Genomic DNA, 288,358 nt, shown 5'->3' with positions numbered 1-288,358 from the left:
ATTGATCCTTATCGTGATATTGGCCACAGTGTACTGAAAATTCTGTCCTGGCTTTTTATTTCTTAAAAACCTGAGCAGGTGTTCATCCTTATTAAAAAAAAAAAAAAAAAGGGAAGAAGAGTACAAAGTACTTCAGATGTCAAACTCCAGAGTAACAGCTGAGCAGTCTCCATGATATTTTTGCCTCATAGTGATGACATCTCTTGCTTTCACTGTCCCTAGGAACCACAGGTAAGACGAGGTCACTGTCAGCTCATATAGGATGCCTAAATTGCTAGAGCAGAGGGGTTGGGAGTAGCGATGCTGGTGATTCATTGTGTGACACATTTCCTTTTGAGTCACTGTAGAATCAATGCCCTGTCAGGATGCTGAGAGGCATCAACAGGGGCTGTCTCTGTCTCCTGAAACCAACAAAAAGTAGCTTGTTGACAGTGAGGTTCTTCAGCACTCACTGGCTGGCCAGGAGAGAAAACAGAGGGGAATTGCAAAATTTCTCTCTAACAGGAGCACCCCTCTCAGAACAGACTGTCTTTATTCTCTGCACCATGCTTAGGTCCCTGTAGGTCCCTGGTGTTGGCAGTTCACAGCAGAGTCTTGTAGGCAACACCCATTGTGCAGTAACTTGGGGTTACGCAGTAGGCACCTTCCACCAGGATTAAATCCTGGCATCTGCTGAATTTTGCTCTGAGTTTTTTCAGTATTGAACCTCTGACATTTAGTTATATTATGTCGTAGATTTTTAGACAGAGCTACTTCAGTGAAATATTTAATAATGGGAAGGACAGTGTAATTCACTGGTACGAACAAAAAGGGGTTGTAACTCAGACCTCTATACACAAGAAGAATCTTCCCAGGTCTAAGAAAATAAAATTCCGCAGTACACTTCTTTGATGATATAAGCACTGAAATGGATATTTACTGGTAGTGAAGCAAAAATAATCAATGATGCACAAAAAAATGTATCTTAAACTAATATTAAAAGCAAATTTTGTCAGGTAACAAAGAATCAGTTTTTTAGTAAATACCTGTCATGGTAGTGTTTTAAGCATGATGTTCCAAAATCCAGTACAAGCAAGTGCTTGTAGAAAGAGGGGATATTTTTGTTAAGCCATCTGCAAAAACTAGAAGAAACTTTTGACCACACAGTATCTCCATCAGGCAAAAAAGGGTCAAAAGCCCAAGGCTAGAAATATGTTCTTCTGATGTAATGTTGTTAGACTGAGATAAGAAGTGTTTTTCTGACAGTATGTTCATTTAATTCAGCTGTGTCAGCTAATTTAATAAATGTGTTTGCCTACCTACACACTTCATAGTAAGAAGTGAAATGGAAGCCATCACACATCTCATTGTTTACTTTATTTTAAGGGCAATAAAATAAGATCACATTACTTACACTGGTAAACTTGGATTTCTTGGTATTCTTTAACTATGTCATGATGTCTTCATGATAAAATTCACTGTACTATATTTAAAATGAAAATAAACACAAGGACCCTGTCTGCAGAATCAAGCAGGAATTTGATGATGCTTAGACAATGCTTTGTTTTGTAGGTAGATAGGTGATAATGAGAACATGAACTGTGAGCTCTGTACTTTAAACTTACAACTTAAATAGTGAAAATAAATAGGAGTACTTCAGGTCGTGCAGTTTCCTTATGTGGAAGGTTTTTTTTGCTTTTTGCATTATTATGTATCTGGACTCAGAGGATTAGGGCCCAGGAAAAACTGCAGAAAAAAGCAGACAGTTTTAGCTATTCAGTGGAGATGTTCTGCTACAGTCACTGAGCTAGTAATCATCATTTAAAAAAAATTAAAATTTGACATGATGAAATCTTATGTCAGACTTTTATTTCATCTCTTATATGTTTTAATTGGAACACTCCTACAAAATATTTATATTTTAATGACAGAACACAGTTCAGCCAAAATGCTTTTGAACAGCTTTCACAGGCTATGTAAAAAAATATTGCAGAAGTCAGTTATTTCAACATGAGCAACAGCTTGCCTTTTTATTCAGTATTTGAGAAACACAGATAAGCTGCACACAATATAACCTGAAACTGTGACATGATTCCCTACTGTATTACCTTTGAAGTATTCAGTATATTATTACCTCTTTTTTTTTTCAGTAAGATGAAAGTAAAAAATTTTCCAAAATGGGAAATCCCCTGTAGGTGGCAATTTGGAATTCATTCACTCCTTAAGTAATTGCTTTCAACTTCTGGAGACTCAGTTTCAGTAACAATTAATGCCCTGCACTTGCAAATAGGACTCGATGATGCTGAGATGCATCACTGAGTAAATCGACTGATGTGCCAAACCCACAAGAAGATGTTTTGCAGATGCCGTTTATTCCTGGTAGCGGTCACTGAAGTAAACACCACAGTAAATCACACAGGTATGTCAGTGCATGGCAATTGTACTGATTTGAGTATCCCCGCAGTAGCAGTGTCTGAGCCCTCTAGTGGCCCTCTCGGTATTTCACTGGCCACCAGAGATGCCACCCCTGTGCTGAGATGGGCTTCTCGCAGTAAACTGGGCCAGGGAAACCAAATCTGCTTCCTTCTTGTTACATGGTACAAGTACAGGGAGCAAGGTGTTCCTCATGCTTCTCTTAACATCCCTCCTAACAGCCTGACAGTGCACAGAGAGCGATGCTGCTGTGTCCCATTGCAGCTGCCGCTGTCCTCTCTGGGTTTCCAGGCCTTTCAGTAGCTAAGGGCACGTTCTTCTTCAAATCATGGTGGACATCCATGCTGAGCAGGCATTCAGGGGGCCTCACTGTCTCCTTTCACACTGCTTTCCCTCCCAGGAGGAAGGTGGGAGGGACACACATTGGTGATAGCAGGAGATGAGGCTGGAAGTACAAGAGAAAACCAGGGGTGGCTTTTGGGCTTTCCAGCTCAGCTCTGAGATCACATGGCCACTGCCTCTAGCTGCTGAATCATGTCAACTGCCTCAAAACTACTCATTTGTCTGCCTTTAGTCATTTCTGGCCAAATGATTAGCTCTTTTTCATGTTCCTTGGCCATCTTGAAACCAGAAATAGCCTGAATACTTTTCCCCATGTGTGTAAAATAGTTTCTGAGACTCCCCACCCAGTCATCTATAAATAATCCTGGTCCTCTGTGATTACCACGTTATAGTGGGAAGTATTAATGAGATAATTTCAGGCATTCTGCCAGCTCTTAACAGCACTTTGCATCCCATCACATGGATCTCTTCTAGTACCTCCTCATGAAAGTTACCACTACAAAATAAATCCTCGTTCTGCTGATGCTATGACAGCACATGTTAAAGCACGGGAATGACAGATACACACACCTCATCATGCATCACTTGAAAAACATAGCTAAATTTGGCTGTCCCTGGCACAATAGATAGGCACCAGAACTTGGTGCCAACACCTTGGTGATATCACAGAAAAACTCTAATGAGCCCACGTTCAGGGCATCAGTGAAGGTTCGGCAAAGATGAAGCAGAGCTTAAAAGTATGAAAATGGAAAATGTCATCTGTCATGTCAGATTAAGAGTCTATTTGCCAAATGAGAACATGGAATATAGCTGACTGAGCAGCAGTGTGACATCCTGGGAGGACACCAGAGAGAATTCGTGGACCCTGCCTTCCCTGCTTGCTGCTGCCTGGTGCCACTAGATCCAGGGGCTTGTGCTGAGTGGAAGGCACCATACCATGCTTAGTCCTGGGACAAAATGTCTATCCTCATCTGGCCCAGGATATCCTCTCTGGTCCTCAAAGACAAAAAAACATCCACAGTTAGGCACTTGCATGGCACAGATGAAGTCAAACTCTACATTGCCTCTCTAGATTTGCACGCCAACCAGAGAAACTTTTTTCCCTGTTAAGGTTTGTAAAAGTGAACACTACAAGCACTTCATGGTAATACACACAGCATTTGCAGCAAATATATATATAGCTAAGCTATTTGCCTTCCCACTATTTTCACTTTATTCTTCTATCTTTTTAAAATGGAATTTGAAAGAAATAGAGGGGTATTTTTCCCCTCCTCTCCAATTTAAGTCCTATTTTTTTCTAGTAAAAATTTTTGCAAACAAAATTTAACCAACATCGTAATGTTTTGAAATTCTTCATGAGGAGAGTAGCAATTCTGCTGCTGTAATGTAGTTTAAAGTAGTTCATCCCACAAGCAAAACAAAATAGTCACCAATGTTAATGCATTGTAACAGATATGACATAGTGATACATTTTCCTGAAAATTTGAAAGACCTTTAAAATACCAGATCTCATTTTTCATCTGTGTTGTTGTTAGTATTTTGTAAACTGTAGGAAATTACTTGACTAAGGCACATAAAACTTAAGCAAGTTTAAAAATCTAGAGTATCAGTCAAGGGATTTTATTTGATCATGCCTTGCTTAGCCTCAAAATGATTTTCTCCTTCAGTGGACTTTATGGAAGCAAGAGCTTTATGGTGCGTACCTGTATCTGCATTTTGAATTTCACACTAAACACTGCAATTATATAACGTGATATTAATATTCATAATCTGCTCTCTCCATGGTGAACATGTTCATCTTAAAGTAAACTTTACTAATAAGTGGCCTGATAAAATTCATGTACTGGGGAATAGGCTTTTTAGAGTGTCTGGAGCAGTATGTGATTGAGTGCACCTGATGGGATCATATCAAAACCAATACCTAGGCCTAGGAGATTTTCTGCTGGATTTCACTGTAGAAGAAAGCAATGGAACTCTTATGAAGTTCAGATAAATGGGGAGACTAAAAGTGTGTGATCCAACCAAATAACCTTTGCAGTTGAAAAGATAGAAGTGACTCAGAGATTTCCTCTGCAGAAGTCTGGGCAGACAATCTGTATTTATATAATTACATTGACCCGATGAATGTATTATACAGGGAATTACTTGTCAACATTTCATGCTCCGTAGATTCTTTTTGTCAAAAAACATAGATTTCAGCTGGTTCATAAAGACTGACAGAAATATTTTTTAAAGTTTTGTAAGTAGATGGTTAGTATTGCTTTTGACAAAAGAATCTGTAAATGCAGTGCCACATCCTCCGTTACCTTATATTCTTTACAAAAAAAGAATCTGATTTAATAAAATCTAGGCAGAAATGGCAGCAAACAACCCTCATAAAATATGAAGAAATAATTTTCCCTCTAAATTATACATTCAAATCACACCACAGTACATAGTGTTCTTGCATGTTTAATGAAAATAAAAATTTCAGCAAGTTCCAGATACCACTGGTGAATAAAATACAAGTATTTTCACATATCCATCTAGTTGGATTCATGAAAGCTATAGGCTACATGTATAGAGCACTTGCAGCTATAGTATCATTGAATTGAAGGTGACAGCACAGACAGGTTTTCCAGCCCCTTACATACAATGCCCAGCATATTATGTTGGAGACATCCCTTTGAATAGGGATACATTAGCTTGAGTGGTCTGACAGAAGCACAACATTACCAAAATGGCTTTGAGGAATTTTTGGGGAATAATCCAAAGTGGCTTTTTGGGGAGTAAACCAGGCCAACCAGAGCAGCAATAAATATTCCTTAGCTACCTTCCTAGATGACAACCAGAAAGTAAACCACCTCAAGGGTGTATATAGCTCTGGTGGATCCTCTTGCATCCCTCCTGGGAAGTCTGGATGCTTGATTACCTCTCTGCAATGCCTGTACTCCAACACATGCAGCACAGGGAATAAACAGGAATAATTAGAGATCTGTGTGCGGTCACAGCGCGACGACCTCAGTGCAATTACAGGGATATGGTGGCATAGTTCATGGGATGGGAGTGCTGTCACGGATGTCTACGGACTTTTTAGGTAAGACAGGACATCAAGACAAAATAGTGGAGCTACTCCTTATGTGAGAGAGCAATTGGAATGTGTGGAATGGAGCACTGCCTAGGGGTGGATGAAGAATGAGTCAAGAGTTTATGGGTAAGAATTAAGGGGCAGGCTAACATGGGTGGCACTGTTGTGGGTGTTGGCTACAGGTCACCTGGTCATGAGAGGAAATTGATAAGACCTTGAGTTTGCCAAGAGAATCACAGTATTTGCCTGTCTGTGACAAAGACTGATCAGTGAGGCACCACAATCGTCATGGTTCATTTTGTCATGGAAGTGATATCACTAAACTCGAGAACGCCTTAGTGTTCTGTTAAGATCATTTTGTGCCCTGTGATCCTCCAGGCCTGATCCAAACTCCATGAAGTTAAAAAGCTTGACACCTCCAAATGCAAGCTTTGCCATCTTTATTGTTGAGGTTCACAGGTACGGCAGGGCAGAGAAGATGCTGTGGAGAGGCTAATCTGTGTGAGCAAGCCAGAGGGTGTTTAATCCCCATTGCTTTTTTTCTTCTACACTCATGTAAAATCTCATATTTTGCTCTCTTATTTGTCTAATCTTTCATGGCTACATTCTGAAATGGACTATAAGAAAGCATTGCCACAATGGTAACAAGATGCTTATTTTACAATGATGAAGTTATTTGTCATTCCATGGATGGAACTATATTGTTTTCTACTAATCCTTTTTAATTCCAATACCTTCTCAGTAGCTGGATGTTTCATATATTTAGCCTAGAACTCTCACAAAAATGGCAAAAAGAAAAACAAAAGTAACCCCCAGCTTTCTAGAGCTCTCCCACAAATTGTCTTTCCAAGATGATCTCATTAGCACAGCAGATTAGCTTGACAGATTGAATATAATGCACTCTCATTTTAGCTAATGCTGCTTTACTAAAGGGACTAACAAACTTAATTCTATCAGGCCAGGATTGCCTGACAGAGTAACTGAGTACTTTTGCGTGCTTACGGATAGGATGAAACAGATTGACTCTCTTCTTTGCTCTCTTTGCATTACTTTGTTGGAAATTACTTCTCCCTGGATTTACCCCTACAGTCCTCACTGTTGGCTTGAGGCTGCAGTGAGGTCTCACCACTTGGAGGGGTTTGTTGGTCGGGTCCAGTAGCTGAAGGCTCGTCAAAACAAACAAAATATGTTCTAACTACATCTCCAGCCACAGTCCCCAGCTGCCAGCACCTGCCTGCTCCTGCACAGAGTGGGGTGGCCACTGGCAGGACACCGGGCCAAGAAGTGAAGCACTTCTCCAGGACCTTGCCCAGACATTGGGGCCCTTCCCCTCCCCACTCTGGGCCCATCACATGGCTTCTGAGCACCCAGGGGGGTATTTTTAGCTTGTACCTGCTTTGCTGAATGATGGAAACCACCTTGGGGCAGGGCCAAAACACCTCTGGGTCTGTCCTGTCTCTGTTGGACCCGAAGGTCAGTGGGCAGCCTCCCAGCCCAGATGTCCTGTGGTTGTTCTGGGAGGTATTGCACTGCATGGGTAACCTCACATTTACTGTGCAGTAGATAGTCACAGGTTAGCAGGGAAACACTGAGGCTGTGACAAGATGCAAGAGCCAAATGCTTCTGGGAAACAGTAAATAACAAGGCAGTCACAGCATGAGTCGCAGGGCTATAGTTGACCCAACCTGTAGTAAAGCAGAAACCACTGCGTGAGTAACCTTCCTCTAAAAGACAAACAGACTCCAGACCTTCTCATCATTTTAATGATATGGTGGCTCCCAACAGTTTAAACAAACAACTCTTTCTCTGTGTGTGTGTTTTTGTTTGGCTTTGGGTTTTTTGGGGTTGTTTTTGTGTGTGTGTGTGTGTGTGTGTCTATGCTCATCATTACTACGACCATGCTGTGGAGCCTCGTGCATTTCAAAGGCCTTCTCTGCTAATAGAGGCTGGAGTGGCCATAGCAAGGCTTCTTTGAAAAAGAAATGCTAGCAGTGAAAAACTTCTATAGCTTGCTGCTGGCTTCAAACAATCTCCACAGTGTTAAAATGCAAGAGAGGACATAAAAGAGGAAATTCAGGCCACAAGAAGAGACTAATGGGAGATCAAATTGCATATCCTAAGAAAGTCCTCTATGTGAGGCTAAGTGACAAAAGGAGTTTCATTCGCAGGGAGTTTAAATTATTAATATCCTTATAAAGCGGACACTGTAAGGTCTTTTCTACTCTCAAAAATAGTAAAATCATGTCAAATGCAAGAAAGTACTGGAGAAAAAAATAATGATGGCAATCTAGGTGAGATGGCACAGCATCTCACCAGGAAGGAAGAAAATTCTTCATTGAGAGCTAAGTCTTACAACACCTAGACATTGTTCTCTGGTACATTTGTCCATGGACTTGAACTTGCCTTACCAAAAGTTTTCTCCTAGGTTCCCCTCTTTTACCAAAGAGGGATCTTAAATAAACTGAACAGCTGAAAAGTCTTTCAACAGGTGATCACAGTTTCCTTTACCCAGTTTCACATCTCTGCAGCATGGCTCTTAAAAATTGTGGAGGACCACAGACTCCATCTGATTAATTTGTTTTAGAAGAGCATGAGCAGTACTGGTTTAACCAAAATCACCCCAAATAACAGTGGAAAAGCCTCAAATAATATGTGTATGTCACAGTTCAGCCTGGCAGCCCTCCCCAGGGAATATGTGCTAGACATTAGGTCTAATTGAGCCATTTTGGCAAAAAAGAAAAAAAAAGGAAAAAAAAAAAAAAAAGAGAGAAGAAGAACTAACATATGCAATGGCAAAACTAAGAATCTAAATAAATGTTGAAATCTGACTCTCTTGGTCTGTCTTAAAATAGCCTGTCCTACAACACTAATTCTGCTACATTTGTATAACTGACAGCAGGAACACAAAGCAGATTTGAAGTGTGACCATTTCCGAGACTATTCAGTGTTCCTAAACTTTGGCTGCTCTCCCCTTCTGAGCTGCCTGACAGATCTTTGGGAAGTGGGATGTGCAACCTTTGCAAGCAAACCTCAGGCCCTGGCTGGACCATGCAGTAAGGGTACTGGTCAGGTTCCTGGAGCTGGATCAAAACCACACTGGGCAACAGTATGTATCCCGTGTTACACACTCATAATTCAACTTTGCTCCAAAAGTATTAATGATTAGACTTTGCATCAACAGTGCTTGTATCTGATCGTGTATTGTCTCTCTTTGCTACTTTTAGTTTCTATCAGATCAGGTAATGCTGCTGTTCCCACAGCCAGGCTGGAAACATGAACTTTCTGTCATGTGGATGGGTTAACTTACCTCCAGCCTGCAGACATGCCTGGGCAAGACTGAAGTTGTGCTTCTCCAGGCTTCAGCATTAATTTACTATTAATGAATAAAAGATGCCAGGATCACTTCTGCAGGCCAGTCTAAAGGACTAAGCACTAGTGAAAGAGTTGTCTTCAACTCTGAGAGGTTGTCTCTGTAAGCAATTGGTTAAACACACATACTTTTCCAAATGACATTTTGTTCTTGTGAACAGTTTGAGGTACTGACAACCAGCTTTGCCTATCAATAAACCCTGTGTGAGGAGGACAGAGCTGCTGCCCTGGCAGTCTGCCCAAAGCCCATTTATACTGCCATTTGCCTTAAGGAGGAGGTGTGGAAGTTTCCATGCGCTTCATGGTGAGCCTGCAATGGAGACATTGTGGAACAAGGATTGTGAGACCTGCCCAGAGCAGGGAGGATGCACTGGTAGGAAGCTGGATGCAGGGGGTGCAGGGGGAACATCAGGGAGCAGAGGTACAGGAACAGCTGGAGGTTAAAGAAAGTTATGGTTTCCAGCATCTTGTTGCAAACTTTAAAATGCATAAGGTAAAGCCTATCCTAGACCAGCCCAGGCAATGTACAGATCACATGTGTCCAACAGTTCTACTTCTTTGCATCAATATAGTCAATCAAAAACAAATATAAGCTTTGCATTTCAGAGTTTTAATCTCTGAGATACTCTATGTTGATTTTTCCTATTGGAAGAAACTACCTCATCTCCTGGGAATTTTTCCTCACAAGTCTCCCTTTGAAAAAGGAGAGGAAATTCCCATACAGAATTATTTTTCAAGTTTATGTATAGAGGTTTATTATTACAATTGAAAATTTCCTGGCACCATTAATAAATAGAATAGTTTCTATGTTCTGATTCATGTACACCAATTTATCTCCTTGGAATGCTATGTCGTTGCAGGGAGTTCCCAGGATCAAAGTCCAGCCTATATAAAGACACTGTCTGATTGCCTTCATGCTGCTGGCGACTGAAATAGAAATTTAATACAACAGGAAAAGAATGCAGTAGTTCCTGCTGTAAAACTTCTTTCATAACACTGGCCAACATATATGGCATTTTATGTGCTGGTTAACATGCCATCCTATACTAGTTGATTCCAGCTGCTGCAAGTAACCCGATACGTCATCGTGTGGAGCAGCTCCAAGAATAATGCAGATATTGCCAGATGCTGGAAATCCATATTAGGAGAAGTATTGCTCTGTCCTTTTGCATCAGCTGTGTTTATGTGTCTTCCTTCTAACACAAAATTTTTTGTTTTCTTATCCATTTATAAGTCAGTCCATTGTGGGTTTCTGATTCATTTGTCCAGGAGAATGCTCTGGTCTCTCAATTTTGGTAAAGGAAGTGAGCCTTACTTTCAGATATCTGAAGGTGAAGATGTTACATTATGTGGGATCTATAAATGTAGCTCATATTGACAGCAATCAATATATTTCCATATAGCAGACTGTTACATTAATAGTCATGAAAATGTGTATGCATCCAGGCAAAAATATAGATGGTTTTGGGTTTTTTTGTAAATGTAACAGATCCACATGTACCATTATTATGGTCAGAAGGAAAGAGAGTGCTTTTGGTTAAAGACAAAAACATGAGAATGGTCCAGGTCCAAATTGGTATTTTAACCAGGAAACTTCTATTTCCTTCTGCCATCTCCAGTTTAAATTTATGCATCTTAAATTTTTCATTCTCTTCATTCTCTAGTAAAAGTAGATACACATGACAGTATTTTCAATGTAGCTGGATAGCCAAAGACCATGGAAAGAAAAAATATTAGCTTTTGATCTGTACATATATATTTCCTCCAACTCTTTAAACATTTTCCCAACACTTTGTTTTTGTTATCAGTTTGTAAAACACCTTCGAAATTATTTGGGATGGGGATAAAAAAGTATATACCAACAACAATATGAAATTAAAAACAAAGATAAAGATTTTTCTCACATGTTACTCAATGCTGTTAGGAGATTTCTTGAAAATGAGAAATGTTTAGTGAATGCATTTTCTGTATACCCACAGAAATGCACTTCTTTCTTTAGTGTAACTTTGAAAATCAAATAGTGGCTTTTAAAATATAGCTTACAGTAAACTCTGCTTTTCTTCTTTGAATTTACCAAGAGGTTTTGGTATACAAGTTTTATTGGTGCTATTTTCACTGATTTTCATATTTGGAGATTTTCATGTATATGATATTTCTTTTGTGGGGAGGGGAAGAGGGAGGTGACCTCTGCAAATGACACTGTTACATTTTTTAAATTTCATGCTTTAAGGAGTAAGTGAAAGAAATATTGCACACAATACTCAGAAGCTTTTGAGGGCTTTGCAATGAAACACTGCAAGTTAGGAAATTCTTAACACGGGCTCAGCCATATGAATCAACTTCACTCAAAACCTGAGACTAGTTTATTTAGAGATTTTAGGCTAGTGTAATTCTGTTCACTCCTGGACTACCAAACATAGCATCCCCTCAGAGACAAAATGGAAGAAGACAGTTGAAAAATGGTGACTGGAAGTTTCTGCTGGCAACTTCAGTCTAGCTCTTTGCCAAGCCTCCACCACGGAACACACCAACCTCATGATATATTAATTGACATCCTGTCAATCACAAGAGAGGACAAGAAGCAGAGAGCAACAGAGTGCTACATCCATACAGTGTGTAAGTCCTGTTTGCCAATCAGTTAAAGATTAATTTTGTTTGCCTGCCATATCATCCTTTACATGGTGCTTGCTTTTGATGGAAGATTCCAACACAAGCTGAGTTTATTGAATTTCCTTTCCATCAGGCTTCTGTCTAAAATATTACTTTTAGATGCACTATTAAGTGACCTTTGATGTGGTGTGGCCTTGAAGGACCACACTCAAATTTTTTATATTAAGATCTAGCTCCTGACATTGCTTTCTGAGATAAAATAGTGTGCATTCTCCCCAAATGAGCTTAAAAACTCCACAAATTATTTTAACTTTTAATTTAAATTTATAAGAAGTAAGTAAAAAGAAGAAAGAAGTATCTGTATACCAAGCTATGATCAACACCACCAGTGTGGAGAGCAACATGAGAAAGAGTAAATCCTAACTTTGACTGATTGTTGTGGGCCTTTTTTCTCAAGAAAGATACTGGTTTTTTGACAATTCTGTGAACTAATTTGTTGAGTATATGCATATTCTGCAAGTGAACAGTTCAAAATATTAAGCATATCTTAGTTCAGTGGCTCAGATTCATCTCACCTGTTTCAGTGTCTGGACATGCTCAATCATCAATAAGGGACATAGGCATCTTCCTGTTGTCTTATTAGTCCACTGAAATTTCTCCATCAGCTGGGAAGGAAATCAAGGTGAATACATGCTTCACTTCATTAAATGTCTCATTTCAACAAGATGCAGTTTGCACCAGTGAGCTTGCAGTTATACACACGAGAGCAGAATTTGGCACTGCATGGGTATGGTATCAAACCATATGAAAAGCGCCCAAATTCATTCAGCAGGAAACCTCAGAGTACTTAAAATGCTAATTAAAATAATGTTGAAGTCACATATCTCTACAAGGGAAAGGTTTATAATGTTGTTGTATGAGGACTGCTAAGTATAGACAGCCTTACTAATATAGGATTCATTAATAATCACGAGTAACAAGTGAGACTAAAAAGCAGTGAATTTTTGTTGCAACATTAAACTTAGGGAAGCTATCAGACCACTCACTGCAGTGAAAGGCCATGTCTTGCTGCAGCAGCAGTACGTTTGGATACACATCAAACAGCTCTGCAAGTAGCACAGTTAGAAGCTCCAATTTAAAAGTCCTAATTTGCAGGAAGTCATAATTACAACCAGTCCTTATCCACAATCTCTCTAGTCCTTGCTTGAAATTAAAATATTTTATGTACCTGAATAAACTCTAAGAACTACAGATGACTTACCTCTGCACTGACACGTGCCTATTTTCTCATTCTAGTCTCCTTACCCTTATATTTTTCTCTCATAGCTCTTGTGAGGAGACCCATAATAATTTGGGCTAAGGGCTTTACATCAGTATCACATCCATGTGCTTTCACTCTCTTCCACCTTATCTAGGCAACTGAGAGCACTGCAGACTGCTTGGGGCCAGATGCTTATATAACCTTAACCAGGTTCTCTATGTCACCCTTAACTCTTGGAGCACATAAAGAAGTCAGTTGGATCACTCTACAGGAAGGCTGGATTTGTTGTTTGACAATATGCAAGAACTTGGCTTCTGTGATTACACAAGATGCGCACGTAAAGCCAGTTTTAATGTAATGGTAATTCAATAAATGTTGACTCCTGCTGATAGAGCTGCTAATTATATGCTGCAACAGTGCTACTAGATCAGAGGGATTAATACATGACATTCATAAAAATTCCTATTTCCATGGATGTTGTGCATAATTTAGTAATTCTTCATACATTTCTGTAGTCCAGTGAAACAAGCAACTGGCTTACCAAGGGCATATAAAGCAATACTAGTGTTTATGAAGATCCATCCTTTTAAGACCATCTCCACTGCTGCTTTTTATTTTTCTTTGGTATTTACATTTTCAGTGCAAGAGTAGGATTTCAACTCTTGTGCTGTGAAAAATAATGCAGTGCTTATTGCAAGCAAGTGGCAGGAACAAATGTAGATTCAACAGAGTTCAAGCCCTCTTCCTCCAAGCTGTTCCTTAACTCCAAGAACCACCTCCAAAAGGAAAGGGATAATCCAGGATACACAACCACTTATTACTTAGTCCTATAACTGGGATTACAGGCAAGGATGCAGTTCTTGGTAATTTCTGTGATGCATCCAAATGTTCCTGGGGAATTATGCTGCCAGGACAAGAGTCACTTGCAAGCATCAATTAATAAAGTCCTGGGTGAATTTCAGTCAATTGCTTGCAGAGAGATGAATGAGTCTGTAAATATCTGAGATCCCCAAGACATCCAGACTGTGAGGAACTCTGTTCATATAATAATGAATAGTATCCAAGTGCTTAAGCTTGTGGAACTTCAACTTCCTTTCTGCTGTACTTTTAGTACAAACTATCATCGGTGATGTGTCTCATCAATGCTCCAGGCTCTGATACATCTTTGAGAAGAATCTTCATTGTTTAAAAGTCAGCTTCTAGTACAGTAATGACAATTTCTGCCATAACAGGTGCCACTGGCTCCAGGATGACAATGTTTTTATAGGATAGACAGATGGCCTCATTCTCTTTTCCTCTAGGATCACCATATAGATGGTAAGTAGCTTCTCTGGAATTAGAAGAAAGCTGTGAGTGCAGAACTTATGCAAGTAAGCACAGAAACCAAAGCACTGCAGATGAGTAATTTTTAGTGTTAATTGTGACAAATGTGAGCCTGAAAGTTGCCTCCCTGATGCCACACATCATCCAGCAGGCTCAGGTCAGGACCCTGCTGAACTGAAGACAGGTGTTTCAGAATGGCAGCTTCACTAAATGCCAGTCTCCTTAAAGAAGATTGATCCTTACAGGATGAATACTGGTCTTCTCTAGACATTGTATTTCTTACTTCTTTGTCAGCTTTTCCATTTTCCCAGGCTACTCCAATCCAAAAGCTTTCTGCCTGGGGAAATGGAGAGCTTCATAGCATGAGTCAGCCTCAGGGGCAATCTTTGCTTGATGCAGTGACATGAGCACAGTCTAAACTGAAATATTTGGAAGTCACTATAAAGGGCACATGAAGGGATAATCCCTCATTTTTTTCACATGGTCTTAAGAGACTGTTTGGCAGGGCTCCCACAAGGTTGTGGCAGTGGGCAAGCAGAGTCTGGCCAGAAACATAACTTATTAGGGAAACAATTAATCTTCATTCCAAACTATCTGCCATTACTGACTGCATACATGTGCACAGTAATTAATCCCCTTTCTTGCTGAGGGACTGATTCACTGCAATTTAACTCAAGTTTCTCCAGCCACTTTTGCTGCCCTCAGCAGCTTTGCTGGGGCTTTCTCCTGATCACACTCTTCTTTCTCTCCTCCTGATGCAAGGTTCAAAAGTGGTAGTCGAGATTCAAATGCTATCCCAGAGGTAAATCTATTGAATAAGGTAAATCTATAATCATCCAGGTGAAAAAATCCATTAGAGATGATGTAATTTGTTTCTGTATCCCATGGTATGTTGATACATTAGACAAAAATATGAACAATGCAGACACATTACTAGAGAAGCCTTTAAAAAACCTATGGAGTGAGAGATCAAAGTATGTGACTTTCTCCCTGTTTTCATTCAGATGAGTAAATCTTTCTTACATTCGGTCACATGTAATGACAGAAGGTGGGTTTGGATCAAACTCTCCTTCTGAACACGTTAAAATAATTCAGACTTAAATTGATGTTGCTTATGTAGTGTTGTATTCCAGGTAAGCCATCTGCCCCACAGGTGAGATGCAAAGACAATTTTTACAATGTTTAGGGTTCTTTATACTTTTTTATTGCTATCCGAGCAATAATGTAGGATTAGGATTTTGTTACCTTGACGTTATTTATTTGGTTGCTTTTTTGTAAAGTCAGGTGAGAATCTATGAAAAAAATAATGTATTTGGTCCACATCTTTATTTAATTTCTACTATTTTTAAGTCAAAATTTGAAATCTTGTTTCTACACATTTTAGCAGAAATTGTTGCCTGATTAGAGTAAAACACATATCTATTGACTAATTATTTTATAGTTCAAACTGTGATTGCCAAAAATGGAGGAGCCTCTTCCAAAATAGAAAGACTCAATAACTCCTTTGTGCAGAATACAGTTAGCACAAAATAATTGCGACAAAAAATAGTCTTAAAAGCGTTACAGTTTAACAGTTGGATGTATCCAGGACAAGGATGTCTATGCACACAATTAGAGATTCCAGCTTTTTCCTTTAATACTCTCAGTAGCATTTGCATAATTAAGCAAAGTGGTTGCAATATCAAGGAATGCCACCTGGGGAGGGATTGCTCTGAAATTACACTTTCTCCTGTTTGTGCCACACAATACTGTTTACACACAACAGCTTACATGTAGTCAACCCAAAGAACAGCTTTATGCTCATATCTACCACTAACACCTGGTTAATTATGAAGCCAAATAGGGGTATGCAGGTGCTACCTTGGGGTCTGCAATGTCCTGAGATGTATTTTTGCTGTTCAACTGTTAAGGGAAGTGCACACTGAGGTTTTGCATTTCCCAGTCTTATTTTCCCAGAACATACCTTTTCTGAAAACTTCTATCTTCTTTTATCTCTAAACACTACCTTATATTTTGGCTAAATAATTATCATAAATAATTGTTGTTAAGCTTTTTAGCCTAACCATTCTTCTCTTATTACCACGCAAGCATAAAACTAAAACCCAATTTCATCTGTCCTCAAACTTTTTCCCCCAATGCTTTCAGCTTTGTAAGAAAGGAAAAACAGTTTGAAACATCTTTAAAATGAACTGGGGGCAGGGGGGGTTCCTGTACTCATTTGAACAGTTTTGTCAGTAAACTGAAAAACCTGTCATACCACAGCTGCCTTAAGACGTGAAAGAAGGAATAATTTTAGCATTTGTTAATGTAACTTGAAGGAGAGAAAGCAAAACATTTAAAACATTGAAAGATAACCAGTAATCTTGCCTAATCTTTCTTCTATTTATCTGTAGTTCAGTCAAGTGGATTATTTGGAATTATGCTGAAGATGTTCAGATAGCTGGGGTTTAGCTGGTATGAGATTTAGCAGGAACATCCCTCATGCTTCTTTTCCTGTCTGGGAGATGCTCATTGTAAACATTCACAGAGTATGGGTAAAATACAGCTTAGACAAGCTGCCTTTGTAGAGCAACACACAGTGACTGCACAAAGAAATGCATGGTGAGAACAGCCAAGAGTAAGTCAGCTTCTTGTTTGAAGCTTGCAGATCATATGGTGCATGACCCAACTAGCCACCCTTGATCTCACATTGGCTTCACTGCCACTCAGTCTTTGGCTAAGTTACTGTTGTTTGCTTCTGGCTGGAATGTGGGAGAAAAACACTTTAGTGCATGATTAAATTAGCTCCAGACAGCTAAGCTGGACTCTTAGATGAAAGTCCTGTTGGGGTTCTCATTATCTCAAAACTAAGGTTTCGTAGCATGCTTCTGTTTGGTCTTGGCAGAACAGGGCTGCAGGGTTTGCTCTCCTTGCTGGTCTCCTCAACAGCACCTCCCTTTCCTCCCTCTTCTGCAGCACAGGATGCTTGTCCTCACTGGTGCAGCTCCCCAGTGTTTATTCCACTTCCCTATCTCTACTGTTCCCCATCCCCTGACAAACTTTCTTTTCTCGTTATGTATCAGAAGGGGATTCTGTTTCATCTTAACCTTTGTCACTAATTTTCAAACCAGGTCCTTCATGTGCATTTTCCTGCTTGCAGGATGCTCCCTGTAACCACCTCCAGAGCTACCTTGTCATCCTTTTATGGTCCCTTCCTTCACCCTCTGCCTGGCTTTGATAGCAGTAGCAGACTTGATGGTAGCCATGTTGCAAAAGTTCTGTAGTTTGTTGCCTCTCTGTAAAAGAAAACCAGAACAAACCTGCTGCAAATGAAACCTTCCTCACAGAGGAGGGTTTCAGAGAACATGTATTTTTTACCTGGAGCTACATGAATATTTATAGTACATTCAGTAGTGACGGCTCCATTCAGAGTTAGGAATATCCTGCCTAAATATACCGGGGATCAGCTCATTCTCACTGCTTCCGGGGGATGGTCAGGGAACCTTTATCCATCTCCTGAGGTCAGTCAGACCTTCAGGAGGCTCCCAGTGCATGGGCAAGCTGCCTGGGCATCACATGATCTCCCTGAAGCAGTCACACAGCCCTCTTGGACAATAACTGCCTGTGAATAATGGATCGCTGCAGCCAGGCATGCTGGGGATGTATTAGTCAAATGGCAGCAGTACCCAAAAAAGAAAAAGCCACGCTTGGATTCTCTGTAATCACAGGATAGCAATCGACCTCTGAGCACACGGGTGGCTGCTTTCCTGGCACCACACGTCTGGTAAAAGAATGCCAGGCTTGCAACCCTTAATTAGTACTTAATAAACTGAAAAGGTGTAATTTACACTGCTCATTTACCTCTAGAGACTTATTCTTCTTGCTGCCTCTGTGCCTTTCCGGACTTCAGGCCTTCCTATTTTCCTTCTGTCCTCAACAGCAATGGAGAGAAAATACAATGGCATCTTTAAGCTGGGTGAGACTGTTCATTTGTTATGGTTGGTTGGTGACCACAGCTAGCAAGCTAAGGCAAAATCACGTCTTTTTATATACAACACTCACCTAAATCAACTCAGGAGCTGTATTTCAGCAAAATGTGCAATGCTGTGAGGGCAGGACCCTCCAATGGCACAGACGCAGAGTTCTCCCACCAAAGGGAGTCTCCAATTGTCTGTGCTTGAGGTGAACACGGTCTTTAGACACTTTATGTAATTATTTTAAATTGTTACATCTATCCAGAGAAATACAGTCCCATGGCAATGGGGCAGGTTATATTCTAGCTGTTACAAAAAGTCTGAGGACTCAGGACTTCCAGTCTGACTCTGGCTGTACGCTTTCCACAGCTTCACCAGATCTGGCAACTTGTATGCCTCCTCTCCTTAAATGTGGGTTGTACATACAGAAGTAGGTCATACATGCATACATATCTCTGCAGTCCCTCCTGAATGTCAGGAAACTCAGTAATTTCCATTTGCTCTGCAAAGACAATGCCTGGGATGATAAATCTTAGCTCACAATCCTTTTGTATAATAGGACAACAGTCACCAAAAAAGGGGCATTAAAAATATGATTTACTCAGCCACAGACAGCAAAAAGGCTTTAACTGTGTCCTTATGTTCAGTGAAAATATGAAGAATATTGACAGAGTTTATTGTGAATGATTCAAAAAAAAGAGGAGCTGCTAAATGTAATTGCAAGAAAATTAATATGGAGAGCAGTTTTATAATATAAAATATGTGAAAGCTTAAGAGCAAATAAATTTTCTTTCTGTCCCAGAACAGACATTTTCTGAAAAAACTATTACAAAATACACTTCTTCTGATACTACAGTAATGCTATCATTTTCAAGAAATTAATTCATCCTCTTATATCTCTAAATACTGACTTTTACTCAGCCTTAATAGTGCCCCTAAATAAACTATCATTAAGCTTTTCAGCCTTGGCATTCTTTTCCTGTTACCATGTAAGCATAAAACTACCGAGCCCTTTCAGATGACCTTCAAAAAATGAAGCAGTACTGTGGATAAAGACTTAGAAAATCACAGTTAAAGCTCTCGTTGACTTTAGCAGAGCCAAGGTTTCATCCAGATTTTCTCTAATACAATGCCTTTGTGAAGCTATGAAGGCACTTGATTATACGTAGCAAAGTACATGCTGATGACCTCCAGCTGAGATGCTAATCCTTGCACAGTGGATTTCAGCCTGTTGGCAGTAGATTTGCATTCCATGGTTGTCTTTCAACCCATATGTACCTGTGGACAGAAGACCAAAAACCTGATCCCCACTGGAACGACACAGACCCATATCTGAATGACAGGTTCAGCAAATGGCAAGAATTGGTGGTGTGCAGGTACAAGGTTCTGAGGGCAGTTTTTGTACACCACAGAAAGTGATGTGGAGCTATCTTTTTCCACTAATTTTGTATTGTTATTTCCCAGTATGACTGTGACACCTTCAGAAGTCACAATGGCATTTAAGACTCTAAGTCTCCTTCAGTTTCACTCCTGGAAGTCTTGAAACACCTCCAAGCATTGGACAGAGGTTTTTCCCAATTAGCTGCCAGAGTTTAGTGCATCAAGGGAATGTTGAAGTTGAGATTATTCATGTATTTAAAGGTGCCTGAGCTGATATCTGCCTCTCATAGGCTGATGCTGATCCTTTAGCAATGCTTCTGGGATCTGAGTGCTGGCTGGTGAGGACAGGCTTGCTTTTCTGACCTATATATATATAAAAACACAGACGGTTTTGTATAAAACCAAACCAAAACAAAAATTTGCAAGGTTGCCTTTCAAAGTGTTCTGCCATATCCAGATCCTGTATCTGCAGAATCCCATGTGCATCCCAGTGTGCCCACAGAAACAAGTCAACAGGGCTCCCAAGGCTCAATGCTGACTGAAGAAAGAAGTTTTATGCTGGATCAGGTGACGAGAAAGCTCCGCTGGTCTCCAGTGGTCATGGAAGTGTTCTGTCTAATGCAGCAGAGGAGATGAGTTTGCAAGACACAAAAGTGACCACAAAAGGAAATTTTTAATATGGACCTTTGATGGAAGAGAAAGAAAAATTGAGTCCTGAGCTTCCAAATACTGAACAGAGATAAAAGAAAGAGGGCTTCATAGAAGTGATCATTAATCAATTTGCAATACATTTCATTATTTAAAACATTAATTACCTTTCTGCTAAATTAAGCTGAATCAGTATCTCTGTTTAATTCTGCCTACTGTAGTGAAATCCATCCTCATTTTCTGATCACTCCCCTACCCTTAGCCACTCTGTGAGGCGAATCTTTGATCGAAAAAAAGTAAGTAAACATAAATACTTTGGTTATGACCATCTCATTTAGAAACCAAATGCCTTCAGAAAAATAACACTGAGTTTTGATCTGTGATACATTTGAGAAACAGGATGATATATTCATGCCAGTGGTTTGCACCTATAGAATGACTTAGTCATGTAGATTTTTAGGTGACTCTGGAGACAATTTCCTCTTTATTACAGCTCAATTTGTTCTTTTTTGTCTCTTCTTTTTCTTTATTTCTTTTTTCTTTTAGCAAAGACCTTGCAGGATTTTTTAACATGTCTTCCAGCTTTTTTTTTTGTTACAGAATTGCCTATTAGTTAATGGACAAAGTTTAGCAATACTTGTTAACCTCACTTCAGCCCATTAGGCTTTGAAAATAATAAAATGTAAGGTTGTGATATGAATTAAAAAAACCATCTGAGAGATTGTTTGCAGTCAATGCCAAGATATTTATTCTGAATAAATAATGAGCCAAATTGATTTGTATTTTTCATGCTTTCTTCTTAAAAAAACCAAACAAACAGACAAAGAACCACACCACCCTATTGCTCTAGTTCAGACAAGTAGTTTCTAGTTTAGAATGTAAAACTAATCAGTAAAAAGCTTAAAAAATAGCTTCATTAATGAAGAATAACAGAAGATGTTCATTCTCTCTGACTGTCTTTGGAAATTATATATAAAATTAAAAATTCCTAGTTCTGAACATTCAGCTGCTTGTGACTGGCAACATTGCTCAGTCCCACCTGGGATGTTTCACACAGTAGTCACTTTGGACTGTTGTGAGGAGCAGAACCGCCTTTATGGAAAACTTGATTTCAGCACAAATCAAAAAATAGTGATGAGGGGAGCTCAAGTAGGGAAGTGATGGCGGTGGTATCGCTATTCCTGGCAAATCAGCTGTGTTTGTGCAGATGATCCTCCTAACAACCAAGGAAAGTGGAGGTGCTGTTAGGAAGGGACCTGCCCTCCCCTTCCCTTGAATTTCAAGATTTAAAAAACAAAAGGAAGTATTTTCTGGTGGCTCTGTAAGCCACAGTTATGAGAAGGAATCCAAGCTGTTGCTTCTGTGGATGTTTTTCACTTCTTAAGTTAGGTCTGTTGTCTGTACTAGGACACTACCTGAGCATTTCGGCATCTTCAAGCCCAGAGGATCACAAGGGTACTCTAAGGGAGAAGATGCTAACAGGCAAGTGAAATTCATGTACCACAGTTTTATTCCCATGCTAATACTGGCTCAAACATTTCCATCAGACTTCAGCCTCCCACTCCTGCTCCCCATCACTTTCTCAGCTGTGCCTCCCCAGCTGTTTTTAGAGCCACATATAAAATGGTTTCACATAATTGATTCACAATAAAAGCAAGCCTGCATGAAAAGAGGGAAGGCTTTGTTTTCCACCTAGAGCAGTGCCCTGGTAGGACTCATTGCTCAGCCCCACAAGCAGCAGTGGCAGCTTGTCACCAGGATGTGTCGGGGAAGGAGAGCCTGAAGCTGACATTGTGACTGAGGAATGTGAAGGAAGAATCAAACACTGTGCTTGATATCCACATTTCTCAGACTGCACTGAGACTCTCCTGGCTGAAAGCAAGATAGCTTTACTTTGGTTCATTGGAAATCCAGTGAACATCTGTGTACTGCAGCCTGCTGTGGTTTAATGAGGTGTTTTACACACTTACCTCTAGTTAATGCAGATTAATTTCCTGAGGAGGTATCTATACCTGAAGTTACTCTGCAAAGGGAATCCCTGAGCACTCGTGTGTGCAGTACTGCTCCCAAAGATGTCCCAAAGCCCTGCTGCAGGGCAAAGGCTGCTCCCAGCCTCTCCCCCAACCCCAGGGTGTCCATTCTTCTCCTACGGTGGCCCCATGGGTGCAGGAGTTAGGAGGGCAATCCCAGAGGATTGCTGGGAACTGGGATTTGCACCCTCTCCACCCAGTTTGTTCTCCCTCTGGCACCCCATCAGTGGACAGACTGTTTGCAGAGACAAAAGAGAAGTTTCTGGCCCAGGGACAACTTGGGCCCCTGCAATATATCATGGAGGAAATTACTTTGTTGTAACTTTGTCTGTACCAAATGAATTCACCATAATTAGTGTATTCAGTGTGAATCCCAGTGGAAGCAATAATGATTTTCAGTTTATTCAAAAAGGTTGCTATTTTCCCTGACAAAAAAAATTATGACCTAAAAATATCTGATGTATTTCTCATTACTTTAGTGACTGTAATGATATGTTTGGAAGAAACACCAATTTTCCTGTCTACTGCTTTTGACACAACAACAATTAGTCATAAGCAATGAAGAAAAGACATTAGTTAAGAAATGGTAAGAAATACACAATGTTTCTGTATTCATAGCTATTGGATTATTATTTGGTTACATTAGTCTAACTCGATTTGTAGAATCAGAGATTTAGAAAACACACCTTGTAAAAATACAAATCTGTGGATTGTAAAAAGGCAAAAGAATTGTATCTCATCAGTATTGTCCTTCCAGAGGAAAAATACACTTTGGTAACAGCCAGGTATCACATCATGTAGTGAAAATAACAATGCAGTTGTCAGGAAACCAAGCTAGGCTTAGGATGGTAGTGTTTGTCTAATTGCAGAGAGAGAACATAATCACATCATGCAATCTCTGCCTTGTCACTAAGTTTGGCTGCTATATCTCTAGTTACTCAAGTAAGTATATGGAAAAATATATTTGTAAATGTTCTCCTTAACCATTTACTTTGTTGGCCTGCTTGTTGGTCACTCCTCTTATTCATCTATTTGATAAGCATAAAAAACTATTATGAAAATGGTCACTATTAATATTTCAGAAAACTAAAACCCCTTCACTATAACAACTTTACTGCATTGATTTTGGTCTTTATTTTCCCCTTCTTTACTCTTCCCAAGTCCTTTCCCCTCCAGACATTGCACTTTCAACCATTCTATTCTCATGTTATCTTACCCTTGCTTTCCAATGTTGTGGCATTTTCCGTATATCCATCTTCATAAATAATGTATGGTGGAAGAATCTACAACTTCTCTGTCAGTCCTTATCCAGAGGGCAGGTTCCAACAGCTGAGTCATTGACACACATCACCCTTGTCATACAGACCAGTCCTCTCAGACTGAGCTGCATCTTTCTCAGCTTTCCCTAGCACCATGTGCTCATGACATAATTATGGATTTACTGCCTGTGAAACATAAATCTAATGTGGTTTGGAAATCTAGATTGTCAAGGCTGCCATCTATACTTTTAACACAGGAGGGATGGTGGCTGAGGTCTGGGGCTTTGTGAAGGTCCAAGATGAAGTTTTACTGCTTCGTTGGAACTTCGAGCCTTCTCATGTAACGATGGGACATGGGTTAGGCTACGTATGCTGTCTCTCCCTCTCTCTCTCCCTCTGTTAAAAGAAATCCCAAATCTGGCTGCTCTCAAGCAGGATATTAATCCGAGCATGAGCTAAAGCTATGTGGTTAAGAAGATACATTGTCACGGGCTCAGCACAGGCAGCTCTGACAAGAACTGAGGTTTGGCTCCTGTAAAAGTCAAAAGGAAATTAGCCTCTTTCTCAGTGCAAAACCAGGTTCTACCACAGCATGAGGCTATTTCTCCATTTGTTTCCTTTCCTTTCAAAGTTAGATAATTTCCCTCCCCCACTTCTTCATTTCTTACTATTTCTGGTAGACTGGGAAATCTCATTTTGGTAATTTTTATATCGTGAACACAGAAGAAATTGGTTTTGTTTCATTACTGCTCACCCTGCAAAAATTGGGTTTCTGCTGTGCTCTTTGCCTTCCAGTTTCCAATTACACAAAAAGATGCACTATTAAAATGTGGAATAACTTGCACTACTTGCACTTTTCTAAACCTTACTGCTTATAGGAGTGATTTAAACAGCACCTACTGCATCAGCTAAACAACTTGGTCTTATTATTTTCTACAGATAACGGGGATCATCTGTTATTAATGAAGCTTAATTTATTCACCTCATTTTCCTTGTTGTGTTCCCTCAGCAACAGACCTCAAACAACAAGCAAATGAGCATGGAAAGGTTTTTTAAATGACGGCCCAAGCTCTCCAAGACAGAGGCTGTGCAAATGCTGCCATTGTAAGACAAGTCCTCTTTGAGGCTTCTTTTTTACAAAAGTCCCTCTGAAAGTGTCTTGCCTCTGATGCATGGGGTCCAATGAGTCCCACCAGAGCTTGTGTCCAGCAGTTCTGCAGCTTCACCTACTGACTCTCTTCCTCTGCCCTTTCTCAAATGGTCCCAGGGCAGAGAGTAGGTTTTATATAGCACCAAAATTAGGAAAACTCACTAAAATAGAGAACTGCCTGCACATCTGAGTTATGCTTTGAAATACTTTACAAAGTGTCACGCCCAGACACTGTTGAAGAGCTGAGTTGTTCAAAACTCAATTTGTTTTACTCATAGAATTGCTAGCTTCTCATATGGAGCAGATACATATGATCATATGTCATGAAATGAATGTACATGAAAGTTTCCAGGTCTCCTGAGCCCTTCCTTCAGCTTATAAAGTTCTTTGAAGTTAAAACAAAAACAAGCCTCTAATTATCTCAAGAAAACCCTGTGAACAAGGAGCCTTACCATCAGAAAGAAATTTTCACCCATCATCTGTTCTATGCTGGTATTCCCATGCAAAATCTTTACCTGCACACTTTCTAAGGCATCTTCCTTCTGCGTGACTTCTGAAAGTCTTCAAGTACAGGAGCACAGGACAATATGATTTCTCTCTTTGAGTTCCTTGTTTTTAATGTGATCCCGACTGAAAAGTGGAACTGTTGGAATATTCTGTAATGACAACACCAATCATTAAATATTTGCTTTAAGAAATGTAATAAGAAAATCTTACATTTATTAAGTTCATCAGCAGTTCAGACTATTTCACTCTATTAAGTGACACACATAGCCCCAAATCTGGATTGTACATCAAGAGAGCCAAAAAATGTGTTTGAGGGAGACTTCTCTGCTGGCGCTGACTGAATTTAACAAACAGTTTGCAAATCATTTATCAGGTAATAAATAAGTTCCAGGTGCTCAGAGAAACATCCAGAAACCAGAAGATGGTTTCTATATCTCTGTGCATAAACAAGTGATCTCACATCCTTAAGCTGCCACTGCTGCGGGTGCTAATTTTAACTTTCACTAATTTGGAAAATCAGGCCAGCTGTGTAAATCCTTCATGATCAGCCCATCCAGGGTCACCAGTCATGCTCAAGAAGCCCATCAGGCTTCAAAAGGCAGTAGCAAAATAAGCTGCATTTCTGAAGGATGGAGGTGGCTTGGTGGATGAGGTGAAGCTGTACTATTTTCTCATTTGTCAGAGCATACTAGGCTATTTCTGAAGTTTTACACTGGCTACACCCTCTCCTGATCCTGTGGGCACCACAACAGACCCCAGGGGCACAGATGGTGAGCGACAGGAGGTGAAGTGGTTCATGGCTGCCTGTGCCACTCCCTGCTGCTGCAGAGCAGTGCTGGCCATATCTTAGCTGCAAATGAGGAAACTTGATGGTTGCCATAAATTACGTTGCCAACCCTTGGGGCAGTTCCAGCAGTGCTGAGGGCTGCCACCTTGGAGTGATTGCCAAAATGCCAGTCCCCAGGCTGTGGGGGCAGATGCAGTAGCTGCATGTCCCCTGGGGGATTCCTGATGCTGGAGATATCTTCAGAGAGGCAGATGAACCATGTTAAGGGCTGATTTGCATGTCAGTCACTCATACCACTACTTCAGAACTAATGATCTCGTTCTTAGCATCTTTGAAAATATCAGTTGCTACTGAAAATAATAAACAGAAGTTTATGCATCCCAAGCAGCTAATGCCCATGAAGAGATCACGTAGCATGAAAGGGATTGCCAAGGAAGCATTTGAAGCTTTTGGCAACAACCAGACTCCAGACTGATTTGCTTAAAATTAGCCCCAAGGGCAGCTGAGAGTAGCTCCATACATCCCATGTCACATGTCAGAATTTCATTGCCTAAAATGCAAATGGTTCATAAATCACAAGACTGTGCAAGAGCATGCCAAGCAGAGGACCATTAACTGCATATTAGAAGAAATAACCTTCTTAACAAGCACGTTTACAGGGGCTACTGTAACCAGAAGGGTGGAAAAAAAGAAGTTCTTTGTACTATCCTTGGAACTATTTGCCTTCATATGTCCTGCCCTGAGAAGCCTCAGTTTCCTTCACAGTGTAATATTTCATTCTCCTTAGCAGCTGGAAGGTCGGTGTTCAGTTTGTTAATGCACAAGGTGCAGAATCGGTGACAGCTGTGTCTGTGCCTGACCAAGGGCCATGGCACAAGCTGGCATATGCTATATAGAGCATGTTTTACTTGCTAAGGCAATGGCATTTTTGTTGTATTTCAAGCCTTTCATCATTGAGCTTCAGGGTAACTATATCTGTTGGGCTTGCTGTACTAAGGACGCATTGATGGTTATGTCGTGTGCAGGTCAGATGTCTCTCTGGAAAAATATGAGTTAGTTAGGAATGATGAAAAGCAATAGATGGTCCACTTTGTGTGCACATGCTTACATGTGCCTGGATATCATGTGTAACATTATAAAACCTGGGTTTTGCAGATAGAGGTGTTGGCTCTGAGTACTTGTGCTTCTACATGGGAGGAGAACTGATATGAGTAACTTACGTGTCAAGAGAGAGGCATGTGCATGCTTGTAGACTTGAAATACAGAATAATCATCTACACACACACACACACACACACGTGCTCTCAGACAGGACTAAAAGCCTGCAGACATTTCAGGATTGACAGCATGCCAGACTCTCCAGAGAGCTGGTTTGGTGGAGGGTCTGGCCTTTTCTAAACTGGTGAAACAAGAATTCCCAGAAGGCAGCCAGTCTGCAGGCAATTAGGAGGAGCCTGCAGTACCTCTGCTGGGGTGCTTCATTTGTACTGCGGCCGTGCACAGCCAAGCGGGCGTGGGTGGTGTCACACGTGCTGCTGCACATGGGACAGTAGGAGCACACCAAACTGCTGCCTGAGCTTCATCTGCATGGCCCCACTGGAGGGTTTTCAGCATCATTTTTGCATGCAGACCAGCCAAGGGCTGCACACCTCCACGCTGTGCCTGGGAGGAGCATGTTGTTACATTTGGGGAAAAAGAAATCTCTGTCTTCCAGCAGCTTTAAAATTTTCCCCATGTCATTAAGACCCAATAAAACTGTTAGCACCTCCTCAGATAGCCTATTTTCTCATGCCATCTTTCAGGTGTGCTCTATGGGCTTCCCTGTTTAGTACTTGCAGGATACATTTTAAGACCCTCATGAATTATTTTGGGTAAAGCAAAAGGAAGTAAACTCCTGGCTTCAGAGAGAGGTTAATGTGGCAACAGCTCCACAAATGGGTATCCTGGACCTCAGCCCAATGCTCTGTCCTTTTCAGTCTCCTTTCCACTTAGGTATGATTTCCAGGCAGGCAGCTGGAGGCAAGGGACTCGCTGGAGCTGCTGTCCAGGGCCAGGGACATACCTGTGGTGCCTGAGCTGCATCCAGTGCTGAGTGCTTGCCTTGAGGCTGGAGGGCATCCCTGGGTCTCCTGCCCTGCTTGGCTCAGAGTTTGGATACAACTGGAGACGTAATGTGGAGAGAGCAGAGATAATTTAGAAATGTGAGCACATGATGCTAGAGAAAGTGCAGCATGCAGAGAGAGGACATCTCCACGAACAGCATTTGTAGGAGGCAAAGGAAGGTCCTGCAGAAGCAATCTCATTTGATTTCTCAGATTGACTGCTTGTGTCCTTGGGGGCTGGTTTCACTTTTTCAAATTCTGGACTTTCTTTTGAGTTTTATTGCTCCAAAGGGATAAAAACTAGAGAGCCAACATTTTACAAAACTCTTTCTAGCATTGTTCCAATACAAGAACTTTCTGATTTCTTTCCTTAGCACTGCAAAGACTTGCATAAATTTAACTACATCTATTTATTTTGCATTAGTATATCACTTTTCCCTTTGTCAAATCACCATGCATTGGATTCTCAATTTAGGATTTATTTTATTTCAGAAATTAGCACAGAAAGGATCATACTTTCAGGGGGAAAAGGGCATTAGAACTATCTTAGAAAAAAAGATTTTCTCACACAAACACATATTTGCAGATAATTTTCTCTTTTGGAATTTTTTCTGGTTTTTATCACTTGAAAATTAAATGCTTTCATTAACAAGTATGGATTTGGGTAGGTTTCAGAAAAGAAAAAGGTGGGGGGGGTGTTATATTTTTTTATTACTTTTCCCCAAACCTGTTGAAAACAATTGATATAATAAGCTACTTAAGCACTCAGTTTGCATCTGTCCCAATAGGAATAAGATATCTAAGAGCTAGACATCTAAATAGCTTAACTAATTGCCTCCTGACAGAGAAACTTTATGGAACATTCAGCCCACACAGTTGTCTTCCTTACCTTCAGAGAACACCATTACAGCTGTCAAAGGGCTCCTAGACCTGGTATAAGCTAAGGATTAGTTGAGGATAGAGGGATTGCTAAATATCTTGATTTTTGTGCAGAGATCTGATATGATTCTCTGCTTTCCACAAGCTTTTTTGTACAGAATTAATCAGCCTAAAGATGGAACTGCAGATGCAATATTGGTACCTTCCACAGGTGTAGCTGTAACGATGGGTACTTCTTCTCTTTCCTCACTGACAGAACAATACTGGCATGTTAAAACTGCTGCAAATGGCTGCACATCTGCTGCATGGGTATAAATGACCCCTCTTTAATGAGGCTGCCACTCCTCAGTAGCTAGCCCAAGATGCCGTCAGCTAATCCAGTGTTCATCTTTGGAGGACATTTGAGAGATGGAAGCAGGAGCAGGCACTGTCTCCCTGGAGAATGCAGAAGTCCTCATTGAAGACAGGTACCAGGGGATGGAGAGAGCAAGGTCCACTGCATAAAACCACTGCATCATCATCTCCAGGGGAGAGGGAGCTGAGAGCTGGGAGGGATCACAGTCTGGGGCTGGGAAAACACATACTAGGCTGAGATCCCCAGCCTGCTGTGGATGTTTAGTTTTCTGCCGTGTCTCAGTCCTTATAGCAAGGCTGGACTCATGCCTGAGATCTGGGACACTGTGCTCCAGTGGCACAACGAAAATCACTGCAAAAGCTGCAGTGAATCCAGGTATGGGCAGGAAGTCCAGGCTGGGCACTGGACAAGAGAAACAGCGAGCACACCAGACCAGAAGACAGGTCAAGAGTATGGTCAGGCATTGATACATGGTAGAGAAGACAAGATGCTCACGCTGGACCAGGTGCTGGAGCAAGTCAAGGGCAGAAGCAGGAACCAGGGTAAAATAGGAAGAAACAGCTTCAGGTTTTGCCAGAAAGAGCTGCAGCAATGGTATCTTCCAGCATCTGGGTGGGGACAAACCTAGGGCCACAGCTGGAAATTAGGTTTACTTGTGCCCTCAGATCAAGCAGTAAAAAAAGGGGCACTGGCAGCCACTGGAGACAGGGAATGAGTGGAGCTGACACTGCCAGGAAAAATGAAAAGATAATACCATCCTGCTGAGAGCATATTTAAAAGTACAATATGCGCCTGAAAACCACAGCTAAATAAAATGTTGTTTTAGTTAATTATATATTAAGAGCCTTATTCCCAGAGACAAGCAGAGCCTTGTTTAAATTAGCATGTTGCCTGATAATTAAGAAATTTGCTACAATAATAACAACAACACATCTACCCAAAACCAACATTCTAAAAATAACTGTGAAAGAGCTTTGACTGTTTATTAAGGTCATTAATTAGAGTAATTATGTCGCAAGTATTCTGTTAAGTTAGTGTCAGTGTAAACCAGCAACTGCATACAGACATAGCAACTTCAGGTGAGCAGAGAATTTAAGTGATATGAAAGGAGGGCATAATTACAAGCAGACTATGAATACACACTGACATAATAATCAGTGGGCACCTCATGTATTTTCAGTAATCTTAAACTGTTGTGTATATCATATAGCTAGAATTGCTATTGACTTCAATGGTTTCAAATGAAAGGCATCACACAGCTAAATCCTGTGTGGATGTAGAGTGGAGGAATTCACTTTCAGCAGATGTGGTTCTGTGACCACAGTGTTTCCTCTGGCCTCTCATTCTGGCATATATTTACACTTTTTTTCAATATATGATGCCATGGGCATGACAGCCCTCAAAGGCCATTCCAGGATTGGGTTTTGCTCCTCTTTGCTTATTTCTGCACCCATTTCTGGGAGAGTAAGTGTCCCCATAGTGCTGTCTGAGAAGATATCACCTGTTCCTTCTGTGTGTTGCACATTTGTTCAAATCCTGCCCTCATGCCTGCTCTGACGACCCCTTCCAGCACTGTCCACCACAAACTTCCTGTGGGAGTCTTTTTATTGCTTACAGTTTTACTGTCCTTTCATGTATGCATCATTCTATTCCATAATTAAAAAATACAATTAAGAGGACTGATTGATCTGTGCTATACCCATCATAATCAACCAAGTTCTCACTACATTGTCTTTCTCCTCAGGATAATCATTCCCTGGTTTTGTATCCTCTTTTTAAAATGTAAGTCTCACCAAATCTCTAATTTTGTTATTCTTTGTTGAATCTTTTCTAAGTTAGGTTTGTTCTTGATATCAGAAACAGTATTGAAGAAAGCATTCCAAAGACTTTATAAATATACACACGTATATTCTGTTTGTATACTCAGTGCAGTAGTTTCTATTGCTGTTTAATGAGCTTTTACAAGCATTTAATTAGCGTTAATGTAATTAATGATGTTCGCTGCTGCTGTACACTTCATTGATATCCAAAAATGCTTACAGTGTTTTCCAGAGACCCAGCCCAGAAACCAACATATGAATATATCACTTTTTTTCCTTATATTGCCACCTGCTATATTTAATCAGCTACAAACCTGACTTCAGTTACATATATATTACCTAATATAAAAATCTGTTTAAATTCTTTTAATGAGTTTCTTAAAATTTTCCCTGATTTTTACTAATCAAATTATTTAGAATCAAAGTTCCTCAGTTCATGTAACAAGCACAGCAGGAGGGTATGAATCTGAGGTCTGCTCAGCATGGGACCCTAAGTTATTATCTGCGTGGTCATGCAGGTCTACGTGCAACTGTATTTCTAATTCTCTAATGCTGATTTACATCAGTGCTTTAAATGGGAGGACATGTGTGAAAAGGAAAACGTTGCATTTTCAGGGAAAAGATGCTGTCCTCTCTTTCTGATGTTTAAGCTGTGTCCTCTTATTTCTTTTGTGCTTTCTGTGTGTGACATTTATGCCAAGTCTTTCAGATTTATCTTCTTTGAAGAACACGGTCTTGGTGGATTTTACTACACACTTGTGTCACAGGTTATAGGGTTTGAATATATGCGCCCAGGAAGTTAATATTAAAAAATTAATTACTTTGTACTGTAAGGAGTTCTGCACCTCAGGGTCGTTCAGCAGGATGGATGAAGCAGGGGATTCATTTCAGAAGACAGACGTAGCCCAGGTCTTTCAATACAATTCCTACAGACACATCTCTCAAACACACATTTGCCAAATGAACTTCCCTGTGTAAACACCAGCTTCATCATACTAATTACACTGCAAAATTCATATGCACTCACTCAATATTTGCAAACTATCTCCTTGCAGCAGAGTCCTTCTTATTTTTTCATTCTGATCTGCACACACACGCTCTGTGGCCCACAAGAAAGTGTACGCTAAGAAGAAATTTAAATACCAGCTGGCCCAAGCCTATATACATTTGAAGAGAGCTGCAGTTTACTCAGCTGAATTCATTTCCCAACAGTATATTTAAGGGTAGAATGCAATTTCAAGGTCTAACGGCTGATAAAGTTAATGTGCACATGGGAGAAACAAAAGGTGCTGTCGTTGCTGCGGATTCCTGTGCTGAAATGATTCTCCTCAAAACCATGACATACTCAGCTGCATTCTCCAGGGAGCACAGGGGCTGCAGGGGGAGCCAGGAGGGGCAGTGGGGTGTGGGAAGTACTGTGGGGAGGAAACAAGTGGGTGAAGGCACTGGCAGCCTGAAGGACAAGGGGGCAAATGGGAGAAAAGGGGTTTTGAACAGGGGGTCAGAGCACAGAAAACACCCTTTTGTACACACCTGCAAGGAGATGAGCAGGATGAGGGATGTGAAAAGACAGGGATTAACTGCTGTATATAGCCTGTGATCCTGTTCCTGTGGTGAAGACAATCCACAGATGACACACGGTTCACTCGACTCAGCCTGAAAAGCCACCATCACTTGATGGCCTCACTGCACTAAAACTGTCCTCCCTTCCAAGGGGACCAGCTGGCTGCAATGCCAAAACCTGTCTGAAGATCGGTTTAAAAATGAAGGTCTGCTTTTTCTTTGTACTTTTCTTTCATGAGGGCTCCTCACTTATGGTTAAGGCTGGGAGTTGAGCAGATGTCAAGACAAAAGAAAGGCTTTATTAAAAGCATTCTCTTCAATAGAGCTGGAAAAGCACATTTTGGGCAGTTCTAACCCAAACAATCCTCGTTTTGCTAAGCTGAACTGTGAGAGCTTTCAGACACAGTAGCCCAAAGCAAATATCTTATCTTTGTGTATTTATCAAGAATGGGAATTGAGTTTATAAAGAGTGGTTCAATTTGGCCTTAGTAAAGAAAATAAGACCAGCACTGAAACACCAGGGAAAGCTGCACTTCAGTTTCGAAGAAGTCACAAATGTGAAGGGCCAAACCCATTCCGGGATGTTGGGACAGATACTAAAGGAGATCCTGGTGCCTGAAGGGGAATGTGGCACCTTAACCCCAAACCCTGATCTTCTCAGCTGAAGTCCACAGCACCTTGTCTGCTACCAGAAAGCTCTCCTGCTCTCACCATTTACCCCACTGAAGCTTTTCCCCCCCCTATGAAAAAAAATTTGGGGTGCTTACGCCCAATGGCACAGCCCATGGACAAAAAAGGCACTGTCTGGAAAAAAAAGCCTTCCCAAGCTCAGCCTTCCAGTGTCCCCAGCAGACATCCCTGTCCCTCCCATAGCCTGGTGCACACAGTGCCTGGGGGAAATTGGTAGAGAGACACAGATTCAGTCCCTTTTGGGAGCATAACCAGAGCACTGTGGCATGAGAGAAAATAAATACCAGAAAGGAAGGGGCACAGGCATCCCTGTGTGTAAAGAGGAGCCATCCTGTTGGGAGGGAGCAGCCACTGCAAAGGCACCACCACAGAGCCACCCTTAGCTGCAAATACTCAGTGCTGAGCCTGCAACAGCCCCAGCCAGGGAGCAGGGATGTATGAGTATGTGCTGTGCTGCACATCCTCTGCATGGCTCTATGAGGGATAAAGTCTCTGAGACCTGTAAAGGTTGTGTCATACGTGCCCCAGGCCAGAGCGCTGTGGCTGTGCAAAGAGCCTGTCAGAGCTATGAACCATCACATCAAACAAATGAATGTTAATCTCTGCTCAGAGAGGGTTTCAAATGCTGTTGCACAGGGCTGGAGGTGGCAGAGCTCCTGTTTAACCTGGGCAGAGAGCAGCCAAGGGGTGGGCTACTGAGCAAAGGAAGCAGCAGATGGAGATCCAACAGCAGATAAAATAACTGGACCAGCAAATTCACAGCAAAACCCTGAATGTTTTCTGTGCTGAGCCAGCCACAAAGCCTTATGTTAAAGAAACAAATCAGACTTAGGAAAGAGGAAAATTAAACCGAGAAAGGCAATGCTAGTGATACATAAAGAAGAGCCAGGGGCTGGAACTGAAAGATTTGTTGCCCATTCACCTGAGCTCTTCTCAATGGGCATGAGAGGCAGAGGTGAACAGGAGTGATGTCAGCAGGTGCCCTGCACCCAGCAGCACAGACAGGGCTGCCCAGGGCCAGATTGCCAGCATAGGGCTGAGAGAGGGGGGCCCATGGGAAGATGTTGTTTCTAAGCATTTGTCTGTCCCACCAACATCCAGAGCATCAGTCTGGTGGCTCAGCCTCTCAAAGCATTCCCCTACAAATCTGGGCTACCACAGCAAGGCACCAGTAGCCTGCAATGTCTGAAAACAGTACCAAAAATGGGACCTGAGGTCTCCCTCTGAACAGAGGGATTTGGGTAGATGTGATGGGACAGATGAGTTGAAGAAAAATTGGCAAATATTCATTTTGCACAGAATGTTGTAAGAAACAAGGATTTAAAACCAGTTCTCCCTATCTGCAGAAGCATTTGTCATTCATATAAAAAGGGTTGTGATTAAAAACACATTCATAAATGGGAAAAGGGACAACTTGCTAATCCTCACTCCAAAAGGGAGGGAAAGCAATTTTGAGGGGGGAAAAAAGGGAAATTAAGTAAGTTATAAAACAAGATAGTGGCAGCTGGTGACAGCTTAGGACAGTCTGTCAGTTCATCCGCTCAAAATCCTCCTGTGTAATGGAGATGTCTGCCCGGGCACCCTGGCCTTGATGCTGCACTCAGAGCCACAGCCTAGATGACTGTGCAGAGATCTTTGTTCCCTGCCTGCCCTCATTTGCAGGGGCTCTGTCTGCTAGAGGTGAAGCCCTCTTCACTGGGCACGGTATTGCCTTATTTTTGAGCTCTCCCTTGCACACCCCTGCCTTTGCCTTTCATGGGGTTTCTAAGTGCTACAGCCAGGTACCTAAAGAGGTAAAGCACTTATTGTCTGCTACTGAGATTCACAATTAGGCACTGTAATACTACAAACAGTCGAACAGTCAGAGGAGACCCTTTGATTATGCCATAAAAAAAGGTCATTAAAAAGTTGGATTTAAAAGAAAAACCCTTAGCTCTGGAAGAACTCATTAAAAAGTCATTATTAGGTAGAACTGCCATAGCAGAAGGAGGTGGGTGTTTGGGTAATGGACCTTGCATATGCACAGAAGGACCTCCTGGTGATGCCATTATGATGCGAGATTACAGTGGCTAAACAATTTCCCTGCCAATCTATGGAGACCCCATTGAGTTACAGAAATAAAGCAAGGTTCTGCTGTGCAGACATCCCGCTACTTATTACAAAAGTAAGAAAAGAAATACATATACATTGCTATGGTTTTATTCTGCACCAGAGGCTGTCTCATAAAGTGAACCTCCCACCTTTTTCAGGGTTCCTGTGTGCCAGCTGTCAGAGGGTGCTGCAAAACAGCATGCACTATCAGTACAGAGCACAGACCAGCAGCACACGCTGGGCAGGAGGTCTCAGCAAGGGATAATACACCTAAATACACTGAGGCATTTTTAATCTGCCATCAGCAAATCGGTAGGTGCATAGAAAAGACACATATCATATTTTGCTAATAAAAACTGCTTGCTTTGAGTGTTAGGTGTAGCCTCTACCCTGTCCTCATGAGGAGACAGGGGCACCTGGTACATTGCAAGGAGCCTGACTGTAGTTTGCTAGAGAGAAAAAATCCCCACGTTTCCTTACACTGGTCACAGTAGTTTCCATCCATCAGGGACCTGTAGCCAAAGATTGTGCCAAAATCTGTTCATTTTTGTTTTTAAGAAAAATGTTTGTTGCACACAAAGTTGCAGATGTATTTAATGCAAGTAAAGCTGTTTAGTTTCCCAGCTGAACCCACTCAGCTGTGGAGGTTGATGAAGGGAATGGAGGGCCCTGGAGACCTGCAGTTCAAGGTCAGAATCTGAGCCAGTGTGTGATGTTTCTAGCTGTGACCCTGCTGTCTGCTCTGAAAATGCTCTCATGTACATGAAGTAAAACATCTTTGATCAAGGTGTGTAAGTGCCTGGTCTCAAAAATTCTCAGATCAGTAAAAGATAAGATAACATAGAACCCTTTCTTTCCTGCCCTGTGACTGAGGGTGCCCTGCTCCATGCAGATGTGGCAGTCCTGGCACAGAGGCAGGAAGCACAGTGTTGCACACTGGCAACCTGGAATTTTGGACAACATCTGCTTCCCATTAGCCTGTAACTGACAGTCTACATCTATTTTACAGAAAACCAGTAACCATATCATCATGGTAGCTGGAATAGACTCTTCTAAAAAAAAAAAATCCACTCTCAGGACAAAAAGACTGAAGCTTCTTTTGTTTTCTATTTCCATCCAGCTGCAGTCATCAGGAAAAAAACTGTGCAAAAGCTCAGGTAGGTTTACTGTTATACATAGAGAAACTCGTGAAGCCATCCTCCAGTTCACAGGGATATTTTTCTACCCATTTTCAAGCCTTCTGGCATATTCACGGGAAAGGTCACCATAAATGGGTTGCTCAGTCACCTGTGTTGCAGTGACCCAAATTCTTATGCCCACTGGCAGCCAAGTTGCTGCACTTCTTCAGCAGGAATTAGGGTAAAGGACCTCACCTCTTGCTGGGTTTGTCTGGGAGAATCTTCCTCTGGGCTTCAGAAGTATTTCATGTGCTCACAGAGATAAACATTGGCCAAGGGAGGAGCTACCAAACTGCACATAAAGTGCAGGCTGTTGTTCCACTTTTAAACATATTTCTAATATTCCAATAACAGTGTAACTAAATATGTAATTAGAGTGGAGCCAAGTTTCTCAGAGCATAACTTTCCAACTTAGCTTTGACCATACCCTGAAATAGCTACATGCAGGCAAAGCACCATTTGAGGAGAAAACCTTTGCTAAGAGCGCTTGCCGGAGAACAGCCCCAAACCAGGTGGCTCAAAGGGAGGGCTGGCCTTTTGCCAGGATTTGTCCTGTTCTTTGGATTAATTCCCAGAGTAACTTCAGGAAACTTCCTGGACCTTCTGCATTAAAAACCACCTTTCGCTATAAAAGGTTAAGCCTTAAAATACCCACTGGGGAACAGATCTTGGAAGCAATTGGCATTACAGGCCAGTAATTGTTGGCCCAAGGAGGAAGAAGACTGAATGGCTGTAAGACATAACACCTCTCCTTGCATTTCCTTGGGCCCCTTTCTCTTCACTTACAGTAAAGGAACTCATAGTGCTAAGTTAAGACAGGTTACTTGGGTTTTTCTGCAATATACAGGCTATTTAGTGAAGTGGTGAGCAAAGGTGTGAATTCAGCAGAGGTTACCAATGTGGACAAGCTGTGCTTGGATTTGCATGGAGTATACTCATCTACCACATCTGCAGTGTGAAGCTGGTTGTGTGGATCTGACTGCTGCATTCAGGCAAAAATACCACTGACTTAAGCTTTTCACCCTGATTTCTTCAGGGAGGAGAGCATCACTGCAGGAAGACTCTTGCTAGGTTTGTTGAGACCAATGACCATCTGCCAAAGGACTCCTCACAAAAGGGTCTGATACAAAACCTCAGTTATGGCTTCAGATCCCACTGTAATATTTAGGTGCATTAGCTTTGGTTGCTGTCAAATGTTAAGAAAAAAATGGAACAAATGGGAACCGCCTTCATGCCCTTAGGGGTGCAGATGTGGAATGAACATAAAGGGGATTCTAGATGCAAATGCCGGCCTGTATTTATTTGGTGTGGAACCCTATATATCATATCTATACTTAAAACTGCTAATTTTAAGAATTCAGAAAATCATGCTAGGCATAAAAATATCAGGACGCTCTGTTAGAATTGATTACATTATTGACAAAATTAATTGGTTACGTTCTACTTTGAAGGTTTTGGTTAATCTCAGCTCAGGTTTTTAGGGCTTTTTGTGCTATCAGGAAGAAACCTGGATGGAGTAATATAAATGTGGACCATAGAGCTAGGGCTGAAAGAGATATTGAGGATCATGTAGCTGACCCTTTGCTCTGATGTCTGGATTCCATGCTTCTTAAATCACTTCTGCCAGTTCTTAAATATCTCCAGACATCTTTGCAGAGATGCCGTAATTGCAATTTATTCATATTTGTGACAGAAATGGTAAGTCTGAATGGAGAATGGATGAGATAGTCCAGGAGAAATGGCAGAAGAATGGCAGGGGTTAATAGCACCTTTCTTAGCAGGTCATCAGAATCCCATCTGCAAGGAGTTTCTCCAGACAGCAAGACTAAAAACACAGGAAGATACCTAACACAGGGGACAACGTAGGAGCAGACTAAGAAAAGTCATCTAGAGGTGATCCTCTTAATGCAATCCAAGCTGGAGGTCAGGGTGGTGTCTGCAAAAGATGGCTCATGCAGAGATATCCCAGTAATCAGGGAAGACAAAAAAGCAGGTGAGGCAGTGGGCTAGGACTGTGTGCTGAGCACCTCCTAGCCAGCATCACTCACATGCCCAGGGCAAGATCTGGGGGGTTGTAGTTTTCATCGCGGCAGAAAAAAGAAAGCAAATTTACATGTTTGACAACTAATGACATCAAATGTATTGACAAAAAATTCAGCACTAGAAGCCACTCTCCTGTGTCCACATAATCAGGTCCCTGTGACATCAAGGTAGATAAACCTGCTGTGAAATGAAACTCCAGTGACACAAAACAATTATATTAGTGGCAACTGAATCTCTGGCATGTGAATATTCATCAGCAGCCACTACCCAGCAAATGGGCAGTTTTAGCAAGATTAATTTATCAAGAAAACCATAACCTGAGGGTTAATACTTTCTTTATTCTATTATTCACATATTAAGGTGACATATTATGGAATAGACATGATCTTCAGTTCACACACATTCTATGACTCTGCAAGCAGGAGCTCCTGCAGTGCTCTCAACCTCCTTCTCTCAACCTTCTGCTTTGCAAAGGCACCTTTTATAGCTTGGGGTAATTTCACTAACCTGTTGTAGAAGATGGAACTGTGGTGCTATAAAATATCTTTGCTCCTTAGCATCAGGCACTGATCCAGCGCTGAGTGCCAAAATCACAATGATGGGCACTTAATTTTCTACTGCTGTGAGTAAATCTAAATGTTCAGAAAAATGTTCCTAATTGCTGATTGGTTTTGCTGCATTTGTGGGCTTTGTACCTCTGCTGAAAATTAAAGCCCAGCCTCTCAAATATGGGCAACTCCATTTTCATCAGTATCAGGCTTGATGCCTGCAAGTTTACAAAATGGGATAACAATAGACTGGAGCATAATACCTTGGTACCTCATTTACCATCACTTGGTTCCTCTAGGCCACAAGTGTCTGCGTTATTAGACGAACAGTTTTTATGGGTTTACACAGTCCTTTATGAGCTGCTAATTACTTGATTGTGCTGAACTGTTGTAGGCTGTGATATTTTGTACAACACTGCCTGCCAGTGCACTGCTGTGAGCTTTGCAGCGCAGCCGGGAACACAGGCCCAGCTTAGCAAAGCTACTTGACCAGGTAGCTGCAGCACGAGGTCATCCCTGGATGCATTCTTTCCTGGATGCATTCTTTCCAGATGCATCTCTCATGCCCCAGCATCCATTCATCCTTCCTTGTAAGCCCAAAGCAGTCAGAGTAGAGACCTGGCAGCTTGCTCTGCCCAGTTCAGGGGATCAGCACAGAGGCTGTGGTGGTTCCAGGGTGCGTTGTGGCCCCAGCACACAGAGGCCATGCAGGCAGTGCATCTGGTTTGCTCAACAGCAGGAGGACACGCACACTGATGTGCAGCTGGGCCGGGGCAAGGAGATAGCCAGGGTGGGCAGGATGTGTCCTGGAGAAGAAGGGATCCCTGGGAAAGGTGGGTGGGATGCCACAGCCCTTGAGTGAGAGTGTCCAACCTGTCCCTGTCTGCTTGCCCAGCACTGCATTGCTTTGGGAGGTACTTCTTTTTGACAGGTTGCATCAATACTGGTGGCCCAAGGCTATTTCTTATGTATATAGTGCTGATCACTCCAGAACATGTTACACAGAATGCCCAACGTGCCAAACTCAGCACTGCTTCCATGACTGCCAATACCTTACCTTCACATGGAGAGGGCAGTGGAGAGCCCAGCCCCTGAAGTGGTATAAAAGGCTGCATGGAAAGTTACGATTTCTGAGGATTGTTTGCTTTAACCACAGAGACTACTAATAAATATTACTAGTAAGTGTTAATGTTACTACCACTGTCTGGGAAGTGGAAGGCACAGGTATGTCATACACACTAAACTCAGGATTGCTGCTGCAACCCAGAGGCAGAGAGAACACCAACAAGCTTTGTGCCACCAAGCAAAGCCAGGCAGGGAGACCATCCCATACGGCAGGTAGTGGAATAGATGGAGTGACAGACCTTTCACTTTTTGCAAGCTTGCACACAGGTGACATTTTTCAGCTCTTCAGGTGATATTTTTCTACTCTACCCTGCACCATCTTTCTGATAGTGCTCAGCATGGAGAAATAAGGCTTGGCACGGCTCTAGCATCAGCAGACACCTGGAAACTTTGTCTGGTATGACTTCTAGCAGGTGAGAAGCTCCAGCCTCAGAGAGAGTGGCGGGAAGTCACTCCTGCATCTCAGAGTTGGGACCTCACCGAGCACTGGAAAACTCCACAGAAAATCCTAACAAACAGCCCAATAAAATTGTTATGTTTGATGTTTCTCATCTCCAGCTTGGATACATCAGAGGTTGTATCAGACTGTACTGAAGCAGCATGGCGTTGCAAAAAACAGCATAAAACCAGCACCAAACATTTCACTCAAAGGGTGTGCCATGGTTTGTCAGCTGCCAACCAAGCATCACCCAGCCCTCACTCAATCCCCTCCAGTGGAATGGCAGAGCAAAGAGTAAAAGTAAGAAAACTCATTGGTTGAGATAAGAGAGTTTAACAGGACAGAAAAGGAAGAAAATAAATAATTGTAATAATAATAGAAATATTGTTAGGGTATATGAAACAATTGCTCATCCCCTGCCAACTGATGCCCAGCCAGTCCCCATGCAGTGGCCCCCAGCCCACTTTACCTGCAGTTTATATACTAAGCATGATGTCTCATGGTCTGGAATATCCCTTTGGCCAGTCTGGGTCAGCTGTCCTAGCTGTGTCTCCTCCCACTTTCTTTGTGCCTCTCCAGCCTTCTCACAGGCAGGGCATGAGAAGCTGAAAAGTCCTTGGTGTCATATAAGCACTGCTTGGCAACAACTAGAAATATCAGTGTGTTATCAACATTATTCTCATATCCTAAACACAGCACTCTACCAGTTACTAGAAGGAAAATTAAGTCTATCCCACCCAAAACCACACTAGGCAGCCATTCATGGTGTTCTCCTGGAGACAGACAGCTGTTTTCTCATTATTTAGATAGGACCCAAACCCTGTAAGAGAAGCTGCAAGTAACAGTCTCCTTATGTCTCTACACAGGAGGCTTCCCAGTTGCTGGCACTAAACCATCTCTTATTGGACAGCCAAGCTATAATTACATCTGGGTCAGAAGGCATGAACTGACAAGTTTTACTTGGAAACCATAATTGGGAAAAGAAGAAATAACTAAGCAGAGATAATAATTTCAGATCCAATTTGCCCTCCTGAAAAGACTTTTCACAGATTCTTGTTACCATAGGAATTAATATAAAATCCACATCCTGAAGGGTACACAAAAGAAATTGTTCTAAGAAAATAGGCGTAACCAGAAAAATATGTAATGAGTTCTGAATTCTCAGCTGAACACTATGGAATGGGAATGTGAAGCAGTAATCTGAGGGCTGCTGTGACATCTGGGGAATTTGGCTAGTCTGGTAGGAAAGAAAAAGTTCCCTTTTCCAGATCGTTGGGAGACAAGACACCAATTTGATCATTCATTTTTTTTGCATTCAATGCTATTTCTGAACTCCTGCTCATGACATTGGCTGTGTTATTATATCTTTAAAGAAGCCCATTGTGAAATGCAGCCAGGTGTTTAAGCACTGGCTATCATACACTAGACCACAAGATACTTGAGGAAGGCAGTTTTTCTTCCATACTTTTGGAACTACTGGTAGTTCAAGCAGATGCCTAACTGAATTAGATCATCAGTGACTGAGCTGCAGCCGTGACATATATTTATAAAAGCAGTGCCAAGAGGCCAGCAAGGATCAGGAAAGAGGGTCATAATGGGATTACCAACTGTTTGGCCTGACTTTCTGTGTGATGGATGCCAGTCAGTCATTTCACTGTACAGGCCAATTCTGGTATTTGTGCTACAAGACATAAATTTGGTCTAATGAGTAACAAACAGACATGGAAATGAGACCTTCCAGGGAAAAGCTTCAGACTGCCAAGCTTTTCACTCATGCCAGCTGCCTGAGCTCTGCAGCTCTGCAGCTGCAGCTCCTGTCCACATGTTCCTCTGGGGTTTCAGCACACCTACCTTGGCTTCAGAGACACAAAGAAGGGAGAGTGGGTGGTTGCACCAGGTATGTAAAGCTGAGCAGTGTGATACCTTTTGTGTGACCCTGTGGAAGGAAATGTGTCCTGAATAAGTGGTGCCATCCTGAATATGCCACAGAGACTGAGTGCTTCAGTAGACTGTATCAGGGAGAAGCCATTCAACATTTGATCCACTGCTAGAAGGTCATGGTAAGCACATCCCTGTCCCTGGCCTAGGAGCAAAGTGGAGAAGTCCTTCAAACTCCAGGCTAAGGAGAGAACACTTATGGAAAACTATGAGCTCTACCATTTCTGAGACAGGTTAGCTTCAGATGTTGTCTTGGGGTGACCTTATGATGTGTATCCCATATCACTGCCTATGCCCAGAAATTAATTTCTGTGTCTTTCTATGCCTCTAAACTGAGCCTGAGAGGGGGAAGGAAAAAACTGAGCAAAACTTTTTCAGGGCAGTTTGCAGCTTGTTCAAGGTCACACAGAGATAGCAGGTTGGTTTTTTTTTTCCCCAGCTGCGGCAGGGGAGCCAGGAAGCACCCGGCTTGGTGTGTTCCAGTCAGCTTTTGGCCAGTTGTTTCAGTTTCTTGTTCTCCGGAGAGAGAGACTGAGAGTTGGACTTTGTTTTTCCTTCTCTGGAATTCCGGATTTTCTCCCTTTGCTACTGGACTGCTTTTCAACCTCAGAGCAGATCAGGAGGACTTTCCACCGGGCACAGAGGGCCTGGCCCTGGGCCAAGTCCCAGCGCTGAGGAGACCAAAGGGAGGACTCTTAACACTTTCCCAGGTTTTTCCTCCACAGGGAAACATTTTATTATTTAGCCTTATTTTCCTTTTCCCGTGTGTTTGGTAAATAAATAGTTTTATCTCCTTCACTTTTCTTCGAGGAAAATTTATTTTTTCCCGAACCTGGGGGGGAAGGGGTGGTTGTGCCTTCTCTCAGAGGATATATTTCTAAATTTGGCCAAACTGGAACAGATGTGTTTTGAGAAAGTTCCCTTTCTAGAGAGGACTTGCAATGCCAGGCATAAGATCCTCTCCCCACTTTGTTAGGGAGGTAGACAAGACATCAGCAGATCCAGAGGCAAGTGGTTGGTCTGTCTCCTTTTGCTGTGGTTGTAAAGCAGTGCAGTACAGTTTATGTCTGTGAGCTGCAGACAGGGGTAGCAGCCGCTCAGCTGTGTGGCTCCTGGCCTGGAAATAGGTCAAGCACAACAGGGCATCAGACAGCAAAGAGCAGAGGAGACTCTCCTCCCTCATGCTTTCAAAAACCCAAGCATCAGGCGCAGCCTGGGGAGAGGCTGTCTGGGGAAAGAATAACAGGAGAAAGGGAATGGGGCTGAGAGGACCAGAGATGAACTTTTCTAGGAATGGGGGAAAAGCCATAGATGTATAAAATGTAGAAAGTCATGAAAAGGACAGGAGAAAGTAGGAAAAGTCTGGGCGTGGGTGGTCCTGGGGAAGTTCAGGGAGAAGGAGCATTTAAGTTTTATTCCTAGTACAGTCTATTACCAACAGGTACATTTTGTTTAAGGGATTTCAGGTTAAGCAAGGTATATCTAAAACATGTTGAGCACATTGCATGAGGTGAGCAAACTCCTCTGATACTCCACCAAGGATGTAATACCTTTCTAGCATCTGGTTTTGTGCCTACATCTCCTCATGAGCAGTTCCTTGGTCTGTTCATTTCTCTTCTGGGCAGGGCAGGCAAAGCTCACATGAGACTGTGACCACCTAGAGCCATTGGGGTCTTCCAGGTGGGCCATGCCTGGTGCAGAGATGTGCTGCATTAACAGCTGCTGATGCTATTTGGATGCAATTGCCTATGAAATGAGGTAAAGATATGTATAATCCATACCAAACAGCCCATGTCGAGGAGATGTGGTGTCCTACAAAACCCTTCCCAGGGTAAGAGGACAGCACTTCAAACCATTTATGCTCATATTAAAAAGAAGGTTAACTAATCACCCATATAGTTAGGATTATGAAGCAATTAAGAGATAACATTAGTTAAGACCAGTAAGCTAGGCTTGGCATCCTTCTCCCATTTTCAATAGAGGTTCACAGAGCTCTGTGTTTCTAGCAAAGCTCTGACACAGGGAAAACACCCAAATGTTCCTGAGATGAGAAGGAAACTTCTTGTGGTCACCAGTGTGAGGTCAGATCCTGGTACACTGCAGCCTCTTTCTCTCTTCCCAGTGTTCTTTTCAAAATACTGATACCACTGTGTTCCTAGAAAATATCAAAAGATCAACACATAAATGCTGCAACAAACAATATTTCTTGTCCTCACGCAGTTCTTTTCCCTCCAGGGCTATAGATAATTTAATGGGAGAATTGGTTATTTTAAAATGAACTGTTCATTATGGTATTTTCATTGACAGTTCAGTGAAACTGTCAGCTCTTCTCATTCTAATTGCTTTTGATCAACAAAAGAAAAACATGCACCCTTAAAAGAAAATTATTTTGATGTAGCTGGGACAGCTCCCTCTTTAAAGAGACTGATGGGGAAAAGAGCAAGCAACAGAAAACGATGAGAAAAGAAAAATAGAAGGAAAAGAATTGACACATTTTCCCAAACAATCACTTGTTACTTCAGTATTTCTGCAGTCAAATGCAGTTACTCCAGAGGAAAATTTTCCATGTCCTTCAGCAACCTCTGCCAGAAGAATTTATTTGGATTGGCTCCTGCAAGCACTCACGAAAAAGCCAGTTCTCGAGTATTTATAGGGGAGCAAGTGGTTAGCTTGTGTTGCATCAGTCAGGTTTCTCACTGGTGCCATTCAATCAAGCTACAGAGATTAACTTGAATATACAGTCTAGTAAAACCTGCCACAGAATACCCATAATTGAATATAGGCTACAACATTAGTCCTAACATAAGTAGCAGCAATGTAATCTTAAACTGTAGTGGAAAGTATGATCTGCCAACACTTAGGTTTTAACAGATTTCTGTAAAACACCTTGCATAAAAAAAACTTGGTTGCTCATTGCTTGCCCTTGGTAACTCATTAAACATTACTATGTCACACAGAAAGCTGACTAATGCCACGAGCCTTTAAAAATTAAACAGAAGTTTCTGTTTCTTTTTAGTTCACTTCTCTTTCCCAAATCCTGAAGTATGGAAGAGAGAAAATAAAACTTTGAATCCCAGTTAGGTTTAGGATCAGATTACAAGGAAGGCCTTGCACACTCAGAAAAAGCACAGGAAAGCCCCCAAACACTGGACAACCATCAGCTTGCACCTTCATGGGGCTCTGGTGTGGTCAGGGTACTGTTGCCCCACAGAGTGCTCTTCTGCATGAGGCAGGATGGGGATTCAAGGCCAGGTCTCACCTCTCCTGCTCATCTGAACCATTCACTGCCCAAATATTGTCAGCCCTTCCTGATTCCCCTGCTGGTGCTCCACCCCCCACTCATAGCAGTGCTCTGCAGGACCCCACCTCAGCCCTGTCCTCCCTCCTGTCTCTAGGCACCAGTTCCCTTTCTACGGCCAGGAGCACCAGGCTTTGTCTCCAGGAAAAGCCCCTGCCAGAGACCTGGAGGGAGATGTCCAAGAGGGTGATGTAGATGAGAGTCCCTGTTTGGTTCCTAGCCAGAAAAGTTAGATTTGGTGTATCAGGTCAAGAAAAATAAAGCAGCAAGACCAACTGCTGACCACCTCTGGGACAGGTGTCAGCATGCTCTCTGAGAAGGACATGGCTGCACACCAGGCAGGTAACTCATCCTGATGCTCCTTTCTTCTAACAAGGGCCTTGATTTCTAAACATGTAAGATTAGAATTGATTTGGTTTGTTTCAAAAACCTCTGTACATAGCATACATTCTCTGCGAGCCAAAATGGTCACCCTTGGGATTTCAGCAGTTTATGCGAATACTCAGCTCTTCCAGGAACTGAATCACTCTTATTTATATACCTAATCACGGATTTAAAAGCTTAACTTGTAACATGCTGGTTTGAAAAATACAGCCACCTCTTTTCTGGTTATATGCAGCAGACATGGAAAAATAAAAATGGCTAAAGAATGTCTCTTAACCTGAAAGAGCTTGTTTTAAAAGCCAGATCTCCTGGGAGCACATGGAGGATATCTGTGTTTAGATGCAAGAGATAAACTCACCAGCTGTGAGATGGGGAGGATGGGAAGAGACCGCCATTTATCATGTCAAATCCAAGCTTCATGTGATATTTCAGTCCCAATATAATCTGCTATTTTGAATAGCTGGTACTCAGGCACACAATAGCTTTTGAACTGCAGACTCCAGAATAGCAGAGGGAAAACAAGAGTATCCATCACCTCCCTGATAGCCTCTGCCAGCTCCATCTACCCATTTTCATAAAACATCTTCACCTTGCAGATACAGTGCAATTGAGAAAATCACACTGGGCTTCATGTGACCACATTTTCCTCATGACCTTAAAGAAGGCAAGATGAAAAACCAGGGGTTTCACTGTGCCTTTGCAGCCCTGCCTTTGCCCAGCCTGCAATGATCAAACCAGGGAAGGTTTAGATTGGATATAAGCAAAAATCTACTGAAAGGGTTGTCAAGCAGTGGAACAGGCTGCCAGGGAAGTGGTTGACTCACCATCCCCGGAGGTATTTAAAGATGTGTGGATGTGGCACTTGGTGACATGGTTTAGTGGTGAACTTGGCAGTGCTGGTTTATTGTTGGACGCTACAATCTTAAAGGTCTTTTGCAGCCTAAATGATTCTATGATTCTGCAAGAGTAACACCTGCAGGAGGCCACAGAGCCCACATGCTGTGTGTAATCCTGCAACAGTATCAAACTTTTTTTGCTTTCTGACATTATTTTTTCCTCCTTCCTCTATATTTCCCTAGAAACCTCACAGTCAAGTTTATTCTAATTTTGCCCTTTCTTCTATCAGGTTATTTTTACTCCTGCATTCCTAATGTAGCTTGAAATTAGTGCAGCCTTTTTATTTATATATCAGCCTCCTCAATGATGTATACACAGTTTGAGGAGAGATATAAATACAGGCTGTTGCAGAAGAGCACAACAGGTCATTACATCCCAGGCAAACTTCAGCTTTGTTTGGAATTCATGGCATATGGGATTTTTTTTTTAAGATGTTTGATCTGAATGTCATTCTCCCAGACCCCGTAATAATCTAAATCAGATCAGGACACAGCCAGTTTCCCTGTGCAGCATCAGAAATCACAGAAGAAGGGGCTGAGAGAACATGTCCCTGCTGCCTGCTGGACAGGGCAGTCCTTCATCCAGGGATTTTTGAGCCCAAATTAGGAATAGAAAAGTTTTGACTAACACTTTAATTAAAAGCACTCCAGAGAAACACATCTACAACTAAGCAGTGGAGGGACAAAATTAATAAGAAAAACCTAAGTCCCCTTTGCAATGACACCATTCTTGGATCAGTGATGTGTTCTCGAACTGTGGATAAATCACTTATTGCCAGAAAAAAAATGGCAAACCTTTGAGAGAAGAGGTTTAGCTGTCACCCACTGGGGCCAGCCATAGCTGTGTATTTCATATGGTGAGGATTGCAAATAAGGAGAAAACCAAGGGACATTCTACCTGGAGACTCTGACCTGAAGCAGCTGCTAAACAACAATAAAAAGAGGGAAAAAAAGAGAAGAAGGATTAAAACTTTCTAGTGTCTTTCTAATGGCTTTTGCTGGGGTATCTTGGTGTGGCCTATGAATATTTAGACAGAAAAAGTAGTTTTAATAAAATTAATATGATTTTATTTTTTTAAATAAAGCTCACCTCACCTTATCAATTCCCCCAAGGGTATTGTGGTTGAGATTAACTCTGGCTGGAAAATGGCTCTCTCATGCTATGAAACCCCAGAGTTTCCTAATCTCAGGGTCTTTCTACCAAAAAGGAGAAGGTGGATGGGAGCCTACAGAAGGTACCAGAGGACAAGGCAGAAGAGCAAAAAAAAACCCATCAAACTTCCAAGACCTTCTTTTTGTACTAAATAGAGCCTCATCCAGGGATTATGTATATCTTTGCTTTATAGGAGGGACTGAGGTTTAAACAACTGAGGTTTAGCCTTTGGATCTGTCATTTCTGTTCTTGGCTAAATTTGATTTCCATTGAAGAATATTTGTTGAACCTCCTTCATTTGCTCATTGTACAAATGACATATATAATAGTGATGAAGGCAGGAAAAAAATGAAACAATTGCTTATGAAAATGAGACATTTTAATTAAATTTACACATCATGGTATTTAAACAAGGCAGCACTTTTTGTTTAACATTGTTATGAGATGGTTTTTCCCTTAAATAAATTTTGCGTTCCAATCCAGGTACCAAACCAGGACTATTCTGAGCATTCTCAATGAACACTCTGGCCAGTGGGATATTGCTCAACCTTGTGGTCTAAAGACCTTTGCAAGTATGTAAGTGAGGTGGTAAATTGGGATGGCACTTGTTTTACCTAGGTGTAGGCTAGATTAATCTTATCTAATCATGCAGGCTTCCTCCTCTGGCAAAAGGGAAAGAGAGCATCTCCAAATGGCAGATCATCTCCTTAAGGGTTTCAGATTTGTAGGTTAAACAGCCATCTGTGGGTGCCTCTCTGCCTGCTCTGAGCATGGAGCAGGAACTAGAAGAGTACTTTTGACATCTGTACTCACTACTAGATGAATAAAAATAGAGGGACAAATAAAAATAGAGAGATGACCTCATGCTTTAGCTCAAGCCTTTAATTTACTAGCTTTGGCATGAACTGTTGCACTAATTACTAGGAATTACTCCCATATTTCAGGGCAAAAAACCCAATGAAACAAACATGGAAATAGTAGAATATGAGGCACTTCAAAAATTACTGTCGCAAGTAAGCAGTTTTATATAAAATGGTAGATCAGAAACCAATTTAAAATGGAAGGGGGGGAAAATAATCTCTGCAGTCTGTATAATTTCAATCTTATAAGAAGCCAGCTATAGTTGGTTTGGTTCTACTTTGAAAGGTACATTAAAACATCTCAAAAGGAAATTTCATTACACTATGACAACAACAAATAACTTTTTAGTTAACCAGCAGAGCACTTCTAGAGAAATACCTATGAAAGTACTGAGCAGGAAAAAAAAGTGGATAGATTTTCTTACTTTTATGCAAAAGCCTCGCTGGACAAGTCTGGTTGGAAACAGAGGGAGGCTCAGCTCTGCAGACCTCTCCATTTAGCAGGAGGTAGGACCTATGTCACACTGTGTGCACTCCCACATATTCATCAGTCATCTAGAAAAAACCAAAAAAGGGTGGAGATGGACTTTGCTGGATGGCACTGAAAGGCACTGGAAACCCCCCAGCAACCAAGGTGGGTAAGTAAAATGCTTGAGACTAAAACCAAGGAGTGAGGGGCCTCTGCTTTGACCCATTCTTCTGATGATGCCAAAGTAAGTGCTCCTCAGGTCTGAAACAAGATTTAGCCTTTCCACATCACTGCAAAGATCCAAACTATTTCTCCAGTGAATATCAAGAAGAAAGAGTCACTTATTGGCCAGAGACACATGAGGGCTATATCCCTGCCTTGGCAGATCAGTGGTGTGCCCCACTGCCCCCTGCAAAAAGCCCCTTTGTTTCTTGAGAGCTGAGTGTTGGATTTTACCAGCATCTCAACCCCAAACCTCCTTGACATATTTTATTTCTTCTAAGGATGGACAAAAAAATCTGCAGTGTTTGCCCCTAGCTAGCTATCAAACAAATGCACAATTACATATCTGAAGAGGAGATGGTGAACATTAGGGCTATTCCAATTATAAAACCATCCTACTCTTTACTGAAACCTGTCATCACAAAAAAAGCACCATATTTCAATGTGATATTTTGTGAAATGGTAATACTGTGATAGCAATACAATTACTGCAAAGGCTGTATAATTGGATAATTTAGGATATGCAGGGCTTTTGAAATACATTGGGCTTGTTCCTTTCTGTAAGATTGCTAACACTTTAAGTCTTTCATTTTACATTAATGCATTCATTTTACAAAATCCCCTCTTAAGCTAGTACTAGAAGGAAAGTCAGTTGGGCCAATTTGCTTTCTCTGTACTGTTTGCTAATGCACATCCTTCCACATGTCTCTGCACTCATCTCTGCTCTAGCTGAAAATATCTGGTTTTTTCTGTTGTATTTCCCAGAGATCTTTTCCTGCTCTCATTAATTTTTATTGTGTGGTCCAGAGCACTCTCTGCTCTGCTAAACAACAGGAAAACAGAAGAGAAGTAATGTTCCTAGTAAAGTGGACAGCAAATTCCTCAAAAGGAAAAATAATAACCCCATGTAATTTTTTTTTCCACTCTGACCCTTACACAATCTGGCATTTGAGTTGTTGTTTTTAAATTACTGACTACATCAGCTGGAGGTTTTCTGTGTTCTGTCGTCAGTCACATCTAGCTTTTTCTCTCCATCCTGTCTGCAAATTAATCCAGCATCCCCTGGGGTAAATTCATTGTTCAAATCATTCCTGTCAGCAGCTTGTGAAGGTCTTGGCTGGCTCACCAGCTCAAACACTGATCCCAGACCTCGGCACCTCAGCCAGGACACAGCTGCTCAGTGCCACGCCAGGCTGAGTCCTGTCCCATGGCAAGGGCCAGACCACCCCATGGCAAACTCACACAGTGAATTTTGTCTCTCAGCAAGAGTTAGGATTAGTGCTTGCTCTCATTCATCATCCAAGAGGGACAGAATTTTGACTCCACTGCATGCTGTAACCTGAAAGGGTTGTGCTCCCCCCTTGCACACACCAGAATGAAAGACCTTAGTTAATTGTTCTTCCCAATCTACCTGCTCTAAGGGGAAATAGCTACTGCCAATGAATAATAAATTGAGTATTTGCATGTTTTCTTTTTTTTTTTCTAACTGAAATATTTGATGTAATTTGCCAGCTATGGGCCTATTGTCTTATTGCCCCTTTTTGAGATGATTTATACACTGAGCGAACAACTCCATGGCTCACCTACAGAAGGTGGAAGTGCTGGCCTGCTGAACACTGCCAATTTCAAAACCAATTATTTCCTTTCTCTTTTGATTAGGAGGAAAAGGTGGCTAAAGTCTGTTTGCTTTGCCTATTGCCTACCTGTTTTATTTGAGCCAAGTTATTTCCACAATCCATTCAATGCACCAGAGCTACTCAGTTTAATGGAAATCCTTCCCTCTGAGCTCACAAAAAGAACACAGTCACAGCTCCTGAGGAGCTCTTCCCCTTGGAAGTGTTGAGACATGGTGTCCACTGAGACATTGGACTCACTTCAAGCCTCAAAGCATTGACTCTGTGTGACAAAGCCTCAGCATCCTCAATGAAAAAGTAATCCTGCCGGGCTGGCTGAGTGCAAAACTGACAGAAAAAAGTGCTCAAATGATCAATTTTTTTTGTTTTTAACCTGCATACCACTGAGGTGAAGCTCAACTAAACAACATATAGGCTTAGCCTCAAGTAACTATGTAGAATAAGAAAAATTGTTCTCACTGGGATTTTTAGGTTACAGGAGCTATTTCAGTGCTTTCACAAGATTGTAAGGATAATATTTAAGAGTAATTAATTTCCTAGTTTATCTGCAGAGTGCTTAAGTAAAGATAATTGTGTTTTATGGTGCTTGAGAGAATCCAGAAAGCAGTTCAATGTCAACTTTTCTGCTGAGGCAGTCCAATCTTGCATTTTAAATACTGATAAACATACTGAAGATGCATAGTTCTTTTAAATGCTAAAGCTCATCATACTGTAAGTGTAATTTTGATGATGACTACTTTGCCACTAATTCAAAACAGCACCTGTCATTGTGTTTGAAGCAGGCAAAGCGCTGAAATGACAGTGCTGGAAGCTGTGCTCCTTTATTGAGAGACGTCTTACGGAGACACAAGTGCAGCATCAGCTCCTGCAAACCAACACATCTCCATGTTTCCACGTCTTATGGGAAAGGCTGTGGCTTTCAGAGAATGAAAAAATCTCTCCTTGCTCACCCCTGATCTCTCTGCCAAAACAGGGAGCAGCAGAGTGCTTCTACAATACCAGCTTTTGCAAGAGGCTTCCTTGACTGTGGTTGAATAAATAACATAACACAAATAACACCCATGATACCACACCCCATTGTGACAGGTGTGGGCGAAAACTTACCAGGGACAGCAACCTTTGCTCCTAATCTATGCTCAGGAAGGTTCATTCACTGCCCTCTCATGCTCTGCCTCTCCCAAATCCTGCTTGCTGAATATCCCTGTATCACCTGGCACCTTCCTTAATGATACAACTGATTTCTCTGCTCATGTTCATAATGTATCAGCTACTATATGCATTTGATAGTCTTCTTGACAAGTGAAAAGAAAACCTAAAAGTTAACTCGCCTAAGAAGACATCAAAAGACACATACCGAGAACCAGTGGGCTACAGCACTCAATTCCACTGCTTTTCCATCCACATCAGATCAGCCATGGGTTTGCCATGCTCCTCAGTGCCGAAGCACATACTTGTCACAGCCCTGGAAGGAGAACAGGGTGCACTGGCAGGGTGGGCACAGGAGGGGTCCCCATCTCACACTCATACCCCAAGGACCTGCCCCAGGCAGGGCTGGTGGAGCTCTGCACAACCTTGGCCCTCAGCTTGGAGCAGTGTCACTGCACACACCATCAAAGAGCTCCAGAGTTTTCATCTTTTGTGTGACCAATGCTAATTTACTGCTTAATTACATCTCAGTGAGAAGCAGTCTTTCTCCCAACAGAAAATATTACTGATGTCAGATGGGGCCAGCACTGGCAGGGCAGCAGCAATCTATGCTTGAAGTAAGACATTATCAGAGCAGATCATTTTCCCTTCTTCTATTTTAAATAACATATTGCTCTTTAACTACAATTTAGCAATCACAATACAAGTTTAAATACAAATCAACAATTGCAGATTAATTAAAAGGCACATGATTAAAAACAATCATATTGAAGATTGATAACTTTGCAACTAATTTTATGTTTCATAATTCCTGTTCTCCAATATTGTTTGCAAAAATCAGCTGGCAATTAATTAACCTTATATCATTCAATCTAAACTAAAAGAATGTTGGACATTTTATTCCATCTGTTAACAACTCTATTAAACAAAATAGCCAAAGACCCAACTACATTTTCATAACAAAATTTCTTGAGGACAGTTTCTGTCCCCAGCTTCTTGCAAAATGAAAATGAGTTGGAAGAAGTCAGATTTATCCTGAGGGACAAAGGAGGGCACCTCTGCTCCAGGATACTGTGAAAATATGCTGGTCATGCCTACTGACCTTCACCCAGCCACGACCTCTCCAGAGGTGAGCAATGATCCCCCAGCCTCTGCCACAGAAAAATAATTCCCAATGGGTCATTATACTCTGTGCACTGAGGTGCAAAGCCAAAAAGCTTCATTAAAAAAAAATCTGATGTCAAACAGAAGAGAAGAAATAAGAAGTCACAACTGTGAAAAGGATGTGGCAACTAAGACTGTCTCAATTATGGGACTTTGAAATAGCAAATTAAAATATCTCTGCAACACAAGCAGGCAAATGTAATACCAGCTAACGATAAAAAGTGCAACACCTGAGCCATAATTCTGACAGACAAGATCTGGAAACCATCTGACCTCATACTTACCTCAGGGCCTGCTAAAGCCCCTGATGGACAGTTAGAGGTGTTTGGGGTGGGGGTCATGACTGAGCTGCTGAGCTGGAGACATCCCGCATGGCTCACCTCACACCCCTTCCATTCACAGGGCTGGAGCTGCAGTATCACCAAGAGCACCTGAAGATGAAGATGCAGAGACCCCCTGCCCACCCAGTCAGAAATTGCCCCTCACCCACACATAAAAGACACTGGGAGTACTGGGGACTATGTAGCAGGCAATAAGCCTAGTAATAGATGTATGCAGGAAAACAACTTTAAAAAGCACTGTAGTATTGAAAGTCTTCCCCAACAAAATGCTGGATGTCAGCCTCAGTTGATTAGCATTACAATTGAAATGTCCTTATAAATATGTCATATTTTTGTAGCTCTCAGAAACCTCAAGAGCTTTAGACAGTCCTCAGGACACTTTCCCTAAAACGCAGCCTACAGAAATGTTCTCATTTTCCTCAACACACTGGAGAAAAAGATAAAAGTTTTATTGGTACTCAGGCATCACACATAGGTCAAGGGGAACACATGGGCAACATGTTATTGCAGCATTTATGGGCATTTTTCCCAGCAGCATGGACCAGTTTGGAACATAGGACACTGACCTAGGTGTAGACTTGGGATTATCCTGGAAGGCAGTTCCTACATCCACAAAAGAGTGACAACAACCCATTACTGAGAATCTCTCATGGACATCTATTAATTATTTTATGACACACGAAGCTGAGAGAGAACAAATACCAGGGAAAGTGCTTCCCCAGTGGTGATTTATGGCCCTGTACTACCCCAGCTTGGTACCCGCAGGCAGAGACAACCACTTTGCACTGATAACCAGAACCTCCAGGTAACTAAAATGTAGTACAACCTCCCCAGTTTTCAAAGGTGATGGAATTTGGGGTGTCCTTTCTTGGTCCTCCTTTCTGCCTAAGAGAAAAACACCACCTCCTTTCAGGGCAGACTTGGCACCTCAGTCATGCCCATGTCACGTTCCCATAGTCACTCTCAGGCAGGGCTGGGGATGCTGCTGCCACACAGGGTGTCAGATCAGCTTATGGGTCTGACCAGGCATTAATCTCAGCTCCTTAATGTGATGTACTAGTTCTCAGTGTGTTCTCAGCCTGCATCCAATGTACCACTCAGCGGCCCCATAGTGTAGCTACTGACACCCACACGGAAGGGAGTGAAACATCGAAAGGGCCAACCCAGCTGTCCCCCTGCACTCTTAACTCAGCTTAAGCACATCAAGGTAGACTTGGTGAAGATGGTTATTGGAGAAGATGGTTATACTGAGTCTGGGGATGTAAAGGAAAACCTGTAGCATTCTCTACATTGATCTGAGCAACCAGCTGAATGTGACCCCATCGTTTCTGTGATGAAAACTCAACATTATATGAACTTGAAACAAAACAAATACCATTAAATCACTAAGAACAAACACCCTACAAGTGCAGTTGGCTGAAAGTTAAATGCATTGAGTGCCAGTGAATTTTAGTGTGTGTCTGCATATACATATTTTTGTGCTTTTGCATATAAAGTATGCAAGGATATCTGGAGGCAATACTTTAAGCAGGGGGAATAAGGCATACTCAAAAGTCAGACTTGAAAATAGGATTTAATTGTATTTTTCAACTTATTTGATTGTGTCATCATCAAAAGTCAAGGTTGGGATTGTTTCAATTAACAGACTAAACCTTTTCTTCAGTGTGATTCTGTATTTTAAGGGCATATTAAGGAAGAAGCATCATTAGCCAAAGTTTAGGCAGTACATATGATCTAATTATTTACTGAGTTAAAGTATAGATTAAATAACATGGATTAAGACATCTTTTCCAAGCCTTGTTTTCTCTCACCCACAAAATTAGTATAAACACACATCTGTCTGTCTCATCTCTTGGGGGAGATATACTTAATATTTCTCATGTGATTTTACCTTTTGGACAATGTTTATGTCACTATTTATATTATGATTTCTCACCTGATTATTCCTTATTATTTCAGTGTTATCATACTCTGCCTGGATACATGTTTAGTAGTCTCCCTTTTCAAGGGTATAGGGATGATTAAAAGTTTATTTTCACAAAGTACGTGGAGTGGTTCTCTCTGCTAAATACCAAAACAGTATTCAATTGGGAGAATTAAGCTTATGAAAGAGATGTTAAAGGCAATGTCAAAGATCTTTTAGGAAGATGGAACTTCTATGCAATAACAACATGGTTGGATTAACTTTACAACAAAAGGAAATTAGACTGGATTTCGACGGAGTCAGTTTTGTTATTCTAGCTAACAATATGATTAACATTGAATGAATAGTAAAGGCCTCATTCATGCTTCGCTTAGCCCAAATTAATGTGACTGATTACCCAGCCTCTCTGTAGTGGCAAAATTCCCGTGTCTCCTAGGCTCGTTTATCCAGAAGGTCTGTCTCACTTCTAAAGGAGTTGACCCCAGGTAAAAAAAACAATAGCTGAAGCCTTTAAAGCTTTTGCACTTTTGCTTTTTGCTCCGGACAACCAGCTCAACCTTCATGTTTAAGGTGCTAAAAGTCTACAGCCCCAAAGATCCAGCTGGGCTCCCTTGCAGACACACAGTTTGACAGTAATTTCAGAAACTGATCCTTTCTAGGGAGGTTAATTTTTTCTTAAATTATTCCCATGCTCCATACTGCCAGTGACCAGACCATCCTAGACAGAGCTTTGTACTAGGCTTGGGATTAGCTGCTTACCCTCCTTGAGGAGCACCCCTGACTCCCCAAGGTGCCATGAATTAAAGCTTCTGCCAAGCACCTGAGGAACCTGAGAAGACCATATGGGCTGTGAAAACAACAATATCCACATCAAGAGCTGTTTGTGTTTGCGGTGAAAAACCAAGTCAGCACAGACTGACATCAATGTCAGCATGATGAAGGCTGCAGAAAAAAGTATAAGCTGTAGATTTATCCTAAGAGGCAGGAAACCAGGCAGGAGTAGATAACTCCCATCCCTCCTGCTGCCACTGCCCCATTGCATCAGTAATACTGGAGCAATCCACTGCCAAAATGTAATCAACACGAAGAGTCTTGAGTTTGCCTTCTCCTCATCCTTACCCAAGTACAACACAGATGAAAACTGGAGGCAGTGAAAACAGTCCACATGCATACTCACATGCTCCTTACGTTATCCCTCGAAATATCTTCTACGTTCCACCAGAGGAGCCTGACTTTCACAAATGCACAGAAGGCACCTGCAAGACTGAGTGCCTTTTGTGGTTTCGAGACCTGCTGATGCTTGAATCAAAAAAGTCTTCAGCTGGATTTCCAGAACTGGACTGAATGGGGAACCGAATCCTGGTTTTATCCTTATGTATTCATGGCTGACTAAAAGGGAAGCCACTAAGGATGTAATGGCATTGCCAGGGTGCTCACTGGGATATTGGCACTGATGAGTGGGGATCTTATTGGCCACCCTTCAACTTCTGTCTCTTGAATCACCAGAAAAATGACTGTACTCTCTTAAATGGCACTCATTCTCCTGCTGGACCCAGTGCAAGTCAGTGCAGTGCTGCATTAGGGGCAAAGCAGAAGGGGCTGACATGAGCGCAACCTGGAGGGTGCAAAATGGGAGAAAATGCATTGAGTCAAATTAGCTGCAGCTTACTTGGCTTCTGCTACTGGCAAGGTACTGAGATGACAGCACTGGAGGAAGACAGGGAAATGTGGGAAGAGGAGGACTGAAGAAGGCTCTGATGGTCTGTGAGTGGGAGAGGAGGAAAGCTGGTTGCTCAGAATGAACATCCAGAGGAAACTCTGACACACCTAGGGATATCACGTAATATTGTCACATTACTTCCATTTTTAAAGGCACTCACAGAAATTGAATGCCCCACATAGTATAAGGAAGCTTATCCAAGCTAGAGAATAGGGTATGGATCCTACCACTGGGGAAGTGAAGACAGCATCTCCTTTTTTGATGGATTTGCTCAACAAGAGCGCCTGAAGGAAACTAGTTCAAGTACTAGTTATTAGGTAAATTACTTTGAATGCAATTCTTAACGCCATAAGCTAGGTAAATCTTAACTGCTATGTTACTTCAGATAGAAAAAATCCAAACCCAATCTCATACCAAAGCTCAATATTAAACCAGTTACTGCTGACTGTGAAACATATGCACATCTTGAAGGCTTTTGATCTTTCAGAAGCTTCTCCTTGCAACACGCTCCATACTGAAATGATCTGGCTGTGGTGCCATGACTCTGAACATTGGCATGTGCTGCAGACAATCTGACTCAAAAAAAAAGCTTTACTCCTTCACACTGGTCACTGATTTGAGCAGTGGAAACCACTTTTTTGGTCCGTTTTCACAAACCCATGTGAGAAGAACAGAAGGAATTACTGAATGCCTTCTCTAAATCACATGCACTTGTCACTACTGGTAGCTCCTGCATGACAGGGTCTGAGTATCATGAAGTTCTTTCTGGCATCTGCAATGCACATGTCACTGGCAACCAGAACCAAACCAAATCCCCCTCGAGCCCTCTAAGACAAGCAAGAGAAGAATGGGAAAGTATCTTAATATTCTTCCTGACGAAATTCTACAGTGGCTTATTTTTTTATAACCATCGTGTAGACTATGTTTGCAAAAGTAAACAAAAAACAGAAAGGAAAAGAAAAGGTTTCTCCAAGAATATGCATGTAATTTTCATAGCAGAGTAAGTCCTTGAGTCATGCAAAGGACAAAGCTGTGATAAAGTTAACCTTAACTTCAAGCTACACACACTAAACATTTCACATCTAGCAACATTTATTGTGTACTCCCAAAAGTAAAAATAAAGAAATTGTTACAGAAATGAGCATTCATACATATATATGTCTGTTTGACTCTTGACTGGAAAAAGAAAGAGGGTTGTACATTAGATTGGAAAGCCCTATACTCCAGAATATGGTTCCAGAATGAAAACAATCAAAAGAAAACTCCATTCCAATAGATTGTATTGTCATAGTTTGTCCTTAGATAAAAGCAAATACATGTCTAATTTTAAAGATTTGTCATTAGGACATATATATATGTAGTAGTCTGAGCAAGAGACAGGTAAGGTGATCGGATTTTGTTACTTCTTCTGGTGTTGCTTTTTCATGGTAGTTAATTCATCTACAAACTTAATTCTTTGTACAAAAGGTTTTGTAGAACTTACTGACTTCATGCTTTTGAAAACTATCCTGACACGTAACACAGATCATTGTTTTGATGATGGCAATGGTGTTGAAAATCAGTAAGATAATCATTCCCCTTCCTGAAACAATACACAACTTTTGTGAGCATTTCTAGAAACAAAATAACAATAGTAATATGGCATTCCAGCACCAAAAAGGTGTGTATACGAGAAGAACTTTCAGAATAACACTAAAAGGATATTTAAAGTGTGTTGAGATGCTGGAGTATGTCCAGAGGACAACAAGGCTGGTGAAAGATCTGGAGCACATGTCCTATGAGGAGTCTCAGAGGAAGCTGGGGTTGTTTAGCCTGGGGAAGAAGAGGTTCAGGGGAGACCTTATCACTCTCTACGACCACCTGACAGGAGGCTGTAGCCAGGTGGGGGTCAGTCTCTTCTCCAAGGCAACCAGCAACAGGACAAGAGGACACAGTCTTAAGCTGCACCAGGGAGGTTTAGATTGGACATTAGGAAGAAATTCTTCATGGAGGGGGTGACTGGGCATGGGAATGTGCTGTCCAGGGAGGTGATGGAGTCTGGAGAAAAGACTGGATGTGGCACTCAGTGCCATGGTCTAGTTGACAAGGCAGTGTTCAGTCATAGGCTGGACTCGATGATCTCAGAGGTCTTTTCTTACCTCGCTGATTCTGTGATTCTGTTCTCCTTGGGCAGAACAAAGAAAGGACTCAAGTCCTGGCAAGACAGATATGATACCAGAATCCAGGGTAGGGTACAAATGGGATTAATTAGACAACAGGACAAACATCTACAATCATTGATGATGATAAAACACTATACACACAAATACATCTGCACACTGCATTACATACTATCTTTTTCTAAATCTAGCAAGTTTCCCTGCTCTGCCATGCACGTACAGTTTTCCAGGCTGGCTTTTACAAGGACAGAAGTCATTTACCCAAGGTAACTCTGCCAGGAAATCCCTCGGGAGGGATGAGAAGCAAGAGTTCTCCAGGGCCTCCTGCTTGGAGCCCTTTGATCTCAGCCGCATGTCCCCGCTTGGCAGCAGGCAGGTACTGCACATGATGGCCCCGTGCCAGCCGCACTGTGCGTCCGTGACTCCTGGCAGAGAAAGCGTGTAATTCCCGGGAAGGAAAACCTCCTCTGGATGCCAGGGGAACAAAATAAAATGACACCTGGCAGGATTCAGAACAGGGATTGTTCAAGCACAGCAGATCCAGGTATCAGTTTGCAGAGTCAGAGATTGAAAAACTGACAAGGCAAACACGACAGGGAAGAGGAGGAGGGACAGACAGATACAGAGATATCTCCCCACTTGCAAGCCAAATATACTGCTTTTGGCAAAAACATGATTAAGCTTTAATTACTAGGTAAGAACAATCTTAGAATCCCCAAAGGAAAATCCTGAGTTGTTCACAGCAGGAATAAACCACCAAATTCATTTTTGTCTGCACTTGCATAATCCGGGATAAGGCAGAACTAACATTTGACTTAAAATTCCTTGTAGAGCAAATCTTTGCCTTATCCTGGAAGAGATTAAATATCCATGAACATGCTCAGTTGTGGTATCACAAACAAATAGGTTTTCCGGTAAAATAAACATATGGAATAGGTTTTATTGTGCTTATTTCATAAACCAGACCAGGCAACAAACTCAGAAGGGCTGCCACTGAACCCAACCTTGCAGCTTCACTCTAAGATGGACAGGGAGACACACTGAATGGCAAGTGGGAACATCTGGCTGCCATGATCAGCAAACTCTTTTCCCCACATCCTCAATTTCTTCTCCAGAAAGACACAAGGTACTGTGTTTTCCATGTTTTTGTAGAGGACAGAACAGCAGAGTAAGGCAAGTTTGTCTGCTTGGCTAGCATCATATAACATTCAAACCAAAACTTTCAACACTCTTAAGAGACAGAGACACTCCCTGTTGAGCTGCATGTGCATTCCAAACTCGGGCAACAGGGACACTGTTCTAGTGTTTCACCACCCTCATCAAAAAGACCCTCTTCCTTAAATCTAATCTGAAGCTCCCCTCTTTAGTTTAAAACCATTACACCTTGTCCTATCACTACAGGTCCTATCAAACAGTTTGTCCCCATCTTCCTTATAAGCCGTCTATACGTTTTGCAGAGCTGCAGGAAGGTCTCCCCAGAGTTTGGAGCCTTTTTTGTCCCAGCTGAACAACCCCAACTCTCTCAGTTTTTCTTCATAATAGAGGTGCTCCAGCACTCCAACCATTTTCATGGCTGTCCTCTGGACCTCCTCTAACAGGTCCATATCTTTTCTGTGCTGGGCACCTCAGAGCTGGATGCAGCTCCCCAGGTGGGGTCTCACCAGAGCAGAGCAGAGGGGCAGAATCCCCTCCCTGCTGGCCATGCTGCTTTGGATGCAGCCCAGGATATGTTTGGCTTTTGGGCCTTCAAGCACACATTGTTGGCACATATCCAGCCCCCCAAGTCCTTCTCCACAGGGCTGCTCTCAATCCCTTCATCCATCAGCTTGTGTTGGTACCAGGGTAATCATGGCAGTCAAATAAATACAAGCAGCAAAGAATAGAGAAATTTTACAAGAAGCTGCACACAGATGTAAGCAGGAAAGGACCATGAAACTTGGGACACCTCATACTACAAACTTATAAATATTTCACCAGCTGTTGCAAGTGAAGCTGCACAGTTTTGGCTTGCATAAGAGCAAAACTGGCTGCCACTGCTTCAGGCATGAAAAAAGGCTTGTGGATCCAAGCCCACGTCTGTTAGATCAGTTGATACAGCTGGAAAACACAGACAATACCTGCTCTAACCCCCAAGCCTCACCTTGCGCACATTCACTGTGACCAAGCCCAGTGCAGCTCCAAGAACCAGGCACACAGCCCTGCCAGGACTTACAGGGGAGCCATGGGACCTGGGACCTAAGGGCCCTCAGTCCTGTGTCACAGACACCCCACTCCGGAGACCAAATAGCCCTGCCAGCCTGAGGGCTGCTCTGGACCAAAGCACCATGGCTATTTCTGACGAGCAGGCTCGGATGGCGCGTGTTGGCACCCCCCTCCCCAGGCACACACCAGGCTGCTCAGCAGCAGCTTGTCTAGCTCAAGCCTGCCATTTGTACCCTGCGTGTGTAAATATGCCCTTTGCAGCTGTACAACCCCTTTGGATGTTTCACTGACCTATATTCCCACGTCTACCCCTCACAGAGCCACACCAGTGCTCTGCAAGCGCTATGTCTTCCACACATCGCAACCATTTCCCACCATGCCCACCCATCACCTCACAAACTGCAAAAAGGACCACTTCCAGCATGTCCTCAAGTCTCAGACAAAAACACAGCTCTTTGGCTGAGAATTTAGGCATCACCTCAGCTCTGACACACTCACTGAAGGGGTTCGAGAGATGGAGCAGCACAGCTCACATCACCAGATGCACAACTGTGTCTGAACAGCAGCGGGCCAGTATGTCAGGCACTGCAGGAGCTCACTAAACAGGCCCATTAGCCAGAAAAATAGGGCACTCTGCCAATTAAATTATTAACCTCCAGGCATATTTGCATGCATTGAACATACTCAGCTTCTCCAGTTTTACTCCTTTTGCTACACTCAGTGACCCATACATGTCACAGCACTCCATGTGGCTAGGAAAACATTTTTATAACATTTTGTAAGTGAAGAGTAGCAGAGACTCAGTCCTGCAGAATATCATATGGTGCATCAAGGGAAGAGCCTGGAAAAATGCCTCCTGACTCACCATGCAGTGCTCCATCCATCACATCACATTTCAGTGTAGGGACATTGCTGTGTCTGCCACACGCTGATAAAGCCATACAAGTGCAAACAAAGATACTAAGTATGAAAGCTTAAAGCACGTGGGATTTTTACCCAAGTGAACAGCCTCTTTGTTTTCCATTCAACTTCTTACATGGATGAAGTTAAATGCACCTGAAAGTCTTTGTAGGCCATGCTTTAAAAAGTGCAAAGACCTTGCATTTCAAAATCTGTAAAAATAAAAAAAATTACAAATAATAATAATAAAAATTTTTCAACTTGCATGGTACTATTTCCCTCTCCTTTCTGCTCTGAAGAAAATGCATGCTTCCAATCAATGGCACTCTGGGCTCTGTTGCATGGGGTAAATTGTCCTGAAGTCCTATCAAAATGCACAGCAGCCGCACAGGCCTCAGAGGCATTATTAGATCCTCTGACTACATTTACGGTCACAGATTTTTGACTGTAGTTACAGCTGAAAGAGTGACATTCTTTCATTCCTCAGATCAAACTAATTAATATTTTAAGCATGACAAAACTTCTAAAAATCACACGTAAATCACAGCCATGGGCGGTTTTTTTCCTCAGTTTGAACAGGGGAAGTACAGACATAAGCATGCTGGGGAAGCTCTGCAGCATAGGAAACTCCTAAGTACAGCTCTCACTGGTTTTCAATGGGAATTATGCCCTTCAGCCCCACGAATGCTTTTGAACACTTACTCCACAATGCACATCTCTCTTTGCAAGCTCCATGCCAAGCAGCACTGCCCTTTGGCAATGGGGAATGTCTGACTGCTCTCCTGATGTAATGCAAACAGAGGAGTGAAAGAGAGAGACAAAACTGACCTTACTTCAAATCACAGAGCGGGGTTGTCTGTATTAATCAGTTCAAAACAAGAATATCAAAGAGAGGTTCCCATAAGTTGATATATCTGACAGGGCATTTTGAGAGGCTCAGGGAAGCAGAAACTACTTTTATATAGTCAGAACAAAAGCAGCAGACAAAACCAGGTGCTAAAAAGCCTCTAACACTGCAGAGTTTCCCTTAGTATAGTCTGTTTTGATCATCATATTTTAATGTCACACAGCTGCTAGGTGAACATCATCTTAGCTGTATGCTCTAGCACCATCTAGCTTGTGCCTAAGGTATTTTCTCCTCAAGTGGGGAAATGGTTAATTGCATCGGTTCCTTCAAATATGACTGACTGTGCTTCGGTTTTTTCAGTTATTTTGACATTATAATCCAAATGAAAGCAAAGGTAGTGAGTACAAATCAGCCTCACACGTTAAAGAGGCCCCTTCATGGAGCAACTCCTTCAGCTGTATCCTTTTCCATCTGTCAGTTTCTCTGTTGCCCTCTTTTCTGTGCTTGAATCCTACCAAAGATACATATGTGTGTTAAATATTTCTAAAGTTGGAACTTCAAATTTTGTTTGCTTGAACGAGGTTCCTTAGAGGAACTAATTAAGAAAAACAACAAAGAAAGGGTCAAAATAACACACCACCAATTCTTATTAAAAAGGAAAAAGCACCAACCAAAAAACAGGGAAGAGTTGCTATTCATCACAGGCATGGCTAATGGTCAGTATTGGGAATGGCTTTGCTCATGGAGGATTGAGGTGGCTCCCAGTGGCCCTTGTACCCCACAGAAGCCACCTTGATGCATTCTCTGGCTCAGAGCTCAAATGCAGGCAATGCAAGTGAGAAGAAAACCTCCAATGGACAACTTAGTGGTGTGGGAACTGATGTTTAACTTGGATCACCCAGAAAATTACACATGATTCCATTCAATGCTTGAGCTGACATTAACTCTCCTGCCCAGATTCCCTAAAGTGAAAATCATACTTACAGGAACTGTGATAAGGACCACCATTACCCTGCAGCAGGTGTCAGAAGACTTCTCCTGAGGAGACAAGAGGGCTGTTCTTCTTTCCCTAGTCCTTGATGGAACTGTCAGGACAGTTTTTACAAGTTGTGAAGGCTCTCTAGTTACACTGCTGCAGGGCTCATCCGCAATATTTGTACAGACCTCACTAATATTTTTGGGGTGGGTTTCTAGCTGGCTTGCCCACTTCTCTTTGGAAAGACCACGTAGCTGAACACTCACTCTTATGGCACAGGTTTACACTGCAGCAGTGTAACAGAGGATGAGGCTTGCAGACAACTTTTGTGCACAACAAATTGTGTGCAATGCCACTGAGGGAGGTCACATTGAACTAGTGCTCATGTTATCTCCCTCCTGAATGAGAGCAGACAGGTCCTAATGCACAGTGTCTGCTCTGGCAGCCCCAGGGAGCAGCCTCAGCTCCTCCACTGCAAAGAACTTTGGCAAAAAGCAGCTGGGGCAGGCACTGATTTGGGTATCGTTCCCATTTTTGCTGAGCCAAAGCTTTAGGGAGGAACTCAGCTGGTTTGTTTTCCCGTCAGCAGCTTCATGACTAAATTAGCTAGTGAGTTACAAAGTGGTGATGCCAGAAGTGCAGCAATGCAGGAAGCCTGGTCACAAGCAGGTGTATCTAGAGACCAGGCAAACCCTATCCTTCAGCCAAAGCTGCAGTATAGCCTTATGTGTTTATGTGAAAAGCCCTTAAGGCTGTCAGTCAGGAGCTTTCAACTTAATTTTGCAAACATGGTAAGTCTCCAAGACTTGAGCCTTTCTAATACAAGGCGATGAAAAACACAGGAACCGGGCTCAGCAGGGACATTGCCCTTCAGAGGGATTTAGAGATCTCCAGCTCAGCACTACACCAGGGCAAACCATTTTCAAAAACCGCATTTTCCTGCCTGCAGGTTACAATATGCTCACAGAGGCAGAAAGCTCATTACCAGCCCTAATCTAAAGGCCATCCTCCCTGACTCGGTGTCCGCACGACATGCCCGTGCCACCGTTTTCCTGCACGGAGGGCGGGTCCCTGGGAGCACTCCCACCCCTGGGAGCTCCCGGGGTGGGCAGGCAGAGCACGGGCACGCTGACAGACGGCGCGTCTCTCTGCGGCGTTTGGCAGCACGGAGTGATTTCACAGAGGATGCTCCATCTGTCACCGCGTTCTGCAGCAGAGCTTGACCTCGCTAGCACTAAGGAAGCCCCAGCAGATTAACATTTAATGATGCTTTCAGTTTCAGCCCTTGTAGTATTTCATCTCTCAGAGGGCAGACACGGAAGAGAAAGAAAATGGTATACTATGTACAGCATATGGGTCTTCTTTCGGCCATCTGCTTTAATATGCTTGACTTTGACAGAGTCAGATTTTTTTAATTCTTTCTACATTGAAAAAAAAAAAAATCTACATATATCTTATTCCAGAAACAGATCATTGTTGCTTCTTGTATACACTGACCATTTTTGTTTTGATTTGTGTAACCACCATACCTAATTCAGTTTAAATAAGTAAACATAGGGGATATGGTTCTTGGTAGCTGAACAGAAGCAAGGAAACTCAGCCTTGCCAAGACAGATGGATTAACTGAGATCCTTCATGTCACTCTTTGTTGTCTTGAAAAACACATACAACCACACAACGTAATGCAAAAATAAATCCTTAAGGGACAGTAAAGTGAACCAGAAACACAGAGTTTCCATTCTTTTTGTTAAGCACTTCTATTAATTTTTTGTATTTTCTGCTAGTGAAGCATCCAGCTTGCACTCTCTGTCTAGGAGCAGCTAAAGCACCTGGAGGTCTGCTATATGTTCCATCACTGCTATCTGGAGCACCAGCTGAAGTCAGTAACATCACAAACACAGAAGACGCTGAAGAAACAAAACCATGGTATGAAAGTTCACAAAATATATATTTGGTGGCATGGCTAAGCATTTGATGACTTAGGTAAGTATTTGTAGGAAATAGTGACCTGAAAGAGGGATTTACATGAGAAAGTATAGGGACAAAAGTGGTGGCCCAGAAGGAAGGAGAAACACAAAAGCCAACAGAGAGATCCCAAGCCCATTGAATATTTTTGAAGGATAAGAGTAAGAATTTTAATTTTGGGATGATATTTACCAAAAGACAAGGCAGTAGTCAGATCCTTAAAGCAAGTAGATCACCAAGGAAAGTGATAAAACAACTGACAAGAGGACAATTTGTGCTACTTCAGCCATGATGCTGTAGGGGGAAGCTAGATGGGAACACAGGAGGCTACAGGGGGAGAGCAGGAACTGAATACCACTACCAGTCACTTCAGCAGCCAGAGCCCAGCTATTATGTGCACTTTAGTAAAGAGAATACCTGAGATGGCAAAAGTCCAATGAAGGTAAGAGCTGTGCAGGGAGGGAAAAAACAAGGCAATTAACCTGTTCTACCCAGTAGCCTTTCTAGTTTGTTTTTTTAAGTAGTGCCCATGAGCCTTCAGCAGCCAGCCAAGCAATGCTCACCAGCACCCTACCAGCAATGAGGTTACCTCAGCAAGTTGCTAGCACAAGTTTCTTTGCCTGAAGAAATCAGAGCTTCAAAAACTATTATCAATGCCTAAAAACCTGACAAAAGTAAATTGGGAAGACAGGAAGTCACTTTTTTTTGCAGCCAAGACCCTCCAAAGGAAGAAAAAGAAATTGCTTTTTAAAGTTTAAAATTACAAAATCATAAAGTTGCAGCAGACTCCAAAGCAGCCTAGAAACTGAGAATCACAAGTTTGTGGAAAGGGCACCAAATAAAGGCTTACAAGTCTCACAATAAGATAGAGAACAGCTCCATTCACAGATAGAGCTCATGCTCAACTGCTCAAGACACAGCAGATCTGGCTCAGAGGAAACTTCATTCTTCTTGGTATGGTGGAAGGCCATGGGTTTAATGCTGCAGGTATTTCATGTCTTCATGGCCCATCTCTGCCCTGATCTGCTTTAGGATAGATACCCCTGCACTGGTGAGAGACATACTGACCTGAGGCATATCATTTCTCAGAGTGAAAGAAAACCTAGTAAAATTTGGGGCCTTGACTCTTCAACCTGCACATCTCACATCCCCTTGCTAAAGCTCAAAGGAGATAGTAATGGTATGAAATTCAAAAGGCAATTTACTTTGAATAGTAAAAATGGGTATTTGCAGTTAAATGCAACTATGGAAACAAAAGAGTAAAGCCTAACACCAAATGGAACTCCCTGCAGCAAAACTCTGAGGTATTAGCAGGCATTATTTATAAGAATCATCATACTGTATTCTCTCTGCCCCAAATGTATGCACTGACACAGTCCCCAACAGCAACACAGAGCAGGGAAGGGAAGAGTGCAGCAAAGACCTGTAGGCAGATCTGTCTCCCTATGTAATATTTTCAGTGAGTACCATCCTTAAGTGTAGGATCTCGGCCCACATATAGGTGGCATAACTACAGGATATAACCACTAAAACCACCACTAGATGCAAAGATATCCAAACACATCAGCAAGAATATTCACAGTCTTTAATTAACACTGTGAGAAGTCAGAAAATATAGATCATGCTTAGTTACTGCCTCATGTTGTTAACAAGAAATAATTGAAAAAATACATGCTAAAGTGATTGCCTAATCATCACATCAAATTTGTTAAAAAATCAATTCACCGTGATCAAATAGTTATTTACGAAAAAAGCAACAACACACAGAGTACATTACTTGTTTGGGGTCTATCTCACCCAGTCTGAACAAACAGCCTTTGTGCAAAGAATTTTACAGAGGAAGGAAGATCAAGACTGTGTCCCAGCAGCCTTTGGGCTGATTTTGGGAATCAGAGCATCCTTCCTGCAGCTTCACCACCTTCAGTTTGAGAATTATTCTTGTCCCTTTGCTGTGCATCCTGAGGAACCCCTGATGTTGCCCCTAGCAGCAATACCCTGATCCCAGCCATTCTCCCTCTACCATCAAGGTAAAGAGTCCACAGGAAGAGTTTATATGACTGTGCCTCCAAAATGCAGGATTAGGCCTATTGACAACAAAAGTCCACTGTCACCTTCACCCCCTAATGATATTCTCTTAATCTAGGTTTTCAGTGAGGAAATGTGTCAGCCAAATGCATAATGAATTATTTGTAAGTAATTTAACCGGAAGAGCTTCGTTCCAAACTCATGTCAAGCTCTGCAGATATAACAAAGCATTCAGGACAACTTATTTTAGGAATCAGCAATATGCTTTAGGCAGAAATCTCAACTTGTAAAGACTGCATTCTGGCCCTGCAGACTTCTTTCCTGATAGACCATGACCACTTCATAATTCTAGGGCAAAACCATGAAGATTAATAAAAAGCAGAAAAAGGATTTTAATCAACACAGCCAGCTGGTCTGTGGCTTGGATTATGTTGTGGAAGGCAAAGTGTAACATTAAGATTGAATGAAAAATGCAAAGCACTGATTACCCTGCAGACTATCTACCAGCTAAATTAACATTAAACTCAAATTTGCAAATCCTGTGCTTATATTACTGCATGCAGGCAATTGTGATATATTTAACATCAACTAGAAATTTTAAAATCTGCCTTTAAAGTAATGAGTGTTGTTTCAAATCCTGTTCATAAAAGTCACTTTCCCCCCATTACTAAGATGATGACCTAGTTTAGATCTCATCCTTTAAAAGTATTGTGATGAGTTCCTTTTCTGGAGGGAGTAAAGCAGGACACAGGATGTTTGGAAAAGCAACTAGTGAGGGATGGAGGAGAGGGAGACTGCTTAAAGCCCAGGAGCAGGAAGATGAAGGCTTACCCCATACAGGGGCATGCAGCCAAAGGATAGAACTGTGGTCTGCAGAGGGACAGCTTTGGGTGCCTGGGAGAAGGTGTCTCCTCCAGGACACAGGCCCAGAGAGGCTTCAGAGGCTGCAGCCTGACCACTGCTCTTGATCAGCGGATGTAGGCTGCTGCCAGCTGCTGTGGGGTGAAGGGAGAAGGGGGAAACAAGCTGGCTGGACCCTGGCCAAGGAGCAACAAAAGGCTTGTGTGCCATCACCTCATCGTCCTGCCCCACCGGCCACCCAGCCCACAGAGCACCATAGCAACCAGAGTTAAAATTGGGTCAGGATTGCCAGTGCAAAACCTGTTATTTTGAATATAGGGTTTGCACTGAAAATGTTCATTCATGCACTGTTTTGACAGAAAACATGCTATTTGGTGAAGCTGAAGAAGGGAGAGAAAACTATGCTTTTGAGGAAATCAATGCCCAAAGTTCTGTGAGTGCATGAATTTGTCTTTTTTCACTTACACCATACCTGGACAAGACACACGAGGACTAACTAAAGTTCCATTACATGTCTTGAACCTTGAGGTTCACCACCTGCCAGCATGGCCCAAAGATAAGCAGGAGGAAAAGCAAGTCCTGGACAAATATATGTAGTCTAGAACTGGGACATACTTGTGCCTTGGCCTTTCCTTAGAAAGCACAGTTCTTTCCGTTAAATGCGTGATTCATAGCCAGCAACAGCCACTCCAGGTATTATGTGATGGTTTGCAGATGTTAATTAAAATTACTCTGTCCATATTAGAAGAATTTAACAAATACTTTGCATGCATAAGAACAGGGCAGGGGGTGTGGAAATGTAACAATAAAAACACTTTCTTTCAATTACTTGATCCCCACTGTACAGAAAAAAATCATTCCTACTTTTCCTGGAGAAATATTTACTTGTAGCTTAACAAGGATTTTGAGTTAACTTGCCAGGATCAAAGCATTCAAGCTGAAAAGCTAAATCTAGACCCAGTATACTCCTCACTGGGCCTGATTTTTCAAAAGTGCTGAGCACATTGTTTTACTAAAACAGGACCTGTTTGATTAGTCCCAGTTTGATATATAATCCTGACACATCTGAGCATCTCAGTGTGCCTAATTCATTTACCCTTACAACACCGACCCACTTCCAAATCCTCTTCCCCTTCAGGAAGAAAAAAACACAATTAGCAAAGTTTTATTAGTGAGCAATGGAGGCATGAAGGCTTCATCAGTGGTCCCAGGGCTACAGAGGAGCAAGACTGCATCCCAGCCTCCTTGTGTCACAGATGTCATCCAAAGCTCTGGAGCTACAAACTAAAACTTCCCAAATATCCTGTTTCAAAAAGAACCATCTCCCTTAAGAAACCTGAGAGACATCACTCAAGATTCTTTTGTCTGGAATGAACTAAACCCTGGCTTTTAACCGAACATAAAATTCACAAGCTGATGTAGTCAGCCTCACTGTTCTGCTTACTAATAATTTTAATGTGTTGACCAATTATGTTTCTTCAAGATTCAATAAAATCAGAAGTCAAGAAGTTAAAAAATACAAAACTTGTGCCCACAGAAAGAAACAGACAGGAACAATTTAATATTTCCAAAGGCAAGTAGGAAATCCCTGTGTGACGGAGCAGCCAGTTATGCCCCATCAGTATGAGAAAAGCTCAAATCAAAGCCAGTCCTGCCTTTTGCCTTGTCCAACATGCAGGGAACATGGGAGGAAGCAAGCATCTTGTGGAGGAGCAATCCACAAAAGCCAGCAGAGCAGCTGGGATTTTTGCAGTGGCAGACTGTCAGCGATACCGGACACAAATCTGAAGGAAGTTGTTTCTCTGTAGCACAATTTATCTGGGACATTAATAGAATTATTCCAAGATGAAGGTAAGATCAGTAAATGATTCCTTATTGTGAGTGTCCATCAGCTGTGTTCAGTGCTTCCAAGTGTACTGTAATGTCACATACAAAGGCCATGTCTTCATATAGAGCAACACATCATATAAAAGTCTTACAGCACTGCAATTGAAAAATTAGGATAAGTTTTCTGTGTATTTTGAAAGTAGTTTCTATACCTAAAATGAACTGGCTTATTTTAAACACACTGTCGCACTCTTATCAACAGAAAGAGTAAATCTGATATAAACCAGGTTTGCATTTTGCAGATGGATTGGCTCAGGTTCTATGCAACAGATCTGTCATTTAAGAAGTCAGTGACTCCTGAGTGAGGAACTTCTTGTACTGTGAGCAGAATTTAACCAATAACAAATATCAATAAAATTACTTTTCTGATTTCATAAAGCAAGCTAAAATCCTAGAAAAATGTAGATAATCAGGACTTAATCAGAAGCTCACCTCCAGGTCTCCCTTCAGACCTGTGCTGTGCAGGACTCCAAGCTCAGTTTTGGGATTGCTAACTTCTCAGGGTGGGCTCACATCATGTTACCAGACAGCCTCCTCACTACTCACCAGGCACCTCCTTAACTGAAGAGTCACTTGAACTGAGCTCTAGTAAGAGACCAAAATGCCTCTTTGCTCACAGCTGTCTACAGCTGTGCCAAAGGCTATCAGCAATTCCAGCTGCAAACTCACACCTCAGAACCACTCATTCTGCTCTTTTGCCTCATCCTTGGCATCCGTGAAGTGGTCATGCAGCATTTTCAGCATTCACAGCTTCTTGGCTTAGTGCACTGGGCTTTGAGGTGATCTCAGGTTCTTACTTCAAATGCCTCTGCTACTGCTAGATCAAACTCAGTAAAAGCACAGTGAAGTAATTTGTGTTACAGTCAAGTGAAAACGTGAATTGCCACATCATGCTCTCGGTCTGCACAGCACAGTTTGAAACCCAGATCAAATGGTACAAGATCACCCCATTCCAGCCCTGCATTTCCTCCTGCAACTTACAGCTGTGACTTTCACACAGACTGGCAGTGTACTTTGCCTCAGCTCCCTCTTAAGTTAGTCAGAAATATTCCAGTGATGGATGTCTGAAGGTCTCTTGCAACCACATCGTGGTAAAAACAGATAAGGGAAAGAGAATTTCCTGTTCCAAGTAGAATGTACATAAACCATTAATAATTCATTATTCAGTATTCACAAGAATTGTTTCAACTTAGAATGACCACTATTAAAAACTGTTGTAATTTTGTTACTGAGAATGGTTACAGAAATGGCAAAAAAAAAAAAAAAACAAAAACCTAACAAAGGATATGCTTAAAATTTTTCGAACCTTTTCATTTGGAAAGGTCAATCCATACTTCCTTTGGCTGTACAGGACGGAAAACGCTGCTGGCCATGTTTTCCCTGTGGTATTCTTCTGTGGTAGTTCTAGTTCAATGCCATACAAGGGAGAAGGACAGCAGGAGACCAAGAATATCACCTGTCCAGTGCTGTCAAGATGAGTTCCACTTCCTGAAACATAGTAAAGTGAAAGCTCCGCAGTTATGGGAGTGAGAAGCATTCCTAGAGCTTCTATATTTCCAGTCCAAAATGGATCAAATTCTGGTCATGTAGGTCAGTCACTCACTGGGTATCTGGTGGGGGTGTGTCACAGTTTAACCCCAGTAAGCAGCTAAAGAGCACCCAGCCACAGTTCTTTTAAGTCCAAGTACATAATTTGTGCTAGGTCTTCCCTAGCTTTTGCCAAGATTGGTATTTGTTATCTCAGACATGTTAGAACACAGCCTTCATACAAGCCACATGTCACCTTAAATCCGAATGAAATCTTCAACAGTATCTTTATACGAACATAGGACAGGAGAAAAGAACTAGTCGAAAATTCTTAAATGGGCAAACTGATGTGTAATTAAATCACCATAAGCTTTTTAAGAAAGAAAATAGTTGCTATCCCACACACACCTCACCTTAGACTAATTACAGAAAGCTTTTTGATGACAGGAAACACTTAAGAGTTTATATTCTCCTGCTGCAGTGCTCTGTGCCACTGGGAAGACTACTAGAATCCAGAACAGTGTGATGAAAACCAGGTGGGCCTAAAAAGGTAGAATTTTTGTTCAAAATGCACATGCTTTATCATCTGTGACCGGTTGACTCTTCTCACAAGTATGGACTACAAAAAACTAAAGGCACAAACTTCTGATTATTTTGTATCCAGAGTTCCAAGACCAGTCTCTGGAATATTACAGAACAGTGGTTCACACCACAAATAATTCCCAGCGAAAAAAAACCCACACCACAAAAAACCCCTTAAACACATAAGGTCAAACTAGTGAGTCATTTAAGGAAAAAAAAGCCTGACATTGCAATTGACCCCAACTAAGCACATACATCTAAAAAAAAAAAAAAACAGTGAGAAGGACATCCTTAAAGGAAATCCCAAAATAGTGACAAAAGAAATGCCAAATCAAGGCACAGAAACAAACTCTCCCATCACATTGTCAGGCCATAAATATACAATTAAGGCACACTGGTGTTTACAAGACTGTGGCAAGGTCTTTTTTAGACATTCATTTTTCTTCCTAATGTTTCCCTTTCACCGCTAAATAATTTCATTCAGAGAACAGTTGCTCAAATGTAACTTTCACATCATAAATCTTTAAAAACCTGAAATCTCTGTGTTATATTTACTTTCTTTTCTCTACACAAAAAGAAGGATTGATCTAAACATACCCTATAAAACTATTTATACTTTACTTGATTATTATATCTGATTTCCTTCTGAGCAACTAATGTAAAATTTCATTCAAATAGCTTTTCCTAAAAAATGTATTTCCTAAATATAAACAGAAAGAGTTTTCCCATGCACGTGTGTATCCATATGCAACTTAGAAAGCCACACAGGCAAGATAATCTTCTTCTCAATATTTCTATTCTTTCATCACACTATCACAAATCACAAACACCAAAAAAAAATATAACCTGAGTTTAGGAGTAAATAGTTCATTCCTGCTGTACAGTTTCAGGGGGGAAAAAAAAAGGTAGCTAAAACATAACTCATTGAAACAGCAGTAGCATTGTTAAATCACACAACTGTGGTGGTAATGATGGGACTGCTTTCTGAAATGGAAACACACAGGCAACTGAATTGACCCGTTGTTCCCTAACTTACACTTATTTTAGAGGGCATTTTCACAGTGCTACATTTCTCTTTTAGAGTTTTGGTTGAGTTTTGTTCTGTTAGCAAAAAAATAAATAGATTTATATCCAAAAATGGGCAGCAGATACTAAAAGAAGGTGTATGCCTGTAGGACAGAAGCAGGTCTCCTTATTGCAAATAATATTTAATCATCTTCCCATTTTCTGAAAACTGAAGTGTATCCCCACTCAGCAGTGCTCCTACCCACTTGCTCTTGTCTGTTTAATGTACAAGATCATATAACTTCACTATGATCCATATGATCATTTTATTTACACATCTGTAGCAGGATGCTCTGTCTGGGATGCAGTAAAAACTTGAGCAATGCAAGTTTTGCAAAACTATCAGTGGTGAACTGAGAAGAGGTGTCATGCCACTTTTGATGTTGAATTATGCAAAATGAAATCTGACTCATCAACCCCAAAGTTAAACATCCTGATACTGAGGTGAAGGTGTGGCAGATATAGTAAAGTATCCTTATCTAAAGATGCTGAGCTGACACAGCTGACCTGGAGACATGAGTAACAGTGAATCACTTTATACTATAAAAGTACCACTTACATGTATGCATTATATAAGTGCCACTTTCAAATGAGAGGGATTTCTAGCATACCCCTTCTTGGAGCATGCGTGGAGATTCCTCCCTTGGGTGGGCATGCCTCTTAAGGTGAGCTAAAGATGTTTGCCCACAGTCATCTGTATGGGTGAGTAACATTGATCTCTACTCAATAATTGGGGGTTTTTTTGGTAGCTTTAATATCATTGCTTTGATACAGTATACTGTCCTGTACTATACTAGTAGCATTAGCTTCTATACCATGTAGTAAGTAATTCTGATTAAGATCTTTTTGCCCAAACATTTATCATAATAAATCATTCGTTTTTATACATCTGGCTTGCCATCCTTAATCCTGCATTACAAAGTTGTACAAAGGTTCAATCACATGTGTACAGTTCCTTTGACTTAAACCGTTGACCAAGTCTGGGGCTAAGATTGGATTGAACTGCACCTACACTCCTCTCTGAGGCGTTGAGAAAGTCAGAGGTCATTCTGCACCTTGTGACTCAATGGGAGGGCTTCTCTAATAAACTTTGAAGCTCCCACTCCACCCACAATATCATCATATACTCCATTACCTCTTGTCTCTTTAGAAACCATTTCTGGAAATGCAGAGCTATGGTTGTTGACAAACACTTTATTTTTCTACTATTTTTTTTAATCTAAAATTGAAAAAAACCAAGAAAGTCCCACACAACTCAGTAAGAGGCTTAAAAAATATCCAGGGTCATTTGCAAGTCTCTTTTTCATATCACGTGTTTCTTCATCTTTTCCCCAAAGAACAGAATGTTTGGCAACATTTTAGTTACACTGCCGATAAAAGTAGAAGTAGTAATCAGTAAAAAACATTCCAGCAAAATAAGGGTCTGTCAAGCAGCTAGCAAAACCCTGCAAAAGAAAAACAAAGAGAGTCATATAGGAACTTCTGTCATTTCAGATGCTATTTGTCTTTTGCTATGTTGTTGTTTGAAAAGGCTTACCGGCACAGCTACACGGAAAGAGTATACACTGTCATACAGCTTAGCTACAGGGAGAGCCCAAACATGCTGGCGTCCCTAGGTGATAAATGGGAGACATTAGATAACCCTATTTCATGGGAAATTGGAGAGAAGGATAAGCTCTGGAAATATTTAATTGACAAATGCAGTGCAAAGTAATTACGATACCAAGCCTTGATAGCTGTAGTCAAAGTATTTAAAGACCAAGTGCTGACTAAACCCTGTGAATGTTGCTTTACTCTGATCAGCTCCACATGGGAACTGCAGGCATCTGGCTCCCAGTGACACTCAGCTGGCTCTGAATAACTGGATTCCCTCACTTGTTTTCTAAGCAAATCTCACAATAAATAGGGATTGTTCCTGATGTGCCAGGTGGCCTGAGAGCTTTAAGTTGTAATAGTAGCAAATGGCAGCTCTGCTGATTTTGGGCCAGCAACTTTAGCAGCGCTCAGAAGAGAGAAAAGTTCCTCTATACATTCTAAAGATGCAGGTAGTGTCTTCACTCAGTGTTTCAAAAACAGATACCTGCAAGGTTTCATGCTAATTTTTATTACAGTGTACTGCCATGTACAAGTGAAACAATATACTTTGTACCTGAAATGTTTATGCTACAATGAATAAAACAAAATTCAATCCTCACCTCTCTTTTACCCAATGATCCATGGCAACTTTTATTTCTAGTGTCTCAACTTCTTCATCTTTTTCTCCTCACTTCACTTTCTGACACATCCTCTCTGCTGGAGATGATATGTTCACACGACAAAACTTATGTGGGACTGCTGAGTCCAAATGATTGCTGCTCTGCCTTTTGGTAGGGAATAAGCCTTCCAATCCCTAGAAAAATCCTCTTGAAAGAAACCTCTTCAACTAGGCAGCATTTCTATTCTGAGTCACATCAAATCTGAATGCTCACTGCTGCTGGAGGCTAGTTAGCTTTAGTCTTTTGATGTGGATTTCAGGTTGACACATGAAATCTCTTTGACCAGTTTTGTCAGTAAGCTTCAAGGACATTTCTGCATTGCGAAACTTTCTATGTCTGACTTAATTCCAATTCTGTTGAAATTACAGCAGACAGGTCAAAACTCAGAAAATCTGGGCTTTCAGATGACTTTGCCACAGTTAGAGAGAAGCCTGCAACTTTTTGCAAAGACATTCGAAAAGTTGAGCAAAAAGGCAGCTTAAGGCTGGAGGTGTCTCAAGTGCTCTAATTTGACTAAGCACAAAAAAAAATTAAAATCAATTAAAAACATGTTATGTATGGGAGCATAGATCAGAATCCTAAAGAAGACTCTGAAATTACTTCCAAATTCAGGGATGTTTCTCCTACAAGGTGTTCAGAAATGCTATTATCATTGCTTCTGCCTTTCCTACCATTTTAGCCAGAATAAGCATTTCCAAACAAACATTGACAAATGGGGGCCTTTAAGGAGTCTTGTATGTCCAGGGAACTTGATGAGAGTTTAAAGCCTTCATCAATTTACTGGAGATGCTTAAAGATTTGCAAGACCTGGTCACTAAATATTTTTTTATTGGGAAAAGCTAACATGCTTTAACAGTTTTATCCCCATTGAGGCAATCCAGAGAATGGTAAGTAAACAACTTTTGTTTTTAAAGTGAAGAATTTTCCCTAGAGGGATTTATTGGTAAACTCCTCTTCACACAGAAATAAAGGGGAATACTACCATTGTTATCAGCAAATTCAAGACTTTAAAACTGGAATTCATTACCCATAAGATAATAATGGAAACTGTAAAGTAGATGAGAGTTTCAAGGACTCTGTCTCCTAAGGCTCTGAGTGATAAGTTATTCCCATTTTTAAAGAATCTCTGGAGTTATAATGAGTTAGAGTGGTGACTTAGGCTGAAGCAGAATTAAAACTGTCCTTGCAGAGAATCACTGGATAGATTTTTGTAAAAGTCAGCAGAAAACTGACTCCAAAAAAGTTATTGCATCTCATTATGGTCATGCCAAAGTCAGCCATGACTGACAGACTCAAAGTACCACTGGATTTTTAGTACTTTAACAAAAGTCACAATTTTGCAGCCATTAGTTTTATAAAAATGATCCCCATAAGCCAGAGTATTGCTGCAAAAATCTTACCTGTGTGGTTTCTTGGAAATCCTTCCTACTGTTTTGGCTTGAAGAATAATGGGAGCAATAATTTCCAAATGTGACTTTGCAGAGAAATATAATTAATGGTTCTGTGGTGCTTCAAGAAACAGAGAAAAATAAGGATAAATTACTTTATTAAAAATAAAATCAGTTACCCCCAAACCACAAACCAATATTCAAAATAAATTCATACTCAGTGAAACTCTGAGTGTGATGTATTAATCCCTACATGGGAGGGCTGTACTATTAGATTATAATGGCATACATTTAAAAGATAAATTTTCAGTGGCTGTCAAAAACAAGCAGACACTTCAGGAGTGTTCAGTGAAGTACAAACAGTACTTCAGGAGTACTGTTACATGTCATCTTATCTGAAAAAGGCAGATGTTTACAGGGATAACATTGAAGATCAAAAGACTGGACAAGTCCCTTCTTGCAGAGACAGGAGCCATAAAGTGTCATCAAGCAGATAGTTTGGCAGCTGTTCTGGCTATCACTGGCCTTTCTCAGAATAAAAGTCCAAAAGAAAGGACTTGTTCCCTCTGGGAGAACATGGAGGTAGGCTTTTGAGGAGAAAATACCTGCTGAGAGGAATAAGTCTGCTGCTTTTCCCTGCCCAAAGTCACAATTTTATGTGATACCAGAAGCTCCTTCACAAGAATCCCCCTTTTACAGGGCTTGGCACAACAGGCTCAAAGAAGGTACTCTCTGGAGTTACTCGTGTTATGTTCCTAATAATGTTTCTCTACAACAACAACAACAAAAAGCTGATCCCCAGGCCAGAGGCCACAATCCTGCCAATATACACATACATGTCTGCTCAAATGATTCCTAGGATAGAAACTTCTGGACTTCAATATCTGCAACATTGGGTGAAATTTTCCTTGAGTTGAGAATGGTATTGGGGCTATGCTAGAGCAAGGAATCTACCCAAAGGTCTGCATTACAAATTCAATTGTGCATAGATCTTTCCCACTCCTCTGAACAGGACAAATTCGTTTAACAGTAGACATCAGGCAAGAATTTCTATCAAATAATGAACCACTGCAGTCTTTTGCATGTATTCCTTTTAATTGTACTTACTTTATTTCCAGTGAGATTTCTACATCCATGGGTGTGTATTTGTTAATAGGAATAACATAGCTGTAATTTCCAGAGCTGAAAAAGGTTGCATTAATACACATAGGATTTGAGATAGACAGTATCTTTGCCAAAACATGAAAACTGCATTTAAATTTAAACAGAAAGAAACATAAAAAGGTATCAAAGGCTCCTGCATGCTAGAGGAAACAACTGTGAGCAGGAGCCAGCCAGGCAGCCAGGCCACATTAATGGTGTTTTATTCCACCACAGCATAATAAAAAAATTCACCTACCTGCAGTGCAGATTTTTTCTACAATAGCGATTGTCAATGCTTTGCTGAGTTTCCAAAATCTGTATGGAACTGACTGTTGTATCAATCCCTAGAAGTATTAAGAACAATGGTTTATTCCTGATTATTTCAGAAACCTTAGGTAAGAGCATAATAAAACTGCAGTTAGTCTACTCTCTTGATTGACACTACAAGACTTGCTGCAGGTCTAAATTAGCACTCAGTTAAAAGTCTCTTGTTGATTACCTTCATTCTGCCATTGGAGATAAGATCCTTGTTTAGTTTGCAAGGACAAATATCCTGGGAACCTAACACTGTACCATTTTCTTTAGGGCAGACATTGAAGGCTGCTTTGATGGCAGCCCAAGTAGAACACAAATGTGTCAATATTCATTTTAATGTACTAGAAGCCATACTCATTCAAGTAACCATTAATTTGAAAAAACTTATCTTTGTTGAGACAAATAATATGGAATGCAACAAAACTTGTTTCTAATTCTCTGCGCAAGAAAACATAATTCCTTCATAAAGTGTTGCCTTGAACTTGCAAGAACTTTTGGTTTTGCAATAGTTTTTTAATATTCTACATATAGATGATGAGCATAGCCCTGATAACGCTGTTTTTCTCTTGGGCAGATTAGCCTTGTTAGAGTTAGGCAGCAAGAACTAGGGTGCTAACACGGAAGCACAGGTTCTGCTTTCACAGCTGGCCTGGGAATAGCTTCACTGAGCTGCATCCTGAAAGCCTTTTTTCTTCTGGATACATCTACATCATCCAATCCACAGTTAGAACCTGCAGCATCTCAGACTCTGAAACCAGACCATTTCCATGTGCACTGTGGCAGCCCCTTAAACACGAGGGGCTGAACAGGTTTAATCCCTTTGAGTGGAACTAAGCTGATGCTGACAATGGTTTGGGAAAGGGCTGGGTGATTTAAAATCATAGCATTACAGAAAATCCTGAGCTGGAAGGGACTGACAAGATCATGGTGTCCAACTCTTAGCCCTGCACAGGACACCATGTGTCCAAATCCTTCCTGAATTCTGGCAGCCTTGGTGTCATGACCACTTATCTGGGGAGCCTGTTCCAGTGCCTGACCAACCTTGAGGTGAAGAACCTTTTCCTAATATCTAGCCTAAACCTCCCCTGACACAACATCATACTCTTCCCTCGGGTCCTGTCACTGATCACCAGAGCAAAGAGATCAGTGCCTGCCCCTGCGCTTCCCCCCAGGAAGAAGCTGTGTGTCACCAGGAGGTCTCCCCTCAGTCTCCTCTTCTCTAGGCTGAACAAACTAAGTCATGTCAGCTGGTCCTCATATGGCTTCCCCTGCAGACCCTTCACCAAGTCTGTGGTGCAGAAAGCACAAGGAGGACTTGGTTCGGCAGGCCCAAGCCCTTCACATCACGCTGTGCATGCTGGTTTTGTGTTTCTGTTCCTCAGGTCTACAGCAACCATTCCCTGCTTTGCAAAGAAACTTGATGAGTATAGGCTGACCTGTTCTCTGATTATAAAATCTCTTGTGTGGAAGTATATACTTAAATTTCAGCCTGCAAATATCTACAAGTGACAGAGGGAAATTGAGTATGTTCATCTCAGAGAACTAGCACAGGAGAACATTTTCCTGTGACAGAGCATCTCATTACAACATGTAACATAGTGATGCCTCAGAGGATTTTGTCTGGGGTGTGTGTACCCATGAAAAAAAAAATCAGAAGGGGAATGATTTTTCCCAGATTATCCCACTGGGGCACATCTAGGCAACAAGCAAAACCTATTTCTCACCCGCTTTAAGTGCATTGTCTAGATGTCTAAGTCTAGGTGTTTTATCATCCAAATACTGCCTACTCTTTAATCAAATATTTATTTTAAAAAACAAGCCTTAAAACAGAGGATGCACATAAACCAAAAAGACACAAGGCATAATCCTGCTCATACTGAATGAATGCCAGAGCATGCTGTTATAACATATGTAGTCAGCAGATATTCTCTTTACATAAAAGAATCAATATTTTCAGCCCAGACTGGCTCTGACAGCAGTGCACAGTCACTAAAAGGGGAACCTGAAATCAAGCCAAATGTCCTGTGTCAAGGAACTTCATTTCATCTCCTCTGAAGCAGGCAGTGTCAAGATCTGAAGGCAGAGATGTCCCCTTTCAGCAGCTGACATTTTAATCCCTTAGGTGAGATGAGGCAAACCCCAAAACACTGCCTTCACACTGCATCATGAGTTTCCTGCACACAAATATCACACTCACATACTTAAGCACTAGATTTTAGCCCCTGTCAAGGAAAATGCCACTTGTCATTTTATTGTATCTGAAGCCAAGCCTAAGAACTCTGTAGAGAGGGCAGTCAGAATCTATAAAAATTTAATGACGATGTAAGAATAAACTGAAAATTACAGTGAATCACAGGTTTCCTGTGGTTCACAGGAACTAGACTCACAAGTGCTAATTCTCTATAATGATGAGTTATAGCTGAAACTTCTCTAAATTCCAGAAGCAGAATTCCAAGCCTAAAAGTAGATCTTGAAAGTTATACAAGTAAACATTTTAACTTTTTTTTTTTTTTTTTTTTCATTTAAATATAGGACTTACAGTCATTTCCAGGATCAGGTCTTCCACTAGGTTTTTTGACCAGATGTCTTTTGGGTAACGTGTCGCTTTTTTTTCCTGTGAAAGGATGAATGCACAAACATCCCCCAGATTAGTCTTGCTCAGCTATAACAGCAAAGTATGAATACAAACCCAGGAGATATTTTTTTTAATTATCTCTTGAGTAAAGTCAGGCATAATCACAAGAGAAGTCTTTAAAATATAAACCACCTCTATTCAGAAGAAGATATACGCAGTAAAAGTAAGTTTGCAGATAACAAGAAACAAGCTTTTGACATCTACAGGATATTGAAAATATTTCCAAAAACTAGCCTAATAAAAAAGGCTTCACCACACACAGAGAACATCACCAATTTCTATAACGGAGAGCCAAAGCAAAAATCAATAAGCAGACAGGCACTTCAGCACAAATCTGATCATAAAGCCACATCTTTCTTATTAGTGAGAAAATGGCATTAGGAATTATAGGCATCTGGCGTGCAAATGTAGGCTGGGAGAACAACTTGGATTTTTGAATGTGAGATGTTAAGATACTGAGGACTGAGCCATTACTTCAGAGAGAGGATGCATAATCAAATTTAAAAGCTAATACACAGCTCTAACAGCACAATCACCATGTTCACTGACGTCACCTCTGTAACTTCAAACAATGAACCAGGCTGGATAATATAAGCCGATGACTTCTTCTTCTTCTAATTGTTATTCTATTAATTTTCTCAGCACTTCTCTAGAAAAGTGAACTTTAAAGGTCTTTTGAATAATCATCATATAGTACAACTTGGGGAAGGCAAAAGGCCCTTTGACCCCATGGGAAATGGTTTAATGCTATTTAATGCTATTAATTTGTGCTTCTACAAAAATTGCCAGCTAAGAATCTGTTCAGAGACGTGTTACCAGGAAACTGGCACTGGGAAATGCCAATCTTGCCTAAACTAATGTGCTTCATCAAATACCATTTCTAGAATACCAAAATACTCCATTCCCATGTTTCCCAAAGGACCCTTTCTGATTTCAGAATGGCTGCTTAGAATAGAATGGAAATGACAGTTCCATGACAGGAAGGAAGGATGAATATGCGTTATTACTGATACTGAAAGAAGACAGGTGGATTGACCTGACTGTTCTCTTATTCATTCCAGATTTGGATTTCATTTCAGTACTGGGAAATAAGAAAATCCAGTTTTTTCTCATGCTAGTAAGTGACCAAGAGCATGGAGCAACATTAACAACTGGAATCCAAGGGCCCAGAAGCAATGTAATACAAAATCCTCTTTGGGATTTTAATCTGTTTTGTGATTTTTTATGAACCTGTCATACTGCTGCCAGCTATTCCTTGAATCCATTTTCTATTTACTAGCTCATCATAAAGATCTGCAGGTTCTGCCAGCTTTGGTGGTAATTGCAGCATTTAGTAGTCATCTGCTGTTCCATTTCGTTATACGGTTCCACACATCTAGAAAAATGGCTACTGAACACATGCAATCACTTGTACACGTACAGTCATCTTGGGGCAGATCTAACAAAAGCCTGTTCATTCTCTCATTCCTCCCTTTAATTCACAAACTAATTGTCACACCTTCATTTTCTCCTGATTTCTCTTAATAATCCAGATATGCTAGCAATGCGTTAAACACTGTAATTTTGTATTTTCATTAACAGAGAACTATTCTGTAGAAAACCTAAATCCCCTAGTAGAGGTAAAAGTTTGCTCTATGTAGACAAAATAGTTCAGCCCATGCAAGCATTGGCAGGAATATATATTAAAAACTTGGAATTACCGAACACTTAAAACTGATTCTTTTGCAGACGACGGAAGAAAGCATTAAGCACTATCAGAATTTTGTACAAAAATCAAGATAAAGACAGATTTACTTCACTAAGATTTCAACTAGTCAAACTGAGTCAGTAACCAGTGTAGAAATTTATTTTCACTTGGGCTTTTACTCATCATAAAATTACCATTTCATTGTCCTTTAAGCTGCTGCATTCTAAATTTGGAATACAAGGTGCCAATTGAGAACACCAAGAATTACCATTAAGCACCACAGCAACCTTCAATAAATTGTAAATAAAATTCCACTTTTTCACATATAGTAACACTGAGGGTTTTCCTAAAGGCCCATGTGGGGTGTGACAATCCAATTCAATAACATACAGAACTACAAGCATGATAAGAACATAATGAGGAAAACAATCATCTTCAGATAAGATTAAGAAAAACTCATCCAATAAATGTGGTATCCTTCCCCCTCCCCCCCAAACACTCTATGGTTCTAATTCAAGTGAATTGTAATATTCTGTAAGCAGCGTGGGAAAAATCTGCTCATGATTTGTGATGGTGGTGGTACTTTACCATGAATCTGTTAACTATCCTCTGAAGGCAATAAATGTAAATGCATGAGGCTGACCAAAATCCAGCAGGAGCCCTCACCAAACTATTATTGTGAAAGGAGAGACACTGGGGAGAAACAACACTGTAGGAGGAAGCAAGTACAGCTCCTGGTTATTGGTAACGCTTAACATTAAGGGGAGAGCAATGAGCATTAATGGCATGGAAGCAGAGAGCAGAAAAAGCCCAAATGCTGAAGGGTATTCACATTCCTCAGTTCCACTGAAATCAGTGGAAGTTCAAAAGCCTAAATCCTCCAGAGAAATCAATTAAAAGAAAGTATGAGGGGAAAAGGCCACATTAAGCTAGATGACATAAAGATGCGCTGAGTTGTTGTTTAATAAATTTTCTCTTGCTTATGAATGCTTTTGCTTCTGCTTGAACTTTCCTAACAGGCTTTTCATCAACAAATCTGGGATGCAAAGGATTAGGAGCTCCAATGGATGCACTCCATAGTAGTCTGCTCCCACTGAATTCAGGTACTGCATTGTGGAACAGCAAAAGGTCTGTACTAACTCCTAAATTAGTATTTAATTCAATTGCAATTTCAAACAGTTCTACCTTTCCATGAATCAGATTAATCAGCTGATTCTAAAGTATCCACTTTTTATCTTGATTATCCGCCATATTTAACTCTTAGCTTTTTGTTCTGAAAACGTTTTCCTCTTCATCTATCTTGGTTACAGCTACATTGAACAGCTTGTTGGTTTTCCTTCTGTTTGGATTTCATATTGACATTGTTACCTTCCATCTGGGGATATATTCAGGTTCATTAAACTTGTGCAGAACTGAAATCTTTCAGTAGCTTGTGTACTGTGCTGATTTTTCACTCTTGAATCCACAGTTAATGCTATTTGGAGCATAAGACCTTGAGAAGGTAATGTTTTGTGTTTATTCTTATCTTCTCTTTCCACCTAATATCAGAAGCAGCCAGCTGGGGACAGAAGGTTTTCATATTTCATTTTCACCCATCTACAGTTCCCTCACTTATAAATGAGATTAATGTCTTTTTAATTAATCAACATTCTTTCAGGCTTCAGAGCAATACAAATTACTCAGGTATGACCTCTTGAAAGCAGTGTAGTGAGCTATATCTGCCACAGGGCTTACTGCAGCATTATTCACAAGAATCAAAAGGACCACTTGCATACAGCTTGTCTGCAGAGTAAGGAATGACCAGTGGATGAGTCCCACTGAAACAGGTCATGCTGAGAGTGCCACAGCAATTGGTAATGCCTGCCTGGGCAGATCTTTGTACTTCAGAGGCTGAACTGCATCCATCCCCAGTTTCACCCCACTCTGTCAACTGTGGTGCAAGAATTGTTCCAAGGCCAAGACAGGAAGAGTATGAATGCTGGTTCAGTAATATTAACACTTGCTTCCAGACACTGGCAATGTTAAGGACTGGGAAACAGGAATACAGATTTCCATCGTTTATGCATACCTTTATGCATTAACCCTTTCTTATAAATATTATAAAAGTTGTAAACAACACACCTTCTCATACACTACACATATAACATCTGGCAGACAATATCAGTAAAGAATTCATTCTAGTTAAAGTATTTTATTTTATAGAGCTCTGCCTACAAATAATACTACCCAAAACCCCTGCCTGAACAATCAGAGTTTGAACTGTAAGTTTTATGTTTTCAGGCAGTTGGAATTCTATCTCTGCCCATAGAAAAGATGTAGTATCATTACATTGTGACACAATTCCGTTTTTGGGGAGTTTTTTACATCTGTTAATTCATTCTCTACTACCCCAAATCAACTCCCATCCAACTGTAGCCAAAGGTTAATTAAAGGGATTGGTGACTTTCCAGTTCACATCAAATAATTTACCAAGAATGGCCAGGAAGAACAGTGACACCTGAAAAATATCTTAGGGCCCCAAATTCTTAAGGGTAACCAGGCCATATTTTTCAAAAACATATTGACTGTAGTGATGATTAGTTATATCAAGATTTTTTAAATCCTCTGGACTAAGCTCTTTTGTAGAAAGCTAACTACCTTTAAATATTCTTGCCCCTTCCCCCACATTTTCCATACATACAGTCTCTGCTCAAATAATAAATAACTAATTTTTCAACTTACCTTTTTCCTTTGCATTGTTTTTTTCATAACTTAGAGATTTGACTTTTGGTTGATGAATTGGACAACAATAGACCTTGTCACAAGGCAAAATCTCACAGAAATTCACTTCAGGGATCCTGCTAATGGGCTGTGTACTCTGAGAAATTGTGCTTTCCCTTTGAAATGCTAAAGCAAACAACAACAACAACAACAAAACAAAAACAAACAAAACAAACAAACAAACACAAAACCTTAATTCTCACAAATGCTGTGTACAGGATTTTATAATAGCCCATTATGTATATGCAGACCAGCAGAGACACAGTACCTGCTGTGGTGGTAGAGGGAGAGACTGGAACAGAACTTGAGGTGCCGCTGATGAAGAAAAACAATTCATTAAGAAATGAACATTAGAGCTGAGTACCATAACAAATTGATCCACAATCTATTACTAATTCTACTCATTTGAATTCTCTAATGGTAATTTACTTGCCTGTACACTGGATGTTTTTCAAAACGTCTGTCATGAATGCTAAGTAAATACAGGCTCCAGATTGTGAAAGCACTGTAGAAAGAGAATTATTCCGTAGATTTACATCCATCTTTTATACAACACAATATGAATAATACCTTGACAGCACCATGTCCAAATGTAGTCATGCAAGTGTTAACTATCTCATCACTTTCCCTTTAGTGGGAAAAATTTCAGCAGAATACAATGGGGTCTAGATGAGATACCCATATACAGTATTGTGTTCATATACTTGTATTCAACACAAAATATGGCCAGTTTCCAACCTAAATAGTATCACAACACCACTTCAAAGTACTCAGTTCACAAAGAGATTGTAAGCCACAGGTTTTTGGCCTGGAAACAGAAAATGGTAGTCTCAGAAGTCCAGAGCATACTGTCCTTTCCACAAGTCCAATGTCACAAGCTAAACTTTCAGTCACATACTTGCCCACCACAATGGGAACGAGTTCAGCTTCATTTCACACAACAGAATCACTCTGTACATCAGAAATTGTTCTTAGGCACAGAATGATTGGATAAAACACGCAGAGTCCAGTTTTGCACCTGTAGTACAAGCCACTGAGGTACAGTCAAGTTGCACCATATATTGTGACATGGAGAGAGATCAGCTGTGTGTCCATCACCTGAGTACCTCACTTTTATACAATGGTTTCAACTTTACAATATTACCAGGATATTCACTGTTAATTTTAACACATTGTGTTCTTCAAGTAGGAAAGGAAAAGAAGGAAAAGAAGTGCTATATTCTTTCAGATAAGTAGAAAAGAGAAGCAAGAAACAAGTCAAATTGTTGTTAATTAATTGTTACCATAGTGCCATAATAGCAAGCAAAGCTATTACAGTCACTCGGAAAATCTTCATGGAGCAAGATTCTTTGGTCTTTGACAAACAAACCTGGGGAGGAAAAAAAAGTTTGGTTAATTCAAGTGGCACATATCTAAGCTACTACTAGTAGATTAAGAAATACTACACCAGGCTGACTTTACATCACCCTTGTTTCTTTCATGGTCACCCTTATATAGGCGTCAGCATCTACAGAGGAAAAATTCAATTATTAAAGTGTCCCTAAAATTGTGAGTGCACTGTGCACTGTTGATAGTGTGGGGACAAAAACATTACAGAGGACGAAAGGATAGCTAAAAGTAACAGCTCCTTGTCCTTTCTTCCTGACATTTTTCATACTTTTGAAGTATTTCAAAATCAAATTCAGAACCCAATTAAGTGGCCAGAACTAAAAGTTCAGCAGCTTTCAGTATGTGCTCAGACCATGTTAAAGCAAGACTGGTATAAATACAGAAGAAAGGCATTTTCCAAACAAGTAGGGTGACCTTAAATGATGGAGCATTTGACTGTCATTATGGTACAAAGAATATTTGACCTATTATATTCTCTTGCTCTTTGTCACTGGCAGAAGCAAGGTAGGCAAATGAGCATTGGTTCATCTTAAAGAATGGGACTTGGCAGCCTAGGAAGACTGTCTTGAAAAAGGTCAATGTATGTATTTCTTCCCTCATACAATCCCTGTGAAAAGGTATCGGCTTTCTATACCATGATACAAGCAAGAGAAAGTGAAAGCAAATCACAGTGAATGACTCAGACAAGGATTTAATTTCACTCACCTTCCTGGATTTTAGCGGGACTGGTTTCATTGATGGCAAAAGACTATTAGCTCGACTATACCTGCTGTAAGAGACAAGATCTCTTTAACATTCAAATGCTTCAGCAACTAATTAATGATGAAAAGATATTTTTTAATGTGTTAATGTCATCTTGCTTTTCAATTCTAACATTTACAAAGGGAAAGGCAGAAGTGTCAGCAGATTCACTTTCAAGGACAAAGGTCTGCAGTTAACTCATTCAGGTGAATGCTCTTTAATGTTACATTTGATTTCAAAGCAAACTTGGGGAAATGGCTTAGAAACAGGAAATGCTCATCACTTCTGCTGAAGCACCAATTTCTTTAAAGATTCCTTCTTGCAGAAGAAGCTCTGCAGATGTGCCTTAGAAGCACTTTCCAAGTTCCAGAGCTGTAACTGGACATAACCTACCCTTGCTTTATGCAACAGAAGCAATTACAAAGATTTAACAGCCATTTCAAATATCAATTTTGTCAGTGAGTAAAAAAAAATATGAGAAATTTGGGGTGTTTTGCACAACTTAAATGCTGGAAATTAGCTGAACTCTACTGTCAAGCAAAATCAGTTTTCACTTCTATCACAGAGATCACTTTAACAATTTGTGTGACAACTATTAGAAAAAAAAACAGCCAAAGGTACCTGACTTTGCTCTCTTCACTGACTGTTGACTTTAAACTGTTCAGCCGTTTCAGCCTGGCCAGTTTCCTATTCCATTGTTCCAGTTCCTCTATTCTGACTTCAAGATTGTTTGTTAGTTTACAAAGCTGCTTTACAGCACCAACATTCTCCATAAAGATCTGATCCTGAGAAGCAAACAGTAACAAAAGTAGATCCATAGTATATTCATCAATCAGATGTAACAAGAAGAAATGAGTGCAGGATTCACCTATAAAAACACAAGTTATCTCATTGTAAATGGGATGCACGTATGACTATAAAAGCCTTTTGCTAGACATTTAAATGGCAGTAAATTGAAAATGAGGACTTGCAGAAAAATTTGAAGAAGCTAAAGAGATTTTTACACCAAGAATTTAAACTGTATTTTACCTTCATACTGTATTGAAACCTTAACACTGTTCCAACAGGCATCTACTACTTGATTTTCAGTGCTGCAGCTGAACACAGATTTCAGAATTGCTTAGCAAAATGTCCATCCAACCATTTTTCTACAGGCATTAGGTAGGCTCAGACGAGCCAGAGTTTCTATCCATGTTGTACACATAATGTTAATCACACAGAGGTGAGACAGGTTAAAAACCAAAGGAGGAGTCAAGCTGTGATTGCATAATATTTTGCTTTCCCCTTCAGCCTCTCCAGTCTCTTACAGGAGTCTTGTAGTTTCTAATAACATGATCATCTCTGCAACTAAAACAGTTCAGACACCCTCCATTTACTCCTTCTGGATATTTTACCAGGGAAAAGCCTCCTATTCTCCTACCCCTGTTTATCATCTAGGTATCAATCTGATGCTGGAGAAGCCCTCAGTATAACCATACAGGTAGTAAGTATTTTATCCACTTCTGAGACAAAAATGGTTACTGATCCACTGCAGGAACATAGTAGCAGAGTACTTTGTTTGCTGCGTTTGAAAGAATGGCTTTCTCATACTAATGTACAACCAGACTGGTGCCATTGGATGAAGTTATTACTGCTAAGTGTTCCAGTCTAGTAAAAGCAGTTTTTCCTTTCACATTGTAAAAGCCATGCATACCTTTTTTTAAAAGGTGACTGCATTCCACAAAACCAGACAGCATTTTGTGTAATCAGAATCAGAGCACATTATCAGTGGTAAGTCACAAGCTTCCCTACTGCCAGAATACCAACAGCCCATTTAAATAAAAAGTGACTTCAAAATCATCTCTTTGTGCCTAGAACTGTGAAATCACTTATATGGTCACTTGCCCTCATATCAATGACATGTGAGCAGCTGCCCTTTCCTTTGTCTTCAAATCAAGCATGAATCACTTCTAGGTGGCTTCAACTAGCTGAGAAAATGGCTCTTCTGGCAAAATGAAGAAATACTCTATTTGGGGAAAAAAAACTGATCAGAGTGTTACTGCCTCTCTCGTGACAAAGTACTGAGCACAGTGCAACTGAGAAGAAAATAAAGATTCTGTCTCAAAAAAACAAATTTCACATAGTTGAGATGTTTCTCTAGAAAGTAGCAGAGCCTGGTTCAAATGTGTAATACAATCAATTAATTTTACCAAGTTCAACAGCTCCAAACAGCTAACTGAAAAAGAGACACAACACCCACCAGCACTCTACTTATCTGGAAATAAACTTGGAATATGAGATAAGAAATATCAAAGTGTCATCACCTGCTAAACTGAAAGAAAAGTTATGAAGCACTGTCCATTTACTATCCAAGGTGCTGAGCTATTTCAGAGCTGGGAGCTCAGGAATTTAAATCAGATGTTCCACCTGGACAGAAGATGTTCCAAATCTCTGAATTCAGTATACATCTTATATTATTAGATGCATCTCTCCAGCTCCTGTCACCCCAAAGCTCATGGAATTGACATTCATATGCTCTGCCACAGGTGTTAGGAAAAAGAGGAGAAAGCAAAGATTTACCTGACCATATTAAAACACCAAAGTGTCTGTGAAGTAATCCCAGGTCCAGATCTAGACAAGCAGTCAAGAAAATGCTAAGCAGCAACTAAGCCATTGCTGTAACAAACCATTCCTGCATGGGCCACATACACCACAGAATCACACCCTGCAGGCATGAAGTAGAAAGCAGGCATTCTCCATTTGTAGGTCACATCCCTGGAAGACACCCTGGCAAGCACTCTCCACAGACCCAAGGTACAGAGAAGAAAGGGAACATGATGGGCCCAAAAGACAGTGGTGTGAGGCACTGTTAGAGATGGTATTTTTTGTGATATTTCAGCAAGGAAGAGATATGAACCAAAAGCTCAACTCTCCAACCTAATCTTCTGTCAGACAAAAAAACTGACTACCCCAAATCAATTTTGGGGGAGTTCAAAAATGCAAATGATGCTACAGCTATCATACAATATAATAGGAAGGCCTAAAGGGAAAAACTAACCTGGAGCCACCACCTACCACCACTGCTCCTCTACTAGCATCTAGAAATCAGCTACAGGCTGGAACCCTGACCAAATACAGCAAATTTTCTAAACATCTCCTTTACAACACTATCTCCAGAAGTGCTCTTTCCACAGCTTTATTAAAGGTATCTAATTCATACTTCTTTTATACGGAATACAACCTAGAAGATTTAACCTATGAATTTAAACTACTTATAGACTAGCAAGAGATGACAAGTGAAATACAGTATTTTTATAGGTATTTTCCCCAAATTTGGTGGTGTAAACTTGTGATTTCTATAGAATAATGAAAGAATGCATTATGATAATGAATGCCAGATTGTGTTCATAATAACATCCAGAAAATATAAGGTCACCTATCTCTAAAACCTCCCTCTTCTCATTATCAGCTGAAAGTGGGAAAAAGCTGAGAAGTCGTCTTTGGCATGCAGTGAAACAGCGCTCAGCAGAGGGGCTGCTCTGAGACAAGTGCTGTCTGCAGTCTTGTGTGACTGGACGCTGTGACTGACAGTTCCTTGCAGTCCTATTTCTACAGGAAAAGGAGGGGAAGAGAGCACAGGACAACACCCAGGAAGTGTTTTCAACCTTTGAGCACGGTAACTACTTTGTGTGCCATTTCACAGCATATGACTTTGAACCTATAAAAAGCATTTCAGATTGCCAGAAAAACCCCCTTCACACAGAGCTAGCACTTGGATTTGGTATGTAGAGGTTATACCAGGATTAGAGTAACGAAGTTTTTATTTAACAAGATGAATGTCATCATTGCTTAATTCACTTCTGGAACACCTAATTAACTGAACACTTCAACACAAAAGAATGTTTTGGAGTCCCGCTTGTTGAAGCAATGCTATGAAATCACTATCCACTTTTATTCAGAAAAGTTAGGCCTTTTTCTCTTTAACTGTATTATAGTTTATATAGTATTGTAATCAGTTTTTAGTATAGATTCTTCTTGTCATTAGAAGATTCAGTCCTTTACAAACAGCTGCTGTTTCAGTTTTTTTCAGTAATCCGCCAAAGGCCGTTTCTGTAACGCATGTGGAGAGCTACAGCTTTGTATGGGGCACAGCGCGCGTTCATAGCTCTCCACATGAAAGAACAGCCTAAATACACACTCCCACTTTCTCCCTCAAGACCATACCTTATCAACCATGAGGAAGTTTTCTATTTTTTCTCCATCATTACAAGCAACATCTCCAACTTCTCTAACAGCTTCAGGTAAAAGCCCCTTCACTTCCTGGGCTATTATTCCTGTTCGCAAGGTAACAAAAAATAATGTCAGGAAACACATTGGCATACCCACTGACTATTCTAAAAACTACAGGCAGAGCAAAAAAAGATCTAGAATTTCTCTGTGGTACAAAAATCCAGTATTTCAGGGTTTTTTCTCCGTTCCACAGAGAAAAACTAGAAACCTTTGGAATTCTCACTTCTCTGCAGTAAGAACAAAATTGTTTGTAAACACATACTTCATTCTCATTTCTTCTGGAAAATAAACTCCCCATCTTTAAAAATTGAAACAGAAGTTGTAAAATTACAGACAATACCTAATTTTGGCATTTTTATACCACAAGAGATAGACGGCAAAGTGTGCAATTGCAGTAACCTAAAAAATGAGGATTAAATAGCAGGATGTTAAAAGGCCCTATGGCACAATAAATATCAGTAGATGTTAATGAAAAATGGGAACAGAGCTGACTTAATACCTGTTTCATGGGTATCTTTTATTCCCATAACAGATGCAAATTCAGGCTTGTAGTCATATTCCACCAGCCTCATTTGTGTTATTCTTCTCAACTGTTCATTTGTATCGACCTAGTTGGAAAAATACCAAGATTTACATGTTGAAACACTAAGCATGGCATCTAGGACACCACTGAGAGAGCAACTAGCCTGACACAGTCATTTGGCCAATCATCACACTGAAAAACATAGACAATCTTACCATTCCCCCACTATCAGAGTACTGTTTGTATTTGTATTGCCAGTTACCCTTCAGTTTGACAGCTCCCAGTTTCTACAGAGAGCCCTCTCCAAAGTCTATAGGTTCTACAGAGCACAGTGGTACATCTGGTTTCTTCAGGCCAGCATTTCAGCAGAGCCAGGATATAGGAGCTGCTTCATGTGTCAGAACAATGATCCACACATGTGCTGTGGTGCAAACATGAATGCCCGAAATACTGCATGGCCCTCACCTCCCGGATATTCTGTTTTGCTCGGCTGTCAGATGGGTGCATGACTCTGCCCATAACTTTGGCGTTTCCGCAGACAACCAGCGCTTCATCTGGTGCATCTGTGTTAATTCCTACTCGACCATGACACACTATAGTCTCTGGAACATGTCCTCGCTGCCACAGTACATCACTGTCATTCTCAAACTGCCCTGGGTTAGATGCCTGGAAGGAAATTTTTTGTTTAAAGATACAGTATAGCATAAATGCACTATTGTTTATTCTATTAGAAATTCTGGGAAAATGAAAAGCCAAATCTTAAATATTGAAATTGTATTCAAGAGCTTTTTAACACACTAACAGAAAAAACGAGAGTGGAGTCACTTCCGAGTGTTTGTGCTCACACAGGACTGGCCTCTTCCCTTTTTTCCCTTGAATTCTACTGTATTAGCATCTTAAACTAAATTGACAATGTCCAAAGCTTTCCAAATTTTAACTTTGACATTATAACCATTCTTCATCTACCACTAAATTTTAGCTGAGACTGAAAATCAGAAAAGAGAAAACAAGGCAGAGATTAAACACATGTGATTCATAAAATCCTTTGTAATTTTTCAAATTAATTCGTATTAGGAATTTCATATCAAGGAAACAGGGTCTTTTAAAGAACACCAATAAAATGTGTATAATGAGAAAAGGCATTTGATTTCCATAGCTCATTTTGGGGTGGTTTGTTGTTTTGGGGTTTTTTTTAAATTTGAGTTCAGGCCAAAGTACAATCATGATAAAAAGAAGCCAGGCTTTCACAAGGCTTTGCCAGCTACAAGGCCTGGCACTGTGTACTCACCACTGTTTGTCACAATTAGAGCATGATCTGATATGCCTGACAACCACCACTCAGCTGGTAGCTTTGTTGTGTTTGAGTGTATGAAAGGCCAGAAGATGAGCTGCTTTTTCTCACAGTGTACTTGCACAGCTTTGCCACTTTATGGTAGCCAGTGGCTGCCTCACTTTACCCTGCCATTGAAACCCTGATAGACATCTAAAAAATGGCCTTTTCTTTCTTTCTATCTTTCCTGTTGATATTTTCACTACTTCAGACCAGAGCCTCTTGATCTTTCTGCCTTACTGCCTTCTTTTTCCTTTGTCTGAAAGAGTGATCAGGTTTGCAAAATCTCATTCCATTAATTCCTGTTCAAGAACTGTCTCACATACATTGAAGGAGCCCTCTTCATTGAAATTTCAAAATAATCTAATATTAAAAATAGTAGGAAAATGTAAATTTCTAAATCTTACATAAAAATATATATCTTGTAACAAGTATGAGACAAATGTGAACATTCAACAGCTTCCCCAAATTATTAATGATGTGATATCTATAACACTGTTAGATGCAGAAAGAGAAATTCAGATGAAAACAGAATTGTGGAAATTAATGGACAAATAAAGGACAGTAACTATAATATATGTAGGAATTATGCAAACAAGTGCTTCAGCATCCTGAAGTGAAAAAGCCCACAGCAGCAGCCAGGATGATAAAACTTCTCAGCAGGGCAGAAAAGTGCTGAACTCCACACGTTGCTTTCAAAGCCTTTCCACAGCTCCACCCAGAAAGAAGCTCTGGGCCATAATGCCCTCCAAGGACCTAACTGTAACTGCAGGAAGAGGGTTTATGGCACAAGAGGACACCCAGATGAAAAAGGAGCCAGGACTGAAACCATCTGAAAGCCCTCATCTTCCTTTGGAAACCCCCAAGCAATACCCAATGCGCTGGAGATTTGCCCTTTTGCCCTGTCCAAACCCAAATGCTAAACCAAACCATAGTCATAAGCCTAGGCAGATGTTGGGCTGCCAAATGGGCCCAAGCAATGGTCTGCAAAAAATGGTGCCAGGACTGAAAGCTTTTGACAGCCCTCAACTTATTTTAGAAGCCTCTTCCCAGCTCCACTTAATACACCAGAGGTCTTGGTCTTACTTGACTCCAAACCAAAATGCTAAGCCTATTCCCCTCCATAAGCCAAGGGCTAGAAAGAGTCCATGCAAACAAGAAGCAGCTCCTCAGCTGACCCACACTAAAAAGTTCAGTGGACTGCAATCTTCCAGAGGTCCTCTCCATCTTTTGCAGCCCCACCACATGGCAGCTATGTATTTCCCATCTTTCTAAGCCCTAAACGTGATATGCTTCTAGAAATAACTATAACTCCAGACTACGCCCAGTTCAAACATTAGCCACCACCTACAGATCACATGGAAAAGGAGCCAGGACTGAAAGCTTTCAGCAGCCCTCACCTTTCTTTGGCAGTCCCCTTGCAATTCCACTCACGCTGGGGCTCTGTGTATTCTCTCTCCCCTAACCCTAATTCTCCAGAGCTCTTGTTACATTATAGATTAAGGATTTTTCTCTTTTCCGAGTCTAACTGTAGACTAAAGCTGAGTACTAAAAGAAAAATGTTCTGTGAATCAGGGAACTGAAAAGTAACAGTTAAGAGGAAAAGAGATTATTCTTCCTTTTTCTAATTTGAAACCTATATTACTACCATCAAATTGAGAGGTGGGACACTCTGAAAACACACTGGAAAGGTGAAGCTATGGGTCTTAATCTTCCTAGAGCTGCTTGACCTTCTTCCCTTACTTTTTTTCCCTTCTCATCCTCCTTGGAAAATGAAGACTCTAGCTAGAGAAAGCATTTACAAAATTCCGGGCAAGAGAAGTAAATTGTTTCACCTCAAATAAAAAAAGAATCTGGAAAAATCAATATATTTAGTATTGGAACTCATAACAAGCTTTCTTTTTAAATCTTTTTATAACTCTACTTTTAATATTTTTAATTTCTGATAATTAAAAGATAACATACTCATACAACATGCAATTCTAGTTTTTTTCCTCAATCTTTTTGACTCAGTGGTAATTTTATGCCCAAGAATCATGACCCCTCAATCTCCTGCGAATATCAAAACAGTAAATATTTTTACATGAAAGTAATCCAAATTTATACCTACCCTCACAATGATCTTCTCAGAGACATTTGCACATAGTAAGTAGAACTGGTCCTGAGAAACAGCATACAGTCCAACTACCAGCATGAAGTATCTAATTTGAAATTGATTTAATCAAGACAATAATTGAAGTAATTCCTTCTCACAGAAAAAAATGCTTGAAATACAGCTGTTATTATTGATACATAAAAATACAATGTTTTTAAAATGTATTTCTTACAATATAAAAGAAAAAGTATTTCCTTCACTCTTAAGAAATATGCTCTTACAAACCCCACAATCACTGCAAATTAACAAAGAATACAATAATTTTGACAAATTCAAGTAATGAAGCCTCAAAGATGAAAACCTTTCCTGCCTCAGAAGAAAATTACCATTATTTTGCTTTTTTTGGCTCCTTGATTTTGTCAGCCAGTATTCTGGCTATGATTTCCTGAAACTATTTCTAACCATGAGGATGAAGTTTGGGGTGTTTTATTCTCATATCATTCTGTGACTGTAGAGGAAGAGGCTTGTAAGCACATACCAAATATTAGAGAATTTGAAAAATAACACAGATTTGATAGCAGAGATTTCCATAAACATTAATTCCATTCTAAAGTAGACCTTCTCTTTTCTACTTTTAACACACAGGCCAACTAGCTACAGAAATACCTCTGATCAGGATTAGGTTTCCCCTTTTTTCTCATATTATTTGCTGTTGTTTCACTGAAATGCAGCCTTCCCAGTGTCACTTTAGTTATCTGGTCCCCTGGCAGATCAACTCTAAAATAGAAAATGAAACGAGATCAGGGAAGTGTTTGGAGATCTATCTGCTCAAACCAGATTTACTCAAACTCATTAAAACAGTTCTGAGAAAAACTGACAATTAATAAAACAGAGGAACCCCAGTAAAAATGCAGTAATCCTGGTTTTAAAAATGTACTAAAAACAGTGACGACATCAAGGAGATAAACAGGATAAAGCACCAGAAGTAGGGAACTGTTCTTACTAATAAGAGTCTTATGTTTCTTGGTCTGTTTGTACATAGTTTTGAATATAATAAAACTGCATATGTTCTATATGATGGCTATTTCCTGCTCGACAGGATTAATAACTGCTTGCTTATTATTGGGCCTGAATTTCTACATTAAAATTAATAGATCTTACTGTTTGTCCTTCTTTCCATCTGCACCTAATTTGCATGTCTGGAAGTACACAACAGACACCTATGTCTCAAATCCATAGTGGTAGTCCTCCAGCAAGCGATAAATAATACAGATAAAGAGTCTGTATAGATAAAATTACAGTGCACCAAACAGTCACGCATAAAATAATTTACATACACACAGAATCTATTTGTCAGTACACAAAAGGAAGAAAAATGTCATGAGAGAGGCAATGTAGTGAAAGTCGAGCTCTTCTTCCAAGCTCAAAGTTCAGTTTAGGTGATAATATAGTGCAGCCTTTATCCCAGCACTGCCCTGTCTAACTTGACACTGTCTTACCTCTTTGTGTTATAAGGCCTATTTAATTATTTAAAGAGAACAGAGCTGCTCCAACAGAAGAAACTTATGCCAGAAGAATAAACATTGATTCTGCCAGTGAGTTAAATGCTCAAGAATGGCAGAGCTCCAGAAAGATGCTGCACGTATGTTTCTAGCAGAGGCACTCCTCCTTAAAAAGTACTGCAAATGTATCTCATGCTCATCTAGGACAGGAATCTGACATTTTTTAAGCTTGGAAATGCATCTGCCATACAGCTCTAAGCAGCACAGAAGAGTGTTTCTAGCTGAATATAAATATTTTGGATAGACATACTTAACACATCCTTAAAACTGCTGAAAATTTTCCTTAATAAAGTGTGCCCAGGTATATATTACTACTGTGATTCTATGTGTGCATTCACAATGAAATCTGGACAAAAATCAGAAAACTGGCTTAGAGCTACTGTAAGTTTTCAAGAAACAACTACTTCATATTTCAAACCAATCACACATATTGAAATAAAATGGAATCATTTTCTCAAAATACTTACTTCATGGGATGAAAAGTTTTTTTGCTTCGATCTGACTGGGACTGTTCAATAGCAATTGTTTGATCTGGAGTTTCCATCTATAAGACAAAAATCATTTTCAAAAATTGCATGAATATTAGATTTTCCAACACATAAAAATTTAAATAGAAATTAATAGGCAAATTGTGCCTAAAACAGTGAAATTGCACTCATTTCTAATGGTATGACATACAAATTAATAGAGATCAATTGATAATTGACATCTTCTCTGAAGACCCAAGTCTTTCTGCAGAAGTAAGTTGAAAGGGAGAAAAACAAAGGAAAGTAAGTGCATTAATTTACAAAAGAAAAAATGTTTTCTGAATCCAGACCGTTATTGGCTCATTCCATTCCACAGATATTCAACATGAGAACTGAACCTACATAAGGCAGTTACACGTTCTTGGTCAAAAAATTCCTAATAAAACAGTTCACTTCAATTATTCACCTCATTATATGGATAATTAAAAGTAATAATCTCAAAGAGGAGACACACTTGCCTTAATTCCATAAGCTTTCAAGTAAAACTTTTCTATTGGTTTCCTCCCCTGCTGAGTTTTGACATATTTCGGTTGTCCAGTGATTCTAATATGAACTGTGATTTGGAAATGATTCTTCTTTTGGCACACAAAGGCATCATCTGCTGTTGAAAAATTAAATCCTTTATCTGTGACAATGTGATATCCTACCGCAGGTCTACAAAAACAAGGAGAAGGAATAGCAACTTTAGGTACTGACATACTTGAGTGACATCTTGAGTTCCTATTTTTTTAATGTGGTCCAAAAAGCCACCTGATTTTTAGTGACAAAACTGGACCAAAAACACATCCTTACAATCACCAGTTCTACCACTATTTTCTTCTTAACCTGTCAAAGGTGTAAAAATGAAAATGCATATAAAATGTCCTCCAATTCTAGTCTGAAAATGAAAGGTTCAGAAACCAGAGGTTGAGAGGCTTACATAATCCTCACTTACAAATCTGACATAAAGGAACTCTGTGCACCTAAGAGCACAAACGAACCTTTTAGTGTATTCAGTCATTCATTACAACACTGCTATAAACAGCAGGCTGCAGCTAGTGCTGCAGACAACAATAAGCTAATGAGCCAGCAAGACTCCCCACTTTGTTCACAAATTCCCACACCAAGTGCTTCTGCAGAAGCTACTGGATTCAAATAAGGCTTTACTTAAGCTAAAAGAAAAGCTATCAGCAGCAACGCTCTGGCCTGACTATAAAACTCTCCTTTATATATTGTACTTCCTACTCCAGCTAAAGCAACTCTATTTTATTTCTTCAAAGGGCAATTGTCACCTAAAGAGCAAGAGTATTCTGTCTCTATGACTCACAGTAAACAAGTAAAGGTATCAAAAGATCTTTCTATTAGAGAAGGTGAACTCACCATCCCAACAATGTTTCCAGTCCTCTGATTTAAGGGATGGATAATTCTGAAATAACAGAATTATGTGGCAAGGTTCCCTTATATAGACACTTGCTTTTCTTGTTAATGAAAGTTTGATAACAATGATCTTGTAGGATGCTACTGAGGACCTCTCATTAATACAACTACTGAAGATGGCTTTTCATAACTCTTCCATTACTAGTTGGAAAAGTTAAAATGTACAGACTTCATAGAACATAAGTAGACTTCATTATCTTTTTATAAATTATGAACAGAAGTCTCCTTTCAACTAACTATTGATTATCTGGGACAGGGAATAAAGAGAAAACTACTTTTTAACTCTTTGAAACAACTAAGTCATGTGTTACTTCATATTTAAAATTATAATGAAGGTTCTACCATCTCCTCAAACCATCATTATTAAAGAAGTAAAACTTCTTCAGTTTCTTCCTACAGTGGGCAATTTTTTTTATTTTTTGTATGAAATGACTATATTTCATAGTACGGAAAGGAGTAATTTTTCATATTTAGGTGTGCAGCAAGTTCATTAGCCAATATTCTTAATGCAATCTCAGACTATTTGCCTACACACAGGCAAGCAGCTTGACAAGCAAAATTACAAATTTCCATGTCTCCGAGTTGCAGTGTTTGGAACAATGACTCTCAAAGAGCAATTTCATATTATAATTTTGAGTATGTAGTTTAATTAAGAGCAAACACGTATTTTGTCCTTAGTGCACAAAAAATGATGAGTCTTACCAAGCAGTACAGTAAAATTTGGAATAACTTCTATGTAGCAAGAGATATCCTTGTCACACAAGTGTCCCTACCAGAAATATGCTTCAAATTCCTCTTTCTATTCAGAATTTAAGTGTTCAGGGACTTTAAAATCATTAGGACAGAGCACCACCAGTATGAGACAAGGGCCAAGAATGTGCCAAGCAGATACAATGAAGGGCCAAATTAATGGTAACCTTTTCTAATGAATCTACCTCAGCTAACAACATTTTTGTTGTGAAAATGAAATAGCTAAGAGGTTAAAGTACTGTATGAATAAAATGGAAAATAATAATTAACCTGAGAAATACCCCTCAAGTGGGTGCAGCAATTTGAAGGTGTGGGATCAATCCATCTACACTAAGCAATGAGAAGCGTGCGAGTCTTTTGAGGCCAACAGAACACAGGATCACTACTCAGAAAATCTGTGCAATGTGCTGTAATTACAGTGCATCTTGGAACAACAGCACTGCCATTGGCCCCACTTAAAAGTAATACTGACTTCCTCTGCTGATAACATCTCAATCCCCTCGCACAGTAATGGCAGCAGAGCATGTATTGGGATACTTTATTGCTCAGCAACACATTGTCTTTGTTAACCCAAGTCACAAAGAAATGTGAGTCTGGAACCTCAGTTTTAGGTGTATGGGAAGCAACAAGTAACTGGGCAGTGGCAGGAGAGCAATCTCCCACCATGAGCACACTGCCCTCATGTAGTCATTGGCTCAAAGTGTAACAGGAGTCAGAAGCCACCTCAATTTAGAGTGAATAGACGTATCACAAACACAGCTGGAGGTTTCTGGACCCATCCAGCTCCCAAGGAGTGTAAAGGTCTGCTCTCTTGTCATGTCAGTACTTGAGAAAAAGGGTTGTGTGGGACATAGTAAGATGCATAATGCCCCTATCCCCTGTGTGCAAAAAGGTAACATCAGTGTCCAGCGATGGCACTGATATGCACCCAATTCCCATGAGATGTTTTGGCAGGTTGGGCTAGAGGAACATTACAATTTACTGTGCTGTATAAGTCCTGTGGAGACAGTGACAAATTTTTTGCACCAATCCTGAAGAACTAACCAGATGCTGTAGAAAAGGGTTAATTCGCTTAAAGGGTTCATACACTAGGTATTAGAATGGAGAAAATCAGGGATGTAAAGTGAACTTGGAATGACCTTTTCCAGATCATGTGACCAAAAAAAATATTATTTATAGTTTGATTAACACAGGAAAACTCTAAATCTTTGACTGAACAGTTGCATGTCACACATACTTGTCTATAATGATTAAGATTTAAGTTGTATGAGCACAGAAGTAACACCGGTAATTTCTAATGTTTTCCTTTAATGTTTTAGGCCACTAGAGGGAAAGGTGCCATATGCTTAGCAATTATTTGCCCCAATGCACTTGATAAAATAAACAAAAGTTACCAGGTATCTTAACTTTCCTTTTGCCCCTAAATCCTTGAAGGGAAATCAGAAAACTTGGCATTAATTTCAACCAGTGTTTCAAGTTCAGCTTATCTGAAAAACCTGCATGTTCATATTTCATCATACCTGTTATATTTCCTTCTCTGTTCTTATTTCCCATAAGAACAAGGGATGCCAAATGTATCATTTATTCCTACAAAACTACAATAACAGATAAAAAAAGGAAAAAAAGAAAACAGAGGAAACCATTTTTGTTCTAGTGCAAACATTAGTGCTTACAGTTTTTCATAATTAGAGTTAAATAAGCTGTTCCACTGAGAAGTTTGATATGGTTGCCATGTAAGTGCTTGACAGCATTTTTCCAAAGCAGCATTCTGTCCATCACTGTCATATTCTTGCACTTCAGCAGCACAGTCCCTTACAGTTGCTGTAGAGAGATAGTGAAAATTCAGTTATTTCTTTTGGGACTAGCCAAAAACCCTGCATAGACATTTTTATAAATATATTTACATAAATGCACATAAATATAAATCACAAATGCATTGCATATATATTTAAATGTGATCATCCTTTGCAGTTATTCCACAAGATTGTGTTATATTCTCTTGCTCTAGAAAATAAATTTTTCAGCTTTCCTGATTTGCAAAATAATACACAAGTAGCACTTCCTATTTTTTATTCTCTCCAAAAGGATGGATAGTTTCCCTTGGTGGGGGGAAGAAGGAAAGCTAAGAATTCTATTGTACATCTGCAACACTGCAAGAAGCAATTAAGCAAAATAATTACATTTGTTTCCCATTCCCTCTAGTATGGGTTTGAATTTAAGAATATACTACAGGAGGCACAGTTTTCCAATAACAAGCACATTCACCACTACATCTGGTCAATGAATCTGGTTACTGCTTTCTGCCTATATGATAGAGAATTCTTTGACAGACAAGGTCAACCACAATTCTCTGACATATTATACATTTTATGAAGACAGAGGAGAATGTGATAAGAAAAACAGATAAATAGAGTGCAGTAAAGATAGGAGAAAATATGTCATTGAACATATAACTAAGATACATCCACAGCCAGTGGCAGCACAGTAAGACAGGGCCTTCAGAATCACTTCAGGCCCAAGCTTCATTTGCAAGTCCCCACTTCTGACATACAGCAGTGTAAAAATAGATAGATAGATAGATAGATAGATAGACAGATAGATAGATAGAACAACACCACAGTAAAGAAATTCACACCTCACTTCTAAATGATCCCCATGCCATTTTCACTCATACCTCTGTTCTTTCTCTGATGCACGTCAGTGAGATTTTATTAGGAATGGCACCCAGAGAAAGCCTATTTCAAAGTTATATCTTTCCATATTAAAAACAGCAATAGCAATTTCAGATACAGAAGTGTCTGCTTGTCTTCTCTTTTCAGCAGCGGTTTACTTAGAGACTAGTCACAATCAAGAAACACTGATTAAATCAAAGATATCAAAGGAAAAGCAACCTACTAAATCCAGTTTCTACTCATTAAAAGTGTTCTAAAAGATTGATTTAATGCTGAAAATAACTTACTCTGAGGAAATAACAAGCAACTCCTAGATTTTTCCCTAACAGACATAGGTGAAATTCCTCAGATAAACTGGTCATTACAAACTGCTCATTCAGAGAGAGCCTCACAGAAGCTGATTCATTTCTGTACATGCCTGATAAAGTTTTTTTGTATCAATTGGTATAAACTTAGCATTTTTATTCTTGATAAAACAATGAACCAAATCAATATGGGGAATAGGTGGGAAAGAACATACAGCTTTTACCAAGTTTGCTCATGCATACACTTAGCAGAAAAAAAACAAGGAGTGGAGGAGATAATGGGAAAATGCAATCTCTTTGCTCATCCACTCCATTAATTCCCTGTTAATCTGACCCAAAATGCTTTCTTTGCCCCGTCAAGTTAGTGCCAAGCAAAGTTAGCAAAATATGCTGTCATCTCCATACTGGAGATTCACATATGGAAAAGGGCAGAATATTCTATACAGAAAATCCTCAGGAAACATGGACCTCTAATGCTCTTCTCTCTTTGCCAAATCTAAGTAGCTCCTAGTTTTCCAAAAAAGTACATTCCTCCAAACCTGGTAGTGGAGTACAATCCATTAATACCATTACCTTTTCTGGTAAGGCACAGAGCTGTGCTCCTCAAGTATTCACTTGTCTATGGCATAAAACATTTCATCTTCACACACTTGCTTACCTTGTCTGGAATCCTGAGACTGCACTGGAGAATCAATGACATCTCCTAGTAATTGGGACAGCTTCCTTTTTTTGCTTGACACTGCAGAAATACTTTTGTAAAAACGTAAGTTGCATTACTCATTTATAAGTTTAAATATAGATATTACAAAATCATAACAAAAGAACACTCAGGATTCTATTATCTCATTTTAACTGCACTGTCACCCAAATTCTGATTTGCTGGGGGAGGAGATTGTTGGTGGGTTTTTAAAACTGAATTATCCAAATTTTTCCTTCCAAAACATTTTTTTTATTTCATATGAATAAAGAAGTTGATCCCATTTAAAAATTTACACAGTCCATAAGTGTCAGGAGTTTGATTTCCTGACACTTGCATTAAAATCATAGCTTTTATCTTGAATAATTTTACTTTTTACCAGTTAATGTCAAAATAGCAGAGCCATTTTAAATAATTGAGCACCCACAACACACTGGTGGGTTAATATGGCAGATAGTATATGATTACTTCTTCACTTGCTTACATAGACATGAGAATATTTTTCTCTTATGTCATTTGCTAGAACACTTACAAGATCCTCATGCACAAATCTCTACAACAGGTATTGCAAAACACCTGAATATTTTTATAATCCAGTTATGAAAAACCTGTTGTTTTATCATTAGCCTTCTACAGTTTTAAAAATTGAAATCCATTCCTACTTTCAATCTAAACTTCAATCAAGACGGTTTAAAGAACCCTTAACTGCAAGGGTCTCAAAAACGTTTAAACACTGCCATCCTGTGGAAAACCCTACACCCACAGGGTTTTATAACCAGTCTTAAACCAGCTCTACTGTTTTTTGCATGTCTCATCCTTTGCATAAAAGCTTTATCATTTACCTAGAAATCTGAGCTGCGTTAGGCTGGAAGTATGAATAATTAAAACCCAAACAGCTGGAGGATGTAGAATGATTCCATGGAGTCACAGCATTTTCTGTCTTCAGGCAGCAGTCTTGGGAGATGGTGGAAGGATGCCTCATGGCATTGGGGTCAGAGTAAGTCTCCATGAACCCACAGGGAAGCTTGCTGGGTGCCATGGCAGATGGGCATGGCAGTGGAGGCTGCAGCCCACTGGGCCACAGAGTATTGTACCATGGGGCTGAGCAAAATAAACAGATAAGAGAATAAGAACAAGGAAGAGGAGCTGGAGATCTTCCTACAAGCTTGGGAAAGGCCAAAGTTATGTCACCTACTTTGTAGCTGTGGTGGGGAATATGGTTCTGATCCGGAGTCCGGTGGGGAGTCTGGCAACTGGCTTTGCCTAAACATGAAAAAGAGATTTTAATTTCTGCTGGAACAAGACATGGAGGACAACAGCCAATGCTGAAAGCAAGTGGAGAGGGACCACCAGGCTACTGACAAGGGTCTTCAGGAAGCATTGTTCACCATATTTGCTGCCCCTTCTCACATGACAATGTCACTTACACTTCATCAGACCATCTCCTGTGGCCCCCCGCCTCTCTGCCATGCAGGAAGGCCCCAACTCATCCCTTCTCACCCAAATCTACCCTTCACAACCCACTGACTTCAATCCCCCTTCCTTCCCATGAGTGGTTCTTCAGTTACCTCCAGGCACACCAGTGACTCTGAACATATGGCACTCACAAGGGATTTAAGCCCCATTCTCTCTAGACTAAAGGTTAAAGACCTATAGCATCTTCATCTCTCTTAAGGAAGAGAAAATCCTATGCCATCTTGCTGCCATTCAAAGGAACTACAGACGGTTCTTCTGTTACATTAGGAATAAATGGAGGTTCAAGAAATGGATTCTCAATCCTTTCAGGTATTCCTATGAATTGTCAGCTGAAACACTGCTCTGAAGCCTGACCTGAAAGGCAAGTCTTAAGATGCATGTTAGGCTAAAAATGCTACAGCAGAGGAAGGATGAAAAATCTAATGAGACACACTTCCTTTACCAAAGCCTAGTGTTCTCACAGAAGCAAAATAAAATAAAATAAAATAAAATAAAATAAAATAAAATAAAATAAAATAAAATAAAATAAAATAAAATAAAATAAAATAAAATAAAATAAAATAAAATAAAATAAAATAAAATAAAATAAAATAAAATAAAATAAAATAAAATAAAATAAAATAAAATAAAATAAAATAAAATAAAATAAAATAAAATTCCTTAAAGGAGACCCTCATATGCATAAAAGACGTGTTTACACACACACACACAGAGCAAATATTTTCAAGCATCAATGGGCAATTTTCATTCTATTGTTTTCACTTCAGGTTTTGTATTTCTGAGCATGGATAGCATTAAAGAGAGCAGTTTCATTTTTGGTTACAGCCTATTACTTTTGACATGTGCTCATGCATTTCATAATGGTATTGCTACTGGTCTTCTAACATGTCACATCCACAACCTTGCATTTAGGGTTAGCTTCAACCACATGGCTCCTCTTGAAAAATAAATTTTAAAATTCCACATTAGAATTTTCTTTAATTTCCTTCCAAATAGATTCTCTGATGCTTTTGACTACACTCTAAACCTTGTTTTCAACTTTGAATAGTTAGTAAATATTTCATTTTAATTTTTTTTTCCTGTGGGATGCTTGATCCATATATATTGAATTCCAATTGTGCCTTGTAAAATTTAAAAAGATACATATGTAAAAGTCTAAAACTTCCCTTCTACACATTCAGCTCATATTCTGGCTTCAAATGTTGCCTTGGGATCTTGAATTCTGCTTTTACTTAGATTATTTCAGTAAAATACAGAGACAGACACTTTCTAGGAGAAAGTATTTATGGAATACAGAGGTAGTAGGAATATATATCCAAGTTAAAACTTTACTGAAATTGATACTGTGCTTTTTGAAGGAAAAGAAAATAATCTGTATTTCAAATGAGCCTATATTACAAACAGTATATCAATGAAATGCCTACTTAGAAAAAGGCATGGCAACCCTTTTTCTCCTTTCACTGATAATGTGGAAGGTATTACGGTAGAAAAAGATGAGGAAATCACATGGTGCTGCACATGTGACGTAAGAGAAGAATAAATTTAAGGCTGATGGTCTTTCTGATGCAAGATGATCTTTAATGGAAATTTCAAGGTACACCCAAGACCTTGGTGGTAACAGCACCCTTTTCATTGCACGTGACATTATGGAGTTCTGCATTTTATATGTGCATATGGAGGCTTTTAATATTTTTCTCCTTTGATGTGTTTTGACAAGTTCCTTTATGAGATTCTATTCTGTTTATGCACAAATTGTCTGCACTACACACAAATACTTAATAATTTGACCTGTACAGATCTAATGATTCAGTAAATATTCTTAATCCCATAAATAATGAAGTAGGACTGTAGTATTAGTGTAAAACCCTGTTCAGTCTCCAAACCCATAATAGTTTTACAGATGGTTTTCTTGCATGCAAATACTTTGTAGCACTGTAACTATAATATCTAACTTCCTTAAACTACATAATAGCATATTTATATTTCTGTTTTATTTTGTGTACAAAAGCAAAACAATATTTTTGTCATACAGGAGTTCAATAATCTTGTTAACCTAAAACACATTTAGTCGCTCGAAAAATAAAGGCTATGGATATTTATATATAACCTCCTAATCGTTTTTTCTTTACTTTTATAGTGTGGGCAAAGAGAATTAACTCATTATTCATGATTTAGAGCAGGTAGGAGCCTATTTAGCCCACTTTAAGTAAACATCTGCTGCTGAATCTGTCTAGAATGAAAAATTCCATGTTTAATTATTTTTAAAACATCCCTTCTTGCTCTGCTTCTTGGCAAGTGCAAGTGTAATAATACTATTAATAGTATTTTGCCTTGAACTACAATCATCTGACAGTTGTCTAGATGAAAGATTTGGGGTTTAAGTCTTTGATACATAATTTTCCACCCTTGACCATAAGCCTTTGCACTATGCATCCTTTGATAGTTTTAAAGTTAGTCTCAAAAGAGACTGACAGTTTCTGTTCTGAACTAAGTAGGGTGAAAACTGTAACTCTGCTTCCTTCAAACTGGGAGACTTCCATTTTCTCTCAATTTATTATACAGTAGTCTTACTTTTATCACTTATTCTGTACATAAACAGTAAATTAGCACTTACAGGAATTTTAAAGTACCAGTTCTGCATTTAATGTCACAATTAGCTCAATAGTTGTGAACCAACTCAGACTTCATTATCATTCATTCTGTTGAAAAAGAGGACAACCATATTTCCATTACTGGCTGTAGTTAATTTTTTCTAAGTCTTCCTATGCAGCTTCAAGAAACAATGCCAACAGAGCCACAATCCTCTTGAAACTCAGATTTTATCATGGCACTAATGAAAACAATTCAAAAGCTGTGGCTAAGGAGAGGAAGTACATGTTGCTATAATACTTACAAAGTTCCAAACTCTACATTGCTACTAATGAATTCTTCCAACAGGCTTGTATCCACCATGGGATTTTCCAAGGCTCCATGGACATCTTGCCCTGAAGTTAAAAGTAAAAAAGACAGAAATTCAGAGGGAATTGTCAGTGTTTCAGAATAAGTAATGCTGCCCATGTTCCTACACAAAGGAAAACCAAATCTCGCCTGTCTCATGTGTAATGAAAGGGTTTTGCTTCTGGTTTAGTCACTCTGGGGGAAAGGATGATGAGAAATGCAGAGTAATTAATGATGTGCAGGGCACTGCAGATGACAGAGCAGCACTGGGCAAACACCACTGAATGCATGGCATTAAGGTTTCAGTGAATTACTACAGCAGGAAGATGAACGACTCCAGTCTGCAACTGAGAAAAGGGCTTTTGAAGACCATTTCCAACTCTTTCACATTGAGGTCTAAACAGTCTGTTGGGTTGAAGCTCAGACATAGTCGTATACAGATCCACTTTGTGCATTAGTACTCACAAGTACTGCAAGTGAGTTTCTGAAACACTCAATCTAAAAATCCACCATCTGAGTTTAAATAAAGCCAAAATAAAGCTTTAAAAATGTTTGATTGGTGGCTTCCTTTTATTCTGCCTAAAAAAGCCAGCCCACTAACATGTTAAATGTATTAGCAAAGAGAAAGGTTCAGTACTTTGTCCTTTGTTGCTTAGTAACTGGAGGCTATAAACAGATTTTATGATTATAAAGTTTCCAGAATTCATGTCAACTTTCGTAGAAAGTCATCAGGCACTCATTAAAAAACCCAGACAAGCAGCCCTACTCTGCAGGCTCCCCACCTCTGCAGCAAGTCTTCCACAAATACAGGTGTGGCCAGTCAGAGTGCAAACAAGATAAGGACCTTGACATTCCTGCTTGAGCTGCAAGTGCGTCTGTACCACTTCATACATGATAAAATGGACCAGCCCACACATTCAGAGCTTCGAGGCTCAACCCTGGAATCTGACACCAACCACGACCCTTCAGCTCAGCTGCGCTCGTGAGAACACAAAAGGTTAAAATCACTGCCACTGGCTGAGGAGTAGTCACTGCCTTTAGTGCGTTTGCTGTCTTCTCACTGTACTGCCCTGCATAGTACACTTACCCTAATATATCTTCAGTTCCTTTTCTGATGTCTTTCTCTGATAGTGTTCCTTCTTGATCTAGTGCTTAGAAAGGACATTCATGCAAGCAGAATCTAAAAATCCACGACCTTGCACAGGAATTCCCTCTTGTATCTGTCTTAATACATAAATTCACATTGCTAATAAACATTTCCCAAATTGCTTTGGAATAGTAGATTAATCTAGGTTTTGTTTACTTGTTGGTGCTGCAGGCTTAATTTTGACTGCCTTTCACTGGGGAATAGCAACTTGCAGGTGTGCTACTGATAGATCCTTGCATCTCACTTTATTGATGTTGTATACAAAGCTGTCCCACACACACCAGAGAAGAACAGATTCAATAGGTGCAGCCCACTGACAGCAAAATTGGAACACACAAAGTCTGGAAGCAGCAGCAAGTCAGTTTGCAAAACCAGCTTAATGAGTACAAAAGAGCTTAACTTTCCTTAGCAGCCTTCCGCAAACCTGTTGGGTTCTCATCTTTTCATTCTTCTTGTCTGAATATAGTGTAACCCCACCTTGAACTACAAACCCTTCTCCTTTTACTAATGTAGTGCACAGGAAAAGGATTCAATCACCTTCTCCTTCTTTTACCCCACCTCTTCTTCCTGTTCAAACTACCAAACCCTCATGCAGAATGATAAAATTTCATTGCTAACTTGAGGCCAGAGGTCAAATACAAAGTGTTTTTCCTGTATAACACAACCAAGAATGCTTAGTTTTGACCAAGATCAGAGACAGGCTCTTTTGAATCAAAGAATACAGCTCTAAACAAGGCCTTTCAAATGGACATCCCACAGTCCAGAGATCAGCTCTGTTGCTAAGTGATGACAACAGAAGTATCTATCATTTCTTCTTAATCTCTCCACTTTGCATGAACAGCTAAATGGGGAGGAGGAGAATGAAAGGATAAGCAGCACTGGGAAAGGAAAGAAGCACACCAGGAGAACAGCCCACCACTAATGAATGTTTGTGAAGCAGGTGAAAGGAAGAGCGGGTACATTTTGCTACCCTGTGGAACTTTGTTAATGTACTTTCCAGGTCAGTGGCATCACATGCTTGCACTGTTTCAGCAGAGGAGGACTTATTGGATCATATGCAAATTTATTTTAAATGGTGGCATCCACCTCACAGGCATTTGATCACAGTACATACTTAACAGATGTGGGCGGTATGCAAGCCAGTCACTCACCTGGATGTTGCACGCTTGTAAGAGCAGAGAACTGCGTGTATGCGGCAGGACAAGCCCTGCTGTGAGGCTTCTGTGAACACAGCTTCCTGCACAAAACCATAAGCATGGCTAAGAGCTGCTGGAGGGTATGTGGAGTCAGCAGCCTCAATCATCAGCTTGTGCTTGGGGATCTCTGCTTGCAGTTCATGCTGCAATGTGCCCAGACATCTCTGGAAGAGTCTGCACTGAGTGACACATTCAACTTCAGTCTCACTGTGCAGAGAACTCCCAGCTACCCAATAAACAGATGAAGGTGAAAGGTCAAGGCAGGGCCATGGCAGGGAGTTCACACAGAGATGTTTGCAGAACACACACTGCAGTCACAGGCTGAATATAACTATATAATTTTTCTCATTTCTTCATAAGCTTGATACTTCTGTTGTTTGGTCCCCACATCTAAAATCTGTCAGTACTACCACTGTCTTCTCTTTCCCTGTTCTTTCTTGCCTGTCCCAAATACTCAGCCACAGGCCCGCAAGGAGAAGTATGAATTCCAGCCTCTTCATTTGGCAGTTACTCTTTGGCAGACATCCCCTTCTTTCCTCCAGACATGAGGTTCTCATCACCTGGCTCCTCAGCTTCATTCTACAGTCCTGTAACCAAGTCTCAATCCCTGAAAAACCTACCTTGATCAATTCTCCCAACACTTTCATGTAGCCTTATATATATATCTGCATTTAAATTGGCTGCCTCCTTTTCAGTGGTATCTAAATGGAAAGTGAAGGATGGGGGACAGAGAAATAGTATGGACTAAAGATCTGTACTAATTTCCTGACATTAGAAGAGGACACCAGGAAGCTTCCAGCCAAGTCCAGCAATGTGTAGTAAGATTAGTGTTAAAATATCAGCTACTTTACACAGGAAACAATCCTTATATACAGCTCAAGGTGTAAAAACAGCACAGAGAACATAATCAGTGTTCAGTAACACCTGCTTACTGAACAGACAAATTCACACTGTTTGCTACAAAGCCTTGCACCTTGAGGGATATATTTCTGCTTGAGAATTAATAACTGATTTCCATCTAAAGACACTTTACCATGAAAGTAGGTCTTTTTTTACCAAAAGAGGCTTCAGCACTTTATGAGCTCCACTATACAGGCTCAGTGGAAAGTCCAGCTGAACCTCATTGACTTATTAAGGTAAATATTACTTATGGGGCTTATAGCCCCTTTTTTCATGCTAAAGGACTCCAAGGACTGGTTGCCATTTAAATTGTTCACAAAGTCCAGCTCATTTTGACTGGAACAGACCTGGTGTCATTGACACAAGCTGCAGAGCTACAGGGTTGTAAATATAAACCAGCTGTAGCTGGCAGTGCTGCAGCAAACCAGGAGGTAGCCCAGCCTAGGCTATTCAACTTCAGGAAGACCTGTAAATCCAAAGTGTAAGGAGCAACTTTGTGTTAAGATAGATTTTTTTTTCCCCCCAAAGTAACATTTTCTGTAGAGACAAATCTTACCATTAATATTTTATATTTTTCATTTAATCTTTTATTCCTTTTCAATCTCTCATCCTTAAAATGGTATGTGGCATCTCTGGGGTTTAAGTGTTTTGTATTTTAAGGGCATGTTTCTTCAGTGGCTTGGTTTATTTACCACAAATTCTAATCTATATTCCATGTTACCCATGCAGGAGCATGAGTGTACTCATGGAGAGGTGGTGGTTCCACTAAGGAAGAGATTTCTTTAGATCACAGACAGCACAAACAAAACACATGCATTTCAGACACCTCAAAGTAACTTACAATAAAAAAGAAGACTAAGTTCAATAGTGTAACTAGGATGACCTTCCATCAGGTCTCTCAACCCATTGATAACATCAGCCAGAACAGATTGTTCTGCCACACACAGGCAGAAGAGCTAATCAGGAACCCTGACCTTCCCTTGACAAATAGGAACTTTGTGACTGTAAAATGCAAAATGTTTTAATTATAAATATTCATTTCAACAGGAATAATAGGAAAAAAGCCTGCATCAAAGATGAATTCTCCAATATGCAACTGAAATGAAACAGAAAAAAAAGAGAACTTCCCAGCCACACAACACAAAAGTCATTTACTTGAATGAGAAAAAGCAAAGGTCAAATCCCAGACTCATATCTAACGTAAAAGGTCTATCAATCATTCAAAGAAGTGATTGTCAGGAAAACAAACATTATCTCACTTTCCTTGAAAAAAAAAATCCTGTTTCAGACTGCCCCCTCTCAATATTGCAGATACAACTTTATCTTACTAGTGAATGCCAAAACAAATATGCACTGTAAGGAACTAAAGCACAGGGGAGAGGGGATCTTTTTTGTTCATGAATTTCAAATCATCTTACAAAGCAGACCTATAGATTCACTAACTGCCAGCTGATGCATTTGTAAGCCAAAAGTGAACCACTGAGGAACCACTCAGTAGCATCATTCTCCACTTGATATTGCAAGATTCAGTTTTTTCATAGCCTTGAAAAACAATGTTCTAACTGCTATGACTAATCACAGAGACCACCAAATCAACACTAGCAGTTTATTACTCTTGCCTCATGAGATTTTGCCTCATTGAGGTGTTACAAAGCCAGCCCACAAGCTGTAGTGCTAAGCTGCAGAGACGCCATCGCTTTAAGCTGGCTTTGCATTCAGTAAACGTAACCCCTGCTTGAAAAGAGGGCTAACCACCTCTTCAATTCAGCTTGCTCCCTTTTCAGACTTACCTATGGTTTATAACAGCAAGAGAGCCTACTCCATGCTGAATGAATGATTAGCTCCTGCAGCCTTGACACATACCTGTGTCCAGATAATGAAATTCAGCCATCTAACAGCATTACTGTATGCTGTATGGCCTTAGCAGACCTTTGTCACATCCTAATGGAACACTGCAGAACCACACATTATGGAAGGGATATGACATCCCAAGAGGTTCGTTTTTCCTATAACTAAAAGGAATCAACAGAGCTTCTCCCCCTCACACTAGCACAGACTACCAAAAATCCTTCTAAAAAGAATTAAAGTAATAATTATATAATTAAAAATATTCATTCTCATTAAAGAGTTCAAACAGCTAAAATCTCTGCCATACCTTCTACCATCAAAATATCATCATCACAAAAGCTAACAGAACCTAACCCATTCTCCCTAGAAAGTTGTGTTTTCCAAGACGGTTCCTAAAAAAATTTGCTTTTTTAAAAAATATAATTCATGTTAAGCACGATTTTGAGTATTTAACAGCTATGCAATGCAGCAGCTGGGAAAAAAAAAAAGCCCAATAAAAACAAATATTATGCTGCTGAAAGCAAAGCCAAAAAAGTTTGTTAGCTTTTCAATTCCATGATGTAAACTGAACTTAAGGAACGTGGTATCAATTTCCTACAATCTATACACAACACATTTGCTGGCTAGCAGCCCTAGATTGTAGCTCACCAATGTAAATTTCTTGGCTTAAGTGTATTTCCTTGATCAATTTTTTAATTTCCTAGTTTGAAATCAAAACTTAAAAGTTACAGTTGCCACCTCTCACCCAGGCCAACAAAGGGGCAGGGGAAACAAAAGACAGAAAGAAAATCACGACAGAAAAGGTAATTTCCCAAGTTACTTTGAGATCAGTGAATACCTGCATAGATAATAGACGGAAAACAAATACAACAAAAACAGCTTAGAATAGAATGGTTAATGTATTAAAAACAAAAAAACCACAAAGTGCAAACTGGAAGAAGGGAACGAAAATACTTAGTAAAAAAATTTAAAAGTAAAAAGCCTTTGAACACATTATCAGAGTCTAAAAAATGCAGTTTTATTATGGAATCTATTAGAAAGTGAATTGTGCAGTAAGAGAAAGTTATGAAACTAATTGGACCAGCTTGAATAGAAAATGTCTTGGAGAAAAAGGCAGAAAGACAGATGATTCCAGGCAAAAGGCAAAAATACCCAAGTTTAACACCTCAGAAGGGTCCTGAGGATACCAGCACAATTACCATTTTACTGATTACAATCAGGCCATTTCAGAAGAATGTTAGTGGAAAGAAAACCCGCTTTATCTCACATGCTAAAACTGAGAAGGAAGTGAGATCTCTAACCACATGAAAAGCACTACAATTTCAGGAGTGTTACACTGCAATGAGTCCTCAGTCACTTCCCAGTTTTTCCTCAGGGCAATTACCTCACCAGTACCACAGGGTTTGTTGGTTCCCTTTGGTATTCTGGCCAGAGCACAAAGAAAAAGGCACTGCAGCACATCTGTACTATTTGTAATACTTCATTCTGGTATTGTCTTCTACAATAACTTAGTGTAAATACAGCTTTGGGTTTCAGGGCACTTTTTCTTCCTCCTTTCTCCCTCAGTGACCCCCCAAACAATTACCGGTTTTGCTACCACCAAAAATTGTTAAGGCTTCTCTTGAAACTATTCTTACCTTCAAAGAACTGCTGCAAGGCCTCATTTTCTCCCACCACATCCATGAAAAGCCAGCAGAACTGTTTTGCTTTCCTGCTACTTGAAGAGCTCACGTTGGGACAAATGCACTCTCTTCCAGATGATTATGAACATGCCAAGGAACACATCATACTTTTATCAGAGGTTTCAATGACTTTGTCCCAGCTGATTTCATTCCTCCATAACTAGAGCCAGGGTTATACTTAGGCTTTATGTAAAGGACTTAAACTACACATAAAGGAGATTCTAACAAGGCTTTTGAGGCAAGATGATGTGTGTTCTATCTGGTAAGTCTAATGTTCTCATTTTAAGGACCTTTGGTCCCAGTACTAATCACACATGCGCAAAAAATGCAGCAATAAAAACTACTTATCTTGTCTTTGTACTTTCACACAGGCCATGTAATTAGTAATACTGATGAAAGCAACAGTAATCAAAAACGCAAGAGCAAAGCCATCACTGGTAGGAAAGTAGAACTTCTATGCTGTTACTATTATTAACAAAACTAAATGACATTAACTTGTTTGTCTAATGTAACATTGGAAAACATATGGGAAAGCAGAACACAGAACAAAGCTCTTTTAAGGCTAGCAGCAAACTCTACTTAACCTTCTCGTAGTTCATCTTTAAACACTGAAAACTGCTCATTCTGTCACCCCAAAGCAAACAGGAGAAAAATATTCAAATGTTTTGAGTAGACATCTAAAAATGGCCTTTTGTTATGAACAAAAGTTCCAGTGAAATCTGGAATCAGGACAGTTTTGGAAGTAATTATATCTACCAGCCAAGTAACTGTTGTCCAATTTTTACAAGCCCCAGGCACTCACAGTGACACAGGTTTCTCATGATGAACAGCTCATATGAAAAACATGAGTATGGGTATGAAGACAGAAGCCAGTCAGCATTTACAAGATGTTATGTAATTGAGCCAAACAGTCATTACTATTGAGATGTACTACATGGGGTCCATCTTTGTCATCCCTAATACAAGAAAATACAGCGTAATACATTTTAGATACTACCATGTACAGAAAGGACCCTTCTCTCTGCTTAAATGAGCAACAGGATTTTGTTCTTGTAAAGGATATTAAGTCAGAATAGCACCAGCTACTGGCTACCATTTGCCTACTGCTAGCTAATCATGGAAACAGCTCTATCTCATTGTCTAAACTAAGGATTAACAAGCATTTAGGAAGCATTTATGAGCCTAACATAAAACATTAATACCAATAAACACAGCTTGTTTTCTAAGAGTGACTAAAGCCAGACTTCCTTAGCATTATTGAATGAACAAACAATCCTTTAACAGTTGCTGGTAGAATTATTCCAGGTTTCTACAACAGATTGATAAAAGTATTCCCTCATTACGAAAATAGCCCAGCTTGGCCATACATACTCCATTACTAGTAATATTTAGGTTCAGTTGTTTGCTTTACCTTAACATTGAAATGCCCAGTCAAAGCCAACACTTGCAAAGCGTTTTCAGGCACATACAAGCAACGCAAGTATGGTATTAAATTTCACTGCTCATTCTATGGACTTTTATGAAAACAGAGAACATTGCAGTAAGATAATGATGAATGCTGTTGGTTTTGTTCAGCATCAAAGACATCTGTATCCGCTGAGATGCCTCTTGTTAAAAAAACAGCTGAATAAGCTCACCTTCTAATGTTTCTCAGTTCACCTGCCTAAGTTTAAATCTTATGTGCAACTGACAAATGCCTGTCAGGACTTCAATCTAATGTTTTTCCAAAAAGGCAAGTCTAGTACATACCCACAGCTATGTTCCTCGTAACATCATCAACTGCCTGCTTTCAGCTGAGACAATGCCCAGGAAAAAAATGATCACTTGAACTTCAAGTGCCAAAGTAACGCTTCCAACAGAAAAGGCATCTTTCTTAAGAGGCCAGGATCCTTTTTTTGGTTCTCTGACAAGTTTTTTCACACACACAAATTGTATCATCATATGGAAATTATCATCAGCATGTTGAAGAAATCACATAATGGAAATTTCCGAGTTTCAAAAACAACTGCTGGGAAAATTATGTATAAAACTTTGAAAACTGGAAATCCCAGAAGAATGGGAGAAAAAACCAAATAATTTAAAGGAATGAAAAAATCTAGTGAAAGAAAACTAGGGGGAAAAAGAAAGTTTTTAGCAGTCAGATAGGGATCAGAACAGATTTCAACCCAAAGAACAAACAAGATAATTTTATTGTTCCTTCATATTTGAGAAGCACCCTTCATTAAAGAGAAGATACTCAGGTTTACTGTGCTGTGACTCTTCAATGTATGTATTTCTCTTCTTATATACATATTTTTAAAAATTGTAAGAAAGCAGGCCTTCAAACAATTCCAAGTTCTCATAGCTGTCTGTTAAGTATATTGGCATACGTGCGTAGAGAGCTACGTAGGGATACATGAACACTACAATGAAGAAAATACCAGGCATTTATTCAGTCTTCATAAAACATTTTAGAGTGTGTTATTGAGGAGATTCACATCATTTTGCATCACAAAGGACAGAAGACAGAGACTGTTTCAGATTAACACTTTAATCAGAAGTTTTGTTTTTAAATGTAAATTACAATCACTGATACACCTGCAAGTGCTTACCACATTTGTTCAACTAAGTATTATATGTACGCATATACAGCATAGGTCAGTTTAAAACAATCACAGTACTTCTTAGTGCCATCTGCAAAAGGAGAAAGATCTTGGACCCACTTTGTGGAAATAAATATCAAGTGACAAAAAAAGGTTCAGCAATTTTAGTTATGTATATTCGATGAAGGTCATGCACGCGCAAGAGTAAAAAGATTTAGAGCTCTTCCTTGTAATACCCAAGTTTTGCTAGTGACATCTCTCGTCTCAGCTGCATAACTTCCCAGAACATCTGATCCACTAAAAAAGACAGAAATATCATTAAATATACCAAATTCACATTTTATTTCAACTGATGTATTCAGGCTGCCTTACTCTACATGAGTTTAGGGGAACTTCCTAACAAACATCTGGTAAAACCAGCATAAATATGTGTAAGGGCTAATTGTGCTTGGTTTTGATAAAGTTTGTTCAAGTACATAGTCTAAACATTCTAAATGAGATTTCTATAAAAAACTCCTCAGATTTTAGATTTCTTTAAAATGGAGAACAGAACTATATCAGTACTTCTTATCAGCTTCAATTAATTGCAATTTCTTATTTAAGCTTCCCTGCCCCTTGACTCATTTTCTGTGGAACTAAATGACTACAAAAAGAAAAAAGGAGAGCTTGTTAAGAATTGTTTCACCAAAGAATCTGTAATTTAGTTATAATTTTGCCATTTATAGCCTTTCTTGCTCTTTTTTTTTCTACAGTAATCTGCCAGCAACAATAAACTGGGTAGGAAAAAAAAGCGTAGAAAACCCTTTTTTCTTACTTATCTATATCTTCCTAAACACGATAAGCCTAGTGCATAGCTTAAGCTTCTAGACATCCCAGCAACACAAATCAAAATCATGGAGTATGTAATTATTCAAGACTAAATTTCCATGCAGTCAAGATCCTGATGTAGATTGTCTACAAATCTCATTAACCTGAAAAACAGTGCAAGGTCTTCCCTACCATATTTCAAAAAACACTTTCGTAAAAGTGACCTCTGTCTTAAAAATTATATGGTGCGTTAGTGCAAATGCATGCAGCGGTACTACACAGACAATTATGATGAGTGCCTACATTCTTGTGAATGTATTGTTGAAATCCTTACATAAAGCTACAAATGCAAATTCTATGTTTTAGTGGTAAAGATGACAACTGAGCTGAAACACCAAACTCAATTTTTTTTACAAATTTCTTGTGAAGAATAAATAAATCTGATAATGCTGAAAATATTTCATTATATGATGTAAAAAACCCATTAATTTTTTTCATCTCAATAGCAAAATAAACAATTTTTAGTTGAAACTTCACAGGTCCTTTTAGTCAAAGTAAAAGTCTTTTAACTACAAACCATATTAAAACTTAAATAACACATTTTCAAGGTCTTCAGTGATGCTAGTAAATCAGTAAAAATTACCACCATCTGAAGATTTTATTAAACATAATTAAATATATGAAATAGCTGCATTTCTGGTGAAGTCCATGACCCTTTGACAATGAAAATTAACAGCATTATTTTTTGTAAGGAAAAGTCTATCTATCACCTCAGGAGTACTTCAGGTTAGAAATATTTGGGTGTAGCTAAAATCCTGAGCTCTTGAAATTTGGAAACATCAGGAAGAGATGACTATAGGTGAGGTAGCAAAGCGGGGCTAACTCTAGCCAAATTACTGATGAAGAAAATCCACAGAGACTCGAAAACTGGAATAATGAAATGCACAGACATCCATAAACATTACAATGTTTAACTGTTTTACTTTACTTTCAAAAATGCAACTGAACTAAAAAAAAATTTATATTTTCACAGTGAAAGCAAATATTTTAATTTCCTATTGACACAGGGCTAATGACACTTTTTCCACTATCTGTGCTCAGTATTTCTGGGAGCCTAAGTGATATGACCTGCTTCAAAAAAAATTTGGACTGAAAGCTGTTTGGCAATATCCTTTGACCTGGACAGGAAATACAATTAAATCAACTGTGTGCAGTTTAAACAAAGCCAAATCATCTTCCTTTTCTTTTATAGTGATAAACACTTAAAATGCGCTTGAAAATTAAGACAAAACGATGACTCCAACACCCAATATATTTTTAAATTCCAGAATTAAGTAACTAGGTTTACACTGAATATGTCTTCATGAACATATTCACAAAAATAATGTTTTCTTCTTTTATATGGACATATTGAAACCACCTAGAACAGTTAAGCAAATTTCTGAATTACTGTGCAGACACAGTTTAAATAGGCAGTTGTTGGATATGATATTCTAACATGACCAAAGCAACTGGGTAACAAAGGTAGGGACCCCCCCCACAAGCTACAGCCTGAAGCAATGTCAGTAAAAAATGCATTTCTCTTTTTGGGTGGAGGGTGATCAAGCCTTACATTTATAACCAAAGCCCTAATCGAGATTTGGCCATGCTACTGCAATGCTCTGATTTCTCAGCTGAAGTCAGATGAATGCTTACAGATTTTCTGTATCTATAAAAGGTTACCTGTTAACTTTCCACAATTTAACCCAAAATATTCTCTTTTCTTGCCAGTTTCCCCTGAAAAAATAATCTGACAAGAACAGCTGTCTCAATTGTCACTGCACAAAACGAGAAGACATGCCAAAACACCAAGCTAAAGAAAAAATGGCCCAGATCAAACCAAATGCAAGTTTTTTGCATCCAAAATCCCTCCATATTCTGTAAAAGAGATTTGATTTTTGACTACTGTGTGGAAAAACTCTGGCTAACTCCTCTAGTTAGATTTTTTTTTAACATTTCTTACTGTATAGGGGGGTTTTAAATGGACTGAAAATCAATACACTGGTTTGTTGTTTTAAAATGCAACTTCATTGGAGACAAATTCTTGAAATTACAACACTGACTATGAACTGATGGCTTTCCTGTAATGTCAGGTCACAGCTATTGCGCACAGATAGCAACTTTTAGGCACAGGCACTATGTAAACATCTCTTTATGTACATCCAACACAATTTTTTTACTCACCATCTTGCTGCTTCAACAGCCCTTGCTGGATGTATCGAATATATGTAAAGAAGTTACACACAGAAGTGATCTAAACTCATATAAAAATAATGGTGGTTAATATAATTTTGTATAAAGGTAAGGGAAAACCAGTAAATAACTGCTAGACAAAATTAAATCACAGTAAATCTACTTACCCTGTAACGACAGAAAGGAGAAATGTAGTAATAACTGCTTGAATCTCCTAATTTGATTCTATGCTTGCATGACTTACTTTGTCCACTGAGAGCACATTTCCTACAAATATAAAGGTCACATGATTCAATAAACAAATCTGACATTAATGTTTAAACACCTGCATGTGTTTATGGTGTTAATGTAACTGCTTCATATTGGCACAGATAGATGAGTATCTACATTCATTTTAAAAGCTGCAATTATTACATTATGTTGTCAATTATTTTAGTTCCACAAGGCCTAATTTAATTTCAGTACTGGTGTGTTATAATGCTTGTTTTGAATTCTAAAACTTTCTTCAGGTCTGGGAATGCACTTTCATATTCACTAATTTAAGTCGGCTTGACAACTCTGGCACAGTGGGACTTCTTTAATTAACTCTTGATATGTCAAATAAACATTTTTTTAATTATTAGTTGATGCCAACATTTAAACAGATTTTTTTAAAGTTCCGCTTGATATTGTATTTCATTATAAAAAAAATATCAGCCCCACAGAAGAGCAGTCAATTCTTCGAAGCTTCTCTTAGATGCATTTTAAATCCAGCTTTGCATTTATGCCCAAATTGAAATCGTATTTTACATTCAGAGTATAAAATCTTTTGGGACAAAGGAAAATAGGCTGTCTGGCAATAATTCTTTTCGTTACCATTACAAAAAGTGAGAGTAAAATAATCAAATTTACTTCTGGTGTATTGCAACTATGCAGTATTCAGGAAAAGTCATTAGTCACCGCAAATTGTTCCCAAAAAAAATAAAAAACAATTTAGGAAAACAATGAATTTTTAAAGATGAGAAGAATTTGATTTATTCAGAATGTCTGTATTACAGCATCTCAGATGAATTGGGTTGTCATGGCAACCACTGTTTCATTAATTTTAAAAGCTGCTGGTTCTTTCTCCCATTTCTACCTCATGAAATTAGGGAGTCTAAGAACAATTTGCCTTTCAAAAGTGAAACAAAAATTACTAAGCTTCTGTGTTCTGAACAGTGGCTCATGGGCCCTTTTAAATTGACTGCAGCTGGTCCACAGAACCGTGTAAAACAGGAGAAATTTGAACTCTGTATATGATTTTCCATGGCAATTTATGATGACTGACAGCAGTTCATTGATACAAGAAATCCTATACTAGCTGAAGCAAGCTGGATCACAGTTTCAGTCTAGCTTTTGTCAGAAGACAAACCTTCAATGCTAGGAAAATAAAACCCCTTTTTCCTTCTGGTTACATAATTGCCTTCTCTATGTTGTCTTCCATCACACCAGTTAAATGCTGAGGGTTTCTGCCAGCGACTCAGTTTCATGCTGTACGGCACATGCAGCTCAGCGCTTTGTTCCCCATAGGGACAATTATTTGAATCTTCTGGGGAAACCCAGCTGTCTTTTGTTAAGGCAGCACTTACTGCACACCATCACAGGCACCATTCAGGAAATTCTGAATATTAAGAACCCTTCTGCACTACTACCACAGCTCTCTGTCCTCCGCTCCTTACTGTGCTATTCGGGCAGTTACCCACTATTTTATGCATCTGTTCCCCCACACAAATGCACAACAAAATGACTTCTTTAAAAACATTACTCTAGCTTTCGTTATAATTTATTTTCAGTTTATCTGTATTATGTTACCCATTTAAGAAGACAGTTTCAATTAAAAAAGTGTTTTGCACCGTATGAAAATAAAAACCTGCAACCGCTATGCCAATTCAGGGAAAACTGGAACACCTGTTTCCCATTCAGTGCCATGATATATAACAATAATATGTAAGGCAAAGCACAACTGCTGTTAAATTACACTTAAATACTGCATATTTCTTACCTATTACTTATCTACAAGTTTTTGTCGGTACAGAAGAGTTGGAAAAGGGAGAAAAGAATTTGCCTAACCTTTTGATATACCTAAAATAACTAAATTACAAATTGTGCATTGTCATCTCAAAACACTAATCTCTATCTTGCAAATATTTAAGGATTTTCTAAGCTCTGATTTGAAAGTTATCCTACGCTAGAGAATACAGGTTAAAAATCTCCAGAAATTTCTGAATAATGAAATTGAATCTCGTGTCTGGTTAAGTGTTTCATCACATCAAAATGCAGTGAAGTTGCTTGAACCACAATGACTATAAATCCATTTGCCAATTGTTCTTTAATGACACATTACTTGTTTCAGTAGTTTCTTACTGTCCAGATTCTCTACTGCTTTCATGGAACATAGCTTCCAGTGGAAAATCTTGGATAGGAATTCACTACCACTTGAGTAGCTCCATTACTGGTGTGGGCCCTTCTGATGACAGGCTGCTACAGCTCTAAAAGTGTGTGTTCTAGTGACAGGAGAAGTTGAAGAATATTTGAATGCTTGAACTTTGTAGGCTAGAAAGGATCAAAGACTAAGTCATAAAACACAATTTTCATTTTACACAGCTTCTTTAAAGAGAAAGAATTTTGAGATGTGTTAATTGTAGATTCTCTTCCACTCAACAGAGGAAAAAAAAGGATTAAAAAGCAATGGCAATGAGAAAGAAAAAAATCTTAAGAGTCAGATGAAAACATTTCAATGGAAGTTTTCTATTGTAAAACTGAGCTCTCTCGAATCAAATATTATAGAGTAAATTGTCAATTTGTCTAAAATACCTCCAACAGAAAAGACAAGTCTTTCTCAAGATTTGGAAGGCTCCAGATTAATCTCCAGACTGACCTTCCTTCCTTACTCTGACATACACTAAGGCATCCTACAACCCCTTTCCTTCTCCACATCATCAAAGCTCTAGTGCCTCAGGCAAGTCCCTCCCACCTCACTTCAGTGTTTGTATCAGTACCTGACAAGTCTTGTTTCGCATTCCTCTAGGACCATTCCAGAATCTCTAAATAAATTTCCTGTCATTCAAGCATACTTCCTACTTTACGTTCAAACTCTTATTCATCTTCATTCCCACTTACATTCCTCCTGCTCAAATTCAGAGGATTAACACTCTCTGTATTTCTCCAATACCTCAGCTACCTTTGCCAGCATCTTACGTACGTCCTAAATTTTTTATGCCACAAGTACTCCAGATTTCAGAAACCCAGCCTGTACTATTTCAATACCTATTGTTTTCATGATGCTTTCCAGCTGAGAGGTCCTAGTTCAAAAGCATCTGTTTTAAATATCAGAATGGTCTTCTCCAAAGAGGTGAAGGTTACTTTCGGGGTCAGTGCATCAAAAGTCAAGCAAACAGCTCTCCCCAAAAGGCAAGGTTTGTTCTTAGGGTTTTTTTGAAGTTTCATTTATTAGTTGCTTACTTTCCCATCAAATTTGTAATAACAATCTTGAAGTCTTAGATTTTAGGAAATTAAGACAGACAAATTTGACTGAGGTAAACAGTTGATAGCAATTTTCTCAAGCCAAGAGATCTCAAATCAATCAAGATTATCCCCTTGTGTTAGCTCAACATACTTTGGTCCCCCACATTCAACTGCAGAAGCTTTCACAAATCGAACAGGTTGCAAGCCAACAGGTTCAATGCTCAGAGTGTTGTTTTCAACAGCTTCCAGAACAGCTGAGGCCAACTGCAAGAGAAATTTAGAAAGCAGTTAAAAACAGCTCTGCTTCATCCATTGCCTCAAAGCAGGGACATATTTCTTCTTCTAAGAAGCTAAGAACATGGGGGGGGGGATCAATCCACCAAACAAAAATTCTATTACAAATAGGTTTTCACTTTCATCATGAGCAAGAGGTCCCATTTCCAAGCTCCTGTTTAAATTCTGCCCTCCAAATAACCCTGCCTTCCCTGAGGCAAGCTAACTTCCTTTACAGCCAGGAATGTAGTCAAGCATGTTTAAAATACTAACTGTATTTTCAGCCTTTCCTCATACACCCAAATAGCACATGTATTTGTACAGGCTGTGTTCTTGCCAGAGACTGAATATGGCACAAACTTTATTTTAAAAAATTGGTCTAATTTTATTGTGTTCTATGAAAAACACAAAATTATGCTGCATCCATCTTCATCTTGAATAAAACAAGTAAACGTTATGTCACTGTTTTTCAGCTAAGGATAGCTCTAGCAAGGCGTTCAAACAAGTTAAGATTGAACAATATATAGAAAAGCCAGTTGCAACTTCCAAACACTAGTCACTTAAAGTGCAGCTTTGCTCAGGATTTTTACATTCACTCTTTATAAAAACAATCATAAGACACTGGAAAGTTGACCTTTTTGCTTGATTGGACTGAACACTTGCCCAAGACCACTGTTTCAAGTAACAGCCATTACTTGGTTTAAAAAAAGGTGCAACCTATGTTACTATTGAAATAATTTTGTGCCAAGGTTCCTTCCTACTAAGTAATAAAGATATTTTTTCTATTGTAATTTAATTAAGACCAGAATGTTACTATTGAAGTAATTAATATGAAATACTCTCTGACATCTCCCAAAAGCAAAACACTACACATACACACAAGGGGCTACTGAGAGTTAATGTAATACTTCAATCATTCACATAACTGCATTTTCAATTATTCAAAAACACAAGACGTGTGTAAATTATTGTTTGGCTTAACTGCACGCTAGCCTATCAACAGCCAAGTGAGAAGAGAAGTTGGTCACTACACACAGCATCTGGAAACAATAAATCGTGTAACTGACAAGTGCTAGAAGCCTCACTCTTCCCTTAAGAGGCAATACACATCTACAGTAATTATATTACCAGTGAAGATCAAAATCCAAATTAAGTTGCTGCAAAAGACAAGAGGATGGCCTACTTACATATACTGCAGAAGCAATTTAATTCCCATAGTAACCAAGCAAACTTTTCAGTGGGAGAGATTCATATGATGCTGTACACCAACCATAACAAACTGGTGTACAATTAACTAGAAGATTGCATGTGCTTATGGCCAGAAAGTAACAGTAGATAAAAAGCATGGGTAAAGAACATAACACCTCCTGAAAACGACAGATAAACATTACGAAGAAAATGTAGGATTTTCTATGTGAGGTGTTTAACTTTATTGGGAAAGAGTATTAATTCTTAAGACTTTAAAATTTCTTATCCTTTTTTAATAAAAATCTAAGAATAGGATCCCTTTCCCCTACTGACTGATACTACAACTACAGCCTGTAAATGCTGCTTAAGAACAAAAACTAAGTAAAGCAGTTGGATCTGTAATCAGTTCCATGTTATTCCCAGGATAGGTAAAACTCCAGTCTTTCTTCTGTATGGGAGAATGTGTAGGAATAACACAAGGAAAAAAGTCTCAGTTTGATTCCTCTAAAACCGTATTTACAAACTGCCCCTGTTGAATCTTAAATCCCAAAGTCTAATTCTTGTAACTCAAACCTCTCTTCAAGAAAAGGCCCAGACTGTGCTTGCAGTCTGCTTTGACTGATACGAGAGAAAATCAGTCCATAAAATTAAATATATTGGTCTCTACTGCCCCCTATATAAACAAGAGACAGAACATGACTTTTACACTGTATTTGAAGTATCAGGAAGAAAACTTCCATCCCTCCCTACAAACATCAGACAGACAGGAGTAACATTTGAAGAAGTAGATCTAAAAAGGCCATATCTGGAAGAGCATTAATGGAATAGAATAGTGAAGAAAAAAAGTGGTCATTTCAATACTCCAGGCCAAACTTTAGGACTTCACTGTAAATTGTCACACACCAATGAAACAAAAATGGTTAAACTTCATATTGAAAACAATATAGTAGTCTTTTGGCTCCATGTAACATATTCAAGGGGAAGACGTCAGTGACCACATTAAGACCATTTCCATTACCTCACTTTTGGAGAAGGTTAAACATGGAAAAATATCTTCCCGATAAATTTTGTCCAAGAAAGGACATGTTCTGTCCATAGTAGGCTCATCCTTCCAAGACCTGAAGTCATTGTACAGAGACAGGTCAGCCTAGAACACACAAAGATTCACATATTTTAGTAATGTAATTATCACACTAGTGTCTACCATTTGCAAATATCCACAGGTAAATAATAAGCATTAAAATGCTTCCTATTGTAATGTGAAAGAATGTTATTATGGTTCAGCTATGAATACTTTCTTAAATCCACTTTCCTAAGCCTGTAAATTCAAGCAAATCAAAACATACAATTTTCAGTACACAGAGATAATGCATCTACCCGTTACCACTACACCAGGGACAAGTTAATTACTTTTCCCCCATTTCCTAAGCTTACAGATAGCTTTGAAAAACTTATGAAGAGCCAGAAAAGTTTCCATCTTCATGGATCTTCATTACAGTATTTTAGTCCGCCTCTATTTATATGAGTCAAGAAAAGCAGAGAAATTCAAAGAAAACAACTGCAGTCCTAGATATTTTACACGTTCATGCTGCATCTGACCCAAACATGCTGCTATCCAAACACAAAAAGAAAATAGACTAACACACTGAATACACTAAGGAAACAGGAAGTCAATGTACAATTCAACTAAAAGTACACTGTTACTCTTCATTTTTCACCTTTATGCCAAAACCCTCTCCTATACCTCCCTACAAACAGAAAGGCAAGGATGCTCACTAGGAATGATTTATAAGCCCCACAGCTCCTCCAGTCAAAGAGGAAATACTAAAATTACCTATTAAATCATGCTAGGATAAACTCTGTTCTGTGTTAGGAAAAGGTAATTGTACGTGCTTTGGAAACAACTTGTTTTGTCATCTCCATGCTGAGATCAGTTAGCAGCAGAATGGCACCTACCCAGAGTGGTGGTCCAGAGATGGATACTAGGTTGCTATTAAAAATCCATTTCCATTATGGGGCAGCCTGTCCCATGGGCTTGCTACCCACTAACAGCCAGAGCACACAGAGGTGCTCCCAGAGCACATTGTCTGCTTTAGGGTTACTTGAGAAAGATCTCATTCATGGGCTCCAACACTGCTGCAGGACATAAACCAGAGTGGGGGTGAGTGTTTCTGACATATACTCCTAATCCAACATATAAACCTAACTCCAATCCCAAAGGGATATGCAACACCATCCTGGCTCCCCACAACACGATCCTCAGACTGGTTTTGACAGTCTGCTTCAGCACCTTTTCCCCTGTTAAATCCCCTTCTTGAACTACAGCAGACCTATACGCACAAAACTCCAGAAAGGATGGACACTGCAGTAGAAACATAAGCCAGGATGTGAATTTAAAATTTTGTACAATTAAAAACAAATAATACAGATAAGATCATGAAATGGGGAAATAGCATATACTAAAAATTGATTTTTAATCCTATTTAAAAGATCAGTATGCTGCTTTGAACCAACTTCAGTCTCTTTTTCATTCCCCATGCATTACGCCTTCTCTGAATTCTCAGCACTTTGCCATTCTTTTACATATATGCTTTGGGGGGTTCTTTCATCACTTTCAGGGGTTTTTGGTTAAACTTCATTATTTTTCTTTTTTTCCTTGAAAAGTAACCTACAAAAATTAGACTGGAAAATTTGTTTTTCATTAGAGCCACTTGCACTATGCTCAGGTACAATCAGGAACAACTACCTTAATTAAGCTAATCTGTAAGTGTTCTGGTTGCTAAGCCACCAACTTCATTGTGCAAATGGAATTCAATAGGTGTAACTTACTTCCTAAGGGAACATTTCCCATAACTTAAAACCCACCTCAGGCCTGGCTTTAAAATTAATACAATCAAGAGATACCAGCTGAAAAACATCAATTTTTGATTTGTAGTCTAGAATTCTAAAAATTAAGATGCATTTCTTATTAACTTTGTTATTTTCTAGATTTACTCAATTTTACCCAAACCTACAGTTTATAAAGAAGCTGCCTTGAAAAAAACTGTTCAGTGACCATAGCTTGATGTTCTTCCTTTTCAATCTACAATGCATGATACACGTGTATCTCCTCCCTGCCTTAACTTAGGCTTTCACTAGATACCAGTTTCAATTACCTGAAATTAAATATACAATCAAATGTAATAATAATTCCAGTTAATTTTTTTTTATGCTTTCATTACAGTAAATATTACATCAGCAAAATAGCTCTTTGAACAACACTGATGCATTTATCAACACTTCTGGTGAGATCCCCTTCTTGAGGGGATGCTACCTGTCTGCTTAAGATCTGGCTTATCTCAATCTTCTTAATGTCCAAATTCATTAGACATGTCTATTTATCATAAAGGTTATTACCACATGCTAGGAAATATTTCTCTGGGATGTTGGCACCTTTTTAGCTCCACTGCAATTTAGGGTGGACAGACAGCCACTCTTGACTCTGTCTACATTCCACAAAGAAATCTGAGAGCTGACCTATTTACACCCAGCTCCATCCCAAAACACAAAGCTCTAGACTCTGCAAAAGGGTTCAAAGCTATTGGCTCAGGGCCAACACACAGCCCTGAGCAAAGGTACTCTTGATCCCCTTTTGAAGTCAAGTCACTCAGAATCAAAAGAATGAGATTCAAAGAGTAACAACGCAGTGGCAAGAACAACTAGCAAGAAGGCGACAGAGCTAGGGTTTCAGACCCAAGCTCCCAGAAATGCAAAAAAAATTTACCTTAGAGCAATTATAAATAAAACCAGTAAATAAAGCACTGGATAACAGGAGCAGGTGGGAAGGTATGCCTCCCCTGCTTAAAACAATGTCCTGCCTACCATGCCAAAGGCAACTCTTGCTTTTTTCACCCCATTCTACATTCCATTAATACCCCTACTCAGAAGAGAAATAAGAATACTCAAGTCCCAGTGGGTGGGAAACCCATGTGCTTCTTAGTAATTCCCTAGGCTGTCACTGGAAGAAAAAGTCACCAGTTTGAGCAGTCCTGAGCAGCCTCAAAGTGTCTGCTTATGCAGCCAACAAGAAGGAGAATGAACTAAAGAAAGTGTCAGGCAGACTGGCTCTTCTGCAGCATGTCCTTCATAATCACCATGTTCTCTCCATGAGAAACTGAGGTAAAACGTGTTTCTCCCATCTCTCACTCTTGCACAACACTTAAAGAATTCATTGAGTCATGACCTCGGTCAGACGCTTACAAAGTAACCAGATTCCATCCCAGTTCTCCTGTTTGCTGAGGGGCAACAAGGATTCAGTTTTCGTAAGGAAAATATCCTGGATACCACTGAAAGTGGGCAAGCAGGTCGTAAATCATCTGATTTTTTTTTTAAGTTTGAGTATGAAACACAAACTGGAAGATGCCTTAATTTTCTAAGTTTATAGTAAAATGGTGTCTAGTACAAATGCAGTTAATGATGACTGGAAAAATAAAGTATAAAGATCCAGTCAGCATATTACCCCTCTGACAATAGTCAGTAGCCACAGAGCTGGCTGAAGAGAGAAAAGACAGTGATGTGTATTCTTTTACAGCCTCAAAACTCCTAGCTAAAAAAGCTCTCTAAGCCAAATGTCCTATCTTCTATATACCTTGACAAGCTTTTCTTTTGTCACTTTGCATGACTTTATTTCGAACATATTTTTAATCTTACTTCCTCATGACAATGTTTCATTATGTACTAAAAACTATTTTCCTTTTAACTTTCAGAGCTTTCATTAATTCATTAATAATTGTTCATCACTCATCTTCCCCATGTCACCTGAGATTGCAGAGATTTTTCTTCTACCTCAAATTATCTCTCTACACAGAAATCTTTCCAGTAAGTTTGACCGTATATGTCACACTTCCTTGTATTTTCACAATTTCCTTTCTGAGAGGAATATATCATAGCTGCGTGTACAGAAACAAACTTTTACTACGTGTTCCTACAATATAATACTTTTTATTTAGTATTTATTCCTTTCCTAAGGACTTCTAAGTCTCTGTAGGTCTTTGACCATCACTGAACACTGAGATGGGGTTTCAGACAGTGATCAACAAGGACGCTATCTTTTTTTTCCCAGTACAATGTAGCTCTTTCCAAATTCACAACTGCAAGCTTGCTAGTTGCATTTTTTTCCTAGATGCCTCATTTCTCATTTATTGATTTTTGGATTTCATCTGCTGTTCTACTAACCACCCAGTAAAATAAGCTCCTTCTCAACTCTAGTCAATTTTTACTACTACCATTCCAAGGACTCAAGTACCAAGCTCTCACCTCATTATTTCCCCATTTTCAGTTACACGAGTAGACTTAAAAAACAAGCAAACAAACCAACCAAAACAAACAAACAAACAAACCCCAAACCATACCAAAAAAACACCCACACAGGCCCCAGGATTCCAGTGACTCTTCACCTGTTCTTTAATAAATTACTGATTTCATCTTTTCCCTGGCCTCTTTCACCTGTTACCAATCTATAACATTACTCTTCCTCTTTTCTATGACAGTTCATACAATGCTTATGAAAGCCTATGAACTTTTAGTGATGGACTTCATAAAAAAGCCACCAGGACATATCATCCAGTTATATTGTTTGGGGTTTTTTAATTACCATGTGCAATTCCAATATATGAAAACTTATCTTCCCTTAATGACTTAAAGGTAAACAAGACTTGGAAAAAACACCTCCTATTGGTATGTAAAGGAAGCTCTTTCATTAATGAAAAACGTGTCTAAGATTGTAAACATTAAATGAAGATTAATATATACCATATTTCTTGTAAAACAAAACAATAAAGCCAGTTTATCAGCAAAAAGAGAACAATCCTTGAACGTTACCTCTTTACAGTCTTTTACAATTGGCTGCACCATGGTAAGGTCCTGATGACTGCCACCCATAGCACTGCTTGTACTCTTGTTTCTTGCATGGCCCTTCTTAAAAGGAGTTTTTCCACCAGACTGGAATTCCTTAGTTGGAGATGTTGGTGAAGTAGACAGTACTAGTGTTTTCAATGCTGCTACTTCAGCCTGGAGGACATCAATCTTCATGGGGCAGGGGGAATAAAGTCATTAACAAACAAAAATGTATTAGTTTATAAATATGTTAAATCAATTAACATCATCTCTGGCTATCTTGGTGCAAATCAAAACTTCATCTTCCAACAGTACTAACACACAGATGTCTGTGCAACTGCATATTGTAGTAACATTGGCTGCCTATGCACCTTGCTGGCTGACATGACAGAAACACCGCATCCATGGGTGTTTGCTAAGCATATGTCAAGCAACACAAAACAACTGAGGTATATATTCTAAAAATGTATACAGGTAATGCTCTATCTTTATGATTCACATTTCAGATTTAAAACCATGTGAAAAGACAAAACAAGCTGGGAAAAACTCACCTTTCCTTGTGCTTCTTTTAACTGTTTTTCTGCTGCAGCTTGTTTGACATTTGCTTCTTTAACCATTTTGTGTGCTTCCTATAAAAGATGTTTAGCTAGTGTAAATGCTTCACACAAATTTACAAAAAACCCAACAACTAATGACATACTTTTGCTTCATGAAGACTACTTGTGAATATTAAGTTGTGCAATAGTCTGAAATGAAATAGCTACATTAAAAAAAAATCCCTACAAATCTATCATTTTGATTCATCACTGGCACCTACGGTTCTCCTTGGTTCTGAGCCCAGATTCAGCAACTCCACCCACCCCCCTCCAGCAGGAACAATACCTGTCAGGAACACCAGGCTCCAGTCACGCTTTGGTGGCTGACAAGTTCCTTGACCCCCAAGAGAAAGACTCAGCCAGTAGCAACAAAAGCAACATAGGCACAGTAGCACATTCAAAAGAACTTCTCCCTTCTTGTAGCCAGAACAACCAGTTTTAGACAACTGTAAATTTCTGCACAAAGGAAACCAGTCAAACAACTACGAAGCCTAAATTCTCGTCGTCAATAAGAGACAAAACAACAGCATAAAAACAGTTCATCATTTAATAAACATTTCTTAAGTAGAATGGAAAAAGCACTAATAAAACAATCCAAGTAAAGAAACAAGGCTAAGCCAATAAAGAAGGAAGCATAAAAGGACTGAGGGTTTTTCAAACATCCTTTTACCTCATACCTCTAAGCCTTTTGTCTGTAAAATGTATTTGTTTAGGCTCTGATCCAGCAATTTGCACCTACGATCAAATTCCTGTTCTCACATGGTACTTACTGAAGGCAACAAAAATTGAAATATCAGAGCCATCAACCAAATTACTTGGGATAGGATCCTTTTCATATCTGTAAAGCGCCTAGCACATCTGGACACTATATAAATAAAACAAAAAAGTTCATACATCTTCATACCAAAAGATCTGGCTCCCACTGGCATACAAACACAGCTGTATAATATGGGGCTGTAAAATTCTAGTAAGTAACAAGACACATGCAGGAATGGGAACATACACATTTATACAATGTGTACAAATACATTTAACATTGACCATGCAGTTTCCTCTTAGTGATGCACCTTTGAAAGCAAAGCATGTTACTGTGCTATTACAGTGTAATAATGTAATATATGCACCCAGCTGTGCAAAACAAGTCTCAATCCTCCACTGGGATGCAACAACCTAGCAAGACCTAGCATATCCATTTATATGGCTGATGAAATTAGTGGGAGTCAAAATTAAACATGAATTCAAGGGCTGCAGACCCCAGTGCAAAAAATCAGTAAACCTCACCACTATGTCTTGTTAGAGTCTCTCAGTGAAATCAAATCACAAAAGAAAACTTGGGTAACATGCCTATAACAGTCTGGAGAATTCAAACTCAAACTGTTATTACTAATAAACTGTATTTCAAACATATTTTTAACAAATTGATACACTGTTCTAAGCAATGCAATGTCATAAATATAAAATTTCACTGATAATTTTCTTTTTATTCTTCCACAGTTAAAATACCTACCCGACATTTTCCTCCCCCCAGCATACACAAGTATTTATGCTAAAAAATACCCTTCCACTCTTCTGTTTTATTTTTTTTTACACAATACCCTTCCACTCTTCTGTTTTATTTTTTTTTACACAAAGGAACTGCTCAATATTTTAAGTAACCTTGCCCTACCAGGATGTAGTTTGTAATTTGATTTTGAATGTCAGTATTTTCAAATGTTTAACAGCACTTTTATACAACTTCACAGGTTTAAACACTGCTTCTAAAACATACCTAATGTTGTATCCTTAAGCATATGCTGAAAGCCTATACTTATGATTTAGTAAATGTATAAATCACCCATGGATTATGAAATTTATTCTGACAGTTAAAGACACCACAATTTAGGCCCAAAGGATTCCTCTATCTAATCCTAAGATAAAATGAGAACTGATCCTACGTCAAGTTACAGATTTAGCATTTTTTTTTCCGTGTAATACAATCTCACAATCTTTGCTGGTACTACTGCCTTTTCCTCAAATGCAATGGTCCCACTTAAAGTTCAGGCCTCTCACTTGGTAACCAGGTTTCACCCCGGTGCATCACTCAGCACTAATATTTCTTTTGAAGTCCGTGGGTGAAGCATGCTGCCAGACCCAAAATTCAGAAGCTGAAAGCATGGTTAAGTTATGTACTTGCTACCTCCATTCATCTGGAACTACGTTATTTTTTTATTTAGTCACCATGGCAACCCCAAATTTAGCTCTTATCTAGATAGCCTTGTTGTCAGACAGAGAAGCTGTCTCAAAATAGTTACGCCAAAAAATAAGCTGATATATTTTCCTTATTTTCTTCATTTTGTGTCTAGGCAGATTGACAAGCTCAATAAGTATCTCGCATCTAAGTGAAAAGTCTGCTACTTTCTGTTAAGCCTCTACTTCAACACACCCAAGTCTTCAGGACACAAATCCCTTTATATGCCTATTGCAGAAAAGTTCAGCATACAATATACTGGTTCTACATAAAACATCTGGCTCAGCTTCCCTTAAGTATATCACATCGAAGACTCCAACAAACCTCAAACAGACTAGCTGTAAGTTCTTCCAATTCCTGTCCAAGTTGATCTCGCACTTTAGAAAGCCTTTCACATTCTTCATCTTTTAACTTCAGCTCCTATGGAAAATTGAAAGTTATTTATTCTGACTTAGAGTAGTAACTTGGCCTTTTAAAGCTAATACCACAAGAGAGGGGGGACAAAAAATAAAAGCAAATAATCAGAGGAGCATAAAACCTTTGCTAAACAAAGCCTTTCAAAATAGTCATCTTAACACTAAAAACAATTAAATTAATGCTATGCATATATAGCTGTTTCTTCCTGCTGTACAGAATAATACCAGCCCAATCTAATGTATACCTAAGCTAAACACGAACATTTCCAAAATACCCAGAAGTAAAAAAACCTTTTTTTTCCTGGAAGTATAAAAGGCTGTATTCAGATAAAATATAGATCAAATTAATTACTGGGGCAGACAGAACACCAGTTCATCTACCCATTCCTTAAAATATACTTAAAGTAATCCTTTTTAAAAAATAAAAAAATTAATTAAGAAAAATCAGAAAGCACTGTCTCAGGACAATCTGCAATTCTAAAATCTTAAAACATTATTTTACTGCAAATACTGTCTTCCAAATATCTCCTTACAATGTTTCCAAAATCATACTTTAATTATATCCTTGCCCTGTTTATGCAGATATATAAATAAAATTAAAGCAACTTAATGAAATTCCGAATGTTAGTGACTACACCACTAAAATTTGAGTGGAGGTCTGACCATAACCATTTTTACAGTAAGATTTTAACACAGATTTGGCAGTAGAAGGGTTACATATGCCCAATCTCATCCATACTGAGGATAAACTGGGGTACTTTGCAGAGAAGTTGAAAAAAGCTGATAAGAAATTTGAAAGAAAGTTCTTCTCCCCTTCTGCATCCATTAAACCCTGGAATCTCTTGCAGAAAGAGAACAATGTAGACATAAAGCAAAAGAAAGAGAAGTAGCCAATTCTGACCTTCCAAACTTTTTTTGGCCCTAACTCCGTTCTCATCCCCATCCGTCTCTTTTTCCTCTTCCCCCCACCAAGAAAGGCATTTCATTCCTGAAATGCAAGAGCCAAGACTATCACTAGTAAGACTTCAAATACAACCTAACAATGATTTGCTCTGAAAACCTCCACAAGCCAGTAAAAAATAGCTGCCTTCAGAAAACTGTGGGAGGCCAGTCACAAGAGAGTCACAAAAAAAGGCCCGAATGGAAGCTTCCCTTGTGTTTTTGGAAGGTGGTTAGTATTCTTCCAAAGTCTTCATGATTCAAGTAATGTTGCATACAACAATGTGGGAAGCTGCATCTTGCCTTGTAGCATGCTGGGATTAGGTCTTGCTCTCAATTTCTGCAGTGAAATTGGCAATAGATTTTTCTATAAGGTAAAGAGTCCTGTTTGACTTCAGCTCCTAGACTAGATGAGAATTTAGGGACTCTTCTAGAATCATTTAGTATCAAAGGCATTATCCTACCCTTCTTTTATCTGGCTTTAACTTTGAATATATTCATTAATTTTTAGCCTAGCTTGTCATTTGGATTTTTTTGCTTTCCATACACAACTACTTTGAAAGGTACCACTTAAATGATGGGAACTTTTCCAAACACGGTATTTCTCAAATTCTATTCAAATCTTACTTGCTAGTTACTATTCTGCACACAGTGACCTATCTCTTTCTCAAAAAAAAAAAAAAAAAAAAAAAACCAAACCAAACACCAAAAAGGCAGCAGGAAAATAGCTACAGATGGAGGCATGAGAAGAAGAAAGGAATACAAAAAAACTGAACACAAAAAATAAAAGGAAAAAATAAGAGGTTAAAAAAAGAAAGGGGGAAACAAAATTTAATTATTTTGTGTTGGTTTAAAGTATTTCCCATATAAAGTATGGTTCTTATCAGGAAATGGAAGATTCTGATGCAAAATGCTTAAAAACTCAAAAAAAAGTTGCAACTTTTCCTATAAATGCAGAGGAAATGTCAACATTTCCTTTGGCTTACTTCCCTGATTTGTAAGGGATGCTACATACGCATCAATACATCTTAAGAGGAGGTTACCTTAATATTCAGGTCAAGAGTTGTCCAACTAACCATGCAAGTAAAACTACCCCAGGTTCACCTACCACTACTTACATAAAACATTTTGCCTGCAACTGGAAAGATTAGGAGAGATTAAATTAAAATTCAGGCAAATGAGTGAAGTTTCTTAACAAAAACAAAAAGACAACACCAGGCAGTCTACTACGCATGGCTGCTTAGCTGGATTTGTCAAACACTGGGCAAGTTTCCATGACATGATTCAGGAGAAGCATAATCTAAGACATTATTTTTGTAAAGCAAATTTAAGCTCAGGTTTTTTAGGCAAGGCAGAAATAAAGAATGCCCAAAGCAAAAAGCTTGGCAGTTATTAGAAACATTACTACTGCGTGTGTCTTAAAGGCATTACTGGAGACTTCCCAGCCATAGCCAATAAGGAAGCAGAAAAGACAACTGTGTGTGCTAGACTAACCATTAATGCTGCAGTCCTTCAGTTCTGCAAAAATAACTACATGAAGATGAGGAACTATTAAAAAGCACACTTCAAACAAACTTACAGAAGGCAAGAAAAAAAATTAACTTGCATGGGGAAAAAAAACCCAGCTTACAGTTAAAAAGAAATCTGTATCAAAGACTCATATTGTTGTTTATTTCTCTTTGATCTTCCCAGACTACAGGGTGAGTCTTTAAAAAGAACCAGTGAGATAAGAAATGCAAATTACTGCTTCAAAACCATTCACACTTTACATTCTAGAAAGAAAATCATCCTACATCTAGCTCAGCAATTTAACCAAGTCAGAACTAGATGCATAATACTGAGGAAAGAACATTTTCTACAGATATCACCTAAATTCTCAACTGTGGGATACTGCTGAATCTGAAGTTGTCAAAAAAGGATTTATATTAAATGCACTCCTATTTGACTGGTCTTCACTCAGCACACAAGTTAAACAAGCTACATAAAAATCAGTCCTTTGTAACCAGATTCACAAGGCTGTTTAATGTGACAGAAGATCCAGAATATCTTTTCAAAGTTAGCAGTGTTTCACAAACTACTGAATTATCTTATGGTGTGGGTGAAGATGCTGCTATTTTGCTTTCATACAGTCTTCTTTCTACTCGCCTGAGAAAACTTCTCTGCCTACAATACACTGCGACAGCGTAAGAGGGGTGGAAACTTTCATCAAAGACAGCCCAGAATTGCTAAAACACCTTCAGAGAACCAATATGCATCCTCAACAATCACAAGCCTGTGGCCTTACAATTGAACTACAATTTGATTTTAGAAAAGACTGAGAGCATACTCTTCAGTACAGCTCTAACACACCCTCATTTTTATTGTTAACTTTAAAGAAAATAACGCAAATTTTAAAATGCTGAATAGTACTGTATAGCACTACTGGAATTCCTGGGTAGTTATTGTGAACCTGTTTATTGATTAATCCATGCAGAGTTTTAAAATATCACATTTTATTGCTGATCTGAAGACACGCGATCAAATTGTAACACTTGGTTTGTTTCCGAGATTAAAAATGTATACAGAAATAGAAGCCTTTGAAAGAAAATTCTAAATCTGAGAATCAGGCTTTCAAACTGTGTTGAAATTGACCATACCACATTCTATACTATCACCTCTTTCACCAGCATTACTGTATTGGGGGGGAAAAAATCATTTTACTCTACTAGGGAAATATAATTAATTCACATTTTACTACAAAAAGTCAAACATGGTTTTACTTGTTACTAACAAGTATACAGATCTTACTCTAAAGACCATGGGGAACATGGAAACCAAGTATGTTGGAACCATCATCTCTGGCAGACTGCTCTTTCCTCATCAAAGAGGGCTAAAACATCAATTTGTTTGACAAGGAAATAACTTTGGGCCAAATCACACAAAAATTCAAGGAAAGAATTCAAGTTCGTGACTATGAACTGCTAAAGCTCAGAAACTACAGGTAAGCTATCCAAAATACATGCAGCATGCTGGTTAACTAAGATGAAAAGCAAAAGGTATACGGTATATATAGGTATATATGAAAGGTATATATTTGCAAGGACTCCACTAAATTTGTACATCAAGAAATACCCTGTATCAAAATACCATCACTATTCTCTGGGAGGCTATCTACATGTGGCTGAGCTATCTTCAATAACCACAGTGACAGAGCTCAATCCAAACACTGCAGAGAAAATATAAATGCATAGAGACGGGAGGACATAAGGTCCCAGGCATTACAATCACTAAGTCTCTTAACACCTTCTCAGTTTCCCTGATGCTGCTTTAGAAGATTAGCGAAACAAGAAGGGTTCAGATGATGTAAAGCAAACACTACCCATCTCCACCTTTAGAATATAGCCAGAAATCAAGACTTCAGTGAAAAAAATAAGCAAAAAATAATCTGAAGGGTCTCAAAATCTGAAAAAAAAAATCTATCATTTTAATTCAGGGAGCATTTTAAGGCTAAAGTATGTAAACTCTTATATGCCCTATTAGTACAGAGTTACTGTACTGCTGTTAACCTCTGACCCAACCTTTCTCCCAATTTTATTACATGATTTGATGCTGCAACTGATCTAGATTGAAGTAGAAAGTATATTTTTCTCTCATCAAGAAACAAAGTTTTGAAAGACTTTTTTAACGATTTTGCCAGCAATGCCATTCATCTTAAGAAGTCTATAGGCTTAAGAAATCCAAGGCATACAAAAGCAGGAAAATAAGAAAATAATACTTATTCTATTACTGAATAATTTATTCAGGAACCATATTGAAATGTCTAACAATTACATGGCATACATACATTATCTAATATAAAAAACCTGGCAGCACATTAAGAAAAAAGTTTAACTCCAAGCAGAGACATGAAAAAAAAATTAGTGGATCCCAAGGTTTAAAATTTCCATTTCCTTTCTATTTCCCTTTCTGATCACAACTGCAACAAATTCAAATCAATCTTTAACATATAGTACAATAGCACACAGTTTGGGTGGGAAATTTGGAACCAATGAAAAATGCAAAATAGCAAATTTGCATTTACTTTGTTACTCTCTGCAGCCTGTAAAATTTCCAGGTTCAATGAGCTCACAAAATTCAAGTGCAAACTGTAATTCTCATTTTTCTCACTAGTAAACAGCACAGAGAATTACAGAGAATTTAAAGCCATTACACAAAAGACAACCAGTTACACAAAGACACTACCTATTCATTACATCCCTACAGGTTTTGAACTGAGTACTCATCAACAAAAGTGAATATGCTTGGAAACAAAAGTTTAAAGATTGCATGATATATGAGTATCACAGAGAGGATACAGCACTATGTGAACAGCCATGAGTTTTGGAAGAAAGATACCAGAGATGGATTAGGGATAGGAAAAAATAGTCCTCATGCAGGAAGAGGAAGAAAGTGAGTATAATGGAAGGAATAGGGTTTATTGTTGTACAGTCTGTACAGACTCCTGCAGTGACTAAGCAATTCTGAAACAGCGCAAGTTTAGAAAGACAAGCAAAGTAAGCTACCCCTCCAGTATAACACTGGTAAGAATCACATGAAGACTTGAGAATTAGCAAGAACTTTGACATCAACAGTCTCAAGTTAGGGCTGAATTGCTTTTGTTAAGACCACACAAAAGGTTTGAAAGCACATAACATGCAGTTTAGTATGTCCTAGCAGCCTTCATGCCATTTCCTTAACAGCCTTACCAAATTTCAGAGTGAAGTAGGAAACACTTCAATATTTAAGAGACAAAGTGCTATACACTGCAATAAGATTTTTAGATCATTCCAAGCTACCAGTAGCAGATCTGAGTTGCGGTTTTCAAGTACATGAGCTGTAATGTGGTATACTGTAAAGAAGAGCTTTTCTAAAGTTTAAACGTTAATTTGTTCTGATTTTCTAGGGTTCCAAGTTTAACTGCTAGGATTATATATTCACATGCAAGGTCCTCAAATGTAGCTCAGGTTAATGTTTTCTTTCAGTGGTAAAAAGCTAAGTAAACACACACCTTAGCAAAGGAAGCCACTGCTCAGCAATAAAACAATCAACAGAAAAAGCAACGTCCAAATCCATAGTTAAGATTCACTATGACAGCAATGATGACTGCATTCAACAAGATGAGGTAGCAAACAGAGGGCAGCAAGTTCAAACACAAGATGAGCTTAACCCTAAACAAGAATGGAATCACCTAGAAGAGAAGAAAGGGCACATATACAAATAGCACAAAACCTATTCAAAACTTAAGCACAGAGAAATGTTAAAATGATAAATAATGGCTTTGCATTTATATAGCACCATCCATCCAAACAAGACAAAGCGCTTTACAAATATTAATGAATTGAGACACAGTGTCTTCAAAGGTATCCATATTCAATTTGAAGTGTGGTGTAACAGTACTCTAAAGAACACCAGAGACATTTTTACTGCTTCTTTCCTATGCAGTCATTCCCCTGTGAAACACCCCTGTTTCTAAAGCATTTATAAATTCCATGACACATGCTACACTTTTAAACTCTAGAGGAAAGAAGACTCAAAAGGTATATAATCAGTGTCTATAAATACTTATTCAGTAACAACAGAATGACAGAAAATTACTCCTATTCTCAAATGTCAGAATGAAGGAAAGCCTGCATTTCAAAAAGAGAGAGTGTTTAACCACATACTGCAGCAAAAGTTTCCATGGTTAAGTAGCATCAGCAGCACTAGGAAAAAAAACATTATCAAAGAAAAATTCTAAGACATCAGCACAGCACTTAGAAAATTTTACATTAAATAATTACATCATAATAAAGCTATAAGAAATGAGTAGACTTCAAGTGCACCTTCTGGCCCATCTATCATTCTGCAATACTAGAAACTCTTTGAAGAGAGAAAAAGCGGGAGGAAAGAAGACAACGAACCTTACCCTCTGAGCTTTTGCAAGTTCTTCTTTCAATCGTTCATAGCCCTTTTCTCTTACTTCCAGTACAGATGGGCTCCGTAAGTGAGATAAACTGTCTGTACTCAACCCAAAAATATCTTCATTTCCTTCAGCAACATCTGCTACCGTAGTGCCCTGCAAAAACTCTCTCTCTACGTTATTGCTCTCCTTCCTGGCATTACTGTGATTGAATGACCCACTCTGGGGTCCAGAGGTAGAACCAAGTACTGCGTCGGAAACATTGATGCTGTAAAGAAAGCAATATATTTTTTATTTATATAATACAGTAAGAGTAAGTATTTTAGAAATGGCAGTAATGATGGTGAATACATAATTATGGACACAATTTAATATTACAACATTGTAAATATTAAAACTGTATCTGTAATGAAGCAAACAGTTTATATGCAACAAACATCAACAATTTAAATAAAAAGACACATGGCATTTACCTTACACCTGATACTTCTCCACAATTCAGTTGTCTGGGAGATGAATAAACAGGTTGTGTAGGAAGGTCAGAAACATTTAATGCATTGGGTTGGATTGGTGTGGAGGACACAACAGAAGGATGTGGTCGGTAGATTACACTGGGTGAGGTAGTTTGTTCCTGAGTCCCTGACTCATTTACTCCAAGAAGATCTGGTGTAGTAGGCGAAGCAAGGTTCACTTCATGAAAGCCTTCCAAGGGGTCACTGGCCATAATAAAAGCCTCATTATATGAATCCCTAAATGAAATAATCACATTATCAGAAAGTAAACAGGAAATAGCTGTCAGATATATCTAAATATTTGAATGAAACACACTCAAATATGTTCAGAATACTTCATGAAAGAATGAAAACTCTGGACTGTTCTTGCAAAAGTCCAAACTTCAACCACCAAAAATGTTTCTTCCCACCCATTGCACTGCTGAGTCCAGAAGATCTAACAGCAGACTCTGCATCTAAATGGGATGATGAAATCAAGAACATACTCTACATCATAAAACAATGTAATTTTTAATATAATCTAGAGCTGTTTCATATCAAAACATAAATTTCATTCATGAAAGGGGGAGACCTGGGAATCAGTGAAGAAAAAAAAATTTCTAAATGTAAAACTTCCACTTTTCATCTCAATGAAGCAAATAATCTAGAACAGAAATCAGTGAACCTTTAAATAAATTACAGTCCATAGTGGTTTTGGTTAAATTACTCATCTGATCTTTTAACAGTTCACTGAAATGACAGACTTAGCCAGTAAGAATTCTCATTAAGTATGATGATGTATATTTAACACATCACATGATTAAGTGAACATGACAATTGTGAACAAGTACACAAAAAATATATTACAAGTAAAAAGTACTACGAATTCGCAATTTAACTGACAATCTTTCAATTTATTTTTAATTACATATGCTTTTCATCAGATCAACAGAAAACAAGTACAACATATGATTTTTACAAGTCCTATTTTTCAGCAGTTTATCAGAGATGACCAAAATCTTTGCATAATTCAAAACTGGAAGCTGGAAGTAGTATGGAGAAATCTGTGAAGGAATTACTTAGCACTGGTTATTCACTGCAAAAAAAACCAACAAACCTTTTCCATGTTATATAAATACAGAAGAGAGAAAAGGCTCAAAAAAGATACTTAACGTGGAAAAAAAAAATTGTGCATCTAAACAAAATAATGTATTGTATTTTACAGAGAAACTTGCCTGGATCTTACACTTGAAAAGACAAGGCAGGGAGAAGATCTAGAAAGATGATGATCATAACCATGAAGAAAGGATGCCATCAACTTACATGTACCTCCAGTTCATTAGCCACTTCACAAAACACACGGGAAGACACCAAGAATGGAATCCCAAAATTACATATGAAGCAATGTTTTAGTTAAATTAAGACTTTCTGGTCACCTTAAACTCAAAGAACACTAATCAAAACTGTTCTGCATCTCAAGGATTGCGGTGTGTATACACCAGTGTGAAATAAGTAGCTTTACCACATCAGCAGGTACATGTGGGAGAAATTCAACTGTTCAGACAGCAAGAGTATGTTAATTTTTCTCTGCCTCTGCTAATTGCTCCCACCAAAAAAAAAAAAAAAAAAAAAATCACTCCCCTCTAAGAAATGGCCCAGACTCAAAGGACAAAAAGGACCTTACATGAATGAAAAGGAATATTTTTGTTTCAGATTTCTTTTATGCAGAAAATTTTATGCAGAAATATGTTTTATTTTAAACTATAAAAACAGTTGATATTGTTTCATTTGCACAAATATGATTTACACAGAAAAACACTGTCACAGTTTTGTGCTTTGAAGCTTTCCTATTATAACAGAGATGAAAAGCTTATTTTTGAGTTTAAGTAACTTTGGCAAATATTGCTGTTTGTTTTCCCTATAATTCTTCTTAACTATTGGAAGCATTATAATTACATGCTCTACATGATGATAAAGCCTGTTGAGTAGACAAATTAAAATGAAGGAACTGACACAGCTAGAGGACATTTCTTCAAAGTTAAATTTCAAGAATGTTTTCAGCTCTACAATGCAATTATTACATCATTGTTTTACATTTAGTAAGCTAAAATACTGCTGTCTTTATAATTCATCACCCCAATTGAAAAACATCTATGTCACAGATCTCAAAGTCAGGGTCACATCTACACAAATGCTTTCCCTTTCTTTGTTCCCACTGCTCTCCTCTTCTTTGAACACCAAGCCAGCCATACCCAACACCACTATACTGGCAACAACACCAGCTGTCACTTCCAATTTCTGATTCATTGGATCCCAGTCTTCACAACTAACAAAAGACACAGGCCCTGAACAAGGATGTAAAAGGGCTGCCTGGATGCCTTGCCTTTTCTACAGCGTGTAGGAAAGTGCACCCAAATCCACACAACCAAAGCAGAAACTGAGACCCACCTGAGAAGAAAACAGGAACACGCTTCTGTCCCATACTCCCGGCTATTGACTAGTTTCTATATCAAGTTTGAAAGACACATTGCTAGTCCCTCTTAAAACTCAAGGTCTGCCTTGATACTCAGTAGAGATATCATGGAACTTCAGACCACCAGTACCACTGTCTGTCTATAGTACATGCTCCATTGGGCTAAACTGTGCTACGCAAAGTTTTTTTTCTCAAAAAACTGATTTTTAAAAAAATACTACTTAACCTTCTCCAAGAATAAAAAAAGGCTCCATAAAAGCTTATTTGTTGTTTTTAAATTTATTTTACTTTTTCTATATAAATCTTAGGGATATCTGTTTGGACCAAATACTTTTAAGTACATAGAGTAAGCAACAGGTAAAAAGATGCACCATTCCATATATTTGTGATAACAGACACAAATTCATCTACAATCTGAAGTGCAGAAGGCCATGCTGGCACACACACACAAAAAAAAAACAATTGAAAGCCTACTAATTATCTTTCAAATGTTCAAATGCATTTCTAGCTGTCCCTCTGGACCACCATATCAATTTCCGATACCAAAATAGTATGTTTTGGGGGAAGGACAGGAGGACTCTATCCCACCTACATGGTCCCACTCCTTTGAGAAATGTTCCACCTAAGTCTTTTCTACAGCTTTTCCACCTGCCTATATCCTAACCTGTCTATATCCTCCACTATTTTTAACAGTAAGAAAAAGAAAGAGCCCAAAAGATTATGGAATTTTATTTACAAGACTATCACTCTGCTTATCCATTAACTATTGACCTCAGCCTAAACAGTAAACAAACCCATGAGTAACCTCTCAACTATCAAAGAACAAGCTCTTTCTGAAACAGTAAGTAAAAAAGTTTAAGAAATTATACAAGTTATTCCTGGAAGAGCTGAAAATAAAGCCCCTCAGATATATTTTTCCCATAGCCTGTCAAATGGGCACTCATAACCAAACCATCTGTGTAAAACACTTTCCATTCACTTTTTTCTTTCCTAAGATTACTTCTCACTAGGCAGGGAGCAGGCAGAAGCTGGGTACACCACCCAGACAAGACAAAGAAGCCCATATTAAGTATCTCAGTTTCAAGACTCACCAACACCATTATGAAGACACATCACACATTAATGAAACCAAATAAGCAAAAAGGCAGGTGGTAGTAAAATTAAAAGCTCTCTTTTGGGAAAGAACTCTTCAAAGTAATGGTAACCAATAGGAGAAGGATTAAAAACACACATTAAATGTCAGTGTCATTAAAGATTAGAGGCTTCCTTAAGGCTTGCAGGAAGGATTCATATTATTGGCTAAGGCAGGGATGAAGAGCCTTGCTGTGAAGGAACATGAAGCGAATGGTAAGCGGAGGAGAGCTTTACTAGGAGCCAAGCTGACTGTGTGCAAAAAGCACACACTGTTGACACAGCACTCCCGAGTAGTAGTTCTGCTACTGTGAACAAAAGCTGATATTCTGGCATTTCAGGCCAGCACACAAATAAAATAATTTTCTAAATACCTTTTCTCCTACATTAATGTAAGGTGAAAGCGCGGAATCACATTAGTGCCTCCCAAATATGTGATTATTTTTGTCTTAGTTGATAGTATGCAATTAGGATCACATAAAAAATGTTAAGTACTGTAATAAATCAGAATGAAACAACAAAATAAATTCATTTCCTTATGCTTTCATCTGGAAAAAATGCAAATTTGGTGGGAGCTGACAAAATGTCACTTTTTATTACCTCTTCGCTGCCATACTTGCACTGCTGACTAACCACAACTTCATGAGGAAACTATGTTCAAATCTGTTATTTTCTCTAATAGTTAAACTGATTTCTTTGTAGTACATTTTAGTTTACAACAGGCAGTTAAACACTTCCTATAGCTTCTAACAAATCGAGAACTACAAACATTTTTAACAGCAGTCAAATCAAAATGCTTAACCTAATTTTTCTGTTATAACTCTAAGAGGGGTTTAGCTACTTGTCTGATTCAAAGCACTCAATACTAAAAAGCTTCCTGAAAGGCAGTAATTTATTGTGGTTTGTTTCCTTTTGGAAAAAAAAAACCCATCACATTGTTGAAAACCCCCTACTATGAACTCTGGAGTTTGTCTTTCACGGATTGCTTTTGAATTCCAGACACTTTGAAGATAACAACTCTGAACAATCTCCTAACTGCTATAGTCCATTTAAAAGCAAAGCCAACACCAAACATTTCACACATCAGTAATCTCATTTTTAGTTTTAATAGTAAAGAGTACCATCACTACAGAATGGCTACCTGTTCAAGTAAGAAGGAAAGAAAAAAATCCCCTAAGGAAGAAAGTTAACACCTCTAAATATTTTCATCAAGAGCAAATTCTAGTTAGCATTTCTCAGAACTGCCTATTAGCCACTGTGGTTTAACCTCCATGCAGCAAGTCTTTTAATATGTAACTGAGTCTCAAAGACTTCATTTATTCGACTCCATCTGGCTCAGTTGATTTGGGAGGGCTCCAGAAAGTGGAATTTTTTGTAGCAGTTCCTCAAAAGGACTGGCACTAGCCCACCACTGGGCCTGCATTCTTCTCAGTCAGTTTAGGAAAAAAAAAAATTAAATATGTATCATTATAGAGCCTGGAATGTAATATGTTTTTAACTCTAAAGAACTTAGTAGGAAATTAAGAAAAATGGACTAATGAATACTTTTTAAAGAAGCAGTTCAATTAAGTAGATCTACTTCAAACCTATCAGATGCAAATAAGCAGTTTAAAATTTAAATTGTTGTAAGGCATATACGGGCATTAATTTCAAGTTAAAAACTAATTCAATTACATCTATCCAGTATCAGATATTCATGAGATGCAGGCACAGGACAAAGTTTGGTAGATTCTCTTCCTAAACTGTTTTACATTTAAGCTTAGCCAGAGATTTCAAGCAAGTTTGAACACCAATATCAATGCCAGTTGATTGCAAGAACACAATTCAAGATTTGGCATAGGAATTCCTTTAAGGTTTGCAAAAAATAATTCCCACTCCTAAAATTTTGCAATTGTGATAGAAGTTTCTGCTTCAGGAACCCAAAACAAAACTTTTGTTGTTTTTTTTCTGAGCCAGCAAGATATGAGAGAAAAGAAAGCACTGGACTACTCCAGTCTTAACATATTCTACTTTTATTTACAAGTGACCTCACACCATGTATTTACCAACAGGTGATAAATTAGGCAAGATGGTAAATGGAAGGTAAACTGTAAGCTCGGCAAGTCTACAGAATTTAACAGCTAGCAGAAACACACTTGGCTTAATGTGAGAATATTTTTCTACTGCATTCCCTCTAGTGTTGTCATATAATACTACGATGTGGGTTTTCTGTTTTTATTCTCACTTTATGTATTGAAAACACTATTTGCACTGTTTTAAAAGAAACACAGTTTACTTGATAGCAAGATTTTGTGAAGTTAAAAGGATTTTTGTTTTGATGAACTGATGATTAAAAAAATCTCTTTTAAAAACTTAATTATAGGTGTATCTTCAATTAGAAAAACATAGGTACAGACAGTAAGTATCTCTCTTACAGAAACAAGCAGCACAGGAGATTCCGTGACCTATATTTATGAAGTGCTTGTGAAACTTATAAATAAACATGGTTTAGACTCTGGTAGATAGTACACCTCTTACTAGAGAGAAAAGTCAGTGCTTTGCAAATGCAAAGAATACTGTGAACTTTCACTGTAAACAAACATTCAAAGAATGCTGTTCCTTTCACAAAGACTCTCAAACCAAGTTAATAAAACTGAAAATATGATTCTCTTTGCAGATGCTGTTCTTTTTAAAGCAGAGCATTGTTCTGCCTTATCTAGGAAACAACTTCACAAGCCCATCTCAGGTTTAAACCTGATCACAATGACTGTTAGTGTTATTCTTGCCAAGACTTGGACCTAAAGACCCTCTTGTTTTCAGTTACCATTGAAAATATTCAGTAAGTAAATTTAAAATTCAGTAAAATTACAATGAATTTCCTGACATTGTATTTGCAAATGCATTTAAAGAAATATTTTCTTAATTTATTAAAAAATGGTTAGCACATTAGTAAGTGTTAATAAAGTCTCTAATACAAGTCTTGACAGTCAGGTTACAGTAAGACAATATTTTACATGTCATATTAAAAAGGGTCTTAAAAATCCAAAGTACACATCTCTTTTCTGAGAAAATCCATAAACCTAAGTGGAACAGTGAGTGACCAGCTCATTTGGTATTTCACATGAATTTTTAAATCAAGTCAATAAAACCTATGAAGACAGCTGCAGTCTATAACCAAAATGCTTCTTGTGACTGTTCTGTTCTCCTACAGAAAAAAATTCCCCTTTTAAATATAGCATAACAAGACGGATATTCCAGCTGCAGCTGTGAGGTGCACTCCCATTTGTTATTTATTAAAAGCATAATGAGAGAGGTAAATTATTCATCCTTCTTTGCTCACTAGGTAACATTAACCAAGCACAACAGATGAATGACTGCCAAGACACAAATACAGAACGCCAAACTTTAACCCTTCCAAAAACTCATTAAACAGATCTATAATAGAAACAACAATAAAAATACTAAAGCAACAAGATTTCAGGTTTTGCCCTATAGCGAGGAATACAAATATTCGAACAGATGGTAGCTGCCAATACATACTTCTAGTCTGAATAACCTTACATCTGCTTCAAAAGAGAAGCTGATAATTTCACAGTTACAGCAAGCCTGTAGAAGATTAATTATTTTATCTATCTAGATAACTGTTTTTGAGACTTCCTAAGAACATGCTTTAAAATGAACACAGCAAACAAACCAAGCAACACAAAACTTAGTACAGTATCTGCAAACAAAACAGACAATACTTCCAAACTCATAAAAGCACTGTAGCTTTTTGGCACCAAGACAAACTCTGGGGGTATCATTAAGGCTTTGGTCACCCTGTGTTCTCTTACTTCCAGATCCCTGAGACTCTCGGGGAATTAGTGGAGCATCAGCACTCTAGCAGCACAAATTTCTGCATAGCTCATCGCTTGAAATCAACTTGTAACCAGAATTTACTTTCTGAGCCTTACTCTCCAACATAACTACATCAGAAATTAAAGCTAACTCATATCTGCTACGCAACTAGTACAGCTTACACCACCAGTTACCGGCGACTAGGTATGACCCTCAATACTGCTCGACAGACCAAAAGGCAACCAGAAACGCTACAGGCGAGCGCAGCCCCACAGTCCCACAGCGCAGAACGCCCCTCCGGTCCCTGCTCACGCTGCTCTGGCACCCCTCGACGGGGGGTGAAATCTGCGAACCCCACGAGGGGCCCTGCCCGGCCCTCTCCCCCTTCTTTCTCTGCCCCTTTCGGCGCTCTCCCCCGATCCGCACCTGCCGCCCCGCCGGCCGAAAGCTCTGTGAGCGGAGGCGAAGCGTTCAGCACTAGCTCAGTTTCTTCTCGCATCCCTCCTCTCCTCGTCTCGGTCACTGCTGCCCGGCCGCCCTTCCCCTCGGGCCCCGCACAAGCACTACGTGGGGAGCACGGCAGCTGCTCCGACCCGCCGGCGCCCGGGGTGCGATGGCTCTTTGTCCGCCGCCGCTGCCTCCCTCGGGCAGGTGCTCGCGGCACTTCCCGGCGTGATCCCTGAGAACTACTTTTGCCCAGTTTTGCCTTCGACTGCGGCTGGACTCGGGGACAGGCGCACCCCTGCCGCCGACTGCCCCTTCCGTGCCCACGCAAGCCCCGACGGATCCGGGGACGCCCTCCCGCCGCAGACGGGGACAGCAGCACGGCCCGGACCGTCGCCTGTCCCCGCGGTCTTCCAGGCAGGGACCCACAGCCGCCACAGCCAGCCCGCGCCCGGTCACGGCGCCCCGGCTAGGGGCAGCGCTCCTCGGTGGCGCCGGCTCCGCCCGCCTGGGCACAGGCTCCCGGAGACGCGTCGGCGGGCAGGTGCAGCAGCACTGGAGGGGAGCCACGGCCCAGGCAGCCACCCCACGTTCCCGCCGGCGGAGCCGGAGCTGGAGCCGGGGCCAGGGCCGCGCAGCCCCCGCCTCACGTACCTGCCGAGCCTCGAGAGAGGAGCGGCCGCCGCCGACGCCGCGTCCCCTCAGCCGACCTGCGGGGCCGGGCCGGGCCGCGCATGCGCGGCGCAGCGCAGCGCCCGCAGCGGGGCGGGGGGGGGGGCAGGTGTGCACGGCCCCGCTGCCGCCCCCTAGGGGCCGGGGGTGACCTCCGTGAGGGGAGCGGGCGGGAAGGAGGGAACGGTCCGGGCCCGCGGGGGCCTCCGCTCGTCAGAGGGTTAAAACAGTGAAACATTGCTTCTGGTCAAGGGCAGGCGAGGACAGGGCTGTTAAACTCTGAGTGTTTTGTTGCCGTGAAAAACACAAGGAAGTTAATAATTCTGTGTTTAACGGTATGCAGTAACAAAGGCACCGGATTGCACAATTAAAAATGAGAAAATGAAAGATATGCCAGATGATTATCCAGCAATTTTCATTCATGGGGCACGTACTGCTCCAAATCAGGTTGTGAACCTCCCTAATGTATGTCATAATCAAAGACTGAACTCTACACACTTGCTAAGAAGAGGTGTTTTTCCAGCTCCAGTAGTTTGATAAAGAGTGATTACTACTATGTCTTATCTGGGCTTGCCCTAAGGCATCCCCACTGCCACCCTGACACAAGCATGGGTCCTTAATGCACTTGAAGTCCTGGTCTGTACTGTTCTGTGAGTCCTATGTCTTTAAAGGCGATAGGCAAAGTGTTACAAAGCTGCTATAAATAAGACTCCATTTCACCGCTGGTCTGATTACAGTGCCAAAAAATATGCTTCAAATGACAGCAGTATTGGCTGGACCATGTACTTTCCTTGCTGTTAGTGCAGCTGAACTGAGCCGTGTGCTGCATGGTGAGGAACATGAGCAAAAAACTAAGGTAAACAAGACCTTGTCCCATTCATCAGTTAAGGAATCTAGGCCGCATTCCAGTCAATAATTGAAACTTTAATTATCCTGACAGCTTTCCACTGAATGTGAAAGAATCCTGTTTGGCCAGTCCTGCAGGACGTAGCCACAGACAAATAATGTTCTTTGTGGCACATTCCCCATGGCATCCACCAAGCGAGAAGTTAATTGAGAGCAAAATAATATGACAAAGACGATGTCAAAAGGCAAACGTATCAATGCCGTTCCTCATAAAGTAAATACAGTACCTATAAATGCTAATATCTTCTAAATTTCTTTCCAGTATGTAAATCTTCGCTGAGTACAATGGGGTTTAGGCAGAAAAAATGGCTACAGAACATCATCATCTATAGCTTTTCTGGAAGCAATCTGAAAACCAAGAAACCAAAGTGCAAAAAATGGAACATTCAAACAGCAGTATAACTTGAAATTGATTGTAAAAAACCCAAAAGAGCAGAGATGTTCAGTTCAAGGAGCTCAAACTTTAAATTATTTAATTTGCTAATATTGACATGAGATAGAATCCAGGTGGTGCTATCAGAATACAGGTTTGAAAAAATAGAAGATGCATCAGAAAGTTTATTAAAAACACGGTTGCAAAAGAGACATGACAAGTGGAATCAGAAGTTGAAAACAACCTATTAAGACATAGTAAACCAACAAGAGTCTATAATTAGGATCTGTAATCCTATAGTTCTTAATCCTGTACAATGACTGTGCTTGACATGACAATCTGCTGTCTTAACCAGATTAGACATCTTGCATTTCAAGAAATACAAGCAATACAGTTCCGAAGACATTTGACTGTGCTAAAATTAATCACCAACAGATTTATTTTGTCAAAGTACTCCTGTATTTTGCTGTGTGTAATACTTTAAAGAGTCAGGCAGCAACAAACCACAGAAAGCATCATTTACATGGTTAAAATTTAAAGCTAAAATAAATTGAATCAATAAATTGAATTAAATCCGGAGTAATAAATAAGAGAAAGGAGCATTTTGCGAGGTGCAGGGGGAGAAGAAAAATACATTTGCTCCTTTAAAAGCCCTTTGCTCCTTCCTGAGCTGCACATCAGTGTAAGGGCAGAGCTACTCCTCCAGGCGTCATGAACTGAGAGCCAAGGTCACCAGTAAGGGCGCAGTCAAGAGCAGGGCCTGGTGGCAATAGCAACCAGCTTTGTCATATACCAGTGACCATCACTTAAGGTGAGATGTCAAATCAAGTCCAGGATCCATTCAGGAAGTCTTGTCAGGAAGAGCAAGAGGCAGTACTGGAGACATGCATGTATGACCTATGGGCAGACCTACACCTGTAGTGTAGGTCTGAGGCTCATGCAAGGAAGGATCGTCCAAGACAGACTCACACAAGACAAAGTACAGTTTGTCTGTTTGCTTTGAGCTCCCTAGTGTGGTTAAATGGCCCAGATCAGAAATTCCTGTTCTCCAGCTGGATAGAACACTGAATAGTACCTTGGCACAGGCTTGGCTGGAGCAATCTGTACACTAAAAACTGAGTCTCACTTGCATAGCTTCCCTCCAGTCATACTGATGCAAGGTGTGATAAAAATCATTGCAAGCAGTACCTGCACTGCACAGAGCCCCCCTGAACTGCAGCTCTGTCTGTCAATGTCTTCTGTCACATTTGAACCATCTGTCTGAGAGATTGTATCTTCAAATGTGGTTGGTTGCTTTCCTAATAGTTCCAGTCCACTCAACCTAAGAAACCTGTTTGAGGGAGGAGAAAACAGAAGAGACAAGGCTGTTTCACAGAAGGTAGTACCAGGCCATGGCAGGCCTCTTTGTTGAAGGCAAGAATGGCTGCTGGACTTTAAAAAAATCAAGTGCATAATTTTTCTTTGATCTGAATTTAGTTAAAGTTTCTCATTTCTACACAGAAGCATGAATGCCAGCTAATGTAATTTTCCCCCCTACAGGTTGGGAGGAATAAAAGAATGAGGTGGTTGTTTTCTTTGAAGAAAATGTTCAAGTGTTTGGTAGGGGAGGATGTCCCAGCAATTTCATGGATAAATAAAGCAAATAAATTTTGAAATCTCATTTTCTACTTGCCTGTGGTACTTCTTACTTGTTTATTTTAATAATTTTTTTAATATTGAATAAACTGTAATTATTACCTGCCTTTTTGTGAAGATGTTATAAAACAATAAACTCAAGAAAACCAAAGGATGAATCTATTAATAGTAGTCACACATGCGTTGAAACCCCAGAGTACAGTGAAAAAAACCCTAATAAAGATCCACTAGATACAAAAAAAGTTACAGAGACTATAAGTTTTATCTATTTTAGAAGTTCCCCCCACCCCCCCCCCCCCCCCTTCTACTAGCTCAGTTGAACCAGTGCTAGCAGTATTGGGAACTGTATTTCCCCACTCAGGCATATTTCTTCAATGTTCAGCTAAGCAAATGTTCAGGAAAGCAAATCCAATCAGTATATTGGCATAAATAAGCTTCCAGCTTATTGGAGCCCTAAAACTTATCTCTATGCTGCCCTCCTTGTTCAACTAATAGAATGTTAAAACTGGTGAGGTCTGTGTTATTTTTCAAATCTACACACTAAAAAAAGGCCCAGAATAACAGAAGATAAGCAGGATTGATATTAACTGCTCCTGAAGCTCTTTCTCAAATCCTCCAATGGTGAAAGACAGAACAGCCGCCCTAAACAGTGCATTCCAGTGCTGAACTAACCTTGGCGTTACAAATGTCTTCCAAAGTCTAACCTCATCTCCCTTGCTGCAGTGTAGAAGAGGTAATGAGCTTATCTCAGTGGTTACAGGAAGCAGCAATCTTCAGGGCATTTGATAGCATTATCTATACACTCAATTTTGTCAAAGAATAAACAATTATTTTAACCTTTCCTCATAGGTGATGTTTTTTAGATCTCCAATTGTTTTTATTGTTCTCTCTGGGTTTCTTCCTGTGAGTCTTTATCAGAACAGTGCTCAGTTCCAGGCACATCACTCCAGATGAGGTCTGACCAGCACTGGCTTTAAAATATCACACATCTGCTTATACATCCCACCAAAGATCCTTTCCTTTTTCTCTTATGGGAGCAGAATGCTGCTTCATCAGTCCTTCTTCAGCTTGTGTATGACCTCACTTGTGAATTTTCTTCTATGTCCATTTATTCTTACTGAATTCTAATCTTGTTCTGAAAAAAAAATGTTTAAGACCCTTGATATCTTGCAGATTTGGTAAGAGCATTGTCTATTCCATCAGCCAAGTCATTAATTAAAGTACTGCATGTCATCAGATCCAGAATGATCCTCTGAGCTGAGATGCTCTTGTTGAAAAATTTACCCTCTAAAACCATGGTTTGAGTGGGGTTTTCATACCCATCTTGTATTGTTTTTACAATAGCTTATGCTGGACAGCATGCCCCTCCCTTTCTTATGAGATCTCACAGGAGGGAATTTCAAAAGCCTTACCAAACTCTGTCTTATTGATTCTTTCCTATTTGTCTTCAAAAGATGTGCTCAAATCATGAAACAAATATGTTGCAGCATCAAAACTTCAAACTGTTTCATAGTCTTCACCTCTGTTATCAATGTTACTACCTCTGTTGTCCATGCACTAAATCAATGTCAGAAATGAGCTTAAAATTATGTGCAAAAAGCAAATGCTCATTAAAGTCCTGTATTCATCAATTGAAAGTCAAGGCTTGAATACTAAAAAATATAAACTTGGCAAATAAATTCCTTTTATGCACAGCATATATCTATACACAGCCTGCAGAACTTACTGGCACAATATTAAAAAAATGGTACACTCTTTACTGATTTAAAAAAACTGAAAACAACACTCTTTCATGAATACACAGAACCCAGCCTAACCAGGGAAGATACAAATTAATAAAGAATATAGATTCTTTGTTAACTATTAAAATGACAAGGATTAAAAAGAAATTTCCCCTTCAAGCACGATAGATTACAATTGTTTGCTTTGACCGTAAGATTGATTCTGCAAACAAGCTGCCCAATTAGACCGATTCTGCCGTTGAATATGAAATAAATAATGCCTCTAGATTGTTTTGGAGGTGCTTATAAATGTAACAATACTAAGTAGAAGAAACATAAAAACTGAAATGGCCTTACCAACTTATGTAAGGACTGACATGTGGCTTCGTTTATCTTTAGAAGCAAGCCAGGAATGGATCCAGAGTGCAATTAAAAATAGTGCAACATGTTCATCCCTAGCTGGAAAACAGCAGAGATACCAAACCTGAGCTCAGAAAACAGAAAAAAAAAATACAAAATACATTTTCACATGAAAGTTAACTCTCCAAAAATCCAAACAAACTTTGTAGCCCTTACAAATCTGTTGTTAAAACTCAAGAATTCTTTTACTTGATGAGACTCCAAAACCAGCTCCACCAAATTCCAAAAATAAAACCAGTGAAAAGCATCAGGTGAGAATTCAGGAATCTTGGATTTTATTCACAGGCCTGCTTTGGACCTGGGTACCTTCCCTGTGCCCTAATTTTTCCATCTCTAAATGAAATTCATGAAACTTCTTCATCCTTCCCCATAACATGTACTCACATGATAAAGTTTAAATAAATAATTTTTCAAAGGTCTTCATTCTTTCAGACTGAAGTTGCTATGAAAATGGAATGTGTGGCTTTAATGGGCTATTTTTTCTTTATTTTTGCTCAGTGATGCAGAGATTCAAAATCAGACTTCAGTAGAGCCTGCCAATTATTGCTGAGTTCTGCCCTATGAGGTTAAGCTGATCTTACGGAGAAGTTTTTACAGGTACCAGGCATTTCCCTGTGTGATAGAAATACCATTTCGTTCACCTTCTGTTTAGCGTTACCTAGTTGGTACAGGCATCACTCCACTGGGCATAGCAATGCCTCCCAGTTTAGAGTGGCCTTTTCTTCTCCTTGTCTTCTGTCTTCAGCTCAGCACACTCACGATGGCAAGTTCAGCGCAGCAGAGAGGCATTTCTGAAAAGTAATCTGAATTCTTTACTCAGTTGCATAGATGGTAAAAAATGCTTAAGTAGTATTGAAACCAGAGCAGTTTCAGTTGCACAAAAGAGAGGGATTACTGTTACACTTCCCAAAGTGACCTTAAAAGTGCTAGGCCTCCCAGGAGTCTAGTCTCCAGTATCATCTACATCCCTGTTACCTTGATTGGAAATGTTCTCTCACACTCACCGTGGTAGGAAACATTTTCTGTCACCTCATTAAAATAGTCAAAGCATGGATTTACCCAGAGGAGAGTGAAGGATAAATTCCCCAGCTAGCACCATTCAATGCCTGTGCATGTTCTGGGCCACGCACTGGCTCAGCAGCAGCACAGCAAGCAGAAGGTTTGTTTCATCTGCTCTTGGCTAACAGATTGAACCTCATGTCTGGGAGAACAATGAGACTTTGCATACTGTTCAGGCATTTTTTTCGAAGTGAAAAGTTGCAGAGAGCAGAGAATGAGAGGGTTTGTTGAAATTCAGGTGGAAATGATCAGGCTTGTTATTCATAGAAAAAGGTTTGTTGTTTATCTCTGTCGGTTCACTAAACTCAGTGTTCTTTTTCCTGCATGCTACTTGCTCTTTCTACACTCTTTTTGTTTTTTCTCTTCTTAAGCAATATCTGAAAAGTGGACAAGTGAAGTTCTAAGGGAAATGTGTAGCATTGAAGTATGCAAGAGAGTAAAGCCAGAGTTAGCTTTAATACAGGACTGGTAGGACCACCTGGCTGATGGAGTAAAGTCCTCAGTTTTATCCTTTTCACATGTGTATTACTGCTACTTTGAATACCAGAATGTATTATTAGGGTTCTTTGAATTAAAACTAGTTAAATAAGAAAAAACTCATGTGAGTTGTTCCCTTTAAAAAAAGGAAATTAATGGTGGTTAGCCATCTCAATGTATTCCTTTTTTAGCACAAATACCAATAATCCTATTCTCACAAATACAGCAACAACTATTCCAAATTCTTTCCAGACAATAACTAACTCAAAAGAACTCACCTTTTCTAGACATATTTCCCTGGAAATGCTCTTCTGTTCTTAGTTGCTATCTTGTTCTTGGAATCTCTTCTGTCTTATCTTTCCCTTTGTCTCTCATACAAGTAGCGACTCCAACAAACCTCTCTGCCCAAGAGACAACTCAAGAAAATCCTCCATCCTTACAGTCCTGTTTGCATTTGCTGGTACCATGAGTCTAAATTTTGGGTTGAGGTCCCCCTTAATTTGAATAGAGATAACGAAGGGTGTACTTTCTCCCACCACTTGCAGCATGGTTTAATCATGCCTCTAGCAGTGTTATAGATGGTGAATTGCTCCACAGTTTCGTATCACTCATCACTGCATGGTGTTATTATCTTAAGTAGTGCACTAATCTGGATCATCATTCTTGTAGGTGGGTTTTCATAGACACAAACCAAAATATAATCATATGAAGAATTTCTCCAAATAAGCAAAGCTGTCCTTATAAATTGTAAAGTGGGAGAAGCAGAATGGCTCAGTTGTAGTGTTATGTGTATTGTCCATTTTTACACACTATTTTTATTATTGTTGTTGTTGTTATTGTTGTTATTATATTTCCATACAGGGCACAGGGGTCATCATTTGCTATTCTGAGATGTAACATCCCTCACTAAAAACCTAGGACATTAAGCTATAAAGAGCATGAATTTATGAGGCTTCCAGTGATACCTCAAAAATCTTGACTGAGAGCACAAACTTGCCTGTTGTGCAAACAAAGATGCATTATTAACTCTAATACAGATGAATATTTTTTGGTGTAAAATAAACATTTCAATGGGAGAAAATATTTGTCTTTCTCTAATTTAACTCCCTAAGAAGTGCAGGAGACATTAGTATATATTATGAAGCACACACTATCAATATTCTGCAATGTCAAGAACAATACAAAATTTTGTTAGTATGACTTATTCTTTAAAAAGGAAAGAAATTACAGTTTTGCAGCATCTGCATGTAAAAAAAGAGAATTATTATGCAAATGGTTGTGCAATCAGCTGCATTTTTAGGTAAGTAGGAAATTATCTAATATCTAACATTTGATAATGTGCAAGAAGTTTTGAAACTCTGGTCATATTGCAAAGCAGAATGATACTGACTTCAGAAAAGCCAGTCCATAGAGCAAAATCAAGCACCACTCTTGTGATTGCCTTTTAACTATTTAGCTTTCCCTTAAGCTAGATAGCATATATTGAATAACCTACCCAGACTGCTTCAGATGAGCATGATAAGGAGCACTTTGGAGACATAAATCGTAAGTCCTGAGAAAGCTCTCCCAGTCAATCTAGGCACTGGCTTTTGAATCTAGTTCCTGGACACCTTATTCCTGGATGCACTGTTGATCTGATCTTCTGTCTGATAAGCCCCATGGTGACATTGTGTGTCTGTGCCTTTTGCCAATAAAAAGGATTGTTGAGACTGATAAGAGTTACAGTAATAATAGTTCTAATAGCAAACTCAGCACTACTGCATAACAAATGATGTTTATTTCATTACAAGGAAGTTGCAAAGCACAGTGTTTCTGATTGCAGTTTTACAGTACTCAGAGAATTAATCTGTCAGGACAGCAGGCTTTATCCTGCAGACAAATTCATTTGTAATCCTCTAAAGTATTCTACCATGTGACTTCAGGAGATAAAAGAGCCTCCTTTAAAGTATATTTCCATAACCCACATTGAGTGATGCTAAGTACAGTGGTATCTCTCCCACTAGATTAACTTTTAATTATTGCAATTTCTCTCATGAAAGAGACTGTTAGATAGCACAGCAAGTCTCTACACGTTCATTCTATGGGCAGAGGACATTTTATGTTAATTTACTGATTTATTTGAGACAGGAATTCCAGCAGCAAGTGACAGTAAGTAGGAAAGTATAACAAAACTCAATTTATTCTCATCTGAAAAAATCTGACAGCAGGTTCTTTAATACTGCTCTCTTCCCAACACTTAAATTACTCACTTCCTTCCAATAAGAAAGTTCTTTCATGTTGTTCAGACCACATTTTAAAGTATTTTTATGGCATTTCTTTGGATGTTGGCATTATGTGTTGTTGTTACAGATACTGAAGTACTTGTTTGAAGCTTCACTAGTACACGATATGTATTAATGTCTCTTCCAGAAATCTCCCAGTATAAATGGGCTCAAAAATCCAGAGGAAAGAGAAGCTGGAAGCATAAATATATTAAATAACTTTTATTTGATGGATTTCTTCCATCTGTTGCACTGAGCTGTCTTGTTAAACACCCATGGATGATACTAGCAGAAACCTGTCTTGTTACATGATGCTCTTTTGTCTCTCATGTGTGTTCAAAGTACATCAAGAGAAAATGAATGCAAAATACACCATTGTTGGTGATCAGTAGTAGAACTGCATATAGAAAGGAACTTCTGAAAACTGTTTTTGTAGATGAAACCACATTTCCCTAGAAGGAAACAGAGGAAGAGAGGTAAAAACATTGCCTATCTTTGGAAATATCTGACAAGGAATTAGGGACACCTTAGTGATAGAAAAAGGAGTACTTCCTACAGAACCAGTCACAATGGAGCTACACAGCTGGAAACCTGTATTTATTTCTGCTTCTGAAAACATAGGAGCTCTAAATCTCATGTGTTCTGCAAAACAGCTCAGAGCCAGTAGAGCAATCTCAGCCACTCAAATCTGCAGGAAAACTGAAGAGCCACCAGGAAAACCACCTGATACCCACTGACACACAGAGGTGCTATTATTTACTGCTCAGTGAGACCAGTAAATGATTATGCTCAGCAAAGAAAAGTGTTTTAGCTCTAAGTAATTATTTTACCAATGACCTTAAAATATCCCTGTTGTTAAGAATTTTCCCTTCACAGGGCAGTCTCTGTAATAGGATCAGGCAGTATGTTTCTTCATGCCAAGTCACTGAATGCTAAAATGATTTGTCATCTTCCGCCACAGGCCACTGCCTGACACACACATGCCACAGTCTAATATCTCGCCTGCTTTGACATCAAAGTGTCTTCCTTCGGCCATTAACAACAAGAAGAAAGGCAGACAATGGCAGAAACTTCCATTCTTTCTGAGAGAGTTTTAATTAAATAAGTGGCCTCAAATAGTTTAATGGGACTAAGGCAGGGGGGAAAACCTTTCATCATAAAATGAATTAAATCTATAAATCTCGCTTATTCTCTCATCCTGCATTTTTTAAATTTATTTCACAGTCACATTATTTCATTCTGTGTTGAAGTTTATGACAACATTATGTGATATCTCCTGGGCTTTCACAGTCTATCACCTTTTACAGCTCACTCTTAATGCTATGTGTCATAAACGACAGAGTGCATCTCATTTTACAAAGGGGAAGAGGGAAAGAAGTCCTATGTAAAAACTCCAGTTGCAAAGGGTTTTCACATGCTGAAATATACAATTGTGAATAGGTCCACTGAGACTTTTGGTAGCAGCAGCTCTGCCTGTTTTGAGGCATGAGTGATTTCTACAGCATACCCCAGAGACCTGATTTCCCAAATCAAATCAGCAAAGCAGAAATGCAGCAACATCTGTGCTCCAGGGTGGGATCAAGGTGCAGATGGAGCACATATTCAGGTTTGGTGGGGTTGTCTCTGGTCTTCCTATTTAGATGTATTTATTCAGTGCTATTCACTGATGTGTCTTCACAGGACCGTGCTAGAGACATAACACTTTTCAAGAGAAGTCGCAGAACAAAATGCTCTCTTCTTGTCCATCCTATTTTGGAGGAAATAAAATGCAAAAAAACTGTATGTGCCAGCCAAAACCATTGCAAGATTCTTCATTCAAATGAAAGAGGTCCTTCCGAAGGCAAGTGGCGTTATAATTATAGACTAGAAAAGAGCAAGATCAGCAGCTGCTGCTGCTGCTGCTGCTTGCGTTTGTTCCCTGTGTAACTGACAGGACAGAGTACTTGGCAAAAACAGACTTCCAGAAGTGGAAAGACATTTTAACCCCTGTTCTTGTCAGTCCACTCCTCTTAGAGCTCAGCAGCAGCAACCCCTTGCTTCAGGTTAAGGGAAGAGCAAGGTAATTATTGCGGATCTGAAGGGAACTTGGTTTAGGACGTCTGAGAAAGAGGAAGGGTCCAGGATTTGCCTTCAGGCTTGGATTGCTGAATCAAAATAGCAGGTCAGTGAATACAACATAAGCTTAATATATTTTTATAGCTGGCTTAACTCAAATCTCTCTCACTCACTTTCTCTTCTATGCCATAAACTAAAAAATAAAGTAAACAACGATAAGGGGTAGGTCTGCCTTGAGGTACTATTTATTTATACATTCTGTAATGTGCCTTTCATGGTCAGTTAGGAAACACTGATAGCTGTTATTTTTTACTGTGGTTTCTCTCTGAATCCTAATGCATCCTGAAATTCTCAGCCAGGCAAAAATCCCATTTACAGTTGGGTTTGATATTAATGGAGAGGACACACTTATATTTTAGCTGTTTATGCCTTAAGTCTTCTGATGATCTTAGCAAAAGTGGAGTAATATATAACTCAGATTTCAGTCTGTGCTTGAGAAAGTTTCAGAAAGGAAATAAACACTGAGTAAAAAAAAAGCAGCATCGTAGATATGAGTCAAGGTCTCTACAGGCATCAAATGGGCATAACTTATGTCCTCAAAACTCACAAATCCATACCAGCAAAAAGCCTAGTCCTATGTCTGCTGATGAATTTAAGGACAACGTGATTAATAGGAACGTTTTTCATGACACCGGTGCCTGTGGTATCTGATCTAATGTACTCTGCCTTCTTCTGCCCTGGCCAAAAGAGTGCTCAGGAAGGAATGTGCTGGGGGGCATCATTATGCTTTGCTCTTCCTGTCTGTCTCAATTCTAGCTTTTTAATTTCCTGTAGCCATAAGTAATGTAGGAAGGACTCTCTGCCAACATGCTCCCCGTGAACCAAGGGCTTGGGACCCACCATGCAAGAGCCAGAGTCAGTGCAAGGCTTTACGCCAAAACTTCTTGTTGCAAAGGGAGGCCGTACCTAAATGGTTATAGTTGTTCTCAGAGAAAAAAACCATGAATGCAGATCTAAATTTGTGTTTGTTGTCTTGAAAAATCTAACCAGAGAAACGCATAGCTGTCTTTCATAGCTTTGTATAGGCTAAATTGTTCTGTAATCACCTAATATGACCTAATGTATATTTTAAGACATTGAATTATATTATCCTGAAGTCCCTATATGAGCCCAATGGTAAATGTTAGGGAAAGCATTTGCTTAGCAGGAAGATAAAACAGAGTGTACCACAGGCAAGGCAAGGCAAAGAAACCAAGGCACCAAAACCTAAAATTGCTGTAACAGTCCCACTTTTCTTTGCCCCGTTTCAGAGGCAGAAAGAAAAAACAGGGGCAGCCAGTATCTTCCAAGAGTTTCTGTTCAGAGTCAAGGGCATTGAGTAAAGTCCTAAGGGATGGCTGGAGTGTGATTAAGTGAAATATAGTTGCTAGAAGCAAGCAGACAAATTGCATTTCATGGATAAAACTCTCTTCTCCCAGTCTAATGTATGGGGAAATATTCTTAATCCTGATTCCTGTTATCACCACAGCTCTCCATTTGTGGCCAAAGCCCATCCACTAGGCCTTGCAAGACAGGATTTGCTTCAGGTCTGTAGAGAAGGTAGACCCATTTTGTCCAGCTTAGCTACTGGCTACTTAGTTTCTGGCTCTTTGCAGTCTCAGATACCTGGGAGGAATGAATCCTTCCTGAACCTCCTATGCAGAAACCAAGGGTCATGGTTTTGACACTAATCACTGCCTTCCTGCAGAGCTGCAGATTCTGCGAAGGTGCTGCTAGCAATCTTTTTTCATCTATGGCCCACAACACAAGAGACCTCATAGAAAGTTTAACAGATGCCCAGATACCAGGGAAGACCAGCAGAACCCCTCAGCCCCTGTATGTCTCAGTTATGTGAATTTTTCCTGAAGGTCATCTTCTGTCCTACGATTTGCCCTCAGCTTAAAGATCCTAAACAAGAGGGTGACTATCCAGTCCCCTGTTCTGATATTTGGCTGCCCCCACAGTTAGCAATCTATATTTTGTTTCATCCTGCATTTGTCTAACTTCACCCTCTCATTGTGGCACTGTGTTGTGCTGAGGGTCTGGGTTCTTGTCAGGCTATAAACCCTCCCATTATCAGACATCTTTTCTAGATCTAAGTCCCTACATTCAGTCATTCCCACTGGAGATTTCCATTACAAAGTGCATATTAATTGGGAGATAGAGACACACTTGTTGGTGATATGGCTTAAACACATACTCCACAGCATCAATGGGCAAAGTTTAAAGGCTCCTACAGCAATTCCAGGAAACACAGTGTATTTTTAAGAATATTTTTTACCCCATTCCTCCCCTATAGCCTACCCACAGATTTCTTTCATTGTTTATAAAGCCCCAGTCTGCTGGAGAATGGAAATCTTTGCCTCCATTTTCTTAAGCACTGCGTCCTGACCACAAGCTCTTTAGCAGACAGGACTGCATTTCCATGCCAGTCTGACAGGTTGGCTCTTGCACTGAACTTCTTGGAGTACAACAATGACAACAAAAAATTTAAAGGTCTGTGCCAAGGCTCAGGAAAAGAAAAACTATCATTTGGATTCTAAACACCAAAACCCGTACTTCTTTGAAAAAAACAAACCCAAAATAATCTTCAGGCCCATGCTGGCAAATATCGAGTAGTCATTCTGCAGAGGAAAAGAGACAGTATGTCAGCAGTACAAGGCTTATGGTGTCTTTTCCCTGCTGATTTCCTTGGTGACTACAATAAAAAGTGGGTCTTTTACAGCTGAATTTTAATGGCTTACTTTATGCTCTGCATCAGAGACACAGGCAAGATGCACAAAATACTACCAAGTCATCTATTAACTAGGAGTTCAGATTTTTCTCCTCCCTCCCTCCAATAAATTTGCTACAGTGGCATCACAAAAATATAGACAAGAATCATATTTGTAATACACAGTAACTTTCTTGAGATTTTGAGCTTGTCTTAATTACTCTCTTTCTTGCATGCTGTATAAAACTTCTTCCATCCACATTTGGAGTTTGGATTTGTTTTGTAAGCACACAGAATTTCCTGTAGCATCTCCCTACGCTGGGTAAGCAAGTACCAAACTCAGCCCAATTTAGCTGTGTATTTTCAGTAGTACTTTAATTACACTGTGTCTTACCCTACCTACCCAAGAAGCCCCATGGCTTGTTTTGCATGGCCATGCAATGCTGAAGTCTTGACAAATAAGTCTAGCTGCCAAGGAGAGAAATAACAGCATTCCTTGGCTGATTTCAGCTGCTGTCGTAACTGTTAATGAAAGAGGCAGTCTCCAAATCTCATTTGGTTTTGAAATGATTATAATTACTATAGCCAGCTAAAAATACTGGCTGGGGATGTACGTGCATTTGTGGAATTTAACTTTACTCCTCTTACCAAGAAGCTGAAAAGTTTTGAAAAATAATTTTAAGCAAATTTGCTTCCCGTTCTTCATTCACGCTAGAGTGGAGCAAACTGAGAGTAAGCAGAGATTTCAGAGGTGTAACATGTCCCTGCCACTGCCACACAGGAAGGTGGCCACATTCAGTGCTAACTGCTGGGTTTGGTTGGTCATTGACTTAAAGCCCAAATACAGCCTTGCATCAGTCAATCTGCAGGTCTCAACAGGGCTTGCAAGATTTTTATTTTTTCTCTCCCTTTCTATATATATATGAATACAAACACCATGTATTTGTGTACACATTCAATTATATATTTCAATTTACATGTATATCCCTGTATCTATCTATACAAGGGTACATTCAGGTTAGGATATGCTGTCTAAAATGTTGTTGGTGTCCTGCTTCTCTTCTACTGTTTCTAGGCCCAGCCTACCAAGACGATGACAGTCACTTATTCCAGCAAAGTAGCAAATGCCACTTTCTTTGGATTTCACAGATTACTCCTAAGGTGGAAAGGCAGCATCTACAAATTGCTGTACAGAGAATTTATTGTTTTTGCTACTCTTTACACAGCGATAAGTGTATTATACAGGTACACTCTTTCCAATTCACATCTCATTAAATGTTATACTGAAGTTTCAGATCTCCTTGTGTTAGGCTGATGAATGATGGGGGGAGGTTACTATTATTGTCTTTTCCTTGAACATTTTCTAATGTGCTTACCTTTCCATGTTTACTTTAAGGTTCCAGAGGAAGTATGTAGGGTGTCAATACTGTTTATCATATTCAGCTGATTGTACTTTTAGCCTAGCATTGAGCAACCAGCCTACTGAAGTTAGACTAAATAAAAACTCAAAGCTAGCCTAGCTTATACAGCTTTTGTCATTCTGACATTGTGACATGAGCATGCCTCCCTGCTTTAGGTCATAGGTATAGACCTTTTGTTCTCCCTGCAGAACTCTGTTTTGGTTGCTTGGTGGGAATATAACAACCTTGAGAGGTAATAATTTTAGAGTAAAGTTATATAGCCAGAAAAAGCAAAGTTTTGCTTAAAGCTAGGAAGGCGTGCAAACTTGATTTTTAAGCTTGCAGAGAACCAAGGAAAACTGCCTGGAAGCCGGACATGGTTATTATCTGTGTGTCATCCAGCACCCAGGAGGAACACAACAGAAGAAGAATTGCTTTTTCCACCAAGGTGTGAATTAAACACCTGTATGACAGATGCAATGTATCAATTAGTACAGTGAAACTTTTAATTGATGAAGTACATTACATAGAAGTATCAAAATTATGGTTCCATTCTTACCATGATCTCTAATTAGATCTCTGCTTTTTATTGGAAGCAACGAGAAAATGAGCTTCAGTTTGTCTCTGATTAATCACTATTTTTTGTTCAGTAATCTATACCTGTAAACAAAGAAAGAAAATTATGGCATTAATATATAAAGAAATACCAGAATCTCACGGTTATTTAAATTAATCTAGTTTTACTGAAATGTCAGGCAGTAGAAGACCATGGTAAATACACCACAGAAAGCTTTCTATATGTGCTCCAGTTTTTATTGCACAATTGTAAGCAAAACCCACCAAGTACTTGTTATATGTTCCTTTTCTAAGAAATGGAAGAATAACTGTAATACCTACACAAATGAAAAAAAAAATTATATTGAAGCTTGTTGTATTTCACTAGATATCTTTTCCCACAGGCAGAAGCTGCCATGGTCCATTTGCTATCATTTGGTGAATATTTTCCTCATTGCAAAATAAATACAGTTGTATTTTAATCTTGTGGAAAAGAAAAATTTCAGAGTAAGAATAAAATACCTGTTGCAGCAACGTAGCATTTTCAAATCGGAGGAATTATATTGGTAACTTTTTGCAATTTAAGCAGACCTGAACATTTCCATTAAGTACCACTCTGAAAAAGGAGAGTAAGCTCTACTTGAAGACTTAGACCTCTTTGGTCTGTATGGGACAACAAACTGATTCTCCAGGCATATTGATCCAATTAGTAGTGCCAGTCAAATTAGTCCTGAGAGAACTAAAAAGACTAGGGAAAAATACTGTTGTCTCCTCCAGGCTCCTTAATACATGCTAAAGTGTTCAGCCTTTACCTTTAAGAATTTGCTTGAAGACATTAGCCAAGGTTGTTCCCCAGTGCACATATCTGATTATTTATACATGTTTGCACTTAGTAGCTAGTGCCAGAATATTATGCAAGGACAGATACATTTTATTTTTGCTGCAGATTTTTTCTTACAGGTAGCCAAAAACGGTTCTTTGAAAAATTATCAATTTACTGTGACAAATATGCTGAACAAATCCCAGTAACTTTCGTGCTTGGTAAGTACCAGTTAAATGTGAAATTATTCTCCAACTCTGTCTCTGTTCAGGCATTTTGTGAATGTTGGTGCATGGAAGTGTTTCAGAGCTGAGGGGCATGTGGGAGGTTAGAGGTTCACAATAAATCATCCGCTTCCAACAGGTCTCCTCAAGTTCAAGTTGCTTTTGTCACATCAACATTTATGCTCATGTTCTTAATACACTAGCGAAATAGATTTCCCTATATCTAGATCTAGACACATATATCCAGATCTAGATTGTGCCCACTAAAACCGATACCTTGTACCTGATCTTTTGATGAACTAAATCCACCCTAAGTTTTACTACAGAAGAGGAAATTTGGAAGTTCATGGGTATGAGATACTCAGCAGGAATATACTGTTACACTGCAATGTCTATTAAATAATTAGTATTTATTGTATCCTGGGTTTTGGCATTGCTTATTGCATTTATTCTGGGAAATGTAGCAGCTTAGCTGTGTGAACGATAGTCTGCAAACTAAAATTAAAGTAACTGAAATCCTGATAGGCACTGGACGTTTTTTCCTTCTAACTCTCAGGTTTCTACGTTACTTTGGTGGTGAATCGCTGGTGGAACCAGTTTGTGAACTTGCCATGGCCGGATCGTCTGATGTTCCTCATCTCCAGCTGTGTCCAGGGCAGAGATGAGTATGGGCGCTTGCTAAGGAGGACTCTCATGCGTTATGTGAATTTAACATCTCTGCTGATCTTTCGCTCTGTGAGCACAGCTGTGTACAAAAGGTTCCCCACCATGGACCATGTGGTAGGAGCAGGTACTGGAGTTTGCCTTCCCACAATTGCTTTCCTTTCCCTCACAGGTAGGGGCTCAGGGAGGGAATAAGCCAGCCTCTTTTTTTTTTTCCCGTGGCCCCATGTGTGCCTCATACTAACCCACGTCAAAGCAATCACCTTTTAGTTAGTGACTTAAATGATGTAACCTTAAGAGTGCATCTTTAATGTTCTTAAAGCCTTCGTCTAGCAACACCATAGAAATCAAGCAAGTTTGGCACTCTTACATGAATCTGCATTCAAACATCATGGAGGCAATAGGCCTGCCCCAAACACTCAGGTGTATGGAGCAGGTACAACATTCTCTAAAGCACAAAAAATAACAAAGTTGTGATATAGCATGATGCAGTAGGAATGGTGACTTGTTATATGGCTTTGCCTCAATGTCTGGGCTATAACCTGGTCTGGTGTATCAGAGACTGATCTCTGAAGGCACTTCACAAGTACAGCTTTATCTCAATTTTTTTAAGTAGACTATTTTAAATAGATTGCACATTTTAAGTGTTGTGATTTACTCAAAAAAACCCTCAGCCCCAAGGGTTTTTTCTTTAAATTGAACACCTTACCTTAAACTTAGTTTTTCAAGGATAAATACACTAAGTATTAAGTATGTCTTTGTTTTCTGTTTCTTTCAATAACACAGTGAGTGTGATGATGGTGAAGAGAGTTCAGTCATGTAGCACTTTGATTGTCTATCAAAGACTGGCTGCTCAGTATTTAAAGGCAAGGTGTGACACTGTACCTTCTGACTGGCATGGTCAGTGTCAGAAGTAGAATACCAATGCAAAGATAATGGGGATCTGTTCCAAATAGAAGTCAGGTTTTTACCAAATGTCTTGAATTTCTTACAATTATTCCTTTGGCAGAAATTAGTAAGCAAAGTTGTAGCAAGTTAAAATATGCAGTGTGTATATACATATACACATTTCAAATATGTGTGAGAAGCTTTGGATATTAAAAAAAAAATTCCAGGCAGAATGCACCGATCTTACTGAAAAAAGAAAAAAACAAACCATTTTTGTTGGATTCATTGAATTTTAAAGCTCTCTTCCTTGTGCTGTTCAACAAAACTGTTTACCTGAGCCTGTGAGAGGTCAAGAAAGCTTCTGTCACTCTCCCCAGAAATCTGCTTCTTCTGCGCACTGGAAAATTACAACATTTCCAGGCAGCTAATCCAGCTCTGCCTCCCCATTGCTAAAGACAATCTGTTCCAAAGATACAGAATGTCACAGTGTTGTACCAAAATTGTAGACTGGAAAGCAAGTTTTGATTGTTGGTTTTTTTAACAGTGAAAAATCTTTTACTATAAACTGTGTATATAAGTATTGATAGTGTAGTCAGCTCTGTATTTCAGTACATAATTTGTAACTTTTAATGCATATTGTGCTGCAGAATTTTTATTGATGCAGTACTGAGCATTTGAGGGTATATTTTGCTCCTATTAACATCCAGTGACTTAGACAATACTCTGCTATCATTCCCTCCCTAACTCCCTGTGGCATTGCATATCAGACTGTATGGGAGGGAGGCATTTAATATGAACATGAACAGCACAAACCTGATGCAGGACAGTCACCATTGAAACAACTTGTGACAATTTTGCATTTTTCTGTCAAACTGAGAACTGCCACAACATAACTATTGCTACATACTTCTTTTTTCAGCAAACGAACTGCTTAAATTCAAAGATCTTAAATTTAAGAACAGTGCCATGATAATCTAGTCTGACTCATCTGTAACACAAGGCACAAAAGCTTGCTAGCAGCATCCTCTATCACGCTGCAATTTCTGACTGAGCTATAATACCTTCTAGGAATATAATCAGCCCAGATTTAAAATTCAGATGGATATACTGGAGGCTACACTACATCCTAGGTGAACAGACATTCACAACAGTGAACTTGCTGTTGAAGAGTGACATTTTATTCTCAGTCTGAACTTGCACAGTGTTATTTTGTATTCACTTGATTTTGTAATAGGTTTGGGTTCTTCTTTTTTTAATTAGAAGAAAACATAACTTTTCTCTCGGTAGTTACCTGTTAGCAGACTGCATAAAGGCTTGAATGAAACTCAGGAGCTTCACCAACTGTAGTCAAGACTGTAGTCTTGAGTGCAGGACCTTCCGTCTGACTCTTTTTCATGTTTTAACACTTTTTATGGAACTGTAGACAGTAGATGCATGTAGATTCACTCCTTTATGATGCTGAGTGCTGGGGCACACATGCCATGAGTGTCAAATGTCCAGCAGCCATCCTGAGCCTAGCAATCCTGTTGGCTGCAATGTGCAAGAGGGAAGTTGGATGCTGAAGAACACAACTCTTAAAAAACAGAGTAAAGAGTGAGCAGCTGAGCAGAGAGCAGCCCAAAAGAGCTGATGGGAAATGCTGGAGAGAAACATGAGGTGTGAGCTCAGCAACATCAATACCTACGGATGGCTGAAGTCTGCAGTCCCAAATCCTCTACTGGAAGGAGGCACCTAAATTAACCCTTTCCCACATAACGCAGAAACAGAAAATGAAACGTCTATCTACTTGATCATTTTCCTTCTTCTCTTACCACTATACCAAAATATTTAGTGTGAATAACCTGAACCAGTCTTGTCTCAAACCATTGAGTTTCAACAGGAGAACTGAATACTCTTTGAATCACTTAAGGGAGAGCATGAGTGATTTTTTTCCAGCCAGGCTTGTGTTCTCATCAATAATTTTTCTGTAAGGTCTCTTTGGCTGACACTGTTCACATTAGTGTCCTTTGATTATTTATTGATTGAACTCCATGTCACTCTTCTCATCCTTTCATAAGGATTCAGTGTCCTGTCATTCCTTAGATCATCCTTTTCAAGATCTTGGCACAATATTTGACAAATATTTCCTGTTTTCTGGAGCTGCTCCAGTCTTCCAGTGCTTGTCAAAACCAGTGTTCTTGTTTATAGAGTTTCTTGATTAATTCTTTGAATACTACTAAATAAAAATAGCATGACCATATTAAGAAACCATGTAATTTTAATAGCTGAGGTTTGATATCCTCCCCTGTATTTGATGGAATATAAGGCATTGCTTTACCAGTGCAATAACAGCAAGATATTCTCAACTGTATGTTGTCTGTATTGCCAGCAGTAAGAGCAATCCAGAATTAGTATTTTCTGCAATAAGAATACTAGGCATTATTAATATTCATCAAAGAGAATATTTAATCAATATTAACACAAAGACTTTAATGTCAATTTGAACTTTATAATTAAAAGCACCATTCTTTGTTGGGCTTTCCTGAGCAAAAAGTTCTCAGTTTCAGTGGAAAGTTGAACTGATCCTTGCTGTTCTTTGTCACCCCCCCAGGCTCTGTCTTTCCAGAGCCTCCAAGTGGCTTGCATCCAGTGTTTACTCCAGATTCAATTTTTTGTTTTTCTATCTGTTGTTTCAGCCTGACAGAAACGTCTTTTCCTGTCCTGTAATGAGCAGGCTGGCCAGACAAAAACTAAAGGCAGCCTGAAAGACTAACTTTCAGGAGTCAGGAGTCATGACTAGCAGGTTAATTTGTCTGGTTGCCTGATTATTTCTGTGAAGTTGATTATGAGAGATGGCTGTAAAATGCCCAGAAAACTTTTAAAAGCTTTATGTTATTCTGTTCTCAAATTCTATGATGCTGCATGAGTACTGTGTCTTGCTGCTGAATATTTCCTCTTCCACAGTATTTTCTGTCCAGTCCTTGCCCTCCTTCTCAGTAGTTACAGTATTTCATACCTCCTGTGTAGTGTTGTTCCAACTGTACAATAGTGACATTTCCCTCAACAACAAAATATTTAAGATCACTGTGTTTAGTAAATCTCCTTTAACTTTATTCACATTTCTATGCAACACAACTGAGTTTCTATATATTTATTTGTCTGCTGCCTCATGTATCTTTAGCAATGTTAGCAATAATGGACATATCCTTAGTTACTAGTTGGAGTCTACTGTCAATTCCCTTACTGGATTTTCAGCATTCAAACTTGTAATTGATTGGCTGAGCTCTCTATTTTGGGGCTGTCATGTTACTAACTTTGTCCTGTTTCAGAGCTATGTCAACACAACAAAAGAAGCTTTATACCCACTCTGATAGATGTCACACACGTGAGCAAAAACTAAGATCCTCCAAACATGACGATTGCTCCAATATCAGAAAATCCAGGACTTGGAAAAAAGGAAAATGTGAATTTTCTGAGGTTGTTTTTGTCAAAGCCTGGGTGGAAGGAGGACAGCAGAGCAGAATTTTTTTCCCCAAGGGGGTGGAGGTGTTGCTTCAAAAGCCAGCTGCTCCCATGCCAGTCCCAGGCAGTGATTGGCTCTGGTGCAGGATTTGTCACACGCAGCCCTGGCTCCCGTGTTATGTGACCTTGGACTTGCTTGCAGCAGGGGGAAGCAGGGCTTCATGAGGCAGGGGAACTCTTCAGGAAACCTAATACCTTCCCAGCACCCCAGCAAGGCAAGTTGCCAGGTGGAGAGCAGCTTCAGCCTGCAGCCCCACAGCATGTCACCTGGCCCAGTGTGCACTTAGCAGCGGGATTTCTGTGCATGATTCCCTCTTCATCTCTTTGCACGCCTTCATAACCCCAACGAAAACATGAAACAATCTGTCAGGAAAGTATTTCACTGGCAGAAGGCACACTCTCTGTTGGGCTCTGTTTCATGCATGCACTTGTATCCTCTGTTGCTTGTTCACTGCTTTGCAGATTTAACAAAAAATTATCAGATTCAGGTCATGTAATTGCCCTTACAATGTATGTCGAAATGCTTCTGAAAGCCATCATTGCTGAAAAGTGGTTGTATCTTGACTGATATATCCAGTTCCTTATTTTTCTGAAAGTAGAATATGAAACTAGAGAGTAATTTGCACAATTCTCAGTATTCTATGTATTTACCATATGTCAGCAGTTACATATGAGAATACAGTGATAGCAGATTATTGCCTGTATTGGTAAAGAGGAATTTAACGTAGGTAATTAATGCAGAAAGAAGTTGTTTCAAGTGAGACCTGTCCTGGAAAAAAAAAAAAAACTTAACAAAAAGAGGAGGTTACTAGTTAGAATTATAAGTTGTGTTTAGCAGGATTCTATTCAAACATTACATCAACAGATAGAAACATATTCCAAATTTATAGTATCAATAGCACTGAAGGCACAGAATAAATGAAGGTTGTTTTGATTTTTTGGTAAACAGGTTTTATGACAAGATATGAAAGAAAACTTTTTGATGACCTTAAGTCTCCACACCTGAAATACTGGGTCCCATTTGTCTGGTTTGGAAATTTGGCATCAAAGGCACGAAAAGAGGGAAGAATTCGAGACAGTGTGGATCTGCAGACACTGATGAACGTAGGTAGCAAAAGTAAATCTACAAAAAATTAATCCAAAATTGCTGTGGTAGCTTTTCACTTACATAATTGATTTTATTTAGTGTGCACGTCTCCTGTGCCATCTAAATGACCTTACTCAGGATTTATCCCACTTTTCTTTGTGTACCAATGTACACAGCAGCATTCCCTGGGATTTTTTTTTAATATGACTAAGAAGGCATTGAAAGAAGCAAACAATTGATGGGTAAAAAATTGTTGTAACATCACTATAGATTCATACTTGTTTCATTGCTGAGAATATGAGAAATGAGAATAATGTGGCATTTTGAAGATTTTATTATCAGTTTCAGAGATGATAATCTCCCTGAATATTTTATTAAGTGGTAAAACATCCTTTTTATGATATAATATATTCTCTTTCATGTATCACTAGACTACGGATAAGATAGAAACAGAAGATGAATTGTGAAGAAATACAAAGTATACTAAGCACTCCAACTCCATAAACCAAGTCAATATTCAAATGGAGTGCTGGGTACAGTTATAGTATCAATTTATAAAAACTATACTTTCTTTTCTCCCTGTCTTTTTATATGTGCAAAAATGAACTGTAACAAAATATTTATAATTCAGAATTGTATCCCACACAATTTTATTTTGTTGTGGTTTCTTGCTGGTTGTGGTTTTTTTCCCCCTTTTAGGAGATGAATAAGTACCGGTCTTGGTGTAGTCTTTTGTTTGGTTATGACTGGGTTGGAATTCCACTGGTCTATACCCAGGTACTGAGCTATTATTCTGTAAAAAATTCAAAACACAATTTCCGTAAAAGGGGGGGTTGGTACAAAACATTCATGGTATAAAACATTCATAGTCTTAACCAGAATCTCTGAGATATTGAGCATGGGTTCACTCATGCAGGATCGTGGAGACCTGGCTAACTATTTAAGGCATATTTAATGCAGAGATGTTTTGAAGATCTTGCATAATTTGGAAGAGGGAAGGGAAGCACTGAAATGTTTTTATGTTTGCTGAGTGTTCTTCCTGGTCATAATTATTCCTGTGGCCTCTGTATGTGCAATACCTCCTACAGATTTATAAATTATATGGCAAAGGGCAGTCAAAGGCCTTCGGGTATGTGTTGCCTTATGCATAAGACTGTATTATTCCATTGTTTCAATGAAGTTCTGTTCTTTGCAGGTTGTTACTCTCGCAGTCTATACTTTTTTCTTTGCCTGCCTGATAGGGCGCCAATTTTTGGATACTGACCAAGGGTATCAGGGACATGACTTAGATATTTACATTCCAATCTTCACACTGTTGCAGTTCTTCTTCTACGCAGGATGGCTCAAGGTAAATTAGCTTTCTGGATAGGTGATGGGGGAACCCTCCCTGGGGGTCTGGTCAAGGTGTCAGATATGTGACACACATGGAAAATCACCAGTGAATACTGAAGTTACACCAGAGGTGAATTCAGCCTGAAGTATTCTGTGGTCATGTAGAAATATCATGCAATGCATTTTTAATTCCACCTGAGAGACCGTATGGTAAGAAATGGCTGTGAATCTGAAAGAACCCATTTTAGTAGCACCAATGCAGCCACAACTCCCCAGGGGAGTATTACTCCCACAAAAATCGGGTCTCTGGACTTGAACTATAAAGTGACAGAAAAGAGATTAAAAAAAACCTTTCTCCCACTCCATCCTGCAGTGGGAAAATATGGCTGCAGACCTGGCATCAGCTGAAAGGGACTGAATGATACTTTCCTCTTATGATCAAAGCCAGTAGTATCTGCTGTTAGCCTCATCAGATGCAGGTAATTAATGGTCCTCAGTTCCAGAGGGCTATGAAAGAGTGACAGACAATATTGGCTAGAACTCCACTGCATAAAAATGTTCATTAAAAAGAAGAGTTATAGAGGAATTGGATGCTGTCCATCAGCATTGATGACTGCTAGGCTAACATGTCACAATCAATCTGATAGTGGAGTAATTAAGACACATACCTCAAGGTGGTTCTCTCCTCTGCAATAAACTAACTGGAAAACAGTTTCAAATAAAAAGCAAATTGTTACACTGGGGTCTATGCACATTAAGATTTCCTTTTGTGTTTATTAATCATGGCTGGAAACATACAGCTAACTTGTCTGCTAGAATATAAATTGAACAAAGTTGGCCAGTTTTAGAGACACCTTCCTGCAGCCAGCTCCAAAGGGCAGAGTAGAGAAGGCAGCACACCGAGCTGGCAGATTGTGAGGAAAAGTAAAGCACCTGCAGGGCAAGCCCCTCTAGTCCTGTGTCCTAGGAAATCAGGGGAAAGGGATTTTGCTGCATAGGGACCAGCCTGGATGGGAGCAGAAGAGAGAGGAAGGGAGGCTGGTACAGTGAAGGTGGCAACTTCTCCTGGAGAAAAGTGAGGCTTTATCTCCAGGCAGTGTCTTCCACGGTTATACTAGATGGTTAAAAACTGTAAGCTGTTCCTCTTGACTGCCCTGCTGGTGCTCCTGAGGGAAAATGGGTTTTCCTTCTTCAGCACCCAAGGATGTTAATAGCATCTCTTCCAGTTAGGCTCAGAGCTTCCAGCCAACTCCTGGCTGTGGCAGGTATGAGATGCCATTGTAACTGAAAAATCTTCTGCATAAGGAAATGAAAGGGAGGAGAAGAAGTTTTAAAAAGCTAATTTAACATCAGCAGTGTTTCCTCAGACTGAAGGTTTGTCCAAACCTTCAGTGCCCCAAGTCAGGAAATTTTTGTCTTGAAGGTTACAGCCAGTTTCCTGCTGAGTGTGTTGGACTTTGGCTGCCAGGCAGCAAAAAGGGCCCTGAGATATTGACTTCCAGTAATTTGGCAATTCCTCAGAAATAATGGGTAAACTGAGCTCATTCCTTGGCCTCAAGCCTGGTCTGTTAGTTATACCTATAATACAAGGCCACAGTTTCCCATTACACGAGACATTTCTAAATCCCCATTTTCATTACAGGGGCAGATGGACTCTCCAAATACAGAGTTTAGTTGTCCAGCACTATATTCCTTTCTGGAGAATAAAGTCATGTCTCACATGCCAGGACCAGGTCAGCCAAAAAAAAGCCACCATTGCTGTTTACTCCGTCCCAGTCCTGTTCACATTTTTAAGCTGATGTGATAGGTTTTATGGTGGATTTTTGGATGGTGATCTGCTGGTTTACATGAAACTAATTCATGTCTTCCCTGGAAAGCCACAACACAGACTGTGTTCTGGTTCCTTCCTATTGCAGCTGTACCCAACATTTAATACCATGTCAATGAATGTGAGCAGAGGTGACCCCTGTCTCCTTTCATTCCTCCCACCTTACAGGTGTTTTTGTAGTGTTAATCTACTCAACCGTTCTTTTGTTGTGTGTCAGTGCTGGCCTGGGAAGTGGTGGCCTCGGAGAGTCAGCAAGTGCTTATCCACAGATACAACCTAGAGGCATGTAGGAAAAATATCCAGGGAGCAACCACCTTACAGCTGTAAGTTATTTAGATCATAGCTGTCCATAGTGAGGTTAATGAACAGGACTGTTTAATCATACAGTTGCTTTACCCATATGCACATTAAACCAAGGACCTGACTCCTGCTCCTGTGCATGGCCCTGGTGACAACTAGGAAGGTTTGGAAGGGTTATCAAGAATGTGATCAGCTTCAAAACCAGGGATTAAAAATATAAACAGAAGGAGAAAAGCATGGAGGAGAAAGGAAATAGAGAAGCAGTCTGAATTTCCTAAAACTTTTTTTTCTATTTAATCTTATTTCCCTCCCACAGCAGCTATATGCGTACTCCCTGCAATGTACTTTAGTGTTTGTGGGATGGGGGGCAGTCTTTGGGTTTTTTTCCACTGGATGTGGGCAGCCAGAGAGGGTTCCCTTTACAGACTAGTTCCCAGACAAAGGTGCCTCACCATGAAGGTGTCTGAGCTCACTGTTTGATTGTGTCCTCCACAGGATGAACTTCTGCCCTGCAGTTTCAACCACTTCAGGTACAGAAACCCAAACCAGCAGGCTGAATTAAAGAACAGACTCGGATTCTGTCTCTTGGATTTGGCTAGCATGATGCACAGAGTTGACTTGAGTAAAGTTCTTTTGTAGGCTGCTTTTCCTCAAAAACCTTGGAAGGTTGCCATCAGGGTTAACCCCGATAAAGAAGCAGGGGCTGAGGGCTGAGGTGGAGAGATGAGCTGTACTCCCTCCAGCAGAGTCCAACTGCAAGGCTTGGGAATACTGACCCCACGGGCTGGTGGACTATTGCAGACAATAGTGCAGTAACAGCCTCTAGCTGCTAAACCATTCATTTTAATGAGCCAAAGACAACATCAGGAAAGGTAATGACTGTTGTATGTGACAATTACCTTGGTCCAGACATATCTCAGTTCCCAGTAGGCCAGTGCTGACGACTATGATTGACAGCACCAGTGAGGCACAGAGATATGAATCTATAGTGAAAGCAAGCTGTTCCTTTGCTAGGCTGGCAGAACCATCACACAGAGCTCAAGCTATGATTGCAAGTGACAGGCAGGGAGAGAGGGAAAAATCCAATCCTACTTTCTCTGCAGCAGTAGTTCTGACATGGCATGCCAACCTCTCTTCACTGTCTCATTTTCTTTCCAGGTCGCTGAACAACTCATTAATCCGTTTGGAGAAGATGATGATGATTTTGAAACTAACTGGTGCATCGATAGAAATTTACAGGTTGCTGTTGTTATTTCTACTTCCAGTTCTACTCTACCATATGTTATCATTACATCTAATACAATGTCATATATAGAGGAACAAATTAGGACAACAAGTGTCAGCAAAACATACTCTTTCCCTGAAGGTTTACCTTTGGCTGTGATCCACAGAGTTTGTTTTTACAAGCTAATTCGTCTTGATTTTGGTATTTGGCATTTAAAATGCCTGAATAAGCATGAAAACAGCTGACCTTAAATTATAAGATCACTCTATGCCTGGAAAAACTTGTAATGTAGGTCAATCCTGCAAAATCCAGAAGCCATTCCCACATAGATAAGAACATGTTTTGCTAATCTGAATGTCTTGAGATTAAAATATTGCACATGAACCTTCCTTTAAAAAGAAAGGCAGCAAAAATACTAAAAAGACCAAGCAGGGCCCTGAACTAATAAGCAGGGCCATTACCATGATTCATGTTCTGATGCTGCCACCCACAGCAGTATCCATGGTCAGCACAGGAGCCAGTGTCCCCAGTGGCAGGAGCTTTGAGATTACAAGGGCACATGTTTATTGCAGGTACCCCTGATTCCCAAAGAGCCCTGTCTGTTGTGCTGTGAAGGAGCTCAGAGACATGAGGAGATCACACAGCACCTGCTGTTCCCCTTGCATAGAGCCAAGCATAGGGCTGGCTGAGCTGCTGTCGGACTCCACTTCAGCAAAGCAGAGCCCAGGAGTTAGGGGGAGCAAGGGCCAAACAAACCACCAAATTAAGCAAAATAACCAAAGTAATCAGTGCAGGTACGTGCAAGAGTGGAAAGGACTTCACACTGACAAAGATGCTGTCTGGCTTAGCACCACTTCAGGGTACTCATGCTACTGTGTCTTAGAGCCTGTTGTGTAAAACTTATTAGAAGAATATTCACATACTTGATTCAGAATGTCTTAAAATGGCAATGAAACCTATCAGAAAGATTCTTGACCTCTGGACATTTAAGGAACACGTGTAATACTTTACACAGACTTTCCATAGCATATGGAGGATCACATTTAACTCATTATATATGTGGGAAGGACTTCAACCTGGCATAAATATCTTTGCAGTACAGAAGACTCAAGTTATGATAAAATTTATGCTTTCATGAGTATAGGCAGATATAGGGGGATTATTTTATCATACTGAGTCTCTTCCTAATGCCCAGGCCATCATACACAGCTTATGTTAAAGGGTTTCTGAAAGAAATGTTGACCCAGGGAGTATAAAGCAGACTATTTCTTATACTGCACTATGTTGAAAGTGACATGATTTATACAAAAAAAATCTAAGGTTTCGCTTCTGGCGGTGGATGAGATGCACATGAACTTGCCAAGGATGGAGAAAGATATTTACTGGAATGATACCTCTGCCCGGCCACCCTACACAAAAGCAGCTGCTGATTACTGTATTCCTTCATTTCTTGGATCAACTATTGAAATGGGGTGAGTGGCACTAAGGGTCCTTAATGCCATCAGAAAGATCACCACCCCGACAGCCCACGCTGATTGGCAGACAGTCAGTGCAGGGATGCGGGCTCTGACAGTACTGCAAGAGGGCAAGATGGAAATGGAAAAAGAAATTAGGAGGGAGTGGACAGGCTGGTATTGGTGGGATGATGTCTCCAGCGGTCCATGTGTTCATCCAAATTGTGCATGCATATCTTAAATTGTATAATCAATAAATAGAGCGTGTTTGCAGGGAGGGTTTGTTGATAGCCTCTGAGCACAGGATGATACCTGAAGACAGTGACTGACTTCTCTTAATAGTGCTTTCTTTACTACAGCTTCTTCATGCATCCCCAGTTAGTAAAATAGCTATTTCTTTGACAGTTAAAATCAGTTCAGATTTTTGTGAAGATCAACAAGAAGTCATCTTAAATGTTGTATGACTTTTCATCTACTAATAATCTAAGCATGGAAGTTGAAATGGTCAGATTTTGTGAGGGTATGAAGAGGATTTATTTGCAGAGATCAGCAAAGAACAATGGTTAGAAAGAAACATAGAGGGTATAGGATTGCCCCCTGTTGTCAGGATCTATATGAGAAATCAGTGATAGGCAAGTTAGCTTAAAAGCTGTTAGTTTAAATACTTGTGACATGCTGTAATATAGGCGGGTCAATAAGTATAAATATATCATGCCTGAAAAAATACCAGGCAAGTAGATGTTCTCATCTGAAAATCTTTTTAAAACTTTACAGAAGCCACTTATTTAACTTTAAAAATTATCTCAAGATATTTACAATTTTCCCATCATTTCCCACCATTATCAAAATAAAATGTCTTTAATTTTTTGTTTCATTTGGCCTCAAAATTGTGGTTTTCTCACTTTTGTTCCTCTTATTTTTTCATTTTTGCATGCATTCTACTACAAAGGACAATGGTTTATGGGAGTTCCTTTTATCACACACCGCCTTTTCAGAAGTTATTTCCTTGTGGAAAAACCATAAAATGGCAAAAAGAGAAGTAAAGAAGAAAATTAGAAAGTAAAGAAGAAAAATTCATAGAATGTAATTCATTTTAAGGCAATTTCTAGGGGGAAAAAGTGGCAAAGAAGAAACATCATTAAGTCAGCAAACAATTTTTTAATAAGAAGTACTTCACACAAAAAAATTAAGGAAGGAGTGAATGAAAAGTAGCTCCCTGATAGCCTCTGTGGAATGCAAACAGCTCTGATGTGTTGATTTTTTTATTAATTATCTTCTCATCTGAACCACTTCTCTGTTTGTATCTCTAAAAATAATGGGTAGATCTTATCAAACGTCACAAAAAGCTCTAAAAATTCTTCCAAGTCCAAAGCAAATATATAAAGCTTGAGCCCAAAACCAAAGTCTTCTTCAGTCACCTCAAGCTAACATCTGGAACAGGTTGCCCAAAGAAGTGGTAGATGTCCCATTCCTGGGAACATTCAAGGCCAGGTTGGATGGGGCAATGAGCAACCTGATCTAGTTGAAGATGTCCCCCACTCATTGCAGGGGGTTGGATTAGATGCCTCTAAAGGTCCCTTCCAACACAAACTATTCCATGATCTTCACAAATGCTGGATGAAGATCCTCTGTCCCTCCAGGTTAGTGTTGCCTGTGCTCCTTGCCTCAGATTTGGCCCAAGCCCCTTTGCTGTTCTTGTCCTTAGGACAGGTAACTGGGCCAGTTTGGCTTGTCTGGCCTGCACTGAGTCAGTGACATGTACTGAATTGACTGGCATGTGCAGCAGTAGTTGTTCTCATGAAGCACCAAGGCTGTGCAGGAGAAGAGTACCGAGTACAGGTGAGACCTCCAGACACACTGTCATGCCCCAGAAGTAAGTGAGATTTGGCCATCTGAGTAATTTCAACATTTTTTGAAACTGTTGTCCTCTGTTTCCAGCAGTTGCTTTTTTTCACTGTTGTTATTTTGCCTGTAGGATTCTCCTGAAAAAGTAACTACAGCACCGAATAGGACTCATTTCTCCCCTTTCCCTCACCCTTAGCACAAGCTTAATGATGTGGAGCTGCCTCAGAAGGCTGCAGCTCAAATATGAAATGGTGCTAGATGCCTGGCTGGACGCCCTCCCGGCCTGCTCCTTAGGAGAAGAGACACCTGGATGTAGAGAGTTCTCTGTGTGATCTGGCTGTATCAAAGGCACTGACACTCTTTCCTGGCACCCTCATCCTTTTCCTGCTTTTCTTTAGGTACACACTAGGGCCTTGGTTCCTGTGTCTTGGTTCCTATCTCTGAAACAGAGGGATATATATGTGCACAGAAACCCAGTGGTTCCTATACTTAAGTGACATCTACTACCTGGCTTTATTTGGCAGGCTGGCTGATACAGAATTCCTCTATGGGGAGGAGTGGCCTTGGGAAGAGGAGAAGCATCAGAGACAATATTCTGTTTTGAGAAGAGTCAAGAGGTTTCTCAGCGTCCATGAGGGTCCTTCGTACCCGACTCACCACCGCTACAGTCGGCAGACAAGTGAGAATTCGGTGTTTTTCCCAGCAGATGAAAAGGGGCACATCAGACGGCTGCAGGAAATGCACACAAGAGGGAGGCGCTCTACCTCAAGCTTTAAGAAGAAACATGAAGGAGTTAACAGAAGTAACAGACTTCATGGTAGCCGAGAGCTTGGACCCATAACAGAAACCTCAAGGAACGAGGCACAGTTTGGTGACAGTGACACCTCATCCGAGACAAACAGGCCAGTTCCTGAGGTTATCATCTCTGAAGCCAAGGAGATTGCACCTGATATGCTGGACAAACCAGACCTGCCCACAGAGCGCTCCACAAGCATGCCAGAAGAGAAGCTCCAAAGGATCCTATCTGAGGCAAATGTGGCTCTTCTGAACCAACACTTTTTCCCGCCAGAAATGACTCCATACGTCTCAAGTTCAGACGTGCATCAGTCACTTCCTAGTGTGATAGGAGAGCCCAAACATGAGCCCCAGGTTAGTAACATAGCTGGCCTCATAACAGATCATGAGAGAAACCTTCAGAGATGGAGTTTACCAAGCTTCCATAGTCCTAGTACAGCATCAAATGCTGATGCTGCACCGCCTTCAACAGATTCTGGGACAACCTCGCAACAAAGGACATTCAGTGATGAAAAAAATGTTACTTCTGCTTCTGCTGTGCAAACATTTGAGATGCAGGACTTATGGGAAAACCTGGACAGTAAAGAAACAGCCATAGTAGAATTTTCTCATGAGGAAAGTGAAAGAAAACTTTGACCATTCTTCCTCTGGGTTTGACTGAACTTGTCTTCTCTTGTACATGGTTTTCACACTAATTTGTTGGAAGTGCAGAAGGGCAGACTCAATACTCAGACAAGTCATGAACAAGATCCAACAGAGGATTTGGGCACCTAAATAGGAGGTGACATACTTTAAGCCACTTGGTCACTGGCTTGAAATCTGTGACCCTGTGGGAAATACATTTACACGGAGAACTGGGAGCCTCAGGAGTGGGTGCAAATCCACTCAGCTGGTGTATATGGCAGCAAGCTGTGTAGGCTCAGCTAGAGGAAACACTAAGGTTATCAGAAGAGTGGGGGTGGTTCTGTCCACTTTGGATACACACTGAACTCTGCTGCCTTTGTCTGCTCCAGCTTGAAGTCCATGACATCCCTGTAAGATCCCCCAACAGTTTTGGTTTCTGCTTATGTGGCTCAAAGGCAAGATGGTGGGCTCAATTCCCTTCTCAGCCTGAAGAGATTCAGCCCACCATCTCTCACTGTCTGAAGGGACACTTGAAAAATCAGGCCACTCATTTGTGTAGGACAGTATCCTGCCCTGCTCCTGATGAGGCTATGCCACTAAAGAGAAGGAAAAATTAAATTATTAAATATTTAATTTCATTTTAAAAAATGGAAAGTGCAAAACAGCTGATGAGCTGGGCATGGGATGTCCGAGCCTTGGAGCACATATGTGGCATACCTAGTGACAGTTTATTGTAAAATGAGGCTCTCAGACAGCCTCCCTAGTGATGACAGAGCTTCAGCACTCTATCAAGAGCTGATAGAGCTGCAGGTGCTACTAAGCTTAGGGCTCCGCTCTTGTGGAGATCTCCAGCTGGAAGCGCACGGGCTGTGGTCATCCCAGGCAGAAAACGAAGTGGTCCATGACTGCTAGCAAAATTGTTCTCCACTTCCTAAACCTCTCCCCCATTCCCATGCTTCCCAGATGTACCACACACATACAAACCTGAGTCAGCATTAGGTGGCTCCTGCTACTCCAGGGGTGACCAAGCCACCTCCCTAAACCTCCTGGGAGTGACCTGGCCTTTCAGCTATGACTCCTGCAAGATGTCTCAAAGCAAGCCAGCAAAGCTGCCACAGCTCCTTGATTTTGCTCTCACCCACGTTTACCAAAATGCAGTCTGGAGCATGTTGCCAGCATTCTCCCATGAGTGAGTATCCAAGTAGAGGGTCTCCCCAGACAAGGGAGAGACAAGGAAGCTCAGGGACTGGAACAAACAGAGAGAGGGGGAGACCAAAATTATGAGTCTGCATGGCCAGCAAAGGCAGTATGGCTGCATGGACAGCAAGTCCACCCAGCTCTCTTGCTCAGAAGGTTGCACTTCAGAAAACAAACCGGCCTCTCTGCACCAGTGGTTCCTGGGAGACTTTAGGACTCCCTGAAACTGGGAAGGGGATGAACAGACCTGCCTGCTCCTATGGCCAACAACTTAGGTGAGAAGCCCTTCTAGCAGGCTATCACATACAGCAGGACTCTATGTCATCTGGGTAGGCTTTGAATAAAATCCACCACTCTCCCCACTTCTACTTCTTCCAGCTTTATTTCAGTCTGGGAATTGGCTCCTGCTGCTGTATATTAGGCAAGGTCTGAGCAGAGCCACACTCTCAAATCCTCCAAAGACACTAGACAAAAGCACATGTATCTCATTGGTTTAGGAAGCACAGGACACTTAGCCCAAGGAAGCACCATTTAAACCCACATTATGGGAATTCCAGATATGCAGAAAAGCCAAGCACAGATTTGTCAGGCACCAATGGACAGACTTCTTCACACCATGAGATGAGCTGACACTGGTGTCTGACAGCAGCTCATTGAAATTTGATCACAGCTTGGAGTCCAGTGTTCTGGTGCAACCTCACCCTTGCCACTCCACAAGTCTTCAGGTTGCTATGTTCAGGTTTGACCAACAAAATGAGAAACTCTGTGGAGTGAAATTATACTGAAATAAATAGCACCTCAGCCTAGGAGTCCAATTTTCTGAATGCCCCTTACCCAACTTCAGGAAGCATTCCCTTTTTTCTCCCAATTCCTTCTTTCTTCTTGTAGCTGAAGCCACAGTTTCCAATTCAATGTTTTCTCAATCTAATTGTATCTGCAGTTGTCAAGGAACTTAATTTACCAATGAGCTTAAACTTAAATAAATGGCAAATTTTAAGTATCAACAATACATTTTTAAGGATAGCCAGACAGCTCCAGTCACACAGCTAGAAACAAAGTAAAAGTAACTGCTGCTCCCCTCTATAGCACTTTTTTAAAGTCAGGAGAGCAATACAAATTCCTGAGGAGTTTGGCCGTACTCCTTCCAGCCATGCATGTATAGGAAGAGCTTTCAGAAGCTGTGAAGGAAGCCTGGCCCATTATCTAGCTCTCTTCTCACAGTACATAAACTTGAGGAGCTGTGCTTCGCACTGTAAGGGAATTTAAGCCAGAAATTAGAGATGACTCTCAAGTGTCCACCACAAATCTGCACTGAGAGTCCAGTCCCACCATACCTCCTTATTCTACTCCTTCACACAGCTTCCACCAGGGCTTAAGGTATTGGACCAAAGTGGTCTGTGTCCACAATCCAGACACCAGTTTGTTTCATTCCAGCACTGCTAAGCATCCCAGCTTCTCATCATCCAGCTCTGCTCATCTTCTCAGCCTGGCTGCTGCCTAGGAAGCACACTGCTGCTTTCCACCAGGACATTAGACATCTGATCAGCAATGACTTTGCTACCTCTCCCACTCATTCTGCCAGCACTCCCTGGGCCTGAAACTGTTCATTATTTGATGGAGGCGAAGGTGGCCACACAGCAGCCCTTAGGCTGGTAAGATCTTCAGTTAAGCCCCACAGAGGTGTCTATTAGACATGTAGATGCATGCTAAATTAGGAGTTACAGCTCTGAAGCCACACAATGCAATCTGTAATACACAACCAACATTTCACACAGTGGGCCAGCTCCACATTAGCTACAGTAATCTGTTAATTGCTTGTGAAGAAGCTAGTGCTGGGATGAGTTACCAGAAAAATTTCCTCTCCTTATTTACTCTGTTATCTCACTTTTTGAAAACATCTGTGAACTCTGATTTGTATTAAATTATCTTTTGGGATTATGGGCTCTCTTGGGCACTTCTCTCAGTAAACTATTTGCCATAGCATGGTAAATGGATTATTTTAGCAAACCCAATGATCTACAATTCATGTTCACGGGTATAAGCAATGTTCAATAAAGGCACGTTGAGAAACGCCATCATCCTGGTTGTACTGAACTCTCAAGAAACACTTCTGGCAAAGGTCTGACCTATCGTGCAAATCAACTTGATGTCTACCAGGAATAGCAAGGCAGACTTATGGAAACTGGCAAAGCTGGAAAAGGATAGAACAGGGCCAGGATAGACAAGTAGGTCAGAGCAGCAATTTGCTCCCATCAGATGGTGTTAATCTTGAGCAGGATCAGATATATCAGAACAAAGAGAGGGCTAGTTCTTCTGCATGCTGCCTGATTTTCCACCTGTTTCTAGGATGTGTTCATACTCTGTGCTGGAATTCATAGAGCCAAGATGTTGGTGCTGGGACCAACTGGCTGTGGGGACATGTCCCAACACCCTTAAAATCTTCTGTCGTAAATAACAGATCTCTACCTCTGACTGCAAACTCATATTTGAGGAATATATGCATATTTTATACATAATGAAAATGTACCAGAGTGTTAAGTCTGCTGCATAGTAGAGAAAACAAAAATACCCTGCAGCTGTTAAATGAGGGATGGGGCTTTATAGATGTTTGCTTGTCTTGGTTCCTAACCAAACAAATGGCATTTTCTAGACAAATAAGTTAGCTCATGGTCAATCCATTCTTTAGGAGTGGCATGGACAAAGGGCGATCAAGGCAAGATTGGCCTGAAATACACAGTAACTTCACACAGCTCAGTCTTGTCTGCAGAAAGAGACAGCTGGCAGCAAAGTCTCCTTTGCTAGAGGTCGATAGCCTGGATGCCAAATGTGTAACACAATGTGGCTGCAAATAGAGTCATGAGAACAGGCACCAGAGAGAAGGAGTATTTCATACTGGAAGGCAAGAGCAGTATTTCAGAGATACCTACGGGAAAACCATCCTGCTTTTGTAATACTTACTGAGTCTTAAAACTGACAACTTAAAATCTAAGGGGCTGTGACTGTGATACCGCCAAGGCCAGCAATGAATGTTGCCTTTGGTCTGTGCCAGGTGCATCCAGACAGACGGCAGCATCAAGTCCCTGGGGGCCACCAACCCCTGTCCCAGCGATGCCACCATGGGGCCAGTCTCTGTCTCCCCATAGCTCTGCCGTGCTGGGAAGGTGCCCAGTGCACAGGGCTGGGACTGCAGACTTTTTTGGCTTTAGGAAGATACAAGCAGCCCAAACACACCAACACATCACATTTTCTTCCCTCCAGGACACAGAGCAATCTGAATTTCCACTTGGTTTTCCACCCTCAACTCCCCTTCCTCTCCAGCACTGGAACCACTGTAAAAAACATAAAATGTAACTGAAACAGTGCTAAGATCAAAGCAGATTTTGTTTGGTTAATTTTTATTTGTGTGTATGGGGGCAGTATGTTTAGCAATCCAAACAAATACTCCAATGGGCATAATTTCAGTGAAACTTTTGCCGAATCACCACAGCTACTACCTGTGGCTGTTTTGTTTGAAACTGCTGCCACTGCTGACAAGAACTGGCTGAGCAAGAGGCAGTAGATGTGTAGTGCTGGTGCATGGGTCCCACAACTCCTCCTCTGAGGAGAAACACTGTGGTATCTCTTTGCACGGGCTGCAGTCTGGGTTTTCTTATGTGAATAGATGCTGTTCCAGCTGCTCACAGTGCCGAGGGGCAGAGGAGTCAGGCGCTAATAGCAGCATGTGACCTAAGGCACGGATGTCAAATGCTGAGACCCAAAAGAAGAGAATTATCAAGGGATAATGAGCCCAAGGGAAAAAGCAGGTTTGAGAGACTGCTGAGACCCAAAAGAGGAGAATTATCAAGGGATAATGAGCCCAAGGGAAAAAGCAGATTTGAGAGACGGTGTAAGGAGCAGGAAATTGTGCAAGGAACAGTAGTCGAAATTAGTCACCCCACAGGCATCAGTCAAATTCCCTTTTATATAAGCTGGTTGGAGCAAGCTAATTTAAAGAGAATTTCCATGGCACTCAGGAAACAAAGTTGAACAAGACCCAAACCATGGAAAATAGTGACGAAAAGGAAATCTGTAGGAAATGAGGTGGAAACTAGCACGCAAGAAGAAAAAAAAAGGATAGCCAGACCAGACAGGACTAGGATTAGTTTTGCCCAGTAATAGCTGCTATCTTGTTAGCCTGGCACAGTGCAGCATTTTTATTCTTCCTGATCTTTTGCAAATCTGAGTGCTGAGCTGTTCTGCTGCTTTATCCTGGGAGCTGTAGTGTCCGTGAGTTACTCAGGAAAAATTGTTTCTCCGTTGTAAACATATAGATATTTAACCAAACTATATAATCTGGGACAAGGATCACTGCAAAGTCCTTAAAACCTGGACGGAGACAACACAATGTGCATTTGGGTCCAGAGTTTCAGTAAAAGCTCTTCTTCACACATGTGTTGAAGATCATTACATTAACATTTGAGTAAAGACAGAATAAATGCTATTCTGTCTTTATGCTCAGTGGTAATCCTTCCTGTGAACAGCTTTTGCAAATCCCACTCTGTCATTCCCACGGTCAAAAATGCAGTAAAATGCAGACATGAAGACATCTCCTAAAATCCAGAGCGAGCCAGTGCGAGTGGGGATGTCGAGAGACTGAAAGCCGCTCATGCAGAAGGTTTGGTCATCAATAGACTCCTGGAAGAGAAAGCACGTGTCCCTGCAGCAGCCTGCTCCCTCCCCAGCTCAGGGAGTAGGGAACAGGGAGCGGGGAAGCTGCGGATATGCACCTTTATGATGTACTGCTCCGCTGTCAGCTTGTACTCGCGGTGTCCGATCGCGAAGCTTATGTGAGGCAAGCTCGACAATCTTCTGCAGTCTACGAGAAACTGGACACGATGCACTGACTGAGACAGGATCGCTTTGTCTTTCTTTAAGTATTGCCCTTTGAGTTCAAGGCTTTTGGAGTAGGTAATAGTGAATTTACTACAGAGAAACAGCATCGGGCTGACTAACAGCCTAACACTGCCCCCCAGCTTTCCAGCTCCTGTACTCGGTCAAACCAGCCCAGCAGCCCAGACCACTGTACCCTAGGGACCCAGGGCTGATGAAAATCCTTGCAAGTCCCAAAAGGAAGGAGGCGAAGGGGGCTCTGATATCCTCCCTGTGCAACTCAAAGGCAAAACTAAGTGTGAGAGCCCCAGCGAGCCTACATCAGCAAGGTCTGCGGAGCAAAAGTCCTCCAGTGCTCCGACCTTGACAGGGTCTTAGAGGGAGCTGCTCCAGCCACAGAGGGAGCACCCTATGGCAGTTCACCCCAGGTCCTCCCATAATACCATCACTTTAGGGGAAAAACAGCTAGTGAGGAATACAGCACTTTATGCTTATACTTTGCCCTGGAGTGGGATTTAAAGAGTAGAAGGACTAAACTCTGGCATGGTCATTAATTTCCATAAATAATACATTCAGTTACAGTAACAGAGAAGATAATTTCCTGTCCTTTCTAGTTATTTCATGGAACAACTGGTGTGTGAAATGGCATTGCAGAATGCTCAAAGTCCCAGAAGAATCTCTGCTGTAAACTGTATAGTGTTTAAAGCCATTGTTTTAGAGGCTTCCCAGAAGGAAGAATCTGCTTTTTGCTGTTTTTCAATCTGTTTTATGAAAACATAACCCTACATCTTGTGTACGCTTACCAGCTGTCATACCATTAGAACAAAACAAACCAGGGGATACAGAGGACAAGGGTAAAAAAAGCCAGTAAAATGATTTGTAGGATACCAGAAGCGAGATATAATTCTTTTACATAGCTATTACAGAATAGTACATCCAGAACAAATCAATCCTTGCTGAAAAGAGATGAAAATTCTGGTAAAATCCTGGATGGATACAGTCACTTTTACTGGGATAAATTTGAGCTGATATGTGCAGTCTGTCTTTGATTGCTAAAAATCAATCATAGAAAGTCTTATTTTCAGGCTGCTTTCTTGCAGAATCTGAGATGCCAGCTGAGTGTTCTTACATCAGCACTAGCATATATGAACTTACACAGCAATGACCCATTCCTTGTTTGTATTGGGCTAGTATAAACACATTGGAAATATGTCTTTTATCTATATTCATTAGCATGAACCGTTATAAAATCAACTTGTTATCAAAGCAGACTCTGTGGCTTGTATCTAAAAATTTGAACAAAATCAAGATTAAAGGTTTAATTGAGAAAGAATCAGGAGCCTAAGGAGTTACAGATGTCACTCCAAGCCCTCCTCTTACAAATGAAAGTGGATCAAGAGTCCACATTTGTCTTTGCTCCTTGTCCAGTGCACTGGGCACTTGTAATACTCTTAATTTTCTTCCAAGAGTGGTTTTGGGTCAGGATAAAGACAAATTAGTTAGAACATGGTGCTAATAACACCAAGGTCGTGGTTTTGATCCCTGTAGGAGCCATTCACCTGAGAGCTGGACTTGATGATCCTTGTTGGTCCCTTCCAATTCAGAATATTCTGTGAAATGCAAAGTTAACAAAAGCCATACACAGCAGCTTTCCTTGGGCACCAGAGCTGTGTAACGTGCTAGTGACCTGTGGGAGTCACCCAAGGACCAGCAATAAGGCACGCTAGAAATAAGCTGATCTTTCCCTGGAGGCAGGGACAGGAAAGAGTGGTGAGGTGTGTCTGCAAGGGAGACGAAGGAGACAGCAGCAGGGAGGAAAGGAAAACGAGCAAGGGATCAGAGGAATAAGGTTCAGGAGGAAGAGTAAGAGACAGCAAGCTTTGTCCTGTACCCTCTGACTCATCTGCAAGGAGACAGAATTGTGAGTGACACTCATGTGCCTCCTTCCCAGGAGCTCTGGCACAACACCAACTGCTCCACTGCAAGCTGACAGTGAGAGGTCCTGTCAGTGAAGCCACTGTGGGGTGGTCAAAAAAATACCATTCCCTTTCCATTTGATGCTGACATAGCTGGCCATCAGCACCAAATCCCTCCTGGCCTGGGAGAGCAACAGCTAGAGCTGGGGACCTTGAAAATCCTCTGAGCTTCCAAAAGAAAATTCTCTCTCATGCAGAGTACAGATCGATTCCTCAAACAGATGTGCCCATTATTTCCTTACACACCAGTATAGAAGAGGAGGTGAACATTTGGGAGGACAGCTGGGGTGAGGCATATAGGTCAAAAGCAGCTTGGCTCAGAGTTCAGTGCTGTCCTGGAAACAAGGCTTTCACTGGCACCTGTCTAAGCAATCATTTCAGTTATTTTCCAGCTCTTTGCATCAAATACCAGTTTCTCTTCCTCTCTAGCTGTTTTCTGGCTGCACAGTTTTTACCTCTCCAGTATTTGATGGACTTGCCCCAATATATTCCTGCAATCGCCTGATTTGTGAAGAGGGGCCGGTGATAAGAGAAGTGCCCGAGTCTACGATGGCTTCGCAGCCATGGGAGCAAAACACCACCCGGCCCTGGATCTTTATACTGCAAGTAAACAAAACAGCAGCTTTAAGCAAACAGCATATACACTGTGACTGAAACACCATATTATTGTTAGCTAAAGTACCAGAGTACTGACCAAAGTTAATCCCAGACAACAAGTGACAGGACAAGAGGAAATGGCCTCAAGTTGCACCAGGGTAGATTAAGATTGGATATTAGGAAAAATTTCTTCACAGAAAGGGTTGTAAAGCATTGGAACAGGCTGCCCAGGAAAGTGGTAGGGTCACCATCCTTGGAAGTGTCCAAAAGATGTGTGAATGTGGCACTTGAGGACATGGTTTAGTGGTATACTTGGTGGTGGTGCTGGGTTTACAGTTGTACTCAGTGATCATAAAGATCTTTTCCAACCCTAATGATTCTGTAATTCTATGATTAAAACTAGATGCCAAGCTTTGCTAAAGACAAGAATGTCTGTGGACCCACTTTTCTCTCTCAGGTCTCCTACAGCTCTAATCATGTGCTTCCTGCTTATGAATTTGTCCTCATCCCCAGGTATGTGTTCTCACGAATTTAGGCAGAGTGCTAGAGGTGGGACAAAGGAACACTGGCTACTTTGACCAAAGTTAGCAGGACCAATGAGAACAGGACCCAGAGCTGGATTCCATTCCTGGGTGCCTTAACCTCTTAAATGAACAGTCCACCAAGACTCAACTTGACCACTGGTGCTTCATATTAAAACACACTAATGTGCTCTCCCAGAAATGAGCTACCCACATCACAGCAGATTTAGAGAACTAACAAACCCCAGTCTCATCCTGGAGAACCCCTCTTTGAGAGGCACGGAGGTACAACACTGCAGCTGAGTCCTCCTGCACCCGTGTCACCAGATGTTTCTTTCTCTGGGAGTTTACCTAAGGAGGTGAATTCCACCAGGTTTTTTATATATGCATACATACTTGTTCATGTGTATTTGCCAGTAGCTTTTCTCAGTGACTGGGACCCAGTGGATTGAACCTTTGTAGAGAGAATGGTCTATTCCCCCCAGAATCAACTCACCACCATTCTCGGTGTCATCTCCTCTGAAAGAAGAAAACAGTTTAACACAGACATGGGAGTGTGCCAGCAGGCACCAGTGAGATTACACTTAAAAAGCACAAGACAAATCACAGCCCTTTCTAGATTCAGATATGGGTGGCTGAAAGGGATTGTTCCTAAATTATAACTGTATATGCCCCAACTCAGACCCTCCAAAAAACCTCTGAGAAGACTTACTGTAGACACCAAGGTGGGCATCAGGAGCAGGCTGAGACAGTTGCTACTCTCAGCTAAGAATAAACACAAGTGAAATAGGTGGAGTTGCAGCTAGGTCCAGATTAGAGAACAGTATTTTTCTGAATTGTGGTTATTTGGGTGTAGCACAGCATTTCTGTTCATCTCCATGGGCCAGAGGGAAACCTCTGGCAATAGACATGGCAAGTCTGAGCTGGGAACTTTTCTTTTCTTTATGACCAGCTCCAACAAGAATAAATCTCTGTCCAAAAAGTCATGGTCCTCCCCATAACATTTTTTCTTTTCATGCCATACTCTTCAATGTCAAATTGAAAACAAAAAAAATAACAAAAAGAATCAAAAAAAGGGGGACATTTTCTAGGGTTGAAGCTTTATACAGATGCACAGTTGTTTCTATCAACTGTTGAAAGAGATTTACTTCTTTTTTGGCAGTGTCATTTTAAAGACAGACCTTTTCAGATAGAAAGAGAAGACCGGCTCCTCTACCAGGTTCTGGTTCATGATGCTGTCAAACACGGGCAGAGCATTGCCCACTGCTAAGGAGGGGTAGCCTAAGCCCAGTACACCATCAAAGTGGGCAAGGATAAAAGTTGTTCCTGGCTCAAACACCGACTCGCCGAAGTCCTGTCCCTTGATGGAGATGTTACTTATCTGTTTGGTAAACAAACAAAGCAAATAACAATCAAGCAAAGAACAACCACAACTGAAAGTAATGACACCGTCAATATCAAGAAATTAGCCATATTTCTGATCCATATCAATGGATTCATTCAGTTTAAAAAGCCTCAGTATCTTTGTGTGACTTGCATCAATATAGCACATGCCCATTTGGCAGGTAGGCTCCACTGATTCCTTAAAATTATTTATTACAGAATTATATTTAGTAGCCATAATTACATGGCTGCTTGTTCATAAGCCCAGGATAGGATCCAAGAAGACAAGCAGAAATGAAAAATAAAATCTGAGGCATTTGCGTTGGTAGCCCAAAGAGGTGTGGGTGTTGGAGCAGCACCCACACCTCTCAGAACCTGGCTTGGTGGGACCTCACCCTGCCCTTGCCTAAATGAGGCAAGGTTTTCCAGGACAAGGACAGTATCTGAACTGCCCTGAAAACAGCTGATGTGGAGGCTGACAACCATTTTAGGTGGGCACTCACCTGCAGTGTGTCTTTGCCAGCAATGCCCAGAAGCTGTCCTGAGCCGTACTGCAGGGAGAAGGCTTCCCCTCCGTGCTCATATGAATCTGACTTGAAGGACTTAAATTTCTGGTGCACCCCTACACAAAAAAAATGACATCTCTACACTGAGGGGAGGTCCTGGCATTGCACCCACTCCTCAATGTGGAACCAGATGAGATGTAGGAGAGCCAGATTTTTGCTTCTCTCATGAGAAAAGTGTTGAAGAAGATCTGCAGGTGCCTCAGTTCCCCTTCAGGCATGCCAGTTTTTCTGTACCTGAGAGGTAATTTTGCCTTTTAAAGAAAAATTAGAACAAAAATGGAAATTTCCACCTCTGTTGGTAGGTCTCACAGGTCTGTTGTCATGCCTTTTACCTCATGGTGCAGAGGGACTCTGGGCAGCTGCAGCCGGCGCCTGCCCTGGCTGCAGCGTGACATGAGGGACAGAGACAGAGGAGCAAACTGGGGAGAGGAGAGCGGCCCTAAGGGATGCTCCAAATCCTCGCCTTGCAGATCCCTGCTGCAGACAAGCCTCTTGGGAAAGGAGAAGTGGGCAAGGTCTCTGGACCCAAGACACGAGAGGCATCAGGGAGAATAACATTTCTTACTGCAGGCCTCGCTGATGCAATAAGCGGAAGGGACCCAGAAGTTGGAGGAGCCAGTGTCGAACACGACGGTGAACCTCTGGGGCGGTGTCCCGACGCTCACAACCCCGTAGTACTGCGCCTGCGGGAGGAACAACCCGCTCAGCCCCGGGGCAGCCTCCAGCCAGCTATTCCTGAGGAAGAGGCCTGCTGGGGAGCACCACACAGCACTTCCTCAGGGGGTTCTGTGCAATTCCATTTAAAAGTAAACGCACACCACACAAAGTGTGTCTGGTTCCAGTGGCTCCAGGCAGCAGGTTTCACTTCAGCTGAATGCACAACGGTGTGGCATTTTGAAAGCGTTTTAAGCAAACGTTCCGTTGGGTTCCCTATGGAGTCAACAAACCCACTTTCACTGGCTTCAGAGGTGGCAAGGCCATCTCCAAGATGAAACTCTCACATGACCACACAGTCTTTCAGGCTGTTCCTTACTGATGTCAATAAAAAATCAGCGTTACAAAGTCAGCATGACCTGCCTCTGCCAGCTTCAGAGGGTTCCAACTGGTGGCACAAACACTGTCACATGTGGCTGCCCTTTTTCCTTTGTAATTATCAGGTATTATAGCAAGTCAAAAAGTATTGTGTTGCACAAACTGTTCCTGATGTACTGGACAAAGTTCATCCAGCAGATGAAGAAACTACTGACCATCCCTGGATACTGAGATAATCTGTGAACACGTGAATGCTGGAGTGAAGTGCTTATCCACATCCCATATACAAGTGTCTAAGTGCTCCTATCTGGCCCTGGAAGAGCACTTCAGCATTAAGAGGCCTATTTTTAGGAAGAGGCATTTCTGGAATTCAACCACAGATAAAGAAGCAATAGCTAGTGCCAAACTTTGTTCAGCACTACAAGTATTTGAATATGTACCTTCAAGTGCATACTTGTTAATTAATACACTGACATTTCTGACCCCAGAATTTACTGTCTGAGATACTCTTGAGAATGCAAGCAAGCATGCCATTTAAGAAAATATCCAGTTGTACAGTAGGATTCTATTTCTTCCTGCATTAAACAAACCTAAGAGAGGTTCGTTTAAAAAAAAAAAAATCCAAAAAACATACAACCAGAAAACCCACATACACACTGCAATAAAACCTCCAGACACACTGCAATGAAACCATTCCTGGTGCTACCTGAATATGATGGGGAAGTGTGTTTTGCTTTGTTGTTTTGAGATTTATACCTCTTTGAAATAAGCTTTAAAGCAGGTTGAAATGCTTCAGTATCCTTTGTTTTTCTTCACATACTTATTTCTTCATGGCCCTCAAGTATCAGTAAGCGCTTGTTGAATGAATTTGGCCTTCCCTTCAATTCTGTTCCCTGTTCAGATGAAGACTTCACAACATTTCTGCAGCTTAGTTTTCTTTGAGATAAGCATAGCAGAAGAACCAAATAAAACAAAAATCAGAGACCATCCAAATGGACAAAATTCTAAACCCAGGAAAGACACCTTACAAAATGTTAGACCTGCTGACTTGCCTGTCTGAGATCCAGTGAAATTAATATTTTTCCTTTTTCAGTTTAGATGGTAAATCCGCCCAGGTCAGTCTCCAATATTTAATACACAAAAGACTCCAGAGATAAAAGCAGAAAAAAAACCCCTCTACTTAGGTCTTTGTTATCACTGATTTGTGGCTCCACCTGATCAAATAAATGAGATTTGGAGGATTTTTTTATAACACAGAAGCATCCATGTGTCTGGTAAATAGAATATGACTAAATGAAGTAATCAGATTCTGCTATGAAAAACTCTATGCTTCCCCAAGACTGATACAGGCAAAACTCCCATATTTCCTTGGGGACTCAATGGAATCCAACACAGACCTATATAAAAATAAAACTTGTCACAGGACTACCACTGCTACTCTACATCAGCTTTCTACCCAGGTCCCATGCTATCCTAGATCAAGACATGCTCTATTTGCAGATTTCAACCTGGTTTTTTATGATCTAATATTTGTAGCATAAAGCAACAAGATACCTCAAGCCCTATAATTTCATTGACAGAATAGATTTGAAATGTGCTGGGAAAAAAAAACCTGCCTTCAATAGAACGATGAGTCCTAATGATTGCATTACCAAAACTGTACTTACATTCATGTAATCATACAGCCTTTCTGAAGCAGCTCCTACTGATAAAGCAATATCTGCAGGGAAACAATGCAGATACCTCCGGGCAAAAACATCAGGGTGGTGATTCCTCCAAAATTCCTCTAATTCTCCCTTTTCCTTCAGCTGTTTCTTGATAGATTTGAATCGAATCAAGGGGATTCTATGCAGATAAAATAAACACACAAAAAAATAACAGACTCTCCTTTCTAGAACTGTCATATACTCTTTTTTTTTTTTTAAAAAAAGGTTTCTTTTTTGAGACCTCGAGTAGCAACAAGCACAGGTCACCCCATGAAGCCAGCTGAGATGTGTGCCAGCCAAGCCAGACATGTTTTCTTACCGTTCCACAGCCACGATGAATGGGATGTAAACCACAGCCAACAGTATTGCCCTCATGGCTCCAAGCGGTTCAGAGTCTAATGACACTCCTTTGCTCAGAAGTCCCTTTTTTATGGCCCGTTGTCAGCTGAGGGTCGTTTGCCAGGTCAATCAATCGCAGGAGGTCAGTGCTTTGGCAGAAAAGGGATTAATTTACTCTCAGACTAACCGCTGGTTTGTGCAAATAGTGGTGTCCAGAGGAGCTACTCAGGCACAGATAACCAGGGCACAGTCTAGACCAAATAGACATTTCACTAACAATCCTAAATGTCTTTTACATAAATACAATATATGGGGTGAGCTTGGCTCCTGTTAGCATGAGAAAGAGGAAGCAGTCCAAGGACTTGCTGCTTTTCAAGTTGCTTTGGTGAGATGTTGCTCAGAAGTGTTCAATACAGAGAAAGAGGACATTATAACCATTTCCCTTTTGCATGGAGACATTTCAGCAGGGCTGAGCAGACAGACATTTGATGGGCTTGTGACAAGTCACCCCCTGACAGCTGAAGTTTAATTCCCTATTTATGGGAGAGCTCCAGTCTGAACATAAATGTGACTGCCACCCCATAAAATGGATCTTTAAAGTAAAAAACACAACAGTACAATACTGCAACACACAGTAAAAAACAGCAATAATTTTGCACACATTTCAGCAAGACATTTGGAAGAGCTCTTTTGGATTTATTTTCCTGCAAGTTTCCTGAGGTTAGTGGCTCCCACCACTGCCTGACACTTGGGTTCAAGTCAAGTCTGCAGAGAAATAATGGTGTCAAAAAGAGGCTGATTTGGCAGAGCACAACCCCAAAACCATCAGCTGCCCAGGAGGAAGCTGAGCACTGAGTCTGCAATTTACTTACAAGACTTTTTGAATCTTTCCTCTGCGCAAGGAAGCGCACGAAGCAACCACATACTGCAGCCTAGCATATATTAAAGCTAACTTTGAATAATCAGCCATTTTTGTTCAAAAGGCTATGGTAGGATTTTGGGAAAAGAGCAACCACGTTTTTTCCTTGCAACACACCACTTGTTTAAAATAAACTGCTCACTATGCAAAAGTGAACTGGAACTAAGTAATCCTCTCAAAAGAGAGCAGATGTGCAACAGCACAGCAAGGAAAGAATGTCAAAGGACATGGAGGTGGCAGGAGTCATCATCATCTGCCCTAGTAGCAATGTCAAGAAAAAACAGCTGAAAAACCCAAACACACAGCATTTGTGAGCCAAGAAGGGGTCTAAATGCCTGTCACAGACTTTAAATAAATGCAAAGCAAACGAAAATTGTTCCTTTAAGTCACTTCCCTTGCTATGTCAAAGTGATTGAGGAGGGGCATGAGAGCCTTAAAATCAGTAAGTTTAGAGCTCTATTTATTAGTTTCTAGGGATTTTGAAGTACATCGTTTGCTTTTGCCAGCGTACCTCCAAAATTGTAAGGGCTAAAAAAACTCAGCAAAGACTGAGTCTGGTGCCATCACACAGCTGCAGGCAGAGTTTTGGATCTGAAAAAGCACCAGCATCTCTATTATAATATGTTGTTTCAAAAAATAATAGAATCTCAAAAATGTATCTTCTATATTGATTTTTATTTTATTATTATTTTTTTCAATTATCTAGCTCTGAGTAATATTCCACATTTCTCCTGGACTCAGGTATTTTACACAAGTTATCAGTGAATGATCACATTTTCTGTCCCAGAGTCATCCCAGCCACGGAGCTGCAGTAGCTGGGTGCTGGAAATGAGAATGGTGAGCAAAATGTGGTCATATGCGAACTTCTAGAAAGCAAAGGCATTTCTCAAGGAGCCTCCACCTGTCATCTGATGCACAGCAGAGCAGATGTCATGTCCTTGGGTAGGGCAGTGTCACTTTGACAAGAGCAAGACAATGTCTGTGCTGAGTGCCTTTATCACTTGAACTTTTCCTCAAATGCTACAAATGTTTCTGGGAAGTCGCTAATGTTCGTGTTGGAGGGCACCACGATAACTTTGAAGACATAGTGGCTTTCAAAACACTGCCTGGGTCTACTGTGGGGACTGCCTTTGCCTTGGTGACTCCACTGAGTGGCTGATTCTCAGAAAGAACATGATTGTTAATTTTATTGCAAGTGTAGTCCTTTATTAATCCACACACAAAGATTATTCTTTCCCAAGTTCTCTGATTTCACACTATGTTCCAAGCAGACATTAATTTAGCTAACAGAGGTACAAAATGCGGCAACAAAAGGTCATCGTGACTTTTTTTGATAAGCTGGAATAATGATTAAACTACAATGCAGAGCATACCTAAGAAATAGTTATCTGCAGCTTAAAAGTTCCATTAAGTAGAAATAATTCAAGTAGAAAAAAAATACATCCGTATCTGTATCCACAGATGCAAAGTACTTCGCAAAGTTATTTGTCTACATATGGATTATTGAGGAAAAATATGCCTAAACTAAATCATTAATATATTCTTACCTATGCTCTTATGTTGTTATGATTAGTAGGTTATCTGAAAAGATTTGTCTAAAAGACAAGGCTTTGCTGTGGATGCACATTCATTATTGATTATGTCAAATGTATTTGGTTTTCCACACCTGTAGCCTACAGTGCGTTAAGGGGAGGGACCCTTGCCTTCAGAAGGTGCCACGGTTGTTTAGAAATGAAAAACAAATACAACAACCTGCTGACACATTCCCCACAGTGGTCCTCTGACAGGACACAGAGTGTCAAAGCAGAAAGAAGTGTCTAGAGGGAGATGCTCATGCAGTGCAAACCGGCCTCTTGCTGCTGGGGTGCCATGCACAGCACGTCCTGCCATCAGAGAGGGAACTTTCAGGCCTTCTATTCCACAGCACCACCACAGATGACTGTGACATTATCTTTGTTCTCCAGGCTTGATACTCTGCCCAGCTTCTCCATCCAAACCCTATTTTATGGCACTCAGGTCTCAGCACTCACTGTTCTCCGTCCTGTTGGAACACTGGTTCCCAGGTGTGCCCTGTTGTTCTCCTCCCAGAGGAAAGCCCTCCATACATTTCATAGCATCACTGCTGCATGGCACAGCCACTCATCTTGTGGGGAAAAGGCTCATAAACATCCTATAGCCTATACCAAACTGATAGCTAGTGATAGTAGAGAGCTCTGTATTACCAGATTTGTCCAGAAATCTATAGGCCCCTTTAAGTGGTGCCTTTTCCTCAATCTTCTGTTTGCTCAGCCTGTTGTTTTTCAAGAGCATATGCCTCTCAGCAGTCATGGATTTTGGTAGTATATCACCTAATACCCCGAAGCCAATTGCTGATTGTTCAAAGAAAGTATTCTCCCTAAATTATGGTAGAGTGTGGAAAATGACAGCAATGAGCTGTAGCTATCAAAGCAAAGAGCCAGGTGATGAAAAGGTTCTTTTACCTTAAAACACTCTGCCAGCTTTAACATCCAAAGTTCATGGTAGAGCCGTGGCCAACACACAGGCAGGACAATCAGAGAATGGGTTGGGTTAGAAGGAATCCTAAAGATCATGTAGTTCCAACCCCCCTGCCATGGGCAGGGATACATATGAGTCCCCAGGAAAGCTTGAAATAGCAGCAGCTCAACAAGTCAAACTATGCAGAGGTTCCCTATACATGGGAATGCTCCTGGAAATTAGAACTGAATAGCAAAATGGGTCTTGATGAGAGGAGAACAGTTTATACTGTCACATCTAAATAGCCGTAACTTTGCAACACTGGATTTCTGTCACTCATAACAAGTGAGAATCTTGATGGAATTAAATCCATGGGAGTTTCTTAAGAGGTTTTGGTACAGATACGGGAACTGCAGTAGCACAGTTGGAAGGTGAATGGAGAACAGCCTTGGCAGTTTGTGATAGCACATTACATTGGGATTCAGACAAGGAGTAAAACATAATGTAATGAAAAAGGCCCTATGGACAAGAAGTAAAACATATTGTAATGAAAAAGGCCCTACACAGTCAAGAGTGCCAGAGGCTATAATAAATACCATTAAACTAGGAATATAAATAGTAGAATGGCTCAAGATAGCAATTTGCCAAGTATTTGTGTTAAAGCTTTATAATAGGTATTGGGTGGCAAGTTACACTCTGAAGTCCAAGTATTTGGCACCTTTCAAAATACATCCTGAAAGTGCCACTCGTCTTGAAAGTCAAGTCTTGACAGTTATTTTAAATCACTATTTGATTATATCTGACATTTCTGCTGAAAGTTTCATGAAAGTTAAACATCTGAGCTTAAAAATTTGGTCTGCTGTGGTGTTTAGTTTCCCAAGCCCATCCCTGCTGCCTGCATTGGCTACACAGACAGCGCGGCTGCAAGCAAGAGGTGAGGGGCTGGGGCACTGGCGTGACCCTGATTTTGTTTGGGGCAAAATCAGAGAACATTTACAGTGTGCAAGAAGAGGCAAGAAGGAATGTTTTTGGGAGGGGTGAGCGAGTGGGAGTGTGAGTGAGAGAGGGAGACCTGGGCCCTGAATCGCCCTGTCTATAATCCCCATCACCAAACACTCATTCAGTTATCAGAAACATTTCAGAGCCCTTGAGATTAAAGGCTGGTGCCATGTAAACAGAGCCTTATATTGGGAAGAACGAGTTACCAACAGGCCAGTGCGCAGCAGGAGAAGAACAAGGCAGGCCTCTCCGTCCCTCGCAGTGCCGGCCATCCCAAAACAAAATCCCGAGATGGGCAACAGTCTGAAAGCCATTGTTGCTTTTGTGCCCTCTAACAAGTGCCAGAAGTACCTCCTAGAAGACCTAGAAGAGATGCCAGTGGATAAAATGGTGGATCTGAGTGGCAGGCAGATGAGGCAGCTGCCTGTGCATATTTGCTCTTTTAGGGAACTGGTTAAGCTGTACCTGAGTGACAACAACCTTAACCATCTGCCCCCTGAGCTGGAGCAGCTGCAAAACCTGCAGATCTTGGCACTGGACTTCAACAACTTCAAAGTACTGCCCCTAGTTGTGTGCACGCTGAAGCAGCTGTGCATCCTCTACCTGGGCAACAACAAGCTCTGCAGCCTGCCCCTCGAGCTCCGACTCCTGCAGAACCTCAAGACCCTCTGGATCGAGTCCAACTGCCTGCAGTACCTGCCCGAAGTGGTGTGTGAGCTCAGCCTGCTCAAGACCCTGCATGCCGGCTCCAACGCCCTGCGCACGCTCCCTCCCCAGCTGCAGTGCCTGCAGGAGCTGCGCACCATCTGGCTGTCAGGAAACCTGCTGTCCGAGTTCCCTCCCGTGCTCCTGGACATGCCCTTCCTGGAGGTGATCGACGTGGATCGCAATTCCATCCGGTTCTTCCCCAGCCTAGCTCACCTCCCTGGCCTGAAGCTGGTGATCTACGACCACAACCCCTGCAGGAACGCACCCAAAGTGGCCAAAGGGGTGCGCAGGGTGGGGAGATGGTCAGAGGAGACCCCTGAGCCCCGCAAGCGATCCGGGGCGGTGATAGAAATCACGCTTGATGAGAAACCATTGCTACCTCCTGCCGCCAAGACCGAGCCAGAAGCTGAGCCCTGCTGATGCTTAACTGCCCCTTTTGCCAAGGTGGTAGTGCACTCACGCCACTGCCCAACCTCTACCTCTCCCTTGCTTGCTGGTGTCCAGGGATCACACCACCTGGCAGTCATCAGGAGTATGTGCACCAGCTTGGAGATAATGTGACAGCAAAACTCTTGTACAGACCCATCTTGTACCTGTCTTTGTGCAGCACCCAGCACTCTTCCTAGAACAGACTTCTTCCCTTTCCCCCTCCCCCCATGCTGGGACCACTCAGAGTTCACAGCAGAGATGAAGACTCAGTCTAGATGTTTTCTGTGGGTAGATTGCATGGAGCACATACGGAGTTGCTGCTCTTCACCTGTGGGCTCACTCTTCTCCCTTCCACCTTGCTGAGGTGTCCCAGCTCAGCTGGAAGCTACTGTTCAAGATGGTCACTGCTGAGACCCACAGCTCTAAAGCAACCCACAGCATTTGTCTCAAATTACTCATCTGAAATGCAGCAATACTTTGAAGGTTTCCCTGTCTGACGCATGGGAAGTGGTAGCAGAGTCCTGGCTGCACTTCCAAGGAAACAGCATGTATGTACAGGGGGCTCTCCTCCTTTGCTGCTGCCTTCTTCCTGAAAAATTTGTTGGTACTGTTTCAGTACTGCCAAAAAGCATTTCAAATGATGGTGAGGAAAGCTGTAGGCTTTACTGCTGTGTTTTGTTACTGACAACACTGCCTCTAAGGGCAGCTGTACGGGACAAGTTTTCATGCAGGAGCAAAGAAAATAAAAAGCCTAACTAAAAAGGAAAAGCTACAAGAATTGCAAAGGTAAACTTGCATGAATAAAATCCAGGGCTGTGAGCCTGTCACTACAGGCTTGCACATAATCTGAAGGTGAGGCAAACTTTACTCAACTGATTTCAGCTGCGTATTTCTCAAAGCTTACAGCTTGGACCAGCACAGATCTCCCTAAAAATGCCTTTTTTTAAGCTTTGCTTTAATTGAGTAACAGAAATCTGCCTCAAAGTGACATTTTAAACTTTAGACTCCATAGCATGGTTGAATTAGGTGAAAGACAGCTGTTTTAAAAGGGTGGAGAGCCGTGGTGGCACACTCTCCTAGTAGAACTGTCTCAGCAGTGCAGCCTGCAGAAGCAGCAGTTGACTTCCCAGAAAAGGTTTGATTCCATGCCAGTTCATGACTGCTTAATGTCATCTACATGCTTGAAAAATTATCTGGGAATATATAGACTCTGCTAGCACGTGTTGTCTTGTTAAATGAAGTCCAAATTTGAATCTGGCTGGCACCCATGTAGTGTGCTACTAGTCAAATTAAAGTATACTAGCATCTTGCCAAGTTAAACCATCCGTCTTTGGAACTAACAGCAAATTCTTTATCTAGTCTTGTTCAAACAATTTCTTCCTACAAAAAGGAAAGTAGGACAAAGCTTTTTTAATATCCAAGGTCAACGTTTTATATCCCATAAAACTGAGCTGGTACTGTCTTTAGCTGAGGGGATGGGGAAGAGTGTACTTTCACTTGCTCAGCAGTGGTTTGTGTTTCACTCAGCTCTCTCCAGTCCCGTCACTTCTGGAGAGCTGAAGAGTCTCTGTCAAGAGTTAAGGGGAGGATTCTCTAAGCAGATTCCCTTCATTTTATGAAATCTAAGGGAGAAAAATGTTTGCACATATACTTGCTTACTTCAATTTAATCTTTCTGCTTTGGCAGACTTGCCCTGGTGTTTGCCAGGTGCTTTACTATACTTGCAAGGGCCAGAAAGGTCACAAGGCCTTGCAGGCATCATTCTGGGCCCCCACACAGACAGGGCCCCTGCTTGTCTGTGCTTATAGTCATCATAAATCTGCATGCAGACTTCTGCAGGCATCAGAGGCTTCCTTACAACCTACACACAAAGAAAGCAGTCCAGTTAAGAAACATGTTGCCTTTGCAGTAACTACTAGAATGGGAAAGTGAATAAAGACAGGCTACAACCGACATGAAAAGGGCAGGGCAGAAAGGGCAGGAAGTGAATGTCATGGAGCCTGGCTCGTTTTCTGCTAAGTGCCCTCTACTGCTAAGTGCCCTCTATTGTAAGTGTTCCTAAAGTCAGCGCAGTACTTTAGAGATCAACACTCAGACTGTTTGGTCCACAATGTTATCTCTCCCAAACTCCATGTTCCTCTCAACTCCCCTCAGCAGAATGTAAAATCTGTGGTGTAAAAAGCTGTAAAATCACTTAGTTGTAGTTCTGGGAATTGACTGAGGTTCCTCTTCCGCTCTCTCTCTTCCATCATTAAAAAAAAAAAAAAAAAAAAGAGTAATACTCCAGTAATCCCTAGAAAAAGATATCATCTAACTTCAGAGCCTATTTCTAAAACCCCAACTCAAAACCTATGCAGCCAGGACCGGAATACACCACTTACACTAACACAGCAGGCCAACACGAACCAGTGAGCCATGAGGGCTTAGTCACTCCCTGAAGCATCTGAGGCCTGAGGATGTGCACCGCAGCAGTCCTAATGGATCTGCCCTTCCTGGTTGTACAGAAAGAAATACAACTTGGGGGAATCTGAATTATTTATTTTTAGCTTTTTATTTCTGTGTATTTTAAGTGGAACCTGGAAGGAACAGAATGAATAGGGTTGTATAAAACCCTTGGTTTATACACCCCTGAAAGTGAATTCTTCCCCACAACACATAAAAGCTCCAGTAAGTAAAAACCAACTGAAGACAGTGCCATTGATGGAGACATTTGTCTCAAGCTTCTGTTCCATAACCTCACAAAAACTAGACCATTAAAAAAATTTACTAGGTGAGATCTGGTCCACACATCCTCAGGAACTGAAGAAAATTTAACAGGGGCGATGGTCTGGTACACGTTTTCTGGGGAGAAAAAGAAAAATCAGAAAATTCCCACCATGCTGATGTCCACCAGCCCCTTCCCATCCACCCTTATTTTTAATCTTTAGTTGGTATTTTGCATTCAGTGACATCTTTATCTCACAGCACAAAAAGCAGTATCACCTCAAAGCTAACACACCACCTATGACCATGGCAAAAAAAATCCTGTGATTCAAAAAGCACTGAAAACTACCTGGTAGCAGGCACCCATGGGATAACCTGCCTAACAGCAGCAATTCTTCTCAAACCTTTTAACAAACATGTTTCTGTTTCAGCTGCAGACTCTATCTCAGAAGCAGCTGGACATTTCACTACAACTCTTGCCAAAAGAAAAAAAGAAAGCATGATCCCTTACATTTTGGTCAGCTACTTGTGCAGATGTTTGAGTGCTATACACAAGTAGCTGGTGACCTAAGATTAACTAGGCATTACTCAGGCACAGCAATTTAAGTTTGCTCATGGCTCTAAAGGCCTGACAATACTGCTAGCTAATGCAGTAAAATTATCTAATATGAATATCAGCATGTGAGATGTCAGGCTCCATTTCAAATGAAGTATTTTTAGAACAAGACTTTTCTGCACCACTACTCTTCCACAGAAGGAGGTTTACTCTACACCACTGTGAGTGACCATGCAGATACTCTGGTCATACCTTGGTGCTGCTTTAATGATGTCATCTACACGAAGAATCATTTCTGCTGCTTCAGCTGCACTCAGCAAAACTTGTCTCTTGACCTGGAAACTTTCTGTTACTCCCAAAACTGACATGTCTCCAATGACACCCTCTTTCATATCTGGAAGAAGAAATACATTAAGAGGTGTTTTTTTGGTTTTGTTTTTTTAACTTGGCTTTTTTTTAAGGCAATTACAAGAAGCTGAGAGCATAGTAACTTACATGCTCAGATGAACTACACTGATAGTAAGGGAAGTATTAAATAAAGTCTTTTACCTCAGGACTCCTGATTTAAGCCTAATGTTACAATTACATACAGACAATTAATGATAAAAATTTTATACATTGTGATAAGGAGACAAGATCCCAACAGGACTCTCCACACTATTCCCTTAGATATATTAACTTCAAGATTCTTCTCCACAACTCTGGTTGTCGTTTGGTTGTTTTTTGCGGGGGGGGGGGAGATAGGGGAAAGATGTGCTTGGTTCTGCTGGGTTTTTAGCAGGTTGCTGGTTTTAAAACAATGTTTTTCTTTTTAAGCTTCTTATAACTAGATTCAGTGTAAGGAAAGTGGTTTTTAGAGGTGTAAACCATCCACTTCAAAAACAAAGGTTTTCACTCCAATGTCAAAAGCCTGGTCGAACAGAAAAGGAACATAGTGCTGTACACCCAAGTTCTATGCAAAGCAAACAAATCAACATACTCAGTTCTCCCAGCTGATTATATGTGACAGACATATGTGAACAACTTTAATGAGCCTAATGGACCTGCCAAACAGTAATTCAAACACAGAAGCAAAACTGAGCCCCTTACCCAGTCCATAAGTAGTCTTCCCTTCACTATGAGCAGCTCTCAGCTGAGCAACCAAATCAGCGCTGTCATAGCCAGCATTATCAGCTATTATTGTTGGGATCTAAGGGGATAAACACAGGTTGTTTTTACTTAACACAGGGACTGATCCCTAGTAAACATGAAACATACTTCAATGTTTTAAGTTTACAACTGAATTTCAAAAAGATGCTTCAGAAACATGGCAGATGATCTGTTACTGTGTTCAGAAGATATAAAAAAGTAAAAAATCCAAACTACTTTTCCAAGAATTTCAAGATCCTGGTGTAAGAAAGTATCTAAGAGGACAGAAGTATGTTAGCAGATTTATCAGTTCATTTTACATGGACAGAAGAAAAAAAAGAATCTTGTAGTTTATCATTTCAGACTACAACTAAAGAAATGTTTCCATTTAAACAGCACAAGCCTGCTGGTAAGCACATTAACCACCTGATCATTCTGTTCACTGTTTCTGTGACAGCAGTGCAAACTTGCACGTGCTGACTGAAGAGGTCACGTGTTACTATGCTCTTGAAATTAATTTTCTTAGAGAAAGGTTTTGCCTAATTTAAATTGCAGAAAGTAAATTTCTTCTCAAACTGACAGCCTGTTAGCACAATTCTATTAATGTTTCTTGTGACACTCTTATTTCCCACTAAGATGCAATCTACAACCCAAGACTAGAAACTTGTAGATATTACTGGAGTATGAATACACCCAAAAAGCACTAGAGCATCAATGGAACAGAAGGGTCGCTCTTTTCTAAATCAGTCATCAACTACATAAGATGAGATTTTAATGTACTATTTCTGCACCACTTTAAACTAGCAGGTAAGGTGAACAAGAACCAATTAGAGGAGGGCTAGCATATAAACCTCCACAATTCTGTAACATGCAGAATTATTAAAACACCAGTACTTTTTCCTAAGACAAAAAACAAAATTCCCCCTTTGTTTATCCAAGATGTGCTGCTAAACTTCACTTTTTTATTTCAGAAAACCAAAACTTTTAAAGTGAAGCAATTATCTGATGTCACAAGTTAGTAAACTTCATGAAGCTTTGTCTCTTAATCCAGCAAACTGATTAAATAAACCTACCATTCGTAAAGCCTTAGCAAAGGACTCCATTGCAACAGACTCTTTGCCAGGTGTTCTGACAGCAAGTTCTGCAACAGCATTAGCCATCAGCATCTCTGAACAACCTATTCATTGAAGACATACAGATGTTATAGATCTGATGTACAGTAATACAAAATGTGTGTCATATACAAAGAATCTGACATTCACCTCCACCATACACAGTTCTTGTGTCCTTCACAGTCTGGGCCAGGACACAGAGAGCATCATGCAAAGACCTCTCTGCTTCATCTAGAATCTGCTGTGTGGCTCCACGCAAAACTATGGTGCAAGCTTCACCTGGAAAGCACAAATGCAAAAGGATTAAAAAGAGAATCCAGGACACAAAAATGGGCTATCACAAAGCATTTTAAATGGTTTTGCTATCACTGCAGACAAGTTTTGTATTACTTAATTTTGGGAGCAAAAGCAAGCATGATGACATTTCAAAGATAGGATGAAATAATGTACACAGTGCTATTGCTTTGGTTCCACAACACCTTATTTAATTTAACAGAAAATTAATATCACCTCAAAACTCCTTGGAAACTTAAGAGAGTATTGGTATTTACTAGAACAAGCTCTCAAAGCTCTTTATGTATGATATATTGCTACTTTTCTTGTCAATTTAATCTCCCAAAGCAGAAGTCTTGGTTCCCATCTTTAAAAATGATTGTATGTTCATTTGTGTAACATGAAACATACACAGTTTCAACCATGAAACTGTGTAGGATTTTTACTGAAAAGCAAGACTTTAATAAAAACAGTGACATGAATCATTACAAAATTCCTATGCCTCGCTGGAAACTGAACAGCATTAGCAGAGGGTTACAGTAACGAACGTTACCATACACCATTAGTGACAAAACACTTACCCATTGCTACTCCAGAGAAATGAATGAGTTTATCTTCTCCAATCATGACTTCTTCAATAAGCTTGCAGCTTCCTAGTTTTACTAGCTCAGGGTGATCAAAGGTTGATGCAATTTCACCACCTACAAGTGTAAGATCATAAAGCAATCAGAGCTCACAACGAAAGCATCCTTTCAGGGAATGTCTAACCAAGAGGGGACGGGGAGGGGATGTGAAAAAAATCATCTTTGTAATTGCCCCAAAATAAATTTAAATTAACAATACTGATAAGCCAAGATTTTCTCATGTCAGCATATGGCACCAGAAACCTTTAACCAATGCTGATAAATCCCTAAAACACCTATGTTTTGTTTCACATCACAAGGACTACAATGCTTTCGAGTTGTGTCTAATAGCAGAATAAACATTCATCTTTGCTAGCATTAAATTGTCAGTATGTTTAAAGTTTTCACAGTATTTACTAATTAAATACTTAGAGAATACTAAATGAAGTCTCTTCTGCTTTAAAACTTGAGCTTGTGACAGTATTCACTTTGCCTGCCTGATGATGGCTGAGAACCAGTGGCCACCATTCTCCTGCATCACAAGTCTCATTCCATGCTGTAGCAGCAATACTGTGCACAATTTGTAAACTGCCATATTGTCAACAAAATAGGTACTACAAAGACTAAAATGTCTTTGAACAGAACTTTGTTCTAGTTCTTTCCTATTCCTGTTAGAAAACTCTTTGCATTACCAATGCATGCTCAGTTATTCCACAGTAGCTTGCAGCACTGTGTAGTTGCAGCACTACAAGGAAAACCAAGATATGTAGCAGAGAGTTTGTGCATATTAAAAACTTGTCCTTTTTTCAGCTATACTATTCAAGCCAGTGTGGTCCGGTAAGGCCCATTTGCTCTGCTTAGAAAGCTTGCTTTGAATTCAGAATAAAAGCAATGCTCCTCTCAATCACACATTTGCCTTTGTCAATGTGCCTACTGACAGTTATATACAATTGCTACTTCAGTTTTGCTAAGATAAGTAAGTCAGTGTCTTTTCCTTTCTCCTGCAAAACTACTTCATCCTCCTGATCACTTTCAGAATCAACTATGATGTTCCAGTTAACTATCTCTAACTTCAGCAACGAGAATTATCTGTAGCATTCCAGAGATTTCATTTTCATTAGTTACTAGAATCACATTTATGCTGACCACTACTCAGAATATCCAGGTTGTTCATGTCATTTGAGGTCCACCTCAAGTCGACAACTCAATCCCACATTTTTAACAAAGGATGGCTCTTGAGTCTTTTCTACCACTACAACTGAACAACAGCCATGTAGAACAAAGTGTAATTATCACAGAATCAAGAACTATTAGTATTAATTTGTTGAGTTCTTCTTTTATTGCTAAGTTTCACCTTTTCCTTAGAAAACAAACATTTCAAAATCTTATCAAGCAGGAACTTAACTAAAAATGTTTTTAAAATACGAAAGAAAATTACTAACTGGCACTAACTTGCTAAATTATATCCCATGTTTTCCATTATGATCCTTTATTCAAAGACGCTGGAGAAAAAGAAGCAATGTTCAAGTAAGTTTAATGTTTACTAACAATCAAACAAATAATGTGCCCCTCCAAGTTCCATACAAGATGATACTCTACACACCTGTGACAAGAGCCAGACGTTCTACACCAGCAAAGTCTGCATGTTCAATAGCCATGACACCAGCAGCTCCAAAGAGCTGTTCAGGGTAGTTGTAGATCAGCTGCCTAAAATTAAAACACATCTCCCCATCACACACAGAACAAACCTTTGAAAATAACAGAGTAACAAAAGACACCAGATTCTCAGTAGCATGGACACAGGATAGATTTCTGAAAGCTACTAAAGCAGTCAATGCATGAGGCACCTGCCACACATGGAATGTTACACAACACAGAAGCAAACCTTCCTCTGAAGAAACACTATCACACTAAGCACAGGCAGCCATATGTCTTAAGTCCTGTGATCCTAAGTGCCTGCTGGGCACTTAACTGCCTATTCCAGCAGAGTGAACTAGAACAACATGGGAAGCAACGTAACTCTCCCCTTTTCTCAAGAAAATACATACCTGTTAATAAAGCAATTAATTCCGTGTTTAAGAATACGATCCACTTTCTCCTTCATTTTTTCTTTTTCTGCCTGCTCTATTTCTGCCACTTTTGCTGTGGAGTCCACTCTAACACGAGAGCCAAAAATCTAAATGAAAGAAAAGAGAGATCATTCTCAAAACTCCATTAACAGAAACACTGTATCTCAACAGTAGTTCTGTCACATACCTTAATCTTGTCTGTATCCATACCAGTATTTGCAATAAGAATCTTTGCATTTTCAATTCTTTTTGGTTGATTTACACCAATCTTCTTGTCAAGTAAAAAGCCTATAGTAACAGAAAGGTTGTGTAAAACTTCCAATTAAAAAAGGAGTACAATTCATAACTATAACAAAATCCCCTCATCTTTAGTATTCAATTTAATGATAACACAGTACTGTTTCCTATAACAAATTTACATAGATGTGTAACTTTCAGCAGCTTTATTTCTTAAGTGCATACACAGTCAACACTCAAAGACTTACCTTCATCTAAGTAGGAATCAGCCAAACTCCCACCAAGTTTCTTAATGACATGGATAGCTTCCAAGTTACCAGAACCTTTCAACCTAAGAACAGCTTCTACAGCTAGCTTGACAAAGTGATCCTTATGGTGAGTAAGTAATTTTGATGAAAGAGTTGTTCCCGCAATGTTCATCAAGTCTTCACGGAACTTCACTTCATCATTACTACAATAAAGACAGTTCAGTTAAAGTGGAAAGTCTGAAAGCCCTACCACTAGCTACCACCATGAGTCTTTGTTCACTTCCTCTAGCCTGTGCCTATATGTACCGTATTCTGTTTTGAGGAATGCTGCACAAAATCCCTCCACTGTCCCAGAACACAACCTTCTCTTTGAAATACAGGTTTTGGTAGAATTTTCGCATTCAGCTTTAGAAAGTTTGTGCTCTCAAAGTGCCAGGCAAGGGAAATTGTTACATTTTAAACGGGAGTGTGAAATCTGAAGTAACACTTCAGATTTTTGTTCCAGGGAGCAAATTACTGCTTGTATTTCATTTCTGCACATTGTAAGTAATGTTGAGTATCAAAAAGCTTCTGTAATTCACTTGAAATAAACCCCAGTATTTTTTTCTCAACTGTTAAAAATCATTAGCTCAGCCTTCGCTATACTTTAATAAGAGTGAAGAATTTACCACTGGACTGTAATTCGCACTGATGTTTTGATCTTGAGTAGTTTTTCGTGAAGAGCAAATGGACATTACTAACCCATGATCCACAGCTGCTTTCAAAAGCGCCTCTCTTGAAGCCTTTGTGGCTGCTCTCCAGCCTGCAATGATGGTCTGAGGATGAATCTTCCTCGCAATCAGTAATTCTGCCTCCTATTTAAATGAAATCAATATTATTTCCCCCCCAAATGTACGGTTACACTTACTAGAAAAGACACGTTCATTTATGAATGCAACTTAAAGTGTAGTTGAAAAATAACTATCTTCATTTTTCTGAGGGAACTTGGTAAGCTGATGGATCATTCCTGAAGATGCTCTTGATCCCAGTTCCCGGACTTGAGATGATCAGACTTTCTGACACCACTCTGCTAGCAAGAATTACTCACTTCTCATGTCCCTTTCACAGTAATTTCAAGTTTAGAGTTTGGCAATGTAGAATTTTACATAAACAAAAACCCCATACACAGTTTAAAGGAACACCATGAATTCAGGTCTTGAGCAAAGAACAGAATTTAGCAATAATTTCCTCTTTAATGTTATGGAAAGGGATTTCAGAGGACTGAGCCTCACAACTAAGCAGAGCTGCACACTGCACAGTGCAATAGCCAGGAAGTGACCTGTAAGAGTCAACTTAAAATACTTGAGAGTTTATAAAAAATAATATAAGGAATAATAGTCTAAAATAATACCCAAAAAATGATGATGCAATACCTAAGGGTTGTTTTTTCCCCCCCCCTACCAATTTCAACAGTAAAAGAGCAAGCTATTCCTTCCTATGCTTTGGGAGCCCTTTTCAAAAGCGTAGGGTAACACACCTCCTACTGGTGGTATCAGACAGACAACCACACTGGCAAACAAACACCTGAAAAAATGTAATACATCACCCTCAGTAATTCAGCTGCCAACACTGTGACAGATGTAGTTCCATCACCAACTTCATCATCTTGAACCTTTGACATATCTGAAGAAGGAAAACATAGTATTAATGCTATTTTTCTCATGCATTAGGAGGAGAGAAACAGATCTTACTCTTTGCATAAAGAGGGAACTCCAAAAAACAACCGCAGAAAAACACGAGATGCAAATGAAATTCAGCATCCTTCAAATTCTTGCTCTTTATTTGCAACCTAGACACCAGTTTCAGCCTGGTGATGGTCAAGATGCTCCCCTCTTTTCCCAGTCCTAAAGATGGTTATCAGAAGGAAGTACAGCTGGACAGAAGCTCTAAGGTACAGATACAGGATCAGAGACTACAATAACCAGGTCTGCTGCATGAACTGCTGGTAAACTGGGACCCAGCAAACATAATATCATTAGGAAATCTGACACCCAATTGTTCAGGCTCCTGCTTGTCACCAGAACTGGACCACTGACACAGTATGACAGTTGATCACAGAGGTAAACTCTGTCCAGAAGTACAGTGCTCACTGAGTGACAGAGATTTAAATCTGGGAGAACCAGAGAACCTCTGTTGCCTCGTATTTTCCCACTGAAAAAAGAGGGGCACACAGCTGTCTTTTGTCCCTTCTGACTCCTGGGACAAACCATGGTTGCAGGAAAAGAAGACATCAGAACAGTTTTGAAGAGCAGCATACACCTCAATTTTACTTTTGCAAAACTCCACAACTCTTGCAGTACCCTGCCCTCCTTATTTCAGGATTTCTACTCCCCCCCTTCAATTTTTCACAGTATTTCACAAACAGTTTTCTAAGAACAAATAAAAACTCTGTAACAGAGTTACAAACTAAGAAATATCAAGCCTGTAAGAACTCACCAACCAAGACCTTGGCAGCTGGATTGTCAACTCCAATAGCTTTCAGGATGGTTGCACCATCGTTGGTAACTGTCACAGAGCTGTCTCTTCCGGTACTTAAAAGAATCTTGTCCTACAAGACGTGAGATTTCAAACACTGCTTGAAAACGCACTGTAACTATTAAAGCTAAATTAACAGGTATGACTACTGAGAGCCTGCAGCTGTCTTACCATGCCTTTAGGGCCCAGCGTGCTCTTGACTAGGTCACCAATGGCAATGGCACCAACAAAGGACGACTGAAATGAAAATAAACATACCTCAGGGAACAATTTATTTCTACTGTAATACACAAATTATACACTATCACGTAGCTTTCAAGAGGACATTTTAACCAACCCTTCCACCTCTTTCAGTGGAGGCTGTGTCCAAATTTCTTAACTGCTATATTTTGATAACCAGAACAAATATACTTAATTCTCACAGAAACCATAAGTCTGTCTCAAAGACAGAAAAAATGCCTCCCAATAAAACACCAATCTTCTGAGCGCCAGTAGAGTTACTTTGATTTTGACAATGAAGAGTTTCTCTAATTTTCAGTATAACCAACACTCCTCCTCTCTTCTGTTCACAGACGTGCAACAAGGAAAGCCAGTTAGAGACAAAAGTTCCATATCATGATATGGTGAAAGTATTTTTAGTAGTAGAAAAGACAAAAGTTTAATTACCTCAGATACTACCAGTTTCTTAGAGAATTAAACTTACCAACCGAGCTGTTTCTGCCTTCTCTTCATCTGCACCTGCCTTGAAAATGTTGACAGGAGCAAGGGAAATGGATGCCTGAAACACAGATAACATAAGGATATTATTCTAGCTTCAATAAAACTATGAGTTTTAAAAATCCCTCACACTAACAACCTAAACAACGTTTTTATTAATAAAATTACTCCCATACCCCATTTTGTTGTGATAAAAGATATATTTAAGAAATAGTCACAGTTCTTAAAAATCTGCCTTGCAGTCCCATAGTCCTGAGAAGGGATTACAAGAGCGAGGGCAGCTGCGCGCAGAGCTGGCGGTGCACACGCCCCCAGCCCCTACCAGCACACCACTCATGGCTGCGCCTGCACTGCTGCTCGGCCCGACGAACCGGCCTTCCATGCGACCCGAGGGCAGGCACAACCAGCAGGAACTAAAAAAACCTCTATTTATTGACCACGCTGAAGCGTTAGCATTTTAATACCTATGCTGATTTTTTGGTGGTTTTTTTTTGCACATCAATGCAAATTAATTACACCAGTTACCAATATACGCCTTTAAGGACCAACATTGCAAAGCACCCAAGGCCTTAAAGAACAAGGATCAAATAGCCAAACATCCGTATCGCGGCCCCCGGCACTCAAGGCGGGGGCGGGAGGGGTCGCCCCGCGCGCGCCCGGCCCCGCCCCGGCTCCAGAACCTTCGGGGCCCCCCGCCACCCCCCACCCCCGGCACAGCGCGGGGAAAGGGAAGGGCGCGGCCTCCAGGCCTCGCACGCGCGCCCGCGCGGAGCGCGGCTCCACCCGGCCTCGCCGCACCCCCGGCCCCAGCCACCGCCGCCCCGCCGCTCACCATGGTGCCGGTACCGCCGGGACCCGCCGTCCGCCGCCTCCTTCAGCAGAGAAACAGCGCCGCGCCGCAGCCCCCCACGAGCTCCACCGGAACGGGCGTCAGAGCGGCCGCCCCTTCCGGCGGCGCCCGGCGTTCTGGGAGCCGCGGTCCGGCCCCCGCGCCCGGCGCCCTCAGCGGCTGCGCGGCCCCGGCCTGGGTTCTGTGAATCGGAGACCTGCTGGGAAGAAATTCCTTACCGGGGGTGCAGAGGCACTGGAACAGGTTGCCCCAAGGAAGCGTGGGTGTCCCATTCCTGGCAGTGTCCAAGACGAGCATGGATGGGGCTCTGAGCAACCCGGTCTAGTGGAAGGTGTCCCTGCCCATGGCAGGGGGTTTGAAGCTAGATGGTTTTTTAGGCCCCTTCCAACTCAAACTATTTTATGATTCTGCCGTTCTGTGATATTCCTGGAGGTCAATTCTCAGACAGATCAAAAGCATTTTTAGCTACTGCTTCGGGCTTCCAGTGCGCTTGACAGACCATCCCAGATGGCTGCTCATAGACCACGTCTGCAGTTAAAAGCAGTGAACAGGAGATCTGCAGCACGAACTACTCAGTACCATTTTGCATTTCAATACAGAAAAATTAGTAACTATGCCCCTGGTAGCTTTGCCAGTGTGAGACAACACCCAAACCCTGCTTTGTCACAGCTTTTCCTCTACACACAAAGCCCGTTTACCTGATCATATAAAGAAAAGAAAACCAAAACATGTATTATTTTGTATGACTCATCCTCAAGAATTAATTCCAGCTGGTATCTCTCTTCTTGCTGCCAGATATTAAATTCTTGGCATATATGCAAAGTTGTTTGTTCTAGATTTAAATTGGCCAAAGACAGAAATCCATTCCAATGGAGACAGCAAAAAAGAACATCACTAAAACTCTGCCAACTACCTGTCTTGCTAATTTTAAGTATGTCAATACTTAAAATTATGTGTTAGTATTATTTCTTGCGTACATTAGGCTTTTTGTTCTATTTTCTTCACAGAGTTAGATACACTTCCTTCCACAACTCTGTTCCAAAAACTAGACTACTAATTTAATTTAAATATCTTTAGTTTTCCTCATAGTTACGCAGAAAACTATGTAAGTTTTGTCTAGGGCAAATAATCCAACTAAAACAATGTAAACAGCTTCTTTTTCAGAATCACAGCATTCATAAAGATTTGCACTGAGGTAATAATTCATTTTAATTCACATTTGTTGCTACTGTGGTGAGCTGGGAGAAAAAGGATTGTAAAGTGCCTCAGATTTATCCAAGTTAATGGCCTTTGAAAGAGCCAATGCTCACAGAAAAACTACAGCAAATCAGTCGATGTGGTTTAAGGGGCTTTTGGCCACTGCTAGGCTATGATTTATAATGTGTAAAAAGTAGTGACACCAGAGCAGGAAGAACGCAGCAGCAGGGCTGGTTCTGGGCTCCTTCCTCTCTCAGCTGTGCAGTACCCTCACCTCTGTTGTGCCAAGGGCAATTTCTCAAGTTGCACTGTATGTGAAGGGAAAAAGTGCCTTATTTAAAAAATTTCATTTAAAAAAAATCTCAATCTACATGCATGACAAAGATGGGACAGAAAACCAGCAGAAATGAAACACAATCTTGGAGATGGATTTACAGACTTCAGATCACCATGATCAGTTTGGGGGGATTTTTTTTTACTGTTGAGTAATGAGTGGAATATGAAGGCAGGGAGGAGAGCAGAGAGAGGTACCTGAAGCAATGAGTTAAAGGAAAGCAAAAAAGATTATACAAACAAAACACAACACAGTGACACTAACACTGCAAACTACTGAAGTAATCCACAGACAACTTTTAATGTAAAATCAATAGTTTATTGCCATGCTACAATTTTTTTTTTTTTTCCAAATGAAGTTGGCACTGGTAAGGGGAAAAATGTTTTCATAATACATAACACATTTTTTTAAAAAATGCACATTTGGTAAGCTTTCTCAATAATGACAGCTTAAAAGAAGGGAAATTATTTTTTTAAGATTAATGTGGAATGGCATAAAAATACACTCTTTCTGCATAGTATAAGAAATATGGAATGTTTGTAAAAACAAATTCACTGAACAGGGAAAATTACTTGAAATTTTATAAACAATTTGGCAATGGTACTCCCACTGTTTAGACTTTTTTTATATAAAAGAAATAAAAATCTAGAAAGCTACCTTTATACAAAGTTGCTATATTTATGCCTTTAAGTAGGAAAAACATTTTATAATGCAAATTAGGACATACAATAATCTTACAATATGATACAATGTAATGACAAGAAAGGAACATACAACGTAAGATTTTGGCCTTTGTAGAAATGTCTATTTCTGCATTTAATAAATGCATTTGTGGCACACTGGTGACTATTTTATCACTACTACCAGTCAGCTTTGACGCTAGCGTGGTGTGCAGCTGGCCTGCGGTTTGGCTGGGACACAGACTGCTTTCCAGGAGACCAAAGGTGATGCTGCAATGAAGCGAGGCGTGACAAAGGCAACGTGCCTGCTGGTCGAGCCATCTGGACTGTGGGACACCATACAACACTCTTTCCTCTCATACCAGAGTATTTCTTATACATTCAGTTAATAAGTACCAAAGTCTTACAAGTGAGAACATCTGTGTTCGCAATTTGGCAAAGTTTCAAAATACAACGTTAGTACCAAATATATAATATATTATATATAAAATGTGGGTGTATGATATACACACATATTCCAATGCAAAAAAACTGCATTATTATGGAGTTAAATTTGCTGACATCCATTCCTAAATAACATGACCATTAAAAAACAGGTGTAATCCTGATCTTTCACACATTTTAGAATCACTTCCTCTTTCATACACAATAGTTAAAGCAATATATATGCAAGTATGGCTAAGAAATCAAAATTCCCATAATTATCTGAACTCTGACCACAACAAATAGGATTTTTCAGTACATGTAATTAAATATATTTATATTTTTACATCTCTTTAGACCATTCCTGAAGAACTTGATCAACCAGGTCCTCTGGAGTAACAGAGCTGTTACGTCAGCAAAACTTGATCTTGCAGGAGCTCATCCAGTGGCCCTTGAAGTCAACATGAATCATTTGATCGGCTTCAAAGGACACTGCATGCAGACCGAACAAGCTCTGGAAGGGTCACCCTGCTAACAAGGAAGACTTCCTGATGACATCAAAGCTCCTTGTCAGACTTCCTTTCCTACTGCCAAAGGGAAGGACCAGAGCAAAGGATAGCTGGACTCTGGGCTCTCTGGGTCGCTCAGCAGGTGGTGTTGGGAACAGCCGTACACAGCACAACCCCAGCACCAGGAATTGGCAGGGTGAGCTTCAGGGCACCTTTTATACTAAGGCTTCTCTTGGAAAGCAGAGGAGCTGCTTCCCCCACGCTCCTTACTTGGCAATTCGGTCACTACAGGTCTCAGACTGGAGCTCTGGCTGGGACCTCAAGGCATTTAGTACTTTGCAGACACAGAGGAAGACTGTCCCTGTTCTGAAGGGCTTGAGCCTATTTTTTTAATCGTAGTTTTTACATTTTTTCCTTTGTATATACACATATTTGCTACATAAAATAGCATTACACCAAAGAAATGGATATAGCGGAAAACATTGTCACAATATATGTATATTACCACACTAAAGAATTACTAAAACTGCAAGAAAAATTTAAAAAATGCCCTTCATTATATATAAAAATATAGAAATGTCCAACACTTGTTTCATCAACCTTATTTCTCATGTTCTGTCTGTACACCTACATACTTCCAAACAAAATACTGCGTTAATCTGGAGTAAACACCGTGTTAGGAAAATATCCTCATAAGACATCTGACAGACTTAGTCACATACCTTACAGCACAGTACAAGAAATAATGTATACATGGTCAGAGTTGCAGATGCTAAGTTGCTCCTTTTTTTCCTTCTGATTCACTTATCTTGTCCAAAAGAGGAAGTAATTCCTATAGATTGCAAAAGAATCTCCATATGACTTCCTTTTTCATATGCTTTGTAAGAAGGACATCAGCAAACCAGACTCCATCTTAACGCAGTTTTTTGTGGTGGAATTTCTTCTGGATTTTTTTTTTCTTGGAGTGTATATGAATTAAAAATAAAGATATAATAAATGAACTTAGGTTTATATTAAGTAAATACTATCAAATATAAATGCCTGAATTGCTACCTCAAAGAAGAGATGGGAAAGATCATATCATTAAATTCCAAAAATACCTAACTCTATCTATCACAATGAAGGACCAAACTCCTTTAGGGGAAATAGGAGAATTTCAGCTTTAAGTCCACTACTAGTTCCTATTCCATTAGTTTCATCTTATTTGCAGCCATTAAATAAATTAGTACAGTGCAGAAATGGAATTTCACCATTGATCTCACCTTACATGAAGCGAGGAATACTGCTTAGGAATAGATGTCCAAATCAGATACATCATTATATGCTCAAAATAATAACTGACATTAATCAGAATTTCCATTTTTACTTCACCAACAACGAATAAGAACAATCTGCTTTCTCCTGAATCTCTCTCATTGAGAAGTGGTTAAATATAAAACAAAAACAAGAACAGCCAGATTTTGAGCCAATACACAGTGTTATAAAACCAGCAAAATCAGCTGCTGGTCTGTCACCTATAAAAAGCAGCCCTGTTTTGACATTGGTTTGGACTTTGTACAGTTTACACATTTCCATGATCCTTTTTACACCCAAGCCCTAGTCAGAGGTGCAAACACACAAAAATATCCAAACATTGAGGGGGGGAGGACATGTTATCAATTCTTTATATGAAATTTTTACTTCAACACTTATATTTTCTATAAGAACTCTGAAGACTTTAATAGGAATAGTGCTTCAATGCACACCACCAGATTCAACCCCTGTCACATGGAAAACATACTTATTGGGGGAAACAAAACATGTTCTAATGACTATCAAGGTTTTTAGAATGGTTTTTATCAATATTGTTTTAGGAAGTCAGCAAAAAACACCACAAAATTTAAAACAATTGGTCCTCCTTCTGACATAATTTTGAGGAAAAGATTCTTTTCCTGATATAACAATGGAATAAATTCTCACTCCCTGTATTCTAGCACGATCTTTATTATGTACTTTTGGTCACTTTTTTTGTGTCCTTTAACAACTCAGTTTCCTTGTTTAAAAAATACGGTAATGTATGTCTTTCCCAAATCATTGCACTAAAGGAATACCTACAGTTGAAGGTTTCCCCTTGTCAAATGTGTTTGAAGGGCAGCAACTGACTGCACGTTACAGATGAAAAGTAGAATTGATGGAGATGCTACCATTTTTACAGGACCTAGTTTATGTAAACTTAACATGCCACATTTACTAAAGAAAATGGTTACATATTTCTAGTTTCTCTGTCTATACACCTGTGGCCCCAAAATAAATATGATCTAAATACCATGGAGAGATTTCAGCTGAAAACTGAATCCTAGATTACAGACACTAAATCTAACATCACAGCCTTTAAAAGAGACTGAATTGAAAAAATATTTACCAAGTCTCAAAGGGTAAAGTGCATTGCAACTGCATCTACTTCAAGGGGCAGAAAATAAGGAATGCTAAAGATGAGTCGTGTGAGTGACAGGGACTACCCAGGATGTTTGCAGCGTACACAAAACAAGAAAGCATTATCCCACCTGTAAAACATAACAGGTTAAAAAAGTAGTCCTGGAAAATATGTCAGACTTGTTAATATAATTAAGGCTACAGACAGTTGAAATTTCAGTATGTTCTCAACTTTGGGGACCAGAGCTAAGAAAACATTGTGAAACTTGCAACAATATAAAAAAATTGCTCAGACCATTCTTTTTATCTGAGACTATTCAGAATAAATGCATAGGACAGTGCACTGGAACTAAGGAGGGATATGGCTGGTTGCTGAAATTTCACCAGGTCACTTATGATCTACGCAAAGCCTCTGCTTCCCTATTTAGCAGTTAAGAATATTATTATGTCCCTGCCTCACAGATGTGTTTTAAGGGTCCAGTTAATTAGTCCCAACTATACAGATGAGGACCATATATTTCTAAGCAACTAGCTAGATCCAACACGTTTGCCTCAAAACACAGGCTGAAGCATTAGTTCAGCTCACAAATTTAAGTGAGCTATATGCTGAGAAGGAGAATCACACCAGTATTATTAACCCTGTAAGTATTTTACAATACATGGTAATTTCTCTTCAGTATAGACCAGGAGGTCCAAAGCATAAGGTGAGGCAATGGTAGAGATCTGAGGGAGCAGTTACAGAATCAGTAGGCTTGGAAGAGACCTCTGAGATCACCGAGTTCAACCTATGACTGAACATCACCTTGTCAACCAGACCATGGCACCAACTGCCATGCCCAGTCTTTCCTTAAACATTTCCAGGGAGTTTGTTATACTACCACCTCCCTGGGCAGCCCATTCCAATGCAATTTCTTGCTAACATCTACCTGGCACAGCTTAAGCCTATGTCCTCTTGTCCTGTCACTGGTTGACTGGGAGAAGAGACCAACCCCCACCTGGCTACAACCTCCTGTCAGGTAGAGATTTCAGACCTTTAAAATGCCTACATCTAGGTAGTCTTTACCTTCTCGAGTACCAAGGTCTCCCCATAAGTCAGCGAATCTATCACAAGAGTATGCAGAGGCTGACCATGAAATCATTAATAAGGGGGTTTTTAAAAAATCTCTTTTAAGTTCCTCACAATGGTCTCAAATGACTCCCATCTTTTGCTTCTATGAATTATGTTCTTTGTCCATCTGGTATTTCAGTACCAGTCTGTAAAGAATTATGAAAGCCAGAGTGAAAAGGCTGCCTGATACCACCTAATGGTATGGCAAGAGACACACATTTCAGGTGCTAGTACTGCTGCCACTACTAAATGAGAGAAGACCAAAGAAAAAAGTTGGAGGAACAGAAATACACACCAATTCAAAAGACAGAAAATAATTGTAGTTTGGCTTTTGTAAAACTTCAATTCAAATATTGCATAGAGACCCTTAATGCTTTTTCAGATCTCCAAATGGCTTTTCTTGCATGTTTTTCCTCACAGTTCAAGGGTTATTTTACATCATACCAGTTCACACAAGTGTCGGTTCCTTTGCAATCACAGGCTCAAGAGCAATCTCTTCTGTTGCTAGTACCAAGGTGCACCTGCAATACTGCCAGAATTCTAAGATTATTCAGAGTATTATTAAACAAAACAGAACAAAATCTTCTGAGAGTGCCTCTGGCATATTCAATAAACAACATTCTACCTGGATGTACCTGTTACACTGAGCAGCCATCACTGTAACCAAATTCACCAACTGCAAAAGGAAAACAAGTATGCTCATAGATAATACTACCTTCAGATAATTTACTACATATCTTTCTAAATTAAAGTATACTATCACCTATGGATGCACATTGCTAGAACGTACAACTTTCTATAAAGAACTATTAAGTCCAGTACCCTGCCTCCCGTGTAACCTGTGTTTGATGCTTTAGAGGAAGACAATAACTGCATAAAAAACCTTTCCAGTTGTGCAATAATGCATGCTGCTGGAGAGCTGGGATATTTCTGTCAGGCATAAAAAAGTAGAACACTGGACAAAGACAACCATTTGACCTTCAAGAGTCTTTCTTTGTCAAATGCAGAGAGTAAGACAAATACAGAGATGACCCTGAACAATTAAAGCTATGTACAAAATTTTGACTTTTAAACAAGACATTATGGAACAAATAAAAAGGAAACAGACAAATGCAAAGAAAGGAAGGCACACTGAACTAAGAAATTACAAGAGAGCCTTAATTCATACAGCCCACCTGTGAATTCCTTCACAAAAACCCCAAAATTCTGATGAGATAAAAATTTTGTCAGATTTCAGAGGGAATTTGATAGGTCACTTGGAATTCTATTCCAGTGGAAGGAGCTTAAGGCTGGTTTTTGATGTGTTTATAGCTCTGATCAACAACTGTCAATGTGACCTCTCAAATATCACACAAGTTAAGGAAACTGTCAGGAATTAGAGGCCTTCTTGCCCACAGACAAAAAAGGTATGGTGTTTATATTCCTTGAGATGAACCAATATATCTTGTGTATGTCAAACTGAGTGAATTAACGCATTACATACATTTCATTCTGGAGGAACCACTTCAATGAGGAATGAACGTCAGATATGTATATTGAAAGATTAGGTTTACCTGCTAATAATGCACATATCAAGAGGCTTTAAAAAGTGTTATAAATGCCATTAATGAGTATAGGCACCAGACCAGAATATTTATAAATTCAAAACTGGCATGTCACTCAGACTCTAATCAAAGAGGCACTGTGAAAGGTGGTGATGCTGATATGCAGTAATTACTTCTACTGTAGAATGAAATAGTGTTACCTAAAATGAATACTTGCTCTACATTAATTCCCTTTAGTTAGACAAGTACATGAAGTATGCAGAAAAAGTTCTATTAGTCTATAAAAGGCGTTAGTGTTAAGAAATGCAAAGTACTCGCATCTTCAATTTTAGAAACTTCACAAAAGGTGCAAATGATTCAATGCTCCCCAGGCTCACATAGGCAGGTCAGTACTGTTATGTCTAGTTTTCCTAGAAGTACCATCATCTCGGGGCAGTGCTTTTTGCAAGCTTGACATAGCAGCAGTTCTTTCAATGTCTATCACAGCATACAGCTCTGTGCGCCTGGTTGGAGTTTGCGGAAGTGGAGTGGTGGGGGTTTTTGGAGTCTGAGGGTTGTCAGAGTCACTGCCACCTTCCAAGTCAACCTGTATATAGTTGAGCTGCCTGTGTTCTAAACTTGGACGCCTAATGTCAAAGTTGAAGACTGTTGGGGTACAGTCCCGACGTCGTGGAAATTCTACTTTATGAGCACTTGCTGGTACTGTTACATTCTCTGTATTGACATAGTTATGCATTAGATCTAGGTTATTGTGGTAGCCATTCAGAGACGGGGTCTTTGGTCCTAAACTGTCATCTTCATCTCTGCTCAGCTTGCGGGCTTCCCAAACAGGAGGCAAGGATGGCAAGTTCTCGTAGTTCAGCAGCGCAGTTCTCCTCTGAGCAGAGTTGTTAATATTCTGGGTGTCTGAGGTACTGGTTGATGTCAAGCGACCTCTCCTGACCCCTGAGGCACTAGGGATTGATAACCTATTTATATTTTCATACACCAATTTATTACCAGATGGTGTCTCTCTACGTTCATCACTGTCGTACCCAGTGTCCCATTCAGTGTTGTTTGTGCTGCTGCCACTAACTTGATCTCTCCCAAGTTGTTCCAGTTTCTCTCTTTCCATTAACTGCCTTTGAACAGGTGTTGGTCCTAAAACAAACTTCACTCCTTCAGGCTCCAGGAGAACCTGAGCATCTCTGTCATCAGTACACATCTGATCTTCTTTCACTTTAGTTGTTTCAGTGTTTGAAAGCTTTGATTCCAGTGGCACATGCACACTTGATCGATTTTTTCTTTCCTCTTGTACTCCAGTAGTGTTTACATAAGTGTGCACCTAAAAGGGAAAGAAAAAAGAGGAAATTCAAACACTGTTGTGCCCTTCCCCCCACTTCTAAATTTATTAGCTTCTTAACTCCCCACTTTTCTAATCAAAATACCTGAAAAGAAAAACTTGTGATGGCAGGTGTTTAAGAGCAAAAGTCACCTCTTGCATTTTGGTGTAGTCAGTTTTAGGTTTTTTCCTGAAAGTTTGTTATTATACATTCATGTTCCTCTAACAAAAAAAACAGAATTTATATCTTACACTGATAATTATTTTTATTTGATGTTTTATCTCAGTTGTGCTCTACTTCTAGCTTTTCAGGGTCTACTATAGCTTGGCTCTGATCAAGGCAACCTTGGGCTTCTCTGACTTAGTTCATTACTTTACCTGGGCAGAGCAGTGAGAGCTCTACTTTGCTGTCCCTTACCACAGTGACCAACAATTACTTTGGCTAAGTTTATGTTCATAACTTCCACACTGCAAAGGAAATCTACTGTCCATAAAAGGGGAAATTAAAAAAAAAAAACTCAACCAAAAAGGAAACCACAAAGACCTAAGACAACTGTCGGGCTCTTGCCTTGTGTACTACTCCAGCAACAAAAAGAGAGTTTAGGTCTATGGGAAGAACTGTCCATTCTTTCTTCAAGAGCCAACAGGAACTCCTAAAAACAGGAACTCAAGTAGAAAAATATACAATTCCATATGAAGTGTGGCACTCAGAATTAAAAAGAAGCAGGCCTTGGCACCATATAAGAAAGGCAGAAATACTTTCCTAGGTTATCCCTCCAATTTCCACAGTGGATCAATACAAGGCTGAATGGGAAAGACTAGATTCCGTCTCTAAATTTTAATTCTCTGTATGGATACCCAAATAGCAAAAGTAGTATTTTACAGCAGCAGTCATGTAGCTTGGCCAACCCCTCTGTCAAGCTCTGCAAGCTGGAGTGTCATTTACCGGATCACGTGACTCCTACACGGATTCTTTTAAACTCATTTACTATTCAGTAACTCCAACAATAACACCTGAGCTCTTCTGTGAGGGCTCCTAACAAATCCTTCCCCACAACATAGTTCACTGCAGTCTGCTCTGGTTACCAACACGCTTTCATGTGTGACAAGAAACACTTTTTAAACATTATTAAACTTGACTATCATTTTCATCAGCAACCTGAATGATGAGAGAACATACCCTGAAAGCTTTCAGTCTATCCAGACTGGTAGGGTTTCCACTGAGAGGGATCTCAGCAGCCTGGAGAACCAACCTCATAGAAACCTTACCAAGTTCAACACAGGAAATACAAAGTCCAGTGCTTGGTATGAAACAGCACGTACAGTACAGGCTAGACACCAACTGATTGAAAACAGCTTTGCAGCAAACTTCAGGGGTCCAGGTAAGTTGAACGTGAGTGAGCAGTGTGCCCTTGCAGCAATGAAAACCAAACATGCACTGGTTTGTGTTAGCAATAGCACAGCCAGTAAGTTAAGGAAAGTTACTGTTACCATCCATTCAGCTCTCATGAGCCTGAATCTGAGCTTCCCAGTACAAGACAGACATCACCATACTGAGGCAAGTCCAGGGGAGGGCCATGACTAGAAAGGAGCTGGAGCATGTGACATACAAGGAGACGCTGAGGACACCATCCTTGTTCCATTTTAAGAGAAGGAGGAGGATCCACCTAATAGCTGTTTTACTACTACCTAACAAATAAAGCAAAGACAGAGCCAGACCCTTTGTGGAGATGTTCAGCAAAAGGCTAAGGGACAGCTGACACCAGCTGTAACAGGCAAAAATCTGATTACATATTAGTGAGAAATGATTTCACAACAAAGGTAGTGAAACACTGGAACACATGGCTCAGATACTGTGGAATCCCCTTGACTGTAGTATTCAAAACATGACCAGGACAAGGCTCTGTGCAGCTCTCTAATTTAGAGCTTTGATCTAGAGGACTAGAGGTCCCTTCTAACCTAAATTATTCCATGATTTCTATTTGCCAAATAGAAGACTTACATATAAAGAAGGTTTTTGACCAGGATCTCTCATTATAACATACAATTACTCATGTTTAAAAATAATTACTGAAATTTTTGAAAAGAGTATTATGCAAACACACACATTCTGTATCTTTATTTGTATATAAATATGAATTCCTTGTCAAGCCATTGTAAAGAGTGTCATTTTAAAGATGCAAGGCAAACACTTTTCTGAGGTAGTTAAAATATTGTAGGAATACATTATACCTGATACTGAAAAACACAAGTTAAAGCCCACAGAACAATCACTAAAAAATCTGAAGTAATGTAGAACCTAAGTTGTATGAAGGGAAAAAAACACCCACTTGCTCCTCTGCTACAAGTAAAGGATGTGTTGATTCTTCACCGACAGAGGGGAGGCGTGCGCTGCCGACAGAAGGATGTCTGCTGGAAGGGTGTGATGAAGCATCTCCAAAAGATGGGTATCTGGGATAGCCATTAGGTAAACTTTGTGCATTGAACCCAGGAGCTGATTCAATTAGAAAACAAGCAAAACCATATTAAAATAGAACATTTTACTGTATATGAATGACACCTTATATTTTAACTTTCAAAAGAGAAAGTAAAATATGTAAAACAGTATTAAATATTCACAAAGCTCAATTTTGCTTGGAGGAAGGAAATGGAAAACACAACAGCATCCTGGTATTTACTGGAACACATTTCTGAAGCAACCACTGAAACCTAGGTGTATTACACACCCAGTAAACTCCCTATGCAACTTCTCCTTCTACGATTAACATCTCTCCCTGACAAACAGAGACTCATTTACGTAAGCTTCCATTTCTCTGAAATCATCAATAAACTGCAATTCCTGCTTTCAAATATCAAGCCATCTGTCTGAGATTTCAAAAATACCAGAAGATTTTAGGTAAATACTTCACTCACCCATCCATCTACTCAGAGCAAAAGAAAGATTCCAAAGGCACTGCACATGTGATTTTAGCAGTACCTTTTTTTCCCCCTAATAAAAAGTTTGAAACATTGCCCAACATTAACATTTCTCTGAAATGCTACAGGTAAAGCATGTTGATATATCATAGTGCAATTCAATAGGTGTATTCATAAGTGTTCTTATGCAACAAACAAGTTCCCAAAACTTATTTCTTAAAGATAATCCTCAGCAAGTACCTCAAGAGAATGCATTACTAGTAATTAGCCTCTTAGCTTTAAATTAGCTTTCTTTTTAATTACTTAAAGATTAATTTCAAATCAAATGCTATTTTCAGCTAAGTACCACATTACATTCAGGTATGTCATCTGACAGTAGAACCATACTTACTGGTAGGTGTTCGAGGGGTTCTTGGTACTTCCAACTCAGTTTGATGATTATTCCTTTCTACTACTGGTTCTTCTACCACATTTATGCTATTATTCTGCATTATCTCTTGTAACATGTTAAATAGCTCTTCTGCCCGGGCACACTTAAAGGCAAAGATTCCTATAAATACACCAAAAGAAAAAAATCAAAATCCTAGAACTCAGAAATATGCCTTACAATATGTGTAAATTTCAAGAAATAGAACTGGAATCCACATAATGAATACCTGTTAAAGAAGCAAAAGTGTTATGAAATTTTTAATTGCACCAAAACACACAAAATTACTGTGACAACCTTCAGAGTGGTTATCTAATAGAAGAATAAGGTTCCCATGCACCAAAAGTTAAATTAGAACAGAAAACTGATTCAGCTAGGAGCAAAACTAAGTTTTGAGTGCTAAATGAGGGGGAAAAAAACAGCAAGATTTTTTTTAAATTTTTTTTTAAAGCTGATTAAAATGATACCTGTTAAATAAATATGTATTTAAAAAACATTAAATGAAACTATTGTGCTGCTACAAAGTCATATTTCCTAAATCAGATTTCTATTAAACTACCATAAAAATAAGATACCTGCACAACAGAAAAGGATTTAAACACTGGGTAAAAGTTTAGTTTCTTTAAGAAGACTAAAATGAAAAGCTAGTAAGACAAACTGTGTGAAACGGACAGTAACAAACTAATTGCTTTAGGCTAAAGGATAGACACAGAACACAAAGTTAGCAGCAATACCATGTATTTTGTGTGTGTATTGTGCCACTTTGCCTTTGAACAGCAGGGAGTGTCCCAACTTACCCTCACCAGCAAAGTCGCAGCTTTGGATTATTCTTCCATTGAAAGCATGAAGTTAAAGTTGACACGCTTGTTAAACGTGGGCGCAGGTACTCATTTTTTAAAGTGACTATTACAATCTTAAAACACTCTTTACTGAAAACTACCTCCCTATATAGCTGCTTCTGTAAGTGCAGTCATGTGAATGTGCTGGCACTCACTATCATCGTATATTTATTTGGGATGCAGAGCTGCGATAGATCAGAACCACCAGAAATGTTTCACATGGCAGAAGTTCACACAGCCCCAGCCAGGAATACACCAAACGGGCTACAAGGAATGATGCTCAGCTATTAATATGCAGCTACTGCACTGAGTAAGCTTCATGTTTGCAACACTGCAGCTACAGTGCTTCTACTACTATATGTCCCTAATCCAGCCAAGTACAATAGCCCATGTTTAATATTTTGTATATTTCTGAACATTTGCACTGGATATTTAAACCTTAACGGACAAAAACCAGAATTTTAAAAAAATCTAGGTTCACAAATTTTAAGTTCCCAGTAGGTTTCTGGGAAATTCAGCCACCTTTAAATACATTCAATATTAAATACAGTGTGATCTGTCACACAACTGGTGACATACCAACTTTTCCAGGTTTCATATCCTGAATTATCTGTTAGATGTGCTCCCAAAACATGTCTTCAAGGTTTTTAATAGCTAGCACAAACTCAATATTTCACCATAATTGCTTCGCACAACTTACCAATAGAAATAACTTAATTTTAAAGAAAAAACAGAAATAAGAATACTGACTAATATAAGAAGTTGCTGGACAGTATTCAGGGAATTCTCAAATGAAAAACTTCTTGGTCATCCCATGAAGTGAAGTTTTGCAACTGTGCCCACAAAACCCACTGTAGGTCTCAGGAACAATGTTCCATTGCAAAAGGGCAGCAGAGAACATTTTCTGCCAGATTTCTTATTTCTCAATATTCACAGTATTTTAGTATTACATAAGGAAGGCAAGAAACAAAAGAGGGAAGAAAGGGTTGCTGCTTACACAGCCTGCTTAATCTTGTTTATAAAAAGAAAAAAAGAAAAATTAGAAAATTAGAAGGAAAGCAGAGAAGTCAATTAGATGGTGTAAAATTTTGCAGACTTGCTAATAGACTGTAGAGAAGAACCTTCAGATTAGTATTTTCAATTAAATATTATTAGTATCTGTTTTCAATGTTCAGAAGAAGCAGTAAATTAAACCTGCAAAACCCATTAAAGTGATTATCTTCAAAACAAAGTTGATTACTTTAAGAATTATGAAGATTTCATTTAGTATGGAGCATACTTCATTGCTTGAAAATATCTCCATTTCTCATTAGGAGATGAACTAAGAGTGCCTTTTAAACTCTCATTAAAAAAAATTTGTCTTCCTTTACATCTGCTTGGACAATGAATATTGACTAGGTTTATTTATGATCAAGTTCTTCCATCTTTCTGATTTTTTAACAGTGAAATCAAAACCCGAAATTTCTAAGTGTCTAAAATTATTGATAAGAACACTAGTAAATGCTAAAAATCCAGAAAAACATTGGAACTTAATTTCACAACATATGAATGCATAAGAATTCCAACTACACACAGCTAAGTCACGGTAGGAAGATGCAAAACAAGGCTGAGAGCTCAGCTGAAACAGCTGTTCCCTCGGGGACTTCTCTAGGGAAGAGAGAAACACCTGAATCTTCTCAGATGGAGCCAACCTTGGCCAAGGCAGGCATGGTCTGGGTACTGGAAAGGTAACCATCTTTTTCCAGTGAAAGCCATGCAAAAAATAACTGAGCATAGCTGAAGTATATACACTTCATAAAAAAACATGTCCAAATTTGAGAATTATGTCATTGATATTAATGAAAATAGTATTTGCTTTAGGAAGAGGATGACACAGAAGTTTATTACTGGAGACAATAATAAGGTGGGGACATCTAGTTCATGCTCCTGTCTTTTAAAATCTTAAAAACAGAATTCTTTTAATTCTGAGAAGATTCCTCCAGTTTTAGATTCTACTGCCTCTCCCTCAGTCAAGCCAACCTTTGAGGCAGGAGAATTTCCCTATCAAATCCACCTCCTAAGTTGACCAAAAAAATACTCACATAGAAGCTTGAAATCCTCCAGACCTATAATGCCAAAAACTATGTGCAACTCAAATCCTCAGAAGACCATCCTTCATAAGGTAATTTTTTTCCAGAAACCACATTCACATAGAGAACTATAGCCTTTATAACTCTTGTCAAAGGACTGGCAAATATCTTCCAACATCAAGTAAATTTCCACAAAGCTTTATATACAACATTTCCACATACCTTGTCCAGTTTGACACCTTCGACCACTTTCAAAAGAGAAAAGATTTGAGTCATAGCCATAGCGACGGAGACAGAGGTAGTGCCATTTTACAGAGTCCCTTTTACGGGTGTACAAAATTAGTTCTGTATCTGTAAGTTCCATTATGCCAGAACCCAGTTCATTACCATCATCATCCACATTAATAACCTATAATAAAGAAATTAAAAACCATTAGGTAATTACTCTTTTGAGAAACACCACCACTTTTAATAATCTTAATGCCTGACTGGTAGACTCCATCTGCACTATCATATTAGTTGCAATCCTTGAAGTCAACGTTTAAAAAAAAGAAAAAAAATAACAAACTAGTTTCTTTGCTACCCTAACCCAGAATTTAAAAAATGAAAGTTATACTTATTTAAAAACAATACAAATGAGACAACCTAACATTAGTGTAAAATCTGATGAGAAATTTAAAGTAGGAGAGATTTGTAAGCTAAGTATTTTTTTAAACTGGCTTTATGTACATATTCTAGTATTCCCACATGGATAAGGCATACCTCAGATAATGGAATATTTCAAAACCCCATTTCTAAAAAAAAAAATAATATTTGCTTTGTCATATAACCCCACTTACAGTTGTGAAAAGGAATGAGAAAGAGTAAGTGGCTCCAAGATAAAGTTTCCTTCACATACATGTATAGCCTTGCACTGTGCTGAATCACCTGACAGTTTTAGATATTTTGCTGCCTTTTTAAAGTCAACAAATAATTCAAATACCTTATAATTATCTTGTGTGAAAAGATGCATATAAAGCTAAACTCTTGTTCTTTTTGCTTTTAAGCCAGTTTTGAGGTCATCTGCATCCTTTACAGAACTTGGACAATATATATTTCCTCCCTATTTTACCTCACAATGCTGCTTTTAGTGGGATTACTTCTTAATCAACAAAAAAAGCTACCAAAAAAAGTTCCCTATGGAATTAATGTTACTCTTTAAAGAAACATTTTCAACTTGAAACCTAGTCAATTGAAAAGAAGTAGGAATAGTTTCATCTGCCCCTGAGGCTTATGCCCATTTTCCTCATTTTGCAAATTATATCTTTCATCTCTCTCCCCCTGCTGCTAAATCAGTGACCCACACAAACAACAGAAGACTTCTACATGGAGAAAAATAGGAACTAGTTACACAAAGCGATGCATAAAGAGCAAGAAAACAGAAAAATATTTTATCCTTCAGCTTTCTTAACTGATAATACTAAACATTTCCAGAAATTCCCATGGCTTTAAAGCTCATTTCATTGTTGCCCTCAGGCAATACATGAATCATTTTTCACTACGGAAGCCTTACATTCTTTTGTCAACTTACAGAGACAGATTGGAGCACAGAAGCAAATCTGACTTGTGTGACTATGCAAAGGTACGTTTACTTACAGTCACTGACTTCAGCTGCTTTATGCTTAGCAGGTTAAGCACATGAACGAGTGTTCACATGCTTATAAATTCCAGAGATATATGGGACAAAAGGCACTTAGAAGTAAAATTTCTCCATGTAAAGGACAAAGCTTTCAAAATGTATAATCAGTAGAGACCTTCAAGTAAAATCAGCAGTCTTAAAATTTTCCATTTCTGACCCCACATTCAGGTTCATAATCGCACTTCTCCAAAAGCTATTTATTCCCTTATCCTAACAACTCCTTCCCTAACTTGACCTTCTATAGCCTTCCGGAGGTAACACCACTTACTTGGACTCTACCAACTGAAATGGAGATTGATAAAAATCATCTCAGGGCTTCATCTCTTTCCTGAAGATCAGAACTGTCCTAAAAAGCCTACCCTGTCTAGGGAATTCCTGTCAGCACCGGTAAGAGAGGATTTCTCAAAGGTGCAAGAGAAACCTGTAGCCACAGGCACCTGCAACTCTGCAATGCGTCAGCTGTTCAGAAATTTGCACTCTATTTTCATGAGGGTTTTTTAAATCACAGGCCTAATCTGCAAGAAAGCAACAAAACAGTTCACAGCACATCACACCAGTTGCATACCTTAAACTTGTTTCGGTGGTTATCTGGGACAGTTTCTTTATCTGGACAGCTACAACAGCTACCCATGACTTCTTTAGAAGACCATCTGATCTCTAAAGGGGGAAAAAAGCCCCACCCAACAAAATGAGCACTTAGTTGAAGTTAAAATAAAGTAATATAAACAAAACAACCCAATCCAAATTACTCTCTGGCGTACAATTCTTCATGATGAATCTTCCAGTCACATGTAATAAAAAATCAACATAGATACTACAAATATAATAGTTAATTTAGATTTGACAGTAAGGAGTGGCAACACTGAGCTGTTAAAAGTCCTACCAATAACTCAACTTGAGGTTACTACCAAACAGACTCATTTGATTTGTCACCTTAATTCCCATGGTAGCAGCTTGGGGGAAAGCAAAAGCTAAACACTTACTGTGCGAGATTTTCATCTCCTAAACCAGGCTTTTACACAAGGCTGCTATCTGGATTCCAGCTCCATCTGATTGAGCACTTCCTGGCTCAGAGCACAGCAGTAGTGACGCCCCTAGAAGCCCTGGGCTGTAGCAGGTTACCAGGCACAGGCAACACAGAGCCCATATGACAATCCTGAAAGGCTGCCCTGGCTTTGGCAGCTCCAGGGTGGAGGCGTTCCAGGCCTGGAGGCAGCCCTGTGCTGGCAGCCATGCAGTGAGGCTCTGTGCTTCCAATTTTGAATACTTCCCATATTGCAGTGTACATCAAACTATGTAACTGAAGTCAAGGGAAGGAAAAAACCCCACATTCAACACAAATATTTTAAAACTTGGGGTTTTTTAAATTTCTATTAAGTTCCATTTGGATTAAATTGTGTTACACATTCGTTATAAAACAGCAGAATACTCAAGTAACACCAAACAGCATGGCTAAAGTAATGAAACAAAAAAAATTTGGTATTTTTGGTATTTCCATTTAAAGATTTTTGTGTGTATGGCAAAACTTTCACAAAACAGTATGATACAATGTTCACAGAATGAAGTCTCACAGCTTGCTGTTTCACCCTCTACCACCATGAAGAGGGGGTTAAGTCTCGTATTTCTTAAATACAAGAAAATACTTAACCCATTTACATAATCTTTTTATTGGATAAGAACTACAATTTCCACTACACAAATGAAAAATGGGGCAAAATCCTGGAAGAGAGCTGTTAGGTCAACAGGAGATATGACATTAGAAATCAAGGAGAAAGAAGACAGAATGGGTTGGTAAGTTTTCTTGACTAGAGGGGAAAAAAAAAATCCAATATCATCTTGAGAAAACCATGACTTGTTTTCGAGGCAGGCATTTCTACTAGCATGCAGCAGTAGTATCCATGTAGGACTTTAGTCTGCTAAGGAATAAGGTGCAAGGAATACAATGAAGAACAGCTAACTCTTCCACTCTTTTTGATCAGAAAAGCCACTCAAAAGAGATGCTCCTGCTCTAAAGACTGTATAAATCAGCCAAGAATCCCCTGCAGAGGGGACATGGCTCCAATTAATCCAGTCATAAAGAGGCAAAATACCAGACACCTAATCAAAATCATGGATTAATTTCTGGCCATAACATGAAAAGATGCATTATATTGACAAAGTTTTTTCCCCAAAACAAGATAAAATTGGGGGGTTGCTTTTTTGCTTCTACTGCTGCAGAGAGAAGCTATGCTACACACAACAATTTTTTTTTTTTTTTTTGCATGGTGAAGTTTTTAAATTTTTTTTTGTTGTAGTAGTAGTAGTAGTTCTTCCTCTTCCATTAAGAAAGGGAGATACAGGTAATAACACCTGTTCCTGGCTTCCTGCCCTGGCACCCCACAGTGCCTCACTACAGTAATGTTCAGATGTTGTTCTTGTCAGCTCACTCAGTGCCCTATCCACTCTGAGAATCCCCTGCTATGAAGGGCAACAGGTGACAACAGCCTCAGTGCAGATTAACAGTGAATACTCTGGTCCATACAATGCAATTGCATTTCCCTCTAGCTGCCTTCAGGGACAATGCATGCACTTAATAAAGCCTAGACTCAGACCTCCTCAAATGTTTTGCAGTGCAAACAGAACTACACAGCTGCATGCTGTTAGTATCATACTTTCTATGCATTCAGCATGAAATAACTGACCAAGTCTGTTGAAGACAGCTGCCTGCAAACTTTTTTAAAAACCCCAGAAGTGAAATGCAAAGCAGTTTGGGGGGGAAAAAAAATCATTAGTTTCAAGAAGAAAACTGTAGTATATGTGTTTGAAACACAGCTTCCGTATCTCAGGAACAACAAAGAAAGGGCATGTAATCAATTATCTTACAAGCTTGTTATTTTGCCTCAATTATGTTCTAATATTAATATTTCAGAAAACCAAGAACTGCAATGCTGCTTCAAAAGAGATACGTGAACCAAGACTATGAGGAAGAAATTAAACAGCTATGGAACTGGCAGAATTAAAAATCACTCACCTAGATTTGGCCATTAATATTCCCAGCCTCTGCTGCAGCATCAGGGCTTCTGTCATACTCAAAGTGTCATGCTGTCTTGTCACAGAACTAATCATTGGACCTAAAACTAGAAGGGTAAATAACAAGAAAAAAATTGACATTTTTTTTAAGATGCCACTTAGTAAACTAACAAAAATATATGCTTTTGTTTATATTTTGTGAGTATTATGTCAAGCAAGGTCTTCACAATGTTTGAGGTAAGACTGATCTCTGAGTTGCCCCGGCATTTCAGTGCCTTGGAAGAAAATAATCTGGCATTCCTTTCTGCAGTGTAGCCTGTCACACTGGCGGCTCCATTCATTCTCCACTCACTGCATACCCAGTGCAGTGTGGAAATGACAGATGTGAAGCTCCCGTTATCCGCAGTGCATACCAAACCAAACCACAGCTGACAAACAGAAGAACACATATAACTTACTCTACTGAACTGCCTCTTGCTTATCCTACTGAACATACACAAATGCTGACTTGTATGGCTAACAACACATCATCCTTTCTCTGCTTCCCTCATGATTCTTGCTCCATGACATTAACCATAAATTGCTTGCTTTTACTTCCCCACCCCCTGGACTATTCTCACACTAGCTATCCACTCACATTTAACACTGAAAACTAACTGCTGCTTCCATCACACTAACAGCTGGCAGTCTCTGTTCTCTGTTTGCATAATTGCCAAACAAGCACTTGATGTTGCCTTTGATGCTGCTTATTAAACACAACAGAAAGGCTAATTTCTCAAAATAATTCTTTATTATTAGTCTTCCTTATCAGTCTTTCAGGATGTCTGTGCAAACGTCTTTGAGACCACTGCAGCTTTGCTCATAAATTTTTTGCTTCAATTCTTTGTATTCATCAGCTGTCCCCTGTGTTGCCCCTGGATTAAAATCATTTTGGGAAACCAAAGCATTCTGCTTTTTTGCATAGTATCAAGAGTAATGTAGTCCCAATTTCATCCCACATCCTAGGCATCATTATACCAGTTGCAGAACCCTCTCACTTGTGAAGGGATTATACAAGAGAACACCAGAAATTCAACACTGGCAAATGCAAAAATAACATACCTAGCAAAGAAGTTCTATCTGTTAGAAAAGATCAATCACATAGTCATGCAGTCCAGTGGAAACTCTAGCTGGACAGATATCATAAAGCAAATGAAACTATATTGTTTGAAAAGAACTAAAAGTGCCAAACCAAAAATACCATTCTATTGTATGAATCCATAGTGCACCCACAGATTTAGTAATGTATGCCATCAGGCCTCCCTGTCAAAAAAAAAACCAGATTAAAAGCAGAAAGGCTCAGCCTGAAAAAAGGGAGCACACAGAGCAGAAGAAATCAGTACAGAATTACAGGTGGCAAAGAGAAGATAAATAAAGCACAACTATTTTCCAAACACAACCATTGGGGAACAACAGTTGACATTATTGAGAGGGGGTTCAAAGAAACACACAGAAGTTCTTTTTTTGCACATGGTACATAGTTAAACGTCTTGTGGGAATGAGTTCCAAAAATTTAAAGATTCAGAAAGTAATTGGACAAATGAAAGCTCCATTAAGAGCTTTTAAACTCAAGGATGTCACATCTGGCTCAAAAAGCCCCTAAGGGGCAGATACTTAGAAGGGTCTTAAGGAATGATCATAAAATGTTCCTTCTTACTATTCTCTTCCCTATGTATTTACTACTGGCTGTCAGAATTTACTGCTTACTGTCAGAAACAGGATACTGGACAAACTGATGCTTCAAGTGTGACCCAACAAAGCCATTCTAATTAACATATATGGATGACATCTACTCAGCATAAATTTGTGAGTGCTCTGCTGTAAGACATTAAAAAAAGGAAATAATTAACAACTTATACTTAACTTGAAAATAAACCCTAGATTTCACAAAGATACCTAAAAGTAAACTTATTGAACTGCTTGACAGATACGTACTTTTGCATACAGCTGTGTGCAGGACCTATCCCTCTGCAACAAGCACAAGCTTTATTTATGTGATGGCCCTACCCAATTGTAGTGGTTTGGTCCAAAATACTCATTACTGTTTATCTTCTGTGAGATAAGAATTAGGAGAAATGCAAAGCAGGCACCAAACTTGAAAGAATATAAAGAAGTTTATTAACAGACCTAAAAGAAGGAAAAAAAATTATACCACCTTCAGAACTCTCCTCCTCCCCCCACCTTCCTCCCTTCTCCCACTGACAATGTAAAAAGACAACCTTAAGATGTTCAGTCTGTTTACCACTTCCATAATAACCTTGTTCAGTCCATTTAGAAAGAGAAGTCTCTTCTTGCTCGTGCTATGAAAACATTATCACAATGACACAGCCACCCACTTCCAAATATTGTTCAGTCCATTTAGGAAGAGGAGTCTCTCTGCTCGCATGTGAGTCCCTTCCTCTGACTTGCACCTTTTCCTGCAACTGCTTTCGAGGGTCCACTCTTGAAGTTTTTGGGGTACAATTTTAAGGTTGAGACATTCAGAAACAAAAAACAGAGGCCCTTCTTCCCTGGGAGCAAAGGGTCTTCCTCATCTTCATCTCTAGGAACTGAGGTTTCTCCTTTCCCGTTTGGAGCAAAAGTCCTCATGTGGTCCATCTCTCCCTGTTCAAACTTCTCATGAAATTACAGCTGCGTCAGCATCTGCCTATCTCAGCACAGGTGCTTTTACTCACGAGTTGAACACTCCACCCCCCATATCTTCATGAAATTACAATGGGATACTCTGATATATCATAGCTTCACAACAGACTTTCAGCTTTAAGCATCTCCTCTCTCTCTTCCCTCAGGTTTTCAGCTCTTCACAGCAATAAAAGGGTTAATCTCACCTCGGCCTTGCAGCTTTGCAGCTGGAATGTTGAATTTTTCTTATCAAAATGGAGAGGGGGGAGAGCCAAGCCGTGGCAAGGAAGTGGGGGGGTGGGGGGGTCCCCAGATGGAACAGGGCCCATCAGCTCCAGGCTGGCCGTGGCCCGGCCCGGCCTGGCCCAAGCAGGGCCTGGCCGGGCCCGCTGGCCCCCGCACGGGGCCTGCAGCCACCTGTGCCAGCGCCGGAAACGAGAGAGAGCTTGGGGGGAGTTTGTCTATTCTTAAGTGTGGATCACAGAGGCGGTCACAACTTTAAGTGGCTTAAAGAATTGTCCATATTCAAACTGGCCAGCTGATAGGTTCTGTCAGGTCCCAGAGGAAGCTGTAAGCACCCCTTAGCAAGGATATCCCTTCCGGGACTATGCTTGCTAACCTATGACAGCAATCTAGTTGGTATTATTAAACTGTGATTTCAGTCAGGTTAGATTTTTGCTGGCTTAGCATACCAGACCAGCCAGCAGAAGGTCTAGCAAGTGCCAGAGCCAGCTGCAGACAGAATCACACCCTTAGTTACCTCTACCCAGTTTTCAAAAAACTAGCCACCTCACTAACTACTGGGATTGAAGTTCACCAAATTCCCTGCTAAAATTTTCAGAACAGGAGAATGGAAAGAGGGAGCAGAAAACCTGACCCACCCACTCTGGTGAAAACTTAGGAGGTAGTCATTAGAAATATAATTAAAATAAAAATATTCACAGGCAAGCTGTCCTAATGCAGGTATGTTTGCACTGGTCTTTACCTTGGTATTTTTCTAGCAAAGTTTTAAAGCTTTTACATGGTTTGGCTACCTAGAGCAGACTAGCCTATTTCAGTTACCTAAGAATGATTCTTAAACAATCTAAACAGAGTTTCATAACGGATTAAAGCAAGCATACAAACTTGCTGCACCTAACTCCTTTTAAATGTAAAGCAATAACAAAATTCTCCAAACAGTTGCTTCCAATTACAAGTTCGCTGTTTACTCAGTTTGGGATTTTCTTAAATTTTCCCAGATTGCAAAATATTTACCCAAACTTAAACATACAAGAAGTAGACATTTCCACAGTCACAACCCTAAGTTATGTCTACAGTGTCAAATTTAGGAGCTGTAATTTCCCCATTCACAAAGCATCAGTGGTGGTTGGGTGCAGTCATGCAAGGAGGGGGAAAGGGATGGAGAATATTTTCTGCTTCTCCCTAACATTACTGCATTGCAAGATAAAAATCCCAGGCAAGACAAACCAGGACCAGCATTCATCTAAACCTTGTTAATGGGAGTGAAAGGTAGGAACTGCCATAACTTCACTAAGGTTTATTACTTGGCTTTGTAAAGCAAAATGTAGCTCTTTCCCTCACAGACTAAGCAGGGCCAACAAGTTATGCTAATCTCTCAGAAGTCAAGGAACACAAGGCATCAGTGTAAACAAGAACAGATACTTTAAAAAGAACAACACAGTCAAAAGCTTGTATAAATTCTAACATTTGCAGTTCTACAGTCTCCCCAGGTGGGGAATGATCTGAACAAGGTGTGCATTCCCCTTCTGTAAGAAAGGCTACGTGGACACACTGCTATTGTACTCCTCATTTTGCTCGTAGTCACCCCATTAAAGTCAGCTCATGGTTGCAAAGCTGATCTAAAAGCTGGTTTTAACTTAGTTCTGCATGCTCTGGGTTACAGAATCAAACACTAGCTTTGGGAGATATTTTCTGTACACCTAAATTTCTCTCACAAACCTCCTAAAAATCAGGGAAGGAAAAAAACCCAAACCATAGCACACCTCAGAAGAGGTAGGGAGAAGCAAAAGTGTCATGTCTGTAAACCCATCTTTTGCACAGTCTTTTCAAATGAAAAAGCGGCCTTCCAAACCACTAGCTGCCACAGTGCTAGGTCCCCTCTTATGTCTTTCCATTTAGTGTGTAAGAAAGAGTCCAAATGTTCTTGTCTAAACTGCATCTAAACTAGACACTAGGAGTAAGTATCACAGATAATGTGCTAGACAATGGAACATACTGAAGGAGACAAAACTAATTTGGATAACTTCCTCCCAAAATCCCTGGCCCTCAAGAATTTGGATGTTTACATATTCAGGGATTCAGAGAAGTATCCCCAATTTAGTATTACGATGACCATCAGGACACCTGCCCAGTACATCCTGCAATCTCACACACAAATTGGCCATACTTGAAGAAAACACACCCAAATCCCTACAGATACATTATAACTAATTTTCTCATCTCAGTTTTAGAGCACTTGTTAATGTCAGTGGTTCTTCTATAGCAGGGGATAATTTCACCTGCAAAGTGTTACCTCAGAGATTAAACTGAAACGGAGAGTATAAATCTGAACATTTCATGTTATACATAGAAACTTTCTAAGTAGCTCATTACACCCTCTGCCCATCAACCAGAGCTGTCACTACAACAAAGCAGCTTTCCACACAAAACAAACTTTGTATGAAAGCGTAAGACAGCAAACAGACAAATAAGAGAAACCAATTTACCATGTAAGAAAAATATTATTGAGTAATATAATGACTGTTTTGTTGGCATGTTATTCATTTCAGAATATAGGCGAAGGAGGCTGAATGGTACTGCAGTCTGTCCTTTGAATTTTGCTGGTAGCCAAATATTGCCCATCTCACAACTGGCTAATACAATGGATTAAATGAATAAACTCTGTATCTAATGTGGTATATCCTAGGTCTTTAGAGTCATGATGTAAATCCATGCTGGCAAATTCTATATGATTTAAGAATCCTGGTATCCTACTTGGGACTTAAAAATAAACCATACTTTGACCTTCTGTTTATTTTGGCTAGCGTATCTTCACTGCCATGAAGCCAAGTTTTTCAACTGGAAAACAAAACTTCACGTTTCTGGTACACGGGACTCCCACATACCAGACCTCGCATGCACTTAAGAGATGAAGCACCAAAATAAAACTAGTAATTATTGAGTGTGGCCTTAAAATCCAAGAACCTTATTTCCCCAATGGTCAAAAAAAAGACTTCTTCACTTTATAATTACCAAAAGGGAAAAAAAAAAAAAAAAATCTGTACATCAGCAAAGACTGACTTTAACGTTTGGAGACACAACAGACAAAAGAGGTGCCAAAACTGGAATGTTCTCCCATGGAAACACAGGGGTTTAATGGGATATGAGTGTTCAAGAGAACAGGAAGAAATCCATGCAAAATACAGCAAAAGAAGCACAAAATGCTCTCCTTGCCTGCCCATGCCTGCTGCCATCACTCAAATCCACTCATCTTCTTTCAGGTGCCCTGGAAGGCTCTTGCCTTGCACAGTCTGACAAACAATAACATAACAATTCACACCCAAGAAGCAAATGCATTTTGGGAAGCAGGTTTGCTTTACTTTAATAGTAAAGCAAACTGAACTAAGGTCAGACATAGCCCTTGCCCTTCATCCACTTGGCAACGATTACTAAGAAAATTAGTACTGAAGGTACCTAAGTACCTTGGATGAAAAAAACAGTACTAACAAACCATAACAGAGTTAAAAACTACAACGAAGGAGATCCAAAAAGAAACTAAACATGCTGAGAAAGAGTTTGGTGCTGCTGGCTGCCATTAGCAAAAACAAAGTTGGAATGGTTGAGGTGAAGTTGCAGAATCTAGTTAATGACTTTGCTTATGCTAACAGGTGGAGTTTTCCCTCAAGATTTTTATTAAAGGAGCATGTTGTCAGGCTTATGATTAAAACACAGTAATAAATGTACACTCCTTTTCTCTCTTTAGCCCTTTCCAAAGCGAAAAAACAAAAACAAAACAACAAAACTGACAAAACCCAAGCTAAACTGTAAAAGCTTTCTGGCTCCAATGAAAACAAAATTATTGCAACCACATACCAGCTTAAGCACACTAGCTTGCCATTTCAGTGCAGTGCTCTCAGAGGCCTCTTTGAACATGCCTTGAGGAGGCTGATGCAGGATTACACCAGAACTCGCCCTCTCAGCAGCATTCCTTTGCCTGCACCTTCTGCTGCTGCCAACTGCCTGCTCGTCAAACTCACAGGAGGCTTTTTTTCTTACTCCTGCTTTTTAACAGTCAGATCACCTCACAACTCGACCTGTTTTGCTGCATATGTTTTCATATATTTGGATTCAAAATGAACAGCAACTTTTTATTTCATCCCACTTTAGTGCCATATAAAAATAGCTAATACCATTTAATAAAATTAAAATGAAATAAAATGAAACATGAGGAAAAGCAAACTTGGAGCCTTGTTGTTTGTTTAAATTCAGAACTAGCAAGTGATCTTGAAGAGTCATTATGCAAAAATTTGAAATGGTATGCTACGATTAAATTAATTCTCTACAGTTCTCCTTAAAAGTGATCATTTCAGCAAAATGCTCAAATTTAGGTGAGATAGTTAAACATTTGCAGGAACACTGTTCAACAGTAATTCCTTATAAAAACATGCTCATTCAGACAGAAAAGCTCTTATATTCACCACAATTACAGTAGAAGTGAAGATTAAAGACCAGGTCAAACAGCTGAGCTAAGATGAGCAGAGGGAGAACTGCAGCAGGCAGCAATGTTGTGCCAACACTAAATACTCCATGATGTTTAAGACCAATTTATGTAACACCAATCCTACACCTCTCCACTTTGCTCTAGCATGACACTGTAAGAACTGCATTCCCTTATCCTAAGATGTGGTACCCCCGTACTTTGGCCTGTCCCAATGCAATATAAAGAGTAATCACACATTTCATTTAAGCAGTAGGTTGGTACAACTGTTCTATTCAACAAGTGCACATACACAGACATACATACAGCATTAAACAGAGTTTCTAATTTTCACCTCAGTGCATTTTGAAAACTCTAGGTCTTTAATGAACATGAATCTTGCACAGGAGCACAAAAGCTATTTGCTCCACCATCCCCATTAATCCTTCTGAGGATGTGGGTCCTTGTTTCTTGTTCTACTCTTTAATCGCTCTCCAAAAAAATGATCCTCTTACTCTAAACTTCCAGAGAAACAAGGTTTATGTTTTACTTGGTATCATTTTTAAAACAACTTACACACATGCAAATATTTTTCAATTTCTTAGTAAAACAATTTCTCCAGATCCACACTACCATATTATTTTCTGTGAATGTCTGCCAGATTAACTGCATCCTTTTAAAAGAAAACAGCCAGAACATCAAACTCCAAACCATGGCATTAGGTTAAACAAGCAAGCATTACTAAGTTATTTTATTCTTGGACAATCTGAATCACTTTTAAAACATCCTATAAGGAATAGCATATACTGAAAGCATCATTTTTACACAATAATAAACAGCAGAAATGGGACTGAAGTTTTAAGAGCTGTGCTATGGAAATGCTTTTTGGATTCAGGATAAAGGAGTAAGGCAAGGAGATGAGAAGATAAAGTGGAAGGCTACAATAATTAAGTAATGGGGCCGAGGAAGAAAAAAGAATCTAGCTTAATTCTTGAAAAGGAAGCTTGACTTGAAATTGTTTAAATAGTGAGTCAGTTCTCCAATATTTAACCACAAATGCCTCCTAAAACTTGAGGTCTGCAGCTCTTGCCAAGTTTTCAAAGCCAGTGAAGTGCCAAATCTTGTAATTAAGTAAATGGCATTGAGTTTATATTTTGTAATATTTTAATCTTTGAAATATTGTCTGTTCAAACATTTCAGGAAGGGTTAAGTTCTCCTTTTATGTTTTTGACATATTTTACACACAATCTTCTAATACATTAATAGAAACAACTCTGGAAACCCTACAAGGCCCTCTTACTGAAATGTTAAGCAGATTGAGTAAAAATTTATCAAAACTGGGACCATGCCACAGTGTTTTATTAAAATAAATAAATAAACACAGTATGTCTATCATTTCAGTATGTATTCTCAATATGTGCCCTTTTTCATCTATCCATTGGTTCCACTATCAGCAAGTTCTTAGCACTTCGATACAAGGAATCTGGCCTTACCTGAACATCAAGCTTTGATATATGGTTTATATTTCTTGGAAAACCGGCAACCAAATCCTCCCAAGATCTCATTAAATCTGTGTTCTTTAAAAAATAGCTTGCCTTCTGTATTTACCATTTTTCCATTTTCCATACAAAATTCTTTTTACCACTTTTGAAAGGTTCACGATTTTCTTGGTCCTGTTTACGTATCTCCTCATGTGCTTCTTGTACATTTTTTGCTTTCTACTTCAAGGAGAAACTCTAATAATCATTTAAACTTAGCTACCCTGTGGCCCCAATTCATTACATAAAAGGGAAAGATTAACAATAGCTAGTTACACCTCTAAATCAAAACTATGCAGATTGGTCACTGAAGTAAAATTCAGTCTTAGGGTATCTTTTGTCACTACTGAACTGCATCTGCCAAAAAGCAGGTTTAGGTTAAAATTATTTTCTTTGTATTCACAATGAAGAAGAGCATAAAAACATTCAGTTAATGTGTCTGATTTGCTAAATCGTGGTAACCTGACTGCATAGGTGTTTTTCTGTGCTTTGGGCTACACCAGCTCATTAAAATTCTGATTATTAGGATGTGCGCAGCAGATTTAAGTAAAACCCATTTATAATCGTATCTGTACATTCAAGCCACTATTTTCTTCTTTTCATTGCTGAATATCTTACAGTCAACTTTATGTAATTAAACAACTACATCTTCTTTAGATTTGAGTACTACTTTGCTAGTGATTTACACCCTCCCCATTAGTCTAGTTGATCCATGCCCTAAAAAATATTTTCGAATTTCAGATGGAAGCTACTAAAAACTAGTTTGATCTACCTGTACAATGGAGAGCAAAGTTTTATTAAGCAAAAAATCCTTTATTCATAGTCCTTTATAATTAAAACAGTTAAAAGGTCCACTTCCTTATACTTCCGTGTTTTAAAAAAGCTCCATTTAGGGTCTTATAAAATGTGTCCTTCTTGATCACTGCTGAAACAGTACAGAAATGTCTGTAGTAGCCTACAAAGCCTACAGAGCCTTACAAAGCATTATTCTGTTGTGGATGATTTACATCACATTAGACTACTGCTGTTCAAAGTTAACATCAGGCACCATTTTCTTTTAGCAAAGAATAAACATACCTTTTTATAGAGTCCATATTGTCTGCTTTGTATAACTGGGCATATCCCACATATAACTCTCCTTTTAGCATTTTAAAAAGCCATAAAAGTACTATTAGGAGAATATATGTATATCAATAGAATTGTGGATGTCAGTGTGTGCATGTGCATGTCATATCTACACACCAGAACAAGGAGCAGGACAAAGATTAAAGCTTAGCTTGTCCTGATAAGGAAGAGCACCATTCCCACAGGAGTACTCCCAGCAGTACTGCCTGATCAGAACACTCACCAGCAGAACAGCCTGCAGCCTAACACAAAGTTGCATCTTACTATGTATATTGTTCCTTTTCCTGTTACCGCATCCCCAAAACAGACTACTGACACATATTTAAGACATAATAAATAAATACATCAGAAAATTAACAGATGCCCCTTCTATGACTCATGGAAGCCGATGATTGAGAAAAACGCATCACATCATCTCACGATGATTAAAACACCTAAAAGATCATGCAAAAATCATTTTGACATTACCAGTCAATAAGGATCCCAGATATGTCATTAAGATTTTACACCTTTTTTCTTGTCCTGTGTCACTCACAAGGGATCCTGGCTAAACCACTTGGCCACAAATCTGGCTGCGTGGTGAGCAGGCGGACACAAGAGCGCAAGCAAATTAAATCTGTCAGACAATGCATCTCAGGTAAGTTGAAGATCAGAGAAACAAATATCACCTTGCCCTACCATAGGATCTTGCACTGAATTTTGTTATACCATTCTTCCTAAAAAGACAGAAATAAAACTAAATCTTTGATTCTTATTGTAAAAGAACTGTCATAGAACAACTATTTTCATTACAAAGTTAGCCTGAGTAACCATTTGCTCTCTTCTACTTTTCAAGATAATGAATTGTAACATAAGAATGAACATATGGCTTGTAAACCCAGCCAATACTTAAAATTTCTCAATACCATCAGTTGTGGACCTTGGTATTTGCTACTATTTACAAATTTTTTTTTCCCTGAGTCACCTTTTTGAATCTCTATTTCCAACTCTATTTCCTGGAAGAGTATGGCCGGGGATGACAAGATTTGAGATGCTGGGAAAAGGGGAAAAATATCTGATTTTTGCCTTCTTTTTGTAAAATTTAACTCTTCCCAAGACATTACTGAAGCTTAATCTTCAGGCACTTTACTGTCCCAAATTTTTAAATTGAAAGACTGTCTGTACAGTGAAGGTGCCCATTTTTGAAGAAAGGAAGCTTACAATGAAATTAAGCTTTCCTCACCAGACAAAAAAAAAATATATATATTAGAAGTGTGTGTGTATATATATATATGTATATATATGTATACTTCTGTTTAAACAAGTCCTTCCCTAAGATTCTTTCTTTTAACAAGTCTGAATAGGTGTCATTTAGAAAATAATTCCTGTGGGAGGTTTTTAGGATCAAACTGTCAACTTTCTGTATCACATGACATTTAGAAGCACTGGTACATTCAACTACACAGAATGTTGTGTGTACACTTTCTTGTACTGAAATTATCTCCTATTGTCATAAGTGGCAGGTATTTAAGGATAAAAAGCAACCTTTCTGGATTTTCATTTTTCTAACAGATACATGTTCTCTAAGCAACAACTATGATGCCTAAATGTGTGCACTACAATCTCTCACAAAGCAGTCATATCCAAGATTTGGATTCACAAGTATTGTGAAGACTGAATAAGCAAGAGTGACACAACTCAGTTAAAAAAAAAAAAAACCTCCGAAGTGAAAGGCCTAAAGAAGTGCCCTGAACGTTCCTGGTGCAGGCACAGTAGCCTTAAGTTCTAGCCTCAGACAAACCTCACACACCTTCTCCTCGGCCATGGGGAATTCCAAGCACTGCAGAGTGTCAAATATCACCTGAAACACTGTAGCCCTCAAAGCCTCCATACAGATGTTTTGTTTCTCTACAGCTGCATTCAGTGGTAATCTCTACATATCAGTTCACGCTGGCTACATGTTTCTGTATAATTTGTAACTCAATCTTTTGTGCTGCAAACTTCTCTAACTTCTAGATAATAAGAAAGAAGTTGATGTAGTGCAGGAATTCATGCCTTCTGATCAAAAAATCGATATGATTTCGCAGAAGCTTCTTATTGTTTAAAATACCCTCCACTCACACATCTCATAACTTTGACATCATACCCTACTTATACACTTTGATTAGTTATACATTCTACCTACTTATCTTATACTACTTATACATATCACTCTACTTATACATTTTCTTTCTTACTTATACTTTTTACAACTTCTACATAACACAGTACTTACACATTTTACCTGCTTATACATCTTACAACCTTTACATGATACTCTACTTATACATTTTACAACTTATCCATAATACAGTATGTATACATTTTGCAACTGCTGTGCATGAGATCTCACATTGCTTGATTGATTTCTCTATTATGTCCACGAGCTCCGCACGCACTTCTCTGATAACACAATTGGTTTTAATCAAGTGCAGCACAGTCCATTTCATCTATTCCTTGCTGTCTTGGTATTTAGTTTTTCAGCTTCTTCTTTCTCAATTCTTTTCCAATTTAGCACAATTTACCTTTCCGTCCTTGATGAATTCCTGAGGGCTCTAACAGGTGGGGCTCCTGATCCAGGCAAGCAGCATTGAGATGATGACAGCAACAAAACCCACCCAGTGATCAGCAGCCAAGTTAGTCCAGGAAATTCAAACAACAAGACAGCAAAGGACAGGGAAGAGATATAAGCCTATCCCTCCTCTCCCCTCGAGCCTTGAGACTGGAGCTTAAAAACCCTCTTGGGGTTGATGTGCTGCAGCTGAAGGTGGAAGGCCAAGTGAAGCCAGTGAGGGTAATTCCAGCCTGGTCCCACTCTGAGGGCTCTGATAAGAATAGCTAAAGATGGTTTGGCTGGGGCACACTATCAAGGTTAAAATACCTTACAACAACATAGTTTAAAATACCACACAAACTCCAAACACTTTTGTATATGGAAAATAAGCTGATTTGATTTATAGCTAGCATGAACAAGCTTACCCTTGCCCATCCATTTTGTTAGCATCTGATGGCTATATTGAATGCCCATTTTCTCTCATAAAGAATTAATTCTAGAAACTGCTGAAGATGCCAAAACTTTACTATCATTACTAACCATGACTACCTCAAAGCAGCACCCATAGCACTCTTTTAAAATGATATAAATTCCACAACAGGGTCTTGTCTTTACTTGGGACTGAAGTCTCCAAAATTTACCCTCCACAGATAGACAGTTTGTGGTTTTTTCTGATGAACTTCCACGGTGGAAAACATATACATTGAAGCCAGGGAGGCCAGCATGTGCAGAGTACACTACATTAATTCTTCATATTTATATGATACTCTCTTTCACAAATAACTACTCAAACAGATCACACTCTCATTATTCTGTGCCAGCTGTGCTATTCAGTGGATAGTGAAGTAGTACCACTCGGCAGAGCCCATTAGCTTATAACGTCCAAACTGTAGCTCTTCTGTTAAATTTTTTATTATTAAACTTAAAAAAGGCCTTGCAAAGAAGAAACCAAAACAAATGGAATATTGATGCTCTGAAAATCCTGCAGACCTCCGTGTGAGCTGCTGATTCTGAGGTATTATTGGCTAAAGCAGACAAGTTGTCTCCTTTATGAAGAGCCTCTATTCATAAGTCAGCCACCATGTCCTAAACCAGGAATCCTCAAACCAAAGACTGCAAGCTCAAGGTTCATTTCATCTTCCCATCCTTCCTATTCTCCCCTGAAGTTCAAACAGCTCTTTGCAGAAGGCAATGGAGAATTGCAAGGGGATAAACTGACTTATGCTCCTCCTCCAGCTAATGCATTTCTACCTAAATGTATTTAAATACCATTTATTGTTACTGAGAAATAAAATAAAAACAAAAAATAATAATAAAACCCCTACACACCTGAATTTCAGCTATCTCAGGTTTTCCTTTCTAGAAATATTTTTTCAGTTACCCATCACTTCCAACATCAGCAGGTCACTCATAACTCATACTTGCTCTGGGTTAAAAATAATCATTATTTTCCTTGCTCAGCTATTTTTTAACGTAGACCGGCTTCCTGATCAGGTTCCCCATGTGAACACTCAAACACAAGCCAGGGGCTGGCACTGTTTACACCAACACCACCACAAAGAGAAATGCTCTTTGAAACCATGCCTACAGATACATCTTTGTAGTTACTCTATTCCATGTTCCAGTTATCAGTCACATCTTACTCTCAGTGAAAAGTCACAGAAAACCTGAAAGGACAGAATAGAGAAGAATTTGGATTTAGGCAGGTTCTTTCTAATAGAACAATTAAAAGAAAGTTATGATTCTGACCCATCCATGGGACTTCTAAAATTTAATTTTAAAGCAGTTATAACAAACAAAATGGATACCACTCCAATACAACAATTTTCTAGAAGAGGACAGATAGGTTTAGTCAAATAGTTCCATCAGCCAATTTGCTGCTTCAGAGTATTAGAAGTCTGCCCAAAAAGGACAGAAAACCCAGTCATTTACAAATGCTGAAAGTACAGCCCTTTGTGGGTAAAAACTCCGCAGTCTCTAGCAAACCAGCACCACTTGTTTAAAAACATGAAATGTAATATGATATGGCACAAATCCCATTTAAATAACAAGCCCATAAAGCTTGCTGGCACTTACTTAGAAAAGAGTGGAAAGAAAACAAAACCTATTCTAATTTGCTCAATTCTAAGAACTAGATTTGTATTTTAAATGTAGTATTTATACATGACTCAATATCTTAAACTAGACTTCAAGTACAGAGGAATTCAAGTTAAAAACCAAATCCAACAGATAATTGACATACTAAGCCCCTTCTAGATTTACTCTCTAGGTGAAAACTCAAAGGAGTAACATATATAAAGTACTGATTTCCCTTGTTATATTTCTCTACTCCAGCTTATTAGCATTTCCGCAGTGAACTATATATTTTACCAGCTTTTTTTGAAACAAGGGAAATTGCTTCTTACCACTTCTTACCAAACTCCCATAAAGTAGTTACAGGATCTTCTCACTCCCTATAGCACATTTCAACCGCTCAGCAAAGTCCAAGGAACAATATACAGAAAGTCTAAACGAGCTAAACTGAACTACCACTGTCCACAGAGAGGACGGGCTTTTACTAGTTACCATAACAAACTATAGTAATTTAGAAGCAATTTCTGCTGAACACCCTGCCAGCTGAGACCCATGTGCTTTATTGTGTGAAGCAGTTATTTTTGAGGTGCTCTCTTGTGTATGAGAGACATGGGATATTACCAGATTCCTGAGCTGTTTTATCCTAAACAAGTTCTAGGATTAGAAGTTACAGTCAATAAATATTTACACACAAAAATTATTGGCTGCATGGAAAAAAAAAGTTTACACTTCAAGATGAGATAACTTGATAGAATGTTTGAAAATGAAAAAAGCCTTGAAAATCCATTAATTACAAAAACTACCAAATAATTAAATACAGAATAAATACATGGTAATTAATGTCTGCAATAACATGACAAGAATACTGGTGGAGCTTTGATGTCTTGAAGAGCTCCAAGATCAAGGTCAAAAAATTTTCTGGCATACATAATTAGGTAGAAAGTTAACAGCTTGCAATAAATGGGTGAGATGTAGTGTCTTATCAGAACACAAAGGAGTCAAGACAAGTTCACCCATGCTAGTCTTAACTTATAATAAAGAATAAACATTGGCATTAAAAAATTCAACCAAACAAAAAAAAAATCCCTTTCTCCAATATTTAGTGATTTTCAAAAGCAACATTTGAACTTGGTGCTGAAATATATTCCTGGCAAGAACTACATTCTAGCATATCACCACGTTACATACTAGACTGACATTAAATTACAGAAGTGAGTACTGAGGATCTTAAAAAATGGAACCATGGAAATAACACCAATAAACACCAATACTTTGAAAGTATGTGGCTGTTTGGATAGAAAAATGACAATGTTTGCTATGTAACAAAGCTACAAAGTCTGAAGTGTAAACTTTGGGGTTTCATTAATATAACTGGTACTTTTGATCTTTTATAATGACTTTCACCTATTCACTAAAGTAGAAGTTGTCCCTGGACTCTCTAAGAGAAGGTGTTCCAGAAGCAAACAGTTCAGGTAACAATTCTATACAACAACTGATTCATAAAGCATGATTTCTGAACATAGTGTTTGTTCCTTTTCTGTCTACTGCAGTTACTTTTCCTGTCTTTTCTACAGCATTTCATCTCCACATAGACCTCTGCTGGCAAACACCCTGAAAATAACCTTTTGTACCAGCTTAGGGGTTTAGTAAATCAATAGGGTGATCAGTAATAAACCATACTAACACTTATTCTGTCCAGTGGGGACGACATCAGATGGAGCCAGGTGACAGGACTAGAGGTAACTAAGGCCAGGACCTTTCGTTTCCAGGACACGGGAAAGAACCTCTGTACAGCTCACTGATGGTCTTTCCTATGTTGTTAAGAGGTTTTCGTTCTCTTACAGTCCTCATCTCAATTCCTTGCACTCTCTCCTCTCACAACTCATCTTAGTTATCTGCCTCTTTCTTCATTTGCTTTGTTCAGCTCATCCCTAGCTCATATCCGGGAATTTGCTACCACCATTGCTGTCAATCTACAATCACTTATATAATGTAGTTTTCTCATTTTGCATGCCCATCTTACCCATTTAGACTGTACTCTAAAAAACAGTTGGTAATACCTGCCCTAATATTTATACTGCAGCTATCACAAGAGATTTATTGCAGCTGATCACTACACAAAGTGTAACAGACACAAAAACTCTTAAGTCCAGCCACAGTTCCTTGTCAGAAATACCTCAAGCAGTCTAAACTGGCATCCCCATTTTATGGCACAGCTATCTTGCTTTTGTTGCTTTTGTCTGTTCCCATGCAATGAAAATATTCTCCATCCAAGAACTGGAAATGAGCATTTCAATTAGGTTAAAACACTGTTATGCTTATAATACAGTTTAACTGCCTTGCACTTCATCCTTAATTTACATCCAAGTTATGAGGGGGTTTTATGTACAATTCTACACTCACAGAGGTATTATTTGATATTGTACTGCTTATAACCCTTCTAACCCTAAACTGTAAAGACATCAAACATACAGTTGATGGGTACAGGCTTTTAAAAGGGAAAGTGTACAGTTTGTCAGTAAACTCAACATAAACAAAGCTTCCTAAGAAACTACAGTTACACTGAATTTACAGTCAGCACAGTGCTGACAAATCCACTTTTTTATTTTTATGTTTAAAAGCTTTCTCTGCAATAGTTCAAGAGAAAAGGGAAGAAAACATAATGGAGGAAGACCTTGAAATAAAGACATTCTCAAGACATGCTGTGCCAATTAGTTTATTTTTCTTACAGAAACTGTGTTCCTAGAGATAATACAACTAGCAAGTTCAAAGGTCTATACTTAGGAGACTCAATCATGTCTTAGATGTTAAATATTTTAAATATTACATATTAATAAAGTATTTAAAATATTTTCTGTAACCCTTTTAGAGTTTTGCTCATACATACTAAGGTAAAAGAGGCACCCTGTCACAATGTCTTTCACCTTTCCCTTACAATCTGAAGGCTGTATAAAAGAAAGTCTATGTGGCAAAGAGAAAAGGTGAGTAAAGAGAACATGCACCCACCAAACACTTCAAAAAACTTACTGCATGGCAAACAAAGTTGAGCACTAATCAGTATGGATTACACTGCAAATAACCAGTGAGAATTTTAATTAATAAATAGTATTTAGGATTACTTATTTCTACCAAATGCACAAAAATTGTCTCATGAATCTGCCCAAGTGGTCCAACAAACTTGAAATTTTGGATATAGCCATGTTCTGGAAACACACTGGCAAGTATACTTGACTGGTTCGAAAAACTTTGGTCGTTACTTGTATTGAAATATCCATTAATTACCTACTCCCAAAATACACAAAATTTTTCCAGTTAACAGTCTCTAATGCAAAAAGTTCAATTTTTACCCAAGCTACACAAACTGGCAGAAGGATGTGACCATTTGTACTCACTGGCATGGTGATACAAATGCAGAGTCCCTGAGCATGTAGTTTCTCTTTTCCAAAGCTTTACTATTATACATCAGAACCCCCAGTTACCCAGCGTCACTGATTTTAAGCAGGGCAGCTTTTACATATGGTTTCACCATACATAAATCCAGTATTTGCTCTCCTAACTCTGAAATAGCTTATTGGTCTTCACTTAATAAAAAGGAATAGCCTCTTTGAGCATTCTATAAACTTCAAGACACCAATTGCCTGCCTGTGCCTCTATCGCACCACTGCTATTGCTGCCTATGCTAGCTAGATAAATCCTCCTACCTGAAAAAAACACCATGGATCCCTAAAAAGTTGTACCACATCTGTGAGAACTAAGAGAAAGATTATCACTTCACACTGAGCTAAGAGACAGTCCCCTTAAACCACCACTAAAAACAACCAAACAAATTACCAATAGCACAGCCATGTATATCTTACTCTGTGCATTTTCCCATAAAAATTTACATATATATGCAATATAAACCAATAAAGGATGCTGTTAAAATTTAAATGTATTTTCCAAGTCATCCCTTAAATGTATTCCTTAAAGTATTTTCTAAGTCATTCCTTAAAAGCCACATCTTCAAGTACCAGAAACTGATGCTTTCAAATTCAAAATACTGAAGTGGTCTTGCTTATTTAGTCTATCCAGAAAAAGACAGGAGTATGAATAGCAAAGCCAGATGTTGTTAATAATATCTAATTAACACCACAAGGTGCCTACTGATTCACTGCAACCCCAGAAACCTGGGGTTTCTGGTGTTTTCATGCAACAGGGATAGATAGGATGTTTCTGGGGAGAACAGAGAAACTAAGTGAACAGTTGTCTCTAATAACACCCCTCACAGTCAGTAAAGCTACACGTTAACATTAAAAATTTAATTTTCTTGAAGTAGTCTTTCAATCACTCTGAATTTAAAAGTGAAGAGAAATCCCAAATAATTTTGCATTTTAATATATTCTGCACATCCTAGGACAACACTAATCTAGGCAGAATGTACCAAAAAGTTCAATTATTTTGTAGGCAGCAACAAGTATTTAACCTGAAAAGGAAATACAAAGGTTAAAAGAAAATGGGTGCCTTTTCTACTCCCATAACCTCATGTTAGTAAGGGCCATGTTTTATGCCAGAGGTTTGAACATTACAGCCAGACAGCTTTCAAACAGTTGAAACTGTGAAAGCTCTTTTGACCTTATACTCAAGACTAAAGCTAAACTTTTAAAAGCTTTGAGTTTCTTTTAAATATTCTCTTTCCTAATTTAAAAAAAACCATGTCACATTAAATGTGTCCCAGAAGCATATTTAAGTACATGTGATACAGGAATGAATGGGAGGTAGGGAGAAGGATGTAAAGAAAGTCTATGAACAGAAGAAATTAATTTGTATTCTACTCAATAGAATTTTCCTTATAAGAAGTACCTGTGTACTTTAACCACAGTGTTTGATTTTAGTTACATAAAGGGACTAACTTAAGATGACTGTACAACTTTTAAAAAAAAAAAAAAAAGGCCAAAACAGAATATTGAATATTGGTAATCAAAACAGTTGTGTAAAACTCACTAAAGATTAAGTTGGGCTGCTCCAAAAATCTTTACACTTCCAACCTCTGCTTGCTTGCCTGAAAAAAAACCCGAAACTAATTTCTTACCACTGTTGTGAAATCACAGGGAAGTCCAAATGACTCAATACTAATATTTACATACCTATGTCCTACTCCACTTGTTCTTCTTTTTATGTTGGCACTGAAGCCCAAAATTGCCAAAAATAATTATTTTTAAAAACTGTCATTTTCTCTACTGCAATTATGTCTACTAGAACTGACATAGTAAGAGGTAATAAAAAAGCCATCTCTTTCAAAACCAAGCCTATGTTTCTGAGATAATACAAGATCAGTTTATAACAAGGACGTATCGTTTCCTCACACGTATAGAAAACAGCTGTATGTTTATCAAGTAGTGTGAAGCCTTCCTTTTGTGAATTAAAGAGTCATTGTGAAGTGGGATATTTTAAATTAACTGCTTTTCTTTCTCAGAATGCTATTTTGTGTTCCACTCAGTTGATCTAAAGGTGACAGCAGCTGAAAGACATGATCATTCTTGCTCTGGCCATGTTCTAATTAGCCAGACAAGCTTCAAGCCCAACTACTGCACTGGTCAGATCAAATGCAGATCAAATGACCACACTATGATCAGTGCCAACAAAAAGAAAGCTGGACCATGATGCCTAGGGACAAATCAGACCCTTCTTTTTTCACAGCAGGTCACATTTCAATGATCTTAAAGTTGTCATGAAAATAAAGCTTCATTACAATCTAATATGATACTACAGGAGTTTGCTAAAATAAATTAACCCATGTATCACTTCTACAGAACCCTGTAGAAAATCTAATGGAAAAGAAACCAATCTGTAGATGCTGAAACTGCTTTCTTTTAACATACTTTATGCAAAGCTAAGTTTATATAAAGATGAAGTTATGTGCAAAGTGTAAATCTGTTTAAAAGTTGGGAAGAGTTTTATACATACAAAGTACAGTATTTCAGTTGCAACATCAAAAATTGTATTGATAAGACTTATTAAATCTAGACTTACACATGCAGCTTCTTGGCATTCTACAACTTCAACAGTGCTATTTCTAACTTCCATTTCCACTGCAGTGTTAAAAATTCTGCACAAATACAGCTTCCAAAATTCCTAAATATTTAGGAACAGGATCAGTGACAACTTAGCCAGTACAGATTTTGTTTTCTTACAGAAGTGCACTTAATTTTGCATTTTGTTTAAAATAAGAACACAAAACTTCATTTAAGTGTACAAGGTAAGATTAAGGTCCTGACAGTTAAGCTGTTTCAGCTGACTGACAGAAGTCATTCCCATCATTTTTCAAAAAGTCAACTACAGATATCAAGCATCCTTACAAACTCCAGCTCAAACATTATCCAACCCAGTTTTAAATTATACTTTACATAAACACTCAGCATAAAACTTTTGGAAGTTTGTCATTTGCTAAACCTGATCACTAAAGTATTCAGTAAGCACAGCTACAAACTGAAAGGTTTTTGTCCTCCCGTCTGCAAAAGATAAATAAGAGAAAAATTAATTGAGAGCAAGAACATAAACTTTAAGCCTTCACATTAAGTAGCACATTTCACATCTGATTTCTAATGACAGCGCAAGATAAATTACTTGCTTTCACCTTACACTTACTGTCCTAGTTTACTGAATACCATTTTAAAAACTTACTACACTACTTAGCTTTTAACTTTCAAGTTAAAAGGGTATCTTTGAAATGATAAGTATGTATTGTCTGAAAATATTTTGGCACTGGCACAGAATCTGCAAAGAATAGCCCAAGCTTTAACTTAATTATCCTTTTACAAGAACTGTGGTTTGAGAAAATACAACAACTTCATAAACATAATAATCACTAAGAGTAATTGCCTTTGGCAGTAATATCCCAAAGCAAGTTTGGATATCCAAGATAAACCATGACTCCTATTCTTTCTCTCTGTACTTCTCAGTTAATATAAAAATTCAAAAGCAAATGAAAATGGTGTGTCTAACATTGTACAAGCAAACAAAAGTTTCTGTCAAAGCAACGTATTACCATCAATAAATAATGAAATCAGTCAACAAGACTATGTTACAGAAACTGCAACCCAACAATAAAATCTGCAAAAGTTACATTATTTTCTAGAACAGGAATAGAAAGGAACTGACAAAAGTTTACATGCAGTTACAGAAGCAGTGTGAAATAATCATTATGTTACTTACAGGGCACTTTAATTGCAGATACACTATCCACTTACTGCAACCCCCTTTGTATATACTGGAAGACACCCAAAAGCACAGAAGCCACTTACCCCTGCCTAAAAATATTGCAGGTATTTTGAAAGTAATTTAGAACTAAGAAACATGATAATTAGCTAATGTTAAGATAGTAAAACATCGTAATTCAAACTCTATATGTAATAGGCAAGATTAGGATAAATTCAGTCAAGCACACAAAATTCAAAATATTACCAAAATCAAGCTTTTTCCTAATTGATTCCAAGTCCCCTTTCTTTATCAGTTCCCATACAATTCCCTGTGCTAATTCACTGCCTTATTTTATCTTGCCCAGCTCCTACAACTTCTGTTTTAACCCACCAACCTTTAGGCTGCTCAACTATGTGAAACACTGCAAGTTTTCACAAATCCAGTTCTACATCTGAATTGGATGAATTCTCTCTAATAGCTGATCATTAAAAGAAGCGATTTATTAGTGTGCTTGTAAACATACGTGATTCGATACTGTTGTACAACTCCAAGTAAATTATTTAACTCTGAACATTTTAAATAGTAGTAAACTAACATCCCTATACTCCTTCATAAATTCCAACCCATTTATGTTGACTATCTGAATATGCAGATCAATTTCTGTACATTACCCCCTAAATTCTGCGGCAGGAGAAAACTGCTGGGTTTAACTGGAAGTCAATACTGTTTAACAAGGAGGACTTTTAACTGACATTATTTCAGGCACCCTATATACACCTTTAACATCTCAAGCGAGAGGGAAGCAAAGTGTAGTGCAGAAGGGAAAACAAGCAGTTAGAAAACTTTTAAATAATACATGATAGAACCACAGCAAGATTATATTCATACCTTGCTTCTGCTGTGCCAGCAAGTAAAAGCCTGTGGTATGATGCAAGGAGGGCTGCTGTCAAGTTCTGAAACCTGCCAGTGCTGCAGGCTGATACAAATTCTCCTACTGCGGCAATGACTTTCGCAGGCAGCCCTATCACACCTTCAAACAGGACTATGAGCATGTTAACTTTGCGCTTTCCAACAGCCCCACACAGCAGCAGCATGAACCAATTAGCCCCAGTGGTGTAATATTTATATTATTCAACCTAAATTGCATTAATTCTTGACAGCTGAGGCAATACGTTTTGTCTATTATATTCACTGAACTATGACCAAACTGGATAGAACTAATTTGTATGGGTATGTTAATTTTGGCCATTTTTGTAACTTACTGTGTATTGAAGCAAGAGCTGAGTTCTTTAACCTCCAGCACACCTAGGCTTCCTTGATGGTCATCAGATAGCCTGGGGAATAAGAAGCAATCGTAGAATCCTAAGAACTCAGTCTGCTACTTGTGTGGTACTGTACATGACACGTACATTTGAGAGTTTCCCTAGGGAATCTTCTAAAGTGGACACTTTTCAGAAGACTCATGACATTTGTGTTTAAAATCTCTGCCAAGTCACTACTATAGACTTACGCCATCAGTCGTGAAGTTTAATCTGAGTTGAAGCACATCTAGTAGCTTTGTTAAAAAAGTACTAAAATAGATTTATAAATCATGCTTAAAATCTGTATGAAAAGCTGCAAGGCACCACAAAACCCACTCGTACAATTCATTACATCAGGCACAGGTCTAATGTGTGCCTGTGAATGCACACACTTCATAGAGAAGCATTTACAGTTTTCTTGGAAATAAAACGAAATTCTGGGAAGTAGGAACCACCATCCCCAAGAAGCCAGCTGATAAATTCAATGTACTCACTAGGTGCCAGCCCCCCAAAAAATCTCCACCTTATTCAGAAGACAAACACTGAGCCACTCACAAATCAACTGCTAAATTGCTGCAGTGTACGTGGCCTCTTGAAACAAACAAACAAAAATACACCATAGGGCATACTGTAAACCCATTCACAGATAGTTTAATCATGCATGTACAAGACAATTGCAAAGCAAACTACAGAAAAGAGATATGCCTTCACTATTTCCGACTTAAAAAACCCAAATCTACTGACATCCAGTTTAACTGTTAACACTTCACCCAGAGTGTACAGGAGCTGGGCAGAATTGTGCTGTTCAAACATACTAAAAACAAAGTTAGAGGAAGTGGGAATGATCTACTCACTGTGCATCTGCACCACCACAAAACTTTCAAGCGTTGGTAATAAAGTGTTTCTATAAAAATATATTTTTTTAAAAAAGTAAAAGTCCCTGGTCCCACATTACACAATATTTAGCAAAGAAAAAAGGAAATTCAGCTTCTAGATTTCTAAGACTTTTGCCAAATTTCCATTTAACAATGGTTTTACTCTCACCACTAGCATAAGCATAATATATTCACAAATACTGATCTGAAGCCCAAAGAAATCCTTGTTATTAGGATTAGCCTACCAGTAAATTGGCAAATAGCTTTTAACATACAAAATTTAACATCAAACACTTTGGTTACAATTTTTGGTGACAATTTCAGTTGCATTTTAGTCACAACTCTAGACTTGTATTTCAAAGACAACACTCCCTTATTCTTTCTAGTTTTACATTCTTCGTACATGTCCCTATGTAGTTACAAAATTTCCTACAAGTACCCACTTCAAAACAGTTCACTCACACTGAAACGTAATCAATGACTACCTTTTGATGACGTCGCCGAAAGTTTGGTATTGGAATTAATTCACAGAAAGCCTCTGCAATGAATGTAAATCAAGATCTCTCACAAATCACTGTTAGACCACAATATTTACTGTTCAAAGTACCATGTAAAACACTTCTACTGTTCACCACTGCTAGACTTTAATTATTCCATCAGCAGAAGTATTCTTCTGTGATACTTCCCTGTTTGGTTTGAAGTCAAGATTATAGAAGGTACATTTCCCTGGTACAGCACACTCAAGAAAAAATATTTCATACAGAACAAACCTAAAGTGTAATGACTTTAAAAGCTCAGCAATACAGTATGATAGGACACTACTGATAAGAATCTAGTGCACCCTCCTTAATGTACTGCTCACTTTAGAAGTCAGCATCAGCATCAATGAAATAGTACCACTGCAACCAGTCATAATCAATACAAGAGCATTCTGACATATCACATAACAACTGATTCATATCTCTACTTATCAGCATGAAGTATCTCCTGGTAGTCCACATTTAATCATTTATTTAGAGCTTTCCCCAGAGTATACCACTTATCATTAAGTACTGTAGTCTGTTCTCAAGGCCTCACATGAACAGGTTTCTTCTCTTCAGACATCATCCTACTCTGAACTTCAAAGAAAACATCCTTGCTATGGAGAGCTTATAACCAGTAATGCTAAATTGATGTGGTAATGGCACAATCAAAACTTCAGGAAAGTAGTTTTCATTTGACACTACTGACAATGTTAAACTGCTTTTCACTTTGACATGAAACTATCTTAAAACCATACCATTTACAATTAGTAAGTTACATCCATTTAACAAATAAAATTCTATATTACAGCTGACGTAAGAAATACAAACTCTTCAAGAGAAGTAAATTTAAATTTAGCAGACATAAATGAAGTTGTGCTCTATGGGACTAGTTAATAGGGACTTAACAGAATAAGGAACTCTGAAGCTGAAAGAAATAAATATTTATTAAGCAAATGTACTGACACTTAGGGACTAAAATCATCTTAAAAGAAAACACATTTGTGAAAGTCAGATGATTCACTTAACACTGTAGGCAGAGAAAATCCAAGACGAATAACTTGAACTTCAGATTTTAAAAAGCACTGTGTTGCACTTTACTGGTAGAAATATTTCAAGACCCTAAGCGGCCATAAGTATCTTAAAATAAGAGTCATAACGTACACTTAAACCCAAAGAGTCCTACAGAAACTACAAGCTTATCTAAGTTTCTGGTATATGTTGTACCTCTGAGACAAAACACACATTTCTCTAGAACTAAAGAGCCACAGGACAAGCTGGAAATACTCTCCCCAACCTCTGTTATCAGGAAAAGTTTTGGAACTTAGGGACGGAGGATATAAGTACTGTATAAGAAAGGCTCACTGCTCTACTAAAAAAAAGGAGGAGGGAAGAAAATACTAAAAAACATAGTTTGTCTGCGGTCTATGTAGCACCTTCCCTTTTTCCTTTCCTGTACACATTCTTTTCTACTCCAGCAATTCTTAGGAATGGAGCACTCTCTGGAGTAGCAGGACTGATAAACTGGCAGGTATTACTCAGAATTTCTCAAACTATATGGACAATAATATTGTTAATATAATATGAAATAAATACCACAAAGTTCAAGCTTAGAGAACAATTGATTTGATCGGATTTAATATTAGCTTGTTCATTACTTTTTAATATCTAAAAAGTCTTAACTAAATGCCTTTTAATAACAAAGATTAACATAATGGTATGCTTCCTACCAAAATTGCAAGAGCAGAGGAAGCTCTTTCAGGAACTGAATACCATCACCTAAAACCTGTATAGCAAAGGAAGAGATAGCTATCAGAGAGATAAGAAGGCAAGCATTTGCATTCACACTCACACTGAGATCTGAATATTTGCCAATTAAATGCTTCTTGGAACCGTAAAGTAGGAGACAATTATTTAAGAATTTAAGACTACCTCCAGTCTAGCTGCACAAATACTGTATAATCTGACAGGAAACATCCAGCTTGCTTTAGTATTAACATTGGTACACCTGAGACAATTAATACTCTACCACTGCCCTAGTCCTTTTACATTTATGGTAGTACAAATTGATGAGCAACACAAACACTGCATTCTCAATTTCAAGCTATGAAAGTCTACTCAGCAGATTTTAAGAGAAGAAAACATAAGGCAGCTGCCATGACACAGAAAAGATTCACAATGATTTAACCATACTATCCTAGAACATGCCTAAGACACATACAGCTAGCTATATGTTAAAATCTATTATTTTATCTATTATAACTAGTTTACTTTTTCATTATATTACCAGCCAAAAAACTCAAATTACAAGTAACCACAGCAGTTTACCTTTCTCCAAAACAAACCTCATAAAAATCACAAACAAAATGCAAAACACAAGCCACAGAAACCTTGGGACCCAAAGCTTTATGAAACATGAAAAAAAATATTTAAGAGTCACTTGGCTTTCCTTAATAACAACAACAACAAAAAGTATTACCTCTGTTAATATCAGTATTAGTTCTGCAGTAAGTCAACTTTATGACATAGCACTTAATACTACTTTGATTGCCAGTTTAATTCAATTCTTATTTCAATAAAAGCTGCAGATTACATCTGCCTCACCAAAGAAACCTGCCAAGTGCAGAAGCCAATATTTACTAACTGAAATCACATATGATACTAAAAGTCCGCAAAATATGACACTGTATTCACATAACAGATTTTAAAGCATGCCACTGGTGCACTTTACTCCAAAGTAAATGGAGTACTGGACAAATAAATCAGATTTCAAAGATATACAGCAACATACATTTCACAAGTACCTATAAGAAAAGATCCAAAGGTAACATGTATCCCTGTCTGCTTACATAGTTTAAAACATACTTATCTGTATAAGCAAAGAGACAACAGGATACTCTAATACCCAAGAAGAAAGGTCAGAGGTGCAGTCATTTTCTCTTGTAATAGTATTAACATACATAACATAAAATTATTCTCAGAAGTTTTGGAAATCAAAGTAAGAATATGACATGAAACATAAGTAAAGACATACAAGGGGGGGAGGAAAAAAGACAAATTCAAGTGCCAAAAGTAGCAAGGAAAAAAGACTATGATGCAGAAATATGAGACACCGGTCTTTGAATTCAAAGACAGTAAGTGAGCTTTAGCTTGATGAGGAAAGAGTAGTCAGACTACTGAAAAATCGTAGCAGCTGTATTTTGAACAGATTGCAGAGATAGGAATATCAGCAGAGGGAGAAGGTACTTGAAGTACTCCAGATGGCAGATACAGAAACTACATTTGCAAAGCCAGAAAAAGTGGTCTTGAAAATGTTATTTGGACAAGGAAGGAGTATATGAATAAAACATGACTGTGGATTCAAGGAGAAGAAGAAAAAGAAAGGGCTACTCCCAAACAAGTGCCCTCCCTGGGTGAGGGAGGATTATACCACTGTCAGCAGCATTGCAAATGGCAAGCAAATGAGTTAAGTTTGAGAGAGAAGACCAAGAGCTCTGAAACATTCCAAATGTTTTTGATGATAAAAAAAAAATTAAAGGAAATGCAAGACTGAATAAAGGCACACAAAGAGCCATGAAACTCTACAAAGAAATACGGCAACCTACATATAGGAGATGCAGAGATTTCTATGAACGTTGCACACCTTGGGATTAGCAGGAAGAGGGTACAGAAGTGGGAAGATGCTTGCAGCAAGAAGTACCACAAAGGCAGGAGAAGGTCAAGACTGTGACAGCCAGGCAAGTTTCCCTACATCATACGTCCTCTCATTCCCACAAACCTAAAGCAGCTTAGTTATGCGTTTTATAAAAAGCCCAACTACACTTTGAAAATTTAAATATTTTTTTAGTTGTATTATTGTACCACCACTGTATTGTGACAGATGCACAACAGCAAATACTTTCAATTACAATTATTGCAGCAATTTAAAAGCGAGAGTATATTTTATTTAAACTAAAATTTGTATTCTAACTACATGATTCAATCAGTGTGGAGTTACTGAAAAATACAGACAGCTAGAAAAAGTATTCTAATACCCTCTACTTGTAATGGTTGCCTGAAAAGGCTAAACTTGTTGAGTGACATCAAGGGGAAAGAAAAGTCCCCTTGGGTTTCAGCAAGATTTTTCTAAAAGAAAAATAAAAAAATAACAACTGTGCTTTAAAGGAGTAATTCAAAGAGACTAAAAAAAAAAAAAAAAGAACAAGCCCTACAACAAACGCTAAGATGTCAGAAGAATCTTAACATATTTCCCTGAAGAAGTAGCCCTCCCTGTGTTTGCTTGGTATCTTAATTTGCCTTTGGTTTCAAAACCGTAGGCTTGCCAAGAGCTATTCCTTTCAAAACCTCAGGAATTCCATTACTAGTTTTAAGCTAAATTAAAGGAAAATAGAAGCATTCAACGCATGGCAAAAGTATGCACAAAGTGTTTGTTGATGCTCATAAATAGACTGAAAAATTTAGCCATGTCTGAAGGATAATGGCTGCATAGTCAACTCAGTTTTGCTCTGGTGTGCTGCTAAGCAAAAAGCTACTGCTGTCAGTTCAGAAAAGCTCAGCATAAGATTGATATATTGCTACAAAGATCGAACACAGCACTAGATCGCTCTTTTCTCAATGCAAATTTATATTTAAACTAAAGTTTGCATTTCTGCAGGACAAAAAGAGGAAGTAGAGTTCCCTCTTTAAAGTAACTGCTTCAACATCTCCATCAGGGAAAAATGTCTCACTGTCCTAAAGCATAGCAAAACCAGTCAACTCTCCACCCTGTCAAACATCTTGCAAGTAATGAAATAAAGACATTTCATCTCAGAAATTCACCTAGTATTGTGCTGATGAATATCTTTCCAATGTTCACACAATTGTGTCTCTTTCAAATCATGTTATTTTATGATTCTCAGCAAGCAGTATTACTACAATCACATTTGCCCACTAACTAACGGTAAGAATGAAATGCCCCCACCTGCATATTGTGCCAGGTGTCATACTATAACACAAGGTAACATCCCTGTGCAAAGCACTTAAGAAAATCATTGTGAAAGACAAATGCTTCATCTGCATCAAGGTGTGCAACCCCAGCAGATAAGAACTACTATGCAGATTAACTTTGGCAGCAGCAACAGGAGAACAGTGAAAATATCAACACACTATTTTAAACTGCCCCTCTCATGAGAGATCAAAGATCTGTATCTTGCATTAGAAACACGGGAATCCAGGTATATGGGATAGAGAGTTTTTTTACCCTTGGAAAAGCAAGAAATTAAAGCAACTTTTCATCATTGAGTCAGTAGCACCCAGTAGGGATCAGGGGCTCACAGTAACCAGCACCACTGTGTGGATGACAGCAGTGGCATCTCAACCCTGCCAGGACCAAAATCACTATGACGAAAAGCCAAGGAAAAGAGTCAGTTCTTCAGACTTAAAACACGGGGTCTCCAGTCAATCCTGACTTGGGCATACATACAGGAAAACTATCACTATCTAATATGCCAACTGTCCTATAGTACTTGATATTTGTTACAAGCAAGACAATTAATACAGTATTTCTGAATTAGATTTTTCTCAACAGAAAAGTAACAAACACACGTACAAGAAAAAGCTGAATAGTAAGATATACTTGCGTGCCTTTTCCATAAGACACACATCTATCATAAATAAAGGAAAAGAAAAAGTATAAGCTTAAAACCTACATTTGGGGTATTTTTTAAAATCCTGGTCCAAAAATGTACCAACACAGAGGTGTTTCTATCAACAGCCAAAACAGAACCTAAACAGCTATAAAAACAAACCAAAACCAAAACCAAACAGCATAATAAAAACAAAACAAATAAAAACAGTTCTGTGAGAAGAAACAGCAGGTCTAGTAACTGGCTGATCCTAGAGGCTAAAGTAAGTAAAGGCCAACCAGCACGGTCAGGTATGATTGCAATGACATGCAACACAATGATTTTACACTTGCAGTATTTGAGAGGAACACACCACTTAATACAGATACTAGTATTACTTTGTTGACTGAGATTCAAGCAAAAAGGTCAGGGATTACCCTGGACTGCCTGAGAAGTCAGTGACAGATTACATATCACACCTGTGACAAGGAGCTTCTCATCTCACTACCCCCCATATGGATGTAAAAGTGTTTTAGAAAAGGAACAAAATAAAACATGAAATTAAAGTACTCTAAGACATGAGAAGGAAACAGTCAGTAATCACAATGCCATTTCCACTAATTAGAAAAGAATGCATACAGTCAGTCCCAAGCATGCAATAAGCATGAATTTTTATTGTATAAACATCAGAAATAAGTTATTAGTTCTTTTTATTTAAGCCAAGAGGTAATTATTTCTGTTGTCATTTAAAGCTTGAGGGGAGAACTGAAATTGTGGAGAATCCCATGGTTGCAGGAAGAGGGAACTCAATAAAGAATGAACTAAATTTGCCATCATGATTGTTGCCACCCTGCCAGATGTGGTGAAGATGAAGCTTTGAAAAGTACACTATAGTTGGAGAATACATGGCATACATACTCAGACATTTGTATGCACACATACTTATATGAGAAAGCACCACACACCTGTTTATCACCAGCTCAAGTTTAAAAAGAATCGTCACATCTAGCACTGATTACACAGAAGGGCCAACAAGAAAAGATGGTCCTTAAGAGCAGAAAACTGGAAGTCTGTTAGAACTGCTGCTCTACAACTCATACACAACAAAAATACCATCTGCATGCCCTACACGAAATTACACATCTCTGGACAGCAGTTTTCAGCCAACAGCTCCTCAAATAGTTTTGATAAAAAAACAGTAGCAGACAAAAATAAAACCCATTACATTTTTACAGAAAACGTTACTTAAGAGCTGCAGCTAGGTCATCTCTTCCAGCAGTAGCTACTGCCCAGTTACTCATCACCACCGAGCACAGGGACTACCACCCATACAGACTTGTAACAGGGTGAATCATGTAAGAGCACACTAAGCCACTATGGGAAAAATTAATCAAGGTAACTGACCAGAAAAGGTAGGCTGAGCTAATACTGTCCATTTAATGGCTGATTATGTCTAAAGCATGTAACACTGCATATGGCTTCTCTGGTGGAAAAGATTATTACACATGGTAATCTATGGCAGAGGAGGAGAGAAAAATGGATGGGGGACACTGTATCTACAATTTTCACAGATCTTAGGGGAGAAAAAAAAAAGATAAAAATCAATGCCTATCCATATCCTGAGACATTACCTACAACCTCTGTGATAGTCTGAGTAAGATGGATTTTGAAAACCACTAACCATTACAGTTACTTAGGAAGAAAAGTCACAGACTGCCTCCCCAGAAACTGTCTGAAGTTATAATGGTATCTTACATCAGCCTCATAATTTTCATAGATTTGTTCTGTCTCTTTATCTACTCATTACTGCAAAATATCCTGCCATTTTCTTAGTGGACAATCTGATCACTAACTTTCCTTATTTAGGTCTCTTAAATTTAAAATTCAATATACATGCCAAACAAATTCATTTGCTGCAGTAATGTGATGAACACCAGTTGTATGAAACAATAGGTACCAAATAATTTTTTTTTTTATTAGTTACTACACAAAAGGCCAGATTCTTACCTCAAAATCCCTTCAAAGCACAGAATGAAATCAGACACACACTACCCTGGTTTAAGGGGTCTTAGATGTAAATACCCCCATGAACCATAACCAAACGATGTTTTCAGAGCCTTAATGCCATACCGTCTTACCTTCACAGAATTAGGCCAGTATCAAATATACTCTAAGCTGGCACAATGTGTCACTGTCACCAAAAGAAACAGACACACCCTGCTCCCCCTACTACTTGCTTCCACCCCCATCTCTGAGCCAGCACAAATGTTTGTGCAGCAAACTGATCCAGCTCAAAGTGAACCCTTCCCTGCCTGCCCCTCCCCCAGGTTAGTTCAGGCCTCAGCCCGGCTCACCACACAACCATACAAGTATTTGCCTGCACAAAGGAGTAAGCAGCAGAGCAGGGTGGAAGCAAACAGGACCATGTTTTTCAATGGTGGAGCTGGTCTATGCCAGCTGTATGCCAAGGCAAAGCAAGAGTAGGTCGAAGGCTGGAGTCCTGCAACATCAACCTCATAGATCCAGGCCTATGGTGTGCCACTCTTACCCTTCCTTTCTGGGATCCCACCCCTTCACTCACACAGCCACTGACAGGTATGCAATGGCCAGGTGAGTTGGTTCAGCGTGCCGAGTCAATTGAAAACTAGTTCTACCAAGAAAAAAAAAAAAAGTTGCTAATTTTCAGCCAGTATAGGTTCCTGAACCAGTTCCCAGTGCAATCCATACCAGCACAAGGAAGGAAGAGAAGGAAGGATGCTGAGAAGGTGGAAGGTCCAATTTTGATCAGCTTGGGATGCTGTGGAAACACTCAGACACTGCCACATTTTAAATTTCAACTTGCCTGCACAGCTGAAAGTGGCTATTTTAATCAATTTTTTCCTAAGATTAAACCTTATTCAAATCTTTGCGGGAACCTAAGCAGCCATAGTCTACTTGGGCATAAGAAGCAAGAAGTGAGGCCAGTTCACTACATCAACCACTTTCACCCTTCATATTCAATAAAACAGAGAGCATTAGTTTCTCTAACTCAATGATAGTTTTACCAGATAATTATTTTAAATGTCACTGATTAAATCACCTCAGATATTTGCATAAGCAGAATATACATGGAATAAAACCATTGCAGCCATGTTAAGTATTATCTTAACCATAACTTAGTACTCACAAGGAATTTAAATGGTTCTGGTGATTAAAGTCATCTAACAAACCTCTCTACTCAGGAGTGAATTTCATCCATTATTCAAAAAGTTGTTTTGCTTAAACTACAAGTCCCAGTGATCACAGAAATGAACAAAAATTAACTTCAATGAGGTCATAATCAGATGCCTAATAAACACGGATGTAGCTACTTTCAAGCTAATTTCTGAATAATGAAGAATCGTAAGTAGGTACAGACTGTTAGCAATAATCTTTTTAACTTACAAACAATGGGATTTATTACTGGATTGCTAAATTTAGCAGAGAACTATTTCCACGCAAAGTAAATGTATCTGCTTATGTTCATCCACCTAACAAAGAAAAGAAATATAATCATATCAATTCAAAAGATAAGACATATCAACATTACAGTTCAAGAACTGAAGTGCAGAATCAGATGCACATTTCTGAAAACCAGTCTTCCCAAGTGCCATGTATTATATTTTTCCAGTTAATGAAACCCTCATTTTCTTACAAAGCTAGATTCTTCCACAGACTACCACCTGCCTTAGAGCAGCATTTTAAGACAATTGATCTTCTTTTTAACAGAAATTTCTTGTATGACAAAAAAGTGTTCCAAAGTACTCTGCCTGTAAAAATTATACAGAAGTGAGAACAGTTTATTTTGACTACATTCACCACCAACACTTGAGACAAAACACTGAACTGGAAAGTGAGCAAAACCCTGAAAAGCCATTTAACCATATATTCATACAACTGCTGGCACACTGTTTCAACAAGCATTTTCAAAGCATTCTTGACATGGAAGTAAATAAACTCAGGGAATCTCAGTCAAGGAATAAAGTTCTTATTTCTTTCCCTTTAGAGTGGAGTTAGCAGTATTTGGACCTGAACTGGTGCTTTATACTGATACAGGTTTCTTTCCAAGCAGGCATAGGCAGGTGTGCTGTTCAAATGCACTCGCTAACCAAGGAAAACAGACAATGGATTTCCCTGGCAGTCTGCTGACTTCAACAGAAAAATCAGGATGCTTATTGGATCTGAACCTGTACATCTTAATACCAAGCCACTTTTAACAGAGCAATAAATCTTTAAAAATTAGGGGTTTTTTTTGCTAAATACAAATATACTGTAGAACTAGAAGAACAGATTTAATGACAGGTTCATTATATGGAATTACTGCTAACGTTAACACCATTAAGGACTTATTCAGAGAACTTTTTTGCTCATTACACTAAATATCACTTCATCACTAGGCCTCAGAGTAAAAAAAAAAATTTAAAAGTGGCTATTTAGAAGTCACAAATAAAACACTTGTTAAAAATATTATTGATATCAAACCACAGCTGGCAACTTTTTCAACACTTACTAAAATCTATCCTGATTTCTGCACTATGTCTTCAGTGCAACAACAGTATTGCTTTCACTCACAGTACAACATTGATTTCTAATCATGATTATGACATCTTATGCAATGACTTTGAACAAGATGCAGTGACCAGGAAGATGCAAAAACATGCATTCTTCTTCAAAAATTTCAAGTTTAGATGAGCACCCGAGCCAAATGAGTACTGAGACAACCTTTGACGCCTGTGTGTCTTCAGATCTATCCTTGCTACATTTAAGTCTAGCGATATGTCACAGGAAGAGTAGTTTAAAATGAGGAGGAAGTGAGCTAGGGACCGCTTTCATTCATACACACAGCACCCGTTTGAAGAGCCTGGAGGACCCCCTTCCCCTGGCAGGCTCTGTCTGCGGGTCCCAACCCACTGACCCGACAGAGCTCTCAATTAGTCTCAGGGCTCGCACCTCGAAAGCCCCCCGAGTTTGCTCAGCGACGTGGAATAGCAAACGCACTTGTCTTGGGAGGCATGTGACTCAAGACGCAGCTGACCCGGAGGAAGGTGCGAGCACTTGACAGGCGACACGAGATGAGACACAACCATCAGACACGCCGAGCACCGAGGAGGCGGGCGGGCGGTCAAGGCAGCCGGGACCGCTCCCCGCGCCAGACCTGCCTCCAGCACAGCCACAGCCCGGACAAATTTATCGCCTCGCCTTGCCTTTTGTTTTTAAACTCGCACTCCGCTCGTCCACCCCCGCCCCCGGCCCAGCCCCAGCCCCAGACTAAGGCAGCGAGCCCCTCTCCGTCCCCGGCCTTCCCCGTCCAGAAACAGCCCCAGGCCGGAGTTCCCCGTGCCCGCGGGGGCCCAGCCGCCACTGAGCTCCCGCGCCCGGACCCAAGGGGAAGGAAAAGCAGGTCCTATCGCGGGGCACGTCCCAGCCCGGCTCCCACGGGAGAAGGCCAGACAAGGGGGCTGCTCCGGGGCCCGGGAGGCTCCGCTGGGAGGGGGCGGCAGCGAAGCCGGCCAGACACCCCGCGGGAAAGAGCCGGGGGAGGGGGCGAGGACCAGCACCCACCTGGGCCATGAGCCCCGCGCTGGCCGCCGGGCCGGGCCGCCTGTGACGGGCGAGACGGCGGCCCCGCGTCGGGCCGGGGCACGGCTGCGCCTCCGACCGCGGCAGCGACAGGGCCGCGCTCTGGGCCGGACCCTGCCCGGCTCCGCTTCCGGAGCGCGGCGCGATCGCCTTCCGGGGCAGCGCCCGGGGAGCAGCGGGGCGGGCGGGGCGGCCGGGACCCGGCTTCGGCGCCGGCACCGCCCGGGCGGCGGGGCGGCCGCGGGGTGACGCCGGAGCTGTGCGGGGGCCGGCGGCGAGGGAGGCGGCCGCGAAGCGTGTCTTACTGGTTCCTCAGGTTAAAAAAAAAAAAAAAAATTATAACTGTAATTGCGCGCACAGCTCTGGGAAGGATTGGCTCGGTTTGCTGTAACATTTGTAGCACTCGATGTCACGGTGTTACTTTAGATGCTGCCGCGGTGACTTCTCACCTACGGCTGTCGGAGTTGTGCTGCGTTCGTAAGGCTGTATTACATGCGACTGAACTCAAAGGCAGGGGCTGTGCACGTTATAAACAAAGATACAGCACAATTAACGTGGGAAACAAGAAGAACCAGAGGAGGTGCCACACCTGTGCAGGTTTGTGGAAACTCTTAACACTCCTGTTAGCCGGTGCAAAAAACCCACACGTTTGTTCTGGTCTCGCTATCTGCGCGTCACCGCGTCTGTTCCCTCCTCACAGACCAATACGTGTGACAGGTCTTGGGCCAGAAGACATTGTGATCTACAATTAATCTTGAATGCGTGGGTCTTGTCCCAACATACACAGAAACACACTGCTCACAGTTAGAGCAGCCAGCAGCCTGCATAAAATTCGGCTTTGTCCCTTCTTGTTATCCACCTGCTTTGCCCATAATCTGACTTCTGAATGCTTCACCAAACAATGCCTTGCACCAAGTTGCTTCATAGAACAGGTCTGTCTATGTGACTTTCTCAGGAGTTGTGCAACTCCTCTTTTGACTCTGTTTCAGTTACTTCATGATAAGGAGAATAGAAAATCTTGCTCTCACAGTTGCTCACTTTCTTCCCTTCCCTGGACAGTTACTGCTTTGTAGCAGAAATGTCAAAAATAATGGATCACTATCCCAACATTCATTTAATCTGTATGTTGTGTGAGAGCGGAAAAAGCTGAAGTCCATGCAGAAATTTTCTTCAGATGGACATGCTAGAAGGGTGATAATACCTAGAAGGAAAAGGATGGAGGGAGCACAACTGTGGTTTAGCATTTGTACCACCCCAGCTGTTGGCTCCTGTGCATGTGAGACCAGAGGACTAATGCACACAGCAAATGGGATTTTCCTATATCTGAGTCATGTAATAGGTGAAGTCATGTAGCAAACGCCATCATCTAACATGCAGTATATGCTCATATGCTATAAACATACTAATGGGCTACAAAGCAATAGGCTGTTCTTAAGATAAACATCTACAGGATTCCTTGTGACCTTCAGTTCACAGGACTGGCCTTAAAGTCTGTTCAGTTGTTGATCCCAATCTGTGAGTGCACATTCAACTAAGTGTTGTGCTTTGCAATTTTTCCCTAGTCTTTTCGGCAGTGTCTGGATGAACAAGGAACAAAGTTTTGATGTATCTCTTCTTCTGGGTCATTTATTTATTTTCTCCTCGCTCTAGCTCTCACCATGCCTTACCAGTTCATGTGAACAGTTGCACTTAAATTATGTCAGGATTTGTACTAAATTAGGATAGCAGAGCATCTCTTTTACAGTCAAGTTCAACATCATCAAAGGTGAAGTGCTGTTTTTGTTCATGTGTGAAATTGGTCATCCTTACTGTCTAACTGAGTGTTACCTCATCCAGGTCACCCAGATTTACTGACAGACCAATTCAGTATTTAGATAATGGAACTTTGCTGCACTTTGTGGCTGTCATAGATCTTTCTCTGGGGGATTTTCTTGCTTCTTGAGACCTTGTTGTGTTGCATTCTTGCTGGGAATTTCTGTTCTGTTGTTCCTTCTCTTTCTCACTTCATAGATGTTTTGGATCCATGACATACTTGTTGCTGCCCATACCTACAATCATTACTGCCATCCCAAACTGAGATTATTGCAGCTCTGTCCAGATGCTGCATCAATTACAAGTCTTTCAAAGATTTCATAGCTGCCTACAGACTTTTGTAAATTATGAACTTTTATTGCTTTAAGTCCTTTGATGTCATCTTCATTTCTATTAGATCTTGCTAAACTTTCTTTATGAAAACTTTGAAGTCAAAAGCCTTCTCTGTTGTTTCACTATAGCTCACATTCTCTCTTTTTAAAAATTAGATGCTGCTACCATCTTTAAAGCTTTTCCCTAAGTGTTTCACTCATAGATAAAATTTGTAAAATTATTATTTTAGTAACTAAACTTTTCAAATTGTTTGCTTTGGCATTTTTATGTGGTGTTATACCACTGCTGGGTGTGCTAAATATATGGCTTTTCTGAGGCAACAGAAATAATCATACATTTCATAATTCTCTTGATTCATAAATGGTTTACCCAATTAAATGGTCATTTCAAAGGTGTTAGATTTTAGTACTATTTAAAATTTTCTCCTTTATTAAAAAACTTTCACTCCAAATGAAAATTTTCAGAGTTTAACACCTCCTTTTTATTTAAAAATGAGGTCATATAGATATTTTGGAAAGATTCTCAGTATTTTAGGAGGAAATAAAATTGAACTGCATCAGATATGTGGTAGATTGTATTTCCAGAAGTTCTCGTTGCACTGCCCTAATGTATTTCAGTGTTGATTCATTCCAGGAACTCCTTTTCTGCTTCCTGGATTCTTACAAGATGACACCAACATGTTTTGGTGGGTTTTATAATGAAATTTGGACTCTGCAGGTCAAGTGCTTTTGCCTTTGGCCTATGTTGATTTAGGCAGCGTTCAATCCTGTAAGCAGGAGCACAGTGCAGTCACATACATTTTAACAGCAGATTTTTTCCCCTGTACAGAGCACTGGTGAGGCCACACCTCGAGTCCTGTGCCAGTTCTGGTCCCCTCACTACAAGAAAGACACTGAGGTGCTGGAGCATGTCCAGAGAAGGGCAACAGAGCTGGGGAATGGTCTAGAGGGTAAGTCATATGAGGAGGGGCTGAGGGAGCTGAGGTTGTTTAGCCTGGGGAAAAGGAGGCTCAGGGGAGACCTTATAGCTCTCCACAACTACCTGAAAAGAGGTTGGAGCAAGGTAGGCGTCATCCTCTTTTCCCATGGAGCTGGCAACAGGACAAGAGGAAATGGCCTCAAGCTGCACCAGGGGAGGTTCAGGTTGGACATCAGGAAGAATTTCTTCATGGAAGGGGTTGCTAAGCATTGGAATGGACTGGCTGGGAATGATAGTGGAGTCACCATTGCTGGAGGTGTTCAAGAAATGACTGCACTTTGTGCTATGGTCTAGTTGACAAGAATCACAGAATCACAGAATCACCAGGCTGGAAGAGACCTTCAAGATCACTGAGTCCAACCTATGCCCTAACACCACCTCAACTATACCATGGCACTGAGTGCCACATCCAGTCTTTTTTTAAACACATCCAGGGACGGTGACTCCACCACCTCCCCAGGCAGACGATTCCAAAACTTTATCACTCTTTCAGAAAAAAAACTCTTCCTAACATCCAACCTAAATTTCCCATGGCACAGCTTGAGACTGTGTCCTCTCATTCTGTCAGTTGCTTCCAGGAAAAAGAGACCAACCCCCACCTGACTACAACCACCTTTCAAGTAGTTGTAGAGAGTGATAACGTCACCTCTGAGTCTCCTTTTCTCCAGGCCCAACAGCCCCAGCTCCCTCAGCCATTCCTCACAGGGCTTGTGTCCCAAGCCCCTAACCAGCCTTGTTGCCCTCCTCTGGACGTGTTCAAGCGTCTCAATGTCCTTCCCGAACTGAGGGGCCCAGAACTGGACACAGCACTCAAGGTGCAGCCTCACCAGTGAAGGTGGGGATTGGTCACAGGTTGGACTCAATGATCTTAGAGGTCTTTTCCAACCTAATTGAGTCTGTGATTTATCTGATCAAAACAGTGTTTTCTTATTTATTTTGTATTCTTTCTTAATATCTGGACCTGACAAAGGACTATTGGGGAGTAGAAGTAGAATGCCAGATTCTGCATTGTGTATCTGCAGTTTCCTTTCATATGCTGTTCAGAGATTCATGGCAACAAACTTCTCAAGGGCATGAAGTGAAGACTTGTATCTCTTTTTCTCAAGAATTTTGGAACCTTTCGCATGTCGTGTATAGTTTGTCTTCTCATCAGGGAAGTCTTTTCTGACCAGTATGAGATATGTCTACACCAGCATGAAGGCTGGATGTGTTTTTGGAGATGAACATGGACTCAGATCCTTAGTGTTTCAACTATAACTTCTATTCTTGCAGAAAACATATGAGAGTAAACAGTTTAGCTTAAAAATAGAATCATAGCAGCAGCCTCATGACAAATCACTGAACTTTGCAGTCACTTTTTTATGTAATACAGAAGGCCTTTGATATTCCTGTAGGCACCACCTAACATAGCTATAGGTGAGGGCTCTACTATAAACACTGTCTTTTCTGGTTTATGACTGCAGTGAAAGCATGTTTCTGGTTGAAATGCGGTGCAGAAGCTTGTGCGCTCTCTCTGCTATAGGAGGCTACCTAGAGTAATTGTATTCTATCCCACGTTTTCCAAAATTCATTTGACACTAAAAAACCCTGCTTTTTAAAAATAAAAACCTGCACATTCAGACTATGACAACATTTCAGGAGGTGGAAAACAGATTTACAAAGACAGAGAGTGTGAACTAATGTACTAGCTGAAAAGAATAACGCCAGTCACGTCACATTCTGCATCCCCTCATGTGCAGCATGTTTGATAGAATAACCCTTTGTATATCACATCAAGAAGTTTTTGTTTTCACAACCAAACAAACCCCCTGCATACAGTAGGGGCCATACAGCAGCTACTTATGGCCAGATCCTGCCCTTCTTATGAAAGCACACCCCCCAGTACAGTTCATAGTATTTGGTTTTTCAGAAGGAAGTGTGAGATTGAGCTAGTTTAAACCAGTAGTTTACTGCTTCATTGAGTATTGTCATTAGCTGTGTTTTCACTTAAAAGTGAAAAAGAAAGTTCAAATCCAATAGCAAATAAAGGTGTCTTGCAGCTGGACATTTTAATTCACATAGTGAATTTTTTCCTGAAGTGACTGCTGGAATATGACGAACTTTCTGCTCTTACAGGAAAAAGTGGAGCAGACCTAGTCATTCAGAAATTCTTCTGATGGCTCTTTATATTGTAATTTGGTTTTCCTCAGTTGTATAAATTGTCTTGTCCTTGTACAAATAAACTGCTGACAAGGTTAAAGAATCCATGAGTTCTAAGTAATATTCTATGAAGGACAGGGTACTTGTTGTGACAGTTGGTCAGTAAACTTTTAAAGATAATACAATGAGTTGCAAAAAGGTACTTTTAAACTTAAGTATTTCCTCTGACCTCATTTTAGTCTGAGCTTGCTGGCTGAGGTACTATGTCATTTATTCTTAGACATGCTAGATGTTTGCCTCTTTATCATTTGAATGTTGAAAGCCTGAAAAACATCATTGCAAATGAAGCTGCTTTTTGGGCCTCACAAGTATATATATTATTTCAGTTCTTCTCACAAGTTAATGTTCTGTATAACCAAATTGAACTGGTTTCATTTTCCTTAAAAAGGCTGTCATAGGCAGTTCCTGTAACTTCTTGGTGATTGTTTCCCTGGAGAACCACCAGTTTGTTGAATGTACACACATCTGTTTCCAGGTTATTAAGCCTGTAATAAAGAAGTGGGATATGTCTCATTAAGGGCCTCAGAACCGCATACACTTGACTATGTACTATGTACAAAACAGTGCCCAAAGAACATCATCACAATGGCAGACTTTTAAAAATTAGGCAACTTGTGCAGCTGTGTTTTTGACTTCCTTGTGGGCACCAAGTATGATGGAATTACGTTGCCTATCATACAGCATTTTTCTATTTTGTGCCTTTGGGGGACAGAATAGAGGCCTCTCAGAGGAGGAAACAGCTGGTTATTTTAAATCTCTGCATGCAGCAAGTGCCCTTTGCCTTACTCATTTAGTGAATAAATACTTAGATATGCTTAGGGCAGTTGTCATTGTGTTAGCTGATACTTCATTAGCATTAGTGGAATTATTTCTGTGCTTCTTGTGCAATAGAAGCAATATAATTTCATTTTGCTTACAAAGAAATGTGGGTTAGGTCTGCAGCAGGTCTTGGTACTGCACAGCTCGGATTTGTAGCAGTTAACATTGAGGAACCTTGGTGGTGGGTGAATTCAATTGCATCTAGTTCTCTGTCCAGGTTTCCTACATGGTATGTGGTGGAAGCAAGTGGACCAACAAGATCACTGGGATCTACTCTGAAAAAGATGCTGGCTAAACTTTTCACTGTGAAATGACATTTATGTGACTGAAGTCACAGTGACTGGGGAATAGTGCTAAATAATCTTGACAGATGCTGGGCTCATGTCAGTTGTGTCCCATGAGTCAGTATTATGACTGCTATTGGAAAACTTGCGGGTGGAATGTGCACCTTTGCCTCAGCCACTACAGTGCTAATCCAGGAATGTTCAGTTAAGTCCATGCTGCGAGTTCAGAACCAGGACACTGACAAATACTCTGTTTTACCAACACAGCTGCATGGGAAGTGTTTCACTGCAGAGGCAGAACAGGCAGGCAAGTACAGATGCAAAACTTAAATGTGTGTCCCTCAGAATCCTCAAAATAACAGAGTTGGAAGGAGCTGCTTGCTCCACTTGGAGTTCATGTCAGTCAACTTTTTTTTGCAAGACACATAACGGGGCCCTTTTATGCAGAATGTGCATATTCAAGGCTAGGAGAAGCCATCCTGTCCTTTTCCTGTAGTTCAGTGATTAGAAAGCCTGAAATTCACTTGTGGGGGATGTGGGTTTCATTTTGTCCTCAATCTGTGAAGATACAAATTAATATTTTCCACATAGTCAGGGTGTGCTATAGCCATCATACAGTTATTACTGCTTCCTTAAGCTCTGAAATCAATATGCTGGAATTGTTTAATTGATCATCTGGGCTGGACTTCTAGGAGTAGAACTAGCTTGCTGGGAGGTACATGTGAAAGCGGTCAGAGATGTTTTGGGAACCTCACTGAAGTAAGAATTTATGGAATGTAAGCACCTCCTCAGCTGGAAAACAACTGGATGAGAATTTTTAAGACAGTAATTTTGGATTTAAGGAATATCAATGTTCATTTTCAGCATCTGAGCCCTCTTATTGGAATAGTCACCAAGACTTGTCTCAGGTCACACAAGCTAACCAGTGACAGAGAGGTGGGGTGGGGCTTTAGCATACAGACAAATACGTCAGACTGTGGAAAAATCAACATGGGTTTTTGTAGATAGAGAAGCTTTGTCATCATTATGAAGTTCTTTGACGAAATCAAGAAACTGATAAACCAGGGTGATACATTCATAGTAGTGATTTCAAAAGAGCCTCTGGCACAGTCTTTCAGCAGTGCTGCTAGAGAACACTGTTGGAGCAGCTGTCATAGGTTAGGAAGGAAGCCTCTCTTGTGAATTAGTAACTAGCTGAAAGAGGAGGGTTAACAAGGTAGCAATAAATAGTCATTTTTTACAAGTGGGAGGGTTAGATTGGACTCCCACAGGGATTCATGCTGGGACCTGCACTAGTTAGCATACTCAGAAGTGGTCTTGGAAAGAGACTTGAGTAAAAGCAGCAGCACAGTTTGCTGCTGATGCAAAATCCTGTGCAGTAGTGCATGCACTACGAAGCTGACAGCAAGGAGTTTCAAAAGGATCTCCTTCTGCTGAACAGCATGGGTGTTAGACTAGAAGTGGAAATTCAGTCTCTAACTGTAAAGTAATGCAGGCAAAACCAATAAAGGAAATAAAAGCAAAGCAGTGCATTAGCAGCTAGTAAATTGAATGGAAGACAGTGGCCTTTGGTTCTGGTTTTCCCTAGCCAATGATTTACAGAAAACTGAATATATATCAAAAAGGATTGTGCTGTACATGACCTGTTCTTTCTACCCTTGATTGTTTAGTTCTTTTTGTTTAGGTCATTGAGGTCCAGAAGCAAGTTAGGGATACTTGTGTAGTCTGATGCAGTATGGCCATTTGGCAGCTAGTATAGGACAGAGACACCAAGATGGTCAGGGGGCTGGGAAAATGGTGTATTGGAGTAGACTGAGAGAACTGATACTGTTCAGCCTTAAGGAGACAGCTACAGGAAGATCTTACTGCTGTTGCCCACATGGGAAAATGTGCCAGATTCTTCTCAGACGTGCACGGTGATAAGCTGAGAGGGAATGGACACATCCTGCTAAGTTCTGCTTAGATTCAGAGATTTATTTATTTCTCTTTCTTGATCTCTTTCTCTCAGTCTCTCTATCTCTCTTTCTGTCTCTTTCTGTCTTTCTATCATGAAGGTGGTCAAGTATCATAAGAAGTTGCCAAGAGAGGCATGTGACCTCCTTCCAGGGAGATATCCAGTGTGCCTAAACATGGTCCTGAGCAGTCTGGACTGAGCAGTAGGCTGTCCTAGGTGGCCTCCAGAGGCCCATTGCAACCTATGGGTTCTGGCTTCTTAAAATGGGTTCTTACCACCTACTTGTGCCCCAATATACATTATTTCACATGGTATATTCATGACAGAAGTGGAATATATTTGCTCCAGGTTAACAACTACATATTAAAACTCAATTCAGGAGCATTGTGGGGCTAAGACACTTCGGATTTGGCATAAACAAAGCAAGAGTCAGCTATGGTCCTTTCTATCTATTGGCTTGACAAAGTATTAAAATACTTTGTAAAATGTCAAGAAGAGGAGTTGATTGTCAGGGTGTAGCTATAGCATGAGTCAGTAAATGGTACTGTCGTCCATTCTTAAGGTTTTTGGTTTTTTACTTCCAATGTCTTCTTTAAACAAATGAGATATATTCATTTTTCAGACACTGAATGACGGGGAAGAGTATACCTAGTGTAGCATGTGCTGCCATGTCACGATGTGTTTGTGCAGGTGCATATTCTCTGCATCTGGATCAAACCTGTCTCCAACAAGGAGGTCAGTAAAAATGTTCTTCACCCTGATATGTCTAACTAGGGTCAGTGCTTCTTAGTACTTGGGTTAAGATCTTTGAAAGGTAAGATAGTGCTATTTGTGGCTGACTGCATCTGTTCAACACGTGGCACGCATGGCATAAACAAACAATTCAGACTACAGCAACACCCAAAACTGCCCATCACTGTTTTCTCCTGAAATAAGAACTTTTATTTGTAAGCTGAAGATCCTGCCACAGCTCAGCAACTTAACAACCATGTGTTCAATACTTGTGGAATAAGCTGAGTCCTATAGTTTAAAAGAACAAATGTACTTCAACTTAATTACAGTCAGGCCTGAATAAAAATTAAAGGGTTTGCATGTCTGTTAGTCTGTATGTGGGTAGAAAGGCAGTGAGGTTAAGATAATAGGCTCAAAATGTATTCTCAGAAAACATTTAAAACCACAGCAGGGTGTGATTGTATGCAAATAAGTATTTTTGCAATAGCAGATTAAACACCTTATGGAATTTGTATGGAAAACTGCATGCTTGTACTTGATGCAAAGTATGGTTAAGCACCAGTGTGTGGAGTTTTTGCCTTTGGTCAAAAATTAAGGCAGATTTAAATCAATCAATGGTTTTCTCAGTCTTTTCACAGAGTATATTATAAGTTATGAATGATGACTACTAGAGAGAAAACATAACTTTCTCCTTGGTCTGCACTGTTACAGGAATGTGTCCTGCTATGGTTTCCAATCAGTAAATGCACGGCAGTAGCTGAAAGTCTGATAACATGGCAACATGTAGGATCTGAGACAGTGAGGGAAGAAAATTGGCAAATTGATGTAAACTTTTACTAGAATAGCTGTTACTGTATGTATATTGCATCAGTTTACAGACAGCTTTTTGTGAATGGGTGAATTAAGCATTTCAGGTTCCAGGACTACATTTAAATAAACTTTTTCATGTTCAAAGATGATGAAAATGACCCTCAGGCAACCCAGTCCTATAGGGGCAGCAGTACCTTCTCATAAAGCTATCCTTAGCAGTAGTGGAAAGACCTGCATTGTCACAGGCAGATAATCGCTGCTCTACTTGGCCATTTGCATAACTAAGGGACATTATGGTTGGCAGAATGACTTAACTGTCTTTGCAAAATAGTCTTCAATGTTAAATTCTAATCTACATTACATACCAGAGTTGTGTATCTGCCTTTCTGAAACTCCTTTCTCTTACACACAAGTTAGTGTGTCCTGTGCAGTGAGAGCAATACCATGGCTTTTCTTAGAAAATTGTCCTTTGGTATGCTCAGGAAGAAGTTTAAAGGAACATTTTAAGTTGCAACCTGAATTTTTTCCCCTAGCAGTGATAGAACTTATTTAGCAAAATCAGATATAATGGTGATTGTTTTAATCCCGTGTTTTTCTACTATCTGGAGTAGAAAAAATAAAATACATTACTTCTATATATACTTTACTATATAAATTAGCTTTTATATAAATAGTGACATAAATTGGATGCACAGTGATATGCAGTTTCTCTGGGATGGATATAGTACTTCATGAAAGACATAAGAGCTTCTCTGAAGAAGTCAGATTATCATGTTGAGAAACAGTAAAACACACTCTCTTTCTGTCTTCCAAAACAATTCTGCCTACTCAGCAGTAAATCTACAGAGGGAACCCAAGCTGACACTGGCAGTATTACTCTTCTGCCTCTTAATCATAATTTGTTAGTGAAAGCAGTGGTCAAAGGAAGTGCAAGGTCAGCTGTTCTGAACACTGGTAGAGCAGGCTTCACTCTCCTTCATTCATGTGCCACTGTCCCATGGACTCCAAAGTCCCATCTGGACATGAGTAGATAACTAAGCATTGTGATTTATACAGACAGATGGAAATTGGAGCACTCTGAAAGGTATCACCTACCCTTGCCTGGAAGGGTCTCACCGCTGCTTAGTGGAAGGCTTGGTTTATGAAGCTGTTGCTGAAGTACTGGTCATAACCCGATGTTTCAAGAGAAGAAAAGCATAAATGCCAGGGTTTTTTCATTTCTCCCCAGCAAATAAGGAATGGTCTTCTTCAGGAAAATAAGAACGTTATTACCATGTAGGCAGAAACAACCAAGTGAAGGTGATGGGCCATCCAAAGTGATGAACCTCTCCCAGCCCTTGAAAAAAATAACTTCTAAAGTTAGAGCTGAGACAGCCAACATAAAAGTCTGTGGAAATAACTTTGGGCATGTTCCCTTAGAAGTGGCATAGAAGAAGAAAAGGTGACTTATGGCAAAGCAGAATTATTGGTAATGGAATGTAAAGCTGTTTTTACACTGCCTCATTTTGCAGCCAGCATATTATTTCTCACTTTTAGGACTGCCTAAGTTCACACACAAGCCAGTAGAAGCAAACTACATAATTGCTTGAAACAAGGGAAATAAAAGCAGCCTTGTTAACGTAATGATATTTTAAGCAATAATTATTTCAAGCAGAAATCATTAGATTTCCCTTCAGTAGCATATAATAGTGTAGGGTATGCCCAGCCTCGGTCAGAGCTACTGACCCCTCACCAGCTGTAATATAATAGCTTATATTTTAAGGCAGTTTAGGGACAAAATCAAAACATACACCAACATTATTCACTCATGCAGAAACAAGTATGGGGAAGAGTCTGAAGGATGGAGACCAAAGAAGTCTTGCTCATAGAATTTTTCCTGAAGCAGTTTGATTCAGGTGAGACTAACTGACTGTACTATACAGACAGATTTGCCCAATTGTGTTTGTTATTCCCCACTGCCTCTTTGCAGGAGGAAGGAAAGATGACAGAACAGTTTTTGTTTTAATGAAGCATTTTTAAAAAAAGAACTCCAAAGAAACAGACCTTCAAGATGAAGGGAGAAAAGGTGAAGTTTATGAGCCTGCCTCCTGGGGAAGTTCATTCCACTGCTAAGAAAACTTCCACCCCTCATGGCAGAGAGCTTTGTTACGGCAGGAGAGCCAAAGTGGTGACTGTGGACCACAGACAATCTTTGATGGGCTTTTCCGTCTCTCTCTGTCACACTCTTGGCCTTTCCTGAGACGTTCAGTCAGTTGCTATTAGTGTCAGAGCTCGGGATAGACTTATTTAAAACCATACCTTGGTTTTAAATAAGACCCACTCGTCGGTGCGGACTTCTGTGAAGCAGCCTGAAGTATTTGGGTCTTTTGTTCTGCTTTCAAAATTGGTGGGTACAGGATTATTTTGTCAAAGTAATGATGCAAGATGCTTAGAGTTTTTGTTCTTTTTTTCCCAAGGCTACTTAATTCTGTACAAAACGTGTGCCCACTCAACCCTCAAATAGCCTTTTTGCTACAAATGGCAGACTTTCAGAATATTTTTGCTCAACTCTTTTTTCCATCTCTCCTTTCTTAAACCATAACAACAATTTTCATGCAAGTGACTTCCTGGAATACTATTTTTTAAAAAATAAGTCTGATTTGTTAAAGATGGTGAATTCATAGGCAGCAGTTGCTTCTCTTACCCACTACAGTCAGACTGAGTTGTGTTGCCACAGGATGAGAACTGTAGTGTACTGAATGCTTCTTCAGATCAAAGTGGATGAAAGGTATAATTTTAGAGCTGAAAGACATTTCTTACAGTTGGAGTAAAGGACTGCAGTTTATTATACCACCCATCCTATATTGCACATTCAGATTGCAGGCCTTCAGGCCTGGAACTCTGCCTGTGCATTTTACATGTGCAGTATTCTCAGGATACAATCTAAATAATAATATATCATCAGTGAAGGGAATAGCCCACTGGAGCAATCCACAACTGAGTGAACCTTTCAGATATTGTGGAACAAGGCCAGCATTACTTCAAAAACATTTCTTATTTCACAAAGTCAGTCAAATACCTAAATTAAAATCCCACTCAATTGCTTTGGTCTTATTCTTATCAGATAAAGTATCTGTGTGTTCATTTAATATGCCTCTCATGCATTTTATCTCTATGCTTCATTTAAATATGAGAAGCAAACACATTTTATATAGTTGTTATTCTCCAATTACTACAAAAGCTTCTTGGAATCTTTGATCATGAGAATGTTATTTCAAATCCAGTTCTGCTTCGCAATTACAAAGTGTCTTTACTGAAGTTAGTTTGGATGCAATTCTAACCCTAGTAGAGTAAATCATAGTCAGTCCTCAAAAAACCAGGTATGACTACGGAGCAGTAAAGAGATCAGAATGAACCCAAATAACTGAGTTGATTTGTGTGGTGTTGGGGTTTTTTAGACAGAAATTCCATACAAAGCTGTAATGATAATAAGCATCTGATGTGAAACATCAATGATTTAGCATTACATGGCATTTACAAAATGTTATTAAAATACAGTAGATCAGCTTTTTTTTTTTTTTTTTTTGTATTAGGGACACTAGGATAAAGCGTCAGCCACAGTGTTTTGGTTTTTTGGGGGTATTTTTACACAAGGCCACAGAGAAGTGATGCAGGTATATGATGGCTGCTAACCAAGTTCAACATGCTTGAGTGTGCACAGCTATTAGATGATCACAGTGTATTCAGAGCTGTCACACAAACTGTCTCTAGGCTTAGGTAAGACTGAAGCTAGGACTCTACAGCATCAGTGTCAGATAAAGCTCAGGAAGTAACAGCAGCAGCAAAACCAAGTTACACTGCTTTTTGTCTTACAGATCATTTGTCCAGTATTTATTGAGTGGTGACGTAGCTGTAGCATAGAACTGAGGAGAATGATGGAACTTATAAAGGGCAAATCTTCTGGCAAATGTACAAAATACAGTGCAAGAAAATAATTTTACTGCAAAGTCAACAAGAGTGCATGCAGTAGGAATGGCTAGGTGACAAACTGACAACTGGTTTGTTTAAGTTTATGCATAAGGTATCTTCAGACTTCCAAAAGTCTTAGCTTAATATTTGTAAAGTCTTAACTATCATGAAATATAAAACATGATTAAAGTGTCCCTTCTACTATTAAAATGTGGCTCCTTCATTTACTGATTTATTACCTTCATTCACCTGAGGTCTGATTGAAATTCACTCACTTCACAAGGATCGAAGGTCAGGTTTATTTAGTGAAGTACCAGGCATTTCCATCTCCAAACACAGAGGCAGAGCACTTGCAAGCGTTTAGTACCATATGGGGTCAGATTAAACTATGGACAAAGAATTTTCAGACAATGAATCCATGAAGAGTTTTACTGCTTTTCCATTTAAAAATACACATACTGTGTCAGCCTCTTCCAAAAAAGTAGTGCTTTTGTTTCTGTCTTTTATCCCTGAGGTGAAAAAGAATACTAGGAAGAATTCACAGCCTTAGAAATATATCTTCTTTTTTTCTCAGCAAATGCACAAGGACTAGGACTCATTTCTCATTTACTAATAAAAACCAAGCAAAACTCACAACACAGTTTAGTTTAAAAAGCTTTAGTTTAAATTCAGCTAGACTGTGCTCTCTATTTGAAACTGTAGACTCCTTACTGTTAAATAATTTCAAGTGAATGTATCAAGATGCAGGACTAGCAGACTGATCAGTGATGAGATCTCCATGAGCACAAAGTAGCACCCAAGAGGAGCAGCCTTGTGGTTGGTGACTTGCAGGCCCAGCAGTTGAGTGCACACCAAATCAGCCGTGCCCTCTGACATGGCCCACAATGTTCTGTCATGATCCAAGGCAATGCCCATCTTCATCTAACACTGCCCCTCCTGGCTGTTGTTGATAAGGTCTATGCAAGGAAGATTCAGAGCCACCACAAAGCTTTGCAAAGCAGCAGATGCTTTGATCTTAAACACTATGTAGTGGGTGCTGGAGTTCAGTCTGTCTAG

General features: G+C 39.7%; 7 protein-coding genes and 2 long non-coding RNA genes across 18 annotated transcripts; 2 read left to right on the top strand and 7 right to left on the bottom strand.

Moving 5' to 3' along the window:
- Positions 1 to 14,341: 14,341 nt before the first annotated feature.
- Positions 14,342 to 18,725, bottom strand: LOC138104644 (uncharacterized). The gene is made up of 4 exons (XR_011148185.1): positions 18,426 to 18,725; positions 18,225 to 18,290; positions 17,554 to 17,659; positions 14,342 to 14,391 (listed from the first exon to the last, which is right to left on the bottom strand). It is a non-coding gene; the product is annotated as an uncharacterized lncRNA (long non-coding RNA).
- Positions 18,726 to 18,838: 113 nt separating this feature from the next.
- Positions 18,839 to 25,644, bottom strand: LOC138104643 (uncharacterized). 2 transcript variants are annotated; one of them, XR_011148184.1, is made up of 3 exons: positions 25,575 to 25,644; positions 25,320 to 25,460; positions 18,839 to 20,401 (listed from the first exon to the last, which is right to left on the bottom strand). It is a non-coding gene; the product is annotated as an uncharacterized lncRNA (long non-coding RNA). The 2 variants fall into 2 exon arrangements; XR_011148183.1 differs by having other exon boundaries at positions 25,320 to 25,447; positions 25,522 to 25,638.
- Positions 25,645 to 76,328: 50,684 nt separating this feature from the next.
- On the bottom strand, positions 76,329 to 116,802 carry MYRFL (myelin regulatory factor like). Its single transcript, XM_069003894.1, has 25 exons — positions 116,677 to 116,802; positions 109,905 to 109,995; positions 106,731 to 106,798; positions 106,378 to 106,636; positions 105,497 to 105,588; positions 103,535 to 103,682; positions 100,154 to 100,349; positions 99,636 to 99,712; positions 98,273 to 98,383; positions 97,622 to 97,712; positions 94,647 to 94,847; positions 94,158 to 94,266; positions 93,593 to 93,702; positions 90,011 to 90,174; positions 89,354 to 89,417; positions 88,543 to 88,628; positions 87,693 to 87,764; positions 87,528 to 87,574; positions 87,221 to 87,385; positions 82,717 to 82,791; positions 80,119 to 80,206; positions 79,827 to 79,901; positions 78,732 to 78,840; positions 76,614 to 76,688; positions 76,329 to 76,521 (listed from the first exon to the last, which is right to left on the bottom strand). The coding sequence occupies exons 1-25, from the start codon at positions 116,720 to 116,722 to the stop codon at positions 76,435 to 76,437; spliced, it is 2,706 nt and encodes a 901-aa protein (XP_068859995.1). The 5' UTR covers positions 116,723 to 116,802; the 3' UTR covers positions 76,329 to 76,434.
- A 2,431-nt stretch (positions 116,803 to 119,233) lies between these two features.
- On the bottom strand, positions 119,234 to 152,343 carry RAB3IP (RAB3A interacting protein). Of its 4 annotated transcripts, none has more exons than XM_068998952.1 (11): positions 152,265 to 152,343; positions 143,729 to 144,004; positions 143,262 to 143,523; positions 136,308 to 136,403; positions 133,712 to 133,789; positions 133,146 to 133,349; positions 128,305 to 128,433; positions 125,977 to 126,089; positions 122,510 to 122,609; positions 122,334 to 122,403; positions 119,234 to 119,600 (listed from the first exon to the last, which is right to left on the bottom strand). In XM_068998952.1, the coding sequence occupies exons 2-11, from the start codon at positions 143,977 to 143,979 to the stop codon at positions 119,518 to 119,520; spliced, it is 1,386 nt and encodes a 461-aa protein (XP_068855053.1). In that variant the 5' UTR covers positions 143,980 to 144,004; positions 152,265 to 152,343; the 3' UTR covers positions 119,234 to 119,517. The 4 variants fall into 4 exon arrangements, with proteins under 4 accessions (XP_068855053.1, XP_068855060.1, XP_068855074.1 ...); XM_068998959.1 differs by lacking the exon at positions 152,265 to 152,343 and adding an exon at positions 151,593 to 151,679; XM_068998973.1 differs by lacking the exon at positions 122,334 to 122,403.
- Positions 152,344 to 163,148: 10,805 nt separating this feature from the next.
- BEST3 (bestrophin 3) lies at positions 163,149 to 187,988 on the top strand. 5 transcript variants are annotated; one of them, XM_068998912.1, is made up of 10 exons: positions 163,149 to 163,295; positions 167,017 to 167,186; positions 168,843 to 168,937; positions 169,497 to 169,730; positions 174,942 to 175,096; positions 175,779 to 175,856; positions 176,275 to 176,427; positions 179,698 to 179,778; positions 181,085 to 181,236; positions 183,588 to 187,988. In XM_068998912.1, the coding sequence occupies exons 2-10, from the start codon at positions 167,035 to 167,037 to the stop codon at positions 184,492 to 184,494; spliced, it is 2,007 nt and encodes a 668-aa protein (XP_068855013.1). In that variant the 5' UTR covers positions 163,149 to 163,295; positions 167,017 to 167,034; the 3' UTR covers positions 184,495 to 187,988. The 5 variants fall into 5 exon arrangements, with proteins under 5 accessions (XP_068855013.1, XP_068855020.1, XP_068855043.1 ...); XM_068998919.1 differs by lacking the exon at positions 181,085 to 181,236 and adding an exon at positions 179,035 to 179,069; XM_068998942.1 differs by lacking the exon at positions 181,085 to 181,236 and having other exon boundaries at positions 183,588 to 183,672.
- Positions 187,989 to 188,981: 993 nt separating this feature from the next.
- LOC138101059 (cathepsin E-A-like) lies at positions 188,982 to 198,785 on the bottom strand. The gene is made up of 9 exons (XM_068998903.1): positions 198,649 to 198,785; positions 198,291 to 198,468; positions 196,157 to 196,274; positions 195,529 to 195,647; positions 194,824 to 195,023; positions 194,039 to 194,161; positions 192,980 to 193,124; positions 190,446 to 190,544; positions 188,982 to 190,353 (listed from the first exon to the last, which is right to left on the bottom strand). The coding sequence occupies exons 1-9, from the start codon at positions 198,702 to 198,704 to the stop codon at positions 190,174 to 190,176; spliced, it is 1,218 nt and encodes a 405-aa protein (XP_068855004.1). The 5' UTR covers positions 198,705 to 198,785; the 3' UTR covers positions 188,982 to 190,173.
- A 4,502-nt stretch (positions 198,786 to 203,287) lies between these two features.
- Positions 203,288 to 204,966, top strand: LRRC10 (leucine rich repeat containing 10). The gene has a single exon (XM_068998892.1). It carries the CDS (start codon positions 203,353 to 203,355, stop codon positions 204,187 to 204,189), a length of 837 nt encoding a protein of 278 aa, XP_068854993.1. The 5' UTR covers positions 203,288 to 203,352; the 3' UTR covers positions 204,190 to 204,966.
- A 1,764-nt stretch (positions 204,967 to 206,730) lies between these two features.
- Positions 206,731 to 217,318, bottom strand: CCT2 (chaperonin containing TCP1 subunit 2). Its single transcript, XM_068998879.1, has 16 exons — positions 217,211 to 217,318; positions 216,365 to 216,439; positions 215,833 to 215,898; positions 215,623 to 215,734; positions 214,733 to 214,809; positions 213,889 to 214,001; positions 213,148 to 213,350; positions 212,850 to 212,950; positions 212,642 to 212,769; positions 212,197 to 212,300; positions 210,552 to 210,671; positions 209,848 to 209,976; positions 209,659 to 209,762; positions 208,547 to 208,646; positions 207,710 to 207,851; positions 206,731 to 207,039 (listed from the first exon to the last, which is right to left on the bottom strand). Exons 1-16 carry the CDS (start codon positions 217,211 to 217,213, stop codon positions 207,009 to 207,011), a joined length of 1,608 nt encoding a protein of 535 aa, XP_068854980.1. The 5' UTR covers positions 217,214 to 217,318; the 3' UTR covers positions 206,731 to 207,008.
- Positions 217,319 to 219,055: 1,737 nt separating this feature from the next.
- On the bottom strand, positions 219,056 to 273,544 carry FRS2 (fibroblast growth factor receptor substrate 2). 2 transcript variants are annotated; one of them, XM_068998872.1, is made up of 7 exons: positions 273,416 to 273,544; positions 237,696 to 237,801; positions 235,251 to 235,342; positions 233,230 to 233,416; positions 230,064 to 230,222; positions 229,087 to 229,250; positions 219,056 to 226,759 (listed from the first exon to the last, which is right to left on the bottom strand). In XM_068998872.1, the coding sequence occupies exons 3-7, from the start codon at positions 235,314 to 235,316 to the stop codon at positions 225,809 to 225,811; spliced, it is 1,527 nt and encodes a 508-aa protein (XP_068854973.1). In that variant the 5' UTR covers positions 235,317 to 235,342; positions 237,696 to 237,801; positions 273,416 to 273,544; the 3' UTR covers positions 219,056 to 225,808. The 2 variants fall into 2 exon arrangements, with proteins under 2 accessions (XP_068854973.1, XP_068854967.1); XM_068998866.1 differs by lacking the exon at positions 273,416 to 273,544 and adding an exon at positions 250,258 to 250,422.
- Positions 273,545 to 288,358: the final 14,814 nt, after the last annotated feature.

This window comes from Aphelocoma coerulescens, chromosome 1A (assembly GCF_041296385.1).
Source record: "Aphelocoma coerulescens isolate FSJ_1873_10779 chromosome 1A, UR_Acoe_1.0, whole genome shotgun sequence".
In the NCBI taxonomy this organism is placed as follows: domain Eukaryota; kingdom Metazoa; phylum Chordata; class Aves; order Passeriformes; family Corvidae; genus Aphelocoma; species Aphelocoma coerulescens.
Note: the sequence above shows the minus strand (reverse complement) of the source record. Positions and strands in the feature narration are given on the sequence as shown.

Excerpts from the sequence above, each read along its gene's own strand:
- MYRFL (XM_069003894.1), bottom strand. The coding sequence starts at position 116,722 with ATGGATGTGGTGGGAGAAAATGAGGCCTTGCAGCAGTTCTTTGAAG. Across the intron at positions 99,713-100,153 it reads TGAAAGCTTATGGAATTAAG|ATGGAAACTCCAGATCAAAC; the intron begins GCAAGTGTGTCT and ends TTTGTCTTATAG. Across the intron at positions 76,522-76,613 it reads CTTTCCGTGTAGCTGTGCCG|GGTTTTGCTAGCTGCTTGAC; the intron begins GTAAGCCTTTTC and ends TTTCTTTTGCAG.
- RAB3IP (XM_068998952.1), bottom strand. The coding sequence starts at position 143,979 with ATGGCCAGTGACCCCTTGGAAGGCTTTCATGAAGTGAACCTTGCTTCG. Across the intron at positions 122,610-125,976 it reads GTTGAATGTGGGGGACCAAA|GAAATGTGCTCTCAGTGGAC; the intron begins GTATGTTGAGCT and ends TTATATTTGTAG. Across the intron at positions 122,404-122,509 it reads CTCCTTTCTGTCGTTACAGG|ATCACTTCTGTGTGTAACTT; the intron begins GTAAGTAGATTT and ends ATATGAGTTTAG.
- BEST3 (XM_068998912.1), top strand. The coding sequence starts at position 167,035 with ATGACAGTCACTTATTCCAGCAAAGTAGCAAATGCCACTTTCTTTGGA. Across the intron at positions 168,938-169,496 it reads CCCAGTAACTTTCGTGCTTG|GTTTCTACGTTACTTTGGTG; the intron begins GTAAGTACCAGT and ends TCTAACTCTCAG. Across the intron at positions 175,857-176,274 it reads TTCCACTGGTCTATACCCAG|GTTGTTACTCTCGCAGTCTA; the intron begins GTACTGAGCTAT and ends TGTTCTTTGCAG.
- LOC138101059 (XM_068998903.1), bottom strand. The coding sequence starts at position 198,704 with ATGAGGGCAATACTGTTGGCTGTGGTTTACATCCCATTCATCGTGGCT. Across the intron at positions 194,162-194,823 it reads TTCTCTTTCTATCTGAAAAG|AGGAGATGACACCGAGAATG; the intron begins GTCTGTCTTTAA and ends TTCTTCTTTCAG. Across the intron at positions 193,125-194,038 it reads TGGCAAATACACATGAACAA|TATAAAGATCCAGGGCCGGG; the intron begins GTATGTATGCAT and ends GTTTACTTGCAG.
- LRRC10 (XM_068998892.1), top strand. The coding sequence starts at position 203,353 with ATGGGCAACAGTCTGAAAGCCATTGTTGCTTTTGTGCCCTCTAACAAG.
- CCT2 (XM_068998879.1), bottom strand. Across the intron at positions 212,301-212,641 it reads ATTAATTGCTTTATTAACAG|GCAGCTGATCTACAACTACC; the intron begins GTATGTATTTTC and ends TTTTAATTTTAG. Across the intron at positions 207,040-207,709 it reads ATCATTAAAGCAGCACCAAG|AAAACGTGTACCAGACCATC; the intron begins GTATGACCAGAG and ends TTTTCTCCCCAG.
- FRS2 (XM_068998872.1), bottom strand. The coding sequence starts at position 235,316 with ATGGGTAGCTGTTGTAGCTGTCCAGATAAAGAAACTGTCCCAGATAAC. Across the intron at positions 233,417-235,250 it reads ACCACCGAAACAAGTTTAAG|GTTATTAATGTGGATGATGA; the intron begins GTATGCAACTGG and ends TCTTTATTATAG. Across the intron at positions 229,251-230,063 it reads AACCCCTCGAACACCTACCA|CTCCTGGGTTCAATGCACAA; the intron begins GTAAGTATGGTT and ends TAATTGAATCAG.